Source organism: Apostichopus japonicus, chromosome 13, assembly GCF_037975245.1.
Source record: "Apostichopus japonicus isolate 1M-3 chromosome 13, ASM3797524v1, whole genome shotgun sequence".
NCBI classification, from domain to species: domain Eukaryota; kingdom Metazoa; phylum Echinodermata; class Holothuroidea; order Aspidochirotida; family Stichopodidae; genus Apostichopus; species Apostichopus japonicus.
The window spans coordinates 4,619,472-4,882,557 of NC_092573.1; the positions used below are offsets into that span (position 1 = coordinate 4,619,472).

Here is a 263,086-nt window from a genome sequence, read left to right on the forward strand (position 1 = left end):
CGATCTGAACAACTCGAACAGGAGTGTCTCCCAAGTTAACTGTTTTCTTCGCTTAAAGTAATTGATTTGGGTAAATTACCATATAATAATCGTAATAATGATAATATAAATATAAAATAATAACGGACAACTTGGATAATTTCTGTATGAGTTTTATTAGTGTACATTTAATTCAAACTAAAAGCGAAAACTGTCTGGATTGCCGAGAATTTTTAAGATTTTAAGATTTTTAAGATCTTTTTCCTATAGTTTCAGTTATTTAATAAAATAATAACGGAAAACTTGGATATTTTCTGTATGAGTTTTATTAGTGTACATTTAATTCAAACTAAAAGCGAAAACTGTCTGGATTGCCGAGAATTTTTAAGGGCCAATGAATTTCTTAATAACCAGGTAATTAGTCGTGAGTTCACAAAAGATGGGAATTTATTTGCATTAATTGCAAACATATTTTGAATAATACTCAGTGGGTTTGGTAAAACTTTTGGAAACTTACCGTCAAATGAATTTTTAGCAACGCGAGCCAAACTTTTCATAACTCGCAAACAAGCATTACGAATTTTCTACGATGCTTTCAAGGCATAGAGGGGTGTAGTCATATCTCAGTTTCTCCAATGTTCACACTAAATACATTTCATTTACTTCAAAAAGCTTCATGCATTTCACCGTAACCGTAACATTTCGCAATTAAAACAAACAAACAAAGAAACACGCAAGTAAACAACAAATCCTGTTCGGTAACATTTGGAAGAAAGAAAGAAAGAAGATTCAGGTTTGGCCCTGTGAGATCGGAGATGGATACCATGCACTCGAGAGGATGATATCTTCTTTTTATATGCTGAACAAGGTGTACCAAGTGAGCCCGATGAATGGATTATAATATCCATCTATGCCGTCATGAGAGAATGTTATGGAACAAAGATGAGGGGAGGCTATAACTAGACCATAAATAGCAATCTTCAATATATATACCTCTATACGCGGTCAAATACATATAAAGATGTATGTATAGTACTGATGTCAGTACAAGACGAGCGCCACTGATGAACATTACAAACGAAAGTGAACCTTAAGGCAACAACTTCGCCATGTCGGAAGCCCTCAATACAAACAAATAGCGACTTAGAGGCACATATTTATTGCGTTCATTGGTATAGTATATGAAAGCATCAATATAAGCGTGTTATTATTTAAGGAGCATTCGAGTCGTTGTTGTAGGGGGTGCCATTGGGAAGGGGGAGGGGGGGGGGGTGGGTGGTGTCCAGGATGAGAGCAGTTGACCTTACTGTGAGTTCTGAACCTACGACGTCTACATCTATATACAACGAAAAGTCGAGACCATATGAAATTACTAGTTTCATATTCATATTATCTTCTTTTACTGTATAGGATATATGTCTAAATTGGTTACTAACTGCAATTGCATGAGAAAACGACAGGTATACTAACAAGGGCAGTAACAGATTTCCATAATTGCATATGCATGTATTCTGGTAGTCTAGTGTACTTCTTGTTACCAAATATTAACCCTTTATGCATATCAGTTGACCGTCCACCGAAGTCAACCAAAACGACAATTTGAAAAGCCAATTTAATTGGCGTGGCGTTACGGTTCCAATCAAACGCCGGTAATATCAAAGGGAAGTTATTTACTGTTTAGCTATATCGTTACTGACATGGCTAACAGGGTAATGAGAACCCCATATGTTCAAACCTTTACCCCCTCCATTTCTGTCATCTTGTCAGAGGATCGCATCCTGATAGTGAACTGTTTTTGTCTAATTTTGGTCCTCTCATCAGTGCTTGGGAATAGTTGAAGGTTAGCACCTGCAAGCATGGTGTAAAATTTTAAATTGTGCCCGTGAGTAATTAGCTAGACTCAGGAATAATATCGAGATTACTTCTACGACAGCACACGACTTTGATTTCTCATCGGTGCGACAAAAAAGCTGTGTTGTGTTTATTTTACCTTTGTTTTTTTTTGGGGGGGGGAGGGGGTTGGGGCGGGGGAGGGAGGCATTACTCATAGCTGAGATAAAATTGTTGGTAACTCATATCCCGAGCCGTTGTAACATTCTACCTAAGAATTAATTACACTTTAATTTAATACAATTAAGCATAAGTGGAATCAATTCTACTAAAACTAACTGTTTTTTACTTAAGTTGAATAACTAGTTCCTTCTAATTGTAAGTAGAAATCAATTTAACTGAAATAAAATTCAATTCTCTTAAGTTTCATTTAAAATTAGAATGTCACTTAAGTAGAATGAATAAAAGAATGAATAAAAAACCCTTCTTAAGCTGAATGCAACTGTGTTCTACTTAATTGGAATGCTTATTGCAATAAAATGATAAGCATTGTATGCCGTTTTCTCGGAAAACAGCTAGAGCAGAAATATTTTAGAGTGAGAGAAGCCTGCAGTAGAACCGTGAGAAACCGCAAGCATGCAAGGAAACCAACAAGCAAGTATACACACACGCGCATCAGCAAGGGCGGCGGAACCGGGGGGGGGGGCACAGAGGGCACGTGCCCCCCACTTTTCCTCAGGTTAAAAATGTGCCCTTTTTCTACATAAAAATTTCTAAATAAAAAAAGAGTTTACACAGCGAAACCCACGTCGAATGAAATATTACGGGAAGTTTTAAATGTTTACTACCATAGGCGTAGGAGCCCAATTTGATTTGGGGGGCTGTAACGACTTGCCCGAAAAATATTACCAAAATTTTTCGCGCGATCCGCGCGCTTTCTACATGTTAAGGTGCATATCATATGGGCATGCGTCGGTTATTACATCGCATGCCAATAACATACAATCATTTGCCGTGTTATTACCCTTCCATATTGGTTAGAATTATTGGGAAAGTCGTTACAATAATAATGATCATAATAATATCAGTTTAACCATTGAAAAACACACAGCAAATTATTTTTTCTTTCAGTAGGTGCCCGAATGCATTGCTTTATTACATTGTGACTTTGTAATAAGCAGAAGCCATTTATAGCCTACTATGAATAATGAGTATAGTTTTAATATCCCATAACCTACCCCATCCTTTCGTATTTTGACATATTTCATTTGCTTTCATGCATGTATCGATCGCGTACGTGTGCAGAGGCTTGGACTTTATAATGATTTCACCTCATTTTGTTTCGAAAGAAAACTTGTTCCTTGTTTCCCAATTTGCACATTGGATATTGCATTGCTACTATGCATTGTTTCCTTGAAGGGGGGGGGGGGGGGCGTTGATGGAGTGATGTGTATACGCAAATAAGATAATACAATAAGAGTTATAAAGGGTACTAAATATCAGGCTGCATGTGTTCAATCGAATTTCTGCAAAGTGCCCTTCGCCGTTGGTGCCCCACCAGAATGAAAGTGCTTCCGCCGCCCTTGCGCATCAGACAAACCAGAAAACGATGCTGATTGGTCAAACTATATATAGAAGTCGAAGAGCACGAAATTAACAGCGTTAAGTCGTTGTTTAAAGGGATATTCCGGTGTCTGAAGTTAATTGGCCTAATACGAAAGAAAATTTTCTGCCTATTTACGTAACAATGACATCCCTATAGCATTTGTATAGCGACCATAGGAACTTTTTTTGTCACATTTGGTGGTATTTTTGTGAATGTATCTGGCAACAGCAAAGGGAATGACGTCATCACGGCAATTCAGCTGGAAATGTTTTCGTTTTTGGTTTCGATGATAATCGTAACCTATGTAGTCATGCAGGCGGATGAATGTGTATGTGTGTGTGTGTGTGTGCGTGTGTATCTTCCACCGACCAGCCTATTAGATAATATGTGCGTTACGCTTCATAAGAATAGGAGAGGCTGATGGCAATTGGAAATTATCTTATGGGAACAAGTGGAACAAACTGCCATTGGCTTCAGTGTGTCGCTAACAGAAAACGTCGCTGTATACATGCCCTGTGCATTTTCCGTCGTATTTCGCAATTGTTGAGATTCAGTGCCAAATGACAACTTCAGGTTTGGATGTAGTTACGTTGGGGAAATGACCAGGCGCCGTTTACGAAAATTTACTGTCGCCTAGTTAGATTTTTATCAATGACCAATCTCAATGCGAATTTACTGTGTAAACTTGTTCGTTATCTGTACGTGCATTATGAACGGGAAGTTTTCATGTGCGGAGATTGTTCACAAACTTCTCGGAACATTTATAAACATACAGTCAAAACATCATTTAAAATCTAAAATAACAATAAATTACAAGGAACGGTTTGAGCTTACAAATACGTAATGTGTTTAAAAAGAATTCATAAATATGTTGCTTTCATATATTAATTTCTAAACCAATTAGAAAAGTTTATTAAACATCGATATATATTTACTATATTAAATTACTATTGCCTAATAAACAAACTTTAACAAGTTTTAACCTCTTTATTCCGAGTTTCGCTATATTAAAATTCATAAGTTAATGATACAAGACCCCTGTCGTGTTGATCTGCAGAAAAAAAAGCACAATACAACGATTAACTGTCATTTTGGTAAAACATTTTCGACGACAAAGCATGGAACTGCCGAGTTGGTTATGCTACAATGTGCCACACACTAACAAAGGTGGGATAATATTAGGTTCATTAAAACAAAAACGTGAAGGAATTTTTTTCGTGTCAGTATACCAATACACTTAAGGAGGCAAAACATCTCCTCAATTATTTCTGAAGACATTTCCTACATGCCATCAGTCATAATTCGGAAAATATACAACAATTTAAGGTGTTTTGAGACAAGTTTGCTGTTATTGTTGCTAGGATTGTTTGAAAAGGTTTTCACACAACACCAGTTGCGAGTGGAAGAGATGCTTTTTCAACCTTAGATTTTGATTGCGTAAAAGATCGCTTTGATTTAGGCAGTGTAATGGAGTTATATCGACATTTTTCGCACACCAATCTGCAGCTAAAAGACTAGATAAATAATTGGGCAAATGTACGAAGTCACGCTAATCGAGTACAGCAGTTCAAAGTAGCACTGAGGTACTGTCAGGGTTAGGACTCGCGCACACCTAGCTACTGTGTAGTGTATGCCTAGTACTAGAAGAGCCCTAATGTAACATCAGCCAAGCTCTCTTCGTATGTATTTTTGCAGATGTTTTATTTTTAATTGTTTAAGACATTACAGTAGGCCTAGCTGCTTCTTTTAATGATTTTGCGACATTTTTGACTTTGTTCGTCAGTTAATTTTGGTAGAAAGTTTAAATTTCATACTGCACAGTAACAACATTTTTCAATGTGCAATTACTTAGCACCATGTATCTGCCTAGGTGCCTAGCCTTTGTTCACAGAAAGTATTGATGTTGTAGATCTGCACTATGGAGACTTGAACAGCAATCATAGTGGCGAGTGAATTTGGCATTTAGGCGAGTAGATTTTTAGTGACGGTCGCCAAATGGCGAATACTTTAAAAATATTTGTCGAGGCCTGAGAAGAAGCCTGTTGTCTTTGGTAGAGATTAATCTGTATGCTGAATACATCAAAAGTTTCCATCTCGGTCATCAGCTGCCAATGTGAATATTGTTTGTCATATCTCAATGCCTTTTGCTGTACTACTTAGGTTGAAGTATGTTGTTCATCCTGGTTATACCCTACATCCTAGTGTGCCACATTCATATAAGAATATTCATGTAGCAGCATCGAAACCGCACTGAAGTTTTGCTGCCTGGTTCTTTATAATATTTAAGTCACTTTTGCACAGAGGAAACTTTTAATTCGACAGAAGAAAAAAAAAATAGCAAGGTAGAATGGAGGGTTTAGCCAGTCAAAATAGGTCACATTCAATCAACATCTGAACTTAGGAATAAGATATTAAGATTGGATTTGCAATTAACAGTGTGAAATAGTTTTTTGCCCAATTTCCTGTTCCAGGAATATCCCTTCAATCTACTCATGCGATATAAAGTATAATAACACAGCGACCAGTGAAAAACAAACATGTTTTTCTTCCTTTTGAAATTTTATAACATTTTCCATTTCTTTAGATATGAGGCGTAAAATCTAAGAAATTACAGCTAAATTTTTGACAAGTTGATAAATAAATGGCTCTTATTTCAACCGCAACATATATTATTTTGATCAAATACAAAGAAACACAGAATGAGGACCAAAAAAAGGAAGAGAAGGAAGAAAAAGAGAAATCATGAAAATGTTCAACCATGATGCCGGAAATGATTGATGCAGGGATCAACAGTTGTTGAATGATTAACTGTTTTGCTGTTTACTAAACATAATTCACTCGCATGTTTTCTCTAGTGAATACAAATTGTTAAAAAATTGTGTATGACTCATAACATTTTCCAACTATGGTTAGATAAGCAGGAAACCGCTATTCGTATTTCCAATTATGTGTTTTCCTAACTGTGTGGTTTACCAAAGCGTCCGCACATGAACTATTCATAATATTTCTCTAATCAAATCTTCGAATATTTCAAAATGAAAAGTCTGAAAAAGGGATATCCCGCTGGTAAGCTATCTACCACTAATTTTAAAGGGAACAATATTGCATCACTTCAACATGCAATATGCAACTCAATATCTTGTCCCTAACTTTGAGATATGGTTAATTGAATGCAACCTATTTTGACTGGCTAAACACTATCAGGAAATGCCTTGTCACATTATGTTATCTTCTTATTGCTTCGTCCTTCATATACATGTTTGCCTGTAAGCTGTCAATATTCTCATGCTTTAGAACTTCACTGATCGAAAGGCAACTTTGTTTTGGCAGAAATACTATTTCTCTTCTATTGATAAATGATTTTCATATTATACAGGAATAACCCGCAAGCAAACGACTCAAATACATTTACAATGAAGACATTATACAGATATGCTCTTGCCAGATGCATTCACCAAATATCATCAAATTTAGAAAATTCATATAGTCAGGATAACGAGATGATATGAGGATGTAGCTTTGACCTAAGGATAAAGATTGTTTCCAGCAATTTTGTGAAGCATATCGAATTCAGCCACCGGATTATCCATTTAATTGGGTCCGGAAATAAGTTTTTTTCCATCATTAAATCCAAGAACTAATCCAGCCGTTAAAATCGCACTGACTTAGCTACGCCCAACAAGAAAGCTAATAATACACGTTGATTATTCATGACACCTTCAATGTTTCGTGCGTAACATGTATGTTTTGGTGAGGAGAGCGTCTGGCCTAAGGCATAAAGTGGCCTAAATTGCGTCAATTTATATCAACTGTTTGTCTCATGACAAATATACAAATTTTACTTGGTTAGCATCTGGTAAAATATCTGAAAAGATGTCCCCGTGAGAATTTTTCTTGGGAAAGAAACCACACTCCGACAGATTGACAGACGGAATTTATAACTATGAAGCTATTAGTGAAATAAGTTATAACCGATACGAGTGTTTCATGTCCCCGTCAAAGTATATTTCTTGCAGGTCAATGTTATAAATATATATATTTATATAATATAAATGAAAAGGAGACAAGTTGTGTGAAGTAAAATACAGAGAATTAAAGGTTATTTAAGTTACTTTGGACATTTGTTGGTAAGCTTTTGAGATTAGTCGGCTCCACCAGGCGAAGACATCGAGACTGTCATCTTGTTATTAATGATGATATAAGATTCACGAGAAGGGCTAATATACGGTACTCTTCGAACTAGTGATCACGTTAGAACAAAATTGATATGGTACAGATCATTGACAACACATTTGTTTATTATTTCAGGCTACACTTAATCCGCTTTGAAGATATGATCATTTAAATATCCAAAAGCACAATTATCTTGATATAGGATGCCTTTCATTCTAGACCATGAATTTATGTATATATACCAATATGCTACTCATATTACCCATATATATATATATACTATCACATACCAATACTTAATTACTGCCTAACATGTGTATAGCAACAAAATGTTACAGACAGAGCAAAGTTTCTTATGTTACTTTGGTTGAATCTGTTTATGTCATCCCCTCTTTTGGCCGATCTGCAGGAACTATTATACACAGCTGATCTGTTGAGGTGATCCCCATAGATAACACAGTACTGACTTGACGGCTGTATTTTGTTAATTAACTAAAAGAAAAATGTGTTTGTATTTCCAGAAAACTTTAGGTTCCTTCAAAATGCTATTTTAGCATTACCAGTCTCTCGGGCCAGGCTGTCACTGGTTACAATTAGGAATACATCTCTGCGAGAAATGGAAGCCTTTAATCTTTTTCTCTCTCAAAAAAAACACACCATCTAAATTGGAGGTTGCAGTTTTGACTATAGTAAAGTACATTACGTTGGGAGAAATTTTGATGTGACAAATCATAATTTAGCCTACGTCAATGATGTTCTTCAGCAGTTAATCTCGAGTGATGCGTTTATTATCTGTCTGACGTTTGCAGTTAAAGTAGTGTGATGTTTGAAAACAGTATAACTATAGCATAAAAGGTTGTATTGTAATTGATCTTTATCAAGCCATTGAACAATATTCGTAGAAGTTCCAGCTTTGCATTGTAAAATAATTGTTCTACTTTAATTTATATCTCTACACTCGTTGTTTTCTTTAAAGTTTTCTTTTTCTTTTTTCTGTCCCATAAAACTGCTTAAAGATGACCAGTAAAATGAGGTATTGAGATATTTTAAGGTAGGTCATATCTGGCTTACCATTTTTGTTTTGGATGAGGTGGGGGGGGGGAGGAGAGATGGGGGGGACATTACTTTCAAGTATCGTCAAAAGTTCGAACTTTTTAGTGAAGGAGGAGAAGACATTTATTAGAAACAAGTTTAACTGAGAGCATGTTTAATGAAAGTACTTTCCAAGATATAGACGTAGGCAAATATCCTGTAACCGTTTGCTAATAATAATAAACTTCAGTGAGATCTGATAAATGATTACTTCGGATCAATCTGGCACCTCTAATTTATTTGCGCCGTCGATTTTATCGCTTACATCGGGTAAATAGAATATTGGATATTGAAGAGTTGGGCCCGTTTCAGAAAATGGACCACATTGAACCAGCTATAGAACTACTGAACATTAGTTTTATTTAAACGCAAATAAAGTTTCTCCCTTCAATTATAGCGCATGGGAATTTCACACAAAATTTCAACAGCCAAAACCTATCATTTTAAAATTCGTCGATTGTGTTAACCAACATTGGGTTACACATACACACACACATATATATATATATGTATATATATATATATATATATATATATATATATATATATATATATATATATATATGTATGTATATATATATATATATATATATATATATATATATATATATATATATATATATATATATATATATACATACATATATATACCTAGAGTATACATATAGATATAAATGGTCTTTAGCTAGTAAATTGAAACCTTGCTTGAAAATTTTGATCACTCAAATGTGGTGGGGATTAAATTGGACGTATATATAAGGGGAATTGTAGAACAACATACAAATGCAGTCATATTTTACTGCCTAATAGCTTTCGTATACTATGATGCCTTACATCGCCTATGGGACGTTTATGGCTTAATGACGTCATCTTTTTACTGCCGTTTGTTCACCAGATTGCGCAACAGATGACGTCATCGAAATGGCTAGATAGTGAAGAACTATATACTAATAGAATTATACTACTCAAGTGTACATTGCAACGGATGAACTCCCGCTTTAACGACGCGACATCATTACATGTATGATGTATTTCGTCTCACCCAAGATGAAGCAGTTACCCCATCATCTCTAAATCTCTAGAACGGCCTTTAAAGGCTAAAAATGATGGTGACGTTGGCCCCTCAGTGCAGGCCGACATGATAAATGTTCTTTTATCTTCATATGGACAACTGAGCAACCCGAATGACAGCCAATAATATTTTAACTTTGAAAAGTCTTTAATGTTTTGTAAACAGGTTACTGGAGGCCATGAAAAGTCTTTTGTTTCCTCATGGAGGTTGACGTTGCATTTGGGGAAGGAATAACCTAATGGTCTGTGTGTTAGCTTTATTATTCCTGTCATTATCATTCATGAGCCTGAGATGCTTAAATGTTCATATCTTTAAAATAAATATAAAGAATTCAATCTGAATTCGTAGCAATCGATCTGCAACATATATCAAATTATTTGTTTGCATTCTAATTACCCTTTAACTATATACCCCCAAAATGACACGCTTTATGATTACACATACCAGTTAAGCTGTGAATACCCCCCTCCCCCACCCCCAGCACCTAATCATGGTTAATTTCAAATTGAAACTATCGTCCCCAGATGAATTACTTACTTTCACTTACTATCCATCCATGTGGGAAGACGTTGTACTCGTGTACCAATATATGGCATTTATCAGCATCCGTCCAAAGCTGCACGTACTCAAGGGCGTAATAATACATTGCGACATAATTGACGTGTTCGGAGAATTAAGTAAACTAATTAACCTTGAGGTGTCAAAAACTCAGTCATGATATGTTATAATGTCTTGTGTAGCCTTTCTTTGGTACACCTGCTGGAATATCTATACGAGTACATCTTTCAATACTCTGATTGAGGTTTTACTAATTAGCGGCTGACGTATTATTCCATGGTGTACGGTGTACGGATTGGAGCTAATTAAAATCTATTTTTAATGTCGGAGTGGCGAAATGATACTAGTAAATAGCTACATCTAACAGCATGAAGTTTTCGTCCAACTCCAGAGTTCAACCAGGAAGACCTATTTCGGGGTGCAAAGCTACAGAGTGGTAACTTTTTAATCTCAAGACAAGAATTAGAAATAAAGCAATAGATATTAGAGGGATAGAGAGAAAAGGAGAGAAAGAGGTGGAGAGAGAGACACTTGGTGTGGGGGGGGGGATTAAAAAAGTGAAAACATACCTGAAATAACATAGAAATGCTCAACAATAAAAATGACCATTTTTCCAGATGTGCGCTGATCACATATGTGGTACGATGGAAGATAGGAGTAAATTCAAGTTGGGTTTTCTAATTAAAAACTGATTTATTTGATCTATTGATCAGATATATTCAATTAAAGATATCCTTATGCATTATTATTGTCGTAATCTCATATAGCATGACAATGACACCATTTGCTTTGTAAAACAATTAATAGCAATGAATAATATGTTTAGATTAACAAGTAGAACCCCTGCCCTCCCCCCACCCCCCTCAAAGAAAGAAAGAAGAACAAAAGAAGCTTCCTGGCGAAATACTGAGTTTATTCATGATAAAGTTAGACTTTCAAGAAATCTTTACCTACCGTCTCTGTTACAGGTGAAAAACACACCTTATCGTGAAGTTATGAATTTGATCAATATGAAAGTTGTTTGTAAGACTATAACTGTCTTCCTCGGTGTATAAGTAATCTGTACATTTTCAAGATAAAGCTCCACTGCCATCTATAACTTTGTTGATGCAAGAAGCATTAATGAAATTACATTACGTTTTCTAAATTTGCAAACTTCACACACACACATAATGCTACTAGGTTGTGTTTTTGACACAAATTGGCAGCACTTTTTTTCAGCAATAAATTTCAATCAGCGGACAATACCTTTAAGAGGAAAACATGAGATAACAAAGTCGTTACTGACGGAAGTGAACTTTTGCTTGTGAAATTGTGAAAAAGAAAGAAAAAGAAACACAAAACAAAACAAAAGATGGATAACACGCAGGATACGAAAATATATTATTTATCAAAAAAGAAAAAAAAATCAATATCTATCAGGCCTCATAGTTTGCTAAGGCACTGGAAAGCAGACCAGTTCAAGACAAATTAAACAAACGTCCTAGGGTGTTTACTGTCTAGACTCAATGCATCCGAATTACCATGCACTGACAGGAAAACAAACTCTACCTCCTAAGGCAGTGTCGATGATCTCTGGGTTTGAAAATAGGACGGTGAATACCAATGGTATATCATGTGAAGAATGGCCAAAGAATTGATACCTGTGATGGTTGAATACTTCTCATTGCATGTTAACCTTTTATCTGTTTAAATATAAATGAGCTTCAATCGACATTAGCCATTAGGATCCATTAAGATCCATACTTAGACGGATTTCTTTAATCTATAAAACATAAGCCATCGAAAAAATAACATGTTGAACGTAAATATTTAAATAGAAAAAGAAATGATCCGTTAACTTTAGTGGTTGTAAATAGGTTCATGTATTGACTTTCTCATAAACTTCTCAAAGAAAAAGTAGGTAGTGTATACGAAAAAGCCATTTAACCATGACTGTATGCATTGTCAAGAAATCTTTGACGCATCAATTTATCTGTCATCAATCTTGTAAAATTTTACCGAATATCCACGCTTCTTATTTAATGATGTATATACAAACCGTAGCCTCTTCTTAAAGTGCGTCTTTTGAACATTTGACAGTAATTCTTAAACTTAGTCAATAAGTTACTCGAAGTAAATCAAACTCTATGTGCGAATCAGCGTTCGGGTAATTTGAGCCTTATAACTGCAGAAGGTATCTGTCTCAAGCAATTTGCCACAGACAAAAAGATTACCGTAATCTTTTATATTATTTCTTCTGTAAACAAAGGACTCGAAAAGTTAGTCAGCCGAAAACCGGAGACCACAGACACGACGAAAGCATGTAACTCGTTTGGTAAAAAAATCAAGAGAGGCTAAGAGAGAGGTGGGTGGAGGTGGGTGGAGGTGGGTGGAGGTAGGTGGAGAGAGAGATAAGGGGTGGGGAAGGTGGGACGGCGGCGGAAAGGGGTTTTGTCAGGAGTACTCTCTTCAACAGCACCACACATAGTGTCAGTGCAACTATATCTTTGCTAAAGTTGACTGTTGGTCATAAACCTGCTAGTATCCAAATAGACGAACACATGAAGTCATTTCACTTTCTTCTTATGACGAGAGTAAGGAACCAATTGGATCGATAATACTCTCTCAGCCTGACTGACTCAGATGAAGATACCCCGAGTTCTTCGACCCAAAGATATATATTGATATCTCTAGTACACTATTTCTACCTCTTGTACTTTTTCCTTACGGAGTTGCTATAGTCTTCTAGAAAATAGTTTCATTCCTTCAGGAAATCCCTGCAGAATTACCTTATATCGTGCGTTCACATAACATGGCACAATTTATCTTTTCAGTAAGCTTGTTGTGTTCATTATGGCGGCGAAGTGTAGCTTTTTTAGTTTTAAAGTCCAATGTACGTAAGCAAGTCTATATATTACAATGCAGTAATTATAAGTGCTACAATATGTAGTCTAGAATACAGATGCTACTCAAAGTACTTCTTATCCACATGGCTATTGGTTCCCTGCCCCAACCTCCACCCCTCCCCGTCAATTCCCCTTCTTTTTATTGCTCTATGTGTAGATAACGTGTGATTAGCATAACGATTGTATTCATGACGATAAAATCGCCACAAATAATATACATATATACAAACATAGGGTACCTCTGTGCGCTGACTTTCAGACGAAGGAACTAAATTTCGTAAAGCACTATCATATTATAATGGATATTACTGCAATGGCTTATACAAAATGGTTCGTTTCCAAGAAGGAAAGAAAGGTTATACTATAAATAAATGTTAAAAACAACTTCCTTCAAGTCTCGGGCAGCTCAGTTCAAAACTGTTAAACACCTACAAGTTACTGATAGCCAAACGACACCAATCATACACGCCATTATTTCTCATGATTCCTATTACAAACCTCACGGTTTTAGAGATCGCGCAGCAGAAATTGGAGTCATAAAAATATCTGTTATGATAATCCATATATATCGCCACCGCTAAGATGGTTTCTCGGCGGGATAATCCGTGACGTAAGTAAACACGTGTTTCAGATCGACTATAGGAAAGTAAACTACGACCAGCCACATATATGCGCCCCTTTCCTCCTCAATCAATAGTTCAATGAGCGAACAACTTCATAGACAAGCGGCGTCTGTTTGCTTGATCGAGTTAGAATATTCTATACTGATTATATAAAGTAAGTCACCAAGTCTCGTCCGTTGCACAGCAAGGTGAGTCTAAAAATAAACCGGGCTCCATCTCTCTCTCTCACTCGTCTGTGTGATGGAATCGGACATTGCGCTTTTTTTTCAAATTCTGCTTTGGGTGAAGTCATTTCGTTTAATTGGTATTCCGTCCACACGATGTTTTTTGTTATCCTTATAAATATGTGGTCATCGTTGGTACGGGGATACTTGACTCCATATGTTGTAATTAATTGAGGCATAGAATGGCTGATGGTATCTGTTTAAACTTCTCTGACCTCTCCGTCGACTTATACCCAGTTATTCATATTAGATCTGACTGTCATTATAAAAGGCGTTTGTACTTCTCATCTGTTGTCGGAATGAGTCTAAATGTAGATTATAGGGCGACACTGACTCGTGAAAATTTATGACGTCGCTGGAAACGTCACGACCAAAACAAGCGAAGTAGGAAAAACAGTCGATATATTAGGACGAAGTGAGAGATATATTGGTGTTATTGTCGGCACTTACAACAATATCTTGATTACGAATGCACTTTCTAAAGAAAGTTGTCTGAACCAGTTTCTTTCCTAAAACATTGTGATTTTTTATTATCTTCAAATCCCGACTTAGATAAATGAAAAAAAAAGTCAAAATGAGGAAAAACAAAGTACCAAACAAGAAACTAAACAGGAAAAAAAGTAAAGAACACAAAACAGAACTTCTTCACTTTATCGACATTGATGAAAACAGTACTAAAGAGATAACCAGGTTCAGTATTTTAATGAACATATGACGTCATATACTTTCGACAGCCTTATCAACAACATCCATTGCACTTTATATAGGCCAGTTGATATATTTTACTTCATTTTCTCTCTTTACCAGTACCAGTCTTTATACAACAGCATGTCAACATGTTTGATGCAAATATTTGTTATATTATTTTTTAGGCTATATAAAGTTTTTGTCTCATTGACTTTGAAGCAATAAAATTGTTTTTCATAACCTTATATACTCATCACTTTATATTGCAAGTATTAATGAAAAACCCACACATTTCAAAATCCATTTGATTTTTGATTTGGTCCATTATACCATCCAAGGAACATCCTATGCAAAAGTCCATGGAGCCATACTTTGATCCTTAGATTTACATGCAGTTGTTAACCAGGATATTATCATACCTCTTGATATAGGCTGTTCTAGCAACTATAGATGGAGAGAATCATGTTATATAAACAACTAGGCGGAGAGGATGATATGGGCTATATAAACAACTATTAGGAGAGGATCATATGGGTTATAAGCAACTGGGTGGAGAGGATCATATAGACTTTTGTAGAGACCAGATTGAGGTAATCATATATGCTGTCCTAGCAGATGGCGGTGGGGTGGGGGGGGGGGTGGCGGTGGGGGTTGAATCATATAGACTATTACAGTATTAGAATTACAGTATTACAATTAGAGGTGGTTATAGAAATGATTACCGACATCTTCGTCTACTGTAACCTTATCCTCTCGGTTTTCGCTTTACTCGAGTCGATTCAAATTACCTCGATCGACTCTTCGTCGTCCAAACGGCAAATCGTAGGCTTCTACAGTATGACTTTAACAACTGCAGTCGACGTTTTCGTAATTTCCAACCTACGCACAAGTTACCGTGGAGGTCGATTCTTTCTTCGTTCTTCTCTTAATAATAAACGCTTGTAATTCGTGTATATATAAATATAAATATATAAATATAAATATATATATATATATATATATATATATATATATATATATATATATATATATATATATATATATATATATATATATATATATATATATATATATATATATATATATATATATATATATATATATATATATATATATATATATATATATGCAGTGGCTGTGACGACTAAACCTACTTATCAACTTACAATCTAAATTGTTGTGACCTAGTTTTGTATAAATCTGCGACATGTCGATCCTGTAAAAGAATTGCACATAGACATAGATGGCTTTGTTACACCAGAACTAGGACATTAATGTCAGTACAAGACCTAAAACTAGGGCATGAAGAGTCGAAGAAAAGAAAAGGTGAAGTTTGATCGAAGTGGACGGAGGGGTGGGCTTGTAGGTGAAGCCTTTAGTTGTTTCTTACTACTCACAATGTATGACAAGACTGGCAGAAACTGGGGTACACAAAAGTCATGACAAGCGAAAGAGAGAGGGAGGGGGAGGGGGGAGGGGTGGGGATGCTATCACAACAATTTAAGAATATTCTTTTAAAGACAAAAGATAAAATCAGCCGTTGGTATCTGTTATGTAACGTCTGCCATTAAGAAAAATGAGAAAAAAAGTACCAAAATATATTTGTCCCTCTTTCGTGAAAGGTATAAGTTTAAGAATTCTTGCAATAGCTTTAAAATAAATCTTTTTAAAAACTCATTTAGATAAAGAACTCATCATTTTACCCAATTTGGGGTCATAACAACGTTCTGTCTACTCCTTGAATTATACTCCTTGATGCCATATTTTACACATGTTTTGTATCATTGTTTAATATCTATATTTACGGCATTTTAAGTTCTCAAGACTTGATTCTTTTTTCAATAGTTATTAACCAAAACCAAAATCAAACCAAAACGAAAAACCCAAAACAAATAACATTCTGGTCGGATTAGTATCAAGTTGAAAGTTACTAATAATTGATGATAACCAATGTAACTGATTCAGAAAGTTGCCCGAACAACTCGCTGTCAGGCTAGTTGGAGAAGAGACGAGTTACCTTTAGACGTTGTAACACGAGTATAGCAGCATGAGTATGTGTATACCATGGAGGTCTGTTTTTACCTCCACGGTATACCAACAGAATTCACCTGAGTACTATTGTGATTATGAGTACAGCAGTCTCAGTACGAATACGAGTACTCAATTTTGTGCTGGTTCCTATACAACTCTTTAAAAATGTCCTCTACCCACGAGGGCGTATTCTAAAATAGGAGTACACGTACGGACTCTTGGTCCTGTCCTAGAGTTCTTGCAAAACAATGTCAAAAGCCTTACACAAACCATCAGATGCGGACACATATATTTATAAAGGTAAGGGCCTGGCCCTGGGGTCGTAGAGACTTAGGGGTCAGGGGTACCCTCCCCAGAAAATATAATACTTTAGACTTCAAATGATGCATACTGAAGCATATTTGTACCCTCGACTAATTTTTAGCTTTTAGTGTTTATTTAAATTCACTCAACAAATAAGAAATGTGCGAAGGCTTTCTACATTGTATACATGAAAGTTGATTAGACCATCTTATGGAATTGAATTGTTTATATTCCATTTTTGTTGTATCGGAAAGTTAAATAATATATCCTATCAGAATGAATCAACCAAGAAAGCTCCTTTAATTCGACCAATCGTCCTCAGTACCTCGAAACTTTCTTTTCCATTAAGAGGTCGAACAGATATATTTCAAGATAGCCTAGAAATGTAAACGACTAAATTACTCAGATTACTACTCAGAGAAGAAAAATTGAGTTCTTACTGATTTAGAAATCGTCATTAGAATTCTCGGTGGACCATTTCTCTAAGAATCGCGAATTTCTTCAAAGCACGAATTGCACGTAAGCACTCCGCCGCCACTTCTAGAGGTTAATGTACTTCTAAACCGATACATAGGCAAACCATTTCATATGCATGTCTGCAAGCTTCTTGAATCAAGAGAGGATTCTGGGTCGTTCTGTGAAATTTCAGGTTCTCGTGTACGTTGTAAGTTACTATGTTACTATAGAAAAGCTAACGTTTTTCATCTGAATGATGTTCGAGATCCTTGTAAGGAGAATAAAAAACAAAATATGTCTGCCAAGAATTTAAACTTCATATGCGATACAACGTGCAAACTATATAAACTTGCACTTTGTACGAACAATCACATCACTGCAGTCCTGGTATATAGGATGTACTTTATACCTTTGAGAGACCCCCAAGACAAGAGTAGCGCAGCATTATTTTCCCAGGGTCCATGGTCATTATTGAGGTTGTTTACAGTATAAGATGCTCCGAATATAGAAATCTAACTAACAGCAAATCTCATCATTTTAACATAATGTCAGCTGCTGTGCACAAAGCGCTATGCTCGAAGACAAAAACCTGGACCAGGTATTTACCGGAACTGGGAGTCACGATATATGAACTCGGTTGCTCCGTATAACACCGGCCCACCAAGTTGGACCGAGAGACCACACAGGTTTTTTACCTCAAGAAATTTAAGGGGGGGGGGGGGGGTTGTATCTAGTGTAAAGGAGGTATGTTTGAATAACTTGTTGTAGAATCTACGGTATATTATTTACTTCATTGATGTCAGTGCAACTAAAGAAGTGACAAAAAGTGCAGATATGGAGGATAAAGTAAGTCAAGCCTTGCTAATTATGTTTCTCTGTTTTAGGGAAACGAAGCAGACATTTAAATAATTTCAAGAAGTGCTTGAAGTGTAAAACGGCATTGCCATCCGATCCTAAAAGCAACGGCACATGTTCCTTTACCGTGTGACGAATATTATTCCCCGGGGCTATTGAAAACTACTCGCATGTTTCATTAAGCAATGGGAATTCTTAATAAGTTTTTTTGCAGTAATGAAAAGAACAATGCCGTTATTTGTAGGGTGATAAAAATCTTGTTATCTCTAGGGCAAATAAGCGGAGTATGAATTGGCCTTCACAATTTGTTTTTTGTGCGGGTTCTGTTACCTATTTCGGGATGTTAACTGAAGTCCTCTAGCGACATACTTTTCGAAATGTTTAGTCGTGTAATCAATTTGTTAAAAACTACAACACAAGTTAAACAAACTTGACGTCATGGAGGGGTGTCGCTAAAACAGCGAATAATCCCAGCAGACGAATTCGTCCTTGTTTTGTTTCACTTTTTCTTTCTTTTGTTAGTATTTTGCGTATACACACATAAAGAAAACTTAAAACTTGTAAATATCCGACAGTTGCTAGCTTTACAAATATAACTTTCATATGAACACAGCAATGACATTTACAACATGCTGCATTTATACAGCAATACTTTTCATTACAACAAGTAAGAAAAACGAAAAATACGATAACGATAATGTGACGATGACTATGACCATAAGCTTAACAGCCATAATCACGGTGACTATGACGACGCAAGAAAATGCGATGATGATGATGATGATGATGATGATGATGATGATGATGATGATGATGATGATGATGATGATGATGATGATGATGATGATGATGATGATGATGATGATGATGATGATGATGATGATGATGATGATGATGATGATGTTGATGATGATGATGATGATGATGATGATGATGATGTTGATGATGATGATGATGATGATGATGATGATGATGATGATGATGGTGGTGGTGATGATGATGATGATATGTCTTTTTATGGAATAAGCATTAAACATCAGCAGTCTTAAGACAAATTAATGATAACATCCCTTATTGTATGAATTTGGAGCTACTCTACATTATTTAGTCTTTTTCTGCAAATGAAGTTAGTTGGAATTATTGAGAAAAAAAATTGGCAATATTATTTTCAGATGTCCGATAAATTATTGATAAGAAAATGCTTATTTCTATTGGAAACATCTCATCGCTGTTGCGATATGTTGCACTAAGTGCTTTCACTACATGACCTAGTTGCCGTTTGTGTGTGATACGAAAGACTCTGACATCGTACCACTTGCTTCACACAAGGGAGCATTTAAACTGACGCTCAACTTCAAGAGTGTGATGGGAAGTATATAAAATTGGGCATTCACGATCTTTTAGAAGCAACGCCCAGGCCTCTGCAACGTTGAATTCATAAACGTCCCAGGTGACGATGCAAAGTTAGAAAACTATATTCGTAATGTAATCATATTGATAACAATTGAAATATGTTTATGTTGAATATCTAGACAGAAATCAAAGTGAGTTGAAGGGATAACATTTGTGACACTTGAATTGAAAGTCACAGATTCATTCAAAACAGTGAATTGAATAGTTCCTTCCTTGCAGAGCAGCTACATGCAACAAGGGTGATTTGGGTTACCAGAATTCGTAGAATGTGAACATTTCTACGTACGTTGCTTTCCAGTGTCTATACCGCTTCCAATTGGCCAATTTCTTCATTCTAATGAGGTTCTCGTGTTGGTAGTTGGATAAACAGAGGTACGTGTAACAATATACTTTTCAATCATTTGCTAACATCACCGTTGTAGCTATTACATAACCGTGATTACTAACATCGCCGTGGTAGCTATAACTCCAACGACCGTGATTGCTGACATCACAGCGGTAGCTATAACCCTAACCGTGATTGCTGACATCACCGTTGTAGATATAACATAACCGTGATTACTCACATCACCGTGGTAGCTATAACATAACTGTGATTGCTAACATCACCGAAGTAGCTATAACTTTAATAACTGTGATTGCTAACATCACCGTGGTAGCTATAACATATCTGTGATTGCTGACATCACCGTGGTAGCTATAACATAACTGTGATTACTAACATCACCGAAGTAGCTATAACTTTAATAACTGTGATTGCTGACATCACCGTGGTAGCTATAACATAACTGTGATTGCTAACATTACCGAAGTAGCTATAACTTTAATAATTGTGATTGCTAACATCACCGTGGTAGCTATAACATAACTGTGATTGCTAACATCACCGTGGTAGCTATAACTTTAATATTCGTGATTGCTGACATCACCGTGGTAGGTATAACTCCAATAACCATGATTGCTGACATTAACGTGGTAGCAACTACCCTAACCGTGATTGTTAACAACACCGTGGTATAACATAACCGTGATTGCTAACATCACCGAGGTTGCTATAACTTTAATAACCGTGATTGCTGACATCACCGTGGTAGCAATAACATAACTGTGATTGCTAACATCACCGAGGTTGCTATAACTTTAATAACCGTGATTGCTGACATCACCGTGGTAGCTATAACATAACTGTGATTGCTAACATCACCGTGGTAGCTATAACTTTAATAACCGTGATTGCTGACATCACCGTGGTAGCTATAACCCTAACAGTGATTGCTGACATCACTTGGTAGCTTTAACCTAACCGTGATTGCTAACATCACCCTGGCTACTAACTTCCCAAGGTTGGCCAATACATACCGACTAGATATGGACAACTGGTGAACGTTGGGTAGGTAACCAATGGTAACTGGTACATTTAGATGGTAAAATACGAGACCCATCCGCTATTTAGGCCCTTCAGCAAACACATTCTGAAGTGTTACAACATGATATAAACAAACCTAAGAGGGAAATATCCCGTTGACTTTGACAAAGACATGTCGATACAAGGAACTACATCATACATACCAAGAGCTCAGATCTTAAATTTCATGTGAATAACGACAAGTTTGACAGCAGTCGAACAGCAAATTAACTTGTCTCTTTCTGAATTGTTTTACAGACATATTTTCTTTCTTTTCCTCAATGTCTTTACGTAACAAGAAGAGGTGTTTCACCTCACTAGGCTTAGACTAGGGAACACTTGTCTTTCCTTAAGCCCCTTGAATATTCTACAAGCCGTGGCTTAAATTTCACTCAATTGGGGGCGTGCAGACTGATGAGGTATTAAGTGGGAAAACAGACTCTTTTCTTGAGTTACACTCGCTCAACTAACGTTTGCTTTTGTCAGCAAATCGTCCGATAACACATTCTGTTATCATAATGACCTAAATTTATCATTAATAATGTCAGTATTTTAATGACGGTTCATCGAAATGTAATTATGAACGATGGAAGAACACAACAAAAACATGTTTGGATGTATTCGAAGCTTTATATACCTTACGTAACATTTTTTTTGGCAAGACAGTCAGCATAAAGACACGCCATGTTGAAAGGGAACTGTAAACACAAGGCTTAGATATTACAGAAGCTAAGTACGACGTATTATAAGTAATCTTACATGTTTTTTTAACTGGGACGAAGAATTTTCTTCGCAATTCACATTTGTTGTCAATTAATGATGCATGGGATAACCTTCATCGTGGATTGGATTATTCCACCGGTGAATGGGGGGGGGGGGAGGGGCAGTTTGATAATTGTTACAGGTACGATGGAATTTTTTCAAAAGTTGTACAAATTCTGTGTGTCTATGTATAATTGAACAGTTAGTTATACAGCAACCATACCGCACACTACTACAGTATATGCAGACGGTTCACTACGACAGTACACTACAGCGATACAGTACGACAGTACACTATAACCGCAGTATACACTGCAACAACACTATATAACACTACAATACGATAAGGGGCGAGTTTTTAAAGAACACAAAAAGGAGAGATGAATTCCATTTCTATGGAATGTATTTCAATGCCCTAGTGGGGTGCAGGGGGCATTTACAGGTATATCTTGTTCTCTAGTGACTTCAAAGAACAAACATACATTCAGTTCAGAAATTCGGTCTCTCTTGAACTACTTGAAAACCCTATACAGTGACATCACAACAAGAGAATACAATGAGTACCATACGACATTACACTATGACTGACAACACAACTATACCAAAAGAATGCTGATACACCACGACAGTCTACCACGGCAGTACATTATGCTGGTACACTACGACAACGGCAGTGTTTAGTACACTAACCCACAAAACACTACGACAGTACACCAAGAGATGGGGTACTATCCGGAAATATACTACCACAATACAAACAACGAGAGGCCACTACGGCAGTACATTATTATGGTACACAACGACAACGGTAGTGTTTAGTACATTACCACATTACACTACGACATTACACTAAGAGAGGGGGTACAATCCGGAAATATACTATCACAATACAAACAACGAGAGTCCACTACGGCAGTACATTATTATGGTACACAACGACAACGGTAGTGTTTAGTACATTACCACATTACACTACGACATTACACTAAGAGAGGGGGTACTATCCGGAAATATACTATCACAATACAAACAACGAGAGTCCACTACGGCAGTACATTATTATGGTACACAACGACAACGGTAGTGTTTAGTACATTACCACATTACACTACGACATTACACTAAGAGAGGGGGTACTATCCGGAAATATACTACCACAATACAAACAACGACAGTACGCTACGACAGTAGACTACGACAGCACCCTGCCCCAGTAGTGTATGCCAGTGCATACCATTCTTTTTCATATCGGCTAATTTCATCCATTGTGGCTTCTAAATATTTACGTTATATGTAGCTGCGAATGTACCAAACCATGTGATATGGGGCTTCAATGTCATGTAGGCAATGTAGACCTAAGGAGAAACGAAAGAGGCCGTCAAAGTCGGATTGACAAAGTCTTTATAACTTATCCTTTTTTAGTTCACTCTCTTTGGCAACTAATCTGATGTATTAATTTAAAATGTCTTCAATGAGAACAGGGAAAATGGAAAGGGTATACTAAATAAAAAAGGTACTGGAGTTCGGCATCTTGTGAATTGTGCTCACCTATCCTGTGTTTAGAAAACATCAGCAAAATGCGATATAAAGATCTAACGGTACATTGATTTTGATTTATTTCATCTTTGGAAGTAATTGAACCAAATGACAATGTCTTCAACGTTAAACAAAGTGTGTTTGTATACAGTGCATGTGCAGTTCATGTGTTGGTATACACTGCATGGGCAGTTCATGTGTTGGTATACAGTGCATGGGCAGTTAATGTGTTTGTATACAGTGCATGCGCAGTTAATGTGTTTGTATACAGTGCATGCGCAGTGGATATTGTCCAAAATCTCTCTTTTCCCATGTTTAGGCTTGCTAAATTTGAAAGCTCTCTACATCAAGGGCACTGTCTCCGGTCCCATCTTGTCCAATTGTTGATTCTTCTCTGTATCTATAAGGCTACTTGAGACGCCACGAGATACTCTCAAGAAGATACTCTTCCGGTTTGTAAATCAGTTGATTGTCCTTTCAGAATTATAGAACGAAACTTGAATTTCTTTGACATTTATTTTTCTATCTAGATTCCAGTAAAACATGATCATGCTTATTATTGTAGAAACATAACGGGAACACGTTAAGCGTTGCTGTAGTAATTCGCTTCGGTGTCACTGGGCGACTCATTCGAATAAAGTGCCCAATAAATTTGATCATTAGTATCAGGTAAATATTTGATATCAGAAATGTACTGTCCAGTATTCAAAATGCAAAATGTAGTGAAATTTTGCATAGCTTTCTTCTTTATAGTTTACACGACAGTTCATATAATAAAATGTAAACTATATATTTATACATACAGAGTAACCTTTATAAAGCATAATAAACTTTCTGAAGGATTATCATACCTAAATAGAACCCCTGTCACGATTAAACCTTGGATAAATGAATTACCCGCCTGAAGAAGAAAACTGTTTCCCGTAGAAAGTGTAGATAAAAATATATAACCAAATATCCTGATCCAAACCGAGAGGGACAGACTCCTGTTTGCTTCTCAAGGAAACACATAGCCCTATATACATTACTATACACTATAGAAGGCGTGACAAGACATACCAAGAAGCTAGTCTATTCATTTGATAAAAATATCTGCTTACGGTAATAGCTTGGAATTTGATGAACGGATTTTAATCATCGCCAAAGCTGTAGTTGGACTTGATCATTTCAAACTAAATTGATTCTAACATGCTTATGCAAGGCCTGATATGAAGGCTTAAATCCAATTATACATATATGCGGGTAAAGGAATTCTCTACATGAGCTCAAGACCTTTGAAAAACGTTTGCAAATTCAAATTTTATACTTGACATTCACCCGAAGGTCAAACTTCGATTTGTATTTAAATACAACCCGCAGTCATATATATATATATATATATATATATATATATGTATGTATATATATATATATATGTATGTATATATATATATATATATATATATATATATATATATATATATATATATATATATATATATATATATATATATTTTACATCGTAATGAGCTTGGCGTTTTATGTTTGGTGTTTATCTTGGCGCAGAGTGCTCTGTGTCCGGTGGACAGAGCGAAGTATATGTGAGAATTAGTTGAGACGATAGCAGATATTGTGAATATTAAATGTGGAAGAAAACTATTCCACGTTATCAATGGAAACCTCATCTCATTATCTTGTCCCTAACTCATATAGATATGATGGATTGAATGTACTCTAACTCGGCGACTGGCTCTGTAGAGTGAATTACAGTATAAGGGGGTCTGATGTGATGTTATAACGGTAAATGGTATTCTAAAGATTTTGATTTCTCCATTATAATCTTCTTGTTGATTTATTCTTGAAAACTCATACATTTTGTATGTTTCCTCAGAGTTTAATCAAAATACAACGTTTTAAAAATATTATATATTTCTCTTTGTGACTAAGTGTGTTTAATCAAAATAAAAGCTCGTTAAACTTCGTTTGTCAAAAAACAAAGAATGTCTTAGTTTGATCGATTCCAATCATAATTATATAGTTGTAGATTTGGTTACAATGTCGACAATCCGCAACGACACTGATTCCAAATAATGTCACATTAACAAACTTCAATGGAAACATATATTGTTTCTAAAAAAAAACCCTTTATAAAACAATTTATCGTTCATGACAAGGTTACTTGTATTTTTATATTCTCTAGATAAACCTCTCTACGATTGGGCTTAATTATAAAGTCATTTGGGGCACTTGCAGAGAAGATGAGGAAAATATGAGAAAATGAGGGGCGAATATAAGTACCTGCTGATTAGATCTAGGTGCTGGATTTGTCAAGAAATGATCAGTTTGCCATCCTAATTGATCTATATTAAAACGATTGTTTTTAAAATAATCTTGGCTTTGTATTCTGACATGGATAACTATAAATATACCACTACTGTATATAAACAACGGTTCTAGATCACATATAAAGCAAAACAATTTACATGAATAAAGATAACACTAATTATTCAAATTTAAAGGAAGGTATACCTTCACCTTCAGCCGGTAAAGGTGGACAGTTAATCACTTCCTGTCAAGGTTCAAGGTTGAGGAATTTCGTTCAACCCGTTGATTCCTTAAACTCCCATATAATGTATATTTTCCCGTAGTCGTCTATGCCTGTACAACAGAATATAACTCTCTGGTTGTACGTAGTATGGGACGCCAAAAGGCTCCCCCGAGGTGAAGGTTTTCTGAAAGATATATACGTGTCTTGAAGGATATGTCCATGTCTTGAAGGATATTTCCACAATGTTAAATGATATGTGGCTGATTGAAATATTCATGTTGCTCCTGTATAGAGTGTGTCGTACTCGATCATAAAAAGCACATTTACATACGGGTATCAGGTAATGCATATTCACATCTAACAGAATATCGTCACATATGGCGAGTATTTTAACGTCCTATATGGCTGACTGAACATTACTAACTGTTGTGAAGTTTATCAATTTAAAAATATGCAATTCTATGTATTCACATTAACTACACACTTCAGGTTATATCGCTCACATGAATGGACATAATAGTTTAAAGTAAGGACACCTATATATTTCAGAGCATTATTTACATCTTTTGATCATTTTCGTGTTCCATAATTCTTCCATGCATGCAGAGAGATTATAAGAAAGATGAGGCATTTGGGAAAGTACTTTGATATTTCACTATATGCAGGAAGTATAGCTATGTAAGTATTTGTCAAAACTCCAGACGTTTACCTATGAAAAATACAGCGTTAACGTAATTTTTGGTACGAATTTTTGTTTCTGATTAAACAATTTATCATTTACTAATTAAGAATAATTATAGGGCTGAAACCATTAAAAAAATCCTTTAGTAACATATATTGGGGGGGGGGGTATCCAATAAAGCGTGCATATCAAATGCATGCATGGCTTGGGCCAATTTTATAAGACAAACACAAATTACAGCTTTAAATTCCGGAAACGATGTTCCCCCTTACTTCGTAAATTTCAACCTTTTATAGGTGTTCGTCATCGCTACATGATAACCTAAACATACTAATCTTTTACGAGATAAGTACCTTTTTATAGTGATAATAAGAAGCTAAATGTGACACATGAGTACTGACATAGAGGAAGGTCCTTAAAATATATAAACTTCTTCCAATAAATTTCAATGTTTTAATTAGTTCGATAATTTGATATTATTTGTTGAACGGATTTATACTAGACATTATCAAATAACAAGACATTAAGCAAGTTGTCGCTATTCTGCTCTTTACGACTCAATCTGAAAGAAAGCACGTTTCTCTCATAAAAATAGGAACTGTCTTAAAATTAGACTTATATATTATCTACATTTAAAAGTTTAAAGGTCCTCCAATGCTTTTTCTTATATTCGAACGATTTTTTTTTGTCACTGCTAGAACCATAACCGATTCACACAAATACTCGATTTTTTTTTGTCCCATGTTGTTTTGATTTGTCAATCCAGGCTTCAATATGTCAAGTTTGCACTGCAAAAATGATGTGTCTGAGAATTAACAATTCTGCATAACAACCAGAATCTTCGGGAAATTTGAGAATGCTTTCAGTTACGTAAACCCTGCTCTAAGACAGATGTGACGAGGAGGATTGCTCTGAAAATATGAAATGAATCGTCTTTGCTAAGCAGAAAATAGAGCACCAAATGTTTAATTGTTCAGATTTTGTTGCTCAATTTTCACTCCCCTGTGTTTTTAGTTTGTTAATGATGATTCTCAATTCAATCTGGTCGGTTGTTTGTGTGCTGACACTTATTCAAATATTTATATGCTGTTAACTGTCACGTCACAATAGATAAATGTCACCCAATATCAGATATCTACTCATACGTTTTAGCTCGATATTAATCAATTGTCTTATAAATGATGATTACCTTATTTGTGCCTTCATCTTTAGCTTAACTTAAATTGACCCTATAATAATTATATACTGTAATAATTGGGATATATATATATATATATATATAGATATATATATATATATACCGTTAAAGTGATACTTAAACTATATATGTAATAAATATTATATATATATATATATATATATATATATATATATATATATATATATAAATAAATATATATATATATATATCTATATAAATATATATATATATATATATATATATATATATATATATATATATATATATATATATATATATATATATATATATATATATATATATATATATACCGTTAAAGTGATACTTAAATTGAGTTTTTTCATTTCTGAAATTCCTCCTTTGACTGGCACTATTGAGAAAACGTTCGGGTTATTCTAACAAGGGCTTGACATTACTCAGCGATTTATATTATTAAAATCTGATAGGTTCAATCAAAGTGCGAAAGTTAATGTCTTTCGGTTTAATTCCAAAATAACGAATCGATCATATACTCAATTACAATGAATTTCAGATTATTTTTTATTAAACCTTACAGACTGAGAAGCTTCGAAACATTCATGATGGTGCTTCTAAGGAAGACGGCAAAAAAAAATTGTCATGGCCGTGATGCTCCTTGAATGACTGAACTTGTCGGAAAATTAACATTTCCTTCTATCAGATTCGCCTGTTTCATGTTTCACTTGCGAGAATTTCTAAGAAACAACAGAATAAGTAGAGCTGGTTTTACCATCTCCTCCGTCACCGCAAGATTTACGTTATATTCTGGTGTACTGTACTGTACTTACACACTACCAAATAATCTGCTGGATTGTTAAGTCTATCACGTATCACACAACATAAAAAAAACGAAAGGGTGTAAAGTAATTCTTGTAAGAGATCATTCGTTCATTAACTGGTCTTCTTTTAATTAAGCGTGCAGAGCGTACTTCGGATTATATATGGCGGGTCACACGTTTAAATTCCAGCACCAAAGAAGAAAAAAGAAAGAAAGCTTTCATATTTTCTTGACTCTGATTAACTATTTTCCTCTTTAAATTTTCATTGTAACCCGAGAGTTTCCACGAAATGCAGCTTCATTCCTAAATTATATGTGTTGATTTGAGCGTGTTTGGATGAATAATAAATGATCCAATTTCCTTGCACCATATTTGGCGAAACTGATTTGTTTTCTCATGAACAATATCCTTAAATTAACTTCCTTTTGGTGCACGGATAATAACATCACCTATACCATGCAGTAGACTGTAAATCAATTTTGGCATTATTAGTTAAATATTGACCAAACTCACAGACCATTTTCTGTAAATTACCTTAAAATCAACATTGACTTCGCTGCACTTTCCAAATGAGAAAAAAATCTCATTTGGAGCACCAAATTGCATCTAAGGCCAGGTGAAAATGCAAAATTATTTACAAAATGGAGTGGGTGTTGAAGTGTGCTATATTGCACCAAATTGCATCTGAGGCCACCTGGAAATGCAAAAAAAAAAATCCAAAGGGGAGGGGGACACCCCCTCCCCTTAGACTTCTCCCCCAGGCCGGCCATCAGTCTTCAGCCCCCCACTCAAAAGTACCTTCCTACGCCATCCTGCATCCGTGTGATAGGTATTTATTTACACAACTCGGAGGCCACCTATGGAAAGACCAATATAGAAGTGGTTTTCAAATATCTTCTATAGCGGAGGTGAAAAGCGAAATAATAACATTTATTAGCCTAACGTAATTATAATACAGCCTTGAAGAGAAATTATTTTCTGACTGGCACTGTCCCGGATACGACTTATCTTTTTGGGTAATAAATCGTAACTGATGATGATGATTATGATTATGATTATTATTGTATTTATAAAATGGCAATAAAATATACGGATTAAATATGAAAATTCGCTAGCTTTATAGAAAAAGAAACTCCTATTAGATATCTCCGATCCCATCGTCAACTCAAATTTGAACTTTCACCACTTTTGCTCAACTTTGCTCAATCTGTGCTTGATTTCGAACGTTTTGCACATAGTTCTACTTCCTGCAACTTGCCTTTCTTACGACGACATCAGTTCTGCTTTTGTTCAATATATATATTTTTACGGATTGTGTTGACAAGATTTGCTTAAATTGTTATTATTTTGAGTGGTTTGCCAGAGGTCCTTAATGGATGGAAAACCCAGAAGAATATCAATAAGAACTTTACTTCTGCAAATAATGACAGGCGATGAAATCTATCCCTCCAAACTTTTTGTTTTTTTTATTAAAATAATGTTGATGAAAACCTAGGAAATGTTCATAATTGCTTCTCTAGTGATGTGAGAAGAGAAACAGCAAAATCATACTCTTGTTAATAAATTTGTATTTTATTTTTGGTTTCATGAAGGTATTAAAAGAAGTCTTTGACGTCAGTATCTGAATAATACATACGGTACCCAACGTCGAATGTTTATATTTTGTGAGTCTGTATATCATCATAATGTTGATTAACAAGGCTGTATCCGCGCTGGAATTTGTTTCGTCAAAAATAATACCTTCTTGACTTCGTGACGTGTTAAGAGCTCGGTTATAGCTGGTCCTATATATATATATATATATATATATATATATATATATATATATATATATATATATATATATATATATATATATATATATATATGTGTATATATATATATATATATATATATATATATGTGTGTGTATATATATATATATATGTGTGTGTATATATATATATATATATATATATATATATATATATGTATATATATATATATATATATATATATATATATATATTTATATACTGTTTTGGTTTAAAACAAGTCGAATGATGTGTTTAATCAGCTAATTGTGGGAGTCTTGATTTTTAGCGGTTGAACTGTACAGCTAAAATCTCAGAGCTTCTCGTCGCTGTCAACATTAAAAGTGAGGCCATCGCAGCATTAACCGACAACTCGATCTGGTATTCCAACATTGACTTTTTTCGAAGTATAGTCAATAAGATCAAAGGGCAGAGACGGCGAAAGAGAGCTCAATCTAGGGGAGGGGGCAAACATTTCAAAGGGCTGCATTGAGACATAGGCCATTCATGGCTTTGATTTGAAGAACGAGCCATAAAATCAAAACCAAACCGTCCGAGAAAGTAGACTCTCTGTGCATTCTGCATCACAAATTTCAGGATTTGCTTTTTCAACAAAACGGCACTATTTGATTTATTATTTATTTAAGTTTCCAACAGAAGAACACATTTTAAACTACGGTTTTTGTTAAATTCTCAACAAAGCTGTCTTTACCAAATAAAACAGCGCATAATGACAACTATCGCTTCTAATTACTGTTCGGGAGTTAGGAAAGGACCCAAGAACTACTTAGGCATTACCTCACCGGTTCCAAATATGTCTTACACATTTTTATTTTTATTTAGAAGCGTTCGTGATAAATTGAAGCAAGAACAATTCCCCATTAAAAGTGGGATATCAACCTACAAAGTAATTTGTCAGGGTTTGTATTTAGTGAACGATTGTAATTATCATTGCTGTTTCTTAACTCTTCACAGTTAAGCTGCCTATACTATACATATTTGACGTTATATTATGTAACTTGGACGACATTTATTCTCGTTCTCTTGATCTCTGCCAATGGGACAAAGTTTCATCATGATCGTGTTACTGTTCATTTAGTACATGTACTTGTACCAAACCTGTATGTTTAGACCATCGTGTAATGCAATGCACGAAGAGACGTTATTATAAACCTGTAATTCCTTCCCGACAAGGTTAATGCAATCTTAAGTCAACTCACCTGATCACGTGTACTTTTATACTGTTCAACCATCGTTCAAAGAAATTCTGCGAACAAGTAAAAAAAAATGAACATTCGGTTACGCAAGGATGAACCCGAACATCAGTTCTCCTTGACAAATATTGAAATTCATTGCAAACGCGTTAGATTAGATCACAAATGTATAAGGTTTTTTTTCTTCTTCATTTATTTGCATATAGGATGTTGACGTAACGTTTATTAAATATGGTTGGTCCAACTCCTTTGCATGTTGGAATCTTTGAATGTTCAAGGTGGTTTCAAAATTCAGCCTGTACTAAGAAGTATTTTTCTAAATAATTATTTATGACATACTACTTAAATATCTTGCATTAAGTAACTGTATATACGTCAATAATAATAATAATACAAAAAATCGTAAACAAAATCTGGCTGTCGCGAAAAGAGCAATGAACCTAACTCTATATTTTGTAAATCAATTTAGTATATATTTTTTATTTACGTTTACTAAAAAGGAACCACAGTACAGTATACAAATTACAGCTACACAAGTAGCCACCTAACGACTCGACACTACACGTCGTATACGAGGAAAGGAAATGCTAAAAATGGTAGCCTCCCTAGTCAGTTGTAAACAACTATAAATAGTGCCGAAGTTAAACTGAATACTATTGTCACGAGGGAAAGTCTATGTATGCACCAGAAGTGCCGGGTCAGGATAACGTCCTGCATATCGCGGTGTAACGGTGGAGACATGTATAGTGATTAAAGTGAACACCGTTCCCTAACTAGGTAGTAACGATGAGCGGTGACCTACATTACCTTACCTAACGATCGACGGCGGAAAACATCTCACAACACGATAAATAGTGTAAGTCCGAACTTGAAATATAACTAGCGCGTCAATATACTTTTACGAACTAATAAGATACAGGAAAAATGGGCTATTTCCTTAACACCTGTTCAACTTACAATTGCCCCCCAGATGATAACTACATTCTGACTACAAGACAACATACATTCTTTAAAATGCTGCCAACTGTATACCAAGCGACAATATATTGTCAGCTTAAGAATGGAACAAAGAAACGCATTAGTATAGTGATGCCAGTAAATTCCTAAGATGGTAATGACGGTTGTCTCGTTACTAGAAGTAGTAATGCAAAACCTGGTCACTAAAGACCTATGGTGGATCAAATTCAAAATTCACCGCTACAACACCACAGGGGAGGGTGGGTGACCTACATAGGGCGAGATACTACAGATGGTGAGCCCCATCCAACAAATATTGTTGAAAGCGACCTTAACGAGAGTCTCCCAATTCCCCCCCCCCCGCCCGAGTGTCTGTGAACCCCCCCCCCGCTTTATATATTGTAAGACAAAATTAGGGTGTTTTAAAGTATGCGGGAATGGGGAAAGTATAAAAAATTATAGGTCATGTCGCTTATATCTTTAAATTTTTTTACCCAGGTTTATGAAAAAAGGAGCACATTTTTAAAAAACTTAGCAGTTGGACCTTACAAGACTATTTTGAGTTTTCAAAGATTTTCTAGGTTGCAGAGTCATAGAGGTGCTTTAAATAGTGCTCCTACAACGATGTAATTGTATCCAAACGTAATTCAATACATCCTAGATCCGAATAGAGAGGACCTCAAATTTACCTCATGAGTCACGACAATGTGTCTCCACTACTAATTCCTTGAAGTGCTCACAAACAAGTCACAAAATCCGAAAATACCAAAGGGTAAAAGAAATTTTGTATTACATACATTCAACTGATATCTATAATTCTCAAGATATTGATAGTTTGATTTATCCCATTTGTATCAGTAGCAAACAGGAGTGACGTCATAGATACACAATAAGAAGAAGCAATTGTTGCTATTAAATTTCACTTACTTATTTTGCTTCCAAATGATCTAAGTATTTTCCATTTTTGTTTTAGTCTTACAAAATACAATTTAAAAAAAAAAGTGTTCATTCAAAGATACATTCACATTTTGGAAAGAACAAGAAACGTTTCCTTTACAAATGTGTGTGGTATGACGTCACAGTTTTTTGCTTCAAATCCACACTTTCGATACAAAATGTAGCAACTTTAAGCTTTGATCATTATGTGGACCATGTCATGTAAGAATTCAATGCAAATGCCTTCTCTACGCTTTCCTGTTGAACAATTCAAATATTATATTACATCTAGACGATTGTTTTAAATAAATATGACCATTTCTAACACTACGTGAGTTTATTATTTGAGCTATACATTCTCTCCAAAAAGCTTCAATGTACGAATATGAGATGACACCGCTTCATCTGTTCGGCCCGGATTTAGATTTTCTTGTCTCTGTACTATCTAATTGTTATTCATTTAGTCCTGCCTCTCATCTATAAGGAATTATATGGTTCTGTAACTTGAGAGAAAAATCGTCGCTTGTTTTGAAACGCTTGAACTTTAGTGCGAGTTAAAATCGATAAAGTTCAACGTCAGCAAGGTTGTTAAAATGTGTAGAGTATAAGTAGTCAGGAATTGCTTGGCAGTGAAAATGTTAACTTGTTGTAAAAGGGACTTACGCCATTTTTTCCCTTTGGCTTGATAACCGAGAATGCATCAGATGGGTGTAATAACAATTACTGGATTTCACGTCTGAGATTCTTATTTTCGGTGCCTGTTTTAAGTTTTATTCAGTGTTTTCGTATAATAATCACCATTGTCTCTGAAAAGCTACAATCTTTGCATATATTAACTGATAATTCAAAGGATTTGATGGAAACGAAGCGAAACCTTTACCAATCAAGTTCTGTAACATGAAAGGAATAATAATGGACATGAAATACTTCATGCAATATGTAAATGCAAACTAGACATGCATATGTTTATGCATGCAACATATACACGCAATTTTTTTTTGTTTTTTTTTGTTATTATATGCGTGAGACATATACACACAATATACACACACATTATAAGCATGCCCTATATACACGCGATAAACACACACATTATATGCATGCAACATATACACGCAATATAAACACACATGTCAAATATACACGCAATATATGCACAAATTATGTGCATGCCACATATACACACAATATGTACACACATTATATGCATGCACATATACACGCAATATATGCATGTCACATATGCACGCAACATATACACATATTACATGCAACATATATACACACATTATATGCAACACATATACACACATTATATGCATGCCCAATACATACGTTTCTCTTACCTTTATTATCCAATCTCAGTCTGCCTTTGTTGAACACATTCTACAGTTGTCATGTCTATGATGTATAAAACAGCTTAAAATGTTAACATTCCCTAGGGAATGTCACCAAATTTCCGTTTTGGTGAAATCAAATCGTGACTAAAATGAGAATGCATAATTTTATGTTTTAAAGCTTTCTAGCAGTCCTCATTTGTTTAGTAATTGTGATAGGATGACCTTGGCGCCGTCCCTTAGGTTTCGCTTTCTTCAGTTGTTATTTTCAATGTAAATCGTATTTGTGATGTTTTCCGTATTTCTTCGCTTTTCCTTTCTTTAACTTGTTGTGATGTGTTGTGTAAACTAACGACAACGTCATTGAATGGATGTACGTGTCTGGTTCACAATTACTATCGGATGATAAGTTTGTTTTGAAAACCTTAACATTTTGTCTGTGTTTATCAATTCGTCCTTGTCGGACTTTAACGTTCGTTTACTCTTATGTTAAGTATAAGGAAAGTAATGGATGTTTAAGTCACGTGGTAAACGCGACGTAACCAATGAGATACTTAAAAGAAAGAAAATCATTTCCAAGTTATACAGAACATTTCTATCAGTAATTTCTAATGCGATATGTTATTAACGTCATGAATACTTGAAGCGATGGAAAGCATTGCGCAATATATCATGTTCCAATAGACAATAACGGGCTTGATCCAACGTTATACGTTAAATCTTCCCCTACCCCATCCCAACCTCACCCCTCAAATGGAAAGAAATTCTACGCACGATGAAAACATATGTTTAGTTCATGTTTGTTATCAGTATTATTTACATTGCACTAACAAAGGGAGAGGCATGTTGTTTGTTGCACAAGCGGTTTAACGGTGGTATTCATTTTTTCAATATCTTTTTACAATAATAATTCTAGCATATTCCACTTTGGTAATTTGGTAACCTCAACGGCATATATACAGTAACTAAGGTGTCAGTGGGATTATGTGTGATAAGACTTGAAAACAAACAAACAAGACAATAAAGGCGATGAGACAAGAAGATTAGACAAAAGGCGTGTTGTATTATTATACTTCAATATCACGAAATTCCATTTCTTGGCCTAGGATATGTTTTGATGGATCGTTGACTGGTTTGTTGTAATCTATATTACTAACTTTAACATAACATTCAATGACACATTATATGATCCGTTCTTTTGGAGGCATGACGTACGCAGAGTGTTTAAGTTTTCTGTTAATGTGTGTACAGGTAAAGAATGATATATAGTTATATTATGTATTACGGGTTGATTGTTAAACACAGTGGTACAAGATTCTAGGACGGGTGACTCCCTGATTATACGAATGTAGTCATGTTGGCTGTATAGAATTAGCAGGTGTGGTCATATAGTTACGAAGGATGGCTTGTCATGATTCATGAATTTAATCGAATGTGTCATATTTCCATATTCTTTACCAAGCGAGAGGGAGAGAGAGAGAAGTAGAAGTGCCTGTATTACAATCACATCGCAATTGCTGTCAAAGCCAGAATATTATTGATGTTGAATTTATTCGCCTCATGGCACTGCAGCTGTAGCTCACCAATACACGTCATCACACGGACCGACGTCACATCATAAAGACGCCTTGTTGAACCTTAGTCGTGGATTATGGTTAGGCCTACATCTATAGTATGACTTTATAAGTTACTGTTAGTGCGACCTGACTTAGAATGAAACACAGCGACTTGTGACTTTACTTAACTTGTGATTTATTCAAGTGACTTTTGGCTTGTGACTTTACTTGAGATAAAATCAGACGACTTGTGACTTTACTTGAGAAAAAGTGAATTGTGAATTGACTTGAACTGATATGAACAGAGAGTGGCGGGGGGGGGGGGGGGGAGCTTGATCGAAACAAAACAGAATACTAAATATTAATACATTGGTCAGGTAAGGAGACAAGCAATATACACAGAATGGAAGCTTTAAAAACTAAGTATAGTACTATATATATATATATATATATATATATATATATATATAAATCTATATATATATATCTATCTATCTATCTATCTATATATATATATATATATATATATCTATATATGTATCTTTATATATATATAAATTTATAAATATATAAATATATATATATATATATATATATATTTAAATTAAAAATTTATAAATATATAAATTTATAAATATATAAATATATATATATAAAATTATAAATATATAAATTTATTAAAAAAATTAAAAATTAAAATATTTGAAAAAGAAAATTGAAACATGAAAACGGGAAAACGAAAAAAAAAACACAAAATAAAATCACAGGAAAACCCCTTCCCAGTGGCTGGGCTGTTCCCCTAATAGAACTGTTCTTCCGATGTTCGACTCACAATCCCTCTAGCCACCGGGTTCCTAAACCAGGGGCCCCCTCTGCCAGAGCCGAAGCCTCCTTCCAGTTCAAAAAATCTACTTTATCTAAGGAGGATTTTAAATTATTTTCTGCGAAGAGATTCAATGGACAAAGGTTAACATGAAACGGGCATCTTTATCGTTTATATTTTACCATTAGGCCTCACACATAGTTCTCATCATATTATCAAGTGGATATGGTAAAATGAAACCAGAAACGTGAAGTCAATTTCAGAAAAAATGTAGAATGAATGACGTCAAAGATCAGGAGGTTACAATGTTCTTTGATCTATTTTATACCTACATTCACACTAGCAAACAAAATCTACCGTATATTTTGAGCAAACCTTCTTTAGCCATATCATGTAAATTAGCGACAGTTTATGTGTTATTTTTTAAAACATAGGGCACCGATGTTATGTTTATGCAAACATAAATTAAAAATCCGTTATATGCAGTTCATTGAAAAGCATATTTTACTTCAAAGAATACTGACATATGAAATATTTTAGATGACATTGCGATTTCCTGTTTGCATCACTTGAGTTGAAGTAACCACCTTTTGTACCAAAAGTGAACTTTGAGCAAACAGGTGTGACGTCATTGTTGCACACTGATAAATGATGTTTTGTTTTCCTTTAAAATTTACGTCTTATTTTTATACTCCACAATTGGATGCATCCATTATATGAATGAACCATAGCTATTCGTACTTTATATACTTCACATCCCCTTTAGACAAACTAGTAATCCTTTCCAATCCAACGTCAAATCAATAGACTGAAAAATAAAGAAAAAATAAAACATTATTTGTCAGTCTGCAACTATGACATCACACCTGTTTGCTTCAAGTTCACTTTTGGTGGAATAATTTCAATATCTCAAAAAAGAATTGAAGGAAAATTTTACTAGAATGCTTAGATTGTGTTCCTCTTTAACATACCAAAACGATATTTTGACCTGGACTATTCTTTAAGTGCATGTGTTTTTAGTTTAACCCCATTTTCTTGTTGAGTACACTTTGGTTGTTCGTTTTTATCAAGTGCTTCAATTGTTTAACAGAAACAGTTTTTTAATTGCTCATTTTTTAGCACCTTTGCATACCATATGTCTGTTCGTAACGTTACTCATGATGGATTAGTCATTTGAAATCTTGTTTTTTTTTAAAATTTGTATTTGGTACGTCCATGGGCCTGGGAAGTCCATGTTGTTTCTTAATCCACCTATTTCTACTGTAGACTTACGTACTAGTATGGTCTGGACACATTAGTATAATCCGTGAGTTATACGTCATCTCATTTAGACATAACAAATGTAGACATTCAGACACACATGAACACACAGACACATACACGCATATTTATGATGACTAATACTATTGTCACACCGATGTTTCCTGGATTTTTTGAAAACGACAGAGGCAAATGGGAGGTTTTCACACAAAGGAACTTTCCACGAAATAATATCTCCCCCTTAATTCGCTCATTTGATGCACGCAGTCGAAACGCCTCTAGGGTATAACCCAACCAAACTGTAATATAACTGAATGTTTAAATCTCCAACAAATAGTGAAGGTAACAGTTTATCCACATTATTTTCAATGTTATAAAATTTGGAAAATAAAGAATAAATCTTTAAAATAAATCTCTTTGGGCATTTAAAATGGTCATAATGAACTTGCTTTATACTTTATGACGAAGTAAGTACCCCCCAAACGAGTGAGCGGCAAAGTATTCTAAGAAGTAATGTTTCCCTGAAGGGCGCAAATACCTAGTTATATGAAAAAAGGGGTTTCATGAGAGAGATTTTCCTGTTAAATAAGTTATTGTTGATTGAAGTTTTCCCAAAGGATAGTCTATGTTATACAGAATGGATAACAGCACAATGCAGTAGCGCAATGGATCTCAATTCATGCGTCTATATGTAGTATTAAAACTAATTGACGCAACGTTTGAGAATGCTGATAGACAAATGAAGAAAACGAAGAAGAAAACGGAGGAGGCTCAGCATTCCATCCAAGCCTTAGAAGATTACAAATAACCGGTCATTGAAAAAGAAGAATTCATTTGGGACCTTGAGCAGATAATATACTTCCAAGAATGAAAGGTTTACTATAAGGTAAAAATCCATCTTAATTTCAGTCAGACTAATTAAATGAAGCTGCTTTTTGCATTTGATCGATACGTTTTCTAAACGTTTCCTGTGTTATGTAATGTGTTTGCAAATGCAATCTGTCAAAAAGATTTGTATTTCACAAAACTATTCCAATTCATGAAAAGGAAGGTAATATATATTGCTCAGTAATTTGCAATTTTCACGCGGACTATACCACATACAGCAGTAAATGAATGAATGAATGAATGAATGGATGAATGAATGAATGGATGAATGAATGGATGGATGGATGGATGAATGAATGAATAAATGAATAAATAAATAATATAAAGGGATAATATTTCTTAAAATAGAGAAGAAAGCCAGACACATTTAATAACATTCTAACGTCACAATTGAACTTCTTTTTCTTCACGTATGTTGCAAACTTTGTGTACTTGGAATATAGAGTATTAGATCTATTAAAATATAAGAACTTTTTTAATGCAATATTTTTAGCTTTGATTAATTTCGTATTTCAATTACTTAATAAATGGTTAAAGTGAATTATTTAGCTCAACGAGCAGATAAGATTAATACGTGAACACGCAAGCCGAACAATATTTCATAGAAATTAATCGTTCTTTGAGGCACATGCTGAACATAAATGTGGGTGTAATGCATTAATATATTAACAACTGACAAGTCCTTTTATTCAGACCACCGGCGCCCGCCTCCTTCTCTACCCATAACGCTTCTAACATGTTCTGTTTTTCAGACCACCGGCGACCCTCCCCAACCTCTACCCATAACCTTTCTGACACGCCCTTTTATTCAGACCACTGGCATCTCGCCCCCTCCTATACCCATAATATTTCTAACATGCCCTTTAATTCAGATTACCGGCACCTCGCCCTCTCCTCTTCCCATAGCGTTTCCAACATGCCCTTTTATTCAGACCACCGGCACCCCGCCCCCTCCTCTACCCATAACATTTCTGACATGCCCTTTTATTCAGACCACCGGTACCCCGCCCCTCCTCTACCCATAACGTTTCTAACATGCCATTTTATTCAGACCATCCGCTCTCTTCATTTACCCACAGTAGAAACAATTTCAAAAGAATCAAATTTTACTGATCTACTACTCACAGGTTGCTACGTCATTTAGAGATGAAACTTCATATTCTGAATTTGGTGTCATTACGTAACATTGAGTTACATCTGATTTGACCCTTTCCATAGAGAAGAAATCACTTATGGAGGTAAAAGAGTATATAGATGATACGCAGACACAGTGACAGCATACATGGAAGACGAAACCTTTCCACACTTATATCGGTTAAAACCCCTGCTCAATATCTTACTTCCAACTATATAGTCGGTTTTAAAATGACTTAATTTATAATATATAAACTCTGCTTTTCTTAACTAATTTATGGTCAGAGCCATTTCGACGTTTTTACTATGACGATGAATGTCCCTATATATGTTCTGGCCAGAAACGTTCATATAATCTCACCAAACCTATAACATAAATCATATCTTCGCGATTGTTTCTGCTATCTGGATGTACATATGACAGATGATGCAGTCAATTTTGTCACCGGAATGTTTCTTAAATCCCCGGCGTCACATAAATTTCCTGATTGTACTCACTATTAAAATGATCATAAAATGTATTTTACTGAACTTATAATCGTTTAATAATCACAAGTTATTAAATTAAAATTTGCAACAATTTTCATAATTTTATGTAATAATTCTTGGGATCGTTTGTTGAATTTTCAATCATAGAGAGGATATTCGTCGTCTTTATGAATATATAATTACAGAACAGATTGGTGTTGGTGATCCTAACTATTCTGTCGATCCAAAAAGAACAAAAATGAAAAGATGAAGAAGAAGAAGACTTACTAAGAAGTTCCTCACACAAATATTGAATGAATTGAATCGTTGGCCGTCATGCATTGGATATTGTATCACACTTTTCTTGTCGTCGTTATTCATTCAACATTACAAATATCTTGATATTTATCACGGGAAACTATCTCCCTGAAAATACCGAGTCATAATATATCATTTGCTCCAAATCCTCGTAACAGAAAACAATTTCTTTTATGATTATATGGATATGCGGAGATTTCATTTCACATCCGTCTGTAGTTCTTCTGTTTCGTCATCATTGAAATTCTTTCCGGGTTATATATCTCTGTATATATTTATCTGTATTGACATTATACTCATATGATGAATATGCTATAAATAGTCGCTTTAGTTTAAACCCTTCAGGGAGCTCTCGTTGCGATATCGAAAAAGAAGAAGAAAAAAACTACAAACTAAATTGATATTTTAATGGTTGGATGTTAACCTAACCCCCGTGACGTTTCACGTCTATTCGTCTTAGGTTGCTTAACGTTTAAAGGCGCCGTAAGGAATTCTTATCCTGTTTGTTACTCTTGCTTAGTGAAATTACAGTTGATTGTCGCCGGAGGACGTTGCGGTCGCTGAGGTGACTAACGCTGATTAGAAAACTTGATAAAGTGATTCCCCCCAAATAGTGGTGAAAAACTGATAAAATTCACGAGTGAGTTCATGATGAACTTTTATGAAGCGTTTTTTTTTCTTTTCTTGGACGGATGCAAGTCTTGTTCTTGAAGTCAACGTCGTGTCTTACAAACAAATTGTTATTCCTAAGAGTTAATCGATTAATTTGTTTAGAGTTAAAACTAATCTGATAGACTTTTAATTCTAAGTTGCCAAAAGGTAAGTTTGAATTGACGAATAATCTTCAGAGATTATATACCTTTTTTGCTTATTTTTTGGACAGCATCCACATTTGGGAATATGTGAGGAAGAAATTAGAAGAAATATTGATAAGACAGAATAGGTGAGAGAGAGAGAGAGAGCCGGAGGAAACGAAACATTAACGATGTATACGTCACGTATCACGTGATGCTACCAGCTGAGAACTCGTGTGAACTTTGAATGTAACGTTTGAACGTGATTGGATCAGCGGAAAAATGAAAAATGTGTCAAAAACACGACATTGCTATATTTGTGATTCAATATTTCCGATAAAGAATATATCGCCTTCACTGCTTTCAGCATATCGCACTCGTATATCGCGGGATAGGTAAAAGGGAGTTATGATAGTTTTCCTTGGGTAGAAGTGAGGGAGGGGTGGAGGAGGTTGATGGTTATTAATTATACGCGGCATCTTTAAAAAAAAATAATAATAATAATACAATATAGAAATGTTGTGGACCACAACAAGCTTAATATAATATTTTATTGTTTCCTTTGTCCCCCAAAAGAGATTAATAAATCGCTTGTAGACTTCAGTCGCAAGATATGATCCATCTTTCCGTCAGAGTGGATTTTGCACCGATGTAATGTTTGGTCTCAAATAGTTTACTTCATATGCCAGTATTAAACAGCGATCTCATGGCAAATTCAACCAAATTTCAATTCTAACATCGGAATTGTGCACACATAACCATGGCTATGTTAAACTAGTGCATGTTCATTATTCTATCAGAAATTATCTTTAAAAATACCATAGCTTTTAACCTATTAAATATGGCCTGAGACAGAAGACAATAATCGTTAGGTCCACAACCCATGAGCTCCTTTAAGTAATTCGCATATAATATCATATACAGAAATATGAAATCAAACGTCAGCTGTTGCAACAACGATCGGAATAGTTTTCAATGACCTCACAACCAGTGAACTGGTTCGAAATTTGTTAATGAGACAAGACTTCAAAAACAAACGTCACGTCACGGCTGGACGAATGATTAATTCCCGTCACAAGTGAAAGTATTACAAAGTCTGTTAAGTCCACGCAAGTTATGAAGTTTTTTTTTTGGCGCTAAAGAATTTTGGCGGGGTGAGATAACAGCTTTTGGAATGTGAATGAATGCAAAGGTGGAGGGACCTTCAGGGTAAGTTCAAGGATCAGGTAAACTGAGTGGAGACAGTTCACAACAGGAATGATAAACATATCTAGTCGGTGTTTAACCGAAGAAATACCAGAACTTTGATGTATATAATATGATAGATGACCTTAGCCAAAGAATCATAAAGAGTCACAATGACAAGGTTTGAAAAAAAAAAATTCTAGCGACCTCTTGTTTAATTATTCAAGTAACTAAATAACTGGGAATTGTATGCATCTTTAGGTCAAAATTGCTTCCTATAAGTGCATTTTGTATTGGTATTGAATCGGTGTGATTGGTGAAACGGAAACAACGGAAGAGATAGTGATGTCATTATAACAATTGAGTTGTAAAAAGTATCTATGTTTCTTTATAATATACAAATGAAGATTCCATGCACTGAGGCAAATAATGTTCTTATATGCAACCAGGAGAATAACGATGAAGTTTTAATAGAAGAGAACATTGTCAGCTATAAGGAAAAAATGGAAATGGAATTAAATTAATAACATCAACATTTAAACTATAAGAAAGCCATCTTTTTGAAGAACCACGATGACACTGCATGACTTGCTCCACTTCTGGAGTAAGACAACTTTTATCAGGGTAAAAAAAAAATCATCTTACATTCAAACAGCCACATAGGGAGGTTGGAAGAAAATATCTGAGATGTGGTTTTCAACTAATTGTGTAGAATAGTAAGTTGGTCTGACGTTTTGATCCTGGCAGGATCTTCTTCAGAGGCTAAATGACAAGTCACTTCTCATTTAGGATCGAAACGTCTGGTCAACTTACTTTTACACATTCTCTTACACAGGCTCTCTAGTGGATCAGCAGTTTGCTAACAGTTTTATTTTATTTTGTGTAGAATATTATCAGTCTTCTCTTATATAAGTGTCACATCTGACAAAGAAATATCCATTTAATTCTGGTTTTGCTCTTATTTCCACATTTATATACAGATATACAGTGTAAAAACACTTACCGATAACTAAGCTCTTTCTCCTTCAGAGGGTAAATTTATTTCAAAATTCAGGCTAGTTAGACTGGTCCCTAAATGCGATACGAATTCATATTGCCCAATAGGTCCAACTAAACTTGTTTTTCTATCTATATCAAAATTCAAGTTGCATCTTTACTACATCATTTAGTGTATAGCGGACTCGGCCATTAACATATCTCACTTACACTTATAAGGGTTATATGAGTTTAATTAAATGAGTTAAATTAAATTAAATGAGTTTGCCATAAACCTCAGTTAATATGACCTAATAGATATATAATTTTGTTGAACAAATACATATATTGGAATTGTATTTGGAAAGAGTTTAGATATAGCTGTGTAGCCTGTGTGTGTTATATTAAAAACATATTAAATCCCCCAAAGCTCTTGAGAATGTGTCATGGAATTTCACGCGAAATATTATAGGGAATCATTGGCCTCTTTAAATGTGGAAAGTTTATCCTACAGCAGAGGATGACATCGCGAGCACATCCCAAGAGATAAAGGCATTGCAGTCGTCTATATTGTAAGGTCGAAACATATACGCAAGACTTAACAATAAAGTATAGTAGACAAGAATGATTAACCAAGCACGTTTGAAATGTATCTGGATTTCCCCCCATAAAAGCAATCAGCTTCATAAAATATTTCTCTCCACATAACTAATGTTAAATGTTATTTGTCAGATTTTGGATGGCAGTCTCTAGATAATTATACCGAAAGTTATGCATGTTATCATGTTAGTCTATGGAGACCAGGGGTGGCGAATCTGTGAAGGGGGAGGGAGGCGGTCTGGGTGTGGTGTAAAAACTCTTCCCCGCATTCGTCCCCGGCACCTGCCCCCAACTAATAATAGCATTGGCTCAAAAAAAAAACGCGTTACATATAATTTACAGTCATCCGACGTGTTTTCAATTGCCACGTGACAACTGTTTGATTGGTCCACATGCATATTTCAAATGATGCTTGGATACGTAGATGGATGACAGATGAAGAGATAAATCTGGTTCGCATGGAGCATTATAAGGAACGCCATGCTTGTATATTATGCTAATGGTGATGGATAGATAAATTTGATTGGGAGAATGTAAGGAGCATGTCAAAGCCTGGACGTATGTGACTGCATACGTCACTCAACAGATCTAATAGTTTCTGTTGTTAACTCTTCACACCATTTTCGTCGTACGTTCTGGTTGTGTCCTTTGGATATATTTATAGGGTTAAAGCTGTCTATTCCTCTCTCCGTCGATAAAAACATTTTGGATTATATTGTTGTTATTTAGTTTTAGTTCTATCCTTGTTGTTAGTTTTCTCTTTACTTAATGTTTATATTATACTTAAACTAATCAATCACATATATCACCTACATGTCGTTTGATAGGATGAAATTGAAGATATCTTTCTCAGTATACTGAACAAGGCAAGAGATAGGCCCAGCTAGATGTCAATTTTGCATACTTATCTTCCTCCAAGATTGGTCTTCCTGTTCTAACACAGTGTTCTAACAGTTACTTGGTGTCAATAAATACACCAATTAAAGATGGCTGATTTTGCTCATGGAACTAATTCTCACTGCAACTTAATTAGCCAAATTTTGACCTTTCAATGTATATATGTAGGCTATATATACAATGTATCGATAAGTGATCGTGCTGGTTCACACAGTAGCGTACTCTATGAATCGATCACTGGTCAATGGTTAATTCAATAACAAAGTGACCCGTATTTTAGCCAGTCAATGGTACGCCTAATTTGACCAGAAATTGAAGGAATTGTTTACAGTTTCTTAATTGATCAAGAAATCAAGGCGTAATAGGTCAAGCTGAAAAGGTGAAAGGTTCACACATCCTAATAGTTATGAAAAGGGAGAAACGGAGAAATGCATAGGGAGAAGTTTACCTTTGTTCCTGTAAGTCACACACAATCAGTCAAATCAAACCGGTTTAAAAATATTGGTGTAGCGTACCGTAGATGAGTGTAACGTACAATACATGGATATCCACCATTATTGAACCATGCAGTGCCTGAGTGTATACCATGCAGTACATCGATGTACCATACAGCACACGGGTGTGTTTAACAGAACATTGGGTGTACCATATATCGCATTGGTGTAGCGTACCGTAGATGAGTGTAACGTACAATACATGGATATCCACCATTATTGAACCATGCAGTGCCTGAGTGTATCATGCACATGGGTATAACATGCAGTACACGAGTGTAGCGTATAGTACATGAATGTTGTACCATGTATGGAATGAGTGTTAAGCACGTAGTACGTGAGCACATGAATGTACCATATGCGGATACACAGTACATGAATCTACCATACAGTATGTTCATTACAATATACATGAGTGTAGCCTACCATTACATACAATATAGGTCAGTTAATCTTCAGCACATGGATGTACCATGAATAGACGAATGCACTATATATGTACATGGTTATACTCTACAGTACTAAGAAAGCTGTGTTAAAGCCTCCCACGGACCCACGAAGATCAATGACGTCATCAAGTTAAGACAACCAATTTTTATGCAAATCGTAAAAGCGTGGCATAACTCCTTTATTATTATACCCGTTTGTTCGCAAGTCTGACGTCACATGCTTTTAGTGAAAATTATATTCTAATATGTATTCTGCGTTACTTTTTGCATTGTTAACCCACGTTCATATAGTTTGGTTGATCTACACATTAGCGATGTAAAATCGATAGAAAAATATCCATTCTAATTTCGAATGCAATATAAAGATATTCAAAAGGTTTTGAAATTTTCACCGAAGGGAAGTATAAACACAATAGCAATCTAGAAATTCGATATTTAATGTTAGTTATACTTCTAAGACATTAGACGATAAATTGTTACTTCGCAATTTTTTAAATTTCAAGTCTAGTAAATTAGGAAACTAGGTCTATTGATGAGTAATCAAAATATACAAAGATGGAACGTGTCGATAAGATAAAAAAAAAAACCCATCAGGTTCATTGGGATATCACCGTTGAAATAGATTTTAGACGTTCTTAAGCTATTCCCATGTCCATTATAAACTTATTTTAGTTTAGCTTCAGAGCCAGTACGATATCTGTAACTGAGTTATTGTGATGATAATAAATTTAAATGAAAATAAAATAAAACTGTTAGCAAACTGCTTATCCACTAGAGAGCCTGTGTAATAAAATGTGTAAAAGTAAGTTGGCCTGACGTTTCGATCCTAGCAGGATCTTCTTCAGAGGCTAAATGACAAGTTACAGTAACAGATGCCGCAAACTCTACAAGAGATCAGATAGATGACATTGGTGGTAGTGCAAGTGATGCGCAACCTACGAGACCTTCTTGTACGTGCTGCTGTTCCACCTCTAACTTCTAACCCCACACCCATTCAGCATGGTACCTTCAAATGTGATCGTACTTCGAGATGCATCGTCTGCAGCCACCACATTGTTGAATCCAATTCCATCACCAGCCACAGCATGCAACTCACACACAAGACTAAGGGTCACATCACTTGCACTACCACCAATGTCATCTATCTGATCTCTTGTAGAGTTTGCGGCATCCAGTATGTTGGCGAAACCAAAACCACCCTCAGGAAGCGATTCTATGGTCACAGATCCACAGTCAACACCATGAAGACTGAGACCCCGGTTGGAGAACATTTTAACCTTCCCAACCATACCATTAACGACATGTCCCTACAGGGGATTGAATCCTTAGGTAGCCGTCCTGACCTAGTACGTATCAGCAGAGAGAGGCTCTGGATGCAACGCCTTCGTACCATTCAACCTCATGGGCTGAACATTCAGGAAGGACATGACTAACTTTCGTCTGTTCCCTACTCCTTCTCCCATTTCTCCCTCCCCCCCCCCTTTCGCTCTTCCTCTCACAGCTCTCTTCCCCTCCATTCTTCTTCACACCTTTCTGTCTTTGTCCCTCTCCAGTTTATTCCTTACCCTGTGCCTTTAATCCTCTCTTTGTCCCTCCACAGTTTATCTCCTTCCTCTCCTCTTCTCCTGTTGCGTTCTACTTATAATCCCCTTTCATCCATCTCATTGTGTTCACCGTGCTCTTTAACCTGTCTGTATTCTGTGCGTGTTTTTGTCCCCTCTGTTACTGTAACTTGTCATTTAGCCTCTGAGAAGATCCTGCTAGGATCGAAACGTCAGGCCAACTTACTTTTACACACACGATAATAAATTTACACAACGTTTTATGAGCAAAGTTGAGATACACAGAGAGATAAATATAATGATGAACAACGAATATAAAGCCCCCCACATAAGAAAACAGAAAGTAACCTTAACCTATATGGGAGTAATATAAAGAACACTTTTTCTATTTTGTAAAGAAAACTAACCCCTTTTCAGGAAAGTATTAAATACTGAAATTTGTGGATGTCCTATTCGGCGGAACTCTTTGAGGTGATTTTGCAATCTCCTTCCTCAAATCAAATCAAAGTCACATGTCCCAAGTGTTTGTGTCCCTCTCCTCAAGATTAAATAATCTCCGCCGCCTCTGACTAAAATGAATTGACTTCGTGACCCAAATGTACATGGTGTGATCAGTTTATACTGTAAATAAAAAACAACCTTTCGCCTGTAACAACTGAAACGTGTTAATAACATACAATTGTGTTAAAAGGGTATATAGTTACAACTAGTGATATTTACGCATGTAACATGTCATTAGTTTCAGATACGGATGGGCGACTGGAAGGTAACGTCTGTAGCAATGCGAGTACGTATGGCTAAGCCTCTAACTCAATCGTAGACTGAAGACAAGCTAGAAATTTACAGCTAACTTCAGGAGCACGTATTTTCTCCGCTATATTTTCCCTGCCATGACTACCGTAGCCTAACTATAAATAATGACTGTCAACGCGGAATAGTTTTGGGATCTTAAGCAAGATTTTAATGATTCGCAATGCGAAGACGCAAGAAAGGTCTTATATTAAATGGTAACTGGCGCAAACTGTTATTCTAGTTCTCTGATAGTTAGCCAAGTCTTTGCGCCCATAGAGTAATGAATTCGTCTATTAGATATTTTTCTACAGTAGCAACTGCTGACAGGTCTAACATGTGTTACGGTGTTATAAAACACTTCAATTTATACTGATTAACGGTTGTTTCTTATTCACCGTACAAACTGACCAAACTATAAACACTGGGTGCACAGTAGCATCTGCTGACAGGTCTAACATGTGTTACGGTGTTATATCACACTTCAGTTATACTGATTAACGGTTGTCTCTTATTCACAGTATACAATCTGATCTAGCCATGTACATTGGGTGCTTCATGTTTGTAAGCGTTAATGTTTCCCAATGTTTCCCAGATGTATTACCCTTGCCGTGATTTATAAAAAAGTACGAAACTCTACGAACTAAATCGTGTTCTGATGAAAGTAGGACGAAAGATCTACCCTTTTTGTCAAAAATTAAATACAAAGAAACAGGAATGAAACAATACCCAGGACTCCCAGTATTATATGACCTCTCAGATCAAATAAAGAGTCGTTGACTCAAGTCGATATCAGCATATTATGTGCGTTTTGAGTGACTGTTTCCAGTATGTATAAATATTACATGACATCCACATACAAACTATATATAGAGAGAAATATTTTAATATAACACCTTGTAAATTGAGAAATTGTTCAAATTATAGAAGGAAAATAATGCTTCATGTTGAGTCCTAAATGAAATGATATTTTACCCGCATGGAGTAATGGGCAGACTTAATTTAGTCATAATAAGGTTGGTTAAAGTTTGATTAAGTGTAAATTAAGAGTGGCATTTTAACGTATTTTAATTCATTTGGTTCATTGAATGTATGTATAACAAAACAATCGGAGCATATCGTGCAGGTTTGAAAATGCCTCTTAAGGCAAACTATAATTTAATTCACAATTGGGTTTAATACTAATCTTAATACTGTCTAAGTTATAATACATAGATTGTGGGTATAGAGAAGTAGTAAGATATTTTTAATGCAACAAAATTTACATTTCGCTTTCATTTAATATTAAAGATTTTGATTCCAAATGGTAACTACTTTCCGAGCTGTATAATAATAAGATGAGGTTGACGACGTCGACGAAGGCATTAGCCTTATACCTTTGACCTAACCTAGATACTTCATAACGATAGGCAGTTGGGAACAAACGCTCTTATTGTTGGAGTTATAAATAAAAATGGGTCTGGGGGTAGTTGCTTTAACTTTTCAAAAAGGTTATCAAAGAAACACAAGCATGGAGATTAATTAAAGGGATATACTGATAACAGAAAATGTGACACTTTTTAATATTTTTTTCACTATTAAATGAAACACCATCCGAATATCTTGTCCCTTACTCAAGATATGATCGATTGAATGAAACCGATTTTGGCTGGATGAGCCCTCGATTCTTCCCTGTAGTGATCCACAGTGTGTGGACTATGACGGCAATTTTTTCAGCAACCTTTACTTTCTTATTATAGTCATCTTGTTTGATTTATCCTTGCACACTTACATATTTTGAACATTCGCTTAGCTGAAAGCTTCTCAGTATTTAAAATTTGATCAAAATTCACCGATTTGTTAAGTAATACCATTGTTCTTTTCAAATAAATAAAAATAAATTAACATATGGATTTTCGTGATGACATGCCATTCATACTGTTGTTGCCAGATGCAAAATACCACCAACTTAAGAAAAGTTTATCTTCACCATACAAAATGCTACGAGGACGTGGTGTTTGAACTATACTAACACAGAGTGATTGTAGCGTTTTCATTAAACAATCAACTTTAACCACTAAAATATCCCTTTCACGAGTAAATATGTCGACAACATATATTTATATCAGGGATTTGATTGATTTTTTACTTCGACGCCCTCAACCAGTTTTCAACTGACGTATATAGTTAAAATGATTACGTCTATATAACGCACACAAAAGCCAGATTTTGACTTTCCAAGCTTCATTTTGAGTTATAACATCGAATTTTACGACAATTCGTGTGATCTATTTAATATCTGATATCGTAACCTCAAATCAGCCTATATTTGCACTGTATAATTTATTTATAAAAGAAAACAACTCGTAACCGTCATTTAATGTCCATGGTGTTCGTGTAATGAAGTTAATAAATTTAAAAATTCTTGTTCTAACCTTTTTTAGATCGACAGACACACGCAACAGTCGATTCATGTCAGAAGTGTTGTGTAACTACAAGATTGACGTCATAAAACCTCTAAAATAGACTTTGGATAATTAGAATTGGCAGGTATTAGATTATGTATCATTATGGTGATTCCCCTTGGTAAATCTTAGCTAGCATTTCCTATATTTATTTTCGTTTTTTTAGGTCAATTCAGTCGTTGATACATTGAAATGAAATAAAACTTTCACACAATTAACGTTGGTTCAAGTATTGGTAACTTCACTCGTATAGTTGGTTTCATAACGAGATCAATTTGTTACATATGGAATAAAAAAAATCTGCAGTGTTGTGTAATTTTCAAAAACCTCGAGAGTACGAACTCTACATAGTTTTAAAAAGGGTTTGACTCTCTGTTGAAATGTGCATACAATTTCTACACAGTGGTTCGTGATAATGATATTTGAAATTGTCAGGTTTCACCTCTAGCGAACTTGAAGCAAACATTGTTTCAGGTCCTAGTGGAACTATTATTTAATGACAGCCGCCGTAGACACATCTTTCAAACAAGGATACCTCCCAAACGGTACATGGTTTGTCTTAAGCTGTTTGAGAGTATTGTTCACAAAAAAGACCTCTATCATATTATCTTAAAATGATAATTTAGGTTTCATATCTGATTGAAATCTTGCATTTGCATGGCATACCGACAACACGTATAATGTTGACACATAATTGGATAAACCCCTCAGTTTGTTTCAGTTTTTCGACTACAGATTATTCATTCATCAATCAGTTTCAGCGATCTCTTGTGCGATATCGTGCATTGAAGTACTTACGTATCATATACTACATTGGGGAGATGAATCAATACACCCAAACAATTCCATATCGATTTCGATGCAGTTGAACTTATCATGTTGTGAAAAGATGAAAAAATCATTTTTAATTACCGTCGGGACAGCAATTCTACGATCTTTGTAAGTTAAGAAAAGTTTTACTTCAAAACCCCTCCAAGGCTAGGTGTGGATGACAATAAACAGATATTAGCACATTAAATTCCTAATACTATAAAAATTGTTTCCATGTACGTCATTATATTATATTTAAATCTTTGTTATACATCTACTGCAAAATGAGAGCCTATTGCGGGTAATTCTGTTTTGAGTTACCGCAATTGCTTGATAGCTATTAATATAATATACTCATAAATACCGAAATGATTTAACCTTTGTTAAATTTAAAAATGGTAATATTTACGTCATAGTTTGGTGTATACATGGTGTTAGACTGCTATTAAAGTCGATTGCTTAAGAAAGTATCTTCCAACATGTGTTGTGTAATGATTTTGATTAGTACTGCTGTCGGTGACTGGGGCATAAACCAAATAAGAAGTACAACTTGCAAACTTAGGCTTATCTTGATATAATAATAATCAGCGTGGGATAGAGCGCGCTGATCTGATCCTAAAAAAAATGAATTTCATGAATGGATGCTTGAATGAATGAATGAAGGAATGAAAATACATTAAGAAGTCTGACTTTTTGAATATATATGTGTATCTTTTTTCTGGATAAACAAGAGTTGCAATACATTGCATAGAATAAAATAACTAACGTAGCTCCTACTAACTAACTGGCGATTTAAATATTTAAGATCCGTAGGGGACATGCACTTACTGAAATATTCAATTTGAGTAGACCTAAGCTCATATTATTTGCGGTCAGTAGATTTGATCTTCAGAGCAATATGGATTCTTATTAAAGCTGTAAACTCATACAGCTCCGTCATTCAGGATAATAGGTGGATATGTTGAAAGAAATTGATAAATTGTATATCGGCACCGGAGATGACAGCTGGGTAAAATAATATGTGACTTAAGCGGTTGTCGTTGTTTACCATCAATCAATTTAAAACTTCGGATTTGATTTCACATCTGTCATTGAGACAAGTTGAAATAAATCAATACAATTAAAATATGTTCTATATATGTTTAATGAACTAAAACACATTAATAATTAAAATAGCTGAACCATGCTAATATTCTATGTCTAAAAAATTATTTTATATTTTTAGAGAGATATTGTCATTATCAAACTTACATATGATTGTTTGGTGTATCACATACTTTTATGAAATTAAATTTCGTCTTTAAAAAGTTAAATAGATAGCCAGCAACACTAATGAAAGGGAATGAAGTACAGAAATTTAGATACAGACACCGGGGCCTTAATCGAGTCTACCTTTCCCGAGTCCGAGCCGAGCCCAAATCCCGAGAACCCGAGTCCGGCAAATGTTCAAAGTAGTACTATCAAAGTAATAATATTTGGTGAACATCAATGAGAGTGATTCATAGGGAGATGAGGGAATGTCAGCAGGTTAACAAGTTTAGTAATAATAACCTACATTGGGCTAACGGCCGACCATCTTACTCTGTGCTGAGAAATAGTTTTATGTAACACCCCAATTTGGTACAATGGTCGGTACCTTTTGAAAATCCCGGACCCTGTTTGTTTCAGTAAATGCTGTAGGGACAAAATGTAGGCTGCTCCTACTTTAATTCACGATGAAATAATTTCCAACATAAGGAATAAAGAGGATAGCTCTCCATAAAATGTTAACAGTACCATCACAAAGAAGAAAGTTCTAGGCTATGCTTGGATATCTATTCCTGTCAATGAAAGTTGTGCTAAACTGCCTACACATATAAATTGATCCTATGTCCATTTGCTGCGGGTATGCGGGGGTGGGGGTGGATGGGGGGGGGGGTTGTGGTAATTCAATACAGTCATGCCCAATGGACTTAAATCAGGATATGTCGATGTGTTACAGATATATAATCCTTAGTACGGCACAAAAAAAAAAGTTGTTATGCCCTAAGGTAAGTTTACTTTGGAACAGATTGAAAGTTTGGCACACCGTGGGGCATCTGCTGTGCTGGTAATTAAATGCTAAGTATCAAATTTATGCAAAAATATTTTAACCATGTCAACAACTGGCGGACTCTTTTGAACTCGGCTTTGAATCTGAACCCATCTACAGAGTCCGTGTCCGAGCTAAATCCATGTCCAGCTTAAAGTGGACACGAGTACTCCATGACTGACAGACACATACACAGTTAAAGAAACACGTAAACAGTTTATTTTCATTGATTCATATCAATAAGGGAGCAGTAATTTCTTTTCCAATGTAGTTATGAGAAAACGTTTCTTTAGAACATCAATGTTTTGTGTAGTTTTAGGTAGTAACGAAGATAACTGTGGATAATTACTACTTTGACAAAAGCCTCTGTAAAATCACAGATAATCTATATAAAAGAAATTGTAAAAATTACTGTAGGCGGGATTACGAGGTATAGTTTTAATTATAAATACTAACCATTGTCTTGCCAAATATGTTTAATGAATTCATTAACATTTAAAAATCTTTAAATTGCTTTCTGAACATGCATGTTTAATTTTCATGTTGATGAGCTGATTGTTCAGGTTGTGTGTTAAAATAGGTAATACATCGAGTGTGATTAATGAGCTATAGTTGTTTCAAGGATAATTATTATACATATCAAGGATAATTATGTATATTTAAGCTGCTCCAGTATAATAACGTGTGTTAATAAATGTCAATTATGTTATACCTTATGCCTAAATACATACTTTAACCTTCAAAATAATCCTCATATTGTCAGAAATACAACCCTCGTAAAATTATACACAATATTACAGATAATAATGTACTACACTTAATTGGATTACAAATAAAAAGGAATATACATTACGTCTGCAGCAACAGTGTAAATACGGAAGGCAAGTTGCATGATACATGTAATGTAATGAAATGTAAAAAAAAAGAAGAAAAGAGAGGATTTTCTGTGAGTCTGTGAAATTCATTACTTGAGACATGATATGAGAAAATTGTTGGAATGATTAGTTTTGGTGTTCAATTCATAATGAGTGATATGTATATTAATACTTGCATCATATATCTTTATAAGATTAAGATAGTATGAAGATCTAGAAGTAATATATATATATATATATATATATATATATATATATATTACAACTTACAATCTTGCGTAATTATGATAAGGGTCTCGAAGGTCAGGTCGGGTCCCGAAAATATAATTATGTCACTGGGCCCTTAAAATGGAATCACAGTGATTAGCTAACAAAATGCGCTACATTGATAGAGTGACTGGCAATATCTAACAGTAACGGGAAGGTATTAATGTTAACAAAATAAACTGGTAACTGCACGTTCAAAGGTTCTATAAGGTTTTCAATAGTAGTTCCCAAGTGCCTAAGATTCTCCAAAGTATTCCTAACCATTGACGATTATTAAAATTGTCAGTCTCAGTGTGGACTATAAGAGAGTGTCAGTATTGAAAAATGCACGTTGAAATTCTATGGTGACCTTTATCTGACTTTCCAGCATATTGAGGGGGGGGGGCGAGGGGGGAAGGGGGGACCGATGACCTTTTACAATTACATCTAGTTACAGTCCCCATCTCCATATTCTGTCTATTGAACTTAATAGTATTTGCAAACACGCAGAGATGATACTGAAATTGTAAACAAAATAAACATCTGCAAGAAATCACATTGAACTATACGACCGATAATTTCTCGGTACTATCATATTTATTTTGAAATGCTGAATACATATACAATAAAAAACCTCACTGTGTTAATACGTACCGGCAACTTCACGTTTATATTTGCACATTAAATATCATTATTCTTTTATGGATATGTTGATGATGACGAAAGTTACTCAGTCTAGGCCAGGCTGACTGTTAATGCTAATTGATTGTTGTACCTTTTTCTAATAATTTTTCCAAATGATTCTTCATGTATTTTCATTTTCACTTGACACAGATAACTCAACATCAACTAGTGATATACAATACAATTTGTCCTTAGGATATGATATGCCATCCAGTCATGTCACTTGTTTGCATAGACTGTTTGTAATGCCTCTGAATATATGACTTAAGTGTTTGTATGCTGGACTAAGCAATCCAGTCGCTTCCAATAACGTGAGGAGAAATTTGTTTCTCCAATGTATTTTTGTGCTGCACAGAACGTTAAGAATCTGATGCATGTTTCAGTCACGCATGGCTTGAACTTATCGTAATATGCGAAACTCGCATACAGAGTTGTAATCGTAAAAGTCTGATAGAAACCAATGTATGTGGATTAACAGCATTACAGAGCATAAGAATATCAGTGCTCAAGGGTTGAATTATGTATATTATGCCTATACACAACATACGATTTGCATCAGAGTCGCCAAGGCGATATTGAATAAAAACATTGCATGAAAGAGAAATAACTTTCATCGTGGCATGTGACATATGATATCCTTTATAGCGGATGGCATGATATTCTTAACTAAGATTATATAGTTCAAGGTTGGCATTTTGTTTCCCGGTTATCGTTGCTGTATTATGTGAAAGGGAATATTTAACTTTTAGGAATATTTAAGCGAGGTACTATCCCTCAGCTGCGCGGTATAATAGTAAATAATGTACATTGAAATTGTTTGAAGGAATAGTAATAGTGTTACCGCAAGGCCCGTTGTTAAAGAGTTCTTTGAATCCCAGTTGTTACTGTACTAGCTATGAGTATTGGATGTTGAATCAAATAATAATGGATTGCGTAGAAACCAATCTGTCAGCCTCGATTTATGTTTTCCGGATTGCTAGATACGTTACCTTGTAGATATTGTTAGTCTCACAATTTGTTTTCGGGTTTTTCTTTTGCTAGATCTAGAGCAAACGACAAGCCGCATGATCAGTTTCTGGCGGATGGTGCACATGCATGTGACATTGATTCATGTTACCAAGTGTATGTATGGTAATATACTGTCTTGCTTCAAGGAGTCCTGCAATATTTGCACTGTATACATCTATCAGTCATATACAGCTGTATAGCATTATGCTGCATTTTTACAATTAAACAAAAGGTACAATTATACCCAAAAATTCATAGATTTAAAAGGCAATATTGCTTTTATCTGCAATTTTTATCATTTATTGTCACTTACATATATATGTCTATATAACTTGCGATAAGTGAAAATATAGAGCGCTGTGATAGCATTTTTACTCGGCGAACCCTAATTAACAAGTAATTAAAATGCCCATACACCTGCCTGTATAGAGTATATGTTCGCATACTGGTACTGTATATGGGGCGGTGATTTATCCAGGAATTTGCTGAGGCGACCTGATTTGACCTTTCTGCATGGAATGCATATGTAATAGTAAGAACGTTAATAGACTCGGCTTATCGTTGGATAATTAGCCATATTGTTCATCCTTTTTGTTAAATTTGTGCTAATAGACTCGGCTTATCGTTGGATAATTAGCCATATTGTTCATCCTTTTTGTTAAATTTGTGTAAGATTCGAGACATTTATCGATAAACTATATGTTGGTACATGTCTTGGAGTAGCGTATAAGGACCACAATTAATGGCGATACTTTGGGATGAGATTTAAACGCAATCTTGCCCTTTAAAGTAGAACCATACATAACAATAATTTGTGGGACACTCAAAGTGCTGTTTTGCATGACACGTTTATGACAGTCTCTTGCTAGATTGCAGTATTGAAATGCCTAAAGACAGGGAATCTTAGTTCGATAGTGGGGTCTTAATTATAGTTAGTTGTTGTAAGTTAAAGCAAAACCTTAAACGCAACTTTAAAGGCACCCGATACACACAGAGAACACAGTAACTTAATATTGTTAATCTTCAAGTTCATACCACAGTAAAAACTGGATCGTGATAATAAATCTGATAAATCTTTACTGATAACAATTATTTTGCATTATTGAAAACAAACCCGTGTGGAATTTAATCAGCTAAACTTGATAGAATCAACGGTACAATAACAAGGGAAGCATAGTTCCCATTTGTTTCAGTTGTCATTGCACCTACATGCCAATATTGTGTGTAAAACGTATTCGTTCATGTTGTATTAGTCAAAGTAATCTTTGGTAAAAATGTTCGTCTTAATTTGGACAAAATCTGTTGAAAGAAATTCCATTTCAATTAATAAAAGAGCCAATGAAGATAAAATAAATATGATAGATGAAAAAGAGATATGATGCTGCTTACACATGAACAGCTCATTAATAGCTGGCGTTCTTTATACACTGAAGTAATACTTCTTCAGCTTGATGATCAGTTTACGTTATGTCCTTCTACATGATATTTCATATCTCAACAACTACCACATGACTAATCGATTAATCTGATTTACTGGTGGTATCAATTTTTAATGTTGCAGTACGGTGGAATGTCCTATTATATACTTCCTTTAAAAATGCAGAGCTTAACTGCTCTTATTGCAGTATATTTTGTACTTTCCCCATACTTTTCTTTTTAAATAATCTTTATTGTGACCTAGCCAATCAGGAAGATAAGTCCAATCACGTATTTTTGAGTTCTTCTCGAGTAGCTCCTCTTTCATCTTTTATATATATTATATCTGATATTGCTTTCACTGTAAGGATGAGAAAAGGGATAGATGATACCAGGTAAGAGCTCCCTGTGATACCAATTTCTCAGGGCTGATGATGGTGACATTTATGATTCCAGTGGTTTTTATCAAATCTAGAGTACATGCAAGGTATCTTTGATTCTTGTTCAATGTACTTATAGCTTCTCGGGTTTCGTTTGTACCACATAGGACTAGTCTATGACTAAATACAGAAACATGGTTGTTGTATATGTTACTTAATTGCATGAATATTGGCATACGATGCATCATGCTTATCATATATAACTTCTAGTAGATAAGTTGTTCCTATCAAGAGATTTTGAGGCACATCACTGTCAGATCGTTGCATATATATATACAGTGCGTATTGTACAATACATTAGTATATTGAGTGGATATTGAACGAATTTCGATTTTGGTTATGAAACCTAACCAAATACTTTAAGATTTTATCTAAATCGTTCTTGACCCTTTAAGCGTCCTTGATAGTTATCGAAACATCGTTAAAGCTAGTAGATCAAGAAGAAGAAGAATGTTTCCATTGTTGTTACCAGTGTTGGGTTATTAGTGTTTTTGCTAAAGAGAACTTTTGAAGAAACCGTCTCTCAGAGATATTCATAAGATATACGGTTATCGACAGCACTGTCGGTGTCTTATAAGATCGTCTCCCATCGTATTCAGCAAAATAAGGGTCTGCGTGTAAAATTAACCCTGTGGTTGTTTTACATTAAACCAGCGTTTCCGTAATATTGATGGTTTAATTCATAAAACGTAGATATCCAAAGGTATGACAACATACAAAAGAATCCATGAAGGCGATCGCAACAATAGTTACACATAAAACACAGATGTACACGACAGTGATTGTGACAAGATTAGCTTGTACGGAAATTGAGGTGAAGGACCAGCCGATTCTCGGATTTGGGTTTGATGTTTTTTATTATTATTATGCTTCAGTTCCTGTTAATTTATTTACTCTATATGCAATCCATCAGCATTCAATGTTACTCCAACGACTATTCGCATCCATCCGGATATATAATTGCATAGTCAAGCAAAACAGCCTTTCACGTCTTCTTATGGTTAACTAGACGTCTATATTACAGACTGCATTTATACGTAAACATTCGTCAGAGGATATAGCGCAGATTACATTTTATCAACTGTCTCTCGCAATCTATATTTATATCCATCAGCTTTACCATGCATGATGTTGTCAACAACTATGAGCGACGCTGGCTAAGCTGTGTGTGTGTTGGGAGGATAATATATTGTTCAATAAAGGAATATAATCGCAAGCATTGCAGTAGTTAAATGGATGTAAATTTACATAGGACTTCAAATCATACTTTAGTCTATTACTTTGCTTTAATGTGAAACTGAAGAACAATAACACGGGTATATATACACCGTTTCATTACTATTTTACGTTCATCTGTTTGCCCACGAATTATCTCGTACAGTGACAATTAATCTTCTCGCCGAGTAAGATCTACATATTGGTTAAGAATGATGGAGTTGGCTGAATAGGAGTGGGCATTTATTCACACCTTCATTTTCAATATATCTACAGCATAGCGAAAACAATCGTTACCAGACAGGAGTTTAAACGGTTAAAAAAAGTCTGCCCTTCGGAAACCATGGCAGATGAGGACGCACAGCAGGGTTACCCATTATATCGGGTCAGAATGAAGTCTCGAAATAAAAATTATTATGACTTTGATGAAATTAATTAAATGAGCACCCTTGCAGTGAAACCTAATGAAAAATTGATTATGAGGCCAAGAATATGCATTGCAGACCACAATTAACGAGACCTGCATGATTACTTATTTTCAAAAGTTGTATATAGGACGTAACAAAATAAAACCTCACCCGTATTTGTCTGTGCGTAAAGTACGATACGAAATATTCAAGAAGCTAATTAGCTGGAGCTTGTATAGTGTCTAATTACATGCTGGTGAAACAAACAGGACCTGATAATGCGCAAAATTCAAACATAATAACTTTAAAAGGTCAGGTAAATATATTTGAAACTAAAAAATAAAGCACAGTTAGAACATAGCAGTGTGAAAGTTGTAAGACTTTGGATATTCTAAGCAACACAGTAACTATAGTGTGGTATATAAGTATACACAGTAACTATATAGTGTGGTATATAACTATACATAGTAACTATAGTGTGGTATATAACTATACATAGTAACTATAGTGTGGTTTATAACTATACATAGTAACTATAGTGTGGTATATAACTACACACATTAACTATAGTGTGGTATATAACTACACACATTAACTATAGTGTAGTATATAACTACACACAGTAACTATAGTGTGGTATATAACTATACACAGTAACTATAGTGTGGTATATAACTATACACATTAACTATAGTGTAGTATATAACTACACTCAGTAACTATAGTGTGGTATATAACTATACATAGTAACTATAGTGTGGTTTATAACTACACACATTAACTATAGTGTAGTATATAACTACACACAGTAACTATAGTGTGGTATATAACTATACACAGTAACTATAGTGTGGTATATAACTATACACAGTAACTATAGTGTGGTATATAACTACACTCAGTAACTATAGTGTGGTATATAACTATACTCAGTAACTAAAGTGTGGTATATAACTACACTCAGTAACTATAGTGTGGTATATAACTATACTCAGTAACTAAAGTGTGGTATATAACTACACACATTAACTATAGTGTGGTATATAACTACACACAGTAACTAAAGTGTGGTATATAACTATACACAGTAACTATATTGTGGTATATAACTATACTCAGTAACTATAGTGTGGTATATAACTACACACAGTAACTATAGTGTGGTATATAACTATACTCAGTAACTATATTGTGGTATATAACTATACTCAGTAACTATAGTGTGGTATATAAGTATATACAGTAACTATATAGTGTGGTATAAACTATACGCAGTAACTATAGTGTTGTATATAACTTTGCTCAGTAACTATAGTGTGGTATATAACTACACTCAGTAACTATAGTGTGGTATATAACTACACTCAGTAACTATAGTGTGGTATATAACTATACACAGTAACTATAGTGTGGTATATAACTACACAATTATAAAGAAAGATCACAAACACATTCAGTTAGTAGTAGAACAATGTAGCAATTCGATGTCAGCATGAGTTCAACTCTATTAACAGTTCCTATCTCCAACTCTCTTTTTTATTTCTTGGAAATGTTCCGGTCAACAAGATTACTGTAATCAGTAGATGGTTAAGCAGAAGCTACGGCTACCTAAAGCATCTCATTTTACGCTAAATCTCGAATAAGGTAACCTTAACGTCGTTCTGTAGAGGTGTCCTGGATATGATTTACATCTTCGAAGAAAAGGGGGATGCTGGAAGAAAATAGTGGATGAAGATGTTTAAAGATGCATATTGATGACTTTTTTTTGTAATTGCAAATCGGAAAACTAACTGGGAAATTATTAAAATATTGAATTGAGCAACAGCATTTGCCATATATATATATATATATATATATATATATATATATATATATATATATATATATATATATATATATATATATATATATATATATATTATATATATATATATATATATATATATATAAATGAAAATCGTAATGAGTTGGATATATATATATATATATATATAAATATGCGGATACGTTCAGGACTACAGGAAATCCTTAAAAAATCCTCGTGGAGATAAGGCAGATAATGGAAGTTAGTAGTTTGAAGAAGTTGCCCCAGATATGCATATTGATGGATTCAACGAAGAATGAATGTTTGAGGCGCACATGTGTGATAAAAGCAATTCCCTTGAACGTGAATTTGCACACTATATGATATTAGCCAATAGGCCATTTCACAACTCCTTAACAGATCTGATTTCTTATCACAAGATTAACTTAACATTTTCCTTTGTATTCTAGTCTGCTCTAAAGGTGAAACGGCATTCCATATACTGATCACAGTTTGGTGTACTAATGAGTTGCGGTAGTATAGTCGCATCAAAGCTTTAAAAACATGAAGGAAGTTCGTTTAAAAGTCTTGCATCACTAAGTTTTCATTTCAAATTTATAACTGTAGGCGCATCCAAACTAATACTTTGCAAGACCGTTATTTTATGGTTCTTAAGTGATTACGCTACATAGAGATGATCATACCATAGTGACATGAGAAAGTATCCTGATGAATATGAGAAAGTAAAGTTAACATTGGTATTTTCGAAGCTCTACTTCTACGAAACCAATTTAGGTCATTCTTAGTATCTAGGTTGGCCTAGCTAAATTATTTGTCATATGACCACTATTTACGAGTGATGTTTTGCTTTGATAAGATCCAATGAAAGAGAAGCGGAGCGCGAGTGGGGAAAATAGACTGTTTAAATCGATGAAGAAGTCGCAATGTTGGCCTACATTAAGAGTGGAAATACAATACCTCATCATTTATTTTAACTTGCTTTTAGTCGTTTTTCGACCCAGCCAGTTAACTTCACATTTCGTTGAAAAGTATCAAGTAAACGTTTGACCTCAGTAGAGCTTTAGTCTCAATTACAGAGTAAATGGGTTATATGTAGGTCACATTACTGGAACGTTTAATGTACGAAACAGGTCAAGTATATAATACCTCATCCAGTCCGATATAGAGTTATACATGCAAGACATGTGCGATGGGGTCACGTGTTGAACACTGGGTGTTACGTATCACAGTGTTAGATAAGGGTTTTGCCTTGGCATATTTTTATAACCAAAACATCTTAAGATCACCTAACAAAGTATTCCCCTATGTTGAGAACGAGAGACAAACCCAACCATCATCGTTGAACTATTTTCTGATAGGACACTTGTAACCACTTTCCTACCACCTTACCTATCTAATTTATTTAGTTTTATTTGAAAGATATCACAATATTCAAGTTCCTGTACAATGAAATTGAACATTTGATCAAGCATATACCGTAAGTAATATGCTTATGAATGCCTGAGTATAGACTGGTTTTCTTAATAAAATAATTGAATACTCCATGTTTATTTTCTGCTACAAGGCTACAGGTACTTGCAAATTTCGAACCCAGAAAGACTCTCTTTACACAAAATTATACTGACATTCACTTTAGTGTTCAAACTGTTTAAATTCACAATAAAAATATAAAAAGAAATCACAAACGGCCCAAGAAATATCGTTAGATATTTAGAAAAAGTCGTGCCCGATTTCGTCATTCATGACATCGGTGTCCAAATTGTTACGAAGTCAGATACAGGTTGTAGTATTTCTAAAAGTTCAGGTTAGCAGGTTATTAATTCTGATTGATTACGATAAAGACGTCGGTGCTGGGCAGAGTTAAAGCAATCGGAAAAGGGTTGTTATAAGATAAAAATCCAGGCAGGTTCACATGTTATGGCAAGAATGAATAATTAAAACAGCAGCAGCCGAGGATCTCAGAGGCTGCGTCACGCGAAAGAGCACTCGAGCCACGTAGAACTGTTCGTTATATAGGGAGTTCAGCCGACCGTAACCGCACCTTGGTATTCAGCATGGCGTGGCTTGACAATAAAGTAATCCGGCCACATACTTAGAATGGTAAACACGGTGTACAGACAAAAACAAATTGACTTTGCATAACAATATCTAATACATTGGCTTGCGATAAACTATCGCCATATGCGTATAGTCTCGGTATTTTGCCTATAAATGTAATACAAAATCATATCACAATAGTTACCTCGTTAATGTTAATCGTCCTCCACCGCCATTCAATATTTCCACTTATATATTTATACTTGCTCAATATATTGTTATATATAAGAAGCCAAAGGAAGTGCAAAATTCAAATTTGATATATTTGTGATTATTATTTTACTGGATACACCAAAACATTACACATTGTTGCTTTTCACAGCGACAGACCGAGTCTAGCTTCCTCTACAATCTTAAACATGTCGCTTGAAGCAGTTGAAGGAGAATCTCAAGGCAATCTCTTGCAAGAGTTAATATACAATACTTAATGCACTAGAGACAACTTTAAAGACCCAGTGAATAGGGTGTATAAGGGGCCAGGGTTACATTAACTACTAAACGTCGCACTTGAGCTTCTTGAAAACCACTCCAAACCATCGGGCTCACGCATCTTGTGCCACTTACAAATTTTCTTGTACCGGAAGATCTTTTTGTCTCCTAAATGACACAAATATACTTGTGAGATGATCAGCTGATCTCTAATGCCAGTTCGACATGATTAAAAGTAGCTTTCAATATTTATTAATTGGAGGGGGGGGGGAGGGGGATTCGATACGTCACAATACTATAGTAACAATCTTACACATTTGCTGTAATTGACCTGCATTAGATGGACACTATCTGATTATACTTTAACGTTGTCACAACACTTAATGGCCTGACTGTACTACCATATGCGATAATCCTAGTCCTCCTTATGCTGAAGTAACTGACGAATTACGTCGTTAACATTTAATTCGTTTTAGAATTTTGTCTGTAATGATTAATTATTCAATATTAATATATTTGAGATTTTTTTGTTTAAATGTTGCCACAGTAACAGGACGAGGAATGAATTTCACAGTATAATAAAATCTTTTTGTACCATCACGCAATAATTCGATTTGCTAACTTTATCGCCCCTTTAATTTCTCAGACATGTTCTTACTGCAACTGTGATCTAAAACACGACCTAAATGACTTAATCACGGTTTGCACCATCGATATTTTGATAAGGGCGACACAAGTCTCATTACAGTATTTCTTGTGTGGTTGCTTCTTTTTACCTTTTACATCTGTTTCCAATAAGACACATGTACGAAAATGTCGTAACTACACGTAGTTTATATATTTGAAAAAAAAAGTCTATAACCGCGACACAAATGTCTCATTGGAGTTATATCTTGTGTTTGACCTTCCGGTCTTAAATAATATCGTCTTAATTCATTTTGAATAATTTTTTTGCATTTTTGTTACTTGGTATTTCAAACAAAGATCTGTTAAAAGTAATTATAATTCTATAAAGTAACTCACATCTTTCGGCGAATTTATGTTGTGATACTTGGATGTTTGTAACAGCAAAAAAATACAAACACCTGTGCACACACACATATATATATATATATATATATATATATATATATATATATATATATATATATATATAAATATATATATATAAATATATATATATATATATATATATATATATAAATATATATATATATAAATATATATATATATATATATATATATATATATATATATATATATATATATATATATATATATATATATATACATTGTCAGCGCTTATACCCTTGATACTACTAATGACACAAAACACTCGACCTAACAGATTTCTTATAACAAAAGGAAGTAGCTAACTTGTTCCTAATAAAATTGCTAACAATTATGAAATTGCATTGCCGATTTTATTACCCCAGGTTATTGTAATTGTGACAACAAATTCAAATTCAAACCTTATTTGCAGAAACTTCCTCATCAAAATCTACCAATATGTTACTGTCATCGCAAACAAAACATTTGCAATTACGAGACAGAATCATTTTTGAAGAAAAAAAATCATTATCGATTCCAAGATTCCAAGATGTTATTATCAACATAATATTTTGAAAAATTGAATATACAACGAAAATATGTAATTTTGGTCAAAGTACAATGATAGCATTACACACCAGTTCATCCTTTTCTTTATATTTATGTTGTCATACATTGCAATGAAATAAATGAGTCTTCATTTTGCATGTTAAGTTGCTACCATTGTTTAATCTACTAAACCAGACGCAGTATTTTTATAACGTGTTTCAGTGACAGAGTATGTCTACGTGCTTTTGTATCTGTTTTTATCGTTCAGGTTTCAGTGCAGCTATACTTTAATATTGGGAGTACACATATTATGTGAGAACCGATAATTGATTTACATAAAAAGGCTTGCAGTTTCATTGAATCTGCATATAACATGAACAAGATTAGACATTTATTGTAGCAGTTTTGAAAGTTGCCATTGCAACAAGTGGCTTTACAGTTTGCAGCTGTTCCCATGTGAATAGTTGTTCCGTTTTTACGAGGCCTATAGGTGGTTATCGAGTTTCGACAAGCCTTGGTATGCATATAGAAACGAATTTAATTGATGAGGGACAAAAAAGATGCTGTAACTGTACAAATATTGTTTACTATCTATGTAAAATCCTTCTGATAGGATACATAAATTCATCATTCGCGGCTTGCGCCATTAGCTGACATCTGTTTCTTTATCGCCGTCTTTCCTGATATTCAGTGAAAATATACATCTCGCTAAGGTATAGACAGCTCTTTGCTTATAAAGCGTATGTATTTGATGATGATAAATTTGGTAATACTATAAAATAATAATATAACAATGTGTTTCACTAACGTCACCAGTCGAAATTTATTTGAAATAATTATTATTCATGGGTTGAAAGTTTTTGTTCCATTACCCGTGTACATATTGAAAAGTGTATGGGCTGCAAAAAGTTAAAAATCGTTTCAAATACAAATGTGTCCTACTGATAACATTCATGTGTGGAAAAACTGTGAAAAAAAGGTGCCCTAGTTTCATCCTGTGACCTAATTTTCAATAGTTCCTAGTGTGTTTGGTAAAGGCGTCAACCAACACCAACCACCTTACAGCAGCTTTAAGCTACAGACCGCCATATTTGTCAGATTATTATTATTATAAACTAAGATAATGACCTGTAACAAACCAGTTATGATTTTTCATATATAAGAAGCCGAAATATTCTGTTATCGAAATAAATGAGAAATGAATATATGAACGCAGTATTCTTTTGTGCGGATGGTAACCTTGTTATGTCAGAAAACAATGTGACAAAAGTCAACTTGAGGATTACTAATTCAGATATAGTACTTCCTCATTATCTTATTCAAGAACACTGCATATTTGTCTTCTATGTTAACTTAACCAGGACTAATTCTATGAGAAGAGAGAATTGTACCACACCCTTTTCCAGTCCATTTCCTCGTCTCATATTTCACTAATTTACTCTTGGCTTACTTGAAAAACCACTTACTAAGCATTTACTGCTTAATGCTTTGACAGTATTATATGTATTAACCAAATCGGAGCACAAAAAAAAAAAAAAAACGGGGAGAATTTCCATTATTTCCAAAGCAATGAAGTGTTGTTGGAGTTGTTTAAAGCAAAGAAGACAACTGAGTATAAAATAGACGGAAAAATCAACGCTAAGAAGAATGTAAGACGATAATACGTAGCTCGTATAAAGTTACATGAATAATTAAATTCAGTCGAGACTAATAATTTCGTTGGGACAATTAAAATACAAAAAGTGGGTTAATTCCCTTTTTCTTCGCACGAGAGGTGTAGAGACAGAGAGCTCTGAAGTACAATCTAAGCATTTAAGCTCAGATAATAATATGATGTTAGGAATGGAATCCACACTCTGTTTTAAATTTGTCTAGCAAATATATTATTCATTTTCTTTAGTATATTATTAGAGCAGGGAACGTTCACCTTTTGAAAGCTATGCAGCTGAAAAGATTTGTTTAAAAATAGATTAAAACCATTTTGCAAAGTTAGACGTAGACCAATGAGTAGTAGTTATAAGAACAAATCAGTGTTACGAATATAAGAATGAGATATTTAGTAAAACAACAAAGATTTTATTTCGATAATCTCATTTTTCATTAAAAAAATGGATAAATACATGTGGCACATATATGCCTTTGCAAAAAATTATATTTCGGCATTCCTCCAATGCAAACAATTGTAATAGTGTTATCAATTTTGTCTCTGTCAAAACTTCATTTTGTCATGGAGCTGGAATTTTATGAAAACATTGGATCAGAATTGTATGACCAATGTCACGTAGTCTTAACAGAATATATAGGTCTTAAAATCATGCGCAAACGGCAGGACGTTAAAAGGGGTGTCGATACCTGAATGAACTACAGAGAGTGTGTTGCTTTGCATAAGAAGAGAGTGACAAATAAAAGTAGAATTGTAGCCTGTCTTAGTTATTCTTTGTAATTATTATACCAGCTCAAACTCATAGTTTAGTTTATAAGTAAAACAAGTTATGACAGAATAGTCATCGTATTCCATCGTAGAAGTGTTTCCGATGTCCGATTTGATATGATAGACAGATGTACTCTTGGGATATAACAAAGATAATGACAAGAATAAATGATATTATGTGAGACATTTATTGCGATGTACAGGTCTATTGGGAAATCGATTGAAGATGCATTATCTCGTTAGATCAATACGAAGGTATTTTGAAATACCGAGGCGGTGTTTTTTATGTTAACTTAAGCTCTAATTTGGATTATGTTTCTGTTTTATTTGCAATCTTTCACGCTGTATTGTACTATTTCTGTGATAAATTGCTTCACGTGTTGTGATAATTATGTTAAATACATCCCTATGAGAATAAACAAGACACAGTGATTATGATAGATGTAACCAATTCATTTACCTTCAGGCCATTCCAAGGAGCTATACGTACACCTTGTTGAATGTACTTTACTTAACCTATTTGGCGCTTAACGTCTCGCACTCCAAAATACTAGCTAATTAAGACATTGTAAAAGCAATTTTCTTTTCAAGTGCGTCAAAGATGACGTTACTATGGCATTAAGTCAATTACCGGAATCGTTCAAGTAAGGAGTATTACTGTAAGGCCTTTTCTTATACATCATTGAACATGTATATTGAGGAAATTCAAACTAAGAACAAATGAAGGAAAGTTTTCATGTGAATTATTATTCAATAATATAATTCAATGTTTACTTAGAATGTGTGAAGAATGATGTGATTTAAGTATAAAAATCCATGTTGTTATCTGTTATCAAAAATATTGGTTCAGTTATTATGAGTTAAAATTACTAGGTGTCGTCCACGCCCTACAATCGTCATTTTCCAAGACAGCTAGAGCATATAACATAGAAGTTTCCAAATTACATGTCCTACCCACCTTAGGATAGCTATAGGTATGGACTATCTTGGCACAAACAAGATAATCTTAGCCAGGATGGATTTGGATTACATATCTATATCTATCTACATCTATATCTATCTATATATCTATATATATCTATATATATATCTATCTATCTATATATATATATATATATCTATCTATCTATCTATCTATATATATATATATATATATATATATATATATATATATATATATATATATATATATATATATATACATAAAAGTTTCCAAATTACATGTCCTACCCACCTTAGGATAGCTGCAGACTTAGACTATCTTGGCACAAACAAGAGGTTCCCAACAAGAGCGATAAAAAGTTGAGATAGAAGGGTTGGAAGTTTAGCATAGTGTTATCAAACCCATATTCTGACCCTCGTCGACGAATATTCCTGGTTCTCCAACAAACTCCTTAAACGCCCGAGATTACCTTCAAATCATTATATGTTTACATCGTCAGTAGTGTATTACATCTTTTCATTATTCGAGAAGAAAAAAATATGATAATAGCTGAAAATAAGCCAAACAGTTATCTTGAACAGGTCCATTCGGGGACTTTTCGGGCACTATACACAAGGTGTAAGAAGTTATGTGATACCACCATTGGTACAAAAATGGCGCTATAGCAGAGTAATTTATCCTATACCGTTGCCTTTAAACTGATGTTGTGCTATAAATGACGTGCTCTTTCGTACTCTAACAACCGATAATCTTAGCCAAGGTGGATGTTGGATTATATATCAGTATATTGAAGTATACACCGTATACGTAGACAATATAATATCATATCTTAATACTATTAAAGATGCAAATTGAGACTTGAGAGAAACCTTGAACTAGCCTATATTGAATGTATATATAAGAAAAGCGATATAATGCACTTGCCATGACGCATTGGTGCACTTCACTCATTAAAAAGAAGGATAATTAAGAACGGTATCTACATATCAAATATTATAACTATGCTATCATTTGTACGAAATAGTCAAGTTAGAGGACTGACATTGACAGAACCTTCGGTTTCGAATCATTTAACGTGGTTACATTTTAAAGTATTCAGAACAGTAAAAAATAGACTTTTTAGTTAATAGGTCCAACGATGAAAAATTTAGTATTCCTCCATTAAAACAAACCCCATTATTACAATGATTGGTCGACGTTTAATCCATACCAGATGGATACATTCTAAATAAAGTATAAGTAATTTCTTAGTTAACCCTCTCCGCATAACTGTATAATGCATTTGAATGTATTTCATGAGTGATTCGTGTTGGAAATTGAAACAGCAAATAGCTCGGTTTAATAACCACTCTGTCCACTTTACGATGAAATTTCTCATTTTGATTGAGAAAGAATCCTTTGCTTAATGAACAGACCACTTTCCCGAAAATAAAGAGGAAAAACTGAAATAAAACTATTCATCTGTTTGAAACATTAATATGCTACACAGAAGAAGATGTAGTATATTCGCGAGTCTCTGCTTTTAATTGCTTTAATAATAAAGCATTTAGACCTAATTAAGCTTTTAGGTAGGAAATGAGATTGATTCGTCAATATCTGTGCAACATCCTTAAGGTACTTCGTGACCGGGTTGTAAATAGAAACTATAACGAATGACCATGAAATTTCTTTAGGATTAAATGATTTATTTCACCCGCGATTTTCGAGAAAATCAGCTGGTAGAATTTTTCAATTGTGAAACACATTCCTTTATAACAAGGCTGTATCAGTTGACATTCATTAGCACTAAACGTGTTTTTGCTTGGCCGTCTGTCTGTTTGTCGGTCATCGTCTGAATCAAATCTAATGTGTCCTGTATCACTGTTAAAAATGTTGAGCAAAATCTTGTGATATATATTATTTAATCAAGTTGCTATATGCAACAACCTCAAAAGTTCAGCACAACTTCCTTTCCTATCGTAATACTTGACCAACAGGTGGGAACAAACCTGCCCAAAATTTGTAATCAACAGTGAAATATTTCTGGAAATATGCTCAAAATAATTTTACATATTCTCATTCAGTTATCGGTTTCATTAAAGAGGATCTTATCCAAACGAAGTATTTACCAGAAAATGGATTTTTCAACTGGGAGAGATATAATAAAAGTTCAGAGGCAGCATCACCTCTCATTGTTGTATCATTATCTTAAAAGGAAACCTTAACTTAAGACTTGTAGATAGTCTGCACTCGGACTCTTGTTCTAGCATAGTTAACTCTTGTAGATAGTCTGCACTCGGACTCTTGTTCTAGCATAGTTAACTCTTGTAGATAGTCTGCACTCGGACTCTTGTTCTAACATAGTTAACTCTTGCAGATAGTCTGCGCTCGGACTCTTGTTCTAGCACAGTTAACTCTTGCAGATAGTCTGCACTCGGACTCTTGTTCTAGCATAGTTAACTCTTGTAGATAGTCTGCACTGGTACTCGTGTTCTAACAGGGGCGTATCCAGGGGGCGCAACAGGCGCGCGCCCCCCCTATTGGCCGTCACCAAAAAAAAAAAAAGTTTAGCAAAAAAAAAAAAAAAAAAAAAAAAATTGATGACGACCTTTATGTGAGATGTCGGTGATCGCTCAACCCCCCCCCCCCTCCCGTATGCTTTATTTTTTGTTTGCCAAAAAAAGGTTCTGGCGAAGTTCGGCGGCATAATAGTTTTAGAAACATAGATGGTAATTGTGTTTGTATTATCACTATAAACACTAAATGACATGCCAGCCATACTAAATTGTGCATTTTGTGTCCATATTTACTGGAAATGTTGCTTATTATTAAGGTCGAAAAATGGATCACATATGGCCATGGGCGGCGATCCTGGGTGGAGGGGGGATATATCCCCCCATGAAAATGGGTGGAGGGGATGTAATGCACCATACCCCCCCCCACCAAATGCCAGGGATAAGAATATTTTCATGCCTACATTTATGCATCTTCGTTAATGTACGGCTCTTTCTTAGCTTCATTTCTCGCCTACCATAAACGCAGTGCGATCTTTTCAAATAAAGCGTCTTTATAAAGCAAAAATAGTTGACTGTAGGCTTCATTGGCCATATAACAACAAAATGTATTATTGCGCCCACGGTATTGATATAGTACATATATGCACCCTCATAGTATTCATATAGGCCCTATAGTAGGCCTACACACGTACATGTTCCCTCGAACAGCTGAGAATCTCATGTAACCAGGGTAATGCTTAATACACGTTTCACCTGGATGCCCTAGCAATCGGTACCTAGGAATGTAACTATGTGTAATTGTGTATTGCATGTGTATAGGCCTATAATAGCCTGCATGAGGCCATTTTCTTCATCGAATAATATAACAGAGCTCTCGAACATTCTAACGTTGCGCCTGAAACAAGATTGACAGGGGCAATTTTCCCAAAATAACACCCGAAATTAAAAAAAAAGTATTTTGGATCCTGATTATGAGATATTTCGGACATGACATCCCTATTTTAAAGTTGGGTATATGCCGCTTGGAAACCTCGGGAAGTGCCGTTTCCGGCCATCTAGAGGGTTTGTTAATCCCAAAATTTTCTTGTACGCTTCGCGCCAACTCATGTGGCGCTACGCTTAGATAGTCAACAAGGTCATATCCCCCCCCCCCCACTCGGAAGTACGGATCGCCGCCCATGCATATGACACCATTTTGCATTTCAGCCCTTCTTTGAAAGCAAAAATTGTACACCCCCTCCCCTTAGACCCATCCCCCAGGCGATCATTCATGCCTGGCGCCCCCCCCCCTATTGGAAAATCCTGGATACGCCCCTGTTCTAACATAGTAAACTCTTGGTCTGCACTCGGACTCTAGTTCTAGCATAGTTAACTATTGTAGATAGTCTGCACTCGGACTCGTGTTCTAGCATAGTTAACTCTTGTAGATAGTCTGCACTGGTACTCGTGTTCTAGCATAGTAAACTCTTTGGTCTTCACTCGGACTCTTGTTCTAACATAGTTAACTATTGTAGATAGTCTGCACTCGTACTCTTGTTCTAGCATAGTTAATTCTCGTTAATTTGTTCTCGTACTCGGACATTTTGGAAATAATGTTTATGGATCATTGCAAATTAGCACACGCACTGGTAGGCAACTCATATACCGAGGCAATGGCGTGACAAATATTTCAAGGCTGGTTCATGAGTTCACTTTAACTTGATACAAACTGCAATCGACACAAATCAACAAATCAAACAACATTAAAGGTGTGTTCAATTGGCTAAAAAAGAGTCAAATCCAACCCTCTTAGCGCCCTCGGATATTGGGAGCCCTGGTTCAATGAAGCGCATGGACCACCGATTGCTACTCTTCTGTACCAAAGTCCATTCTTGTCCATTCTTGGACACGTGCTCATGATACTATGCTCGGACCACAAATCTTTCAACAAGTTATCCTACTACGTACAGCAAAAAGAACCCATATGCTATATTATTTGCAATGTTTCCAGTTTCTATCCCTATATCTGCTGATATCCCGTTCTGTCTCTGTGCGGTATAGGCCTGTATATTTCTACCCCACATGCCTTTGGCTTTTCATATTTTATTTGTTTGTTCTTTATTGACTAACATGACAACCATAGAACAATTTATTTGCGTTCGTTACTTGATAATTGAGCCGGTCTACAGCATCTTTACACGTATTGTTTATTCAGCATAGCCATTTTAATCACCAACTTGTCCCACAGTCAAATTAAATTAAAGATGCATGACATAATTTATGATAAGCGAAGACCGGTGACTGGTAGTATTAGTTTTAATTTCCCCAAAACGTGTAATGTAGATAACACAAGAACGGTAACACATGCATTTATTAAATTGTTTCATTGTTTGGTAACTTTATTGGCTGTATGGTAGCCTGACTATTTTGATTTTTCTCTCTCTGTTTATTTGGTTATTTAGCTGTTTGAGTTTTGGGCTGCTGTTTTGTTATCTGTTGGCTGTTTGACAGATCGTCTATTCGGCTGGTTTATAGGTGTGCTGTTTCGCTCTGTTGCCGTCCCGATGGTTGTTTGTTTGTTTATCTGATTGATTATATTTGTTTGTTTTCAGTTGCTTGTTTGTCGTTTATTGGTAACGAACCAACTTGACGCATGTAAAACTAAACGTACCGAAGGGGCCATACGTAGTAGGCCACAAGTATTTGCTTTTCCCAGCCGTACGATAGTTTACAATCAGTAATTGCCATCTCTTACTGTATTAAAGTTACATTTTAGAACATATTTCTCTCGAAGGAAGACAATTCCTTCTGAGTTTTCCGCTCTCATCCGTCCCATTATGTCAAGTGTTTCAACATTGATGTCAACACTGCTTTTTTCATGTAATTGTATCCCGCGAATCTTACGTCTTTCCAGCGGGAGTGGTCTTCGAAGATTCAGTGAAAAGAGCAAAGCCGGCGTTATAAAGGAGAACTTGGATGGCTCAAAGGAAACAGAAATCCAAGTATTTGAAATCCCCTGAGTTTCTCGCTCATGGAGACATTAGGAGGATTGCTATGTGCAAAGTGGCGTGTCAAAAGAAATATTTTAAGAGATTGCTGAATGCCGTTGAAAGGTGGTCTACTAATGCCGCAAACTGGGCAAGGAAGAGGGAAAATAAAACGGTGCTTTTCAAACCTTTGAAACGTCTATTATTTTCATATCGTGTTTCCCGTGGAAGTTCAACTCAATAAAGACTACTTTATACTTTAGGGCAATTACGTGATAATTTCTTGCAGGTGTTAAAATTGACCAAACAATTTGTAAAATAAAAATAAAAATAATATTATACCTCAAGGGTAGTTCTTAAGGTTAGCTTCTAGACGGTGGTGTGATTCTGTAGTTAAACAAATGAAATGTCCTAGATTCATTGAAAGACATGGACCAAATATTTAAATACTTCAAGTTGGTACATAAGTCTCTTTTAAATTTGTTACTAGGTCCAATAAAGGATAGGTTAGCGATTCCAGCGGATGTACACTATGCTAATTGTGGTAGGTTACCAGACGCAATTGTATACGAAAATACTATACATCACACATACATACATGCACACAAATATATATATATATATATATATATATATATATATATAAAGATAGATAGATATACATATATATATTTATTTATATATATAGATACATAGATGTATATAATAGGTTACTGTCATCATACCATGCACCGACCACTTATATACCAGCTTGATGACGTCACCATACATATACTTACCATGTCAATTATGGAAGTAAGTCAAATAATCTTGAGTATTCTCAATCCTCTTAAATTTCCAACCAACCTAAACAGTTCAATTAGAAATAACACAAGAAATTGGTGTGTTAATTGTGTGTGATTAGGCGATGTTACATTACAGTGAATACTAATTGAGTATAAAACGAAACTACCTGACAATAAATCCACCTCATTTGCGTTGCGCAACCAATACCGACATTGTATAAGGACTTTAAAAGCTTACAGAAATGACAGATAAATTGTTTCAATGAAGAAATTATTTCTTTTTCAATATTATCAGCCAGTGGGAGAGAATGGTTCAGTTAGTAGCGGCAAGCCGTAACTTACGTCACTAGCGTCGGAAGGTTAACTCATCCGGTCCGAAACAGTCTGTTAATGTTAACATTCCCATAAGTATACCCCAAAAAGACCTAGAACGTAAGGGCACATTAGTCAACCGTCAAATCACGAGAGATTGTCTGAGAACATGATCGGATTGGCATCCCATTTGTGAATTAAATATAATTGAATGCAACAATCGTTGGTTTGCAGGCAACTTTTAAAGTCAGAGAGGTAATAAATTAAAAGAAAAACTGCGGGATATTTCTTTCAAACCGATGTTTGCTTAAAATACTATAAGGCGAGAAAGGGGGAAATGAAATAATACTTACGTACCAGCATATTTTTTAAAACTGAGTTTGACAAGCTGGTTCACATAAAAAGAAGAAGAAAAACCGAATTAGCCAGACGATATCTTAATGCTGACATCAAACTTGCCTCTCTGAAATATAGTCGTTTTTATTGTAAGTGTTAAATGCCACTTTCATAGTTTCACAAGAAAAGTATACGGTCAATTTATGACATGTTAGTCCACAAGGAGAAAGAGAGAGACGGAGAGAGGGAGAGGTGGAGAGAGGGAAGGAGGGAGAGGGGGAGGGGAGGTGGAGGGGGGGGAAGGAGGGAGAGAAAAATCTCAAAAGTGACTACAATGTTATGTATATGAAGACATTTTTACCGGAGTGAAAATCCAGGCTATGGAGACCCTTGATCGAACAAGCGTTTACCTTTGTAAAATACACTGTCTTGTTATTAGACTGTACAGAACTATATGTTTGTGTTTTTAGAGGTTAAACACATTCGAATGTTTTGTACAAAGGATGTAGATATACAGGCAAACATCTGTAGGCACATAAATAGTTAGACTGTAATCTCATATAATGAACGAACACATTTCAGCGGGAATATTATTAATGTTTAGGCTGCCTATATACTATAAAGGTTGTTGACATTAGTGGTATCCAAAGAGCTTTTTTAATGACAAATATACGTGTACAATGCAATTAAATGGTATGTCACCGTGCCATATGTCACACATGTCACGCATGTCACTTATTTTACAAAGTAACTTTTATGCCGAAGGAAAGTTTGTTTTAGTTTTTTAAATAAAACTTTTATACTTGAGAGACTCTGTGTGATCGTAGCAATTTAGGAAACAAAACTAAATATACATTTGGCAAAATTAATTCATCTTGCCCTTGAAACTAGCTATGGGAAGGTGACAAAATCGGTCTTTGTTGTTCCTCATATATTTCCACCATACCATCTATGTGCTTTATATGATAGCCGTGTTACATCTTAGAATAGTAACTCATGATTAACCGATGTGAGAAGCTCCATAAAAAAAGGGGGTAAAGAATAAGCAAAAATGCAAAGAGAAAAACAAAATTAAAAAGGAGAAGCACTCGGCAGTTAAGTAAAACCAAGTTTCAAGCTGCATCAGATACAACAGGTAAAGCCAAAATGAACAGCAACGAAAAAAATGACTAAAAACTTTAAGAAAACAACAAATTTGTTTGGGTTTCCCAAAAGCCTGGCAGGCACATATGTAGGGATAGGAAGTGACCCGTTAAGCGTGTTAAGTGGTTGTTTACTGTTAATCGTGATGTCGCATAAAGCACAGACATATAACACTTCAAGGAATGACTCAGTAAACTGGCCTAGGAGACTGATGTATCTTGGTTCAATCAGTCTGCTCATTTATTGATTGATTTAATAAATTGAAAAATAATGAAGAATAAGTCTGCTCGAAAATAAATCAAAGAAAATGACTAACATAATTTTGGCTCTAATGAAGTTACGATCATACCTCTTTTGGGTTGCAGCTATATTGACTGATAAACGTAGTGAGATTAATTCGATAAACTCATTATCGCATATCGCTTATCATTTTGTGCCAATCTTTTTCGACATGCTGTGTTTTTATTACTATGCAAAAAGCAGACAATCGTGATTTATTTTTCTCATACAATTAATTTATACGTAGGTCAGCTGTTCAGATTGTAATGAAACAGTAATTTTAGTGATATACCCAACTCTATAATATATAACAAGGCCTAATTTCTTTTGTTGAATTCCATCTTAAGTTATACTCAAACTTTTATAAGGTTAAATTGCCGATACTTGTTTGAGAAAACTGAATGAACGGATTTTCGTAAGGTTTCACACGTTGGTTCCAGAAAGACAATTAACAATTTAACTGCACATTATTTACTTAGCATATACTTCAATTTCTTAAGTATTGCTGCCTATATTAGACAATGATCCTTTGACTTACCGAAACAAGAATATGACCCATACTTTAAGACGTGATTTATACAGTAACCATTATTTCATATACTCTTGACAAGCAGCTGTGTGTTAAGACATGTATCGTATAGATAACGTATAACTAAAGCAAATATACACGACCGATTGCCATTTTGTTTTAGGTTTTAGTGAATAAATTTGATGTTGTTTACGTTATTCACTTCAAAGGTAGACTTTACCTAAACAACTGTTTTTCACCTACTGAACAATATTTTTTTATACTATAAGATTTTTAATTGACACTTATTTCTTTAAAGTTAAATCGGGCAGTTTTGAACCAAAAAGGAGACAAAGAAGAAGTAAAATAAATAAAAACCAACAACAACAACTCAACAACAATCTAATCGAAGTTTACAAGGGAACACCGGTTTCTATTTCACCCCTGTTACTTAGTTTGAAAGTTTTAATAAGCTTCATTCTCTTATAAATGTATATATTTGAAGGTATAAGTCATAGCAACATATATATGTCTTTGCAAATTAACATTAATGTAGTTTATATTTGATTAAAACAAGAACTGATCGCCCTGGGGCTTGTGCGTAATTTATTTATAGAAAGGTATATACCTTCTAAAAATTATGATGTATTTTTTTCCTTTTAAAAAAAAAAATCAGTTATTTTTTAAATTAACTTAAAAAAGAAGAAGTTTACCATAAGAATAACATACAGTAACTTTATGTTTCTCCTCAGTGATAATATTCGAGCTTCTTTCCCTGGAAGGTTAATAACTTCTGTCATATGAGCCAACACTTAAAACGATGAAAGAGACTGGGAAAATGGGATAGAATTACCAATTAACTGATTGGAGAAATTGGCGAACGCGGTACAGATTTCAATGTGTGTCTAAGTAAATGAACTGATGTAGCGATAGAACACAGGCATATTCAGTAGAATATATGAAGCGCCATATGTATATAGTTTTCTTTTCATTATTCAGACAAGTTTACTGCAGCACCTACTCAAATATTTTTACCAAACTGTAACAGCAGTAAAAGCTACATAATACTTGTAGTAACGCGTTTATCTTGGCAGCAGTAGCTTCAATATAAGTTGATGAATTAAATCAAATTATTACTCATATCATTTGAAGGGACCGAATACATATATATATATATATTTTTCAATTAAGATTAGTCTTTACACGATAACCGAATATCTATCTAGGTAAATATTTTCGTATATATCGTTTACAGGTTGCACTAACAATGGATGAAATGATTTTTAAAATGACGGCGAGAATAAAATAAAATGAAGAAAAGAAGTGAAAGGCAGTGACTATGACATGTTTTAATAAAAATAAATACCATTTTCGAGTGTTGCCATTTATCATTTAGCGTCATGGATAGAGATAGGCAACTATTATAAATACTGGCAGACATCTTGTCGAATTACGTAGATGGATTTTGAACGCTTTGTTTGTGTCTATGTAAACCAAGTGGATCATACACATTTCTGTTTATCATTTAAATTTTTAGCTAAGTCCATTAAATGATCATAAATAAATAAATTTCACAACATTCTTTTCAGGCTGAAACACGTACCACTCTCTGTTTTATCCAGATTTTATTATCATGTTGAAATATATAACAGGGAGCATATTTTTTATTACACTATATTCAAGAAATGCTTGATCCAGTGAGGAATACCTGCCTCTTAAAGCTTCGCATTGCTCTGACACGAATAATCTTTATAAGTAAGTTTCTTGATTCATCCAATACTGTTGTTATCTTTTAAGATGCATATTATGCCCTGATATGACTCATAAAAGTGCTTTCATTACCCACAGAGATCACGTAAAACCATTTTATTATACATTGGATATGTTGCTTCCATAAATTATGTCATTATTTATTAACAAGTATATATTCTTGACCATATATGGCGCCAACACCCATTGTAACAACAGAATATCACCAATTGACAAAGTATACCCAGTTTTTTTTTGTATATTTACAATAATAGCCTTTTACCAATTATAACAAAAAGGCGCAATATATTTTTCCATAAACAATTACCAAATAGGTACAATGTGCAATGAATGCTGACATTTGTTTATATTACATATCAAATTTTTGTGAGAACTCTGCTTCGGGGATAAATTAGGATGTATTGATTCTGAAGTTTTCAAAGAAAATAATCCTGAAGACTTCTTGGGATGACTATAAATAGCTTCCTGTCATGTTTATTACCTTGTTTTTGAACAGGTCATGATTTTGACGTTTGGTGTTTCCATAATTTACACCATTGTCACCATCACATCGACGGCACCACGTGTATCATAATATTCTTGATAGGTTGGCCATTAATCTATTGACGAACATGTCCTAAGAAATCATGTGTACAAGATAGTAAATTTCAACCATGTATTTGACGGCTTTGCTAATAGAAAAATATACTATTTATTTGTACCTAAAGTTTAGAAATTGCTTTGTTTTCTATCAATTTTATGCTTCCCACTTTTTCTGCATTATACTCGTAAAATATCGCGAGGCATTAAGCACACCAATCACATCCGCTGATATCTGTGGTCGTACTTCAAATATGAACATATAGATATAATTCACTGTGATTTACGATCGTTTCATCAACATCGAATGAAAGACACAAAACATGACCCGACTTTGACTTTTATCATTTGGCAGATATAATCATTACTCCATCATTAGCATTTTTTAGCTTAGAACTCAAGTTTTTACAAGTAGGACTTTCTAAGAACAAAGTATGCCGGAATCATTAAACATGTTAGTTTCTCAAAATATCACCAAAGACCATGCATTAACGAATAGCACGATATCTCTAAACAATCAGTGCTGCAATAATAACAAGAATATGCGTTATCTTTCACTTTACGTTTATATATATGATGTAATAAACCAGGAACAAAACGAATGCTTCTTTTATCCTGGTCGGATGAAATTGTATAGACTTTGTAAAGCTTAGTATTACAACAAGAAATATAGAATATGCAACACTTTTCAGTCTTCTATATTTCATGTTACATGTCAACTGATTCCTAAAAGGCTAAGGAAAATCAGATAATTGTACGCAGTAGAGTGTGTGTAGCCTATTTTAAACTTATTTATGTTATGCATGACACGTTCTTTAAAGCCTCACAATATCTTGTGTGACAATGTCCCACGCCGTGATTGCTAAATACGAGTAAATTCACGGCTGGTATCGCAGAAATACAGAATATTTAGCCGTTTTAATCATGTATCATTTGTATGACATGTCTCACAACATCGCAAAATGAAATAAGGAATATATATACAGCGTGGTTAACTCCATCTATACTTGTTATAATAAGTGCCATAAATTGTTCTTAAAGCTTTACTAAACTTGAAGGAAGAATCACAGCATGGGAAACGTAATATGATAGGTTTACTGCCACAACAACTGTTGATATAAAATATAGTTTTAAAGGAACTTGAAATAATCAAGTATACCGAATATTAAGCCTGTGGTATGATTCTCCAGGCCTTAAGTTAAATCCTCAATATTTCAATTTCAGAAAACAATTCATCACCTCACCTCACATTACGTCACACGATTTGGTCAGAACTTTGCAAAGGTAAGAAAAACTGCGCTAATCTTGGAGAGCTTTGACTCAAATATCTGACGAAGAGGCTGCATTTCGTCAGTGTTTGATGTCACGGTGCCCCTATAGGAGAGGAACCTTCTCACTTTCTCTTTGAAGTTCGTTACTTATTTCCATAGGGACCACGAGTAGCAAGTAAACTAATAAATATAACAGTTATGGCCGGTTCATTATTTCATAATCATATCCGAACTGTATCAAACAAAACTCCTGTTGATACTACTACTACTACTACTACTACTACTACTACTACTACTACTACTACTACTACTACTACTACTACTACTACTACTACTACTACTACTACTACTACTACTACTACTACTACTACTACTACTACTACTACCACTACTACCACCACCACCACCACCACCACCACCACCACCACCACCACCACCACCACCACCACCACCACCACTACTACCACTACTACCACTACTACCACTACTACTTCTACTACTACTACTACTACTACTACTACTACTACTACTGCTACTACTACTGCCACTACCACTACTACTACTACTACTACTACTACTACTACTACTACTACTACTACTACTACTACTACTACCACTACTACCACCACCACCACCACCACCACCACCACCACCACCACCACCACCACCACCACCACCACCACCACCACCACCACCACCACCACTACCACCACTACTACTACTACTACTTCTACTACTACTACTACTACTACTACTACTACCACTACCACCACCACCACCACCACCACCACCACCACCACCACCACTACTACCACTACTACCACTACTACTACTACTACTTCTACTACTACTACTACTACTACTACTACTACTACTGCTACTACTACTACCACTACCACTACTACTACTACTACTACTATTACTACTACTACAGTGTCTGGTGAATAATAGTCAATCATATTTGGTAATAAAACGCAAGGATTTGTTTATAGAGGCATGCAAAGATAATACCCGTCGCATATTTTCATAAAATGATTTCAAGACTAACCATTTACATACCTTGGTGGGACAAAATTAATTTTCACGCGAAAATTTTCATTTCCTTATCGGTTTATCAGTGTGCAAGCATATTACGTCTGTCTCCGGCAATATCTCAAGTGAACCGGATAATGATATATATATATATATATATATATATATATATATATATATATATATATATATATATATATATATATATATATATGTATATATATGTATATATATATATATATATATATATATATATATTTGAAATTGTTACATTTCTTGAAAATGTAAGAAAAAATGACCCTTTATGTCTGGTGGTTAACATCTCTAACCAAGGAAATCAATCTAATGTCTCCATCTAAATGGTCATAATTGTGTAAAGTCCAACTGGCTTCAGAACATTTCTTTCATATAGTAGTATAATTGTAAAAACATACACACGTGTTAGGGCATGCCTTTAGGTGAGGCATATTGCAATCTGACGAGATGATTGTTTTGAAATTACCTCGTTTGTATATATTAAGTCGATCACAATCCACACTCGAGGGAAATCAAGCAGATATAAATGTAAACCAAACTTCATCTTCTCCCACATATCAACTTTGATTTTACGTCAATCCTGTCTTGGGCATGTGTGCAGGCGTGATGGAAAATTAAAGGTGTTCCATTTGTACTTAAAGGCGTTACAAGGATATTAACCATGTTTTTCCCTCCTGGATGAAGCAACATAGCGTCATAGCTGAACATGTTTTGTAACATGAGAAAAAGAATGCGTTATAACCAAGGGGACAGGACCGCACCCAACCAAGAATTATTATCCTGTGCCCGAGTAGCAGAACGGAATTAAAACATCCATTTTCAATTTTTGTTGAATGGCAAACTTTGAATAGCAGTGAGACACATGACATTCATTTAAGGGGGTCTTATAAATATGACACCTCTAAACGTCCCGAAAACTGGATCCCCTGTGTATTGTACTAGAACGTTCAATATTTGGAATTTATTTGTCCAAATACCTGTTTTATACACACTCTGCAACGGGGAAAACATTTTCTTATTTTATCAAAATTAAAACATTTATATAAACGCATTGTATCTATGAAAAGCGATACTTTGAAGAATTCTCATAAAACTAGGGTGGGGGAAGGGGTGGGGTACCCTCGACTCCGCTGCGGCTCCTGATATATTTTTCTGTATCGGTCGGATAGGATGCTACAAGACTGTGGCAAATCAAACACAGTATGAAAAACCATTGAAGTAACCTAATTGCTGAGATGTTATCGACTGATGTAATACAACAACAACAACTTCAAATTTGGCCATTCTTCTTTCTCGAATGGCGGGCGAAGAAAGTAGAGCTCTTGGTATGTTAACCTTTCTTTCTTGTTATCCATTGCACGTTTGAAGAGTAAGAAAAAAAATCGCCTTCCTGTCACTATTTTCGTTTCTGACGTCAGAGTCACCATAAACGGTTGCATGACACGTAATGTCATGATAACAATCTTTACACAACTGTTGCTAATTACAGCTTGATCTGTTCTATCTAATTACATATCGAATGGGCAAACACAACAACTTCTGTTTCTGCTCATAGAACATCACACATCGTATAGGCCATCTTCTTGTTACATATATTCGTGTATGGAAAACACATGCTTGGAAGCAAATATCCCCACAAACGACCGACATTCCTTTTATTGTAGCCGTATTTGCCAGGGCAGTAAGTTTTATTGGGGGGGGGGGGGGGGTTTGTAGGAAAGGATTGATAAAACCAATCAGGGTGAACACTTCATGCACCCATAGAGACCTTCTGCTAACCCACGTTTCGCAATGTTTGAGAAGTTTCTTACAATATAATGTTGAGCCTTAAATCATAGAATTAGTTTTCCTAGGTAGTCTCTAAGTGTTATACCCGTATTAATTCATGGATTTTAAGAACGCCTTTTCTAGCATTATATACTCAAATCCTATTATGACGCTATTTACCGTCAAAGGTGTCTGCCCCATGGAATGTTACTTGTTTATTAACTTTTATTTGGTGATAAAAAAAGATGTCATATGGTGCTTAAATTAATTTGATCAATTTACTCTTCAGTTTGTTGTAAGCTTTTTCTCGAACTCAAAAGCTGCTACAGTTCTTTAGAATGATTTGGCTCTATAGGCAACCACATGATGCACCTCGATCAAACTTAAATCCAGCGCAAGCAATATTTTTTACTCTCGTATTTCCATCGGTGAGAATAAAATTCATTGTATCGTACTAAGATTAAGAAACAACTTTCAAAATAGAAGCTCGGTAAAAAGGAAAATCAAACGTTGTTATCAGTACTGATAGTCACTTACGCACTATTAAACAGACAGTCAGTTCATACTTGTTGTTAGACTGTTCAACATATATAACAAACTTGCATCTTTCATTCCTTTTTGGTTTGTCAGTCAACTGACTCATCTAAGTCAAATGCATCGCAACAAACCATTTCCCACTGTGTAGCACATTAATCTATTTCCGAGAACCCGTTGGTCATCATAAGCGCGGTTAACGAAAAGCAAACAGAGAAAAAACTAAACCAAACAACAGCATCAATCCCTAAACATCCTCTCCGAATGCTCCGCCTGCGTCGAAGGTGAAACTTCAGTTTTACATAAAGAAAAGAAATACGTCGTCGATAGGAGATGTCGCGTTGACGTTAGGACAGTTAACAATGAAACACTGCGTCTTGTTATTGATCAATCCTTTCACTACGTCACGAATAAGCTTGGCGCGGTATACTAGCTCTCCAAATCATAGTGTGGACGATACTTATAGGTCACGTGATAGTCTGTTCGCCTCGTAAATATCCCCCAACAGCTGGTATGATATATTCATTTCTCTACTTGACAGTCGTGCTGTGAAGCCGCAATTTTTTATAGGTAAGAGGGTAACGAACAAACGGTAGTTGTTTTGATTAGTTCCTCTCGCGCAGACAAACTGTTTAAAAGTCAGCCTCAGTCAACTTGTTCTCAAAACAGGACAGGAACGTTGCTTTCGAGGACAACGGAGATTCTGCATGTGGGAAGTTTGGACATTTTCAACAATTCGTCTTCTATTTCGTTCTATCTGAACATTTCACACTGTGGAAATTTACTTTGAGGAAAGATGAAAGGTGCGTGCATTCAATTAAATTATTCTTTTGAGAATGTTATTTGATGGATCATAATTGGTTTATCTAAATGCATATCTTAATCTGTCTTGCTTAAAGTTGATATTGAGTTATTCATCGTATATACATCGATTTTAATCATTAACATAGGTCTAGGTTGGTTAAATGAACACAAATTGCTAAACGTGTGATTGAGCCAAGCTTCAGCTACAATAAACGAGACGTACACCAACAGTAAACAGCCAATGATTCACGTAATATAAAACACATATTGTCTAAGTGAGCAAATGTAGGCAAATTTCATATTTTTTGTGCAAATTTCAACTCGTACAGCTTAAACATATCAAAACATCAGTCAAACTCTTACTTTTAGCTGCCATATTTTGTTTTAACAAATCCATAGATGGTTGCGTGCTTTAGGGACGGCTTTGGATGATATGCATGTTGTTAACACTCAAAAGTAGTTATTGAATTTTGCAAGTTGCTTCTAATCAATATCTTACATATTATCTTACATGACTGAAGGACAATACTCCAATTGTGTTATCTGAAAATTAACAAAATAACGTAGCGATTCTCCAACTTCATCAAGATTTTTTATTTAATCTTGAACAAGGTTTGGTTACTGCTCGTTCAACTACTAGTAAGAATCCCTCCATATTCTTAAGAAGTGTTTGACAAGGTTTCCTTAAGGATGTGCCTACATAATCCCGATATAGTGATTACGGTCTAGTTATAATAAGACTTTGAATTGATCTGATTACAAGTACGAGAACTCGTAGACTTTGTAGGCAACCGATTTTACATAGTTGATACCGAGACAACTAAATTTATTTAAAATGTAAGCATGTACCTTGATCGCATTTCGAATTATAAATCAGTTTAATGTATTAAAAACTTCATATCTGATGTCATTAGTGAAGCAACATGTATTATTTTGTTACGCCTGCCATTAATAATGAAAAAGAAACACGCCCCTCAAGTTAATGAGGACAAAAGAAACCAAAACAAAGAAGAAGATAAAAACGTTAAGAAAACCAAAACAAGACGAAGTTCTAAGGTATGCAAACATGAAAACATAGTCTGTAGTCGTGGCATAAAATAATAAACAACTATAGGCATAACATTGACAGTCTTCCGAAACACTTCATTAAACTAAGACGAACATAGCTTCCAATATTCAAGTAACCTCTGAATACCGCATCTAACTTTGGACAGCAAGATGGTTGTAACCACGTACATTCCTTACATAGACTGAGATTCATCTAATTATGTGAAATTATACATGGACTCGTCACACAGATGCCAAGTAACAACCCAAGGCATAATGCAGCTTTAAGTAGCCGTATATGACTTAATGTATATGAATGGAATAGTATTAATACTGAAGCCATGGAAGGTTCGTTAAGAGACCCACTAATGCACGAGTTTGTCGAAGGAGGGGGTAATTTGATCTTTAAGGAGGGGGTAATTTGATCTTAAAAGAAGAGAAAACAATCACAACAAGGAGACATATGTGGCCATTGGTAAATGATTACTATGAAATATTTGAAATTCATCACCATAGTTTGAAATATCGATTGGGTGTGTCATTGACAAGTATGGGAGCCAATTGCTCCTTGTTACACGAAATCACAAAGGGAGGATAAGGACGAAAGCGAGGGCGGAGGAGCTATGAGGGAGGGGGTGGGGGGAAGTCAAATGGGAGTGGGGGAATACTTTGTCAAAGTCCAAAGTTTGAAAGTTTAAAAAATCGAATGTGAAAGGTGCAGAAAGTGTTCGTAAGTGGACCCACGCTTATCCCTTTCAGCCACGTAGTGGTAACATATTCTTGTGACATTTGACGTGTTTCTATATGAAAGAGTTAACAGTGTTTAGGCCATAATGTGCCTCATGTATGCAATCGATCGATTGGTATGAAAGTTATCAGCGAAATGTAAACTGAGTCCCTCGTAATGCAGCTGCCTGTGTTTCCTGGTTAAAATTACTATTGAACTTATTTTGAATACCGTTAAATTTACTCGTGTACGACTGTTGCAATTTTCCTCTGTGAATGCTGCATCAAGGACTAATTTTTATCATCTGATATATTTGTTGACATTTTGAACATCTATCGCAACAACCTAACGATATGTATATTAATATTGCGTGTTTATCTAAGATGTGTCGTGTGCTGTAAGAAGCATAAGCAAAACACTGCATACAATTTGTTGAAGCTCTGATATTAATAAAATGAACCTGTAACACCAAAGTACCGTTGTCATAACAGTTAAGCTGATATGTTTCTGTTTCTCTTTATGCACATTTTATTCAACGAGGTGGATAATACGTTATTCATAATATTAATAATAATAATATCATTTTAATATTATATTTACATGAAAGCCTTTAGAATTTGAAAGGTATAGTACCCTCAACTAATCATGCATCTTTGCAAGTCTAGACAAAGCACAATGTAACATTTTCTTCTGTATACGTAACACACCAGAGTGTATACAGCCGGATTAATTGAGGTAGCTTGATACTAAACCTATCGGGTAGAATATATCTTTTGAGATGGTCTAGCTATATATAACCGTAAACTTGGTATGTTATGGCTGTTATCTCCTATAACGGATCTTATCGTCAGTATATGGTCGTTTTCAAGAAGCAAATTGTTAATGGAATTGAAGGAAAATTTACATTTCTTGTAATAGGTCATGTGCAGCAGCTTAACAGCGTTAACAGTCTAAGCTGTAACTAACTGAGACATAATGAAAACTATAGCTACGGCTTGAAAGACCACGACTGAGGCTTGAAAGACTATAACTAAGGCTTGGGAGACTATAAATAAGGCTTGAAAGACTATAACAAAAGCTTGAACGACGATAACGAACGCTTGACAGACTGGAACAAAGGCTTGAAAGACTTTAAATGAGGCTTGGAAGACTATAACTAAGGCTTGAAAGACTATAACGAAGGCTTGAAAGACTATAACTAAGGCTTGGAAGACTTTAATTAGGGCTTCAAAGACTATAAATATAACTAAGGCTTGAAAGAATATAGCTGAGGCTTGAAAGACTACAACCGAGGCTTGAAAGACTATAACTAAGGCTTGAAAGAATATAAATAAGGCTTGTTATTGGTCTTATTGCGACTCTAACAATGAGACTGCCATACGAAAGTACGTGTTTGAAAGCAATACACTTTAAGCAAATTCCGCATTCATATGGATATACCATTACCAGAAAAGACCTTCACTTAATTCTTCATATGAAATGTATCATGACAGCATCTGCTCAGTCGTTTTCTAAATTACGGTTAATGTGCCTAACATGAACTCTAACTGCCAATATCGAACACTGAGTTCAGTACGGTAGAAGTGCCAAGACTTATGAAGATAGTGAATAACGAAGTCCAAATTACGTCTTAGGGAGACGAACGTCTAGCAGGGTCAGCTAATCATTTCTGGCATGGTAAGGATAATTTGCAACGTCCAACCTGATATGTATAGTTGATATGGGTACCAAAGAGAGGGACAGTGAAATTCTTCATAACAATACACGGATGATCATTCGATCTCTTCAAAGGTTCATAGGCTATGAAAACGACAAGCGTTTGCAAAAGATTTCATCTGTTTAGTTTTGCATATGAAGAAGCAAATAACTCAATATGTGAGTTGTTTTATATTTGGTTTTCTCCTTCCAATACAATAAAGATTAGTTTTCCTACACGTACATCCATCCAGTATCAATCAATCTTGTGTAATGCGTACTATAATTTAATGCTACCCCTTGCCGGGTACTCTTGCACACAGTAGTGTGACATATCAAATGAGACCCTGCTAGCGATAGACCAAAAAAGTCACAAAAAAACGAAGAAAAAAAAAGATGGGTTTCAAAATATTTTGATTGATTACGAACGAAAAGTTATTCGAGAGTTAAAATTTGTACTTGCAGGTTAGATGAAGCTTTGCTTGATGACAGTGTTGGTATTTAAATCCGAGATGGGCCCGGGGAAGGGGACTGTTTATATCCACCGGAGACGTGTGAACAGTTCGGCATTTTGTAGTCGGACAACAGGAAGCGTAAAATATTGATAACAAATTACACTAGTTAAGAATATTACTGGCACAATGTTGATTAGACTTCTAGGCGGCGAGTGACAAATGTAGGGATTAAAATAACAGAGATAGGTTTATGAAATTAAACTTTTTTACAAAGCCTTTAAGATTCTCTTTCCGCATTAGTAGATCATAAGAAAATCTAATATTACGTATGGTGTAATGTGATAAATCGCGTGCTACGTGGAATGCAATAAAATATAATTCTTAAGTTTATAACTCTGTCATACCTAGTCGTATGGGGGAAGGAAATTAAATTTAAAAAAATGGCAATGCTTATTTGACACGCGTTTGTTTCTAATACAGTTCATTAATAAAAAGATCTATTTTCAAGATTTGAAAATATTTCAAAAAACATATTACATAGTAGCTTTGAATAATCCTGGGCGGGCTCGAATTTCAAAGAAAACATATTTTGTTACATCATTTTACCAAACAGCAACTGTAACTAACGCATTAATTTCAAGTAAGTTTCACTTAGCTTTTAAAATGAAAATATCAATTATTCAAACCTAAAGTATCCACATATAAACTGTTACAAAGCTACGCTTGAATGCAGTATCCAATTCTCATATGTTGTTTGTGGTTTATTTATCTTGCATAGATGATACAAGTTGAGCCCTGCATGTCAGGATATTGTACTTATTGGATAATCTGTGATGACGTGTCACCAGTGATAATAGGTCAACATATCCTACATGAATATTTGACATTGAAACGTGACATAATTGGGCTAATGCTTACTGTTTATTGATCTCAAATCTTCGTTTAGAAAGCTATTACTTCACTTGCTTGGATATCAATCGCTCACTCTGATGTTGTGAGATATTTGTGGTACGTTACACTTGTAAAGCTTGTGTACCCTTATTAGCAAACACACCAAACCAAACTTACTCAAATCATCTTTTTGCCATTAAATATTGAAGATGCGAAAATATTTAACATTAATCGTCTGCTATATATATATATGCATGGACATTTCTGTATGTATAAACGTTTCTATGTTTTGCTGTTGTACGAATCACGCCTTTCAAATCAGAAATATATTTACATATAATTCATCCAGAAGAAAAAAGAGCACATGATGCGAAACCTTTCAAAGTATTTACATAATATTATATGACATGTTTCTGTATTGCTAGTTCACGTATTCACACAGGTAACATTTCACCAGTGTCTTGAGTCTTTCTCAGTACAACTATTAGGTGAAGTTGTGAATAGATTGAAAGTTTGTCTGTATATGGAGGGACAAAGGCTGAAAAATACGTTGCTGCATGAGAATCACCGCAGGATATGAAAATCACATGAATACAAAGACTTTAGGAAATACAATCGCTGCATCACAATAATAGTAGTATTAGAAACACTAACATATCAGACAGTAAGTGTAATATTATGTGCAAGTGATACAACTACATCAAGGAAAATGGCACTGGAGTTTGAGGAACTGTTCCCATAACTACTTATGTAACAAGTTTGACAATGTATGTCATGGCAATGTTTCTATACTGAAGAGAAACCACTTGTTTTATTTCAACGCAAAATAGCCCTTCATCATTGTACTTTATGAACAGTTCAGTATTATGTTAATTAACTAGCGATAACGACGGAAAAGTCAAAGACTTATTTCAATAAGTAGCAAGCAATAGTATTCATTTGATGACGTTTTTAGAAGGAACTACGGCTATTGGGTCATCCTCAGACCTCAATTTCAGGCAAGACATTACTGTGCGTAAAACTGTTGTTAAATTATGTCAACTATTGTGTAATCTATTGAAGAAGACAATATCTTCCTAATGTTCTCCCCGCAAGGATAAGTGCCGCAAAGTCTTAACGTTATTTGTTTCATTATAAATTAATGGTTCGCGGAAACAGTGCAGTAATGCCTTGTGGTTAGAAATTTGGCGAAGTGAAACTAATTTGATTAAATGAAAAAGAAATGATATAATTTAACGAAGTGATTTCAAGTAATATATACCGCGGCAATATGATTGGAAGTGGCTGTCATACTCTGATATTGCTCACCTGTCTTCAGGTCACTCTGCTGAATGATGAGTATTATTTTAAAAACTTGAGTATAACAATAATAATAATCAGACACGATGGTTTATCATAAGACAGGTCAAATAAGCTCATTTACAGTGGCATTAAACATTTATCAATTATACTGTAATCATTATGTTTTGTTAGTAAGACTGGTGGTTCTACGCAGCTTTAGAAGTCATCCTAGAAGGGATAAAAACCCGCAGGCAACATCAAAGAAGAACAAATCGTCTAACGTATTGAATTTTACAGATTTATCGAAAGCTGTAAAAGCAACTAAGGATTAAAACCTTCACATCTACTGACATTTGTTGAGGTTATAAATATATTGTCTACCGTGGAAGGGTCTTACAAATGTGAAGAACGCTTCCAGTTACTGAAATTGCATGGGGACTGAATCTTGCATCGTATACTGGTACCTTAGCTGACAATCCATTGTGGATTATGGAGGGCCTTCCTCCTGTTAGAATAATAGTACAATCCCAAATCATTTCATAACATATAAACGGCAATAATACCTATTTCTTCATTAACTGCAACAATTCTACATCGCTCGAATGTGCTGTACTTAACAGTGCTTCTTGAAGCCAGTAAATTATTTTCTAGTTTTTGAATGTAAACGCGACTTGCGTTTAAAGGAACACAAAATTAAAGAATTGTAAAATTAATGAAGAAAAAAAAAACAGTTATACTAAAATTAGTCATAATGGTAGCAACTATTACAATAAAAGCCTGATATATTTAACATTTGTCACATATCATTATTATTCACACTTAAACACTCGACGTTATATAAACTTGTTCAAATATTCTGTTGTGTTTGCATAGCGTACGATAGAACAAAGGAACAAAATATGGCTTTTCAATTGTTAGTCATTATCTATAACACTCAACTACAGTATTTACAGTGGTGAATTTTGTAAGGAAACCATCAAGTTTGACTGGTTTGTGGAAAGTCGGTCGATTTTGAAACACCTGCTTGAAGTTTCTCAGCCACGGGGCATAATATGTCCAGATATACTGCAAAGTTATTCCGAGGAATAGCAAATGAAATACTTAGTGACCAATAGCGACACTAATCAAATTTTTGCTTGGTATCATGATCAAGATTTTATTTTGCCTTTTTCATTCATGACTTGACGGTTTTCATGACAGTTGGTATTTGATTGGCGGCTAAAATCGATGTTGACTACGTCTATATATATAGTAATGTGATCCTATGTAGACGTAGGCTACGTATGCAAGTGTGATATGTGTGGTGGATTTAACGATGCAATGAAGAAACCCGTCGGAGGAGGAAAGAATGAAAGAAAGAAAAACGACAGATTAGAAGTGCTACTTTAAAGAGATATATGTTTATGTCAAGACGCTACCTAGCTTCAAACCAATTACTCAAAACCGATCACAAATAAACCAATGGTTGAAAATAATCATAAAAGGTAAGAAATTGCCTTTAAGTGAACGTCTATTTGTTTTTTCTTAAGTAACGGCCACTGTATACTAGCTCATTAAAATATACAAGTTTATATATGTATGACGTCTTGAGAGTATTTAACGGTTCTATCAAACACTCAATCATCCATATCTTTGCTTTCAAATATCAACAGGAAATGTTCGGTCCATCTAGAATATGCGGAGGAATTGCATTCTTTTGCTTCTAAAAATGCATTTTGCTTTAGCAGCTTAAGTTAACTTAATATTTTGTCTGCCTGTGATAATAAGGGTACATGATGAAGAAAACGTATGATTGGAACAAAGTGTATTACAATTGTTTTAACTCCTCTTTGTACTTCTGTTGTTTCATACAATCCGGTTCTTGTAATGTGAGTGCCATGTCATGAGTTCGAAGACTTAAATTGTTCCTCTCACGTTACACATTTCACACAAATTTTTAGCTCAGGAAACGACATCACAGACCTCTTTATTAAACCAAGTTATTGCAGAATTACACTGTAAAATTATCTGTTCATTTACGTAGAGTAAAATGTTTTATTCTAACATAGTTAGAACTGTATTCAGTAATTTCCATGTTTGCTCATTGAAAATCTCAGTTTACCATTTGATCTAAAATGGAAATCATAGTATTTTGTAAATGTGACGAACTTTTCTGTACTTATAATGCACGTAATTATTGGTAGTAACATCCCATACTGTGTAAACCACAAAGTCTCATGCCTACTTACAGTAGTTAATCAGATTTATCAACATCTGGTATGTGTGGAACTGAATTTGCAGTTCGCTCAACGAAGACGCCGCGCTTCGTCAATTTTAGCGGTAGGTATGATGTGTATTCCCCCCCCCCCCCCCATCGGCTTAAACTTGAAATATTACCATTTTGGATAAAGAGCCATTGTAATGGATTTCAAGTGCAAACTATGGCGCTTTTTGCATTGTTTAAACAGAGCAGAGTACATTTTCAGCACGTTAGTATTTCGCGCACGGTTAAATGACAGAACATTTCATTCTTAGTAAAGATTCTGTAATTTTACAGTAAAAGGTACAGGCAACAAGTTTCACATATATTTCATATACATTTTTTTTATAAGTCTTTAAAATTACATTTAAAACGTAATTTTACAGACTGACCAAAATTTACATAAAATATAGTGTAAAACTTGTTGCCAGTACTTTTCCTTGAGAATTTTAGCGATTTTTTTTTAAATGTAGAAAGGTTTTCTATATATGCGTTCCGTGTGCATTGACCAACGCAATGGAATGAGAACACCCGGTTAACTTATGTAAATTTGGCTACTTGTTCTAGTTTGGTACTAGAACACCGTGACGATGCTGCTGGTTTCGTACATACCCTGCCCATGAGTCTTGTCGGCCTAGTTCCGTTATCGCGGTGACCTGAAAGGGTGAAGTGTAGTATAGGATGACCGATGTAGACTTTCGATATCGCCGTGCTTTAACAAAAACAAAATCAAAATGGAATGATAGTGACGTGGACATTGTAAAGCGAATAAGGTCTAAATGCTGTTTCAATATCAGTTTCAAAGGAAACTCATTCCATCCTTTCATTTCATTGAAAGGGTATGTAATGTTATTACTCATGAAATTAACTGTAAGAACTATACATTTGCCACCTGCAGTTTATCCGTAAAACGACACAAGAGTCAACGGGAAAGAGAAGGACTTTGTGGTTTCTAAAGTATTCAAGTGAACAAATCTACATATATCCTAACTGCAATTCTGTCGTTTACATGTAGCGGGAACATTTGTGATTGCTTTTAAAGTATAGGGTCCTTTTCTTAAAAGTCGGACTGCATTGCTCAGAAATATATTGGAAAGTCAATTACTGGTTGAAATTCGAATAGTACTTTACTCGCACCCCACATCAATGTATTTCCTCTGATACTGATTCAATTGCCTTCGTAAGCATACCAACATGTACATAGGGTTAACTAGTATACTCAGAACGCACACGAAAGCACTTTTAAAAGCCCTTTTGCAATGCTAACGCGTTAAAATTAGGGTCCAATTCTGATATTCTCTTAATTAAGGATCAGTTTACATTGTTTTAACACATTTTAAACATGCAAACCATAGATATATGAAAGCTAATCTCTACTGCAAATGCTTAAATATTCCCAAACCATCTTCTTGTTACTGAATGTTTGCTGTACCAAGAGCGAAAAAGGTAAGCGTTCACTGTACGGGGTATCTGCTAGCATCCTTGGAAGTATTGTGTATAATAATGTAGTAATTACACAAACCTGCATTGACCACTAATGTATTACGCTATAAACACCAATTGGACGATATTAGTCTCACAACACTCAAAGTATTGACAAACAATTGTCTTTCTTGATTATACTTATTCTGGTGCAATTAAAGTGATCCTTATTGTTTACTTGTAGTTTGTTGGCAAATAAGCCGCAGTATACTAATGCTCAAATAATTATAAATATACAAATAAAGAGTACACACTTATTGAAAATAAATATGTGCTTTCGGACAAACCAAAAAGGGTTACTATAGAAATGCTAAAAGTCAAAAACTTTCATTGCTCACAGTACAAATAGAATCAGCGGCACTACTAAAATTCCAAGAAATAGTCGGCTCTTGTATCGGATAAATATACTGAAGTAAATTAAGCAACTAAGGAAATATTTTCCCCAAACAAATTCTGGTAAATTTAATATTTAAATACACTAGCTAGATATTTTGCCACATACGTGTAATAAATATTAATGCGCATAGTTGTTAAGCATATTAAAATATTTCATACATTGCTAATGTGTAAGCAAATATCCTGTTTCTACTGATTGCACGATGGAAGTATTCACGACAAACAAACTGCAGGAAAAATGATTTTGGTAAAGAAATATCACTATATCTTAAAATCAAGGCTTTTTCTTCCTTGTACATATTACTTGCAGAATACAGTTACAGATGATACTAAATAAAGTTGTCTCTTCAGTATAAAGTATTCTAGCAAGTTCCATTTTATCCGAATATGTAAGAAGCTGTGACCACTGCAGCAAAGAAAGTATTATAGCCAAGCACTTTTTGGTGGAGGTAAGGGGCGAGTTGGGGGGGGGGTGGGAGGGTAATAATGGTCCAGATTTAAGAGATTAACATATCATGTCGATTCGTTTTCCTCCAAGCCCCTGCATGCAGGTAATATATACTTACTTTACATTCGCGTTTCTTGATTAGTACTGCTTAGAACTAGAAGTATAGACGTATCAATATAGCATTCCATAAACGTTTATTATGTGTATAAAGCAACTTTCGTGAACATCACATTAAAGCGCTTAACATTATAATTATTTACCTAACTTAAAGATTGATATTTACACGAACTTCTATAAATACGACCATTTTTTAAAACTTATAATAATAATTACAGTATTAGTGTACAAATAATCTCTTCAGTTACATATTGAAGAATAACATATTATTTGGAGGAATACATGTTACGTTGTAGTTTGGATAAAGGTCAGACGGAGTAATCATTTATATTTTATAACTAGCATCAATAGGCATACAATATTAGCCTAGAGCACTTTATAGCTAGATCGTTACTGTAGAGGGAAATGAAATTACCTACAATATATATTTTCCTATTGGTTTTATACTGCTTATGAAATATAATACAGTGCCTAGTAAATCATTTTGATAAGAAACCCTTTCAAGACCTTGCGTTGTAAGCAAGGGAACCACTTCATAGCTTGAATCGATTCTATGGAAGACGTTGATGAAAAATCACAAGAGAATGAAAGAGACGTCAGCTGTATCTAATTCATTGCCAGTTTACTTTCGTGGTGTGAACAACATGTTCTTGATTGACTAGAGAAATATGAGCAGAGTAGATGAAAAGAAAGAGAGAGATACACAGTAAGACAGAGGGAGAGAGAGAGAGGTGGGGAGAGATGAAGAGAGAGAGAAAAAGGGGGGGGGGGTGCCTAGGGGGAGCGAGAAGTAGAGAGAGAGAGACTATAGCACTCACATTCATCGTTTGAACAAACAAAACACCTAATACAGACATTAAAATTAATCTTCCTATCTCATTAAGTTTTTTCTATCAAGGTTTTTTATTATTACCTTGTCACATCGAATCTTTTCAAACATCTGTTTTCATCCTCTTTTGATTATCTCATATTTTGGATCAAATGTAAAACCACATGTTTAATTTGACGAACTTACAACTTCAACGTGTTTTAACAGACCTGTCCTCCAGAGTTCGTGGAACACGTACAGCTTTTTTGCTATACTTCCGGGGTTATTAAATATCGAACCACCACTGGCAATAACTGTTCTGATTGTAATTACAAAGATGCATGGACTATCTGAAGGTCATGCAGATTGTGTTCATTTAATTGAAGAACGATAACTGTTGTGTCGAAGGCAACGTATACTTCTTTTTAGTGATTTGATTTTGACATGTTTGACAAAGGCGACTGGGTAAGAATTGAGAGTAAAAGGGAAAGAAAACTAACTAGAGAGCTAAGTGACTTTTATAATTAGGCATTTCGAATAGTTGATGCATTTTATTCAAGGTGCTACTTTAACTTCTGCTTAACTGAACGGTTATAAGACGTTCATTGCAAGTCTAGACTCGAGTAAAATTGCTTAAACATAGGTCAACCAAAAACATCCTTAACTCTTGTATAAGACTATGATTGTTTCATCACACGTTAGGCAGCAGTCTGAGAACCTCCGAAAAGTTGTATTAACTGTTGCAGTAATTAATGTCTAATGCTAATTTTTTGTTAACAAACATAAGTTTTTGAATGTAGACTTGAACAGTCTTGTTGAATGTCAAATAGTATTCACTATAAGTACTAACACGAACCATCATCATCGCTTTGAAAACCGCTCCACTTTTTTCCGAGTTCTATTTTAAATGGATTTGTATCTGTTTAGACTTAAGAAATGCGTTTGGAACAGCACGAATGGATTTATTTTAAAACCCACGGGCAGTCGCAGAAGTCTTCAATATTCTGTATTGCTTTAATATTATGTTACTGTAGCGTGAAAATGTATCTCAAGTAGCTCAGGGTGGATGACACAGCCATATCAGATTACTTCAGTCCATGTTCTCCCACTTGTCATCGAAATTTTGCTCATCGATATAGTAGAAAGCAAAATAAAACCATAAGTGTGCATAACAGTAAGATGAAAACAACAGCGAAATCAAAGCTACGCTGATCATTGCCGCAAGATCTACAATTACTACTAAAAAAGATCCACATTATAAAAAAAAAAAAAACGAAATATGAGTTTGATCATGAAAAACACAAATTAAACTATAGGAGTAAATCAAATGATTGAGCTGGCAACTGATTTATCATCCATTATTTGGTGTAGTTCCTACGACCAGTGGAAAATCGTCATTCCATTTACAAAGCCGATAGAAATTGACTGGGGAAATAACTGTCCCAGACTGCTTTCCATTTTTCATATGCTATTAAGCCTTATTTGGCGCATTAATCAGTTCTGGTAGTACGGAATGTTTAAGTACGTGTACAACTCTCCTATCATAAACACAACAGCAAAGAAATTTCAACGTCGAGAAAGATAATCCACATTGTTGATACCATATAGTATAGAACGAAATGTAATTCACACGATATGTAATATAGACTTCAGTTGTTTATAGAGTAACATACTTACCTTAAATTCACTAACCCTTATGATATTGAATAGTGGAGTTAGTGTAAAGTGGATAAAACATTGAACAATGAAATGATAAAGATAACATTATCATACATCTATTGATTCATCCAACCTTTCTATCTGTTTGTCATTATCGATGCTTCTAATCTTTTTGTCGTTTAATGACCTGCATGTTAATTAAAGCCGGATGATAACCGTCTTTTAAAAGATCGAATTTGTCATGTGAGGCTTCGTAGCCTAACATTCAGTCAAGAAACGTAGCCTAGCTAGGCACAAGGGGCTGAGTCCTCTGCATACACAGGGGCTGATTCCCTGCATACAGCTGGTAAGTATACACTTTTATATCATTTGCATATTACGCTAGTGTTGAATTTTCTGATTTTCCTATCTACGATTTCTTATAAAGTATGCCAATCAAAGTTACATGGAAATAAATCGGAGGAACATCATACATACATTTTTAACATCATGTTTACAATGGTAGGTAGGCAGCAAGTAGCAAACTGCATGTAACACAACTAAGCATCAGTCAATGAAACATAAATATTGTCGATAAAACATCAGTCTGCAATTTTGGAGTAAGAATTGATCCTGTACTCAATATGGATGAACACATAAAACACATCTATTTTCATTTGCGCAACATCAGCAAGATTAGAAGATATCTGACTAGACAAGCCACTGAACAGTTGGTGCACTCCCTGATAACATCTCGACTTGAATACGGTAATTCTTTGATCTATGGAATTACAAATGCACAAATGAATAGACTGCAACGGATTCATAACACCGCCGCACGAATAGTGACAAAAACTCCTAAGCTAAGTCATATATCACCAGTGCTTGGATACTTACATTGGCTGCCAGTATCTACCCGCATTGAATTTAAGCTGCTGCTCCTCACCTACAAGGGTTTGAATGGAATGGCCCGGATTACCTGAAGAACTTACTGAGCCCATATCAACCATCCTGCGACTTGAGGTCCTCTAATCAGAAACTTCTGAAAGTTCCAAAGGGCAGGCTTTCTTCATGTGGTTCCAAGGCTTTCGTTATCGCTGCCCTTACATTGTGGAACAACATCCCATTTAACATCAGGACAGCCACCTCATTTAAATGTTTCAAATCCAAGCTGAAGAAATTTCTGTTTATAGATATTTTCATCTTTAAGCTCTCGACTGCGCCTTTGAACAAGCCTTGGCACTGAATTTAAGGCGCATTATTGAGTGATTTATTTACATTATTTATTTACATTATATAATGATGTCTTTGGGCTTCGTAAATCTGATGTTTACATAGAATGTGGCAGTCATCTTGTAAATTATAATCAGAAATCTGTCATTTATAGGTGTAAACTGTGTTAACGTTTGTTATGAAATAACGTTTGACATCTTACTAGTATTTTCGGCGTGTAATATCTGGATTCAAGGCCTCATGACGTCAATCTATAAGATTGAATGAACCGCGTCGTTCGTACTTCCTATAAGGTTTGGCTTATGTATCCCTATGATCGTACCTAGGCATTTTAAGCAATAAGTGTGACACATTGTCACGGAGGTTAAATTACAAACTTGATGCAGTGAAGCGTAATGGTCTGTATTGTATTCAATGTAGCAAGCACTATTAATGATGTATGAACACACAATTAGCTTTTACAGTGCATTAAGTTGGGCTTGTTGAACTTAAAGAAACATTTCGGGTTAGCTGTGAGGACATACACTTTGTTGTAAAACTACAGGAACTTTGGTACAGTATTGGAGTTTGTCGTGTGGACATGTACTGTTAAATTTAGTACCGGGCTACATATCTTTCGATTGTTTCTTCTTGATATGTCCATACATTTTCTTCCGTAGAGTGTTTTAATTTAGTTGGGGAGGGGGAGGGATGGGCGAGGAGAAGGGAATATCTCCCCTAAATCGAACATTTGTGTGAAATCGTTCAAAGAAGTATAACCATTTCGTGTGTTATTTTTTACAATGGTGCTCAAGGGACAATGGTTACTGGCAAGAGACTTTCCATTTGCCATCCTTCGTCTCTCCCTCCCTTCAATCCCTCCCTCCACTCCCTCCCCTCCTGTCTCACTCCCTACAATATCATCTACATAGCTTAATAACATTTATCAATGCCTGAATGCACCTTTAAGGCTAGCTGTTTACCATGAAAAACATATTGCTAAAATTTAAACAAGTTAGCGATAACTGATCGATCTGACAGAACTTTAAAAAATGCCAGTGAGGGAATGTTTTTTATTGCCTTAGATGATAACAAAAATATAAGTACTTTTACTTATGGTAGCTTCTTTCATTTGTGTTTTTACTTTAAGACGCCAAACATAAGAAAGAACAGAAGTGTAATTAGCATTTTAAAACATCTGAGTATGTAGCACGCTTCAGTAAACATATTTCAAACTTTTCTTTTATAAGAATAACAACTTACTTTTATTAAGTCATAACGTATTTATTAAAGATAAAAAACTAGCACTCATTTATATTGAGGTGTAATACTTTATGCATTTCTTCATTTACCACTCGTGAATGATATTTTACTTAAGTAAGTGTAAGTAAAGTAAGTGCCAACATTTATGTATAAGATTAACTTGCGTTACTGTACTTTACTGTATTATTAGTAGTTTACATCAGTATACTTGAAAGTATTATGAAACTATAATTGATATCGTAATGAGTTGTAAAATCAAGAACAATAAAAAACTTTCAGCCTCCATCGGGATTCGAACCCGGGCCTCTCGCTTTATAGGGGGACACCCTAACCACTACGCTATGGACGCTGATTGTATGTCCAGAGGTTCGAAACCGGCAAGGAAGGTCGTAATTCCACTGTAGGCGTTTGTCACATGTATCGAGCAATACTAGTTCTATTTTGTTGACATATTTTGCCTTACTCTAGAGATTAAACATAACCAACTAGAAATTATTTGTGGTTCCTAAAGACGGATCTCGAAAGAGATGCTTTGAACAGACTTTGTTAATGAAATGGAGGTAAACGACAAAGGCAAATGAATATATATAATTGAATTCGTATAGTGAGTTGGAAAATCCAGAACAGTGAAGAAACTTCCAGCCTCGTCCGGGATTCGAACCCGGGCCTCCCGCTTTATATGCAGACAGATATATATATATATATAAATATATTAATATACATATGTATATATATATATATATATATATATATATATATATATATATATATAAATATATTAATATACATATGTATATATATATATATACATATATATATACATATATATATATATATACAATATACAATTTACATACTTTTGGGAATTCGATTTTGATTAATCAAACTAGTGCACATAATATGCTGTCATCTACAAACTAATACAAATTGCACTCAAATTCGATTCTAAGTTTTCCAACATGAAAACTTAACGCGCTTTAGACTCTCCAAATATTTGATTGCTGTCACCAACTGCGGTAAACTGCGTTTCGTTATAATTTAATAGTAGCCGTTATGCGTTTTCAGGTTTTTGCCGTCCAGAAAAAGAAAAAAAAACATCACCTAAACCATTTACATAAATTATATGTACGTGACCAGAAGTAGTTTTAAATTGGCAAAATAATCCTTTCGTTTAAGAGATCATTACAACCATGTGACGTGTTCTCAACTGAGAGGATAAATTTCATTCCGTTTTAAATGGAGTAAGTTTTTGCTGGATACGGTTCTTTTATCTTTCTAGGTCAATTTGCGCTTAGCACCCCGCGGTCCGACGCGAACGTATGATTGAGTTTCGTTTTTAACCCATAAACGGTCGAGAAATTAAATGATAGGAAAGGTACCAGTGGCGTAAATCTCTGGTTTAAACTATTTATCCATCTCTTATCAAGAAAGTACAATCAACGTGTCTTCCTTGACATGTTTAGTCTGTGGAGAGTTTGTTGAGATATTAGCCGCTCCTTGGTTGCGGCACATACCTTTAAAGGGATATTCCTGTGGCTAAAAGCTGATTGTTAGCAATTTCACTGGAAACGTTGTTACATACTTAGATCAAGGCCACGGTATTATAGCAATTGAGCGTAGGAAAGTTGTTTTCGTTTTTCATTATGTTATTGAAAGCATTCTTCAACAAAGGTTAATGATATTTTTGCAATTTGGTTTTTGATGATTTTCTAAGTATAGAGACCATTGGTAGCTAACATTCCAAGTCTTGAAAAAGATATCAACAATAAAATTAGAACAGGAAAGTTAAACTTTTGAAGAACATTCTGAAGTATGGGTGGGTTTATTGTAGTCAAAATGTGTTACACAATCTGAAACATGAATATCCCTCTAAATATAATTTAAAGAGCATCTGTTCCACTGAAACCTCTTAATTGTGGTAAATATAAACTTAACAGTGACGATTTTGACTATTCTATATTGATTTATTATAGTCGCACATAAACAAATTAAACCAACCATAAGAACGACGAGTATTCGCCTTTCGAATGCCGAACTGGCAAAAAACAAAACAATTATCTGTTCTTTCAGAAGACTAGAATAATGTTAAGAAAAAACAAATTAACTATCCATTCACCTAACGATTTAAGTAACATTACCGAGCAAGTTTAACTTTTCACTCACAATTCAACAGAATCGTTTCTGGTTCATATGACACTTACCAAACTTTTTTGACTATGGATTAGTTTTGTGTATAGTTTCTTGTTAGAGCTATTGAGTTCCAAAACCCTTATACTTTGGAATAACTGAACACTTGTGGTACCATAAAACGTTGCAACCACATTGTCTTTATTATATTCGTTTACCTGTACAACTGTTTTGTGTAAAATGCTGAATGTAAAAGTTGTGCAACAAACTCTTCTGACATTTTAAAGGAAGAATGTCATAGTTGTATTTGTTCCTTCATATCTTCGATGATACTTACAGGTACTATATATAATGAAACTTGCTTTTTAAGTTATAGGAGAACAGATGTGTTCGTGTTTCAAACATTACTCTTAGTTCAGCTTTCAAATTACAATTTATTTTAAACATTAGTTGTAGTAGTTGTTCAACAATTTCATTTAGTCTAATATTGTGGAATTATTATGAAAATGTAACTTGATCATTGGAGTATAACAAATTGTTCTACTCTGCAGTATAGATAGTGGATATGAATGGTATTAAATGTTATCACTTAAGTCACTTGATTTTGCACTCATATTAAATTCCTTCATCCTTGGTGGTGTCTGTGTCAGTGAGATTAGGAAAAGAACTTTGATCGAACTCCTATGCTGAGGGGTACTGAACCTCTGAAGTTCAATGTGTGGAGAAACTGTTATGTCGTAAGGTTCATCGTTGAAATGATCATTATAACAATGCTGTAATTTCTGTTCGTGTTTGCGACAACAGTCAATATTAAATTGCGTTGCTATAAAGTTTCAAACAACAGACTAAATGAATACGAATAATTCAATACATCCTTTCAAGTACGAGTCGGTGAATTCATTTTGAATTTTTTTGTTGTTTGCATTCAGCTGGATTTCCCTCGCTTCCGGTACGTACATGCTTTCAATAACACAGTCATTTCTTTAATTAACTTAATTGACCTTTGACACGTTAAGGATGCTACTTTTATCCAATATTTCAAGTGATAATTAATCAAAAGTCTTTCATCAAGTTAAAAAAACTTTAGAATTCTATGCCGTATTATGTCAATGCAAACAATGTAGAATACAATTCTTTCACTGCCAAGTATCATACTTGGGAAAATTCAAGACAGGTCAAATCGCTTAAAGTCCAGCAAACATTTAAATTGCAAGATTGTACTTTAATATATATGCACAAAAAAAGAAAGACAGATAGAAAACGAAAAATTGAGACGGAACTTTCCTATTATATAACAAACCCTTCCAGAATAGTTTTCCCTCTCTGAAATCTAAATCCCAGCTATAAATTATGGTATTAAAATTTTCACTTTACAATGCCAAAGCTTTTGGCAGTGATAATACGAAAGCTGTAAAAACATATGTTTTGAGAGTCGACATATGGAAAGCTTGAAGTACTTCATTCTTCTAAAATTAATCAAAGACGAGGAGGGAAATTTAGTGACAATACAAAACGTAGATTGTTTGTTGCAAAACTGCAGCCTTGAGGTGGCATTTCCATAGGACACAAAAACACCGCATGGTATATGTATAAATAAGGAATTTGTATCTTTTACTGGTACTATAACTTGTCAAATATAGTTCGGTTTTGAGAAGAAGATGATAATGATGGTTTAAAATTACCATCTGTGTGTTTCAAGAAAGGCTAATTAATATTTAATGTTATATATATATATATATATATATATATATATATATGTATATATATATATATATATATATATATATATATATATATATATATATATATAGTATTGACAATTTTAATTTGTATTAGTATAGGCATTGAGTCCTGTACTGTCAGAATGTTGACAGTAAATTTTCAAATAACCTGCATCCGTATGACAGCAATCAAGCTGAGCCGGCTCAGACAGCCTGATGCAGCTTCCTGATTGGTTCGATAGCATCATGTGTTTAAGGTTGGCAATTGGTTCGCTGCATTCGCAAGTTGATATCCTTCGCAATGAATCGACGGAAGAGCGTATATACTGTGCATACCTATTGGAAACATTCATCTAGTGGTGATACAAGTACATTCAGTCGTATTTGTAGTTTACAGTTGACGAGCACTGTGTTATAATAGAACTATCCGTAGTACCAAATTCGCAGCAATCATGTAAGATGAAATGTTGTATTCAACGAATATACATTGCGGGGGTTATTTGGGGCACTCACTATAAAGATCACCTTGCAGATGTGTTGGTGGTCTTCTTTAATGCCGCGAAAGTCAAGCCGTGTATTTGTTTCAGCAAATGTGTTGTGTACAGATTTAATTATCGAAAAACATCAATGTCCACAGAGGGACAGCTTTAGCCCTAGGTTATAGGTATATCTGAAAAAGTTTATCTCGCCTTTCATATCGTTACACGTAGGTCACTGTGTGGCTGTAATATTTTCTTTGAAAGCAACCCCTTGGTGGGTTTGACCTTAATAAAGAAGACGGCGTTATGATATATAGGTCAAACACGAGCCACAGCGCCTCATCTGACGCATTTACAATACAATTTCACTACTCCTAAAGGCCAAGTTGAAGCTCCGTTCTCTCTCAGGATGTCTTTCAATTGATGTACGCTTCGAAAGAAACACGAAGATAGTATTGATTGGTAAGATACTCTTCTATGTAAAAGACGGGATTAAACTGGTTTCCTGTTCCTCCTCCGCCCTGTGTACGAAGTCTAAGGTTCGCTGTTTTTCCTTGTATAACTTAAACTGGTTTGACGACTATCTTAATGTCAGAGATAAAGCTTGGTTATGCATTCAGACTTGACGGTCGACATAATGTCTCTTGTTTTGGTACTATTTGTATTGTAGATAATCTCACCCTCATTTTAGCTCAAATGTGGACTCATGCGCACAGATCGACCGTATGAAAAATTCAAACAAAGATATCACGTGATTTGCGCAAAGAAAACAAAGAAGTGAAACCAAAACATCAATCGGATGCATGCGTGAGCATATTGATATTGACCTTTATGTTCCTAAATGTACATCATTAATGTTATACGTTAGGGTATATATATATCCTACACTGTCGATACGCCTATAACTATTACGTCATATCTGTCTGAGAGCCTCAGACGTTCAAAGAGACAATTCCGAAAATTAAAAATGGTATAGGAGTTCAAAGTGAACTAATAGCAGTGGTTTTAACGGTCTATAACTTAACACAATTAAATGTTGTGTTGAGCAGTGGTTTTAACGGTCTACAACTTAACACAATTAAATGTTGTGTTGATAGCAGTGGTTTTAACGGTCTAAAACTTAACACATTTCAATGTTGTGCTGATAGCAGTGGTTTTAACGGTCTACAACTTAACACAATTAAATGTTGTGCTGAGCAGTGGTTTGAACGGTCTACAACTTAACACAATTAAATGCTGTGTTGATAGCAGTGGTTTTTACGGTCTACAACTTAACACATTTCAATGTTGTGCGATAGCAGTGGTTTTAACGGTCTACAACTTAACACATTTCAATGTTGAGCTGATAGCAGTGGTTTTAACGGTCTACAACTTAACACAATTCAATGTTGTGCTGATAGCAGTGGTTTTAACGGTCTACAACTTAACACAATTCAATGTTGTGTTGATAGCAGTGGTTTTAACGGTCTACAACTTAACACAATTAAATGTTGTGCTGATAGCAGTGGTTTTAACGGTCTACAACTTAACACAATTCAATGTTGTGCTGATGGCAGTGGTTTTAACGGTCTACAACTTAACACAAGTCAATGTTGTGCTTACCCATTTAGAGTCTTCCAAAGTACTCTCCTGAAGATTCATAACTAGACATTGCGACCGGCTAAAATTAAATTTAAATGTATTAGTTAGAGGAAAGGCATGATGTGTGGCATTAAATCCTTGACTGACTAATTTTCAGTATGGATAACCAGCATTCCGCTTTCTGGTATAGTTGAGTCAATATTAAGGCCCTTGAGAGTATAAGTAAACTAAGTTGTTTAGGTTCAGACGAATACTTTTATATCAAGTGTTCATTGCGATTGCAAATAAATAGCTTTCATTTAACAATTAAAATAAAAGTGACATAACAGTCATATCGCTGCATATTTCGCTTAAAAAGTAGATGCAAACGGAGCTCACTCAGACATCTAAACCATTGTTTTCCATGTGCAGGATGACATTATAATGGATCATATATTACGGCAGCACTGGATACATGAGCAAGTCTAAATATGACATCACCAAGTTAAATGTGTTTGAATTGTCAATGTTTTTGTTTAACTATTACACTGTTTATTTCCCATCATAGATATCGGTTTGCCAAAACTGAGATTGTGAAACGATAAGTTTTTTAATATGATCTCGTAGTCACATTATCGTTAATAATTAATAATCCTATAATAAGAGGGAGCTAAATTTACCCCAATCAGTACTGCGTATATATTTGTACTAACATATGTAATAATTCTAACAGCCATTAAAACTGAAACAAAACAATTTCATAACTTAAGCCTACTTAATTAAAGTTGGTTTCATTCCACCGAGCAATTTAACTATACGGAAATTATGACACAATTTGTCTGTCAGATTTAATTGTTTCGTCTGTAATAATGAAAATAGAAAATCATAAATATGAACGTAATCCGAAGGCCTCAGTAGATATTAAGCGTTGTATGTAAGTTCATGTGTTGATCTGTTCGAGTTTGTAGTACCGTTTTGGATATTACGTGTTTGTTCCGCTGGCCGCGCACTTAAAAACACACCTCATATTCAAGTCTAACGCCATCGTTCCCTGGTGAAATTTAAGGTCTAAGTCAGCCGTCTGCAAAACTTGTAGGACTAAGTCAAACCAACCAGACTCCCTCCCGTCAGAATCTATGCTCATGCAGAATATATGAAAGTTAGTTTGCACTATGAACTTCGTCAAGCTCCGAAACCGGTAGATGATATCCCGACATCAGGAACACCAGCAAGTTTTTCCCCCGCTACCCCACGTTTGTTTCGCATCCCATAGTCTGCGGACTGCCGGTCTGTAGTAACATACGATGCCGTGTTGAAGCATCTTGTTGCGGTACCTTTGGTAAATTTCCAATGCTACAGAATACCGAAAACCCAAAACAATACATTTGATTTTAGCAAGCATACTTTCGAAAGTTAACATATAAGAAGAAAAAAGGTTGATGTGTGATCACTTAAGTATCATTCATTTACCGGTTAATTATGGTAACACATAGTTATGGCCAATTTAACGACAAAACGAGACTTTTTGTCATGTCATGAAACTTTCAAAACGCATAAATCCAACTTCAACATTTTGAAATGAGTAATTAATCAATTAAACAAGACAAATTCACTCGCTATAGCAAAAGAAAACCTTATATATATATATATATTTTAAACTAGATTTTGCATATCTTGCATTGAGAGACAAATGCCCACTATGACGTCACAGACACTTGAAGATTTCAAGTATTTTCGTATTGATTTGATTACCGTTCACCAAGACGCCTGTATTCCCTGCAAACGCGAATGCTTACTTTATTTGACGGAAGATTTACACAAGGAATAAATATTATGTTCCGTTGTTTTTTTTTTATTTTACTGATCTGAATGACTTCTTCACACATGTCCCTATCTGAGAGTTCACCCGTGAGTACTCATAAAGCAATCAGTATAGTTATGACTCAGTCTACTGCAAGTCAATATATGATGACCAACGACATTTGCCTGCATGATTCGCTGTTTGTATAGCTAAGAGGCTCAACATAACCTCTCCAAGTTTTTTCTTTCTTTCATTGACGTCATTACTTCATGAATGCTTTGCAAGGCTGGTGTGTATATAAATATATATAACGAACATTGTAGAAGGAATCAATACCTTTAGTCGTTACTAATTGCTTCATAAGTAGCAACTATAAGTTTCATTCACTTTTTAATGATTCTCCTGAAGAATGATCAATAATGTTTTATTAAATATCGCGACCTCATACGATGTCGTCTATATATCATGTCCATGTGAGATATCATTATGATAAAATATGCTACAGAGATCATAGGATATGAAGTTGATGAAGGCGTTATCAATGATGCAGTTTGCCCAAAATATCTATCTGCATGCTTTAATTAAGCTCGAGTGCAACAATGTGCAAATTTTCTACACATTTAATTTTTAAGAGCGATGATAATTAATTCTTTCAGAGTGTCCATGACGACCGCTCATCTCACGAGAGTAAATTCTGCTGATTACTAAGAGATATTCCTCCTACAAATTAGATTTAGCGGTGATATCCTCTACTTTAGAGCTAAGTATGTTTGAAGCCACTTCTAAGTAAGCGTATAATTCAGTCCAAGAAGGGATAATCATCATGTACTCCTTCAAACTTGGATTCCCACTGTTTGGAATCAAGAGTGTCCACAACAACACAAAATCAATGAAATAGGAAGGCTGCTATTTGCTCTAAGTGATAATAGATATTATGATTACATGTACGTAAAGGTTGTTATAATAAACATATCATAAATGAATATTAAACTATTGTCGTCAATATAATTATCGATTGTCTGATCATATTTTTTTCTGTACTTGCAAACAGTCCTCTTTGCACCTCTATACTCCAACCCTAAACTGTGTAACTAGAGATGTACTGCAGGGCAGTGGATTATGCAGCTGGATCATTTGCATTAACAAAATGTGTGCCAGGGCATCAAAGCGAAATGTTGAGATAAACAGTGTCGGAATATTGACATTTTGAATGAAAACATTTCAAGAAGTAGTCGATCATGAGAAATACAGCGATTACGGGTTCAAATATAAGTAATAAAAGGTACAAACTACGAGATAAAAACAAATCGTATATGGGATGACACAGTTGAGATTTTGATGTAAAACGTAAAAACTTTCCTATATCACAATTGGTCCACCGTGGCATCTACAAGATTATCAATCGCCTTGAAAAGATTCCCAAACTGCCTACTGAATTTTAGCCTCCCCGACCCCTCCCCTCCCCTCCCCCGCCACTTCTTCATTGCTTCTAACACCATTGCTAGGTAGCGATTAAAGTTTATCTACAATTGATCAGTAGCAACCATGTAATGCCAGTAACTGTGAAAGAAAGTTAAAGGAAAAAGAAACTGTAAGCTCAACCAGCTATATCGAACGCCATTGTAGCAATATTTGTACCATATAGTAGGTATACGTACTGATTCGATTTAAATATCGATAGTTAGGAGGATGGTGAGTTATAGGTTGCACTCAGGGTAGTTAATACGATCCACTAGAACGTTTCCTACCTAACCAATGTCGACAGAGTTCAAAACCACAAGAAAACGATAAAACACAAACAAAGCCAACAAGATTGCCAATGATATCAATTGTAAGTCTGGTTTAATGATTTAAGGAGTTTCTGTCTTGTTTGATCATTCATCATTAATCACCACAAAGATTTTGCGACAAACAATTAAGACTGTTCATCGTTATATAACAACGCATTTATCTGTCGATAATACTTAAATGACTGCTACTGTCCTTATTCTTCATTTGATTGCTAATCAGCCGCACTTTCACGAATAAGTGGCTAGCTTTGTTGAGGTTAATCACACCATTTGGGATTAACTTACTTACTATCCCGTACATTTGTTTTCGGTTAAACTTAACGAGTAGATGTTTGTTATCTGTCACTGTTTTTGCAGGTTGCCTTAATAACTCCAACAGATGGACTTTAATCGTATAATCACTGTAAGAATAAAACTGTTTTTTGGGTATAAAGTAACCCATAAGGGCAGGTGTACGAGGTAAATCGTACTAGCAAGGGTCTCAAATGACTAGCAAAGGAGGATAATGTTTCCTCTTTAAGAGGTGACTTTGAAGGGAAAACAATCATTTAAACTCAAAGACCGGGTTAATTTGGCGTCAAATTACTTATTCAGAAAAATTAGGAATTTAACTTCAATTTTATTGTGTTTTTTTGGTTTCAACACTTGTTGATGTTTCACAATTTTGTTGCTGATCAATTCTTGTAATTTCGCATACGTAAACGCAGGTGCAGAGTGAACACCGTAGCTGTGGCAATTGAAGTCAACTTCAGGAAATGACCTGCTTCAAATTTGTAAATAGAGGGAGTTCGATTTGTTTCAACGAATGTGTTATCCCAATGAAATGTGTTGCTCCTTTTTTATCAACATAACGTTGAATAATCTACAACTGAACTGTGTAATATAACTGGAAGTGTGATTTAAAAACAATGTTAAAACAATCTTACGTTGGACCTTGTCGTATTCACATACGCGAAACTCATAAAAGAAAGTATTATGAAAAAATCCAAGGTGTAATAGTGTCATGAAAAGCTGCTACGATATATGTGTAATAAGAGGTGTATTAATTCTATGAAAGGTTACTGTCATGGCTTCATCCATTATAATTCACCACATGTAATAGGGGATCGATGTATTATGTTAATTAAAGAGTGGTCTACCAATGACTACGGTGTTATTCATCCATGGAAGGCCATTGTAGCAATGGAATCCATGCTGAAACTCTTCCACGGAAGGGTGTTCTGAAATTGACATCCATGCATGATGAGGCTATTCCATAGACAGGTTTATAACATAGTGTTATCCATGGTATAATATTTCAGTTGAAAGGTGTTCTGATAATGATATCCATTCTGAGACTATTCCAATGGCAGGTATTCTAACATAGTGTTATCCATGGTATAATATTTCAGTTGAAGGGTGTTCTGATAATGGCATCCATGCTGAGGTTATTCCATTGACAGGTATTCTAACATAGTGTTATCCATGGTTTTATACTTCAGTTGAAGGGTGTTCTGATAATGGCATCCATGCTGAGGTTATTCCATTGACAGGTATTCTAACATAGTGTTATCCATGGTTTAATACTTCAGTTGAAGGGTGTTCTGATAATGACATCCATGCTGAGGTTATTCCATAGACAGGTATTCTAACATAGTGTTATCCATAGTTTAATACTTCAGTTGAAGGGTGTTCTGATAATGGTATCTGTAATAGATGAACTAAACGACTGGCATATATTCTTTACTCTATAAGGTCACTGGTATATATATTCCACAAGATATATCTACCCCGAGGTCACCTATGTCATATCAGTTATACACGAACCACCGAATAGAAGAGAAGTATAATCTCACTCACGCGTATTGAATGTGTTTTATTATTTTGTCTAACCCTGTACGGAAGCGGGATCACGACAAAAAGTGGCGAAGAGGATTAATTTTCTACAGGAAATATTTTTCTTCAACTTCTACATCTTTCATTATTACTTATGGCTTTATTTGGAAGCTAGAGGAGTTTCGCGAAGGAAGGGAAGAATGGATCCAGTATGTTGAGCGCCTTGAACATTTCTTCGCAGCTAACAGTATTGCGGATGAAGCAAAGAAACGTTCCATCTTTCTCAGTATTGTGGGACCCGATTCCTATAAATTGTTAAGGAATTTAGTTTCCCCGGAAAAACCAGGTGAAAAAACATTCACAGAGTTGGTTGAAATTATGACCAAACACCAAAGCCCCGCCCCATCGGAGACAGTTCAACAGCCGATTTCGAAAATCCGGTGAGTCAATCGCTACCTTCGTTTCTGAACTGAAGTCGTTATCAGAATTCTGTAATTATGGTAACACTCTTAATGATATGCTAAGAGACCGATTGGTTTGTGGGATTAACGATGATAGAATCCAACGTAATTTGTTGGCTCAACCTAAACTCACATTTGCTAAAGCATTAGAAATAGCCACTAGCCAAGAAACGGCAGCCCGGAACGCGCAACACCTGAAAGAGGCCTTTCAACAGCCCCTGGCGACACCTCTTACCCAAGAGTCGGTCATGCACATCCCTAAAGGTCACAAAGGTCAGAAAGTTACCTCGCAGTCCGAGAAATATCGCAATCGAAAGGAGTGGTCGTGAAAACAAAAGTGTTATCGCTGTGGAAACAATTATCACGAGCAGAAGGATTGCTGGTTCAAAGATAAGGACTGTCATAATTGTGGAAAGAGAGGACATATTGCCAAAGTTTGTAGGAGTAAGATATCTAAAGTGAAGCAGGTCAATGTAGACACTGGACAAGCTAACGATAAATTATTTGATCTGTTCAACGTAAATGACGGTAGGGCACCATTAGCGGTGGACATAAAGATTGATGGACAGAGTGTAAAGATGGAAGTGGATACAGGAGCTTCTATGTCGATTGTTTCAGAGGAAACTTTCAAGGCTAATTGGCCAAACAAAAAGTGGCACAAAACAGATATTGTTCTTCGTACGTATACCGGTGCCACGGTAGAATTTTTAGGTGAAACTGAAGTGACCGTCGAATATCAGCGACCAAAATGCAAGTTGCGGTTAATCGTTATTCGTGGTGAGGGAGCAAGTCTTCTTGGTCGCGACTGGCTTCAGAAAATTCGGCTGGACTGGAACAGTTTCTACGTCAATAGCGTGACCAGGAAACGACTGTCAGATTTGCTGAACGCCCATAGTGAATTATTTAAAGAGGGACTAGGTTTGTTAAAGGGAACCACAGCCAAAATCTATGTTGACTCACAGGTCAATCCAAAGTTTCACAAACCGAGATCAGTTCCATACGCAATGAGAAACAAAGTGGAAGCTGAACTGGACAGGTTGCAAAGTGAGGGCATAATAACGCCAATTCAGTTCACAGATTGGGCCGCGCCAATAGTACCCATCCTTAAAGCGGATAAGCCATCTATTCGGATTTGTGGTGACTATAAGGTTACTGTTAACAAAACGTCTAAATTGGATCAATATCCAATTCCCAAGATCGAAGATGTTTTCGCGACATTGGCTGGCGGAAAGACTTTTTCGAAACTGGACATGAGCCAGGCCTACCAGCAGTTGAAACTGGATGAAGATTCCAAACAATATGTGGTCATCAACACCCACAAGGGACTCTTCCAGTATAATCGCCTTCCATTTGGCATATCATCGGCCCCGGGATATTCCAACGCGCCATCGAAGGTATCTTACAGGGAATACCCAATGTAGTGGTATACCTGGATGACATCCTCATAACGGGTGCAACCTAGGAGGAACACTTGATGATCCTTGACGAAGTCCTCAGTAAGCTAGAAAATGCTGGTCTTCGGCTCAGAAAAGAGAAATGTTCATTCATGACGCCATCTGTACAATACCTAGGTCACGTGATTGACGAGAAAGGTCTTCACCCCATGCCAGAAAAGGTAAAAGCAATCAAGGAAGCACCGGCACCACGTAACGTGACGGAGCTAAAGTCGTATTTGGGTCTTCTTACTTACTACGGGAAGTTCCTACCGGCACTGTCGACAACTTTGGCTCCACTATACGATTTGTTGAGGAAGGACACTCAATGGAGATGGACTCAAACGGAAAAGTCTGCCTTTGAGAACTCTAAAGACTTACCCATGTCTTCACAAGTATTGTGTCATTATGATCCTACAAAAGAATTAATATTGTCATGTGATGCATCCCCCTATGGAATTGGCGCTGTGTTAGCACACAAAATGGAAGACGGCTCAGAGCAACCGATTGGGTTTGCTTCGCGCACATTGTCAAGCGCAGAAAAGAATTATGCGCAAATTGAAAAAGAGGGTTTAGCATGTGTGTTTGGCGTAAAGAAATTTCATTCGTATCTTTATGGGCGACATTTTACGCTGTTCATAGATCACAAGCCGCTGCTTGGTTTGTTCAAACAGGGCCGCACAATACCGCCGCAGGCATCCGCGTGCATTCAGCGTTGGGCTCTCACTCTTGCTATGTATGAATACAATCTCAAATTCAAACCAACAGATGCACATGCTAATGCCGACGCAATGAGTCGACTTCCATTGCCAGAAACGATTAAGAGTAATCCAGTACCCCCAGAGATAGTACTTGCACTGAATATTCTTGATCAATGCCCAGTAACATCAGGTCAAGTACGCAAAAGTACTAGACGTGATCCAACATTATCTAAAATATTGGGTTATGTAAAATGTGTTTGGCCAGAGCAACGTAATGAGGCCTTGAAACCGTATTACCAAAGACGTAATGAATTGTCCGTAGAGGATGGATGCTTACTCTGGGGCAACAGAGTGATAATCCCTCCTCTGCTCCGTAAACCAATATTGGAAGAACTACATGATTGTCATGTGGGAGGGTCACGCATGAAAAGTTTTGCCCGTGGATTTGTTTGGTGGCCTAGCTTGGATAGTGAAATTGAAAAGTTAGTGAAAGAATGCCGGTCTGTCAAGAAAGCAGACCTAATCCCCCTAAAGCACCATTACATTCATGGCCACAACCCAATCGACCATGGTCCCGAATTCATATAGATTTTGCTGGACCGTTCATGGGACACATGTTGTTGGTTATAGTTGATGCTTACTCAAAATGGATCGAAGTTCATGTAATGAATAACTCAACTACTAAATCCACCATACACAATTTGCGTAAAACTTTTTCACAATTGGGAGTACCTGAAATGATAGTTAGTGATAATGGATCATGTTTCACAAGCTCAGAGTTTAAAACGTTTTGTGAAATGAATGGCATTCGACATGTAACTACTGCCACATATCACCCGGCATCAAATGGACTGGCTGAACGAGCAGTCCAAACTGTCAAACAAGGGGTAAAGAGAATGAGAGATGGAAACTTACAGGACAAAGTCTCACGATTTCTCTTCAAATACAGAATAACCCCTCAAACCACGACAGGAGACTCTCCGTCACAATTGTTTATGGGTCGCTCCTTACGTTCTCGTATGGACCTGACAGGGGCGTAGCGAAGGGGTTTTTGTTGGGGGGGTGTGGAGAATTTGATTTGCCGACGGATCTGGAAGTGGTGACTGAAATGGGGGAGGGGTCTAAGGGGAGGTGGTGTCCCCCTCCCCTTTGGAAAATTTTTAGTTTTGAAACGTCCTTAGATGCAATCTGGTGCATATTTTAAGTCAAATTTGATTTGCCGACGGATCTGGAAGTGGTGACTGAAATGGGGGAGGGGTCTAAGGGGAGGGGGTGTCCCCCTCCCCTTTGGAAAATTTTTAGTTTTGAAACGTCCTTAGATGCAATCTGGTGTATATTTTAAGTCAAATTTGATTTGCCGACGGATCTGGAAGTGGTGACTGAAATGGGGGAGGGGTCTAAGGGGAGGTGGTGTCCCCCTCCCCTTTGGAAAATTTTTAGTTTTGAAACGTCCTTAGATGCAATCTGGTGCATATTTTAAGTCAAATTTGATTTGCCGACGGATCTGGAAGTGGTGACTGAAATGGGGGAGGGGTCTAAGGGGAGGGGTGTCCCCCTCCCCTTTGGAAATTTTTTAGTTTGAAACGTCCTTAGATGCAATCTGGTGCATATTTTAAGTCAAATTTGATTTGCCGACGGATCTGGAAGTGGTGACTGAAATGGGGGAGGGGTCTAAGGGGAGGGGTGTCCCCCTCCCCTTTGGAAATTTTTTAGTTTGAAACGTCCTTAGATGCAATCTGGTGCATATTTTAAGTCAAATTTGGCACGGAAGAAGCTCCCGTTCTCCTTTTTCTATTCAGCTTTCCTTCTTTCTTCCACTTCCGCTCTCTTCACCTTTTCTCCTTTTGCCGACAGACCCAAAATTTGCCGACAGCGACCAAATTATTGGGGGGTGTGACACCCCCCCACACCCCCCCCCCCCCCCGCTCGCTACGCCCCTGGGACCTGATCCACCCAAACTTACATCAGAGAGTTCAAGCAAAACAGGAACAGCAAAAGAGGCAACATGACAAGTCGAGTGTCAATCGATCATTTGAGTTAGGTGACAAAGTTTTTGCTAAGAACTTTGCGATCAGAGGTCAAAAGTGGCTTATTGGTCACATCGTTGAAAAGACTGGACCGATTTCATTTAAGGTTAAGTTAGAAAATGGTAACGTGTTAAGACGACATCAGGATCAGATTAGGAAATGCCATTTGAGTAACTCAGTTAATCCATTACCACCATTACCACCTAAGGACGTTGAGGCACATGCTTCAGACGTACCTGATTTAGTTAATACACCTAAGTCATACCCAAAGCGTAATCGCAAAAGGCCTGATTATTACCGGCCTTAATTATTGTAAATGAAATGTATATACTCATCTATAACCTTGCCACAGATAATTTCAAAACGAGAAACTTAATGTTCTAATTAAGAGGGGAGGAGTGTAATAGATTAACTAAACGACTGGCATATATTCTATACTCTATAAGGTCACTTGTATATATATTCCATAAGATATATCTACCCCGAGGTCACCTATGTCATATCAGTTATACACGAACCACCGAATAGAAGAGAAGTATAATCTCACTCACGCGTATTGAATGTGTTTTATTATTTTGTCTAACCCTGAACGGAAGCGGGATCACGACAGTATCCATGCGAGGCTATTCCATAGACAGGTATTCTAACATAGTGTTATCCATGGTTTAATACTTCAGTTGAAGTGTGTTCTGATAATGGCATCCATGGTGAGGTTAATCCATAGACAGGTATTCTAACATAGTGTTATCCAATGGATGGTTTAATACTTTAGTTGGAGTGTGTTCTAATAACGGCATCCATGCTGAGGCTATTCCATAGACAGGTATTCTAACATAGTGCTTTCCATGGTTTAATACTTCAGTTGAAGGGTATCCTGATAATGGCACCCATGCTGAGGTTATTCCATAGACAGGTATTCTAATATAGTGTTATCCATTGTTTAAAACTTCAGTTGATGGGTGTTCTGATAATGGCATCCATGCTGAGGTTATTCCATAGACAGGTATTCCAACATAGTGTTATCCATGGTTTAATACTTCAGTTGAAGGGTGTTCTGATAATGACATCCATGCTGAGGTTATTCCATAGACAGGTATTCTAACATAGTGTTATCCATAGTTTAATACTTCAGTTGAAGGGTGTCCTGATAATGGTATCCATGCGAGGCTATTCCATAGACAGGTATTCTAACATAGTGTTATCCATGGTTTAATACTTCAGTTGAAGTGTGTTCTAATAACGGCATCCATGCTGAGGCTATTCCATAGACAGGTATTCTAATATAGTGTTATCCATGGTTTAAAACTTCAGTTGATGGGTGTTCTGATAATGGCATCCATGCTGAGGTTATTCCATAGATAGGTATTCTAACATAGTGTTATCCATGGTTTAAAACTTCAGTTGAAGGGTGCTCTGATAATGGCATCCATGCTGAGGCTATTCCATAGACAGGTATTCTAACATAGTGTTATCCAGTGGATGGTTTAATACTTTAGTTGGAGGGTGTTCTAATAACGGCATCCATGCTGAGGCTATTCCATAGACAGGTATTCTAACATAGTGCTATCCATGGTTTAATACTTCAGTTGAAGGGTATCCTGATAATGGCACCCATGCTGAGGTTATTCCATAGACAGGTATTCTAACATAGTGCTATCCATGGTTTAATACTTCAGTTGAAGTGTGTTCTGATAATAGCATCCACGATGAGGCTATTCCATTGACAGGTATTCTAACATAGTGTTATACATAGTTTAATACTTCAGTTGAAGGGTGTTCTGATAACGGCATCCATGCTGAGGCTATTCCATAGATAGGTGTTCTGACAAAGTGTTAATAATGCTCTGATGGTGATTTTCCACTGCTTGCCAATATGATAAATCTCTTAAAATAAATGAACAAGAAGTTAAAACTTCTGTAAAGTTAACTGTAATGTGGTATAATTGTTAAACAACGCAATCTTGGTTTCGTGAAGGTTAAAGCGCAAAATTAATGAATTCGTTTTGTTTTAGGGGACGGATCATATTGCAGAGTGGTGGTGATTTTATTAACCTTGGTGTTCCGCCTTTTTAGTTTCAAGAAGAAGTGGCAGATCTGTGAAGTTTATTTTCATTGCATATACATTCGAAGAGTTTAACGGTACTTGTATTTCTGAAGACTACACATTCAGTCTTAATTTAAATTGAAACTATTGTCTGTCGAGTTTTATAAAGCCACAGCTGATTTTGGTGTCCGAGATAATCCATGGAACAGAAGTCTTGAAATTACCTTTATTATCACTAGCGTTACATGTTTCGTTCAACTGGTTATACATTGCAAATTCTAACCGGTTCCATTGATTAAGTTACATTTATAACTTAGTCTCCAATAACATTAATTTTATATAAATGTGTTAACATAAACGTGGAAACATTGCAGCATATGCAGTATATCCGGCCGAAAAGTTCATCAACTCTTCTTCATTAGTATCAACTATCCTTTTAGTTCGACGTGCAGTTAACTGACAAATACTTGTCGAAAACTTGTGACACGCATGGAATACTTAGTAGGATATAAATACTGCATGCCGATAACATAAATGAATGGTAAAATTGCTGGACTCGAACTGAATAAGTAAATGTCAAGTAAGACACGTGTACTGACAAGGAGACAACTTAATACAATAAACCATAACATTTTTTGTCGCACGTGTGGGTTATAAATGTTAGGATCACGTCAAACAATCAGACATGAAGGGACAGAAATATCTACAAAACCTCATCAGTCTTTTTAACAATTAATATTTCAGGCTTGCAGTTTCAAGAGGCTAACTTAAAGAGAACGCCACAAAATCTTTTTAAACTATTTGAATCTTAAGTAAAATAAAACTGTTAGCAAACTGCTTATCCACTAGAGAGCCTGTGTAAGAGAATGTGTAAAAGTAAGTTGGCCTGACGTTTCGATCCTAGCAGGATCATCTTCAGAGGCTAAATGACAAGTAACAGTAACAGAGGGGACAAAACACGCACAGAATACAGACAGGTTAATGAGCATGGTGAACACAAAGAGATAGATGTAAGGAGATTGGTAGACAAGGGATGGAGAGAAGAAAGCAACAGGGGAAGAGGAGAGGTAGGAGATAAACAGTGGAGGGACAAATAGAGGATTAAGGGAAAGGGTTAGGGAATAAACTGGAGAAGGACAAAGATGTGGAGAAAAAAGGGTGGAAGAGAGCTATGAGAAGAGGAGTGATTGGGGGGGGGGGGACATTTGAATCCTAATAGATTTGTCAGTCAACAACATGCAAAGATGGTAAAATGCTCAACTTGTAATGTTAGGGTTTCACGTTATCATATGCAAATCATTTGAAAGACTTCCAAAAAGGAAATTAGTTTATACAAAACATATTGCAATGAAGCCTGGCTGCTTAAATTAGCGAAGATTCCAAAGATTTCAAATGCCAATAGAGATATCACATCATGTGCCATAGGCGAATTCAGTTGGCAGAAGCAATATGACAATCACCAATTGGATCATGTGACAGCGTTTACTTGATTCATATGGCTGCTCTATGGGCATTTCATTTTCACAAAAATGCTCTTCATAATGTCATCACAGACTCTTAGAATACATCACAAAACAAATCATCTATGTACAACGTCATCATGCATGTCACCTAATAGTATTATAGTATATAGTTGTATAGTATATACGTTTGAAGCTGGTAATTTGTAAATGTACAGTAAGTGAAGGATATATCCGGACAAACGTAACAATACTAATTTATTTACTTAAAGTGCATTATCAACATAAACGTTATCACAGGCACTATAATACAAATAATATGAAACAGAAGAGCAAATATAATATGAAATCAGCCTAGAATGAATGCAGACATGCAAAATCTAGTTTAAAAAATACCTATTTATAAGCTTCTCCGTCTGCTATAGCGGAATAATTTGTCTTGCTTGATTAGTGACTCACTTCAAACAGTGTAGATTTATCCGTTTCAGAAGCTTCGTGATATTACAAAATACTCTCGTTTAGTGGTTAAATCGACCATAATGTTACCATAAACAACCGGTAAATGTAATCACTTGATATACCAGCCTTGGTGTTCGAAAGTCATTGAACTCTGATGCTTTGCATAATCAGTCAACAGAAACGGTTTATACTACTATTTCTACTTTCCTTTTTTTCTGCTTGAGCTAACATAATTAATGTGCTCATGTAAAACGTGTTCTACTCTCCGATTTACTCCTCATGGCAATTTTAATTAACAAAATACAATAATCATATTAAATTTCTTAATCAAATAAATGTAGCTGTATTTCTTTATATCTCCAACGGTTTTCGAAAAGTAGTTGAGTGCAATCCTAAAGGGTTATTCTCAAACCGAACAAAATTTGATCTTTGATTTTGTCGTTTCTAGATCATTTTAGGAAACATTTTGCACTAATTTGGCAGTAAAGCTGTCTACACTATTTACTTGTAACAAAAATACGAAATTTGAATATGAAATTCTAGGCACCGTCACCGTCGCAAGCTCTGCCTAGGGAGCAAATATCGACCTTTAAGAGTTGACAATCCTGTATTGCCATCACTCTAGTATGTCAGACGGTTCAGAAGTGTCTAACAGAATCCGTTTCTTCTTCAAGTAAGCATGTTTTCAATTTGTCTCTTCAGTCAGTAATTTGTACACATCAACTTCTATACAGTTGGACATTTACCAACACGATTTTTGACGCTCACACTTCTTGTAATGTGTGATTCTGGTTATGAAAGAGTTAATACATCTGTACCTTTAATTATTATTTTTTTTCATTTCAGATTGAAGTCTTATGATACTGTCGACTCCAAGACTCTTTATCCTCTTCACAATCATTCGATAGTTTGTCATCAACAGCAGAGTTCTTAAAATCCGCTACGCACAAAGGATGTCAGCCAACTATGAGTAGTGTATCCCGTGTTAAAAGGAAAAACAACGGTACCAAACTCAACACGATAATAACTATTGAAGGAAAATAACGTTTTCTATTTCTATTAACATTGTGGAATATTTTCAAGATGACCGAATACCCGTCCAATTTTGCAGATAGCAGTGACAGCGAATATTCGTGGAATGTAAGCTATTGCAAAAGTGACGTCGAAGATTTGTCATCATTCGCACCTATCTTTATCCTTGGTGTCTTCGTCGTCGGAGTACTGGGGAATGGCAGTTTAATCGTCATCTCGATTATGCATAAAGATATGAGGACACCTCCAAACTTACTGATTATCAACATGTCGCTAGGTGATCTACTGCTCTTCATCTTTGTCGTGCCAGATCTGGTATTCTTTTATCTGAAAGGTGGATGGACATCACCACTTTACTTGTGTAAGATAATCAAATTATCACAGCACATTACCCAAGGAGTGTCGGTTTTAACTTTCGCTGCACTAAGTTACGACAGATATGAAGCGATTGCTCGACCATTCAGCCGAAGACACGCCGGATGGCGACATGCAGGTATACGAACTCTCGCTATCGCTACTACCATTTGGTTCATATCTTTCCTCTTCTCCCTTCCAGCAATGTTGTGGGCTCATATTGGAGAGTGCGGGGATTGTCGTCTGCCATTTCACGAAACTCACTGGAAGTATTACATCCTTGTATTGTTCTTCGCGATTTATTTGTTACCTTTCGTTGCTGTTTTCGTGTTCTATACTCTCACTGCCTTAGTGTTGGTGCGAGATACTGGGGAGATTAGGGGCAGTGTGCGAGGTGCTGCCGATAGAAGACAAAGCTCTCGAAATCGCTTGGCGTTCGTCATCCTTCTTGCGGCCATACTCTTTGCCATCCTCTGGTTGCCATACTACGTACACTCTTTGGTCTTTGAGTTCATTCCTGAAGAACACATGAATTCATTTTTCGAAAGGTTTCCATTTATGTTCTTCCTCTTAGATATCTCGTATTTCTGTGGTCTGCTATCGTCTTGCACAAATCCCATCTTACTTTACGCTGTCAGTTCAAATTATAGGCGGAAGTTAGGCTTTCTTTTTTCCGGCTGTCCTTTTTTACCCAAACATCAGTGGACCAGTGCTAAATCGTTTACGATGATGACCATTCGAACAAATTCAGGTACATCTAACCACAACCACAGAGATTCTCCACAGCGGAACGGTGAAAAGACTTACTACATCCAATCTGGTTAATTCGCTACCAAAATGATGGAGTTGTGAACCGCCAAGTGTGGTTCCAATACAACAGAGGCAAGTGTCGGTGGTAATGCAGTTGACTGAATTAAGAAAAAGGGCTCTACCAGACAGGATGAATTGTGTTCATCCTCGGAAGGAAAGAAACCTAATATTTGATTGCATGTGAGACAAAGATACATTGTTCGTAACCATTATTTCTGGTGGGTGCTGATGAATAAATTTTGTCATATTTTTCTAAGATTGATTTACATATTTAAAATAATATCAGTCAAACATTGAAAGGGGCAGTAACCTATTCTTCGTCTCTGGCATATACGATAAAGATCCTTCTTGAAAAATAATTCCTCCAAACAGCTAAGACAATTCTTGTTCCGTCTGGGATCTGTCAGTTTGTACATCTGTGATGTCATAGTTCCACTCGGATCTAAAACCTTATACTTATCTTTGGTTTTCCTTGTCATGGTTTCAAAGTAGAATGTTAACAGTATCTAAAATCAATTTAGATTCAGAATTTGCAGAACCTATCTGCATTACATAAAATAAACATTCCAATAAGTAAAATAAGAACATATTATTTTGAAACAATATGTGACTTGATGATGTCATAGTATACTGGATCAAGTCTTCAGCCTTATGTGTCAAGAGACATTAAATTTGTGATATCTCGCAAATGAAATAAGGTTTTTCCCCCACCTGCGTGGGAAGCTGTTTATAGCAGTTGTCTCTATCACATACACCAATAGTGATAATTGGTATTTGTGTCTTCGTAATACCATCTCTGCCATTTCTACATATCACTAAATAATGTGGTTTAGCCTTTGGGTATACGATACCAACTTTAACTAAATACAAATTTAACCATATGAGATTGTTAGATGAAACGGTTGACATGATGCCTCTATTGGAAACGCCCATCTACCCGATGCAGCTCATTGTTAGTTTGCTATATTATATGTTAATCATACGGCTTTCCTAAATTTATATATAAATTTCAACACTGACTCAGCTAGTGTCTTTAAACAATTCAAAATAACTAATCACTCCAGTAACAAACACTAATGGCAAACGTCAATGAAAGTTGCCATAAAACAAACAAACACAAATAAGGAAAATCAATGCGTTTTGAACAATGCATACTTAAGAGGGCAGAGTTTCAAACGAGAGAAATAATAGTATCCCCGGCTTTTGCATGCTGTTCAGTTTTTCGTTAAGTGTTTTGATTTCGAAGATGTGTAAATCATCATATAACGTGTAAAGTCTGTAATGCTCAGTTATATTTTTGGGGCAAAGATTGACGTTTAAGTAGACGTATTGTAATGTAATTTATGAAACCATTCTAAACATTTAATCTCTACTGCATATTGGTCAACTTGTATTACTGTTCTTAATTATGTATCATGTTTTGAAACTTTTCACTGGATTACGAAGAAAGGAAAGTATAAACATGAGAACGTTAACACAATATGAGGATAGAAATATCACAATAATTATATTATCAGTCAAATACCTTCCCTTTCCTCCAACATTCGTAAATTGCAGAATAAGACCATGACTTGTTCATGATTGATGTTTTTATCAAGCGCTTCAGTTTAAAAAGTGTCCAAGATATCGTAATGGCATATTTGTCGCATGTCCGATAACTCTTGAAATAATTACAAAGAATCAAATATTCCTTTCGTATGAGCAAAAATGGTAATCATTTTGCAAACTCATGTTATTGGTCGAATGTTCTATACTTTAAGTAGTTTAAGAACCAATTCTAAGTGAACATTTGTAAGCATGTAATAAGGAGATCATCGGTTACAAGGCACACATGCTCCCCAACAACAAAGTTAAACGTTATCAAGCAACGATGAGTGCCTTAATTATTATGTCCATCATGCTTAAACTGTAGATTTTACCAAATTAATCTAGAAGCTTTCTAATATTTAATGTACGTCTAGACAGCAAGATAGGTATTAAATCTACGTAGATGACTTTATATAACTTAAACTACCTAAAATAGTAGACATGTATCAATTCGGTCTTTTTATATCATAGAAATAACTCATGAATATGCTTAAACCTCTTTAGATAATTTATTTATATTTTAACTTGAGGTTAAGTTCGTAAGCCCTAGGCTTTTTACTAACGCATACATATAACAAATTAACATGATATCTGTACAGCCCTAAACAATCTAAGACTTATCGATTACATTGCATAAAATTGTTTGAAAGAAATGACTAGTCTAGATCGAGATGTAATATTATAATAAGTGGTCTTAATTTATTTATTTATATTTTCACTAGAATTCAGTGATAATCGAGTTACAACCCTTTGAGAGACTGTAATGTACTCATCTGAAAGCAAAATGTGTTGAGAGGGTTACGTATGTTTATTGTGCTTAAATTTTATAACGCGCATAGAGAAAGATTCATTGCATTTTATTAATTCTTTGTTTTCCTTTTCATATGAAACTTGTTTCTCTCCATTTGCATTACTTTGTTGTTATTTGTACACAAACCTTTCATTACAATCGACTCATCATCGTCAACAAATTCACAGTCAAGATCTGTAATATATTTATTTTATCAAAAGATGGAAGATAAGATACAAGTAAGATATCGTGCCTATCATGTCATTAAATTATATTCATTTGGTTCTACGGGAGAATAGATTAAAACACTGTACATCCCAAAACAAAATGCCTTTTTCTCTGATTTTTGTTGTGGATGTTTTCTCCCTTTCTTTAACATATATTTAAATCTTAATGAAGGTAGGGCCCTCTTTATTCACATCCTTTGCACCTTCTTTAACAACCTCTCTTTTATCAAGAGTATCATCCTGCATAATGGTCACGCAATGTTTGTAAAATAAAATTACAAACAATTATATATGCAAAAACAATAAAAATTGTAATTTTTTTTTAGCCTCTGAAGAAGATCCTGCTAGGATCGAAACGTCAGGCCAACTTACTTTTACACAATTATATATGCATATAAACAGAATGACTGGCCAGAGCTTCCGGTCATATAACAATATCAATATATTAATATGCATGGGTTTATCATTTGAGAATTAAGTCCAAAATTGAACTCCTGTCTAAAGACTTCAAAGACTACAATCATTGTAGTTCGTTTAAGTCTTTAAATCATACTTGCAAAGAAACCAACACAGTTCGTATTTGGTTAGCTCATAGTATGAACGATTGAAAGCGATCGATAAACACAAATAAACATATCATTGCGACTGGAGATATACACATTAGATATATCGGCTTGAAAAAACAAAAATCAAATTTATAAGTACTCAAAGAACACTATATGGTCCTTTTTATATATATTACATATTTATGCCAATGAGAAGTATGTCTTTTTCAAATTGAGCTGAGAAGTATCATGACTCACTTGAACACTCAACTTGGTTTTCATGTTCTTCATACAATGGAAAACCAGTGTAACTAAGAGTAAATACAAAGATTACACAGACTTAAAATGATCTTTGGTATTTTGCTTTACGTCACCAATATGCAGCTTCTTTTAAAAAGACCAGATTAGAAAAGAAATCAGATTTGAACGAATCCCAAGCGACCAAAATGTTGAACTCTGACGACGGAGAGTTTAAAACGCTCCGTTTCAACTCATAGCTAACCTCATGAAGGCAATACTGTGTTTTACTTTCTACATTGGATATTTCATGTTTGTAATAAAAACACACACACCTGGAAATTGTTTTCTTTTCCATGCTTGTACTTTACTCTTGGTTGTGACACAAACGTATTGATTAAAGGTCAAGGTTATGTAGCGATTTTAATCACAAAGCCCCAGGTGTAAGCGTAATACATCAGTTTTGTAGCCATTCAACAGTTCATTAAGTAACGGAATATCGTATGATACAAGGAAAACTCATTAAACTACGGAAGCGTAGAAGTGACATGTAAAGTGACGTTTTATCGAGATGCACCAACTCGTCATGATGACAAACAAGTCAAAATTGACGTTTTGACGACATCATACCAAAATTACAACAAATCTAAAACATGGTGTTTCGTTGAGATGTATCAACTCGTCAAATTGCCATAAAACCTGAAACTTACCGAGTCCCACTCTTCCAAATCTGGAAAATAACAAAAACCTGGTATAATGTCGTCAAAACGACAATCCTTAGACATTCTCCATTTTGACGAGTTAATACATCTCGACAAATCGCCAATCTTCAAATTATTGGCATTTGACGAGTTTCAGATTCTTGACATTTTGACGAATTGTTGCATCTCATCAGTCAAATCGTCAATTGACATGTCCCTTCTACGCTTCCGTAAGAAACTGCGCGTAAGAATACAATACAATAAGTACTACAGGGAACAGTTTTTACATTTCGAAGATGTCAAAGATCAAATATAACCAGGAAATAACCAATGGAGGTGAGAATCGGCTTTTCTTTCCAGGGAAATGCAATGTTGACATTCTTTCAAGCAATTCTTTATTGTCTCTGAATATGTTGGAAAATTAGCTAAGGGTAACCCTAGGCTTGTTATGACTCCAACAATCCTGTAGAACCAACCCAGGTCTCCCCCACACACCACCCATTCATTGGAGATATCCCTACATAGGCAATGATTGACCAATATGACTATACGTTTTTATTTGTCCTGTAGGTTCAGCTCCTCAAAGGGTTTTCATAAACAAATTGGGGACATTACTGATCGCGGTCATCTGATGAGTCAGAATTTGTATTTGGGGAATATTAAGCAACACTTGTGTGTGAAGAGCATTTCCTATCTTCCTGTTCTTACTTTCTAAAAGCAGCTTCCAAGAGTTTGGTAAACAGTTTATACCACACATATTCCGAGTATTACTCAAAAGAAAAATTACAGCTGTTCAATCTTTAGAATACGTTAAATTCTTCCACCACCTGAAAGGAATGTTAACGATTTAGTGATTTATAAAACTGGATCCGATTGCCAACGTTCCTTTTCCAAGACATATGGAATATAAATATCACTCAAATGCGAAAGCGGAAGTCGGAAAACGCTCCAGACATGTTTAGTAAAAGCCTATGTAGTCAAAGTAACGATCTGTGAATTTGTGCGGTATCGGACTTTAGCATCGACCAGGATTACGAAATTTATAGAGAAAGCATTTATTACTAAAAAACATGAGAAAATTAACCCACCGAAAGTGCGCGTTGCACAATGACATTGCACTATGTATGGAGTGCTATTGCACTATGTATGGAGTGTTATTGCACTATGTATGGAGTGCAAAGTGGACGTCAGAAGAGTTGTTCATCAGTATTCTGCAGGTCACCTCAACAAGTGCAGACGAGCGACGATACTTTCGGGATGGTTAGAATTCAATCTCGCTCTCAAAGTTTTCCGATGAGGATTCGTAGAATAGTAGTTTGTATTCTGTTAGAGCCCAATGGTCAACTTTTCACTTTTAGAATGGAAATTAAACTCCTGCAAGAGTCCTCATTATGAACACTCTCTGAATGTCAATTTCTCACCCCTTCGAATTAAAGGGAGACCACGTTTACAATTCATACAATATTGTACATTATATGTTCCTGTCATGGTTTAAAAAAAGTGAGGTGAAGTATATACATGCCACGACTGCAGTTAGACTTTGAAATTTGATATGGATATTTCTCTATTATACACATAAACCTGGGCCACATGAACCATAGAGTATTTAGCACATAGAGGTATACTTTATGCCACAGAGTGTCATGAGAAGCTACTCTTGCCAGTCAATCACATCCACTTAGATATCAGTCACGGACAGAAGCATTACATTGAAGAAAATGTACCCTTACCAACCGCAGGTGTCAACTTAGCAAAGGCAATTTGAAGTTAATGATAGTAATTATAACAATAACACAGACAGAAAAAGAGGTAAAGGAAAAAGCTCGAGGAACACACATCCTGTTTGTATATTTTATAAACACTATTACCTATGATTACAACCAAACTGAGATATGCTTTGAATGTTGTTGAAGTTGCTGTTTCGCACCAAGATAACAAAAATCTAATAAGTACTGTACATGAATCTCATATGCACGGGATCAGAGAGATTGTTTTGTCAAACACTCACACTAGTTGTAGGATGAAAACGCGATTATTAATTTCACTTTGTTCAATAAAACTTTTATCACAATATCGCATTCCTTCCTTAATATGTATGCGACGTTGTCCAAAACTAAATAAATTTGGTTATTGGGTACTGAATAAAACACTATACGGTCGATTACCTCAAATACATAATACCCACACTATCGAGGTCACTGTTGTTTCGGTGATATGTAAATAAATAACTTTTCTTCTAAAGAAGAACGGCTTGATCCTAACTATAGATGGATCGAGATCTCACCCATTAAGTTTTCGTTAAAGTCTTAGCGCTGAAGAAACGATTGATGTTTTCACTTTCCACGTCCCTACAAAACCACAGATTTAGACATAAATATTAGCAAAGAACTATGAATACGCATAAACAATTGTTCTATGTTTGCAGGAACCTTTCATATACGTTTAAAACTAAAATATGATATATATAAGATAAAACTCTACACGGCTCGTTTCCTAGATTATATGCCTGCCCATGACTCTGCTGTTATAGATATTTCTCACAACATTAACCCAGACTTGTTCTGTGGCAGTTTTTAAACCTAATTTACCTAATTAGTTGCTCGATAAGTAACTAAAGCATGTTGAAAATGATATGGGTTTCCTATATTTTATCGACAAGAAATATTTTGAACAAAGAAGTAATTTAAATGTTTCGTAAAATTGGTAAATAAACTAACACACAGCTGTTATGAAAACTATAATATCCTGGAAATTCACTTAGGAAACTTTAAACCATCTGGAATAAAAGCTTTTAGCATTCACGCCATTATGTGTCTCCTCTCTACACTGACATTCAATTAGGAGAATGCACCAATTTGTTTGTTAAGCACTGCTGAAAGTAATTATTTCTGTTCACCCATTCACAGGCTAGACGCTTTCTTTAACAACATGTTTATCAGAGGGACTCAACGTTCGTGCGTCGACATTTCCTTTCATTGTAACATAATACCATGGTTTCTTCTACTTGTACAAACTGTAAAGGAAACTTTAAATTCTATGTTATATACTTTATATAGAATCAGGATCGAGAGATTACAAAATCGATGTGACGAGACAATGGTCCTCAAAACAGACAAAACAACAGTTCGGGAATTACTTTCAATATATTAATCTCATCGTCCCATTTTCCCATATAACAACAACAATCACATCTTTCCCATCTTATTATCAACTAACTTCAAAGAGCCGTCATTAACCCCCCCCCCACCCCTCTCCCAACCTTTGAAATCCTATGCTTGTCATTGGTTAATAATCAGTACATGTTACATCATATTGGCAATACATACTTGCGTCAGTTATCATAACATCCAGTATGACCTCAAGATTACAGTCTTTCTGTAGTACGATCGAGACTATAAGGATTCAGGGCAGTATGGAAATGCAAGATCGCGTCTTGGTTCACTATTATACAGCATATGACGAAATGAAACAGATAATCATTTTAAAACGAAATGAAACTTATGACACAAATAGCATCAATCTTAGCCGTTTCATCCAACATAGCTAAAAATGGAATTGATCCGCTATGATATGAAGAGAAGAAGAAGATAAAGAAAAGGATGATAAATAAGAGCAACGAATCCATTTTGCACTATTGATTGCCGTCTACATTCTACATCTGGTTGCATACATTCAATCGAGACACGGATTTACAAATCAAGTAAACATAAAGGATGAGTGACATTGGTGGGGCAAAGAAATATCAGTTTTCAGATTATATTAAACAAGAATCTAAAAGGCAACTCCGGCTTAGGAATGTAAACATATGACAGTATAGATTACACATGACGGCGTACACAGTGTAGAATGACTAAATCTGACACTGCTAACCTATTAGCAAACCTAATTGCAAACAGAATTTGAAAAATTACTAACGTTGGTAATGCACGCTAAAGTACCAGCAGAAACTTCAGTGTAAAAAAATAATTTACCACGAATTTTATCCCGCACTGTTAAATGGGATTTTCGTGTTTTATGTGTGTCGTGCTACATGATTTATATTGTACAATGGAGACATTATGTTATCTATTTTTTTAAGTTATCTATTTTTTAAAGTTGTATCCTTCAGGTATACAGAATATAGTTTTAGATGTACTGATAACTTAATAAACGGAATGTAAGTCACATGGCTTACGAAACTCCACCAAAGCCTTCTATCACTCGCTCTTTGTTTTTGTGACAGTATAGTGATGAGCAAAACACTAGGATACGCGCAGAACAGACCTTCGGCTTTGATAACACGGCTCTCTGTATATACATTACTCATTATACAGTAGAGATATGTAAATTTCGTCACGTCAGTTGGCAAATCGTCAGTTATTTTAGTCTTATTTCCATTTATCACTCGTACGTGCTCACTCTTCATCAAAAAGTTTTAGCTGTAGACAAGTGTGGAAAGAGCGTAAATTGGTATCCGTAATCGGGAAAACTAGCCATAAGCGAATGTAAACTGTCGAAAAACGAGAAGTTGTATACTACCGTTTATAATTATGCCCTAGGATGTATGTCCGGAATAGAAGAATAGTGTCTGCAATATCATGTTGAAACAAAACGCCTAAATGAAGGTTGTACTGATTTTCTTTTCAACATTGAATTTAACGTTGGTATTTTTTATTCTATTCCAAATTCAGAGGAAATGTTGCATACCATTACAATTCGTACAAGTGTGAAACTGCTGAACTCAGAGCGTGTAAGTTTCATGGCGATCCAACCACCCTTTGGCGTGTTGAAGTATTCAATAGCAACCATTTTCACAAAGAAAATATAATGTGTGGCACTTTTACCTCAAAAAGAAGAAAAAACAATGCAATAAATAAAGTTCAACATAATTATCGCAGCTTTCTAAAGTATGTATACCGAGTTTTCTTTCAATGGTGCTTTATGTTTCATTACAAACAAGGAAGACAAAGGAAGACAAGGAAGACAAAAATACGGCGGCATTTTACTACTTGCAACTACTGCAAACAATTTCTATATAAATAGAGGGCGATCTTATTAGTATATCGAAGCCATATTATAAAGACGCACGAAGCGATGTCAATCATGACCGCCTTAATAATCTTTTTTCAGGTTTGACTGGTTCCTTAAAATCACCAATATTCTGTTGAAGTACTTCATTTCCACAGAAGATTTTTTTTTACTAGTCACACATTGAATGACCAACGTTTAAGCTATCCAGCGACGGGTACAGTTTAGGTAGTTTGGATGCCGTACAGGGACTAACAGACCACATTACTTTGAGGATTTAGTGTCCAGATCAACGGGGAAATCATATGTAGTATGTTACTGTAACGAACAAATCCACGGCATTCAGACATATTCTCTGGTCGAGCGCCCTCTACTTATATGCAATAAAAACTTACAAAAAGAGATATACTCAGTTCATAGTTACGTAAAAGAACACACTACATGGATTAGAAAAACCTCCAAAGCGATGTGAAGTTTACAAACGTCTTGAACAGGATCACATAATGGACGATGATTTGAACTTCTTGATGTTACGTAACACAATTCATTAATGAAGGTTGAAACTGAGAAAATAAGGAGAATCTAAATTATAACGGAACCATCCTCCAAGCTATCTCAAAATATTAAATTCCTGTAGTAACTAACTGATTATTGGTGGTGAACCTTATCGACTTTAAAGCCGTAAACTAAAGTATGTGTTTGAGCTACCAACTCCCGTCTAACTTCCTTTTTACGTTTAAGATGATAAACGCCACCGAAATCTACTTAAGACTGTAACAAGTGTTAATAGTTTAAGGTTATGTTGACCAGAGAGGAATTCTTGTACCCAGTTTTGTAAGCAAGATACGTTCTAATTTTGAAACTCAACGATATCATTATGACACATGAAATACTCGCCTGAGATGTGGCATGGTAGCTATCTCAGTCTGACACATGAAGTACTCGCCTAAATTGTGACATGGTAGCTATCTCAGTCTGACACATGAAGTACTCGCCTGAGATGTGACATGGTAGCTATCTCAATCTGACACACGAAGGACTCGCCTAAATTGTGACATGGTAGCTATCTCGGTCTGACACATGAAGTACTCGCCTGAATTGTGACATGGTAGCTATCTCAGTCTGACACATGAATACTCGCCTGAGATGTGACATGGCAGCTATCTCATTCTGACACACGAAGGACTGGCCTGAGATGTGACATGGTAGCTATCTCAGTCTGACACATGAAGTACTCGCCTAAATTGTGACATGGTAGCTATCTCATTCTGACACACTAAGGACTCCCCTGAGATGTGACATGGTAGCTATCTCAGTCTGACACATGAAGTACTCGCCTAAATTGTGACATGGTAGCTATCTCAGTCTGACACATGAAGTACTCGCCTGAGATGTGACATGGTAGACATGGTAGCTACCCATCCTGACACACGAAGGACTCTCCTGAGATGTGACATGGTAGCTATTTTAGGCTGAAACACGAAGTACTCGCCTGAGATGTGACATGGTAGCTATCTCATTCTGACACACGAAGGACTCGCCTGAGATGTGACATGGTAGCTATCTCAGTCTGACATATGAAGTACTCGTATAAGATATGACATGGTAGCTATCTCAGTCTGACACATGAAGTACTCGCCTAATTTGTGACAAGGTAGCTATCTCAGTCTGACACATGAAGTACTCGCCTAAATTGTGACATGGTAGCTATCTAAGTCTGACACATGAAGTACTCGCCTGAATTGTGACATGGTAGCTATCTCAGTCTGACACATGAAGTACTCGCCTGAGATGTGACATGGTAGCTATCTCAGTCTGACACATGAAGTACTCGCCTGAGATGTGACATGGTAGCTATCTCAGGCTGAAACACGAAGTATCGCCTGAGATGTGACATGGTAGCTATTTTAGGCTGAAACACACGAAGTACTCGCCTGAGATGTGACATGGTAGCTATCTCAGTCTGACACATGAAGTACTCTTATAAGATGTGACATGGTAGCTATCTCAGTCTGACACATGAAGTACTCGTATAAGATGTGACATGGTAGCTATCTCAGTCTGACACATGAAGTACTCGCCTGAGATGTGACATGGTAGACATGGTAGCTACCCATCCAGACACACGAAGGACTCGCCTGAGATGTGACATGGTAGCTATTTTAGGCTGAAACACGAAGTACTCGCCTGAGATGTGACATGGTAGCTATCTCATTCTGACACACGAAGGACTGGCCTGAGATGTGACATTGTAGCTATCTCAGTCTGACATATGAAGTACTCGTATAAGATATGACATGGTAGCTATCTCAAAAGCAAAAGCAACTACCGAACAAAGTAAAGAATATGAAAAGAGACATGTCACAATGACTTAAATTGGGAATTAAACAAGACGATTGATTTTATGAGCCAGAATAAATTAAATGTTATCTGTTCTGTTAACAGTACAATTAGCGGTAAGTGAATGTGTTTCCATTACCACGTACACCAAAACAGTATTGCCAATATGAATAGCTTTTAACTACAAGTAATTACTTTGCACAGGAAGACTAAAACCAGTCCAAGCGAGTTTGGTTTGCATTGGATAAACTAAAAAAATATATAATACATTTTTATGCGGGTGACGTAAATCGTACGTTTATCAAAATGGAATTGAAACCTTCAATATTATGATTATATTACCAATATCAGCCTGAGACAGGCTAGCGATATATCTAATATGCTTTACATTAAATATATAAAGATATCTGTAATTGAGAAAAAATAAGATACAAAACAAGCTAGCCTTATAAACGTTTGGTTTTTAAATGTGCATGCATTGCAATAGGGGATCTATATTTATATTTATGAATATATGCATTGTTTAATCCAATCGATTCAAGTTTTAAGAACTTGTTTACCTTTATTCAAATTCAGACTTAATAAACCATGTTTTCCTGTCTCTTTTTGCAAAATAACCCGAGAGGATGAGAAGATTGTCGGTCAAATCGACCAGAAGAGTTACAAGTGGCATCGTGAAGGTTTGCCTACGGCCAGAGGGTCTAACCACTCAGTTTGCTACCGGTATATGTACGCAGCCACCGCCCCCTGAATACGGGTACTAATGTGGCGCTATTCAGCTAATATTGAATAAACGATGCATTTAAGAGATAAAACAGCATTGTCTATATAAAAAATAGCGTTGAGTTTTAAAAGAGCGCCATTATTTGTCATGAAGCGTTAACTTTTTCTTCTTTGTTCGTGTGATGCACAGGGGTCTCCAGGGCTCGTCTAAAATAATTTATTCGACAAAAATACGCTAATGAAATTAAATAACATATAACAGGATACAACTCCGTCCCCACTCCACTTCACCTATCCCTTAAAGTATAAGATGGAGTAAACGTTCATGGAGATTGCTTAATTTATATCTTTTTTTTTAAATCGTTTATTTGAACAGCAAACGTCTTTGTCGATCATTTCAATTATTGTGTGTTTTCATATTTCTAAGTGCAGTCGACAGGCTGTTGTGCATCACCAGAACTATCTGAAAGAGTGCTACTGAGTTCTGGTAGTAGCCGTTGTATTACTTCTGCAAATCAATGGGCTTACATTCTGATGAACAATGAAACGCTATCGTTATTTTCTGGAAATGTCAAATGCCACAGGTGATTGTTCGCACGTAATGGACTTTAACAACTCTTTGTCTAGTCGGAACACGTCTGATATTTTGACTGATATTTTGTTCAGTGCCACTTTTACTTCAAACTGAAGAATTCACAACAATACACTAAAGTGGTTGATGTTTAAGGACAAGGTTCATTTACTGTTATATTATGTTATATTCATCAGACGTGTACGACAGCATACTTTCCCTACTAGTACTTTATAACACACTTACATGTTTACATTAAAATGGCTTTAAGTTAACACTATTCATGCTAAGTAAGATAAATAGCAACTAGGGAAGGTTATTAAACTTACGCATATTTATTTCTGCTTTCTATAATGTATGTGTGCGATTCCATTCATGTTTCATCTGCTTAAAACTACCACTTTCCCGTTTGGTCGGAATAGGATATAGCTGTCCAGTGATACACACCGTTAAAATACTCGCGAGAATGTTATGGGTTGTTAGGATGTGTAACCGAATGGATCTTAAATGTTTAAAGTCATGTGCCTGCATTTCATTTGCTTCGTAAAAGTGATGCATAATAACAAAGCAACGAAAAAGTGCAGATTTAAATTAGTCATTATTATAAACTTTGATAAACGTTTCAACCGTAAGTGATAATTCATTGCTTATACTGTATATTGGACACGATGGAATGATATGACCTATATAGAAAAGCTAATGAAAATAAATTCCCATCAAGTTATTCATTTTGGGAAATATATTTCTGAGTTTGTTATTTCAAGCAACTGTTAACTGTTAAAACGATGGCAAGTCAACATGGACATGGGTGGGTGCAATTGTGATCTTGTACCTGTGACGAATGTCAATAACAGAACACAATCACCGCGCTTTATAAATCACCATCGTATAACGCCCACACAAATACATACCTTCTGCTGCCCCCGACACACTTCCCCTATTTACAATATGATATATATATATATATATATATATATCTGTCTCTTATAATACCGTTATACAACAATATATTTATAACATTAATGCGTCATTCGCCAAAACCGTTCAAGGAGGTTATGTGTTGGTAGTTTAAATAATCTTTAGTGGATTTTATGATTAAATGAGTGAGATTAATGAGTAATTACTGTATACTTTCATTCGTTTTAGTCAACATTTCCTGGCCCGGACATCTTTTCGTAATACCATAAGTGATATGCATCACACAAAGTGGCAGCTTATACAACATTTCCTCTGATGTGTCATTGTGTTACTTGAACCCTGCATAGTCAAAGTAAAGTATATTTTTTATGGGATTGTAGAATAGTTTTGAAACGTGACGTAGAAAAACCAATTCAAAGGGTTGCTTCTTAGTCAGTTTACGTTTATCATATCTGTAACGTAATCATAGTATAAATGAAAATCTGTTGTTTAGACATTTAGTCACCTGACCGTTGTCGTTATGTTGTCGTTTTAATCGCTTTACACTAATATACCATAACATGATAATGAATATACAATACAAGGTGCTATGATCCTACAGCTAATTAAATCGAAGGTGCACGCAATAAAGAGAAAAATATGTGAAAATCTTTTACCCTCCTGGCCCCTTACACTATTTGAGAGGAAGGTCAAAATAACCTCTTTCTAAGACCACACACCGTAACCTAGAGGCTGCAACACCGCACCTGCCGTTTCCGATCTATTAAGACTTTGTCAGAATAAGCTCCAAAATAAAATATTTATATACATATAGATGATGTGATTGGTAAGGATCAGTTGACCTTTTCATCGTTTTGAAGTTTCCTTAATGAAGAATATAAAACAAAAATGCTATGGGAATGAAGAAAACACTCTTGACAGAGTGACAACTTCAGCCTTTATGAGATGGGCGCCAGAAAGAAAAGAGAGGTAAAAACGAAAGAAAGAGATAACACGGAAATGCAATCAAGAAATAACAAAACTATCAGCAAAAGACAGATTTACACAAGACAGAGGTCACATTTATAACGTCATACGTTATTAACACTATACCCTAGGGCAATTTGCTGTTTTTTATTTTATAGAGTGAAGTTTCCATCTAAGCTTTTTATATGCCGAATACAAATCGATATATCTTTAATACCAATTGCCCGGTAGCCTAGGATTTATAAAATAAGATCGGCAATTATGACGTCCGGTCCAGGCCAAATTTCAAGAACTAAAAATAAACGATAAAGAGAAATTCTTGTGAAATTCTAATAGAAATAAAACAAATAAAGAAACGAAAGGAAAATATCAAGATATATATGCTATATAGAACCATTGGATTACAGCCCACAGATTAACATACATGGTTTTCAATGAACTGGAAAAAAATTAAACCTGGACGATTTTGTAATTGAAACAATAGTAACTGGAAAAAGAACTTTGTAGGAGAGTGGGTAAGCTGAAAGCAAATATACATATCAATGATGACAATACCTACAGTAGAATCTTTATAGAAAAGTGATACAGTTGTCTCATTCTACTGTCTTGTTACTAAGATTCCTCCTCTTGTCACTTAAAGTTCTCTTTTAAAGTTCGACCACCGTAGACAAACGAGTACATTGTAAGGTAAGCATCATATTACTGAAAACAAAGGATCAATTCTGTTTATGAAACTAACTTGTTGTTTTCTTTTATCTAGAGTATTTCAAAGGAGATTCGAAGGAAATAATCATCAAATAAAAAAATAAACAAAATTACATAAATTACATAAATGTACCGCAAGCTTCAAGTCAATCACAGACGTTTGTTTGACTTGAACCAAAAGTTTTTATTTCTAGAGATGATGATGCCAATAAAATATGAAACTGCCAATTGCAATCAACAACAATCTGACAGTTCCTTCTGAAATTGTAACAAAATTGTCTGATTCCTCATGGGAGAAAATCGCGACTTGAAATTGTTGCGGTCGTCGACGAGAACAAACTTAAACCTTGCAGTATCTGAAAGATTGAATGAGGAATATTCATAATGATTTATACTATATATAATCTCACTGGCAGGGGAATTATATGAAGGCAGCCATTCACCAAGAAAGGGATTATGAAGATACCTATTAATCATGTTTATCTAAAACTTAGGTGATGTAATGAAAAATACCAGAGACGAATCTCACAAAATAAAATAATAAAAATAGAGACTTTAAAAGGATAGTCCAGAGGTAAATTTATTTTGATTAGTAGATGAAGAACTTATACTAAGCTTCCAGGTGAAATTTGCATGCAAGTTTTACATTGCGTTTTCCAAGTATTGATAAAATAAATTGTCACATTTTTTACCAGAAGCAAAATATTTTGCATTTTTCCTTATTTTTCTTCACTTTATTGTTTGTTTTACCTTAAATTGAATAGCATCCAATTCTATATAATCATACCCAAAGAGCCTTTTTTCATTCATATGTTGATATAACCTAATTGTGAAGAAGGTTGTACATTTTTTACAGAAAAAACAAACAAATAAAACAAATTTTGTCACTGTGCATCTATGACTTAACACCTGTTTGATTGAAGTTCACTTTTAGTACCGTATGTTCAGATTTCATCAGCCTAAAATTAAGTTTACTTGGACTGTCCATTTAAAGAAGTTTATTTTGGACGCGAATTTCCAAACGTTCCAAGTATTATGCAAAGTAAGAATGTAATTGATCAAACTGAGACATCCTTTCGTTTTATGATGCCAAATAAGTAATTAATGTATTTTACGAGATCATTAACAACATTTATCCAGACAATATTCAGAACATTATGACGTGAAGGTGGAAATTTTAAGTTTTTAACAGAATTGTAATCATTTTTAATTACACCAATACCTTTTCTTTGCGAAGATTACAAATCACTTTTAGACTATAAGCCCTAACTTGAAATGAAAAACAACAACTAAGCAACAACAAAACACAATGTTTTGATGAATTCTTTATTGCAATAATGACTCTGGTAACCTAGACAATACTCATCAAGGGATTTGATTACGTCAAAACAACAAGACAGTAGACTTTAATTAACAATCAGCGCTACAATCCGTAAGATATGAGCGTCAACTATTTCATTTATCTTCTTAAGTTTCTTTATTCTTTCCATACTTAAAGGTAGACTCTTTTTTTAATCAAGGAAGCCTAATTGCAGCTGCTTACAAAATGAGGTATGTTTTGACATTGTGTGCGGTTCATCATTTAATAGATCATACTGACATGGTAAACAAACTGATGGGACACGATCTGTTGTTTCCTTGTGGGAATTTATTGGCAAGTCTATCGCAAACAGCCTCGAGGTTCACTCTTTTAATCTAACAAATACTATTTAATGTATATATCAATAGTAACCAATTCACATGATAAAAAAGTTCACTTGAACCCTTATCGATGTTCAAAATATTTGAATGTCTTTAAGTTTACATATTAAAATGTACTTGCTGGAAAACTGCCGCTGAGATAACTAGCGTGCTACTGGAATTTCCGATAACAAGGCTTTCTTGGGTGGGAATATCAAAGCCAATATCATTTAGCCTCTACCATTTCTCTCTCCATTTTGCGACATAGCATTATGATTATAATTATTATTATTATTATTTGCCGAGTTTCAATACTACACTCAATTTCTGGTTTTCGTGCACTCATTAAATAAAGTTATAAGGAGAACCATCAAATACTAAATTCGATCTTATTACTCTTAAATGTGTAACATTTTTAAAGGACAACTTTATGCAGAATTGTAGCACTGAATATAACATATAAGTCAAAGGAAAACAACAATTTTAGTTTATTAATGTTTCTACTGTTATTCTGGTTTTAAGATATATACCTTTCAAAGCTGCAAACTCTATGGAACGCCCCTTGACTTCGGTTGCTCGGTGCAGGTCTCAACTCAGCCGAAGCAAATTCGTTTAGCTTCATATAAACAACAGTTGACATCTGAATGACATTCACCTAAACCTAAACTGTGTAAAATGTAATTTTAGAAAGCTGTTGAGTTTGTTACCAGGCACGATGTTGCTATCAATAATTATAGCCAGATCGTTCTTCAGTAATAATTTTTAGGAGAATGCTTAATCTTCTTATACAGTTTCAGTTTGTCTGTACTTATGCAGTGTAGTGCTGTAGTACTCGTATGACGTATCACTAATACATGTGTATATACAGTTGCAGTTTTCATGCAATCGTCAGCGGGAGAACATAGAACCTGAAAGTCAATTTCTTAATTTCGACGTTTGATTTCATGTTTCTCTTCGATCCTCAATCATTTTAAACCATTTACAAACCTGTTAGAAAACATGTTAGTTTAATTTTAAGTAACAATGTAAAAATTGAACCTTTCAAGCGTTAAAGAATGGACCGTGAGTTCAAGCCCCATCAGGGTTTTGTAAAAGTATAAAGATCGTCAAAAAAAAAAACCCCTTTAAGACAGAATAAATTAAAAATATATCTGGCTGATTAAATGTGCGAAGTGATTTCCTTCGATTGTCTAAACTTCTTGTATTCCCATACATCTACTAAAAGCGCCTGCTGATAGACAAGTGATACTAAAAATAGACACTGTCAAATTCTTAAAAATTAAAGGAAACAATCTACACTGCCCAGTTGCGTCAAAAAAACGTATTTGAATGATATTTTAGGTAAAATATCGTTGTGCACACCGTTGATGTAAACATGCATGCTTAATAGAATTATATGTTCATAAATTCCCTATTTTTAGATTACAAAGTTAGAATTCTCTTTATTATTAATTGGTTAGTGAAAAAAATAGCCTTGACTGTAATATTCTTGTTTCAAATCACTGACGAATGTAACTATTCCGCTATAATCTATAGGCTTCTCATCACTGTATTTAATATACCGCTTACACAATAATGTCGAACTACCTTGAGTGTGCTCTATTCAGTTGTGACAAGCGCAAATCGCTTCCCTTCCAGCTGAAAAATCGTACGTAAATAAATTCAGTGAACAATGTGTGAAGCCGACTGCATCAACTCTATGGATAACATTCTACAACCGACGTGACTATGTCTATTCTATTCTAACTATTGCAGATCCAGTCTGAACACGCTGCCTTTAGATACCACTGTACAACCTTTTTATTTCCAGCAAACGTGACGAACGCAGACGGAACAACCACTGAAGAAGAATGTAAACAACGTTTGAGTATATACACCTTTCGCTTACATTTATGCCTATGTATAGGGTGTCACAAAGTGAACATTATAAAGAATAATTTGACTAGGTATCTCGAAAATTTGAGTTTTATGTAAAAAAGTCGTAAGGTTTGACCTAACATTACAGAGAAAAGACGAAATTTATTTTTGAAGTGGAATGAGAAGGAAAGAAAAGTACCAGCAATCTGTTCAATTTCATTTCTCTTTCCCTTCTGCACGACCGAAATATAACTATGGGAATAATCAATTCCTTAAGAGGGGCTTTTCAAATACTATGCTACTCGATGCATACGCCTTTTGATTTTGTTTTTGTTTTTATGATCCTGAAAGCATTAATATTATATTTGTATATGATAACCCATGCATGAGAGGTCGTGTTCTGGAGTAAAGAATTTCCTATGTTCTCTTATTTATTAATCTCCATTCCGTGAAACAAAAAACATCTTCTTTCTTAGTTTCCACTGTTTGCAGTAAACTTCTAAAGTGGTCTATTTTGATCAGAACATTCCATTTAGTTGTTTAATTACTTCATTTAAAAAAGGTGAACAAATTTTCACGAATCGAAAGTCGCTTTTGAGTCTTTTGAGACTGCACTTGAGATTTGAGACTGCACTTGGGATTTTTTGAGATATGCCTATGTGCAATGCTTGACTAAGACAATGTGACCAAAACAAAAAAAGTGATATAGAATCTGAATCCCATCTGACTTGTCTTGATATGTTGCAAGAATAGCTGGCCCCGCACATTATTAGTTAATAGGTCTATTCATTGCAAAATCAATTAATTTATATTAAAGCCTGTATTATTTTATTTATTTTGTCAACACCGTCGTATTCATAATTGTCCATGGCTTCTGATGTGAACTTCCTTCATACGTCACTACCCTGGAGATTGTGCTCAACTAACTTATGGTTTTGATTTATATATCTACTGCATCTATATATATACATCTATATCTATTCTACATCTACATGTATATCTATACATATATATATTTATATATATATATATATATATATATTTTACGGCATCCTTGACAAATATCTATGGGATATGTTTGTGATGAGGCGGTAAAAATTATAGTAATGAATTTGTTAATTCATTAGTTACTTTCATTGAGATTCGTCTCGTACATCAAAACAAAGACATATTTATTGGCCACTTTCATACCGAAATAATTGAACAACTGAGACTTTCAACCGAAGAGCTTTCTATCACTAATTATGCCTATAGCTACGGACGAATAAACAAAACTCACTAGCAGGCATTTAAATTATGACAAGAATGACGCTTCTAGCCTCTGTTGCAATATTTTAATTTGCGCTGTACCCGAAAGAATTTCACTTTAGAGCAAGTCTGACGCAAAGCGTGTGTATGTCTTTTAAAGGTACTTTTTCTTTTTCTTTTTACATCTATTTCATGTATACTCGAATATTTGATACGGATCCATGCTAGCTTGTGAGATGCTTATGAGGTTCATGTATGGTATAGCTAGTGACACGCTTACGAGGTTCATACATGGTAGATACCTTCATGTCAATTTCAGTTCTGCAGAAAAGAAAATTAGATCCTGAAGTAAGATACCTAAAGCAATGTGATTTTATTGGTTTCGCGTGAAGGACAAACTTTAATTTCACATTTGATTCTTGAGAACAAATAAAATACATACAAAATGGCCTTTGAGATACTATTAACTCAGTCGTAAAAATGCGTTGCATTGGTAAAAACTTTGATTGAATATAAAGCGGTCTGTACATACTAGTACCTGTCGCCATTTATCGTTAGATAAATTAAGTAGTACAAACTTAGCACGCGAACATCAATCTCCGTGCCAACAAATTTTGGACGGTCAGATAAGGGTAAAGTTTTATTTAAAATATAATTTAAAATAATACTTCATCGCTATAATCGCGTAAATTCCATTTTTATGTGTCAACAAAGATCTGAATTTTTAAATTGTAAGATTTCTATTCATCATAATCTGAAAACAGCATTTCAAAAAAAAAAGGTCACGACTTTCGGTTGGTTCTTTTGATGGCCTAGCAAAGGAACGAACCAAAATCGCCACCCTTAAAAAAACATATTAATACTAAACCATGGAACAAAACGTAAAGGTTTGCAGATTCCTTTATATACAAATATACTATTTTATATTGATTTTGTATTTTTTCCCCCGACCGGACCCACTGTAAATTATAATAAAACTATGCATTGAGCAGTGGTTGGTGCGAAATTGAAAGTGAAGTCGCCAAACACTCAAAGACATACCTGCTCCCATAACAAAACTGTACAGTATTATTGTAGTTTATGAGGAATGAACGATTAGAGAGAGTTACGTGGCTTTCATCTATTACGTTGAAATATCCAATCTCCAGGTAGAACCATATGCAAGCTACTCAAACTATTTATATGTTTATGTCTTCCCTGCTTGATTTAGGCCATATTAGTAGGGTTTAAGAGACCATCCTGTGGTCAGAAGAAAATTTGTTGGAGGGCTGCATGTTGCCCGCTGACTAGAATGTGCCCACCTGTGTCATAGATTATATTCACAACACAGTGTCACAACGTAAACAGAGGGCATTCAATTTTTTGCGGGTTTCTGATGAGCAATTCTCCCGGAGTCTGTTGGCTAAGAATAGGTATACTGTCTCCGTTAATTTCAATAGAATCGTATCTACACTAGACATTCCACTGAAAAAGAGGTACATGCAATGGGCTGATCCAGAAAGGAGGCTCAGTAAGCCCAGTCCCACTTGGGGGGAGGAGGGGGGAGGAGGGAATTAAAAGTAGAGTAAATTCTACTAAAAAAAAAGTGGCAAAATTGAGCGAGCTTTGGGCGTAGATATATTCCTTACACTGTTTCTCACCAAGGTTTTCTGATATGCATCGCTATTTCGGTATTCATTTCACAGCCACTTATTATATGTCACTACTGAGATAACATTGTATCGATGACATTTGAATTGTGTTTAGATGTTCGTGATTACACTCAATCCCGATTGACACTCTAAACATTTTATTTTTGCTGTTTCGTTCTTCTTGGTAATATATATTATGCACCATTTATTCAATATAGTCATTATATTTCTCTAAAATTAATATTGTGAAGATCACATGTTCAGAGTTTCCAATGTGATAAGGCCGTGCAGGTATGGGTGAATGACGTGTCTATATCGTTATCTATCTTTGACTAACTTTCCTGAAAAATGTTGTCGATGTAACGCAGAGATCCTTTTTTAAAGGTTCTTTGTATTCAATAAATGACACTAGACAATGTATTCACACAAGCAGACAATAGATCATCGCTGAACGTAATTCGACAAAAGACGTCAAATTATTTAAAATGACCTTTATTAGTCTCTACTCTATACGATTAACCAGGTTATTTTGTCTTTTCAGTTTCACTTCAGACGCCTTTCAATCTGGGGCCACATTTTTTAATGACTTTCCTACCCAAAGCATGAAGCTGTAGGCTAAGAAATGATGTCAATTTAAGCTAATAATTTGAGTCTTTAAATTGATAATCATTTATTCTATTAATAGTTGATTTCCTGACTCGCCCCTGGAAAGGGTTTAAATTACCAAATCTCTTTAGACGTAAGTACGTTAATTATCCCGTTCCACTTTAAGCCGGAAAAAACTTTTCCGTCAACAAGGAAAAACAAAACCATTGCTTACAGCAAAACGAACTGTAATGTAAATTAAGCAGTTAACTGAAGGGTCCAGAGCTTAACATTTCTTTATTACTGAGATATAAAGTACTGATTTGACCGACAGAATGAGCATAGCTGGAGTTCTATGTGTATGTAAAAATTTCAGCTATTCGTAGTGTAACATTGTAGAACGATTAAAGACACTGCAATGAGTTTTAGAGTATGTTTTCTTTAGCCCCTTTTACCACTTCTAATATTTGAGAATGAACCTACATCAGATATTTATCAACAGTGGCTGCACTACTTTGTCTAACACAAACCATTTGGTCAGTTAGGCGGAACAAAGAAGAAAGAAATGAAAAGGAAAACGTAATACTATGATGGCCTCAAATATGATTTACAATGCATTACAATATTGTCACAAGACGAATGGTGGTGGAAGGTTGCTCCTTAAAGTTACATGAATTGAGGAGCTGACGTCATCATCAAGCTAGCCTTGAAAGATTTGATGATTTATCACGTATTGGCAAACTGAGTTGGTGAGATTAACACTTATCAGATGACGTTCACGGATACATCCGTCGGCTACTGAAGGTAAATATGCACAAATTTTACAATTCAATTCAATGATATTATTTTGTCCCTTTCTGTTATTTCTTGCTCTGATTTCACAGGGATCATGTCCCTTGTCAGTACCTTACCATCACCGGCGTCGAAGTTATTATTAGAATTTTAAGTAATGCTCCGGGACGAAGAGTGTGATTTTTTTTTTAAATGATTGAAACCAAACATTTTTCGACACGTCTTATTTGTAATGCACATCAGATCTCAACATCTAACATCTCAACATCTCAATATCTCAATATCTCAACTTTTTATCTCTAACTCTATAAAATTCGAAATATTTGAGAGTAAAACTGACCTAATTTTAATTATTCATTATGCCATCATTACATCATGCTTCTTTACATACTAAATAAGTAAATGAATCGCAGGGAATGTTCTCTGACGTCATCGTCACACTTACTTTCCTTAACGCCCCCACCCCTCTCTGCTTTAAATTAATATTCTTAAATATTCATGTTGATGTCCTGCTCCAATAACTATGGTACATCGGCATCTCTCCTTGTATATATCTTTGTGTGCACTCACGACAAGATTTCCTAAAGAAAATATAGACGTTTTTTTGTTTAAGAACATTATATTCCTCTGTGAATTAATTATGTCTCTCTATATACAAATGTATTTACTGTTTACTATACGTTGCTACACACTTTGCTGTTGCCAGATAGACCATTTGCCTTATTATTTCACATTTTCGTGATAAAGTAGGTGGCATCAATGATGCTGCTGTCAGTTACGTGATGCAACAAAGTTGCGGCGACTTTTAAGACAATGAACTCCTGGTACCGGAATTAATCCTCTTATTATCTGCTCGGAAGTGATAACCTTGAAATCCAAGGATCGGAGAGTAATTTTTACAGTCTGGACATTCACCAGCACACGAATATCACAATATATATATATGCTATTTGTATATCTACTAACAGAAGGAAAATTGAGAAGGTGTTGTGTTTTTTTAAATTAAATACATGAATTGTGCACTCAAGCAATCACGGTACAATTACACTTTGCTGAATATCCCCATATCCAGGGAATTATGTGTTTACTTTTGCCAGAAGAGTAGTAAACTGAAAAGTAATGCTGATATATAACTTAGTAAGAAATATATTTTGAACGGAAAGTAATTTCTGTGACTTTATGGTAGCTAAATACAGCAAGAAAACGATTTCTGTTGTAACAATCCATTTACAATGAAAGTGTATCACCGCCATTAAAAAATAGTAGAATCTATTAGTCATGGGTTGGTGGGATGGTTATGGGTTGGTGGGGTGATTATGGGGTGGTGGATCGGTGTAAAGTAGAATGGAAACATTTATGGCACACTTTAAGTCTTAATTATAATGTTATCGTCCCAGAAGAAATAATAAAAAAAAATCATTGTTTGTAATCTTTCTGCAGCAGCTTTGGTTTTCAAGATATGCAACTTAAAAGTAGGCTAAATGTCAGCAAAGCTACGTTAAGGTTAAATTGACGAAGACATCGGCTCCTATGAATGCAAGCTTATGTGTTAAAAGATAACTTTAGGCAGAATTTAGCCTTCTTATGTTATAGTCCGAGAAATAGAAAATAAAATGAATGGTAGTCATTTTTAAACCTTTTATTTTCATTTTCAAGATATTGTTGTTGTTGGTTTCGTTCATTCACCATTAAAATTTGTTAAATCTCTGAAATGCTCCTTTAAGGCTAATTCGATTAAAACATCGGCTCCTCATGACAGGCCTTAATGTTACTGTTAGTCAATTGTTTATTTTATAAATCCAAATACTTAATCAAAAGCATGTTCTTTTCTTTTCATATAAACACATAGCACCCTTGGATGGCATTCAACACTAATTATCCTTGACAACTTTGTAATACATTTTAAACATGTCATTCGAGACCATGGAAGTATTTATGTTTTTCTATTGAAGTTTTCGTTATCTATTTAGAAACAAAAATGCTTAAAAGTATATAAGTATATATATATATAATATATATATATATATATATATATATATATATATATATATATATATATATATATATATATATATATATATATATATATATATATATATATATATATATATATATATATATATATATATATAAACTATTCACTTTCTGCGTACCTGATTAATATTTAATGTGGTGTTTATCTATGTACCAAAAGTAAGCAATAAACAATATAAAAATCGATTGAGGTTTTCTGTTATTATTTGTCGGGTTCTCTAACTTCCATGTATCAGTAATTATCAAACGTCATGGCGACTTGTACGTATATCTTCACGTAGTGTAAGGCCATGTGTATTATACAATCTATGTCTGTTACAAATTAGATATATCAACGTAACATACAAATCATATACTTCAAAGTGATACACCACACTAAATATTAAGCACAGCGTATGCAATCCCTCAGCGTGAACAATGCATGCATGAAGCTCAACGTATCAAATTTACGATAGTAATTAATTAAAGGACAGTGAGTAACATTAATACCATAACCAAGGTACGTCGCTCACTTTTGTATTAATTACATTGTCAATATGCATACAAACAAGAAAAACAATATGAGAAAAATATGAGTTTAATTTCCTCAAAAGTCATTCCTCAAAGAGTATTGATAAGAAAATGATCGGTTTTTATCTTGTTTCTCACGTAAGGAGCCAATACTGGACTAAACAGAATAACTGAAATATAATCACCGTTTTGTATTGGTTTGGTTTTCGTTGCCATTATAAATCTTGCATTTATCTGGATGTGACCGTTAATGGTGTTTCCTACATTTTTCTTGGAACCCCCCCCCAAAAAAAAAAAAAAAAATACATCACAGCTTTGTTTAGTCTACATTTGAAATTCAAAGAAGAGAAAAGTAGCATTTACGTCACATGTTTAGATTTCAACTCGTAGATTTAAATTGCTAATCATTAGTTGCAAGAAATGAAACCCGAAGCTTACGACAGTTTAGGTCAAAATGTGCATAATAAAAGCTTGATTTCTTTCGAACTGACAATATTTTTCCTTTTTTGTTTGACGAGATTAGTGAGTAGAATGTAAAGTTAGTTTTCCTCTGACATTTTCTAGAGAGAGAGGGAGAAGAAATTCAGGGGCATTTAGGAGAATAACATTTGTGAATTTTGAGAAACTAGCATACGAGATTCCTAGCCACTTTAAATCAATCCTTGTAACGCCTTCATGATGATATGATACCAACTTTACAAGACAAACTCGTTATATTACAACTACAACAACAACAACATAAACAACAGCAAATGAAGAGGTTTGAAGGAAGAGGTTTGAAGGAAGACGTAAATGACAGCTTTTCTCAAAATTGTCCCATGAAAATACTTGCTTATTTCACAAAGGGGTACGAAAGATACTTTTGAAGATTAAATTTCGGTCTCGTAATTAGAGACGGAGCAATTTAACAAGCTTGGGAAATATATTTTCCAAAGGTAGAAGTATAGTTGGCGCAGAAAGTGGCAAGCATTATTAGGCACTTACTGACAATAATTTATATCTTGTACATCTTAAAATAAAACTGCATTATATTAGCATATATAATAGTAGTTTTTTTGTCACTTTTCTCATTATCAGTTTTGTTCAACCTAAGGAAGCAAGTAGAATCTTCTGAATTGAACCACATTTTCGCTAGTAGGCTATATAGCAATCATATTTTTAAAGGTACCATATCAAAATCAGAGTAGTGTACGTTCGCCTGCAGAAGTGAGTCATCGTCGGGAAAAAGTCCTCTAAATGGACCTACTGAATTGACTAATTTGGCGTGTTTGATGCTTGGATGTGGGAGAGGACGGAAGATGGGTCTAAATATGGGAGATTTGAAGGTGAATTGAGGCGTTTTAGAAATTACTGTTTGATATAGGAAGATTACGCAGCGAGAGCTGGGGAGAGGTAATGAGTACTACGCTAAAAATCAACCTATTATAGCCTTATAATTACCCAGTGCATTAGCTATATACCATGAGGTGGGTAGGACACGCCTATTGAAAAATGCTATCTGTGCTTTATCAGCTTTGGAATGTGACGAATTCAGTGTGCAACTCAATACAACAGTTAAATTAAAGAAGCTATTTCCCATCCAGAACAGCAGTAAACTTCATTTACCAAATGCTTCATATGAATTTCATCATTTTTCGCTTTGTACGAAGAGGTTACATTCTGCCTATGTTGTCAACTCTAATAATAACGTATTATATATAACCGATCATTGTATAGTAAGAAAGAGAAGACTATCTATATTTATGTAACGAATGTGTGTGAAGTATTCCGATGCCAAACATTTTAACACTTACCTTGAAGTAAAAAGGACCCCACACTGCTAATTGAGAACCCCAGCTCTAAATGATTGAAGGTAACCTTTTTTGACTGCCGTAACTCTATATTGCTCCATTTAGTGAAACACAGTAAGTGGACTGCGACTTTAGTATGATTATATATATTCTTCAAAAGCTTTTCTTTTCTATTATAATCTTCTTTTTGATTTATAGGCCTACTTAAAATGTGATACATTTAGAATATTCGCTTATTTGTTAATCTTCCTTTTTTTCCCTAAAATTTCATCAAAAGCAACTTTTTTATGTTGAAATATTATTTTTTGTATGTACTGGATAAATTAACGAAACAACAATATATATTTATAGCTCAATTGCCACGATGCCCTCAATCACTTGCTGTTGCCAGATACAGCCACGAAATGTCACCATATCTTAATATCTATATCCTCACCGAACGTCGTGCTATGCGGGAACACGGTTTTAAGCTTAAGAAACAGAATATTAACAGAAAGTTTATTAAGCCATCCTTTAGTGACGGCATTTTTTATCAAAACTTGAATCCTTGTGTCAGGTACTTACAACTCCCGTAACCGATAATTAAAGTTCACTGGGCGTATCCGATGCATTGAGAAATGATTTTGATAGCATTATCTATATACACTCGCTCATGAAGTGTTCTACTGAGGCTGGCTGGCATCACTCTTTTGTTAGTTCTTCGAATGGAGTGAACGATTAAAGGGGTCAAATAAACAGCCAACCCATTCCCAGCCTCTGTACAGAGCCGAGATATGCTGCCACAAAATATCTGCTTTTGCTTGACGTTTCTGCCATGTCAATAACCTCTGTTTAATGACAGTTACAACGACAGAGTGACATGCAATTAGGCCAACAACGAGTGTAACATGTAAAAGTTATATCAAACGATTGTATTAAGAAACAAATTTAACATCGATGGGTAGCTTCTTTGATTTAGTGTACCTTTATTGAAATATTACAATTTGCATATTTGATTTACCGCACCTCTTACGGTATAGTTCAATAACATTTTATACCAAGACAGAAAAGAATAAATCCCGAAGAACAATTAGAAATTATATATGATACAACGAGCGATTATGATACTTAACATTGTTGCCAGAGAATTTTCAGTACGCCTTTTTTTTTTCATTAAAGTTTTTGTCAGGTTATAGATTTTCCCAACTGATTGTATACCAGTCTAGTTAGGAGCAGGTGGGGGAGGGGGTCAGGTATGTGGGGATCGATTCAACCCCAAAAAGTATTTATCAGAAGAAAACTTTTGCTTAGACCTGATTTTTGACCTAATTTTATACCTAATTTATAATAGTGCCTCAGCATGCACAGTTTAACGTCTCCACACCACCCCTGGGCCACACCCACCCATATATAAACTCCTGGATCCACCTATGGCCCTTCCATAAGGTTCATTCCCCCAACCTAACAGAGTGAGGTAAAAATTAAAAAATTCCACCCCACCCCCACACTTGAATTCATTTATATACGCTATACCAGTAAACAGAAATTCCGAAATCGAGTTCAACATGTCTGTGTATACGCAGTTTACCTTACGCACCTATTAAAAAAAAATTTAAAATAAGATTTTATAATCTGGATTTTTCAAATCATAGATAGACAAACCTCCAACTCTCCAACCTGTCTGGATATTCCAACTGTTTCCTGTATATTGTCTCAGAACCGTCCAAAAAGCAAGATAAAACACAACACGGGACAATTCTCATTCGCCACAGTAGAGAGATAACCCCTGTGAATAAACCACATGGATATGTTTATGAAGAACATTGATAGGTTGTTTTCAGCAAACACCCAGTACATTATTAGCCTTATATAGAGCATAACAAAATGTCGAAACGCGCTGGATTGAGAGACAAAACGGATATTATTCAAAACGGTAAACCCAGTCAGACGTGTCTTTCAGCGTGTCAGAATCACCGTCACAGAGCTTTTGTTACATACGAAATATTTATTCACAGTACAAACGAGCAGTACTTTAATGTGGTGGGGTGAGAGTAAGGGTGGGGGGGGGGGTTATGGCAAAGTTTGCTGCTTATTCTTGTCAGCGAATTAAGTGTTAAATGCCATAGCTAGTTCTGATGAATAATATTACTAGGGTTGTAACATATGTGTATAACTTACAGCCTATTTACATCTGAAATCTTGTTCTGTGTCCTCCAGTTGTGGAGGCCCAACTTAATTACCGTACACTGTCAAGGATTTGTCAGCCATGATGTAGTTTCGTATCGCTGATGTTAATAGATTTTCTGACCTTACTAAGAAAAACACCAATGAGGCTAGGGCAGGGGTATTCGTTCAGAAATATCGGAAGTAATAAGAAACAGCCATGTCACTGCTAAAATGTGAAGGTTGGTTGATTAATACATGACCAGGCAAATGCTTGATTATCGACATTGAGTATTATTTATATAATAATTGCCTTATGTTGAAGAAATATGATAACAGTGATTCGTTACTTCACAAAATATAGAAAATGTACATGACTATGGTGACATATTTTACCCTTTAATAATATATTGTCATCCATCTTTGACAGTGGAAGCTATAGTATATGTACATAGCATGCAATAAAACGTCAAAGTTAAAATGTGTAACAATGAAGCATGGCTCTATATACTTAAAACATTTGATTTGGGCGAAACCATTGAAGTGAAAATTAGTTTAAGTGTAAGTAGATTGATGACTTGAGCATAATTAAATTTCATTTTCAATATGTAAAAATAGACGAACTCTTTCTTGTATAGAGAATATTCACGTGGGTGGCAATGTATTGTCTCAATGTCAATAATTGGAATTTACCCATGCATGACAACAATTTCTCTCTAGGATGGAATGCAAACAGACCTACGATCAATGAAGTCATGCATAAGACACCGCAACTAACTAACTACGACGGCAAATATTACTTCTTGCATGGAACGAAAATAAATGATATCAGCCATATAGAGCAGCATGTGTGCATATATAGTATAACATATAACAGGAATGTCTTAGTAAGACACATCTCTGCACATAATTAACCAAGTACATCACGCGTTTCTCCCGAGTACACATATAGACAAGATCTAAAATGATTAATCTACACACATGGTACGAACGGTGACAGGGCACAAGTTCAAGCGCTCTACCAAAATAAACTACCGTCGTAAACTAGAAACTCGTTCGTAATGAAAATGACGAAGGTAATTATTGGAATTGGGTCAGTTTCTTTCAAGTCAATTATAAGGAGGAAATGAGCTGTATAGTGCCCTTCATCATGTATGACTGTGTACGTCCTAAAGAGAAGTAAGTAGTTTAGTGTATTGCATCATGTTATGCTAAAATAACATGTCTTTGAGACAATTTTACTCACGTTTACAGATTTAATGACAGTTTTTCGTTCATTTAATCTTTAATGATATGACATATTAATAAGAGATAACATTTTCAAGATAGTTTCAAAATAGACTAGGACTAACGACTACTTCAGCTTTAATTGTGATATTTCAATTCAGAAAAGTTGTTAATAACCAAAGCATATATTCTATTGGATGGTTCATAGCTACTGCTTGATCATCACATGTTTTCATACACTTCTTAATTGTTTTTTAGTGTACACTTCTGTTGAGGATGGATCAAGATAGTTTACCAACTTAACGCAACTTCGCTCTTTATTGCATTACACAAGATAATGAGATGAAGAGATTAATACAGAGAGACTTGAGACAGAACTAATATATATGGACCATTCAGCTCATGAGAAAAAAAAAAACTACCTGAATAATTTTACGGATGCTTTGCTTTCTCATTAAACCATATTGAGGTCATTCCGTTTTCCGTTTTCTTTGGCAAAGCTTTGAACTGATTATATGTTTAGGTATTCTCTTTCCCTTTCTTTTATTTACTTCTCTCTTTTTGTGTCTTATTTTTTGGGGCTGTGGCATGGCGCCCCTTACTGCTACAAGTGGCGGACCGGCGCCTGCCCCGATTAGTACGCCACTGTTTGTAAGGGTGTTCCACTTTCGTGTAATTCTGTGTGGCTGCAGTCTAAAACTGTTAATGAAGATTTTTGTCCCTAGGAAGGAGCTAAGTACATTTTAACTTGGGCAGTCCGGAGGACCTTTAAACAATGCTGTTTGAAGAACAGATTACCGTGTCGACATATAAGGTAAGTGTCCCCAGGCTGCCCGAATTTTTCAACACTATTGCCGAATTTCGAGTCCTGTGACATTTTGGAATATAAAAAAGGCTGGCAATATTTTGTTTTGATCTCGCTACGTTTTCATTCTGTGTCGAAATATTCATGCAAATGTCGTAGGCAAGAATCGGGAAAGACTTTGGTAAGAATCGGGAACGAATTGGGCAAGAATTGGGAACGGTCTGAAGAGGTTACTTTTGAGGGCAATTGAAAGTCTATGGCACTAAGTGCGGCGTGTCATCTCGTGGACTGACGGCATACTTTCCAATGATTATGGAGTGCCTTCGCTCATTTGTTCTATGAATTTAAACTAAAGTTATTCACTCCAAAGTTGTTGCTGTCTGTTAACACATTGTTTGAAAGACGTACACTGGTATTGAATAATATTGAACCAGCTGACTTAGTAATCGGTATGGCGAACTTATGTTACCCCTGGTAGACTTTTCATAGGAATGATAAAACATTTTCTCTTATTGTTTATTTATACTTTATATATATATTTTTGTGTGTGTTTTTTTTTTATTTTATGTTTTGTTAGTATAAAATGCCACTTGTTCGCAATTTTCATTTATAAAATATATTATTATAATATATTATAACTGACTGGAAGTTTTAATGTAATTTTTATCCTATTCCAAATTCGTGTGTAACTTCATTTTTAGTTTCTTTTTAAATATAATTTCTGTGACGTTCGTCATTAGCGAGTTATGATGACCGTGTAATTTATGGCGATAGTATACATGTATATCAAGTTCAACCGTTTGTCTTTTATAGTTCTGTTCCGGTATAACCAGATAATTGTCTTTCTCGCAATGACAAGAGTGTATTAGTGACGACTATTTTATGTAGGTTTGAATCACTCGCCATCGCGTAATTCGGAGTATTCGATTTCAGCACGGAACTCTCAGAAACGTCTAGCAAAGGCTCTGTCGACTTTCAAATAAAAAAATTATTCGCGCATGTCAAATATTAACTGTTGTGCTAATTCTGCTCAGAAAAATTCGATATTAACTTATGTAACTAAGTCAACTCATGCATGAGCTGCTCTTAGTTATATATCCGTGGATTTGGTTTATAATTTATTGAGCTCAACGTTTACATAAACAGTTTTTTTTTCCTGCTAAGCCTCCCGAGTTAATTCATTGCGGAAAAATGGGTAGTTGAAATTGTAGGCCAATTTTCATTGTGTAAAAAGCCCGTGCAGCAATTATCATTACAGCATGGAACCCCTCTGATTAACTGGAGACTGGTTACTAACGTATATGTATATATTTGGTCGCTAATCTGCGAAATATGCTTAAAACTTTGTTTTGCCAACCATGTGATGTTAAATGTAGCACCAATAACATTCACTGATATCAGTACGTACAAAGGCAGCATACTGCTAGGGTTGTTATATGGTAATATTTCCTTCTGCGAAAAGACTCATGATACTCATATATATCCTCATTATCACACGGTTATAGTCTCGGTGTGAGGAGACTCGGCTTGAGAGCAAATAGACTTGTTTGGCGCTCCACTTGGATGATCATTATTGTAGTGCACGTGCGCGCAACAATATTGACATTACTGGCCAAGGTAACATACGCCCATTAAAAGCCCCATAGACTTACACACTAAATCACAAAAGTAATGTAGTCTCTAAGTCTAGATAGAAGTTCTCACTAGCTAAACGCTACACATCACTGGATAGCTGACAAGTTGGCCTTTCATGGCATTATCAATTTTTTGTCTTAGACCATGAAGATTTTTTGCTATCCGAGCCTGAAGTTTTCGTCACCTGTAAACAAACCTTTTCACTCAGTAGTAAAAAAAAATCGTCCGCTACTCCTGGGAGGCCTAAAAGGTTCTAAAATTGTCTCAAATGACCCAATTTTGCACCACATGTACTTCCTTCCATGCCCTTTAACATGCAAGCCAAAATAAACCAGATTGAAAACGTATAAAAAAAAAGAAGATGTTTTCCTACTGCCTTTTGGCACTTTTCCTGAAGGAGACCATCCGGGCGGCTTGACATAGACTTTAATAGTCACCCCAAGTTCATAACTGGACGTTGAAGGTTAAAGTTTCATATAGTCTCTGTACATTTGCAGTTTTAAAAGCTATGTAGACCACTTATGCTGAGCATGTCACATCGCTCACAAGCGCCCTCACTTTGAAGGTACCTACAATATGACTATAATTCGATCCCTGGTGTGTCCGCCCAAAATATAACATCATAGCAACCGAAAGTTCTTCATAATACTGCGAGCACTCCACGCGCACTAAAGTACTGCGTATTAGCAGGCAAATGCAGTTCTAGTTCTTGAAGGGTATTTTCAAACGTTGGCTTTGGAAGGAATGGGGATCTTCAGTCACAACATAAAATAACAGAGGGCGCTGTCATGTCGGTCTTTTCTAGTTCTGAAACTTAAAAAGTTGCAATCTCAGAAATCACTGAGAATTCTAGTAAGTAATTAGTGACGGATACTTCTTGATAAAGTACCTGCACATTCCCTAATTCACACATAGTGTATTATGATATGGTATTATGATGGTATCATTAACGGGATATTGTTATGGTATTATTATATGGTATCATTATAGTGTGACATAGTCGAATTAACATACGGTTTTTACATTCATAACTGGAACATTTTAGCAACGAAATGTTGTCCACCCTAGAATACAGTGGCTGCTGTAAATCTTAAAAGTTTTGTACCGCAGTAAAAACTGGATAGCGCTATAAATCGGTAGCATGCATGCTCTTAGTATTACATTAAGAACTCAGGAGATGTATATACCAAACAAATCCAATTTGATGCATTTGATGCAAATCTCCTTAAAAGGGAATGTACTGGAATTGATAGTTGTTATGATTGGATTGTTTCAGTAAGATTTGATTTCACGAAGATCTATTGGTCAATCAGTGACTGGTTGTGGATATGTCTTGTGTAATTACGAGTTGCTATAATAACATTTGAAAGCATGCATGCATCTGTGAAGGTTTAACGTCTATCACTATATGACCTACACACGTCCGGGATCTTTTGAAAACTATTGAGGGTATTATAGCTAACATGAAGGATAAAAAACTATAAGGGATATTACGTCAATATTCCTTGTCACTTTTTACAACTTTCCTATGATAATTTAGTGGATTGATCAACACAATAAAAGGAACTTGGATGAGAGCAGATTATTGATAACTGAACACTATACGACCAAAGAAGTATCTGTGAATAATGAAATCAAGGTATGGCTTTTCTGTTGAAAACTTCCCAGAACTGCTGGTAGGAATTCCCAGCAGTCGCTTTTTAGAGAATTGGAATTACGCTGCCAACTTCTTTGTTAACCCTTATAGATTTACATATTTACTGATCACGAATCTTTTCTTGATGTGAAAATACGATTAGCGTCTCCTGCAAAGGGAAGAACAGAAACATTTCAAACTGCTCAACTCAGTATGACGTCATTTTCAAAATATATATATATCAATCAAAAGAAGAATACATTAGACTGTGCGAAACACGTTCTTGAGATCTAAGGTTATAGGGCCTATAGTGCATTGGCTGCCATTGGTTTGCTATAAAGTGCCAAGCCCGACATAACTTACAACGTTTACATTCTTTTGGAAAATATCCCTTGTAACCCTGCACTTAATATGTTAATAAAACTGCATAAAACTACCAACACTGTGAGTAGATTTAGGCCTCTGTTTTCTGGTTATTAAGAACAATTAATATCACAACAGGGATCTGTTCTATATCCACCAACTAACTTCCTTACGATATCAATCAAAAGAAGAATACAATAGACTGTGCGAAACACGTTCTTGAGATCTAAGGTTATAGGGCCTATAGTGCATTAGCTGCCATTGGTGTGCTATAAAGTGCCAAGCCCGACATAACTTACAACGTTTACATTCTTTTGGAAAATATCCCTTGTAACCCTGCACTTAATATGTTAATAAAACTGCATAAAACTACCAACACTGTGAGTAGATTTAGGCCTCTGCTTTCTGGTTATTAAGAACAATTAATATCACAACAGGGATCTGTTCTATATCCACCAACTAACTTCCTTACGATAGTGCTTTATCGCTTTCGAAAGCAATTAATTTCAGAACAAGAACGATAGTGCGTATAATTACATGTGATTGGTATCATCCCTTGATAGCAATAACAATTTCTGTCAAGTGTTTCATATACCAATTATATAGAGCTTGTACATATACATCTGATATGGAAAGTGTCATATGCAGGCTAACCATGGTGATATTTCAATGAAGTAGTCATATATGTGATAATATATATGTGAGCGTTGACATTGAGTAACAACAATTGCTTTTAAAACAAAGATGAAAAGAACGATCATGGTAACAATACCGACAGCAAGAAGACAGTTTACAGTTATTTGACCTAATTACGGAATTGCACGAAGACTTGAAGCAAACCGAATATAAATAGAAATCGCTGAAATCCTTCAAGAATATTACCATTTCTTGTCACTGGTTCTGTCCTCACTAAACCCCTCAGTATTGAGGCCTCTCTACACAGTGAACCACCGGTATTTACTATTCAGGACAAACTATTAAAAAAGTCTAGCTCATTACCCACCTTATAATGTTATGCAAAGTTTGTTCCCTTCCTTTCAGTTGATCGGCTGTTCGCAGTTTGGGAAGCCAAGTGCTTTTGCTGTATTGAAAATGTCACTTTCCTTCCTTTTTTTATTCCAAAAGAGAGTGGCAGGTTTGGGGGTGGGGTGTGGTCGGGTGAGACGGAGGGGATCATATATATAGCCTTTCTATCGTATATCAAAGGGTTCTTAATACATTGTCAGTATCCTTGTGGGCATAAATTGTTTGTGACATTTGGTCTTGTTGGACACTTTCTAAAGGGGTCAAAATACACTATTGCACTAACATACAACGTGTCAAAATATACGATGATATTGAAACCGTGACTGTGTGCAGGCATTTGTTGAACAATTACCAACAAATTCAGTCAGGTAGTGTCGATTGCCAGATACCTAATAAAGGTGCTATAATTTCTCATCATCAGGAATAACGTCGATCAAGGATGGAAGTAGTGTGCATCTTGAGATGAGCTGAGCCAACAAAGCCTTGATGACGTCAATGTGAAATGATAAATGTAACGCTACCCTATAGTATATTGAATGGTGTATACCTTAACGCAAGGATTTGCAGTGGGTAGAATGCAAGAAATCTGCATCATTTATTGATGAGACGCAACCAATTATTATATACTAGCTTTAGCTGCATGTTGCTTAATGTTTTACAAAATGTACTGAGTATTGAAAAAATCTACCGAGGTTGATGGAATGTATACTGTCTCGTAACCTGCAACAAAGACACCATTCTTACAACACGTGAACTTTAATAAGCGATCGAATATTAACGAATACTCTCAGTGCTAAATATTTCGTCGGCAGCACGCATTTCCACATAGCACGAATTACGGACATGTTACATTCATATGCTTGTTTAATAGCCTACCCTATTTATGTCTCTGTTGCTTAAAACCCTCTAATATATGTAATAAGTTTAATTAATTTTAGATGGAAGTTGATGATACTACAACAAACTCTAGCCTATATACTGAAGTTTTATAATCTATTAAATCTATGGTATTTCAATTATGTCTACAAAAAAGAAAACAACTTCCATTGTTTGGCCCATTTGTCATCCGGCAATATTCTAAGAAATACAGAAAACTATTAAGTGTTTGTTTGCTATCAGTTCTGTTTTTAGGTATATGCTCTTCATCGTCTATTACAGAGAACAGTTTCATTATTCAAGCACTCAGGGAGGAGATATAGACTATTTCATAGCATTTGCCACGTGGTAAAAATGAAACCTTGCGTGATATAAGGACCAATTTGTAATTAGTTTTCATCGAGACCTGGAACCCGAAGGATGTTATCAGTGCAGTTCGCATCATGGTTCGGTAGAAACAAGAGAGTGCTTGTAAAAATTGAGAGTGAGAATGGAATAAACTTGATTAAAGCTGCATTCTGTGTTCGGTTTCTAACTTTATGTCACATTGAACAGGGAAGTCTGTGCAGCTCCCTTCTATAATACAAGCTATATCGTAGTAGTGGCACATCTAGTTGGATCCCATGCAGTCATTCTAACTGATCAGCATGACTACAATCATATGCATGCACCTTCTTAGTTATTTACCGTTTATTTCATCGTATATTGACAGTTGAGTTTAAGTACTCAATCAGACTGAAATCTCGGTGTAGTTGGAACACATTGGATACAACCCAATGGAACGTATAACACAAGTCTACCAGTAACAGGTTAAGATAAGTGCGAAAGATATTGCCAGGGCCGGATTTAGACATGTGGAGGCCCGTGGGCAACCTTCAGTGGTGGAGGCCCCCCCTCCAGTGATCGCCGTCCTGGGGGAGGTGTGTAAGGGGAGGGGTATTGGATTTTTTCCAATAATTAAGGGTTCTTGGATGCGAAATGGTGCAGTATTTTGTGATTTCTGAAGTAAATTTTGTGATTTCTGAAGAATTTTCATTAAGGTATGTAAGCCTGTTTGCCTGCAAAATTTTCAGTACAAGTAAAAAGGTTGCTACAACCTCTCTCACTCTCTGGAAACTGCAAAATGTTTTAAAAATCAAGGTTAGGGTTAGAATATCAGGTCAGGGTCCATTAAAAGGGGATGTGGAGCATTTTCTTTCATAATCCGACGTCAAAAATGACTAAAGTTATCTAGAAATTGGGTTCTGGAGAAAGGGGGTGTTGTCCCATTTCCAAGAATTTGATGTATCGGCCTGCATATGCTAATTATCCCGGAAAACCGGAAAAACTCACACCCCGGGCCTAAACTTGCTTTTAGCTGGACTGGACTAACATGATTCATGACGAACATGTTAATGCCAATTGCCAACTGCCCAGACGCGCACGGGCCTGCAGTGTATGTGTGTGTAGAGGGGGTGAGAAGACAGTTGTTTCATCATTGCACATGAAAAGAATCAATTAGCAATACCTGTCTGAAACCTAGCGGGAGGTGATGACAGGCGCACTGTCAAGGTGTACTGAAATGTTTCAGCCAAAACCATTAACCTAGTTCTAAAGAACATAGACGTTGAGATTGATGACTTTGGATATTAGGCCAATCATGTTTGTCTGCCGACGTGTGATTTGCAATAACGGGAAAACAACCACTTAGCTGTTTCTACCATTCACAAAGAGATACAATTAAAATTGAATATGACTTCAAGCGTATGCATGGCGTAAGCCGCGCGCAATATGATTTTGATTGATGATATTTGTCAGCCTACATTTAATTTTTTTTCTTCAAATTTCCCCTTATATATATTTTTTTTCATGAAGTATGTGGAGGCCCCTTGTTGTGGAGTCCCGTGGGCAGCTGCCCACGTTGCCCATTGGTAAATCCGGCCCTGGATATTGCTACACTTTGGAGTCCAAGCATCCCGCATTGTGTCATGTAATGTCAAGCCGTTGGTTTAGACTTCACAATACCGTTAATATGTAACTAAAAATATTTTAAAAAGACATTCAATTTATAAAAAAAAGACGTTAAACTGAAACCATAGAAACCAGTGTACCCTTGAGGTGGATTATTTTAAATATTTTTCATTAAACTTTCTGAAGACTCCCATGATCGTATCTTCAGATTATTCGATTGATATATCAGTGATTGGACGGTCGTATGCCCTCTGAATGTCTACATCATGCACTGCCTTAAATTAAATCTCTAACTTTTTGTTGGCTCGGTGTCCCAGATGTAACACCGACAAATAATGCCTTTGGTCAATATAAAGATATAGATCTTAGGTGAATAAACCTCCGGTATCAATGCGCGGTCATCTCAATAATGTGAAAACTGGGTCGAAAAAAACACTCGTATTAAAAAATCTAGATTCAACTAGACTGTGTACTTCACTTACAACTTAACGGTAGGAACTGATATGGTGCCCATGTCTATCGGATATTAACTCGTATCGCAACAAGTTCAAGATCCCAAGTCTCATTTTCGTAGAACTGAAAACTCTGTGCTACAGGCATGTCTTGAATCTATAACGTGTCCTCCAAATATTCCAAGACTCACAAACTTAACTTACAGTGTCTCGCAATCAACCCTGCGAGTTATCTAGGAGGTGAACGACTGTGACCGTTTTCATGTTGAATCAGAAATGAAAGAAAGGGGGGGGGGTTAGAGGTCTTCTTAATTTGAGACCTTCATGATGTTTTCACCCCTTTTAGCTTTCGAACGATAAAATGATAGTTAATTACAAATTATATGATGGGTGGGGTAAGAAAACCTGTCAAATGCTTTGTCCGCTCTGGTATATATTAAATATATAATTGTTTAGTTGATAATCGTTTAAAGTCCAAATGAATCGCAAATACCCCAAGTAGAAGTCATAATACCCCCACCCCCCCTACCCACGTCCTCCCACACCTTCATGTTAACATGATAAATTGCCAAAAAGTTGGATCCTCCAAATTAATAACGGGCATCGAGGAGATTTCAAGCATACTGGATAGACAATTATTCTTGAGTGAGCTTAAGGGAAGCACATCTCGAGGGTGAGAAACAAATGCATGTTTGAGAAGTAGAGTTGTTAGCTGTATTATTGAACTCTGTGGTATTTGTAGTTGGTATTGATCGATTACGTTATCATCGAGTGTGTTAAATAATAATTGTCAAAACATAACTTTGAACTTGAAACATAACAATAAAGACAATACATGTAAAAGGTTATAACTGTTTGCAATTCAACTTCAGGAGCATACAGGTTCAATGGAATGTAAACTTTTCATTCATCAATATTACGTCCATCTGAATTTTTATTTAAATTTGTAACCAAAAGGACTGGTGATGAAGGAATTGATCACTCAGTAAATAACTGTCACAATTCTAGTGACCTTTCAAAGTGTTAGCGCCATCTCTTTTGACAAAGTCGTTCAAACGGTGACTGACGAGGAGCGATCAAGTTGGAGACACTGTCTATTTGATCTACTAACAGTAACAAATAAAAGTATTTTGATGGTCCTACAAAACTTGTAAATATAGTAACATCTTGCAATGTCTGTCTGGTAAGTTCTATTTATGTTTTATATCTTTCCCATCTGTAAAACGTTTGTAGTATTGGAATATAGAATATGTTGTGTTTACTACTGTCATGGTTATTAAAGCTCCTCAATGGTTTCTTAAGTATATTTCGTAAGTTTGTTAAGTACTTCATATGATAACTCATGAAGTTAAATCAGACCCTAATATTTCTGTTTTGAAATTAACCTATATACGAGCCCCCTTTATGTCATTAAACTCAGAACTGGGATAATTTGTATTTTTAATCTTGAACTTAGTTGACTCTTTGAAGATTCCATATCATATGCTGATTTTATATCTGAGGAAGGAATTTAGACGTTAGTAGGGGAAACAGGTTAATTAAGTATTCATAATTACCATGGTAAATGAACTCATTTGTAATTGCTTTTGTAATAGAAATGGAGACTTCAACAACTGAACGTGAAAACTAAGTTCACGGATCCAAACTGGATATAACTATTTCACTTTCTTGCAAATATTGTCAATGACTCTTGACTGAATAGCTGGAGTTTGCGTGATTTACAAGTTTTTTTTTAAAATTCTGATCAAACCATGTAACGCACACAAAACTGAACGATACCCCCCCCCCCCCCAATGACTGCACTTGGCAATATAACATTGCGCCAAGTTCAAAGCATAAAATATTGCTTGATGTCAAGAAAGGTTTTATAAGCTTGCTGGTCGACTTCTATACTGTGACAGGCTCGCATTAGTAACTATCTACAGCACTCTTTCTCCGGGAAACAAAAGACACGAGTCAGCCTTATAGAGTTAGCATTACAACGAGCACCTCTCCACTCGACAATAGAAATAGCTGGTTCATTTTGACAAGTGAACATTTGGAGTCTACTCTTGTAGAGGTATGAGTGCAACAACACTTGATTTCCCGAGTGCTTTGTTTATAAACGATTAAAGGGGTGTTTTTCTCGTCAGTTTCACAGCAACTAACTTAGGCTATATGTATACACTTAACATTACGGCATGACAGGTGTTATAATGTTAATCTACAGTCATATGTTTAGAGTTATTATATCGTCAAGTGTACAGGTTTACGGAAGTGTTCTTTAAGAGGCACTCTGGGGTAGATGTATTTAGTAATCCCCAAACCTCCAATTGCTGCTGTTCAGAGCTATTAATGCGGTGGCTTATTGAGCCTTTAATGGGCGTGAATATTAGATCACGATGGCCATGGACACATAAATTTTAAGACCAATTAATGTGTATTTCCTGTATAAAGCTTTCGTTTCCATTGTTATGATAACATTTAGAGATGTTTATTTGACATTTCCCGAATAAAGAAGGGAAAGTAATTTTGGAACCTATAAACATCATTTTCAATTAGTAAAGTTTCATAATTTAGTAAACAGAATTGCCTAAATAACGACCATCATTGACAGGTCACGATGGAGAGTCGCTTAAAGTTATGTAATTTCAGCCCAAGGTGTCTATGTATCCTACATTGTTGCTGGTGCCTGGGATTCCTGCTACAATTACAGCTCAGCTTTCAAGTTCCAGTGAAACACTACACCAGAAAGTGTAATATCTTCAATACCAGCAAAGGGATCAAGTTCACTTCTTCAACCAATTTGGCGACAACTGCTCTTTACTGGTGTTATGGGAATATTGGATTCTATAACTTTGTGAGAAACGTATACCTTACCTCTTGAAGTTAACTAACATTGTGAACCATTACAAAAATTGGCACAGTTTAACACACATACATATAACTCTAATCATTAGCATTAAGCACTGGATCCAGCAAATTGTTCACGTTTACTTCAAATTAAGAACCGTTCACATTAATGAGAGAAAACAATCATTCGTGATTTTGTGGGTAAAGGTGGAATTACGTTATGAACATTTACAATGTCAAACAGTTGACGGGAAGCTGAAAGTTTGGGAAACTTTCGGTTTGTTATTCAACTTTCCCCAGCCGCATCAGTTTCAAACAAGCGAGTACTGTATATATAGTTACAAAGAGAATACTGGTATATAATTAGAAACACGCATATATATATAATAAAAAAAAACAGATCTTAAACTAATATACATGGAGGATTAGAACCAGCAAAAATTTAAAACTTACCAAAGCAAGAGGGTAAAATCTGCATTACCACCACAGGATAAAACACAAAGTTAGTAGTACAACAATAAATCAAAAAGTAAAAAGTAAATAACAGGGCTGAACGGAGACAATTTTCCCAATTATAAGTAAATTTAACAATATATTAATCATGTTTTCGTGAATTAATATGTAATGCTAGCTCACATCTTTCAATCTGCCATGTATTATATCAAATTCATGGTTTCCCAGACGAACTCTGAAAGGTGAAGATGCAATTCTATGACATTAAGAACCAGTAGCAAGCTAGTTTATATTAACGTCATGTGTGTATGCTTGTGTGTGCGTATACATTGTCAGTGTAAACATCTACGTTAAGCTACATAAGTGGAATATGTCAGTCAAAGTATAAAGGTCAAATTTCAATGTACGTCTCAATGATTTATATCAGCAACTTGTTCTTCTCCGTTATCGTAGCCTGATGATACTGGCCTACCATAGTTTCAATAATTTCAAAAACAAGTAACTGTCTCTTTGGACATCGCCGAAACTAAATTTATCTTACCGTGTCAATGGTCCAAAATCATATTTAATTGCCTTTTGTTGCGTATCAATATCGGACCCCCAGGGCGAGTTATGTGGACCTAAATATTTAGAAACTATCGATGTAGGTGTTCTCTTTCCCTGAGAAGAGATCTCGTCTCACGTTCTATTCATTTGATGAGTCGCTGATGAGTCGATGAGTCGTACGTTGCGACGAAATGAATAAACTGTACGATCTATACTATTCGCTGCGAGTTCTAAAACGATTTTGACATTTCCTCTCGCGATTTTATGAAGTTACCCCGAGGTCTAGGCTACATTTACCATAATGGTGTCACACTGACAACAAAAAAACCGATCTAAATTCCTCAAGCATATACAATTTAATTTGTAAGCGAATTGGTAAAATAGCAATGACGAGAATGACCTATTAAAAAGAAACGCATTATATCATTGACGGTGTACACATAGCTGTACACATATCTATACTTCCGAAATTGCATGTACAAACGCGTTTAGACGATGGAAAGTTCATTTGCTGTCAATAGCCGACAAATAGTTAAACATTAATTCACATTAGTTGGTGCTCATGAATATTTCGCAAACTGATACAGACGAGTGGGCAGGTTTTACCCTCTGCTTGGCCACAGTAATTTCATGCACAAAGCATTTTAGTAACGACGTTTTGATATGAAATATAACGCTAAAGGTGGGATCTTGATTCATACCAAAGGAATATTGCAAAATCATATAGTACTTAAAAATTATAAAGCGAAGATACCATTACTAAGACGAATGCCAAAGTTGACCAGACATTGTTTACAAAGTACTCGTGTGAATATGCCGTTTTATTTCAATAATGCAGGTTTTGCAGCTCATAATTGATCAAGCTGCCACTGGGAGCCTAACTGCGGGGCCACACAGTTTAGAGTACACTTCATGTTGCCTTTACATTATGATTCATTGTCAAAGAGAAGATTAATGTTTTCATGAATTATGAAAATATGTATAACAAAGGCGGTTGTGAAGTTTGGAAGACATATGCATGGTCACATCATTTAATGAACCCTAGGATTTACACTATAGCAATTGCTCCAATTATTTATGGTTGTCATCATAGAGCTAGCTACACACTGTCATTGTTGTTAATTGCTCTTGGTCTGTTAAAGTTATATTAATATTTTTTTAGTGGCTTCCACCTTCTACTGACTGACACTTGAATACTACCATTAAGCGCGTGAGAATTGATGCACCCTTGCATGTAACCTGGAAGCGTTTGGTTGGGTAAAATTAGAAAATGATGTAGCCGCAATAACATGCATACATTCATCACTCAAGTGACAGGATGTTTGCATTTTATGTTTGCATTTTAACCCGACTCGCACAGAAATGTTTCGTCAAACAGTGAATAGAGCATTTCCAGACCATGTTACCTAAATATTGTATGTTATATAGGTATTAGAAAAGCCGAATTGGCAACATTCATGTAAGCTGATCTATAATGATTAAAAGTACATTGAATACTTCCTCCAATCATAAACAAAGTTCACAAAAGTACTTGGTTTGGGTATAACGGTGGCTGAACTCAAAGCTGCCGTTAGTTTCAAATAAAACACAATAATGACTTTTCTTTCCTTTGCTAATGGTTGCTCTCTCAGCATAACGTCACATTTAAATGTAGATGATTCTAAGCCATGGCGATTCAGGTTTCGTTAAATTTATAGCAGACGTTCTTAATCTTTACTTTATATCTATCAGCCTGTAGAGGCTTGCTGAAGGTTCTGTAACTTTATCGATGTATCAATTTGCACAAATGTTTTGAAAGTAAAATGTGCACTGCGAACCTGTCTAATATCTAAAATCCCGATTAATGAACTTCCTCGACGTCTACGACTTTTCTGAGTAAGCTAATACATCCCAAGCCACGGCAATCACTGTATACAGACTACAAATTGCGATTTTAAGACGCCTGTTTTAATGTAACTGCTTCAGAAGGTTTCAAAGGTCAAAGAAGCTTCAAGACATCTACCAATATTTTTAACACGGGGACAGTAATGTTAGGCTTACTAGCATACAATATATATATATATATATATATATATATATATATATATATATATATATATATATATATATATAAATATATATATATATATATATATATATATATATATATATATATATATATATATATATATATATATATATATATATATATATATATATATATATATATATATATATATATATATATATATATATATATATATATATATATATATATATATATATATTTGTAATATTTTGCCAAAGGATCGTAAAATAGTCCGCTACAGATTTATAGCCTAATTACGTCCTCAATTATGACCTTCAATTTATTACATTCTGAATCAAATTGGATTTGCCATAATTTTATACCCTCAGTTCACTCTATATATACATAATGCCAAGTAGCCTAAGTTAACATTGTGAGACTGATATGAGATGCATAGACGTATGGACGTATTGTTGGCTGATATGTATTCACAGTTTATTCACATGAGTGTATTATTGTATAATATAATATAATATAATATAATATAGTATACTGATAATATGTACATTCGCCAGCTGTACATAATTTTGTCATTGCCTGAAGGTTGCAGGGCGTAATACATTGATGAACTGCCATACATTACCATTCACGGGATACAATATAACGGTTAGATGGTAGTATTTGTTGATGTCTTGGTCACGGTCATAAATAGCTATATAACGTGATAGACTTATGTACTAATTTCATGTATTTCCGGTAGTTGGCAGAAGAATCGTAAAGTACCGTAGTCTTCTAAGTAATGGTTATTTACGGCCTAATTATGCTCTAAAAAGTATCATCGCATAATGACTCAGTTCAAAGTTTACAATGTTTGGTGTCTTTTACGCTACAAAAAGCTACAAATTCTTCTAGGCACCGTGAATGGCGTATGGACGTAATGTTGACTGCATGATAAGGTATATGAATTGAAAAATGGCCAATCACCATAAGGTGGATTAAATATACATAGAAGAGGAATTTTATTTGGTGTGTTGATCATTATTAATATATTATATATCTGAGTCATACCACTTGCTTCACATTCATTTCTTAATTTATTTGAATATTATTTGAAAAGAAATGAACAAAATGTGTCAGAACCACATGTGTTGTTCGATATAACGGGAAACTACCATAAAATAAGTTATTTAAAGAATAATTCCGAATAATTTGGTGGAAGAAAACTCAACATTGCTGCCTTTTGTTTTAAGGTTGATGACCACAAAGCCATACATTGGTCAACAAATTGGTCCAGTTTAGCCATTTTCCTTTTCTTAGTGTTGCATTCGGTATCATGTGGAGAAGTTTTGTTGTTATTACAATACTTTACAAACTGTCACTGAAGTGAAAACATTGTCCATTCTTCAAATTGTCTATCCACATAATTGTTTTACGATAACGAAATCAATATAGAAAAAAAAGAAGAGCTTGCAGTACAGCAATCGATTTGTTCACATTTTGCTTACAACAGCCGCAACTTTAATAAAGTAAACCAACTTTCTGACTCACAAAATTAAGTTACAGACTAAAACGAGAAAGAACATGATTCGTGTTTTTGATACAACAATTGTAACACCCCTAAAGCCAACTTTGAAAGCGTGTTATATTGATATATAACTCCTTGAGTATTTCAGAGATACAATATCAACGTCTCGGCGTCAGTTATCTTGTTTGACCTGTAATGAAATGACCTTAATTCGACTGTTACATCGAATATCTCGTGCGAAATGGGTATAGAGTTAACCTTGAAAACTATACATTACTATGAAAAAGTCAAACACATGTTGCTCTCTTTGTTGCTTTGGACTTTTGTATTTTCTTATTTTCTATGTTGTTGAACTCTCTGTTTTTATTCCGTTATTATATCAATGCAACTGCGCTACTGACGGCGGGTAAAGGTTGAGTAATGGTTTGCTTTTGTATATCAGACAAAATAAAAGAAAGTTCTACATATATATAATATTAGCATGGAAATATACATTATGAAAACAATGTCATCATATCAGAGACTTAAAGTTAAATCTGACCATTCTGGAGAATTATCCTACAATTTGAAATGAAGTGAAGGATATTTCAGTGAATCGTTAATTCTTAAGTACCCACCGGCACGAAAACTTTTATATGTAGCTAAATTTCAACCGTCATTAGTCGCTCCCCCCCCCCCCACTCGCCCCATTTCTGCCCATCGTTTTCTTTTAGGAATAGATGTGGGTTAGTTTTAATCATTTGCTACTATATAAAATCTTAATGGGCTAATCAAGAAGCACCACAAGACCAGCTGTGTGTCAATAAGCCTTTAGAGAATTTTGATAACATCGGGAAAGAAATATTCATTAAGTATAAATACCTTACGTATTACCCTGAATTTCCAAATGAGTGTTTTAATTTTAAACTATTTTATTTCCATCTAGTTTGACTATAATAACTTTAGTTAATTCTTCAATGACAGGTGATATAATGGCCCCAAGGACGAATATTTTTGGATGGCCCAATTTTTCTCTTTTCTGATAATGTATATTGTGTCGTTAATAAAATACGTACACCGTTATGAAAATAGTGATAAGATAGAGAAAGAAAAAGTTTCTTAATATGTAAAGTGGCAAGTGTGAACCCATATGTGACAAGCCTACAGTGGATGACGAACTTCTCTACTGGTTTCGAACCTCCGGACAGACAATCAGTGTCCATAGCATTGTACGTGTCCGCATATTAGAGGGAGGATGTAACTTTTTAACTTTTTGTAACTTGAATTTTCCAATTCATTACAATTTCAATATATGTATATATATATATATATATATATATATATATATATATATATATATATATACATATATATATATATATACATATATATATAAATATATATATATATATATATATACATACATATATATATATATATATATATATATATATATATATATATATATATATATATATATATATAATTAAATTGTAATAAGTTGGAAAATCCGGAACTTGCAGGAAAAAATTTCCAGCCTCCACTGGGATTCGAACCCGGGCCTCCCGCTTTATATGCGGACACCCTAACCACTAGGCTATGGACGCTGATTGTATGTCCAGAGGTTCGAAACCGGTAAGGAAGGCCGTAATTCCACTGTAGGCGTTTGTCACCTGTATCGAACAATACTAATTCTGTTTTGGTGACATATTTGCCTTATAATTGCCTTATAATTGGCTTATAATCTATAATACACACACACACAAACACGCACTATATATATATATATATATATAACTTTAATCAAAGTGTGTGTATTACACATTATAATTTCAATCATCAATACAGATAACTTGGATATAGCGTTCATTTAAGAAGAACAAAATAAACAAAGTGCCCGAAATATTTTGAAATTTGAGATGACAAGAATTGTGAAACTGATTAGACACGAGGGTTGGTTATGCTTCATTTCGTTTCTTGATAACGTGGGCAGGTGAATTTTTGACATTGCTGAGATTGATTTTCCCCTTTGGACAACCAGTGCTGAAGTGAGCACCTTGCTTGACAGTTCACGGACAGAAAACCTTGAACAAGTGTTGGACGTTACAGATGCCTCGATATACAATATCGTGATCGTGTTTCATCAACAAAGTAGGCCTACATCAAAACTTGGCTGAGATTAGCAAACCAGGGTGTAACAAATTAGCTTAACCACAAATATGGATTACAGTTGCTGTATTTGCCGTTGTCCTAAGAAATATGTTTACTTATTAGGTAACCAACGAATAATATTACTACAGATATTAATGAAATGCAGCACTACCACTGTATTGTATGCGTTTCGGTTCAGTAATATATGTTTTTTGCAATATTCACCACGTTGACTTATTGCTAGAATTCGAGAGACAACTGGTATATGACTAACTAACTGGTCAGAGCATCTATCTACCACGTAACGTTGTCGAAACGAACAGCTCTTGAAGCTATTCAATATACACGATAACGCGTCGTGGTTAGCAGCCTCAGAACAAGTCGTGGACATTCTTCTCGTGGCAACAATCTTAATGGTCTCACTTCAAAGTGGTACCAGTAACTTAAGCGTTGTCAAATTTCGGATATTTCTGTTTCAATCGTGTCTGTTACAGAGTGTCGCAATTCACGATCGTGTTTTCCTAAATGATTCAGTACCGCTTTGTATAACAACCACGATTTGTCGACAAATGTTATTACAACTGAGGTGAAAAAAGAGTTCACCGAGTTTTGTTCCGTAGTAGACAGACGTTCTAGTCTTGGCAGTTTGTCATAAACACAACTGCTATGAATTCCTAGATATCTTAAGCGACAGAGAACATTCGGCTTTCTTATTTCAATAACATATAGACAAATAGAACAATTTTGTGAGAGGTACAGGGTGTTGATTCTGTGTTATGCAAGAGTTGGTTTATAACAGCTGAACATAAAAGGAAGAATATTAATAACGTTTATTCATAGATTTTTTTTTACTAAACTTTACATAAACTTGTACATCAAAGCTACTTCGGAGAGATTAAAAAACCACCAGGAGCAACATCATGTTCTCCCTTTGACTTTTTGTTCACTAGATTGGACTAAGCTTCCTTAGTATGTTATTATCCCGGAGTCGAACTGGGGAAATTCATTTATCATATATGACGTTGACACTTTTACAACTGAGGAAATTGCTTATGTCACCATACGTAACTTCAGGTTGAGCGGTTCCTCCGACGAGCAGTTTTAAAAGAAATGCTTTATATGGCCACATGTAAAAGGTTATATATATATATATATATATATATATATATATATATATATATATATATATATATATATATATATATACATATATATATATATATATATATATATATAGATAGATAATATGCATAGAGTTTAGTGTAGTATAATAGCAGCTTCGTTTTCGAATGACAATCCTCCCTGCTAAAGACACTAATTTTAAACACGCCTCTTGAATACGTCACTCAACCCCATATTACTGCAGTAATCGTATTGATCTATTGATTTGTCAATTTAAGATACAGCTGCTTTGCCCCTTTAAGTGTGTAGTGTCTTGCTTCATATTAAGCTTATTGAATTCAACCTACTAACCTACTTGGTCTTATTTCATTAACGTGGTAAGCAAAGCTGTCAAGTAGATCAACAGAGAAGTGTCTGTGTAAACGTTTGTCAAGGACTATGGCAATACAATAAAGGATATGGATTCTAGTGAGCAAAGCCTTTTTTACGTATTTCTTTTTAGAGCCCAAACAATGCTGCTAATGAAGTGCTGGTAAATTCTTGTTGGCTTACTGAACTTATGACACTTCAAGTGTGTGAAAAACAATGTCTCTCATGTCCCATCATTTGTTTTATCTGAACCATCAGTTTGACAGGATTTACCTGAAAACTGATCCTATTTTCAAACACGAGAGAATGTTAATACATGGACTCATGTCACGAGACTGGCCAAATTCACACCATCCATGGTTAAACATATCTTTGTGGAGGAACATATAATATAAATACATACTCATTTGCATGTAGGCACATACTAAATTCATTAATTCAAGGTATTATGTGTAGGCTATATGTCGTTGTTTTCGTTTTAATATTGTGTAGTTATATTACATATTATAACTAATATTCCTCCATACGTATAACAAGGGGTAATGAAGAATATATCCATGTCATGCTTCAAAGAAGACTACTTCGTGAAGATATGATATATCCTGCTCTGTGAAACGTTTAGGAGAACTAACTTTGCACAATTCAGTTGACACCTGCAACTTGATTTTATGTATTTCCATTTTCATCAGTGTCTTATCGAATGACTAATCAAAAGTTAAGGACGCTCTATCTCACAACTCTTCGAAAAATTTCTCTAAAACCAGAGGAAACATCTCAGAAGCCACAATAAGGTTGGCAATACGATTTTTTGTATACTTTTCAGGTCTCTATAAACATCAATAACTCGGCTGGTTTATATATTCTGATTTTTCCGGAATCATATCACCAAAGTTTCGTTGTTCACATAATTCATTACTGTTTCGAAAAGAAAAAGATAAATCATAAAGAAAAATTCTTATCAATTACATCCGATATGTCACTGACTTTATAATCATTTTTTTAAAACATTTCTAACCCTCAGGGCTCGATCTCTATACCGCTATGCAGCAGAAAGATTCCAATCGTTTTGCTTTACTATGATTTTATGAATGTTTTCATGTGATTAAACATGAATAATGAATGTTATTTCTAGATCTGCGCCTTGGCAACATAAGTGATAAGTATCACAATTGTTCGAAAACGACAACGTTTTTCTTGTTGCTTCTTTGTAGTATTTGCATATGGTTATACAACTTGTTAACAAAATTATCGCCTTAAAGCATTATTCTCGCATGGAAGTCATATATTTTCTAGGATCATATATTGCAATGACGGGTTTTGCAACAAAAATACCTTCAACTATATATACTTGTGGAGGGTACTGACGTTTATTTCATCAACAGATAGTCACATAAATTACATCCTTTGAATTAAAAGAAATGGCCTAATAATTTTCCGTGCATGTTTCTTCATATCTTTCTCTTCTCATGTTCAGTGCAACGGTTTGTTTATTTATACTTTTTCTAATAGGAATGTATTGTCAAAGAGAAAATGAAATGAAATTTTTATGCTGCTTTAAAAATGTACATGACTAAGAGCTAAAGAGAGCTAAAATAAGAATCTTTTAACCTTGCACCATATGCTTGTCACAATGTATCAGATAGTCTGTAGAACAAACTGTTGAGGATTTTGTAACAGTTTTAGAATGTCTTTTTAAATTAGCACTTTATACTATTTTGTTAAAAGACGAATTTTGTTACCATCATGCTCATATTTGAATTTACCTTAAAAGTATAAGCACTATCCCTACTCTGTAACATAAACGTATAACGGGCACTCAAAACATCATATGATTATAGTATTGTTCATGACATCAAACAAGTTCATGACCATGAACTTGCCTCTTTTCTCTCTGGTAGAACTTGATGAAAGGATAACGAAAATCTCTAAGATGTCTTCAGTTTACATTCTGTGTTATAAAGATGTTTACCTCTTTTAGAATATTCATATGGTACACTATGTGAAAAGTTCTTTAAGCCATGTTCCCTTTCCCCCTTACATGCTTCATTTACCTCAATCCTTTGTGTAGTTTGCAAATCTCTTCATCTACAAGCATGACTTGTATATGTTTGTCTAGTAAGTTACGTAATACTTGTGTAAAGTAGGATATTCAAAGCAAGCATCTTTTGCATTCTTACTTCACTGCATGTCTTACGTACCAACCAATTTTTCTACCATGGAATATGTCATCCTGTTCACATTTCTTCACTTTTTGCTTTTATCTTGTACATTATTTTATTTTGTTTCTGTATCATAGGGGTTTTTACATCTACTCATGCGATAGCGCAACTTGTCAATTCGTTATAATTGTTACCTCTTGTACTATAGAATTTCATGTTCGATCATAGGACTCCCGGAACACATGATGAGATTTATCCAGGTTTGCTCTTACTATACCAGTTGACGATTTAAACCTACGTTGTACTGATTCTGCGACAAAATCGCATTCAGTATTACATGTCAACGCAAGAAGCCTTACTAAAAATTACGATGCTTTAATTAATCTTTTAATAACCCTTGTAAATCATGAGTTTAATTTCATACCAGTAACTGAGACCTCGCTAAGTTGTAATGCGACTATAGACCTCCTTGACATTGATGGGTATAGATTCATACATTATGATAGAAATTCAAAGCGAGGTGGTAGTGTAGCCATATATGTTAAACGAGACCTGAGAGTTCTTTGAAGACCTGAATTAAGTAACTATCTGTTTTGCAATTAGTGCTGAAAGTTAATTATTGAAGTTATAAATGACAATTGCAAAAATGTTAAAGTCGGGGTTATCTACAGACCACCAGAAATTTCTATTTGTCGTTTCAATGATGAGCTTGATCAGTGCTTGAGTATCATTGATACTGAATTAAAAAGCTGCTTTTTAGCAGGGGATTATAATATTGATATCTGTCAAAATCATATAAACAACGACGTGGAACAATTTATAAACACCATGACAATGCATTCCTTAGTATATACCATTGACGGGCCTTACGAGAGTTACAAGGGAAACTTCTACTCTGATTGACAACATTAAAACAAACATTCCTCTGTCTAAATTTAACTCCGGTGTTATATAATAAGTGATATATCTGATCATTATCTGACTTTTCTTGTTACAAGTTTAAATTGTTCACTAAGAAGTAAAAATAAACCCCAACCCTTTAGGCAAAATACCTGTGATCAAACATTGCTATGCTTATTACAGAGCTTGTAGCTGTTAACTGGTCTGTAGTCCTGTTAAATAATGATGTAGATATTACTTACTCCCATTTTATTCCAAGTTTCCGTCAAAGCTTCAACAGTTGCTGTCCGATCACCAAAGTTAACCAAATAGAAACTATCAAAAAACAAACATGGATTACACCTGCAATCATTGCTTCCATTAAATATAAAACAGAAAATATAGAAAATAAATTCATGTGATCGCCAAGCTCATTATTCCAATTATAAGAGCTTACAAATGTTATTAGACAGGCCAAGAAAATGTGTGGAAAGTAATCAACATGTATTCTAAAAAAAAATGAGCAAACTAATTGTAGTAAATCCTTTGTTTGTACTGATGTTCTCACAGAGGATCCGCATATACAATTGCTAATAATTTTGTATGTATTTATCTACAGTTCCAAAGTCTTTGGCAGCCAGGCTACCGATGGGAACAAAGTATGCTTTAACAACATCGATGCAAATGTACAAAACTCTTTTGTTATGTTTCCTACTACTCATTATGAAGTCCTTCATGTTAATTCTTAGCTAAAAACATGGTAAAAGTCCTGGTTTTGATCAAATTCCGAATGCCATTTTAAAGAAATTTGGGCATACTATCAAAGTTCCGATAACACACATTAATAATTTTTTAATTAACTTAAGATCGCAAAATTACTACTATTTTTAAATGTGGCAATGAGCAACTTATGTGTAGACCAATGTCTGTTTTGCCTTAAATATTCCAAAACTTACTGGTTTGGATATTTACGAGTGACGAGCTTACCTGTCTCCTCACAACCTTAGCACCTCATTCTACCGTGCCTATAAAGTCCTGGTAAAATAATAACACTGTGCGCCCTCTATGACCGAACCCCCCCCCTCGGTCACTCCTCACTACTCATGAGACCACTCCTTAAAAGTGGCCTCACGGTCACCGAAATAGGGGTGGCCAGAATCCTCTGGCCACCCCAAGGACTCCCGTCGACTAAACTTCTCAAAGGTGAGCCCTTAACAAAAGGCACTGATGCCTTCCTAGCAGGGAGAGTGTAATCCTCCCCGCCGCAGCGGGTAAGGGGGGGGGGACACTCTCCTGAGCCCTGCAGGCGAAACTACCCCTTTTTCCTAACAAGGAGCCTCATCCTGTAAAGGCCCAACACTTGCTAACCCTAAGACAACTTAGGTGAGTACGCATATGAAAAACACAGGGTGCAAAGTTACCCTCACCGATAGACCTGGCCGGTGACTCTTAGTAGTTGTTGGCTCTGTCTATCTGGTGTTGTGCTTGGAGTCGTGAGCCTAGTCGAACGACTGCTCCCCCGTCCGGCTGTGTCCCACCCCCTCGGGGGAGGGAGGCGGGAATGGAGACAGGTAAGCTCGTCACTCGTAAATATCCAAACCAGTAAGTTTTGGAATATTTACTTCGCTCCTCGCTTACCTGTCTCCTCACAACCTTAGCACCGAGTGGCACTGCCCGATGGTGGGAGGCCCGAGGGGTGGGACCAAGTACCAACCGGACCTCGCATCGCCGAGCTACCAAAAGCTGCCTCGGCGTGTAGAGTGTCAGGTAAGTAACAGGCGACGAACGTAGTTGGTGTTTTCCACGCTGCCACCTTGAGGATGTCCTGTATCGGGATACCGGCAGAGAGAGCTGTGGAAGCCGAGGCCCCACTGATGTTGTGATCTCTTGGCCGGGTATCCCCCCATCGTGAACGGGCGGATCATCTCTACTAGCCATCGGGATAGGGTATCCTTGGCGGCTGCTGTTTAAGGTGGTCGTGGCAGGATGAAAAGGGAGGTTGTTTGTCTCAACTTCTCTGTCCTGTTTAAGTACCACTTCAGTGCCCTGACTGGGCACCATCGCTTGTCCTCAGCCACTGATGAAAGGGTTTTGATTTCCGGAAAGAAAATGTCCCCGGGCAAGAAAGTCAAGGCCCGGTTCTTGGCAATAAGGGACGGGTCTGGAACCGTCCTCGCCCCATGGCCCTCGAATCTGATGTGGTTCTGTTTGGTTGTTAGGGCTTGGAGGTAACTCCTTCACGCTGACGCTACCGCAATGACGAAGAGTGTTTTCTTTGTAAGAGCAGCCAGGGAAGCGTTCCCCGTTGATTCGTACAGCGGCCCTGCCAGGGCATGCAGCACTGCTGAGAGCCCCGCAGAGGGGGCTAACTGTCTGACCCGTGGACGGCGATTAGCCATGCCTTTGGTGAGCTGGTCAATGTCTGGGCTAATGCCCAGCGTGGAGCCGTCTGGAAAACCAGACGTCCCCGCCTGGGGCCTGCGTGTGGGACCTGCGGCCTGGGACCCTGGGTCCGGAGGGAGCCACTAGGATGAATTTACCCTTGGAGCTGCGAATCTTCCTCAATATCTGGCTGATCATGCCAAAGGGGGGGGGGGGAAGAATTTAAACCTCTGGTCCGTCTCAAGGCAGGGACCTGGCGCTATGTGGAAGGCTGCAGGTGGGACCGCCTGTTACAAAAGATGGGCAGCCCATTGTTGCCCTTTGTCGTAAGCAGGTCTATCAGAGGTATGCCGAACATGTGGAAAAACCTACCGCATATTCCTTGCGAAGGGTTCACTCGTCGGGGTCGAGTTGTCCCCTGGGCAGAGCATCGGCCCTCACACTCTCCTTTCTGGCTATATGGGAGACCCATAGGGCCGTGCCAGATTCTGCAGCTGTGGTGAGGGTCTCCCATGCCAGACGGCACAGTCTCTCTGCCCTGGTGCCACCCTGTCTATTGATGTAGCTACTGTACAGTATGCCACCACCATCGTGTTGTCTGAGCGGATGGTGATCAAAGTGCCCTGTACTTGGGCTTGGGAGGGCTCCAGAGAGCCCCAACCCCACAGTCCTGAGAGCGAGGCGGAAGTACATGAAACCTGGTTATCTTTGCAAATAGGGTGTTGGGGCCGATCCTTTGCCCTGTTGACGCCACTGTGGTGCAGGAAAGTGGTTTCTCTGTATATGCTGCTAAAGAAGTCAAGGACAGTGGCCTGTATGATGACCTTGTTAGCGCCTGCAATACAGCAGCACTCGCAGTACTGCTTGCAGTACCACAGTACCGCTGATGACCCCTTTAGTTATCAACCAGTTGCAATCAGAAAACCTCTGAAGAAAAGTACTGCCTTGATGATGTAGACCTAAGCTGTACCCTGTAGGGAGGTTTCATGGAGGTTCTTTCCATGAAAAATAATATTAATAATAATATTGAGGGTTGAACTGCGCCGGCCTATCTATCGATAACGAAGCCAGAGGCGCTAGCAATATTACCCTTCTCAAAAATAACCTGTTAAACAGAGAGAAATCCCTCCTGGATGGAAAGACGCAATGGAGATAAAGTGCCTTGCCCAAGGAAACAACAGAATGATCTGGCCAGGACTAAAACCTGCAAGCCTTAGATCACCAGTACACTGCCTACACCGCTTGACCACAGTGCTCTCCAAAAATTGAGTACTGAATGGATAGTTTGCTTCATCAGAGTCTTAATCAATGCTACAGCTGCTATGTGGCTTTTACAACTACAGTATATGTATGTATTTGTGTATGTAATTTAGATCATCCTGCAAGTAGGAACTTGTGAAGAAGCCTCATTGGCTTATCAAAGCCGCAAGCAGACCAAAGTCAGTCTCGTACATTCATATTTAATGTCCATGACTATGAATTGTCAACAGCTCTGTAACTGGACAACATACATTAATCTTGGGGTGACTTGAACCGGGGACCTTTTGATTGGAAGGCACCGGGTTTAACCACTGAGCTAACTAAGCTACAGCCCTACTCACCAGGAACAAACTCCCAACAGGGGATGTGTAGGGTGGGTTTGTAGAAATTCCACCTCATAAATCCTGGCTGTTTAACGGAGTCCCGGGAGTTACTCAGCAAACACAAAGGCGTTACTAAATGTTTAGTCTTTTGCTATGATAGCGTTATTAGAGGTGTAAGAAATATGTTACCGAAACCCTTTAGGGGCTATTATTTCAAAACAATTTCCGTTAAGACATTAATATAACATTAATATAACGTAATATCTCATAGACATCTTATGTCAACGTTTTATCAACACCACATTTAACGTAATAAACACGTATTGAATGTTATGATAACGTACCCGTTATTCTCAAATCTCTTCCTGTCGAGATGTGTCCATTTCGTAGTGCAGTAAAGGTTTCCAGCTTCCTATTGAAACCACCTAGCGCCTAGGCTAGTCAAGACTAGGCCATCAGGTGCTACGAAATGCAACTCTGCTTAAGATGTCGGAACATCGAACATTGCTCATGAAGCGCATGCTGTATGTTCGGAGCGTGTTAGCGCTTGTAACTTGCTGGGGTTGTATCCTACCCCTTTTTCACCTTACTAACGCGTTTGTCTTGGTAATTCACCAAAGAAATAGGAAGAAAGGCTTATTCCATAGGATCGCTCACGTAGTCGATAGCTCGTTGCGGTAAAAGTTGAGCTTACACGTGTCAAGCCAGGTGGCTGCTTGGCCCCCCTCCTCTCTTAACAAATGTGCCACGTTGTACCTTTTTTTTTCTGGCAGTTTGCCAAGGATCTATGAGCGTTATGTTTCCTGGCACTTTGCCAAGTCTCGAGAAAGTTCTCTTCCTAGCAGTTTGCCAAGGTTTTAAAGTAAACGGAATATTGTACGTCATGAGAACCGATTTGAAACCCCTCAGTCTTACGCATTTTAACATGTTCTGGAAGTGGGTTCACCAGTGTTTTAAACGACAGTGTTTTTAAACACAAGTAAGATTTTAACCTAGGCAAATGGCGATGAATTATGATTAGAGAGGAGTATAATTAGCGAGGAGAATATCACCCCTGAGTGTCTGCAGGTACTCGGTAAATAAACACACATTTGGGATGTGTAGTGGTAGCGGTGTTTTCCCGCAAATGATTCGAACCTGTCGTCGCCGCTCAAGCTGCTAGTTCCGGGGGGGGGGGGGGACACTCCCCCTATTCTGGGAAGCGGGAGTAACCGTCCTCTGTAACCCCGAAATCTAGGGGTCGACCTCGTCGTCTAGGCCGGACAGGTTGCCCGACGCTCTGCAAACCAGGTCGTCCTTGCCGGGGAACAAATCAGGTTCCATTCTTTGGTCTGGGATTGATCGTGGTGTCGCGGCCGGGCTGGCCGTGGGTTGCGATCGCTCCTCGGCACCGATGTCTGTGTTCGGTGTCTGGGGATAGGTATTTCTCCCTTTGCCGTGGGAACCTGGCTCGGGGCTGGTTCTCTTTTCGGATTGGGCGCTTGCCCCTGCTACCCCGTTCTGGGGGCCCGGCATTGGTAATCTCATCGGTTCCCGGCCTCAGGACCGGCCGCGGCTCCGGTTAGGGGGTCTGCGGGCCGGGCTTCTGCACCTGCTACCCCGTTCTGGGGGCCTAGCAGTTGTTAATCTCGTTGTAAATGTTGTTGTAGTTGTAAATGTTATTGTAAATGTCGCAGTTGTAAATGTTGTTACTCTCGTAGGCTCCCGACTTCGGGACCAGTTTTGGATCCCGTTTGGAGATCTGCGGACCGGGCTTCTGCCCCTGCGCCCCCGTTCTCGTCGGGCCCGGGCCCTCCGGAGCCAATCTCTGAGGACCCAGCAGTCGATTGTATAGCTCTGGTTCCCGGCTCCGGGGGCGGTCTCGGATCTGGAGTGAAACCTCGGTTCTGCCTTCCCTTCGAGTCTCGCCGGACCCGGGGTCTCGCCGGACCCGGGGCCTCGCCGGACCCAGGCTCCCGGAGCCCGTCTCTGTGTGCGTACCACGCCGGGTACCACCACGCCGGTACACCTCGACCCGGACATTCTGTCCTTTCCGGTGGGATTTTTTTTTTTTTTTTTTTTTAAATATATATATTTTTTTCTCGCCGGACCCGGGCTCCCGGAGCCTGCTATGGGACCGGCTCCGTTTCAGCGACCCCTCGGTCGTACTCTCTCTCTCGGACCCGAGCTCTCCGTGGCCTGTAGCCCGCGCTCCATGGGTCTCTCTTGCTGCGACCCGGACTGAGACGTTGCCTCTAGCCCGGCCGAGCCGTGCCTCTTCTCAAGAGGTCTTTTCTTGGCGGGAGCCTTGCTCCTGCCCTTCCCTCTGGCCGTAATCAACCGGACGTCGCCGGGACCGTTAGGGGTACTCTTTGCTGCGACCCGGACTGAGACGTTGCCTCTAGCCCGGCCGAGCCGTGCCTCTTCTCAAGAGGTCTTTTCTTGGCAGGAGCCTTGCTCCTGCCCTTCCCTCTGGCCGTAATCAACCGGACGTCGCCGGGACCGTTAGGGGTACTCTTTCTTTCTCTCTCCACCTCTCCTTCGGCCCTCTCCTGGCCACTTTCCTCCACCTCTCTCACCACTTCTCCCTCCTCCTCTCTCTCTCTCTCTTGTCTCTCCTATATCTTTTTCTGGGGCACCGATGGCCTAAGGAATCAAGTCCAGCCTGCCCTAAAGCTTGCTTCTTAGACTCGTAAGCCACTGGTCTATCTAGTGCCACTGAGCTGGCGAAAAATTTATGCAGACCAGTGTAGGTTCTACACTTAGGACACAAATCGTGTTCGACCCAGGTTCTGCCTGGCCGAAACATCGAGTAGTTAAAAAACTTTAGCTGGTTACGAGACAAACTAAAACGCTCGAATTAAGGAAAGACTAACTCTTAAGCTTACGGAAAAATGCAAACTAACAAGAGAACGGGAGATAACGGGAGGTACATAACGGTGAGTAGAGGTACGTAGCGTAACCTAGCAACGGCAAAATACGAAAAACGCTACGAAGTGGCCTAACAAAATCAACACAAGCTGAAAAAGAATATGAGAGAGCGAAATATAGAAGAAGAAATCGTGAATAGAAATACAATGTAGACATGCTATGAACATGAAAATACAACGACACGCCTATAGCGTGGGGAAGGGAAAATGGCGGGAAACCTAGGCAGTTCGCGGAACTGCTACCCCCGCAAAAAACCTAAGGGCGGAAACGCACTAGGAATAAAAACAGTCCCCAAAACCCTCCCTTTCAACAAAAAAGGATACTTATCGGGCTGGAAAGGACTGCAATACTCCTAAGAATCCGAGGAAAGAAACTTCCAAAGATCGCTAAAGAAAACCAAGACGAAATCCAAGGGAAATATATCCACAAGAAATTCACGTGAAGACACTTTTAATGGTAGAATGAGTAGTGAGGAGTGACCGAGGGGGGGGGGGGGTTCGGTCATAGAGGGCGCACAGTGTTATTATTTTACCAGGACTTTATAGGCACGGTAGAATGAGGTGCTAAGGTTGTGAGGAGACAGGTAAGCGAGGAGCGAAGTAAATATCTAAAATTATTGAACAGACGTGTTCACAACCGTTTTTACAACTTTATACTTAAACACGACTTATTGTATTCAAATCAATATGGTTTCAATAAGAAGCACTTAACATTTATGGCGGCACTGACGACAAAATCTCGAAAGGATTGGATATTAAGATATGCACGGCTGCACTCTTCCTTGATCTAATTCTAAAAGCTTTGATACCAATCACCACCGCATTCTTCTACAAATACTTATTGTTATTGGGTATGTTGAGCATCTTTAAATTGTTTCCAGAGTTACGTAAGTGATCGTTATCACTTTGTGTCGTATAATGGTGTAAGCTCCTCACGTATTTTTGGCAATATTGGCGTTCCACAAGGTTCCATTTTAGGACCACTACTTTTTATTATGTATATAAATGATATCTACATGTCTTCTCATAAGGTTTCCTTTATTATGTTTGCTGATGACACTACTGTTTTTATCCAACACAAACATTCAGAGAATGCTGTTCAAAATATCAGTAACGAATGCCTCAAAATTTCTAACTGGCTAAAATCGAAGAGATTGTCGCTTAATATAGGTAAAACAACATTAATGGTGGTTGTCAACAGATTTTGTGATCATACAAAACTCAGTCAAACTTGATGGAGTGTGTATTAACGCATCTGATTATGCTAATTTTTTAGGATTGAATATTGATTCAAAACTTAACTGGTGAAAAAAACATATTTCTATCATCAGCAAAAAGGTTCCGCCTGATTATGTTCTGTTTTCCTACCCAGTTCTGTTAAACCCCAATGTGTGTGTTTTCTATTGTTCTATTGTTATCTCTTTTTTCTATATAAAGTAAAATTTTCCCTTTTTACTTTGTAAGAGACCAGACCAGAATAGTTATCTTTCTTATGGTCCCTCTGCCTCACTGTTATAACTATGAATTAAGAAATGTACTTCATTGTGATTTAATGGCAGAAATAAACGAAAGAAACCAACAAACTTGATATTCATGTGAAAACACAGAAGTGTCCTTAATATGAAAGCTTCCGCATACTTTAAGTCTCATTATGCCTTCCATTATAAACACAAGAATGGGTTGAAATTTTGACCCAAAAAAAGTAGATCGTCATGATTTTAATTATTATCTACACAATAGTATACAAAAGGATTGTTAGACCGACTTGACTGAATCATAAGGGCGCATTTAATGTTGGGTTGTAATTATAAGTATGTGGTGACCGCTTCAAAATTCGACAAGAAGAAAACACATATGAAAAAAATGTAAATTCCAAAGAAATTCCAGAATCATCCCTCATTCTGACATGCATCTGTGTTTTTATATGAGAGAACAGGAAATATCTGAAAACATTGCAGTTTCCGGGTGTTTCGCACTTAAACCTACTCAGGCAAACCCTGCACCCTAAGCCCATTGACAGTTTATCCGAAATTCCTTCCTACGATTCTAGCAAGTTATTAACATTTGAATACAACACAGAAATAATTATCGTCGTGTTTTAAAGTAAACTCTTGATTTGTTTAGACCTTCTTTTATCGTTAACCGTAGCTAAAGTTACGGATTGATGTTTCCTATCATCCCAAAACACCAACTAAGTCAACTTAGAAAGATGCAGCTTCAACTGAAGAAAAACAAAACTTGAACAGAAAGTTGGAAAACAGCGAGAGCAAGTAAAATTCTGTTTATTACTTGCAATGATGACACTGGCGATTAATAAGATACATCGATCTTAGAGTTCAAATGAAATCAACTATAAATGTCTTCAAATATGCAAAGTATACGTGAGCAATAATAACACTATACCGTGTGTATGTGTTGTAGATCAACCTATGAATATTAAACACAATTACATTTGTGTTTTAATAATCTTCTTTTCCTATACAAGCTTGCTTTCATAGTATACACCTACGAAAACAACCTTTAGGGCCTCCCTTAAATATTCATTTACACCGACATTTTCCAAAATAGTATATGGCGGATAAGGAAAGCTCTGAAACCATATGATCACGGCCTGTTACTGTGCGAACGTAGTGCTGTATATATCAGGGAGTTGTTATGGAACTTCCTGGTGCTATAAATGTTTGAAATACTGAGTGATTGCAACACAGACAATCGTAGTGTGACAAAGAATCTTAATAACCAACACTTTCAAGTTAAAGGTCTCAAACAAGACTTTGTGCGACAAAAGGGTTTATTAGTTTCAGTAAGTAATTTACTATAAAGAGGTAACATCCCGCAATATCAGTAGATAAAGGTTGAACAATGTTGGCCGTTGTTATACTGATAGTTACACTACGCCGGATATATCTCAGATAAATATTATAATTTAACTCTGATATTCCCTTCGCAACTGACAAAAATATTGAAAAGGGTGACAATTTTATAACTCATTCAGATTTCTTTGTGCAAGCGCCCGATTGTGTGAATTGTTATACTGCCTTGGAATTACTTTGTTGTGTTTTTGATCGATAAATCTGTATAACTGTTCAAACGTCAAAAGAGTATCATGGATAGTTCTCCCACAGTAACTGACAAAAGTTTCTTTTTTTTACACTGCGTTGAGATTAGCTAAATATAGTTCTGTCTATTTGGAAGTTGGGAAATTATTCTGATAACTTTCTGCAACTGGCAAGTATTTCAAAGTTTGAAAACTGTCACAGTTTTACAAATTCCTAGTCAGTTTTCCGTGGGCATGTGACCAATTTTGTACATTCAAGTTGTATATTCCATTTGGAATTATCTCAGGTGACGTTTTGGGACTTATGCTTTAGCCTTCATGCATTTTTTTGTCAACCGTTGCAACTGTCAAGTTAATGTTATTTAAGTTTGAAAATATGGATGGTTTGCAGTCTGTTTTCCGAAGGCTAGTGACTGCATTGGAAAGATTCAAGTAGATGTATAATACAATGATCATGCCATTGAATTTAAACTCATCATGAAATCAATACTCTGCAGGCACACTAGGTTGGTGTGCTCGCATTCACTGCATGAATATAAACAATCTTTTTAAAACCATTACTGACAGTCTTCAAGTGCCATTATTCGAGGTCTTAAATTGCTGAAAGGAAGTTCAAAAAATTTAATTAACATCTTGGCACAACAGAAATTGCCACGCAATTCGCAACGCAAGTCTTCTTAACAGCAGAGGCGTATCCGAGTAGGGGGGGGGGGGGGGACCTATGTTTCCCCTATTTTTTGGAAACCTTACAAGTGTTCTCATATTTTTGTAAGAAAGTGAGACTTTAAGTTATTCAAAACTGACAGTTTGTTTAAGTATAAAGTAAAATTAAGTAGAAAGTGCCCCTTTCTTTCAAATACAGGTATTGATGATACAGAATAATCAGAGGGCCCTTCGAAGTTTGTGCTTCGACTTTACCCATTAGCTTATAAGGTGTATCCCCACAATTGTTCAAATTCTGAAGTTGTTTATAGCATTAATTCAATTTAAAATGAAAGTGTATTACCGACAAAGGATACTAGATAAGATATTCTCTGAAATCTGCTCTTAAGTTAAAGTCGTCCACATTAAAAGAGGCCGCTCAGCGTTGGTTACTGTATGCATGTTTGTTGTTTTAGGTACTTTTGCGCGATATTGACTTCCTTTGATCAATATTTTGTTCCTAACACTTCTCATGATCGAAAATCACTTGATAAAGGGATGACAATTTCAAAACCCATAAAAAACATAACTTCTCTCATTTTGCCAGGAGAGACCTTTATACGGTTCCATGCTTGTAGTATACAGATATAATTATATCATAAGTATGAATTTAAGTACAATTCTATCTGGTATGAGTACGAGAACAAGCACATGGAATGAATATCCTATTATAGGGTAGTATGAGTACAGAATCACTGTAATTCTGGTATAAATGAGTATTAAAACAAGAATTAAAATTATCAATTGACCTGAAAATAAAATCTCATGTCAACAAATGTGCAATCCATTACCAGTGACTTTCCTAATGAAGTCACTAGACCTATTCGGTACCTGTTTGTTAGTCTCAATGATGATACACATATTTGACAGAGCATTTGCTCATAGGTATGTAAACGGGACCGGCAGTGTTGCCGCTATATCCCAGTTAAACGTTTAGCAATTTATGGATATTAATGACGATGAATGAGAACATTTTTCATCAAGACTTTCTCGGGAAAGTAAAATTTTAGAATATTATACCGAAGGTCATTTTACGAATAAACGTCCTTTTACTGAATATGGTAATACAATTGAAGGCCTTTTGATCCTAATGGCAATGACTTTAACAAGAAAGATTTCTGATAAAATATTCTGATAATCTTGCATTGATTAAATATTTAAGCGTATCACACAGTCAGCAAGGAAAAATTCTCTTCCTTTTCTTATATCATGTAGAATTAAGGCAACGTCGTGAAACGGGAGGCATAAGAAAGGAAACTTAATCTTGTATAACAAGGGCCCTTTTTCTTATCTACTTGCTTCGTTCGAATAAAACATATGCACAAAGTTTAAAAGGAGTATGTATGTTAGCTTAATATTTAGAGGCACTCTGCTATTAAGATGCTTGCATAGAGATCAAAATTAATGACAAGGTACGAAATGGGTCAAGCATTGACGTCAATTTAAATCAATGGCTATATATGGTAAAGGGAATCTTTGATACATCCAGACAGTCCGGAGGGTTAAATTCGAGGGGACAAATGTCAAAGGGACACTAGATCATGCCTTCGAGATTAGATGGGAGAGGGGGGTAATTTTAGCTATTAGTGAGTACTCGAAATCGGGAAGAAAAGATAAGATTACCTGTTTGAAATCCCACCGGCTGAATGTAAGAATTTGTAACTTAATATCAACCTCAACGTTGACATGACTGCATGCGTACATTAATGTTACTGTAAAGTGTGCCCAATATTCTATGATCAGTACGGTATCGGCTTAGAAAGTACTCCACAACAGTGATGTCTTCCACGTTGCTGTGCCAAGGGATGGGCAGTGGAGTGGAATTCAGTAGGGGTAATGGTGAGTGTGGGATGGGCAGTGGAGAGGAATTCAGTGGGGGTAATGGTGAGTGTGGGATGGCTAGGGGAGTAGAATTCAGTAGGGGTAATGGTGAGTGTGGGATGGGCAGTGGAGTGGAATTCAGTAGGGGTAATGGTGAGTGTGGGATGGCTAGGGGAGTGGAATTCAGTGGGGGTAATGGTGAGTGTGGGATGGGCAGTGGAGAGGAATTCAGTGGGGGTAATGGTGAGTGTGAGATGGCTAGGGGAGTAGAATTCGGTGGGGGTAATGGTGAGTGTGGGATGGGCAGTGGAGTGGAATGCATTAGGGGTAATGGTGACTGTGGGATGGCTAGGGGAGTGGAATTCAGTAGGGGCATTGGTCAGTGTGGTATGGCTAGGGGAATGGAATTCAGTAGGGGTAATGGTGAGTGGAGGATGGCTAGGGGTGTGGAATTCAGTGGGGATAATGGTGAGTGTGGGATGGGCAGGGGAGTGGAATTCAGTGGGGGTAACAGTGAGTGTGGGTTGGCTAGGGGAGAGGAATTCGGTGGGGGTAATGGTGAGTGTGGGATGGGCAGTTGAGTGGAATTCAGTGGGGGTAATGGTGAGTGTGGGATGGCTAAGGGAGTAGAATTCAGTAGGGGCAATGGTGAGTGTACACTGAAAACTTAAATTGGTTCACCGACTAACAAAACGTTAGTCCATCTGGTGCCTCTCCCGACTAACATAGCCTTAGTCAGTTGCTATACCAACTAATTTATTCCTTAGTCAGTTGGATTTCTTAGTCGGTCATCTTAGTCCGTCAGCTTAGTCGATCAACAATTTTTTAGTCGGTAAATGTTTATTAGTCAGTTACATTAGTTGGTGACATTAGTCGGTCTTTACCGACTAATTTATATGAGCCACCGACTAGTTTATAGCAGGTTTTACATTAGTCAGGATGGTGCCTCTCCCGACTAACCTTTCTTAGTCGGTATCGACTGACTAGATTCACTGAAAGAATTAAACCCGACTAGTTTCACTGACTAGTATCACTGAAAGAAAAGAGAGCAGAAGAAACACAAATAATGTGTACGTTGGCAGTATTTATTTCTGATAAAACTTCTGATGTCTACAAAAGGCTGACTTTCGACAGATAGAGAAGAAATCACTGTAAATAAAATCTGAAAATCTGATTTTTTTTCCAACAAAGTTAAGACAAGTTAATGGATCAAACATGAATCGCAAAAGTATAGCACTGCACAATAATGCAAAGTTGAGTCTTGGGCAAGGGTTCCTCATGACTTTCGTTTTAAAGTGGTACCCCAAATCGACACCAGTTAAGTCTTCACGAACAAAGAGTGTTTCTCTTAACTACAAATGGCCTCCCACTTGTCTTCAGGAAGCCAAAATCTGCACCATTATTGACCTGTGAACAGAAAATATGATATACGTGTAAGCACAGATACAGATATAGCACATGATAACTCACATTATCATAAACATACATTTACATTAAAATTTTATAACATATTGGGAGGTATACATTTAAATCTAGGTCCATCAAATTATAAGCCAGGAATAGCAGCTTTAACAAATTATTATTAGCTTTGCACAGCATAACACCAAGTTATTTCTCAAAGCTTAATAATTATGTTAATCATGTTAATAATGATCCCAATAGACCGGGATCCCAGAGGGTTTGGTTAGCTGGGAAGGTAACCAATTGCCTTGTACATCACAATGTTCACAGTGCATTCCTGTATATGAAACCAGACGACTGGCAAACCGACTGTGGTGGGTGTGGCTGGGAGAGCAATTTTAAAGTCACCTGATAGCTAACCTAGATCAGTTTTCATGGTAACACATCAAAGTAAGTACAATATGTCAGGTATGGCCCCAAGAGCAACAAATGGCCATTGCCAGTAATTATTGGTGGTGGGGTACCCCTGCCAGTGATCTATAATTGACCCCTCAAGGCTGACCTAGGTCAGCTCATGAGGTAACCACTTGAAACCTACTGGAAAATGTTGGTTAGGGCTTCAGATACAACTGATGGGCATTGCCAGTAATTTTTATTGGTGGGGTACCCCTGCCAGTAGACCCCCAAAATGCCCATCCCCCATTGACCTAGATGAGCTCATGATGTAACCAGTTGAAAACTACTGGAAAATGGTATCACTTCATATGTAAGGGATGGGAATTTCCAGTAATTTATATTGGGGGGGGGGGTACCCCTGCCAGTAGACCCCCAAAATGCCCATTCCCTCATTGACTTAGGTCAGCTCATGAGATAACCAGTTGAAAAATTACTGGAAAATGATAGGTATCACTTCATATGTAAGGGATGGGCATTTCCAGTCATTTACATTGGTGGGGTAACCCTGTCAGTAGACCCCCAAAATGCCCATCCCCCATTGACCTAGATTAGCTCATGAGGTAACCAGTTGAAAACTACTGTAAAATGATTGGCAGGACTCTATATATATGTAAGGGATGGGCATTTCCAGTAATTTATATTAGTGGGGTACCCCTGCCAGTAGACCCCCAAAAAGCCCCCCCCCCCTCACTCATTGATCTAGGTCAGCTCATGATTTAACCAGTTGAAAACTACTGGAAAATTATTGACAGGATTCTATATGTAAGGGATGGGCGGACTCTGGCAGTGGTGGCCCACCAATATAAAATACTGGAAATGCCCATCCTTACATATGAAGTGATACCTATCATTTTCCTGTAGGTTTCAACTGGTCAAATCATGAGCTCACCTAGGTCAATGAGGGGATGGGCATATTGGGGTCTACTGGCAGGGGTACCCCACCAATAAAAATTACTGGCAATGCCCATCCCTTGTATCTGAAGTCCTAACCAACATTTTCCAGTAGGTTTCAAGTGGTTACCTCATGAGCTGACCTAGGTCAGCCGTGAGGGGTCAATTATAGATCACTGGCAGGGGTACCCCACCACCAATAATTACTGGCAATGGCCATTTGTTGCTCTTGGGGCCATACCTGACACATTGTTCTTACTTTGATGTGGTTACCATGAAAGCTGCTCTAGGTTAGCTATTAGGTGACTTTAAAATTGCTCTCCCAGCCACATCCACCACAGTCGGTTTGCCAGTCGTCAGGTTTCATATACAGGAATGCATTGTGAACATTGTGATGTACCAGGCAATTGGTTACCTTCCCAGCTAACCAAACCCTCTGGACTCCCGCTCTACAGATCAGTGAAAATTTGACCAAACTTATGAAGCTTGCACGTAAATGATATACTAGACTGGTTTTTTTTTTAAAACAGGTTATGAAAAGTATCTTAAATATCATTAAACAGTTGGGTACAATAGTTAAACTCACTCTTCCATCTTTTTTCTCTATGGTACTTGTTCCTTTGCTTTTTGGACTCTTGGATAAACTCTTTTGTTCTGCGAAGGGTACCAATATATCATCTTAAAACATGTCTTTAAGCCATATATAACACAGTTCTCCTCTTCTGTTGTTGCCTCCACACTGGTGTCGTACATCACAGGAAAGCTCACCCTTGACTTAGATATTTGGCTTTTCAATTCCTGCTGGAAGAAAGAAACAGCAAAGTATTCATCATTTGAAAAAAAAATAAAATAAAGTTGTCACCACAAAGTTATGTGAGATTTGCTTCCACTATAGTCTCAAAAAACAATCCCAAAGTTTGAAGCAGACTGTATAAAGCTGAAAATTTGAACGAGAGTGTCATCACCATTGCAACCAGAATCAAATGCCCAGAATACAGAGATAATAAAACATGGGCTAAATCTTTGTTTGTTTTTATGATCTTTAAAAATATAAAATTTTAGAAACAGAAATGCACTGAGCCAACTTATTTATAGGCCTAATCGTTTTTAGTTGTTATTTTGCTTGCTCACATAACAAGCCTGTTTAGACCTAGGCTAGAGGAGAATCAGTACTTTGTTACACTAAGTTTGTCTTCGGTCGTTTTGATATAGTCTTACTAGTAGTACTAAAGTATATAATGGACCGGCGAAGACTAGAGAATACCCAGAGTTTTAGCAACTGCGTTAAACTGTATCATCTGATCTATTATTTACGCCAATGAGTTTCATTCAATCTAGGATCAAAAAGAGAAAACTAATTAATCTTAACCTTTAAACTTTGCTACTAAACAGATATGCTTGAATTACAAATAAATGTCAAAAAAACATCATAATCTAAGAATCGATGCATATACATATACATAAACAGAATAATTTGAATTCGCGCAAGTGAACCCTGCACTACATTGGACAGAAAAAAAAAACGTGCAATTAGACCAAACTAAACATACTCAATTTTCCGTTACTTCTACATAAAATATCAATGCAAATACAACAACTTACTCTTTTGGCAGTATACTAAAAGCACATGTTATAATAACTTCAGACTATCAAGCTTTCCTGAGAAAAAACGGTTAATACTTCTTACAGTAAGCAAGTCGACCTTGAAGGAATGTCGCAATTGTTTCCTGGGCGTGACCGGAAATTAAATACTAAAAAATGATAAATGAAAAGGTTAAATAGAACTGAAGCGTGCATCCTGACTGCTCGCAACATATAATACCGTTGACTAGCCAACATAATTTGTTCAGCCTACTGTGACTGTACGTTTGAAGGTCTAGCCTTGCTTATTCAATATCACAAAGCCTACCCATTTAGATTCACATGGGAAATTACAGGAAATCTTTACCAAATGAGTGTAGACTTCAAATAAACTATTGAGCCTTATAGTTCCAGCATTTGTTTGGGAATAAATAAGAAGATTATGTGCCACTGTTCAATCTAGCCCAATACACACATAACACATTGTTAATTGGTGTTTAGGATGCACACTTTAGTGTTGAGAATGCACTGCAGTACCCAGTAGAAGCCTATAGGCTACTCACTGTCATTGCACTTGTGTATTGCGAAACGCCAACGTGACAACGGTAGCGTTACACTAACCATAATACAGTACTAGTGCCAGTGGCCTAACAATTAACTTTAATTTTACCTTCAAATTAAATGAATAACAGGTAGGCCGATGATGCAGTTAATACCTCCATTCTTCTAAAGACCTTCTTGGGTGATTTACGGTTGAAAGTTGCTTAGAGTGATCGTATGAAACTATGCCAAGCCCAGCAAGCTGCCGTTGCCTCTCGGTTTCCAAATTGAAGTGAATCGAATTGGGTTAAAATACATTAGTCTGTCGACACCGACTAAGCTACGATTATGGCGTAAATCGGGTGTCCGTATCGTTCTTAGTCCATGGGTTAAAATACCTTAGTCCGTCGCCACCGACTAAGCTGCGATTATATTTTCCTTAGTCAGTGTAAACTAACTAAGAAGCAGCGATGAAACGAAGATTTTTGCTAGTCCGTGTGCATTGACTAACGTTACAGACTAATTTAACGTTAGTCCGTGGCAATATTGACTAGTTTATTTTTTCAGTGTGGAATGGCTAGGGGAGTGAAATTCAGTGGGGGTAATGGTGAGTGTAGGATGGCTATAGGGGTGTGGAATTCAGTGGGGGTATTGGTGAGTGTGGGGTGGGCAGGGGCGTAGAATCCAGTATGGGTAATGGTGAGTGTGGGACGGCTAGGGAAGTGGAATTCAGTGGGGGTAATGGTGAGTGTAGGAATGGCTAAGGGAGTAGAATTCAGTAGGGGAAATGCTGAGTGTGGGATGGCTAGGGGAGTGGAATTCAGTAGGGGTAATGGTGAGTGGAGGATGGCTAGGGGTGTGGAATTCAGTGGGGATAATGGTGAGTGTGGGATGGGCAGGGGAGTGGAATTCAGTGGGGGTAACAGTGAGTGTGGGTTGGCTAGGGGAGAGGAATTCGGTGGGGGTAATGGTGAGTGTGGAATGGGCAGTTGAGTGGAATTCAGTAGGGGTAATGGTGAGTGTGGGATGGCTAAGGGAGTAGAATTCAGTAGGGGAAATGCTGAGTGTGGGATGGCTAGGGGAGTGGAATTCAGTGGGGGTAATGGTGAGTGTAGGATGGCTATAGGGGTGTGGAATTCAGTGGGGGTATTGGTGAGTGTGGGGTGGGCAGGGGCGTAGAATCCAGTATGGGTAATGGTGAGTGTGGGACGGCTAGGGAAGTGGAATTCAGTGGGGGTAATGGTGAGTGTGGAATGGCTAGGGGAGTGAAATTCAGTAGGGGCAATGCTGAGTGTGGGATGGCTAGGGAAGTGGAATTCAGTGGGGGTATCGGTGAGTGTAGGATGGCTATAGGGGTGTGGAATTCAGTGGGGGTAATGGTGAGTGTGGGGTGGGCAGGGGCGTAGAATTCAGTATGGGTAATGGTGAGTGTGGGATGGCTAGGGCAGTAGAATTCAGCATTTTAACAATTTAACAAATTAATAATCAGAAATTTAGCGAGGGAGGGTTGGGGGTGTTTGCGAGGTATTTTCGTAGACTACTTTATCCCCTTTAAAATTATGAAACAAATCAAATAAATGAAGCATTTGTTCTGATCTGATAACGTAACAGACGGATGTATGAATTTAATTACATCGACGCTTGAAACAGACGCCATCTCAGACGGGGGAAATATTTTATTAATTGCAAAATATTCAGATATTGGCATCAAATCCCGTACCGATTTAGCGCAGGCTACTCTCTTAAACCGAAGCAATTGTTTACGCTGACGCTTAATTGTTGAATCTTAAGTGATATTCTTAGCTTAGTACGCAATTAAATTTCCAATCTCGATAATTCGTTCCTTAATTTACTTCAGCGGTTGCCTCTTTTGAGCTTAATCTCGACTTGTTTACAAGAGGAGCGTGCATGTTCTCAAAGATTAGTTGTTCAACTTTAGTAGTTGGGGGAGTTCATTTCGAAGTATTTTCAAAGAGAGTAATCAGAATAATTAAAACAGGTATTTTAGTGAGCAAAAATTTCGTACTTTAGTCTATTACGTGAATTTTCGTTACATATTTCCTATAACTGGGAGCGAATATAATGAATCTGAGAAAATGTTTGTCTACAGCAAACTAAGCACTAATCAAGGTCTGTAAAATGTATGCTAAAAGGACTGGAACTTGAAAAACATCCGGTAGGTTGATTAACCTAAAGAACGAAGTTAATAAACGCTTACCAAGCGACCAAGCAAACACTCGTCCGACAAATGAAACGCCGACACTTTTGTCAAGATCATTATTGTTGGGATGGAAACGTAGAGACAGAGATACAACATGATGGGGCCCAAGGGCCAACATATAGTTTCGAATTTCTAGTGTTTTCATCAAAAGTTTAAATTTGGCGGAAAACACAGAACCCAATTAAAGGATGTAGTTTACTGAAGCGATTTTAAATGAAGGAACAGATCACATTCAGAGGTTTCCAAAAGCAATCAACTCTCGTCAGATGTGATCTTCGAAGGTTTTTGGTAGACTCAACCAAAACTTAACGTATACTAACAAACACAAGGACGGTGAACAGTAGTTATATTCAAGTTAAATATATAAGTTCCCATGAAGAAAAACTGTAGGTGAAATAGCTTTTCTCTCATATGAACGGTATCACTTTGAGTCTTGGTCCTAAAGCAAACCACATGGTAAAGACGTGGGTATTCGGGAACTTCGAAAAAGTGTTATCGTTTTTGTAAGCTGTCGATGTATACTTTCAGAATTGTATACTCATGGTAAATTATTTCTGTTATTAAAGTCGAACACTGTAATTCATGATGCAACACTGAAAATAAAGAAGGTATACTATAATAAGTGTTCCAAAGCTGCTTCTAATCATAATGAGTTTTTGATCTTTATTCTTCTTGATTCACAATTGACTAGCCAATGTCAGAACCGTACTGTCGATATTAACACTTACATAATGTCTAACTGATACGTGTAGGCCTACCGTTACTGATCGGAATACAGCATCAATGTATTCAAGAAATGCACCTTTCAAGGAACAGTTAACGTCATTCTCCAAAAGAAGTAGTGTTTCATGTCCTGGTTTCCATCTATTTCCGTCTGAGTTAATGTTAAAGCCATTGTACTTCAAAAGTTAACTGTTTGTTTGAGACCTTTCTTGACGGAATTGCTGACATGTGTTTAGGACTCAACGGTAGCTATATAGCTTATCACAGTATAAAGTGTACTGTACTAAATACGTAACCTGCAATGACCGTATGCCCCTTTCGTGCATTATCCTGCGATAAACGCGCTGTAGACCGTTGATTAATCCCTGATTAACTCCAGATTGCTGCAAATTCAACACAAAAGGGAAGCGTTTGGCAATGAAATCCGCATTATTCGAAAAAGCTTAAATGCCAGCAGCACTGGCCTCCAATTTCAGATTGTTGAAAATTGGTAAATCCTTTCTCAAACAGTTTTTAAACTACTTTTTGGGGTTCAGACTCTCCATATAATTCTGAGTCATTGCTCAAATAGACAAGTAAATGTTAAGTGAGGAAAACTATTTTGATGTTGGTTTGTACACACACACACATTTTCCAACTCATTACGTTTCAATTATATATATATATATATATATATATATATATATATATATAATTGAAAACGTAATGAGTTGGAAAATTTAGAACAGTGAAAAAAACTCCCAGCCTCCACCGGGATTCGAACCCGGGCCTCCCGCTTTATATGCGGACACCCTAACCACTAGGCTATGGACGCTGATTGTATGTGCAGAGGTTCGAAACCGGTAAGGAAGGTCGTAATTCCACTGTAGGCGTTTGTCACCTGTATCGAACAATTCAATGACACCCATGTCGTCTAAGCCTATATATATATATATATATATATATATATATATATATGTATATATATATATATATGTATATATATATATATATATATATGTGTTATTATTATTTTTTTTTTGTATTATTATTATTAGAGACTGAGAGAGAGTTGGTATTGTCAAAGTACAAAGTTCAATTAAAAATAAAAACGTTTTTGTGCTCCATTTCAATATATTGCTCATTCCATGCCATGAAATAAATTAATCTGTAGCTTACATCATGATTCCCTTTTTGTTCCTTCGATGATCAAGAAAATTAAGTACAGAAATGACACCCATGTCTTCAAAGAGGAAATGAGCTGGTTAGAGGATTGCGCATGAATAACTTTCCTCGAGAGGTATTGCTGCAAGTTCTCTTAAGGTTAAAAAATCCTTTTACGTATTTTCTTGTAATAAGAACGCCTTCACCCTTTTACTCCTCTCTGACAACGCTTGATTCGATCCATCCCATTTTCTAAACAAGAAAGGACAATTTCTGGCAAAAATATCTCCGGGGCTCCGTAGCTATAAGGGCTTGGGTAAATTTCCTGAAGAGGATGGTTATAAGAGAGAAATCAAGCTTCATCACTTCATTAAAGATCAAATGTGTTTGTTCTCTTCGTATCCGTTAGCAGAGAACACCAAAACCATCAATCAGAAACATCCTGAGAGAAACCGAGAAGAAACTGCTGCAAGTAAACCCTCACTGACTATATACGAAAGTTCTCGGTACCATAGGCGTTGTTCATATATGAGGACGCAAGGGGATCAGGCTATTGTATTTGCCTCGCGTCCACATATGAGAACGAACACGTCATCATGATTCTGAACAAATCGATCAGCTAGTAATATCACTACAGTACGTACGACAACAGTACGTCACAGCGGGAAGTGTTAATGCGGGAATGGCAAGGGTATGTAACGGGAAATATGCATTGGTCAGGAGATAACAATTGCGGGGTGGGGGTAAGATTCTGAATATGCGAGCATTCAAAATTCGACGTTGATCACCCGTTTGCGGTATCAGATCCACCTTGCGATCTCTGATGTGTACAAGGCTAGTAGGCGAAACGACTAAAATAAAGCTCACTAAGCGGTCATGACTTGGTCAACAATTTGTCGCATTCATTGCTAATCGTTTCATACCAATACCAGAAATTTGCGGTAGGATCCGGTGAGGATGGTTTAAGAGGTATTTGCACTGTTAGTTATTTGATACAAACACAATGAAGGTAAAAGTGATACACGCCGAAGAAATTTATAGTGTCATATTTCTTCTGACATGAGTCTTTGTGCTTCAAAAAATGGCTATGAGAAATATCTGCTAATGCTGCAAGGACTGTTATATTGTTGTAAGAGTCTGCAATAGAAGTTACACTTATTCATTGAAGACCTGTTTACGTCTACAGAATTATATCAGTCGTTTAGTCATTTCCAGTTATGTCAGGAGAACTTGTCCTCCCCTTACTCTAAATCAAGGAAAGATTTTACAACAGTTTCGTTAGCCTCTTGCAACAACAACTCAATATTCATATCCGTAGTAGAACGAATTTGTCATAACTTACGGCACATTTTCATATCTCTGAGGCCTTTTGTGTTTTTGGAGAAAACACAATGTTGCTTAATGATCATGAATTCAGATCGAATACTTAAAGTATCCTTGGCCAAAGTGTAATTTAACAGTTTTTGCTCAAACTCAGTCCCTCTGATGGACAACAGAACAAGGTAATGTAATATCAACGATGCTCAGTTTTGTGGCTTGTATAACCATCTCGCTCTATTTTCGTTTTGTTCTGTAAGACTATTTTCCAAGCATTTTGTTTCTTCTTTCCTGCAGCTGATTATTTAGACTTCTTTTTCTTAAATCTAAGTAGACAAACGTTCTTTACACAATCGATGCATTAGGTATACCAGCAGTTCACATCAGTAAGGTTTAAACAAATGAGCTTTCCACATTTCACTGCAGTTCCAGGAATACAACTGTTCAAAAGACTAAAGAAGTTGTCATGCATATTCGATGTTCAAATTCTGCCAATGTAAATTACCTCTGTTTTTCCTCCAACGCTTTCCATTTACTTTAGTTTCTCTATTTCCACTTCGATTGACTCTCCTCCACTTGTTCAAAAGTCAAATGTATCAAAACTTTGTTATAAACGTATCATGTCTCCCTTGGGATTGTTGAAGTAAGCCGTTCCTGAGAGGGTATATTTGACAGCAATGAATGGACTCTCATATTAGTCTTCGCTGTCATTGTCAGAGTCCCCGGATGTGCTATCAAAGCCTAAACACCTCAGGTACAGTTACAGGTGCAGTGGACACTTCATAATGTTAATGACAATGTCATCATTTCTACCTTTGCCTGATGAGTTCCCTTAAAGGACGAAACCGGTCGTGAAGGGGGATTTTTCTGGTGTGTTGATGTTTATCAATTTAATATATATATCTGTCATACCACTTGCTACACATTTATTTCTTATTTACGGCTTGGCTTGCATATAAAAGTGGTAATTCTGTGTAAAATTGTCAGATTCAAAAGCACCAGGGGTGTACTCTGTACAATTACAATACTTTGGTAATACTAAGTTATACTACGCCAGTTTATACGCTTTCACACACCAGTAGAATCACTGTGGTCGAGTGGTATGGACTTCGGTCTGTGACACAAGGTCACAGGTTCGATGTTTTGTTCAATGTTCTTAACTCCGAGGTTAACTGAATTGCACCACTGTTACAAAGAATATTAATTAATTGTTTGTGGAAATATGGCTTTGGTAGTTAAGTTAAGTTAAGTTTTGGTCAAAAGGGGAAAGTAGACCAACATAATCAGCAGGCGGGGTGGGGTTGATGGGGGGGGGGCGGAACAGGGGCTGATGGGACGGAAAAGATACAGGCGTCGATGAGAAACCGTCATTGTATTGTATTTATTTATCATCGTTAAAACGTAAAAACGTTAAGGATGCATTCGATCTATGCAGGAACCAGGATATGATTCATAATTCTCAAGTACCATAAGACAACATATATAGTATATCATTAAGAAAATTACATTATGCTTACTATACTGTTAATATTTTTTGGGAGATTAGAAATTAAAACTATCACAGGCTGTAGTTTATTGTAATACCCTACGTACTCTCGTACAACTTGAATAACATTTTAGTTAAATTTATTTAATTTAAAAATGTAAACCATTATAATGCGCTTTATATAAACACCAAACTAAACTTCAATTTCAAATTATCAAGACATTTTCCGTCGGTATACACTTGATTAAATGTAATGTTAAAAATAACAATAAATGGTAACAATACCACTCAGTGTTCGTTTATGTTTGTGCGTGAAGTAAATACTTACAATAACAACACTGAGACTAAACAGTTCTATGTCGGGCTACGACGTGATACATAATAACCGATATCAATAATAATTATTATTTAACATTCAGTATTTGTGAGGGCTGGAGTAATAGTATTTTTCCAAAAGTTAGATGAGAGATACGTAGAAGCGTCGACAATTTCCAGTTATTTCATAAAGAAGTTATAACGTGGTTTTGTATATGGTGCCATAAGTACTTCAGAGTTCCTCTTTGACTAATCAACAAGCGTTGAAATGTAATAACTTTAAAAAGCTTAACATTCGAATCGACATAACCTACACAAAATCTCTTCAGTGTGAACTCTCTTTTAACTTTAGATGAATTTAATCATTTTCAGAGTAAATGCCTTGTATATCTAACTTTTTCATCTGTTTTGAAGTAATTTGGCGTTTGTGGTACCGATGCTCTAATTAAGAGATTGCAAGTGACGTAGTACGTGAAGGACAACATTAGAGAATGTATATATTTTACCCAGTTACAGAATTAGAGTTACAATTAGTCAAAACGAAGTAGATTACGTTGTACTAAGTCTGTTGAAAGATTCATATTTTCATATCTCCTCTCCTCTCTAATCGAGTTTATGTCACGTAATCATGTTTGGTCGTATGTATGCGTGTATGTATGTATGTTTTCTTTCGGCTCACCTCCATAAATTGATTTATGTTTCAATATATGAATAAGAACAGTAAGATTGTCGGCCTTGTTGTAAATGAAGTTCTTAGCCTCATTTTGCTGAAGGATGGAGACAAGATGATATAAACTATAGGATATATGGTTTGAACAACATGAAATCAGTTAAGTTGTGTACTCCCACATGTGAATTTATAAGCCGAGTATTGAGTGATACATCACTCAATCAGCATAAAGTAAGTGATTCATACTAGCTTTACAATTGAATTTTTTACACGTACCAGGTCTACGTAAAAGCGAAGCTTGATATGAAAAAGGATCATGATTTGGACGTCGCTGTGTAACACACCACCGGGAAATTGCCGTAAACTATTTGAAAAGCAAGAAAGTTTGCTAAGAATGTTTTGCATAAATATTATTTAGTACTATTAATTAAAGGTAGATTAAATTATTTGAATAACCTAGAAATGTAAACGAGAGACAAATAATATCATTAAAAGAGTCTAGTCTAATATATACTGCTTAAAATGCAATGCAACCTTCATCCAAAGTGTTAAACAGCACTGCTATATTCAATGATTGGATCCTCAACCTCGTACAAAACATTCGAAGGTAACAAATCTACCGGCCTTTTGTCATACTATACAATCATCAGCAGATGTACTAAGGCCCGTTGTGTATCAGACTGCCGTGTATTATGTTCATATATATATATATATATATATATATATATATATATATATATATCAGTGATGTATCAGTCTGCCGTGTATTATGTTTATATAGGTGTTTCTGTGCTGTATCAGTCTATCGTGTACTATGTTCATATAGGTGTTTCTGTGCTGTATCAGTCTATCGTGTACTATGTTTATATAGGTGTTTCTGTGTTGTATCAGTCTATCGTGTACTATGTTTATATAGGTGTTTCAGTGCTGTATCCGTCTGCCGTGTACTATGTTTATATAGAAGTTTCTGTGCTGTATCAGTCTACCGTGTACTATGTTCATATAGGTGTTTCAGTGCAGTATCAGTTTGCCGTGTACTATGTCGATATAGGTGCTTCTGTGCTGTATCAGTCTATCGTGTACTATGTTTATATAGGTGTTTCAGTGCTGTATCAGTCTACCGTGTACTATGTCTATATAGGTGTTTCTGTGCTGTATCTGTCTACCGTGTACTATGTTTATAAAGGTGTTTCAGTGCTGTATCCGTCTGCCGTGTACTATGTCCATACGGGTGTTTCTGTGCTGTATCAGACTGCCGTGTATTATGGTCACATAGGTGCTTCTGTGCTGTATCTGTCTATCGTGTACTATGTTTATATAGGTGCTTCTGTGCTGTATCTGTCTGCCGTGTACTATGTCCATACGGGTGTTTCAGTGCAGTATCAGTTTGCCGTGTACTATGTCGATATAGGTGTTTCTGTGCTGTATCAGTTTGCCGTGTACTATGTTCACATAGGTGTTTCAGTGCTGTATCATTCTGCGTGTATATGTTCATATGGGTGTGTTAGTGTTGACCAAGATATGCTTCTTGGTTTGATCGATTATTTATTTTCTACTCTGGCTTTGTTTTAGCAGATGGCTCCTGCTATTGGTCCCATTGTTTCTATAAAGACAGCTATAATGTAAAGCTGTAAACATTTCCGTCATGTAAAGTTATGCAGGAAGTTAGTTATCCTCTAAATGGTTAGTGCAAGATACTAAGGTCATCAACTTGACATGTGATTGACTTCCGGTAAAGCTATACATTACGTCAGACGTTCACTTGATGCCGGTTCAAAACGACTGATATCATACGGCAAGAAGACTACCACCTTCTGTATTCGGTGAAAAACCTTGCAGTCATAATAATTCATTTGCACTTTACGTCGATAAAATTGTTGATTGTCTCCCATTGCGTATAATATTTCAGACAGACTACCATCGTTAATTTATTAACAATTTCCGCTCCTGAAATAAAGTTTTACATAAGAAAGATAAAAACAACGGTAAAACTGATATTCAACTGACTCGATACATGCCCAGGTCTTCATGTATAGTACATGTTCAATATAACATTGTCTCCTCTCTTTCTGTTAATTGTATTGCATATTTTTATGTGACATCGTATATTATGTAATGTGTACAACAGGGTAAAGACAACCCTAGAAAACATGTACTTACCCTTCATGCAAGGCCTATATTTGTTATAGAGGAGAGCGACTTACGAAGTAAAGAACGAATAACCTTTTCATTCGATCTGTTTAACCTCTCCGATAGCAGACTGGGAAGTAAATCGAATGCGACTCATGGGTAATAAAATCTTAAGTAACATTGTTTATTACCCGCCAAAGAAGGCATTATTGTAATAAATTGACGCTGGCCCAAATGTCTCTCATAACTAATTCAGATAATTACTTTGCCGATGTAAGTAACTTGTGTAATATTACGGTTACTGTATCCCTTAATATATACGTGTCTATGATTCTTCCGGGTTATGCTTTTTTGATGAAGATACTACATCCTTTATGGCAAATTCCCGCAATGAAATTCAACGTGCTTGTAAGTTCCCACGTATGTGCCCCTTTTCTCCCTTTTCCCTTCAGATTTACAATTGTCACGTATATAGGACGGTACAATATATATTAAGTTTCTAAATTGTCGATAAATGCCAATTTAAATGTTATTTCCCTGTGAAAATGTTGATAATTCTGAAGCATATCAAAGTGTTTCGGATTACGAATGGTCTCGGTCGGTGACACATCCAATGAAGAAATATATCAATAACCTTTTGACAATTCGAACTGCTGCACCCAACCTTCTTATTCAATATATTTGTCTACATTGTAATCAATAAAACTATAGTCCCTCAGGTTTAATCTTATTTTATCCAACGAGTATGCATACACCGTACAACGTCCGTTATTACCGACGACATTATCTACATAAATAACAGACCGACCGACTCTTATGGAGATGAATCAACCATGAATCCACTATTTGGAAAGCAATGGAGGCATCTTCATGCTTCAAAATTTAGCAAGGCTGTTAGTCAGCATATTCGACAGGGGTGATGAAACGAGGCCGGGCACAAGCATGTGGGGGGGGGAAGGGTGGGGGGGCCATGAGAATCCCTCTCTTTTGTGAAAAAAAGAAAATTGCTCCCTTTCATAAATTTATGTGTTCTTCTTCTATTTGTGAAAAGTACTCTTTACCCTTTTAATGATAAAAAAGTGTACTTGATATTCAATTATTCAAAAAGTACACTTTTACTTTTCTATTTCAACTTTTCCCCAATTATGTCAATGAACGATTTTGTTGGAAAATTAAAAACCAGTTGGCATTTATAGTGCCTTTTTCTCGAAAAAAATCCAAATACTGTAATTTGTAGCAAGGACTGGAGCGGGTTTGACATAACTTTTTGATTTGCCTCTCAGCTCGAATTATATTCACAGTTACATATCTCACGTACTGTCCCTGGAAGTTTGTACAGCCTCAACGTATATGCCATAAAAGGGCGTCAATCAGGTTGGGTGGGGTGGGGGGGGACACGCACGTTCCCCACTTTCTGAAGGTTGGGGGACACAAAATCAAATGTCCCCTCAGATTTAGTGACTGACTCGTGTAGGCACAAGGCCTATCAGGTTCATAATGACTCGTGTATTTCATATAAGGATCTCAACCTTGTTCTCTCATTGACAGAATTATATTTAATCAGACCTTAAGCCAAATCCTGAAACTTGCCTTGTATGGGGAAGATATTCATCATTTACTACCGTCCTTATAAAAGTTACAAGTTGTTTTGATCGTGAAATGATAACCCTGGCATCACGTGTCCATGTAGTCATGGGGATCATTTTTAACAGTTTTAATTTTCATTTCTTCCAGTTTATATATAACTTTGAAGAAAATAATCGTCGTGCTAGTGAAAACTATGAATCGGTACTAATTGATCATAAAAACAAACTTAATATGAATAAACGTACATAAGAAACCTTACTAAGATAAAAACTTACTACGAAAATCTCAGCAAACTTTAAAGCATATGTTTAACATCAAAAAATATAAATGAGCTAATAACAAAGAACGAAAATTCAACAAATCCCCGAGAATTAAGCCTATGTTTGTACTAACAAATTATTCGATTTTTACCTAAAGTAATCTCAACGATCACGTTAAATTATTCTTTGCTGTATTTTTCGGTTTGGGAGAGGGAGGGGGAGGAGGAGGGGGTGGGCGTCATTTTAATCGTCTCTAAATGCACAGCACATCGTGGTATTGAAAATGTTTTCGTTGTGTTTCCCGTAAAGTACAAACTTGAGTATCTTTACATCCAGAATTGATATGGTGAATGGACTAGATGATACTTGATGTGCGTAACACTTTATACCAATTCTACCATGGCAACCTCTTAGAGCTTTTGTCCAATTGACAGCTTCAATTGTCGAAATCAACAGTAAGTTCGCTCCACAGCCAGTTCAATTTGAAAGTTCAATTTTGACATTTTGAAATGTCAAGTCCTGATGTACAGAAGATTTGAATCAGGAGCAAAGGTTGGCTTGGAAACGATATCGTCCAGTTTCTTATTACTGCTTTCCTACGTGGAAAGTTCTGTTCTATTTTTAAGGTATCTATGTTCTAAGGGGACGCTAACTCAGCCATTATTTGTGGATAATATGACGGAGAACAACTTTCTCAAACAGCTAAGAAAAAATCTTGCTCCGTTTGGAACATATCTAGTTTGAAAGGTGGAATGTTGCTAACATTCCACATTCAAAAAGTATTGAAACTGAGACCAACGCCCTCATAAAATCGTGCTGAAGGGTTTAATATGTTAAATTCAGCAGTTGCAATATATTATAATAAATCAAGACACAAAAACTTAAGAATAAGTGAAACACTTGTGGCTCGACGATGTTATATTAAAACTATATCTTCATTCGTGTGTTTCAAGAAACATTAAATCTGTGATATTTCCCAAATTGAATAAGACTTTTCATATACCTGGTTTAGGGAAGTTGTTAATTACAGTTATACATCTATCATATAGACCAATAATGAGGGGGTGTCTTGGCTCAATATTACATCACTGCGCTGAATATTTCAGTGGAGGTAACTAAAACACTATATCATCGATCATTGTGTCCATGTCTGAGGTCACAATGTTGTCCTTTCACTAATTGAGGTACTAAATTTAGCTACTTTTCCTTCTATCCTGAGTGTGACGTCGTTTGTAATGGACAGTTTGGGCAAATTAAAACAGATACTTTCAAAATGATGTACGGAAGCGAGTTTGCTTATCTTTCAGCACAAACACAAGGGGGAGGGGGGGGGGGTAGAAGATCGGAAACAGTAAACAAAGTAGAAGAGAAAACTAATCTTCATCGATCACAATACAATATGCCAGCATTCATTTCTAAATTATGGCTAGACTGGATCTCCAGTGACGTAGAAACCATGTACATCTTAAAGACGTTAAATGTAATTTTGGCGGCTGCAGAACGTGTACAGTCTCTTTTAAATTCTTTTAAGAACGACTTTGATATATACAAGTGAATATAACGTAAACATGCCCTTAGTGATTACCTCCTACTCAATACGTAACCTATGTAATTTGAAACATGTCTTCTTCTGCAAAATTACTCTTCACCCTAATCTGCCATCATTAATTATTCTAGTCGTCTTTACTATTATTTCAATTACTCTTCAGGGATTTCTTCCAAACACAAAAAAAGGGGAAAAAGAAAGAAAATGAGAACGACTAGTTTGCACAGCATGGGGAGAGATAATTGAATGTTTTGTTAGTTTTAGTCCAAAAATCCGTCATGTAATTTCGATGTGCTTAAGCTATACTTCTAGACCATAAATAATTAATAAGAGAATAAAATCACGTTCACGCCACACAAGTTCGATTCATTTTGCGAGTAAATTCTCATTTGTCCTTTCATCAATTTAACAATTTAATAGATGCAATTTACTAATCACTGCCTGTTGAAACGTGACAATATTTTGTTTGGCGCAAGTTAATATATTTCGAAATCATAAAACACGTCCGTTATGCTATATTTATTTGTTTAATGTTTCACAAATGGTTTGTATGTGTCAATGTTACTGTGCTTTCTAGATTTACTGTTTTTTGGATCAATTTTGCTGTTATATTTGCAGTTGTTTACCAAAAAGAACAGAGGGGGGGGGGGGGATTAAACATGGTGGTCTATCTGCTGACATAGAGCATATGTATATATATATATATATGTATTATATATGTATTATATATGTATTATATATATATATATTGTATATGTATTTATATATATGTATGTGTATGTGTGTATGTTTATATGCTAATAACTGTTTTATATTCGGATCTAAATTAGACAAGACGATGATGTCTCACGTATACATTTTTATGTGCCATTACATGCACACACGTTGTGTTGACACTGATAATGAAGAACTGATAGTGCTTTATAGTATGTCAATCTAATAGGTCTATATATATGACTTATCTATGACTTTATTTTCTTCTAAATTAGCTTATGTGGTTTAACAGATGTTATCTTGATCAAACAGTATAGTGAAAAAGTCAGTAATGAAGGTTCCTACAAATGCTAACTTCTAATTCGTGTGATAATTTGAATATCCATCGATACATAAGCGCGAAGCAAGGAACAACGTAAAGTCAACTGATAGAGGTATTCTGTTTTCAATTAGCCGCCCCTCCCTTCCCCTCCCTTCCCCTCCCTTCCCCTCCCTTCTCCTCCCTTCTCCTCCCTTCTCCTCTCACCCCTTTATTTTGTTTCAGTTGTCTCTACCGTTCGATATTTCCGTTAGTCACACTTCTATGTTCATATGTCATTGCAAAGGTAGTATGATGATTTACACAGGTAGTACGGAGTAATTTACATTTAAAAAGATTCGCTCGTCAGGGACTACTTTCAAAATGTATAAACCGAAGCGCTGTCTAGTGACGTCAGTAAGAGCCGTCTATTGAGAAAGTTGAGACAGTCGATCAAGAGGAGTACTAAAACCGATACGCGTTATGCATGGGAACCACTTTGGACCCAAGACATAAAACAGTTGTAACTACGCACATTTCACTCATGTGGAATACGGAGAGCCAAACGTTCCAAAAATGTCGAAAATGAAAGCAAAGTGTAAAATTTAGTATATATATATCCAATTTTATATCAACATGTTACAATTCCCTATGAAAATGTCGAAAGAAAATAGATTATGTCATTACGTCCAGCAATATGTCAAATTTAACATAAGCATGTCGAAACCTTGTAACAGCATGACGCTCCATTATTGATCATGTCAACATTGCTTGTTAGATACAACATTGAAATCATGCTATAACTTTTGGCACATTTTTGTGTGTTTTGTAGCATGTTGATATCAAATTGGATATATATATATATATATATATATATATATATATATATATATATATATATATATATATATATATAGATATATAAACTTTGACACTTAACTTTCTTTTTCGACATTTATGGAGCGTTTGACTCTCCGCAGATATGGCAGTTACATTTTATCAGTTGAGTGAAATGCTGCACTCAGTCAGAATATCATTTCCCAGATATTAATGTAGCATATGGAATATAAATTCCCTTCTAAAAATTGGAACTGAATTTCTCAACTTTCGCATCACATGGTTGTTACTTCCATTCATGCGGTTCAACAGTCAAACCTGGACAAAAATCCTCTTTTATAAGTAACATATTGAAAGCAATGTGGCAGTGTTGCATTTTGGCACTCATTCGGAGCCTCACAGAAAACAAAAGAGTGGATTGATATCAAATCATTGTGATATCCTCCTTTTTATCATATTTCTTGAGAGGGAGGGGGGATGAGGGGGTGGGAGTGTATGCAAATTCATTGACGCACACGCTTTTCACCTTCCTGGATCCCTGTATTGCTAGCATTCAGTGATACTAAATAATGATGTTTTAAATTACTTGCACATTTCTTTGGAGAAGTAGCCTACAAATGTAAATTATGGAGATAAGTTACAGTTTGAAAGTTCTTTTTTTCCTTTCGTTTTTATAATAGCGGTTTCTTCGTTACCATGGGTATTCTCTGATTGAGCGATACTTGGGAATTAAAAAGTACAGAATTCTCCCCCCCCCCCTTCTTCAATAGCGGGTTCTTATTTTTTTTAACGGAAAGACTGCAACTTGGGTATAACTTTCACACTCTGTCAGTAATGTCCCTGTAAAGAATCCCGAGGAATGTTAAACGCATGTCACTTCGGAAAACACCCAACGATACATAAGAGAGTCTTTTTTAATTCATCGAGACAACGACTGTTTGCTCTTTCGTAGTCTATGTTATGGTTATGTGACAGATAATGTGACACTTATATTGAACAGACAGACATGCTACATTGTGAGTTGAAAATTCCATCTGAACATCTGTTTACTAGCTTGAGATTTGGTTGTTTGAAAGTGAAGATTTTTTACCAGATAAATCCTTCCTTACTCCTAAAATATCATAGTAGGTAGTATGTGATGGCATCATTGTAGAACTTCTTCAAAAGATTTTCTTACCTGTTATATAATTGTTTTATTGTTTTGTTTCCTGAGATGTACGGTGATACCTTTAGAATGTTCAATGCTCTCTGCAGTTAGATTTTCATCAATTTGCCTCTGTTTCGTAAGAATATTATTTTCCTCAGTGGTTAAATCAGGGTTGTCCAACCTACGGCCCGCGGGCCACAGTCCGGCCCGCCGCAGGGTTGCGTCCGGCCCGCCAAAGATGCTTGTACGGTGCGAAATTTTAGTGAGCAGATTTATTGATAACAATTTGAAGCTATATAATCAATCATTCGAACCTTCTGGGTCCAAAAAACTGCATACAGGTCAGTTTTGTGTGACACTCTCAGCGGAGGGTGGCGGTGGCGGGGGCGGCTGGACTTTATTCATCTGTTTTATCAGGAAGGAAAATACATCAGTGCGCTCCGCGCGCAGTGCTCACATTTTGTTGCCTTGGGCTTCGGGCAAAAAATCGAAAAATCGAGCGTAGGGTTCATGCGGCCCCTCCTTCATCATAATCATTCCATGTGGCCCTCCTCTGCAAAAGGTTGGACAACCCTGGGTTAAATCATGTATTCATTATGAAGAAAACCAAGGACATTTCAGCACTGACATGACTAAATCGGTATTTGCCAGATGCATTCATAACCAAAAATCATCAAAGTTAAAAAAGAAAATGTGTCTTTACGATTTGACATGCTATAAGAATGTAGCTCTGCCTTAAACCATACATGTAGAGAGTTATCAGACATGTTATTAACAAGAGAAATTCAGCCAACAGATTATCACTTTCATATTTAGACCAAGTGAAATCCTTAGATGGATTTTATGTACAAGGTTTCAATCATGTAAGCATTGCGTTGGGGTAAAAGTAACTGCTTCGTTGGCAGGATATCAATGTTTGCTTTCTCCAGCAATTCGTTGAAGAAAATTATAAGGACATTCCATGACAAATATTGACACTTACAGAGAGGTGCATCTGACAATAGCAGTGGTTAATAAGTCAATTATTAGTTATGGATATATTACAATGTATCCACTTACATGCTTGCATGCAGTTTTTCGTTCGTCGTGCTACAAATTCAACATTCTTACAACATTCAAACATAACTGAGATGATTTCGTTTCACGTAATCTGTGCTTACGATTTTCTCATTTGAGTCTATGGGAACCACATCCACATGACCATCGGCATTGGTACATGCACCTCGTTAATATATTATGATATATGCGCTGTTATGCTTCGCAGTTGCAAACGGTACCTAAGTATACATTTGGGGGGGGGGGGGGTTATTACCGTACGAGGGCATAAAGAATTTCTTTTCTGGCACTGTAGATCTCTTCTTAAGTAAGCAGTCACGATAAGTTTGCTATTTTCTTCACCTCGTGCTAGGAGTGGAGGGGTTGGAGTACAGAATGATTTCGAATAAATGTAAACATATAAGCATTGAAACATGCTGGTAGCCTTCCTCTCCTCCGCCACGCCTCTTTGAAGGCTGATGTGTTTTATAATTAGATAAGACAAAATACATAATAATCAGAAAGCTTTGGGTTTCTGTAATTTCAATTATTGCAATAGTAGGCTACCATAACGAGATTGTTAGTGCCGTCGAGACTGCCTGTAAAATGGCGCTTTAAACATGAAAGTCGTAACAATCAGAATAGCTAAATATATATGAACATAACTATTATACTATACGTGAACTGTGTGACACAGCAGAACACATATACATCAGATGTTGTCTTACGACGCAGACTGAGAGACTAACGCAACGTTGCCGTATATTGGATATCACATTACTATGTCGTGTTCTACATAACTTTTATAAAGCTTTGCGGTTGATTACCGATGGCGATTCTGAGGTATTGATGGCTCAGTAACGTACACAGAGAGATGGCTGGTTATAGTAAACATCTTTCCTAACTCTACGATTTTCTAGATATTTGGTTAAGCTAATGGAAACGATCGATGATGTAGCTGAGAATAGAATGTTACTAAAATAAGCATTCCGTATGTGAAGTGATAGGGTTGGATATTGAAAGCCGAAACTGCCTCTGTTATAGTAAAAAGAGAAAAAACAGAAGAATGTGCAGAGCTTAAAGTATGTAAACATGTGCGACGAATGTTCTCAGTTTGAATTACTTTCTTGGAAGAGTAGTGGAACGTCCAATGCAGGAATGCTGAATTGCAAATTCCGCGATCTTCTGATAATCATAGTAAAAGGGTTTAAACTATATTGAACACAAAAAACTGTATCATTGTGTTCCATATTAGTTGTGATAAGAAGATATAGAACGCGCAATGTGAAAATTAAATGGACAAAAAAGGTTACAAATGGATAATGGGGGGAGGGGGTGGGGGACGGTGTGAGGGTGAGTGGGAGGGGTTGAAGGACATAATAGACAAGTATGATTTGAATTTTATTTTGCTAAAAGTATATCTCAGATTTACAATTGTAATATCTAATTGATATGTGAATAAATATATGAGAATGTCTTTAGTGTTACCATAAGGCAAGTTAATTGTTTCTCCGAGAAAGAAGAAAATCCACGGTTTAAGTATATAATGTAATATATGTATATATACACCGGAGCCTAAAAAACTTTTCTCTGTTCGTATTATTTATGCTTCACCCATAACTCTGTATGATTCATAAAATTAGTATTAAATGTTAATCTTAAGGAAAGTAAACAAAAGAAGAAATTCTAACAGAGAGTTAATATCATTGATGACAAGTCTTCTGATTACGTTTCAATAATGCATCACTTTTGTTACACTACCACATACATACAAATGTATATATATATATATATATATATATATATATATATATATATATATATATATATATATATATGTATATATATATGTATATATATATATATATATATATATATATATATATATATATATATATATATATATATATATATATATATATATATATATATATATATACTCACCTCTAATCACAATCAGTACTGTCCTATGTCGAACTCCATACATTTGTATGTTATGTGGTAGTGTAACTAAAGTGATGCATTATTGAAACCTAATCCAAAGACTTGTCATCAATGACATTAACTCTCTGTCAGAATTTCTTCTTTTGTATACTTTCCTTAAGATTAACAGTAAATACTAATTTTATGAATCATGCAGAGTTATATGTTTATCATAAATAATACAAACAGATCAAACTTTATTCAGGCTTCGGTATGAATTAATCAACACTGCAATAATAAATCTTCACAATATGGGTGATATAAATCAACTCAATTCTCATATACCTCCGGGGTAATGTCATATCAAATTCTCGATTTGTTATTTTTCTCTATTGGAGGTTTATGACAGAGATATTTTTACTTGCAGGATGGCTTTTGGCATAAACGTTTAGTCTTTGAAATGTCATAATCCAAGAAAAAAGAACAGTTTATTGAGGGCGTTTAATATTTTATTGCAATTCTGGGTTTTTTCCCCTTTTTCTCAGACATTCACCTATGTAGTATCTAAATCTCTAAAATACTCTTTCAATACTTACTCGATAATGAAGTCGACCCGCTCCTCGGCGATGCATGTTAATGTTTATACATTGTTATACATGATCTTTCATCCCCAAAATGTACCCTACTTTCAACTTCGTATGAAGAGCGCATTTGTGCTGAACCGACCCAGATGGGAATTTGATGTCGTAATATGTTTTTCTATTGCGTCTTCTTGTGCTTTTGATCTCTTGTGTAATAATAACTATAGTCCATGTCACTTTAACGGACTTTTGACTTTTATAAATACAGGCTCCGCTGATTATATATTTGTCTTGAAATATTTAGCTAACTTCTTTTTTCTTTGTACCACGAAAGAATATTGTGCTTATTGTGCTTTGATGGAAATATTTACAGCACAGATTGAATAATATGTGTTAATGTAAAACAATACACAGTCGTTCCTTATCATTGTGACAAGGTGCAAGAAGCAATTATCTAGCAACGTTCATCAAAAAATGACAGAATGTAAAAGATAATTGCAATAAAGAACGGCGAATGAAAAAGAAATATTGCCAACATGGTTACATGAAACAACACTACTCGGCGGGGAAATAAACGGGAGGATTGAAGGGTAAAGGATGTAAAAATGTACTCCTCCACTTAGTAACAGTTAATCAAGAACAGTATAGAGAGAATGAAAAAGTGTACAGTTGCTAAAACAAGAAAACTACCAAGCAACATTATCTTGTCACCCAGAGGGAATCTAGCACACGTCCATACAGTAGAATGGTTGTAAATATTAATTTATAACAAGGAAACTACCAAGCAACATTATCTTGTCACCCAGAGGAAATCTAGCACACGTCCATACAGTAGAATGGTTGTAAATATTAATTTATGACGGTCGTTTCCTTCAATTGACTGTTGATGAATAATGTTGCTATCAAAAGAAGATGGATGTGTATTGGGTGCATGCCTCCTTTTGTACGTGTCTGTGACATGCTTATACTTACATTGTACATTCCTTGGTGTGAGAATTCACTCGTACTTAATGTAAACAGAGACCGGCTCTTCCGAAAGGTCGCCTAGTAGGTTTATCTCTTTTACTATGACAATAGAAGAAATATAATAATTTTCATTCGTTTAGAAGTTAACATGAACTCATCACTTATACTCACGAATACAGATGAAATGTAAGTGTTGGAAGATTGAAACTTGTCGATACTTTGAAAAGACGCACAATTTTTAACTAGAATTCTACTTATTTATGGCATGAGAGAGGAAGATCACTTTAGAATGGCAATCGCTGATATAGTTTAATAAAGCTGGTATTGCTGCAAATAGGACATATTGGCATTTGGAAGACATGCTGTAATTGCTCCTGACAATGCCGCCTATGTGTTTGATTGTTCAGCAGTTGCCATGGAAAAATTAGCGGGTCGGATGCTTCCGAGACGTATTCCGAGAAGTATGTTAATTGATATCAATCATTCATTTTTTTTCTAAAATATATATCTTTAGACTATAATTAATAAAATAAACCCACAATACTGGTTGCCGCTCTACACGTTTAGATCTTTAGCCTCCCCCCCACCCCGCCAACCCTCCCCACCCCAGAGTAAAAAGAACGGTACACATTTTCATGGGAAGAGCAAACGTCGCATGGTATAGTAGACTATAACATTCGCTGACTGGCTGCTATAGCATTCCTCTAAGTCTGTTATACAGTAGACATAACAGAGGATGCCACGGTGTGCTTACTTTAAATCAAACTTCAGTATTGCAGCATTCTAACGGTAGGCATGGCCTTAAACAAAATGATGTTAAGACAGAGGATGCGACGGTGCTCTTACTTTAAATCGAACTTCAGTATTGCAGCCTGCTTACGGTAGGCATGGCCTTAAACAAAATGATGTTAAGACAGAGGATGCGACGGTGCTCTTACTTTAAATCAAACTTCAGTATTGCAGCCTGCTTACGGTAGGCTGGCCTTGAACGATACGATATTAAAACTAGAGAAAAGAAGAAGAAAAGTGGTCAGTTTATTTCACACGACTGATGCTGAATAGCTAAAGAGATTAGTACATTTAAGCCAATTTAATATGAAGAAACACTTTAAGGTATTGTGCAGTTTGCGAATTTGATCAAAGAGGTCAGACCCAAAATACCAAAAACACCTTCACGATGGTTGTCAAACATTCTTCGTGACCTTCACAACCCAAAAGGCTCTAATCCTCCCGTCATTATTTGCGACGTATCTATAATGCGCTCTCACCAAATTTTTTTTTAAATGTTTCCTGTGTTCTACACAATATGCAATTTATCACTTTTTGAACAGAAATACCTTCTCACACAGTACATTGGTCCCTTATACTGGGCATAGGCCAGATAAATTATATAATGACGTATACCACTTAAATCTCGTAAAATTCTCAAAATGCGCGGAAATGACGTCATTCTTCACCTTCCTGTATTCTCCCTGTCTCTCACACCAGGCTGCCAGATGTCTGTTAACGATTTATTTAATATACTACACAATTTATACAAGTACTTTGATAATCGTAAAAATTGCGGATGGATTAATTTTCATCTTTGACATTGATACGAGCAAGATCAATGGCTTGCCCTTTGGCAATATCTAACAGTATCCTTTTCATCAAACGAAAAGGGGATAAATATAGGCCAATTTGATTGCTTCTCAACACATGACACCTTGCTTACCGGCCGAGCAGAATTAGTTCTCTATATATATACCTATCTGACGAGGCAAAAAGTGTGTTCAGAAATGAAAAAAACATTCATCAGAGGACAGAGTATAGAAGCCTGATAGAAAATTTCCAATTTCATAAACGTATTTTCTCATGCCCGCAAGGGGACGTATATATTTCTCAACTTGAGACAGTATCATATTGAATATGATACTGTCACCCGCTGTCCCAAGTTAAGATACACCCTACAAACTTAATATTTTGTAATACGCCAATTCCTTACAGGTCAACACCACTAGATATCACAAGGAAACTGTGCCGTTTGCTTCTCATAATTGCTTGCTGTATGGGTAATATTATTTAAGCGCTGTAAGGCGACACCTTAAACGCCACAATCGTACCATCGCATGGTCACACTATGAGTAATATATTAAATTAAATCAAAACCTTACTAATTGTTATTACTGTAGTACGAATAGGAAAGTAAAGATTGTAATCTATCTATCCTTGTCTGCTTGAATTATGAGTACAAGTGCAACATAGTACCCTTTGGTATGTGTACAAGGACAAGACTCCGGCTGCGACTTGGAGTATGTAATCTTGTACTGGTATCTATACTATACACAGGGACGAATTCGTGATTTTATGTAGGAGAGGTATATGACCTCAGAAGTTCATTTTAGTCCACAAATTGTGCACTCTGAGGCAAATGTAAACTTAATATTAAAAAAAAGTTATAAAATTAGATTTAAAAGCAAGGTACTGTTCATACTAATAGCTACCTTTGAATGTTTGTGTTCGGTTGAAAAAGGGAGGGTGGAATGGGGTAAGGGGGGGGGGGCTGGAAGTGAGATTGTGAACCTACATCCCCACTTCCGGTTACACCCTGTTTTAATGGTAAAATGACCAAGTATAGAAGTGCGACTACAAATCCTGCTCAATTTCATTGACAGGATATTAATATGTAAATTGCATGAAATAAAAGTAACAAAAAGAGGCATTGCCCAAAATTGGAAAAAAAATGGAAATATATATACATTTCAGGGTTCTGCCCAGGGTGGATTGAGTGCCGGCAAGACTATCTCAGCGGAGCGCCACCATCGGTTGGCGCGGAGCGTACAAGAAAATTTTGGGTTTTGGAAACCCCCCAGATGGCCGGAAACGGCCCTTCCCGAGTATTCTGAGCCACATGTAGACAGCTTTGGAATGAGATCTCATGTCTGGAATTTTTCATAATTAATATAAAAAGTTAGGACTAATATCTGGAGCAGCAGAGTACAGACCAGCCGGTGGTGCCTATTAAATAAATCATTCAGGCTGAGATGATAATTTTAGATGGACAGTGAGTGAGAGTCCACTCCCAAATAAAGACGAATCATAATGAATTATGTATTCTCTCTCATTTATTCAACATCGGGCCTATAAAATCGGTCCATTGAAAGGATATCACATAATTACAGCAGTGACTGCCGACTCTGACCACTCAGCAGACGCAGTGTGTGAGTCTTCGATTCTTCTTCCTAGACCAGAGTTGCAGTGCCCTTCTGACAGGGAATTTATCCAGGGGAGGACCTTCTATCACAACCCTAAGAATAGCATCAAGTGTTTATTACTGCAGTGTTTAACCCTACCCAACTACCACGGTACATGTGCTGCAAATTTTCCCAGGTACCTTGCCAAACAACTGTGAGCTCATCCCCTGTCTAACACCTGTTTGTTAACATTTTTTGGCACGTTGCCAGGGAACTTTTCATGGAGTAAACTTTTTTCGTTCCACTCTAGAATTAATAAGGTCAGTCAGTAAAGGATCGGTAAAGTTATGCGAAATGATATCTTAGACGTTCAAGAAAATTAGGTAAAATATCCCCGTTACATTTAGGTAAGTAAAACACACCTCAAGCCAACTGACTCCTCCGCATGCACACCCCATGAAACACGAGGCACAGTCCATACCATACACGCATAGCACGATATCAAGGCCCCTTGTTATGGCCATCTTTATGAAAGTTACCCTTGTAATCACATGTTTTAGGCCACGTGGCATGATTAACTCAATGCTAAATATTGTTTCCATGTTCTTGTAGAAAACGTAAACTCCGCAAAATACAATTAGTTGTGATTTTGTAGTTACGTGAGATCCGTTATAACCGCCGAGGTGGTTAGGCTATTTGCTATACACTTAACTATGGTAGGATATTATTTTTTCGGTATTTTTGGAAATGCTAGAAAATACTTTCTTTTCCCCCCGCTTAACACCAGATGTGGTCTTACGGTATATTCATAAATGGATGCACTAGAGCCTTGTTTACATGATTAGTTGCATTTAGTACGATATGCAAGTTTGGCGTGAATTTTTCGAAAGTGCTTTGCTCGATCTTTCGTAAAATTTGAAAGGTGTAGCCTACCACCTTTCCGTACACAATTGGTACACAATTGATTTTCAGTTTTTTTTTCTCTATACGGTCAAGTGAATAAGTTGTACATTGAGTATAAACTCATCGCGAATGCAAAAAACGATGCGGGCATTTCCAGCAGACAAATGTTTTCTTTGCGGGATTACTGAGTCAGTTGAAGGGAATCCCGCACCTTAGTGGGAACACTGAACTGAAGTCAAATTCATACGGAATTCATCGAACTCTGCATGGTAATTTTTAGTAAGTATGACACTGTGATGTGTTGGATATTTTGAACAGTTATGAACTGGATTTCCCCTATAGTCTCAAACAGATTGTTTCTGTACGTTCGACCCTCCGGCTATGGAGCTGTTTTTTGGAGTTCCTATCGAAAATAAGTGCCGGTCGGAAAAGTCACTCAGGCAGATTGTGGCGGTCGGTAATTCAGCGTGCTGGTCGGGCCCGACCGGCGCCGACCGGCAGCGGCAGAACCCTGAAATATATATATATATATATAAAGATAGATATAAATACATATACTTATGGCTATTTATTTTCTTATCAATGCCTTATATCAATATGTGATATGATTGAGCTTTTGACGTCAGTTTTCGTTGTACCTTAATTACCTCCGAGCTTGTTTTCGTGCAGCCACAAAAAGAAAAGGTAAATTGAGATATTTACAAAATTCGTTCTTCAAGTATAGTTTTAATCACAAATACAAACGTTTATGAAACTCAGGAAACTAACAGTTTATTAAGTTAAGATGGTGTGACTAGCTAATCATTAATGGTAAACATCATTTACGTAACGTCAAGAACGATGCTTTTGGAATTTCTTACCGACGCAACAAGTCATTTATCAAGCACATGCAGTCAACCAGTTCGCCTGACAGTTTTTCACTCAGTGAAGACAATCAATTAACATCCAAAGGCCTACAAAGTTGACAACTTTAAAGTAACTGCAGAGCGGAGGTCTCTATATTTTAAATATTAATGGGAGGTTGTGGTAAAGCTATATACAGTAACTGAACTTCGCGACATCCAGACATTGTAACTATTAGAACGCTGAGTCCAGATTGCCATGATAGCAATGTCATACATAAAATCACATATGAGATTTGAAAACGTTGATAATTTCAACTTGCTTTCTTTCTTATACTGTTTGTTTTCTTTTCTCAAACGTCAAGAAATGCCTTGACGATGGCTTATGTAAGATTAATAAGTTAATAGCAAACGTTAATTAGTACAGCTAGAATGTTAATTAAACGTGTAAAGACTGCAAATGCAGTGATTGGAAGTTCACTTTCGTTTAATGGTATTTAAATTTATGCTACGATTTGTTTTATTTTTGTTGTTGTGGTTTTTGCACTTTTACCTCAATTTTTCCCTATGTTTTAAGCAGAAATGTTGGTTATATTGCATTATTCTTTTCACTCAACGCACCGAAATATTATGCAAAATCGGGTACGGAAGTAGTCGTACTCACCAAACACTTTAGAATGTTAAGCAGTTAAAGCGAAGATGTACAAAACGCTTCTGCAGAGTTGCGATCATATCTGAAGTACTTTTCGTCTTTGTAAACCCTGGGGTAATGTTTGCTCTTTGCATTATTTTCTTTCTTTCTCTCTTTTTTTTTTGTTAAAGTGATTACCTTTGCCAGCTATAATGCATTATTTTATCTATGAACGGGTTTAGGAAATACTTAAAGTGCAGGATTATTCATGTGGAATAATGCTTATGGTAGTGAAACCGTAGAAAATACATGTTATTAAAAAGACAACACCTGTAAAGGGTTGTACATTTATTTAGATGTAATAGTTGGTTTCTTGCCCTGAGGAGACAGACCGCTTGAATAACTAGTTTAAATGGTATATTGACACAACGACTTACCAGTATAAAGAACTCTCATCAGTGATTTTGATGATTGATAGTCTGAAATCTGCTACATTGCAGACAAACGAAAATGGGAAGAAATGGCGAGAATTGACACAAAAAAATCTATGTAAAAGCTTTGCCCTATTGTAACAGTAATTAAAATATCTATGAATGGACACGATGGCTCTCTAAATGGCGCGGTATAGATATAAAAAAGTTTAAACAGTTTATTGACACAATGCAGTCATTATGCTGGATTTTATCAGGAAAAGCTTCCAAGGCTGGTCTGTGGCACTTTATAAGCTGCATACTATTATTCCATGTAATCATCACTTTGTCACTGTACAGCAAGCTGGTCTCCAAATATGTCCCTTATTACAGTAGTTACAGCATTGTTCAACATTTGCGGGTGTATCTTCTAATTGGTAAAGGTGTTGGTTGCGTTTGGTGACAATTTTCATTTTACAATGTTACGATTAGTCATAACTATATATTAAGCATTTTATTACATAAGAAAAGCGTGTAATTGTCCAAATTGAGAAATATTAAGATTATGAAAATTATTACTACCGTTCGTTTTACGGAATATCTTTTCTTGTTGTTCCTGTTAGTATAAATCATACCCTCCCCCCCCCCCTAAAAAAAAATCTGAAACATTCGACTCATTCTTTACCATTAAGAATAAAGCCAATGATCGGTATTATTGTAAAATTGAAGTTAACAAAAATAAACATATGGCGTACAATTCGAAAGACGATGTATCATTTGTTGCGCAAAAGATCATTCCAGTGATGACATCACTTATGTTGAAGGATTAGGGGTAAGGATTGTTCAAATACCTTTTGTCAAGAGCCTATAAAGATTCCATTGTGCACCTGAAATCCGTACAGACTACGCCGAATTTCGTCTGACACTTACAACGTTACTCCTGAGATTGTCAAGGAACAACATTGATTTCGGTATGGTTAAGACATGTAATAATCAATGATATCAGTCCAGTTTGTAACAGTTTGTAAGAAATTAAATTTTGACGAATTTCACTTTAAAATATGAAATTTCATCAATTCAGTTGAGGTGGTGTGTTATGGTGCATTTTGAGGTATATTTAGAAATTAGATCTATTGTGAGTTCTAAAAGCAAGGTTGTGCTAATAAATACTTTTGAAGTTTGTGTCATATTGAAAAAGGGGTTGCGGTGTATCGCCCCACCCCACCCCTCCTGGATCGATCCGAGATTGCCCGATTTGCGCACGACATTGATCTAATTAAACAACGAAGTTAGAGTCACCCAGTTGGGGAACTTTTTATTTCTATAAGGTACTCACATGTCATGTTTGAGTAGTATAAAAATCTTGTTTCTATCAGATAAAGGTTAGAAACTGTTCATACTCTCAACATACGAGTGCTCAAGTTGATGTTAAGTTTAATACAAACTACGGATGATATGTGAGGGCGTTTGAAGGATTGGCTTTGTCGTCAAATGGTCTTACCGGTATCTATGGTAAAAAAAAATATAACATTAACTTCGTCAAACCGGCCAAAAACAAACAATGAAAATTAAAGTAGGCGTAGAATGTTTATATAATTTTGCTCGTTTCAAGAACGCCTTTGAACCGTTTCAAAATGTAAATAATTTTTCTTCGGGGAGGGGAACGGAAGGGTTGGGGTACGGAGAGGTTGGGGAACGGAGGGGTTGGGGTACGGAAGGCTTGGGGTATGGAGGGGATGGGGTAGCAAAGCGGATCGATATTCTGTCGGACACGGTTTCCTTTATGTGTTTTGAATTCCTCGTTTGTTTGTATTATTATGTAATGTAATATACGTTATGGAATCAAGTAAACATAAATGTTGTTCCTTTGTTATGAAGACCTATTTAGTCTAGTGATTTTTCGTTTGTCTCATAGAGAATATCATCTAATGTCTCAACATCATCTCGATCACACGAAAGTAAAAGGTAAATCCGTAATGTAACAAGAGCAGCAACGCTGCATAATCTCAGCTACTGAGCTTCTATTTGAGACATTTATTTTGATTGGCAATATTTCTGAGCAGTTTATCAATTGTTTATGTGAAAAATAACAGACATTGGCGAGATAATGGTGTCATTGCCTTTCCTCGCATCTCCTTTTAATCTTACGTTATGCTCCTTCTTAGCAGACATAGTTTGTTATAATTTTAAGAAGTTGTAAACAATTGTTTTGAAAAGTAAAGTCATAAAGATAGCTTTTTGTTTATTGAAATGACCAATGATAAAAGTTTGAAATAATTTGAAAAGTCAAAGGCTGTAATTATCGCTTAGTTGTGTTCTTGAATACTTAAAATGCAGAACTGCCATTGTAATATATTTAAAGGAGCATATTGTGTTTAAATATCACCCCAAAGTGACTGCTGCATTCCATGAATTGTGATCCTTAACGCTAATCCACGTTTAAAATGAGCAAACCAGGCGTTTGGTTATTATCTGACAGATATGATAGAGATGATTTGATTGGTTATTTTAAATTATGAATAACAAAGGTGTGGTGGGCATTATATAATTGTTTGAGCCCACAAAATTGGATTTTTTTTACGAAACGGTTCAGTACTCGATAATAAGGGTTCGCCGAATAAAATTTCTACTATCACAGCAATCTCTCTTTCATCAATCGCAAGTTGCTGATATGCAGGGGCGGATCCAGGGGGGGGGCCCGGGGGGCCCGGGCCCCCCCTTTTTGAAAATCCTGATTTTTTTTTTTTTTTTTTACCGCGTTCGAGGGAAAGTGCCCCATGCGTGATCAGTGGCGTAGCTACGGGGGGCCTGAAATTGCAGACATGAGATCCATATTTTCAGGTTAGGTACATGCTGCTTAGAATACTCGGGAAGTGCCGTTTCCGGCCATCTGGGGGGTTTGTAAAGCCAAAAATTTTCTTGTACGCTCCGCGCCAACCGATGATGGCGCTCCGCTTAGATAGTCTTGCGTTCAGGCGCGGCTGGACCAGTCAGACCCCCCCCCCCGTCACAAATCCTGCATCCGCCCCTGATATGTCATTGAATATTCCACAAAACAACTTTATATGTCCACGAAACTGATTTTCACTACTGGTAGAGATATAAAATATTAGGGAATTCTGAATTTCCTGCAAACATGTGGCTGTGGCTGTGCCTGTTCAATACTCACTACTGTATCGCCTTAAAAAATGATGAGTGGAAATAGTTTCTCCAGGACCGTATCGTATCGTGGGTATCGAGTGCGTCTGATATACGAACGTACGTAGTACGTACGTACGTACGTCTATGATGATATGCACTGTACTGTACTGATAAAAACATAGGTGAATTTCACTCCATGGGAGTGATCACTGAGCACATTCCGGTATAAGAGTGAATTTCCACTCCATTGGAGTAAATCTTAACTCCTAATAGAGTTATATTCACTCATATTAGGAGTGAGGGTTAACTCCAATAGAGTTAAATTTTACTCTTAATTTGAAGTGCGCCGAATGATCACTCCAATGGAATGAAATCCACTCATTTGTTTTTAGAGTGTTGCTAGATATATGAAGAAGAAATTTACATACCAATACATGTTATCGGTCATCGATTGGCACAAAAAGCCAGATTCTGATGACAGCTGCCTCAAGAAACCCAATAAATGGCCTAATAAGCACCGAGCCATCAATGTGGACCATTACCGAAACATCGATGCGTGTTAGTCTTCCACCCCCTTCCTCTAATGCTATTTAAGTCCACATGTGGGCATATCCTGCAAATCTACCGGTAGCCCACAGGGGTTTGAGTTGGGAGAAAGGCCTTGACAGCTTGAAACGACAAAAGATGCCAACTTCCCTCAAGTTAAAAGTCTGGCTGAGTTGGCAAGGCCAGTCAGCATGAAAGAGAAAAAACTTTTTTTGCATTTCTGTCACCAAAGTTGCACATCTTTTTGGTTGCTATTTTGCCTCACAGGTGACATCTCCTGCGATCTGGGGGGTGCTGAAATCTCAAATTTTCTTTGTACGCTCCGCGCCAACCAAGGTGGCGCTCCGCTTAGATAGTAAACTCCGCCCCCCACAAGAAAGAACAGCGCCCATGGCCCCCCCACTCAAAAAATCCTAGCTACGCCACTGTGCGTGTAATTTTTTGTAAAATAAATTTGCAAAAAGAGTACACCATCATTCTGATAAAGTGAAGGTGAGAGGGGCACTCTGACTGCATCAATAGTCTCCATCTGGAGGGGGCATCCAAGATGAAATGGCCTGGAGTAGCCTGGTAAAAAGTAGTTTGCATCACCACCTACTCCCCAAAGACGTAAGTCCCAGCTCATTGCTCGAAATTGCAAATATATGCCCGGCAAACCATGAATACATGATTTATTGGAAATAAATTTTAGTCCAAACTTTCACGAAAAGTAGCACCAGATTGCACCGAGGACCTCCATATTTTGTGAAATTTTCCCAAAGGGGGAGGGGGGCACCCACTCCCCTTAGACCCCTCCCCCAGGACGACGATTAGACATTTCCCATCTGGGCCCCCCCTTCGGCGAAATCCTGGATCCGCCACTGATATGTATATGAATGTAAGTGGCAATGGAATGCTAAATATTACAGATAAACATAATATGGACTTTTAAACCAGAATGCAAAACTGTATTGAGGTTTGATGGATCACTTCATCGTAACATGATATGAGCCAATGGTATCCTTGAAAGATATCATGAAAAAGTTTAATTTATATGAGTTTATGTTCATACTGTTGTCCCTGTTGTCCCTGTGATGCACTTTGTAGTATTCATTCATACAATAGTAGATTGCAAACGTAAAACAAATGTAGTGTTAGTGTAATAATAGACAAATCAGATCATGTTTGATACTTTCAAGTATGGGACAGTTCTGTTCAACTTCTGTTGGACCGTTCCATTAAATATGACACAGGTGGTGGTCGACTTAGCAGCTGTCCAAGAGTACATCATAACTGGAATCGTTACACAGAAGGTCCGGTTTGGGCCCTCGCATGACGACAATTTCTTTCCCTAGACAACTTTGGTTCACCACCATTGAAAAGTTATATCCACAACATTTCAGCAAATTTTGACAAAAGCTCAGTCTAGGAGTAGCAACGTTATCAGAAATGATTTCTCGGGACTTCAAATGACCTTCAACTTGATAATGTGTCTTGAAAATGGTCGCAGAACTTAACTCACAAAAACCTCTCACGAAACTTCAGCTAAATCGACGGAAACATGACGAAATGGCAGTCACTCAAACACGGTGGCAAAAAGTGTCAGAATTTCGGCAGAATCGAACGATAGCTGTACCTCAGCTAAAAGCTTCCGGCTGAGGTGAAAATGAGTACAGTAAATACACCCTTATCACTGCAGCGAAACATTAAGCGTCATTTCCGACTCATGACAAAAGGGTAAAATTCCCGGTACTTGTCCCATAGAGATTATGCGATGACGTTGAGTTCTCAACTCCATATCTTGAAAAGTCTCCTCGTGGGAAGTTATTTTATCCGCACAGAAATAAAATGCAAAAAGTTACACAATAATATAAATTTATTGTATATACATTATTCTTCCCAGAGCCTTATATAGAGAGAGTTGCGACAACTCGGGTCCCGGAATTTTCGATCACGTGACCTCATGGCACCATTTTGGGGCCAACTAATTCTGGCGGTATGATCGACAACAACGTACGTTCGAGCAGTCAACATCTGCGCTGCCATCACAAAATGCCTGGCTGTTCAGCGTGGGGCTGTTCAAATCGTCCCGAAAACGGTTCAAAACTTTTCAGATTCCCAACAAACCTACATAGGAGGAAAACATGGGAGGCAAAAGTAAACAGGCTTCACTGGAAGGCGAACTCCAATCACAAACTTTGTGATGTGAGTACTTCACCTAGGCCTAGTACAATGAACTAAGATTCGTAACACAAGGCCTAGCCTAGTCCATAACCTGGTTATGGACTAGGCTAGGCCTTGTGTTATTAACCAGGACTGTGGGTTACACCACACAGTCCTTACAGCTATGTATGGTGCACTCTGCAGTGTACATACACGCATAGTTAACATCACAGAAAGCAGAGCATAAATTTCAGGCATGAATATGGTCTATTTTTAACAAGTTCTGATCAAGAAAGTTGCGATGTTGGGATGAGATCTGTTATAAGGTGCATAAAAATATCTCTGCAAAGTTTAGTGGGTATATTCCTTAAATTGAAGGCTCCAGCGTGGCAAGACAAATCGGGGATCTACGAAGCACAGTGTGCAATACAAATCACCAAGGGCTAGCCTAGCCCCCTAATGAAATCAGCTTGGCTCCATTGAGTCATGAGCTTTTTCGGATTATTATTTATGAAAATTTGGGTGGCGATCTGGCAGACCATTGAAATGATTAATCATTCTGCTTTGCACTTGATGATTTGAATTGAACTGGTCCAGAACTCCACTATTTTTATGAAATAATATTGAAAAATTAGGTTACTAAAATATCACTGTAGGCTAGGTAAAAATATTTCCTAGAACATTGTGTCCTGTTAGAGGATAGCAGGTAAAACTAACAGAGTCAACTGAAAACCATAGGCCAAATTAGGCTCAGGAATCATGTTTGTCCATGTCATACAATCACATTTATGATTACAGTGAACTTGAATGAGAAGGGCAAAATTAGTAGAAATGATTAAACTAATTCTTACTATTGGCTTTTAATGTGACCAAAGAAGTGTTCCTGCTTCTAGAATTCTCTAGCACAATAAACATAAATTTTATACTGGGGAATTGATCGCCATATTCAATTTACTTTTATTTTGGCCTTCCATGTCCCATGTACTGTGGAATGCCCCATTTCAAAGCTGTTTAGTTTTATTTTGGTGTTATAATGTAAAACAGTTTTTAGTTTTGCTGCTATGCAGAAATTATTAGTTTACAAAATATAGTGTTGCATGAAAATCTTCATTTAGTTTTACTTTAGTATTTGTCTGTTTACTCTTTGTCTGTTTAAATTGTATTTTTGACTGGACTTATGGGTTACACATCTTAAACGTGTTAAGGCATAAATGTGTAATGCCTGGTAGGAATTGTAGATATACTTCCACAATTTTGTCCGTATATACTGTAAATGCCCTTCCCTTGCCCTATTTCATTGCCCTATTTCCCGGCAGAGAGTTATATTAAACAGATATGCAGAGGATTGTGCAAGTAACCACAATGTAATCATGATTGTAATCACGATTACATTACAATGTAATCGTAATCGATTACTTCAACTTTAGGCTGTAATCGTAATCGTAATCATACATTCTCAAGTAATCGTAATCGATTACATTCAGATGTAATCGCCCCAAGCCTGATGTGATTGGTCCATTTAGTTACCATAGCAACCAATTTTCAAAGACCTAGCTTCATAATTCTGTGCACCATGTCAGTACCAGTCACATGTCCAAATATCAACTTCATCAGCCATTGCTAGCTCAAGTTACAGTTAATCCCAATTTTGACCAATCACAGGCTTTGTTTGGTTACCATGGCAACAATGGAAGAATGTACATTATTCCGCAACTGTGCAATATGTGTTACAATATGATATATAACCAGTCATAATACAATTTTACCGTACCAGAATATCAACTGTTGAATTTTGACTTCCAAATGTGCCAACCTCATCCCCTTGAACTTGAGCGCAGCCAATCCCTCCCCCCCCCTCCCGTTCGACACTCGACGCCCTACTTACACAGCCCCGGCGCCCAAAAGCACCACAACATTATCAGGCCAAAAATAAAACCCAGAATCCCGCTCACACTTCTACAATGCCATCGAAAAATTCCCCTATCCACCTGAACGCCCATTCCCACACATACTGTATGTTGCCCATTTGGCCCCAAAATGGCGCCCAAATTTCAGTTGTCGCAACTCTCTCTATATAAGGCTCTGATTCTTCCTCTCTGAGAGCTCCCTCTTCTGTGTTATCGTCTGCAGAGGGAGGATGCGATACCATAGTGAACAGTGGGAAAATTTCAACGTCGAAAGGTCGTAAAAGGGAATATAGATTCTAGAATTCGTTTAAAGTGTATATAGATTATAGAATTCACATTACAGACTCGGTTTAGTCTAGTTCATCTCATTCTTGGTTCCAGTGCACTCAAAGCGATCATTGAACTGCGACGTCATATTGAAATCTTGATTCATATGAGTTGCTTGTAGACCAGACGAAGAGTCGGCAATACTGTGTTTAATAAACCCAATGGAATACCCAGTACTTCATTGTAGACTACTTAAACATTATAATAAAATCAGTTGGCTCTTTAGTGAAATGAAAAGCCCAAAAGGCCGAATGTGGAAGGGACAAAAAAATACGTAAAACTAGTTCACAAGTTCTGTAAGATGAAATTAATTTATTTCCTCATTTGCCTGGTACATCAGCAAGCATGCTTCATGTTCGCCACAGTAAGATAACATAGATCAATATTTAAGGAAAAGGCCAAAAATAAAATAAAACCAATGAAACAAACGTGTGAGAGAACATTGTCCAATCAGTACACTCCAAATGTTTTAAATTCATTATTCCAAATAGTGAGTCTCAGAGTTTACTCTTTGAAATAATCCATTTAGTGTTGACCCTTTCCACTCAAAGAGTTCCACTGCTAGCAACAAAAGGAGTCACTTTATGTAATTTTAACACTACAAATATACTGAAACATTTTGTTACTGTTTTGAAACTAAACTTGCAAGATACACTCTCGGAAAACAGTCGAATAAATTGTTTTAAATGGGCAACCGATGTCAATATTTAGAGCCTGTTTGAGACTTCGTAGCTGCTCTGATTAAATTGAACAGGAATCAGAAGGATGTATCTCCCTGCTATCATATCATAAACGAAACGGTGAATTTAGAACCATAAGGTGTCTTTTCTCTCAAAGACATCTGAAATAATTTTAATTTTAGTTATATTTTGAAATATAAACAATTACTGTTTTAGTGTTTTCGATAACTTAACAAAGAAGTTCCGTTTGATAAATTATACAAGCAACACTTATTTAAAATATATTCAAATATATGCATAATTCCCTAATATCTCCTAACATTTGATAAACCTTTGATTGTGAAATGCTTAAATAATTATGTTAATAGTGACGTTTTCAAGGAACACTTTACTTTTAAAAAAGAAAGACCTGATATAGTATAATAATGTATCTCTATGAAATGAAATAATATGTTTTAAATCGGATGTGACTATACAAACTACCAAAAGTGACTCGCCAAGTGGCTATACGATTCTCTGTAAGAATGTCCAGATTAAAGGTCAACGTTGTGCCTTTTTCCAGTACATAATTATACGACCTATAAATATCTTGAGTAGAATTAGCATTCGCCTACTACGTGTCACCTTCTCGAACCTCATTGATCTAATTTCCAAGGAAGTAATTTAATCACACATTTAGGAAGCTTGAGAAGAACTAATAAGCAAGTCTAGTTAAGTAGTATATAGCTTTATATAAAATATACACGAGAGAAAGAACGCTGTAAAACCTTTAAGCAATATATGTATATACAGATTTAAATCAAGAATGATTTCTATATATATATATATATATATATATGTGTGTGTGTGTATATATATATAGATATAGATATATATATATATAAACATATATATATATACATATATAAACATACATATATATATATATATGTGTGTGTGTATATATATATAGATATAGGTATATATATAAACATATATATATATACATATATAAACATACATATATATATATATATAATTTTTATTTATGTTTTTATCGCATTTCTTTGAGAGTATGTACAGCAAACTCCAATAGTACCATAAAGCATACATCTAAAATCCATCTCTAGATAACAAATCAATAAAACGGACACAAAGGATATTAGTTTACGGATATAAATTAACTCCGTAATTACCCAGTTAATTTAATACATATATTACTTTTCTGCAATAAACCTCTCGTATTTTTTTTTTATTATAGATATTATGTAACCCAGATAGACGATCTAAAAACGTCATCACTTCTCTTCAAAGTACTTTGTTTACAATGACACCACGCTACGGGCCTAATTGCTTAAAAGGAAAATTTGCTTCAATGTGCTCTTAATAACCGTCATTATCAGGCGATTTTATAGATTAAATCCCGCAGAGAGCGATGCGAGTTTCCATACAGCATAAAGATAAACAATTTATAGTTAAGATGGTGCTCTCTCGTTCAGCAAGTTTTGTTTCCTATTTCCATTCTTTCTTGTCATTTCTCATATGGTTTCCGTCATGTTGTTATTGTACCTGTCATTGTCTTCATAAATCGAACCTACATGGAAGACACGCCAATGTATCTTACGATATGTTTTATGTTTTGCTTCAACAGCTGATAATGATACTAAGAGTTACATAAATATTCAAAAGATCGCATCTGTGATTTTCACACATTAGAAAAATATCTCCGGTCTACTTTGGACATTAATTTCAAACATTTGAGATATAATAACCAACTATCCGTTGGGAAATTACGCCCATCGGTATTATTGAGATGTTATAAAATAAGAAGGAGACATTCTTACTAGCTAAGACGACATATGTTCAGTGAGGCGACAAGCTGACCAACACAGTCTTGAAAGCAAAACGTCGAAAAGGAAAATTTTGAAACGTTTTATTTAATTTAAATTGAATAATCCACAGTAAACTGTTAGATTACAAACATGCTTTATTATTGACATAGTGAAGTATTTTGGTGTAAATTGAGCATACCCAAATATAATTATATATAGATATCACTATTTCTGAACTTCGTTTACTGAGCTGACAAACCGGAGTTTGTTTCCCCAGTCACCAGATTATGCCTTGATCGATTCCTGTAGTAACACGAATATTCACTTGTGTGTTCTTAAAAGTGATGTTATTTGGATGTAACACATCGTTTTCTCGTGATTTTTAGTCAACAATAGTCACATGTTAAAGCTGTTATTACCACGTGGTGCTTCTCTGTTTTGCTTTATAATTACCACGAGATGATATTTCATTATGACCGAATGATCCTATTTGTATTTACAATGTGATCCATATCGATTAATCGTATGTTGCTACTTATATGATCCCAGTATCATTCGTATGTGATTCTCGCGTGATTAACATGTGATTCTATTTATGATTACCATCTGACATACATTATTACTGCAATTTTAATCATGAAATTGTCATTTATTGTAAACTAGTACATGTTATGACTTTACATATGATATCATGTCATTTATTATTCCACATGAAGCCATCGATCATTACCTTATGAATGATTTTACACAATGTAATGTTACTATCCATTACAGTGTGATACGTTGTTGGTAACCATATGGTGACATTTAGTGCACCATGTGATGAAATCGATCATTGTGATTGTTTGATGTTATTTGTTATAAAAAGTAATAATCTATTGTAATGACAACCACGTGATAGTATTCACCATATCATATCATATTGTTGTATATACCTTGTAATACCGCCTGATATTATTAATATGACATCAATGTGATGCTGATCATCATAAAATGTCATGCTTTTTAAGCAACCATATAATGCCGTCTGATGATGGTAATGATCATTATGTGATACTATTTATGATTCCATGTAATGTTTTTCTTTGCTCTGTAATACCGTCTAATGCCATTAACGATCACATTGTGATGCTATTTATGATACCATGACATGTTTATTTACCATGAAATACCGTCTGATGCTATTCATGATTACTATGTGATGCTATTTCCCATACCGTGTCATGTTGTTGTAGTTACCATGTTATATCGTCTGATGCCATTAACGATCACTATGTGATATTGTTTATCATACCGTGTCATGTTTTTTGTATAAGTCATGTAATACCGTCTGATACTGAAAATGATTGCCATGTTATGCTATTTATCATACATCTCGTATCATGTGACATAACTTATCTTATCATTTGTTGACCTAAAAAGATCTGATGAATATCATTTTTCATCATTTCATTATTTTTACCCTACTGCAAATGAAATCAGAGATTGTACTCTCTCTTTTTATTGGGGGGGGGGGGTAGTGTTGGGGGCATGGTCACGCAAAACCTCATAACCTAATTCCTACACTAATGTGGAAACTGCAAAGGTGATGGATTTAATCTAAGACCGGTTGATTTAAGGCTGAAGTGTGGAACAACTGGATATTTCCTAAAGCTACTCGTGATATTGCCTGTTGTTCAACCTTTCGATGAAGTAAATCACTCGTCATTCGCCTGAAATTCAAGACACCGATGAAACGGGATATTCGGCAACATTGACGTCGAATTTGCTAAAGGCTGTTTCATATCTACAAATCAACATAGCCTCCTCGCATGATCAGACACTGAAGATTACAAACCAAATGTGGCGTATTTATGATTCGGTGTAATGTAGTTTCAATATATCATACCTATATACTTCAGACTATATGGCGTGACTACGGAAATAAATCATAGTTCTTTAGCTACTGTAATCCTGACTGGCAACAGTAACATCAAAGAACTGCAGCAGTTTTTGTTTCTCTTGTCTTTGTAATGCAGCGTGTTGGGTATACCTTTGCGATATACGAAACAAGCCATGTAATGTCCATATGCTGGATGCACATAACATAACTAAGCTATGTAACTAGTCACAGTCATTTTTCTCCTACTAATTAAAGAGTTTGGGCTAACTAATTAACTAACCCAATACTGTTAAATATTGTGACCTTAAAATTTCAAGAAAAGTTGTGTATTTGTTGCAAGTCTTTGACATTTTCTTGTTTCTTTATTCTTGATACTAATTTGTTACGCAGAGTCGATAGTATAATATGATATTTCTCCTTAAGCTGCTGATTTTTGACAGGAACTTGTGGCACCAAACAATGTTGTTAAAGGGAGATAATATACATGAAAAACACAATTTTAAGTTAGTTTAGTAAATTGATCGTACCTTATAAGTAAAATGCAATTAATTGCTAACTTTGGAGAAACCATATCATGATTAAAGATTCGAAAATTGACTTGACCAAATCGTGACGTTCGGAAGAAATTTGTATGTCCCTAACAAATTCTTTAAGGTTACAGTATACTCTTTCCTATAGTTACGTCGAAACTAAGCAAACATGTTATAATGTTATTGTACACTGGCAACAATTAAAACGCCATGAAGTTTCTCCATAACGTTCAGGAAGCAATTCAAGCTGTCATTCTTCAAAATATTTAAATATAAAAGGAAAAAAGGCAGTTCACTCAAACTTACTACAATATCCAACTTCTTTACGCTAATCTAACAGCATCCTCGCCATATTGTTCTGTCGGTGTCTTTCGGATGGTCTTGTGTATCTGTATTCATTGTTTGGTTTCGTTACTGTTTAAACTGCCTTGTTGATTCCCCGCACGTTTTTGTAGTGTGGGGCTTCCTCGGGTTAAGGAGGTCGTTCTTAAAGATACTAAAGTCCAGTTACGAGCCCTAAAAAGTGGCTCTTTAGCATTCAACAATCCCGAATTACACCCACAAAGATGTCGAAGGATAATGCGAATCTTTCGACGATAATTCGAACTCATAGCGTAAAGAAGAAGTGGATTCAGACAGCACGAAAATAGCGGTAAAAGTTGCTGCATTGCAAAGAGAATTTCGATTCCAGAACGTTCAAAGATTCTGTGAGGATCCTCACAAAACTCGAACCACAAGGTAAAGACGTGATGCGGCAGCCAACAGACGGCAAAGCTAAGGGCGGCGATTAGTATGATAATAGCCAATCGAACACGTGATTTGTGACGTCTGTCGGGAGCGGTCTGGTGGTTCTGGTTAAAATATCTCAGACCATGAAGGAGCGTACCAGCAGTCATGGAGTAAAAGACAAATACGGCTATCAATGGAACACAGTATGACCCCACGAAGAATATCGGAAAATATATCCTCGTTGCAAAAGATGTGTACGGCAAATGACAAACGCTGTCATATGGGTATATATCGGCCATTTTAATGGAAGGTGCAGCAAACGAAAATGAAATAGCCCATATCAGAATAACCGTCAAGAAAGCTCTTAACTTGGGATGATTGTTACTAGTGCCACCTCGTCTCCATCGCAAGGGTCTCGCAATGGCCTGGTATCTGTCCAAGCTTAATGCGGTAAAAGTGTACACCGAGACACCTTGAACGAGGAAAGTGATTCCGATGTACAGTTTACACATGTGTGTGGACATGATGAGACTACATTCATGATTATAAGCTAAGTTGACTGGTACAATGACAATCAAAAACATTAAGTCACCTAACGCAAGGTTGACAATCATCAGATTCGGCGGAGTTCTCATGTCCCTATTAGCAAGCGAGATTATAACTAGGCTGGTATTCCCCAGAATTCCAATGATTAAAGCAGAAATCATGAAAACCATCGAGGCACGACTATTCTCAAAAGCGCAAGGTTGAGTCTCGTTAAACATTTCGGGAAAATAGTGAGGAAATGATACCTCTTCCATTTTAATATTCTAATTATTGTAGAATAAAAATAAGGTGAAAATATGCATCAAAGTAACCTATTCGTTGATAATCATCTAGGTATGTTCAGAAGCATAAATTCCTGGTGACCTTATCTTATGACTTTAGACTGAGAGTGTCCTTCCCGATAAAGTACCAAAGCTAAATCAACAGCGAGTGCGAACAGCAGACGAATGAAAATAAATGTTCTGGATATCAAGACATTCGTTGATTACCGTATATCACAGATCGTAGAGGTATAGTCAAAACGTTAAACCAAATATGAATTTTGTGTTTTCAATTGCTCCGTAAAATTAAATTAAAATTTAAATCGGCCCTATAAACATAGTTAGGAACATCGTTATCGTCGCTTTATCAACAAATATATATAAAATTATAAACATATTGTTCATAGCCTTTATATTTTCCTTTATCATTTCCCCGAAATTTCCAAGTTGTCGGAAAATACTTCATATGACTAATACACCTTATAGTACGTGAGTATGTTAACGATGTCGTTTTAGCTTAAACTGTGATAAATTTGAGTCAAAACTTTCCAATAGCAATGACAAATGCAAACAGAAATATCACCAACCATTTGCGGCCTGCTCCGACAAAAGCACATCCACACGTTCCAAAGACTTCCATTTCATACACAAAGAATCGGACAACATAAAGTTTTCGGTACACCCCTATGAGAAGAATTATTCACAGACTAATCGTAAATCTCGAGATACTCCACGATATTGACATCAGCTGATGAGCGTTCTCACAAAAAATATTACTTTTCAATCTGTTTTTTTTCTGTTCCATGCATCATCGTTCAATGTACCTGGATAAGATTAGTGAAATTCACGAGTCCAGAGTGAAAGTTTCACTACAGTCAACCAACCTGCCAATGAAGAGCTGGCCAATGTCGTCGTGTTACGTAGCTGGCTTTAATTTAGTTCTGACACAAAGATGACAAACACTCGGTTGCAGTTCCTCGATTTGTTGTACAATTTGCAGCCACCAGCAAAAGATGGCTTATCGATCCGGTTGCATGTGTATGCATCACTCCTATTGGTTGATTGTAAAGGCAGATAACCAATCACAAAGGGGGAGAGATTCATTTCAACGGTACGGCTACAAAGGAAGTAATAAACTCCTAAAGGGTATATGCTAAGGTAGTAGTGATGGTGGCTTTACCGCTCTTCAACATTTAGAAATAAACTACGCAATCGAGTTCGAAGGGTAAGAGAAAGATTAACACAAAGACAGACCAGCATGTAAGAAAACACTGCGTCCAGTATTTTGTGGACATTATATTAATAATTTATTCTTATTGTAGGCAGATTTATTGAGACGTAGACAAGACAAAAAATCGATAAACGTAATCTTTTCCAAAGTTGCGTTGATTTCACCTCCGGTCTCAACAATTGCTGACGTTTTAGGTCCTTCTTATCCTTTTCATTTTGACAGGGAACAGAATTAAACAAAATGACCTTGTCTTGTCTGTTTTGGGAGGAAAAATAAATCAAAATGAATTGTTTAAGGATATGATTGGAGGTACACTGAGGTTAAAAAAAATTCACTTTTTTATTTTCATCAATTAATTTCTTGCCTTCTGGTATAAGATAATTACTTGAACTTCATGAGGTCACTTTACTGGAGGGCGTGGAACAACAACGTCAAACTACGTGTTTTGATTTATTGATTTGATTTTATCGCTCAATCCATTGATTGTTGTAAGATTGATTTACAATGCACCGCATAAAAACGTTAACACAAACAAAATAAAACTGACCCTTCACAAAAGACAACAAAAAGGATTTATGAGAAGCAACGCAATATTGCTCACAAAGTTTAAAATTGGAAAACGGCGTTACAATTAACCGACAGCCAAACGTTTTACATTAAGAATGTCGACAACGGAGCGAGGTTTTATTTTTTCAACAAAAGTTACGAAATCAACCGACAACTGGAATTTAGACAAAACGATTATATCTATTGGAAAGGGGGTGGGGACGGGGCCAAGTTTTGTAAGGCTCACATGTTACCTCAAATAGCCGTATTTATTAATTAATTAATTATTGTTTAATTATTTTTAATTATTTTTTTATATTTGACAAAGGTGCCAGGAAAGACAAAGAATGGTCGTCTTGGGCGCTACATTACCATTTAAGTAGCACACCGGCTCAGGAATCATATCAGTAAAAGAATATGAGTTTGATACTTTGGCAGTAATAAATGATATTCAGAATATAAATATATTACGGACAAAACTATACGTCGAATCACTCGACTTTTTTGGAGGGGTGGGGGGGGGGGGCTTTCTGTCGTCAGTCCTCCAGCACAATCCTGAAGGACCTGTGCCTTGCGCAATACGTCTAATTCAGTCTATTGTGTGTGAGCTATAGGTATCACCAATATAAATTAAACTATTAACACAGTATAGATGCAAATGAATATTAGTGTCATGGTCAAACACGTAGCAGCTCAGTAATGTTTACCCTGCAGATGGTGGCCTTGATATGGCAACATGTTGCCTCTCTTTATCTTTGAGATTAATCCTGCTCTTGCAATGTTTTATACCGAAAGCATATATATCTGTTACCTCGACGTATGAGAGATTGTAGTAACTAGAACATTACAACTCTGTATAAGTACTCTTGTTATCCATATCTGATTACTCCCTAGATTTATTTACGCTAATACCTATTTTTGGGAGTTCCAAATTGGTTCCGGGAAATGAAAACCGGGGAACTGAAGACATATAGGCTAGTACGGTAAAACATTTAGGTTTGAATACTTAATACAGTCTAAGAATAATTTAGAATATCGTAAATAGGTAGCATGTCAGGGTCCCATTGCATGTTGTGTAAGCTCTCGAAAAAGATAAAAATAAATTATAATTATAAAACATACAACATACGATTTTGATTATAAATGAACTACTTTTAATTACCTAAAGTTGAAGAGCCTACTTTTTAGTTGCGGATATTACTGTTGACAGCTGCTTCTCATTTAACAGTTAGAAGTATGAGACAATAAAATATTTTACTATTTTGGGCTTTTCTTAAGTGTTTCCGTACTTGAATGACGTCAGATAAAACCTTCAAAATGTCTGTATAAACACGTTTGCAGTTCGTTATGTGCAAATGCAGGACACAAGCAACATAATTGTAAACAACAGAATTATCATAAAACATACATTAAGACACTAACGTAGATCACAAAATCATGGTGACACTATTCAGTGAGATAATTAGAACAGCTTGAGCTTTCATATTACCGTTTCAGAAGAGGATATTTTGCGACCAGTTGTTAAGAGTACCAGCACTATTACTGTCATTGCGTAATTCTAATTACCAAGAGTGTAATAAAAACGAAATAAGGTAGATGTAACCAGCAGAACGTGTCATAACATTATGTAAATACTTGTGTAAACGGATGCCGTATTAATGTTAAAAGCACATCACGGCTGCATAAACTTACCATATCTTTGTTTGAATCTAAACTGAAAATTAATCTAATTAATGTGTTTTATATATATTAGAGAATTAGAAAAATTGTCTTGGGAGCTAAGGAAAGAATGAAGAAATGTCTGTCTAATTTTCAAACTGGAAGCGTAAACAAGTAAAAAAGAGAGTAACACTAGAGCCAGCCACAGGAGGTGTGGGGTAGGGGGTGGGAGGTTGCCACAGCCCTGGCAAGCCACCCTCCCAGGAGTACGCACCCATAATAATAATTGTACTTACTGCTGTTTTCTTTCTTTGCCAAATGAAATTGATCATACAACTTTTCTTTTGATTTTCTTATTTATTACTCATCTTCTTTCAATTTACTCGTTATTTTCAAACACTCTAATGACACGATTTTTCACTTTCACTTTTCCGTTTCAACTTCTTTTAAATTTATGTAGGTCCTTAAGCTATAGTAGAAGGTAACTTAGGTAACTGACATAAACAGAATAACAAAAAAATTATAAACTCACAAATATTAGCGAAAAAAGAACGTTTTCAGCTGAATTGCCCTCATGACGTACCACCCACTTTACTGTTGCCAGATGCATTAAACAAATGATACTAAAAATATATATTTGTATTTAGAATTTAATGGAGTTTACCAAAATGCACTGCTATGGGATTTTATTATCGGATAGAATCGAATATTTTACCAAAATTCATAACAAGATCTGCTTTGGTTGTCAACTTTAGTAACTTTACAACATAATTTGTTGTTCTTTTTACGGAACGGTATGCTCTGGAGTAATATGCGGAGGGGAATTTTCCAGCTAATTTCCACGACAGCCGTGCGAGTTTTTTAATGTATAAACTCAGCCCCTTGTTCAGCTTTCAATTATATCCTATAGCATCTTGGGACATGATGTTTAACCAGCCAGTATTACGGACCGGTATGTTGGCATCTTCAGAGTAAATCAATATTGGATGTCTTTCCAGAGATGCCTCCGCTTCAGGCATTTGAGTTCTTTCAATTAATTTTAAGCCTTTTAACTTCTTCATCTACGTCAATTTTATGAGCTAAGGCTCCCGTGAATTCCGCAGAACTTGCGAACCCTTGCAGATGGCGATATCAAGTAAAATGTGAAATTTATAGCTCCAGGGAAACGCACATCTTTTCAATTTTATTATTATTATTATTATTTTCTGCTCTCGGTGATAGACCAACTGTGTAGTAATGCTGTGATCATGCCTTAACCTTCTTTTAACTCTTAATGACGTAATACATCTATCTGATTCTTTGAAAAGTACAACACATGCATAGTACGTCAACCCAATAAGATAGGGCCAAGTTTAAGTATAGTTCTACTTCAGCTTCTCTCAAGGTTCTTCAACAATGTTCTATGTACATTAAAGGTGTATCATGAAGTTTCTTCTTCCGTCTCCACCCCCCCCCCCCACGAAAAGTAGCCAGATCTAATGCAAATAACCGCTTCAGCCCCACATCTTATGTGCAAAACAGAGTAGGTTTGGTGAGCTTGCTCTCTACTTGTGGTAGGATTAGGATAGATGTTGATACCCGCCTGCATGATGAGCAACAAATATTACGAGCAAATAGCAAATAAATAGATTTCGATCAGTTTGTCGGTTTGGGAGTGGGGGGGGGGGGGGTGTTAGAGATATCTATAGGCACAGATGCTATTTCGCCGACAATGTTGACAATGTCATACATACTAATATTGGGTATAGATCTGGGTCCTGACAGCAATAGCAATGAAATCGGGTTGGTGGGGGAGTGAGGGGGGGGGGGGATGTAAGGGATATACAGAGCAATGTCTACATCCTGGTGATTGGGTATATTATTTATTAATATACAAAATTTCTATAGCGCCTTATCCAATCAGAAATTGCTCTAAAGCGCTTTACAGTAAAATACATACAAACATGATATACAAATATATAAATCGATGATGTAAGGTATAAAAAGGGTAGAAAATTTGTTACATACAATCTGACAATAAATTGTACAAAAAAAAACTGCAAATTTGAAATCGAAAATTATACAAACAAATTCTTAAAATTTAAAATATATATATATGTGTAGATCTGGGTCCTGTCAGCAAAAGAACTGAAATTAAAGAAGCGAAGAAACAGAAATATATTTAAAATAAATCGATGTTGCAATGTATTGAAGTACCCTTATTTCCTCGATATTCTGCAATTTATTCCAACAGAAAGACCCTTAATACACTCACTGTAAACTAGTTTAAACCGATGCCTATCCTAGCCGTTGGCCTAAATCGCGCATGTAGTATCGCTAGTTAGATCGCAGTTACAACATTATTAAGATAAAGTAACTATTCCTTTCATATTTCATCTGTATTCAATTGATACCAAATATGCCAGGAATTCCATAATTGTCACTCCTGCTCAAACCTCATTTACTGCAATCCTCAAAAGGTTTTTGCCTCACTGAGATATCTTATAAAGCGGTTCTACAAGGTATGTTTGACAACTGTTAGCAATTTGTAGCACGCCAAAGCTTTGGGCCAATACTGACGGCCTTTAAGAATGGAAAGATCAAACATTCTCCACAGCGCATGCGTTCAAGTATCTGTTCAGCAAGACGAGGCGACATCTGTTTTGGCATTGATATCTTCTTTTACCCATTTAGGAGATAATTACCTAATCTACGACACTAACGAGATTGTATAGACCATTCGTGTGATTTGTATACATGTGTATTATAACGGGATGCTGGAGTGATTGTTTTGGTACTATTTTTTGAACAGAATGTATGATATCATTATTAACTAAACCCATTATCAGAACATCTACTTGCAGGACCAGTCGTTTCATCATTCAGCTAAAACATTGTGGAATGATTTACAGGATAAATCATGAAAAATAATTCATAAGAGCATTAAATGTTGGTTAAACAGACATTTTTGAAATGCATCGGAGTTGCAAATTATAAAACAAGTACCGTAAGAGTCAATTAAAGCTTTCGATGAACAACTGCTGCCCAGAAAACATCGCAGAGTACCAAATACCAATAGTGTGATGCAATTACTGGAGTAAGGGAAGTTATAGTCAGTCAAAACTGGTTACATTCAATGGAACATATATCGCGATAGTTACCGTACAAGATGTTAAAAATGGAATTTAAGAAAAACAACGTAATCTTCAATATAACTTTAAAATTGCCTGCCACCGGAATATTAAATTAAAAATTAAATGAAAACAGTCACTTGGTCAGGAAGTTTTATCCTCTTTCTCTGCTGCATGCATCTTTACTACATCACGTAAGCAAAGTGACATTTGTGGAAGTAGCTCACAAGGGCATTTGAGATTTTGTAGAACCGATGATCATAATTACCATTGTCATATAGAGGGAGCTCATGATGCTAGTGTCTTCTAAACTTGACATTCAACTTCAATGATATAATAACAGTATCATGACAGTATGATAATACCTGATCGTTTATAAATACTAACAACTTATCGGTGGTGGTGTTACTGTCATTTAATTACACAAATATCGATAAACATCAGATCACCTCATGCACCATTAATTCTAACAACAGACGATGACATGTATTGAGATACCTGATGTTACTTATCAATAAATATAAATTAACTCCGGCACGCTGTTTTCATTTTAAGCTGCGTATTAATCAAGCTGAAACAGTATTAAAGTTAAACGAAGTTTTATCTGTCGTTTTCTATTAGACATTAATGTGTCTTGCCACATTTAGGGATGTATTGAAATAGATGTGGCTCTACAAGCTTTAGACGGGACATAGTTAAAAAAAATTACGTACGTACGTAATAAAATAATTTGTTACCATGTCCCCCTCTAGAGCTTCGTACTAATCTGATTAGATATTAAATAAAACAAAAGAGAGAATAGTTAAAGTAGAGGTATATACATTTGCCGATTGCTAAGTATCACAGATACATATACATCAAATGTATTTCAGATACGACTGAATTTAATACAGTTGTGTTTATATTACCGATTACAGCATGGTTAGATGACAAGCGAACACTTCACCCTGACCAAACCATAATATAATTACACATAATATATGAGTATCTCTGAATATGACGAAGAGATCTGTGGTTTCAAGTTATTGCCGGCTCCGATATAGTCAAACAGAACATTGTCAGTCCCAAATGTGCAATTATTATGTTGGATTTCTTTCTTTGCTTTTTGCAAACGATCGAACTCATTAAGTCATTATATATATATTTGTATATAGCTTCACATACTGCAATTTAAGGATTTATCACCAAAGAAATCACTGCTTAATGTTAAGTACTAAATAAACATTAAAGCAGCTGTTTTGCCTGCAGTCCTTTATGTGTTCATAATTTATCTATACTGTATACATAATGATAGTCATATATGCAGTGAACGTCATAGTAACACGTCACATTATTATGTACTCATTCTCCTCGGAGAAACATGTAACGTATTTCAGGGATTATCTTACAAATTTCCATCGACAAGTAAAACAAAGCAAAGAAAAGCAAAACAAAACAAAACAAAACAACAACGAAAAACAAAACATTAACGACAGCATCCGTCATGTTATAAACGACAGCATCCGTCATGTTATAAACGATCGAGACATACGTCAGGGAACATGAATTGAAACCAAAGACAACAAGTAATGTATTATTAAAGTGAGAGGTGAAGTCAAAATGTTTAGCTATCCTGTAGACCAGTTCGTGCATCTAATAAGGCATTCCTCCATCATTACTAAGAATTTGTTACGGTATAGCTTACTTTTCGGCTGAAGTAACATCTGAGGTTACAATATTTAACGATTCTGAGAAATAAGGTCATATGTTTCAGTTGTCACACGTCTTGTAATTAATTAATTATTTAAGGCATCTGATGATGTAAGGTTAACTCGGGTTCATGCGTACAATATTACACAGATGCCGATATACTGATTGTGCTCGGAGATGATGAGATGATATCTCTAACAGCGTCAAGTTGAAGCAATGGTAGATAAATATTGACCCTGATGGTTGACGAAACCGTAGGTTACAAAGCTTGTAAAATTTCAAATTAAAGCGATTAAAAAGTTATTGTTAATTGATTTCATCATTTGTTTTGTTTTTAATTCTCTCTAATTGCTTCTCAAACTTTATCGTTATTAATTAGTAAAGAATAGAAAAGTCCAGTTACACGGAAAATTAAACAATTACTACTTGAAACAAACAATGGTTGTGAGACCTTCAGAGTTGATTACCAAGCCAAACATGAGTGTTCTGTATCATATCAGGGACGACTTCTATTACGGTATGTCATTTAATTGGTTATTATTGGTAGAATTAAACTACGCCCCTACAATAATATTATTAGAGAGCAAATTCTTTCAAGATTTTACAGTCACAAAGTGAAATAGAAACATTTCTAAGCAAGCTTTCGGATGCGAGGCAGTCATAAGAAAAATATCACAGTGTATTTCGAATCTCATTTTCTTGTAATTTTTAATTGTAGAATATATTAATTTAAAGAATTTACTTAACTTGTTTTCATATCCATATGTGGGAATATTGGTAGCAAAAGACCATATGTGCATGAGTTCCTTTGAAATTGGGGGAAATTGGGGGAATGTTGTCCTAGCAGTCTAGGGGGGGGGGGTTAAAAAAAAGGGATTACTCGAGACTAAATTAATAAATTCCATAGCATTATACATTCTGCGATCGTTTTTGCCTAAATCTTATATGTCAGTGCAAACGGTTATATAGTATAATAATTTAACTGTAGTTTGCTACTTCTTTCCAGTTTCACAGAAGGAATTGAACAAATTATGATCGTCCATTTTGACTCTTTTTTTGTTTATAGAACGTTCAGACAATTGAGTCTTGGTTCAAATCTATAATTCACAGCGCAACAGTTCGCGTTCTATACATTCTGCAAATAAGTAATTGAAACTATGAGTCTAATAAAGCTGGATACATCATCTTAGTTAATTTTAACTGGGTTTATAGTTTTCATTGATATTTTATTCTTCGTATTATTTTACATTTTAATACACAGTAGACAACAACGGGCTAGAAAGACAACTAATAAGACAAAGTACACAGATATCAACGACTGAGTTGATATATATCTTGGCTTATTATAACAGTCACATCAACGAACATTAGTCAAGGTATGTATTGCTTATAGAGATTATATGTCAGCAATTCTATAGCAGAAGCACTTAACCCGTCTGACAGCTGATACGACAAAAACATCTGATTCATATAACTTAGGTCTATAGGTAGCAAAAACCTTAAAGGATGAAAATTATAATCCGATAGCGCACAGTCTATTCCTAATCACTTTCTCTCATTTTCTCTCATGTTTTTGCTTGCGGAAGATTTTGTTGATAAAGACGATTAACGCTGAAACATTTCCTAAGACACGTAGAATACCCTTTTGAAGGTAAGGATGTTTGATGCTATACTGTTTGCGTATAATCGATGTATGGGCAATGTTGATGACGTGGAAATAGTTTACAAAACATTGCATCATTGCATAGCCTGTAAAGGACATTCAACATACAATGATAGTCAGTTTAGAACGTTTTAATTAAGAGAAAATCATGAATGATGAATAATCGTTAGTCAGTGTGGATCATTCTTCTATAGCAATCAACTCGCGTGCGTAGGACTTGAGAGGTGGGAGAGAAGGGGGAAGTGGTAGGGGTACACATTAGGTAGGAGAATATATTGTGATGGAAGGACCAGAGGCGAATTTTAGAAAGGAGGACTGGTCCTGAGTGGATAAAGAGGATACCACTAAATCGGGTCCTACCCCAGAAAAAAATGGTGCATTCTGGGGTAAGACCGTACATGAGGTCTATAATTAGCTCTAAAAGAAAGGCTATGCTAATAAATACGCTTGATGTTTGTTGTGAGGATTAAATGTGGTTGTACATTCATAGCAGTTGTCTCATACAAGTTTCTCCAGCTGAAATTAAAATATGCCATTTATCCACGAACATCAATCAAGGAATTGTAAACTTTAGGACCGTATACGTAACCCATGATCTTGTACAGAGCTGTTTTTGAACAGCAAACACCACGCAATGTCTTTATAGTTAAATAACGAATAGGACTTAAAGTAAGGTAACATTACAGATACAGTATGTAAGGTGACAGCGTAAAAGCACACGTTTTATTGTTTCTCATAACATTTGAGTTTCTACATTCACTTACCGGATGACAACAAAGGGATCAAAATGGTGTTCAGTTACTCCGACTATGACTAGTTTGCGATGAAATCCTGAAAAGGTGATTTAAAACAGGCCCCAATATTATTTCAACACCATCGACTATGCGCACTTGCAGGAAACGTGTCAATCGGTCAAGTCTCTCAACAGATTCAGCCAAAGTAAGTTCATTTTCTTTATGTTGTCTACAAGTTGGGATTTTGTCTTCCCTAAAACAGAAATTAAAGTTTCAATCGCAGTCACGTGACTGATAATTCAGCTTGCAATCAGACTGTAACTTGAGAAAAGTATTATTTGTCCCATTTTTCCCTTCAAGTCTGATTGGCAGTGGGAACGATATTTCATATATAGTGAATGGCATGTAAAGGTAGGCTATATGACTTGTTGTTTTAAATATCTATACGCAACTTGTGTCATCCTTGACTCGACAAACTAACGAGTACCGTATTAATTCGCGTTCCATGAGTTCTTACATCAGAATATGATATGAAATTGAGTGAAAACAAATGTGCTCGGTACCGTTACGTCGCGTCTTTGAATGATATAAGAATAGTCTTACAATATATTGTGTGTTGTGTGGATTATTTGGCTCTCACAACGTCAATATATTACGATTGCTGAATTTCGATTCCATTTAAAACAATTTGAGCTATCAATGTTAGCTTTTTATTGACAATCAAATAGGACATTGTATACATCATTAACAGCTCATAAACCAGACTTGAATACTTACGAGATGACTGTATTTTTAAGAGCAAGTTGCCTCATGTTACTTGTTTTGGTAAAATGTTAGTGATCAATATTCATCAATGACAGAGAAAGAGTAAGTGAGAGCTGAAGGGAAATAGATGATGTTAGAGGCACGTACGCTATTTCCGAATCGTATATTATGTACCACTCGTATGCTAGTGTCACAATATAAATGATAGCAGATAAGGGAAAATTGCTCGCGAAAATCAGACAATATACACCCAAGTATAGAATTGTCGAAATTAATTAGTACCGAAATTAATTAAAGCATGAATTACTAACGGTTGTGCAATACACGGAGGCAATTTTCTTTTTCATGTACCCCATAATACGTTAATTTTCGATTTTGTCTCGAAATTGTGACGTGCGATAGTTAAAATTCAAAGGAATATTGAAATTCGTACATTTTAGAGACAAATATAAATTTACACATAAAATAGTATTAGTAGGTCCGTGTGTACAAAACTATGATGAAGACGCCACCGTTTTCCCGCCACCTATATGTTCTAGTTAAAGATTCATACGCCACTATACAGTTATTCCATAATTCATTTTCTTTATGCTAACTTTTGCAGTTGTTGTAATCATTATACAACATTCTGTTTTTCTTTATATATAATAAAATAATTTACGAAAAGGTTCTCTTTCCATACATGTAAACACAATACAAGTAAAATCCATCTGTTAAAATGTTTACCTAAATATGTCATCTACGCATTCTCGTTATTTGCACATTCGGGGAAGATACATCTCTTCGTAAAGTTGGAAGTAATATTTCACCAGCATTTGATTTATTTATATATTTATGTATACAGGGTAACATATAGCTGTTATAAACAGTGGCCATTTGAAACAATAAAACACATAACAAAGGAGCAACAGATATAAAAGAGAAACAGGAATAACAATAAAGATTAAAATTAAAAACAAAGAACGATAAAAAAGAAAAATATAAACAATCAGATCACAGTTAAACTTTAAGATGACATTTGAAAGTATCAAGACTATTACATTCCTTAATATTATCAGGTCGGACTGTTTCAAACGTTTGGGCCCATAAATGCGAAGGCGTTTCTAAACATTCTAACCTAGCATCAGGCTCGTGAACATCATTTACATTAAAACAACGTGTGAGTCTATCCTGAACATCAACCTGCATAGTAACATCATTAGAAATATAATCTGGCGCCACACCATGAATGGCTTTAAACATTTAAATAGACATAAAGTAATCCCTTCTTTGTTTCACATTCATCCATTGAAGGTTCCTTACTAGACCAATGCCTCTAACATTAGTACAATAATTATTTCCAGTAACAATCCTTGGAGCCCTATTCTGAAGCCTTTGTATTTTGTCTATATTCATTTGAATAGTATAGCACCACACAGAGTATAGTCAATGTTAGGTTGAAGTTCTCTGAAATATTGTATTAGTTCATGTTAAAAGATATGCTTCCGTCTTTCCTCATATTAAGGAAGGATATTACTTGTGACGTAAGGCATATTAAGGTTGAAGAAATGATCCCAGCCGCAGACTCTAGGCTGAGATTATTAGCTTTCTGGAGAAAGTGAATAATCAATCATTTTTGTAGAATCTCTCAACAAATTTGATATTAAACATTCATATTATGTATGGCACACGTGTCCTACTACATTATACGGTATTACTTGTTATAACCTTTGACAGTATAGAGAGATCTATGGTACTCAACTGCGATCACAAAATTAAACTTTTTAAGTGTTTAAATCTAGTTCATGGGAATTTTCAATGTCGTGAAATTGTATTTTTATTGCCTGTCTTACTAAGTACATATATTTGGTGTTTTGTCAGTTTTAAGACAATGCCAAGAACATGAATGCAACATATAACAGATAGATAAGTCGACAAGATGGGCCAGTCTGTTAAATATTTGAAAAAAAATCAGGTTAATTTTGGTAATTAGAAAAATCGAAAGATCACATCTTTTGTCTTCCGGGTTATGCATGGCTTTTCTGTTGCCGATTTTTAGATGATACAGTATAATTTGACAGTTATTTCAAAAAAAATATTAGATAAATCAGACGTGAAGAGAAAATCGATGTTTGCATGAGCAGATGCATTGATATTGATAAACTGACTTGTAAAATCTCTAAATGGATGGTTCTTAACTTCACCGATAAACTTGATTAACAGAGAGTCTTGCTTAAATCGTGAAAACTTCCTGTTAAGAGGTTAAAATGCGACAGTAAAATGCGAAAATATATATATATATATATATATATATATATATATATATATATATATATATATATATATATAAAAGAAAAAGAATGGAAGACCAATATAAGATTGCTTAAGGAACAAAAAACTGTAGAAAATGGATCCAAAATGCTTTCTCGTTATTTTTAATAGCTAGCTATATGAACATAATATAAACGGAAGAAACCCAATCACATTTTTGGATATTTGTGGAAAGAAGTACCATTTTAGCTGATAGGAAAGGTTTTTCATTGACCTCATTTGACATTCAGTAAACCAATATATTTATTCCAAAATCAAGCCAAACTGGGAGAAGATGGGCAATATTTACAGAATTTGCACGAGGGAAGTATAAACAGTAATTTGAACAGCCTGCAGCAGAGTCCGAAAAAAAGGATTGGCATCCACTTCGCTGAGGAAAACCATAATGTTTACATTTTACTTCTTTTGGGACAAAACTTTATATGAAAATTTGGTTGGATACATGTACCCAGTATGTTGGATAAAAAATTTGCCCAACGATTGTTCAGAGTGTCTTGAACGTTCTTTCTTTAAAGGTTATTTAGACATGCAACTGCAAACTTGATGCAAAGTGGAATGCGACGACATAATGGATGGATTATACCAGCGGAATTGGAAGGAAACTAAGCCTTTATCTTAAAACTGCACTTAGCGTTGAATTTGTGACTATTATACATCAACGAGAAATAGTCATCCGAAATGGAGAAATGTTAATATCAATTGCCGAAAATTGCATAACGAAAAAGTTATATACTTCAGAGGTTTAACAAAGTTATTTTCGTGAAATGTTATGGATAGTCCAGGATTGTATTAAACCATTAACCTACACTATCAAGGAATACTTATAGGTCTTAATGACACAATACAGGTTAACATAATAACAGTGGCTAATTCAATTGTACCAGAGATTATTTATGCCTATAATCTAAACTAAAATAAACTTAATTCATTTTTGTAAGATCCAACAAAGATATCAATACGTTTTGGACACTTCGAATTGTAGATAACTTTTCAGATTTTAAAACTTTCATTACGATTACACTGAACGTATCACACACGTATGTGTTTTTGAGCAGTGTCCACAATGACCTGTTTTCGAAGGAGGAATTAAAGCCTTAAGTTAAATATGTAAACTTTAGCTATATATTTTCAAAAGTGAAATTACGAACACCCTTTAAAGCTAAATTATTGAGATGAAGCCACTCATTAATAAGAGTCGTCAACCAGTAAAAATTAAAAAATTGAAGTCATATATTATTTGGAATTAAGAATTTTCGTTTTTTCTAAGCTGATTTTAATACGCAACTTGAGGGTTATCTTGAACAATTTGACAAAGGACGACAGACTCCAAAATCAGATTACCGCCCTCGGGTTTTCCGTTACGTCAATCAAACTCAAGTTCAAATACGTTCACATTTTAAGTTACTAAAATATTAAAGGATGACTGTCAACAAAGACTTTGTAAGTTGACAGTTGTGAGTAACTAATACTGTTATTGATGAGTATTAACTAATAAGAGTGATCATAAATAATGAGAGTCTGAATCTATGTCGGTATAGCAGGATAATGACCTAAAAGGCTTGGCTGTTTCTAATCTACACACAGTATCTCATCGATGCGCATACAACAGTCAATGGACCGAGATATGAAGGGCAAATTTCAACGGCAGTGGAATGTATTGCAGCGTACCCAGGAACATTTCATGAGGCCTGGAAAGGAAATGTTTGCTACCCGACGTCATGGAACTGTTAAAAAAATACATCAAAAGTAATAAGAAACCTTTAAGTAGATCTGGGTGGGCAATTTCTTTTTTTAAATTTATTTCTTAATTTAATACATTGATATATTTATGTACTTTCTCCCATTTGTAAATCTTGACGTATTTCGATGTAATTGATGACAACGAAAAGTCATTGAAATGATAAGTGAAGCTCATACAAACCCGGAAGAAACTCACGAACCTGTTTACATTCATTCCACTGAAAAGAATTGATAAGCAAAGGAATGAAAATGAGGTACCACGGATGCCGAATTCCGTTCCACGGCAATTAGAAGTCCTTGGTAGATTGATACGGGTCAATGATATATGTATGCGGCTGAAACGAGGTCAGAAAACGCAAGTTCACCAAATTAAATGAGAAGTTTTACTTGGCAAAGCTGTGGTTTTAAGGTAGCTAAGTTAACATATTAATTGCAAAAGATGAAGGCATTCCAGGCAAAAACCCTGTCATTGTGTTTGTTTGGTGTGGGTGTTGTCCACTCATGTGATCTCATATCAATTTATGGACTCGTTGCTGTTAATATAATCTGAAATGTTACTATTAACTCAACACAATGAGCAATGCTTGCTCTAGGCAGAATATCCTATGATGAGTATCATTCTAATATGAGATATCATGAAATAAGCTATAATGGTGAGCATGACTTTCTGAGGATAAATATGGTATAAATATGGCATAAATTGGCGTTTATAGGTTGACACGAAAATGATGCATAACATACATGTAAAAAGCATTGAAATGTTTCAATACATAATTAAAACAATTTTACATGAAGGCTAATGTACATAGCCTACTAGTGAAATAAACATAAGGCAAACATGTGCAATGTATCCAAGTGTACAAAGTTCTCAAACCTATTGTGCAAAGACTCCAAATATTGAAATACTCAATTAAAAATATTTTTTATATAGCCCTACACATAATAGTGAATATAACGGTACAATTTTTCCACAATCGGTGGGATTTTTTTCCCTCGTAATAGAGCATCTGCGTGGTTATACATTATTGGCAAACAATTTTTGACTATTACCTATTTGGCAAAAGAAGGTGAACGAACATCCCAAAACCTTCTAAACTATTTGTCAGTGAAATGTGCGGTCGTATTAATGCTAAGACAAATTTTGCCCGATAATTACTTCAGTCCCCTTGAGAAAACACTTTATTCCTTTGTCCCTTACAGCTATGTAACACTAGAACCTTAACGCCTGATCGTATACGACTACACACAGAAAGGTGCAAAGGACGTTTGATCTTGGCATGCATAATCAATATGACTGACGTTTTTGAACTTGTCCAGCAATATCTGGAAAGGATACAAGTAGGGCTAGTTCATTTGAAAGAACACCATTTTATGGCTTCTTCTTCGATTTGGTTTTAGTATATACACCAGCCTGTAAAATTTACTAGGCTCGCAGGAGAAGTATGAAGTTATACTGTTGCATGTTTCAAAAAGTTCAAAAATGTGTTTAAGATCAGCATGGTTGTCGAAATATCTTGTTAAGTGCTTTTATCCTAGTTTTATGTATTTTTTTTTCAATCAGTTAAGCCTATTGGAGTGTCCCTTTAGCAATCATTTCAACATCATAATCCGGAGTCACTTCCTAATCCCTTGGCCAAAATGAACATTAAGAAGAAATTCCATGTACAAAAAAAAGAGACATAATTTATTTAATTAAGGAAAATTAACATCTATTTCAAGTTCCTACCCGATCACAGGATAATAAATGCAAACCAACGTTAACGAACTAATGTTATTAAAAATTCTCAAATCACTTACTAAGTCGATTTTAAACGGAGTTTGGTATCACCGTAAAGTGTCAATTTACATACATCCCTCAACTTTTCACTAAGCAAAGTAAGACTTGTCAGAAAATGAGCATACACATTCTATCACTTAAATCAATTCTAGAATAACCAAGCGACTACATTACATGTAAATTTGATCCAACAGAAATTTTCTTATCATCTAGGTAAAGAACAGGACTCGTTTTTTCGAGGTCACAGGTTTGAATCCCGTTCCGTCCAAAGTTTATCCTCTCCCCTAAAACAATTTACTAGTGAAAAAAGGTGAGTTTCCAGTTCATGAGTTACTTATACATTCTGTGTATAAAGATAAAATTCTTTTGATATGAAATCGGTCTGGTTACGCTGTAAACAAATACACTGTGGCATTTTACTTACACCATGCAAAGCGCAGTTTCATATAAATCGCTGCCATCAGAGCTAGGTCGCCCAGTTGGTATAATAAGTTACCTGGTTCTTATACCATTTAAACCAATAATTCATATACCATTCTTTCAAAATATCGCTCTTATCCACATATGCCCATCTCGTGTGGAGAATAAGTTTTATTTTGTTGTTTACCTTACTTACTAGGGGTTGCGGGAGACGTTAATGGTTGATTAGTTTTCTACCTTGCACAGTCTCTTGTGGCAATTATTGTTCACACTATACATCACCTACATCACCCACTTTTGCACGTTTTGAATATGAATGAGTTATTGAGTTATGCACAATGTTTTCAGTATGTTTCTATCACATTTATTCCATTCTTATTTCATCACTTGTCGTGCAGCTAAAGGTTCAGTCTGGCGTTGTCGCTACCCAGTTACTGTTCGACTCGCACACATCTAATGTTCAGGTAGAAGATTAAATTGTAATTAACTTCTCGAAATACGAACCTCGTACTTTGCTTGTGTCTTTTTCCTATTTTGTTGTTGTTATTGTTGTTGTTGTAGTTGTAGTTGCTATTTTAATTACATTGTCACATGTTTGTTACATAAAGAGTTAGGCTTGTGGCTATCCTTTGTTTCTCATTTGTTTTGTTTTTAAAGTCTGGCAGGATTTGATCGAAACGTCATACTCTCTAAGCTTTGATAATTTACTAACATAGACTGTGTTGGTACATATAGATAAGAAGTTTGCTTACAGCGTTTTGGTCTTCTTTAACATGCAGATAAACATTTAATCAGAAAGGAAACATTTCTAATGGGTTTCTTATTTGAATAATGTATTGAAATGGTCGATTCTTATTACACTTTATTTTTCCCAAAGGAAATTATTTGCTAAGTGAGGACATATTCAAGTTTCCTTTTTTCAAATTCAAAATGTAGATCTCCTATATTTCAAGTGCAAAGAAGGGCACACTATAATAAGCATATGTAATAGTCTGTATGCCTTTAAGATAAAACATTATCCGTGATTGCTCGCACGTATCTCATCTTTCCCATCCCATCTACATCAATGAAGATCTGAGTATTAAGTTGATTTCCTTCATTGAAGTGATCATATAGAAGTTTCTTTTACTAAAAGCAAAACAGCCAAACTAACTCTTACTTGTAAACCTATAACTTTAAAATTAATTGCTTAATCGTTAGTTTTGCCTGTTATCTTTTGCATTGATTTCAGTTTCATTATGGATAAATAATATGGAGATCCTTTTTAAAACGTTAAGGAACATGTGCCTATAGTCACGTGCGTGTCGGTGATATCAACCAATTAATTTCAGCAAGACAACAATATTTGAATCGGACTTCAACTTATCCAGGTGTTTACTATATTTGAAAAGAAATCGTTGGTGAAACCAACAATTATGACATTGAGGATTTGTGTGTGCGTGTTTGTGTTTTTGTTTACCATGAAATCAAAACAAAAATATTTTCTAAATGGATTTTAGAACGTCTTTTTGCGTAAAAGATATTGACGAATATGACTATAGCATTAAAACTAAACAAGCGACGTGTCAAAATATAACGTTTATAATAAAGATGCATATGGTTAACTTCACAAAATATACCTACTATTTGAGGGTTCTTTTTTTTTCTCGCGTGACTGGATAAGGCAAAAATGGAATGATGTACGGAGAAAATACATTGGTAAACATTTATTAGTGCAAAGGCTTAGTTACGGTGGACGTGGCAATCCACATTTACGGTATGTGAAAGATTGGTCTTTAGAAAGTTGGTTTACCTGACAAAAATGTATTTGGCGTTAAAGTAATATCTCTAATCCTCTGCAACACATATTAATATGTCTTACACAAACTGGTATTGTATTATGAAGTTACCATTTTGAATTAAAACGTCAAATTATGTTTAAGCCTAGCTGTGTAACCAAAAAACAATAGCGTATTGACCACTTCAATTAATATGTAATAAAGGAAGACAAGAATCGATTAGAATATTGATTTTAAAAGATACTCCAAGAAGATATTAATTGACATGGCCTTGCTGCTGTGTTAAGAGCAATTTCCCGAATGATTTACATTTACATGCTGACGGTAAAAAATACATTATACTGATGACATGGGATGAAAAGGTAAGATTGATTTTACATCATCCCGGTGATTCCATCTAAACAAGACACTCATAATCTCTGAGAATTTATTATTGTTAGCTCATTACCTGGAAATTGATGAACGTCCGAAGAATATAAACAACATTCGACAGTCATTAGAGTTCTTAAGCACAAGTTATTAATACAACCCACAGATGTAAACAACGGTATGAAGGATTTGATCTATAATGAATTAAACACAGGGTCTTTTTGCATTTTGCATATGGTGAAAATGAACATACAAAGGGTAAAAGAAAGTTACCGTTAGGTCCCTGAATTAATATTCTTTTCTGTTTTCCAAAGAGGTAACATTTTCCATTTACTACAGTCAACTGAAAAAGGGGAATATACAGCAAAATTGCCCTCCGCTGTTCCATTAAAGGTCTACGGACACATAGGAACATCATTGTCCTAATGAGTCTAATAGGCATTAGAACTCATGAAAATAGTTTGCAACTCCATCAAAATCCAAACGCGATCGACCATTTTACAAGCATTTTCTTAATTCGTTTCATTTATGAATAAACATGAGCTAATTATGCACATTGATGATGTGAAGGGAGTGACTTCCTAATTTATGTTATGCTTTTCCTGTTTTTTTTTTTTTTTTTTTTAATCTTCGTTTCAAGGACTTTGAACACAGGTTTATGGCCTAAAGCGATCTTTAAAAACTTTTTCATTGTCTTCTTTGAAAAGATGAATATCACATTATTCAAATGATCTATGTGGTCTTGTAATTAGGGGTTAACTTATTCAGGGCTAAAATAAGAAACTGTGATGAACACACCACTCTATGTCATAGTTTGCACGTATTTAATGAGTTTCTCCAGATTTTTCAAGCCTTCACATGTGTAAATATTTCAACAGATTTGGAATAAGATAATCACACACAACAAATGTACTGAATATGGGGCACATTTGCTGGCTGTCCGTAGACCTTTAAGTACATTCTTAAGTCGTAGAGTGTATAAACTTCCAAGAAAAAATGCGTTCGAAGCACGGACATGTAAAATGAAGCCGACTAAATCATTTGCTGAGTGGTTTCTTGTCATCTAAATGTTTCATTTGATGGTACCCTGCAAGGTTGCATGTTTATCGAGTTGCTACTCTCATTCCCAGTTGGTTACAATAACAGCAAAATCATTTATAATCTGAGTGTTTTTCCAAGACATTATCTCCCTCTTGAAATTTTCTTTGGGTCAAATATGTGATCGGCTCCCATGGTTGTGCAAATAATTAAGAGAAGTAATAAGCGTATAGAAACAAATGTCTTAGGAGGTCATTTGAAGTACTGTATAGACATTGCATGTGCATTATGTTCTCCTTACACGTGACTTTATCTTCACGGTGACAGAGAGGCCTATTTCGTATGACTATTTCTTGTCTACAACTTCCTTTTTTATTTCACTGGTTTGGATTCAAGGTAAAAAAAGAATTGAGGCTCCAAAAGCCACTTTACATACACGATTAGACTCAAAACTACAGATTAGTGAGAACTGATGACATTTCGATAATGTTTCGTTTCTATAGAATAAACCAAAATGTTAAATGTGTGCAATCAGTTCAATGCAAGTCGTATGAAAAACCTAAATAAATTTACTAAAAGCATCCGCGAGATCGTAGGTTTGATACTGGGCTGACCAGATTAATGCCTCATGCAGGGGGTATACATGTGGCTGCAGTTAATAGTCTTAAAGTAATGTATTCCATATCGATTATTAAAACTCTAATATGCAGCCAATGATAACAATCGAATTTAGAAAATGTCACTGAAATACGGAACCTCAAATGACGGGAAACAAGTTAAGAAACCCGCGCTGTTCGTCAAGTACTTGAAAACTTCACACTAATTAATTGGAAACTCATTAATATTCTATTCGAGATACAGGTACGTTGTGCTGTGGCATCAAATATTTTGGTACGTAAATTCCAATTATTAATGAATCGAATGAAAAACAAATCCGATAAACTAAATAGTAAAGGTAAAATTAGAACAAGTATTGATCGTAGAAAGAACGTTTGATGCAATTCGTAGGAGTGTTTGTAACGAACCCATACGGTAAAATACTATATGAAACCAAAGTATGCCCAATATGAAGAAGTTCGGACAGGATCTATAGATGGGACATAAAGGTCCGTTCGATGACCAAATGTAAACCGCGGACATTTGGTTTTAACAGTATGACATAGTGTTAGTAGGAATTGAGAGTGTTCGGTAACATATCAAATGTCTAATGTGATGCATGAATGACGTGTCTATATGTGCCATCCAGAGAGATATTTCTGTCATAGTTGAGAGGAAAATGCACCAATAGAATATTCATTTCAATATGTATTTTAGATCCTCCTGCAAGCAGGAACTCGCGAAGAAGCCTCATTGGCTTATCAAAGCCGCAGGCTGACCGAAGTGAATCTCTTACATTCATATTATAACGTCCATGAACTCTGTAACTGGACGACATACATTAATCTTGGAGTGACTCGAACCGGGGACCTTATTATTGGAAGGCACCGGCGTTAACAACAAGCTAACACTCCCTATAGTACTAAATAATTTTTATGCCAAACATTCTTAGCAAACGTTCTTGCTTTTCAAATAGTTTACAGCACTTTCCCGGTATAAACTGTGCGTCAGTACTCCAGAAGATTCGTGGCACGTGTATGCCTTCGTATGTCCATCTTTTAACAAGCACATTTTTTTAAAGATGTAAAGATATGCCGACTTAGGTTTAACTGAACCCAAGCGGTTCCATTTTCTCTTCACATCAGCTACCCGAAGCTTGAATTTCGGCTTTAACAAAACCCTGACAGAGATGTAAGACAAACTTGTCACATGACTGGACAATAGAAACCATCACTTTATTTTTAACATCTATGAGAATAGTAAGCTCTGCAATTAAATATTAAACATTAGTTTTATATAGCTAAATTTATCTTGAGAGAAACCTTCTTTATTATTTAACATATCTGCGTGCAAAGATTAGAAACGATAACGCATTTGAATGTTTACGTGTCGTGTTTTCCCTTCCCTTTCCCCTCATTTCCAACTATAGTTATATGCAGACACATTTTTCATTTCTGACCAAATCATATTTCCTTTAATGTGTTTTTCAGTTTTTCAAGCAATCACCTCATCTTCAAGCCACTACTTTATCGCTTGAAGTTCACGACCATACCAGACAGAATTTGGGGCAACATCACTAAACAGATACATTGTGGGATCATCATTACACAGGCCCTAAGAACTGAGAGCAAAAGAAAGCAACCAACATGACGCATGCGCATTCTTAATGTACTTACAATACCACAATCCTTTATAGTCATCAGATTTAAAACAAATCCATTCGACGTTCCTCTAAGGGATCTTTTCCATCTTCCCCTTCCTCAAGTCATCCATCTACCCCAAACCTCATCCATCTACTGGATGACAGTTTATTAGCTTCCATTGAAACTCAAATAACTTTGGTATTAATTATAATGTTTCAGTCAATATTTACGGGACCTTCAACATCAAAAAAAAAAAAACGTTTTCTTCACTTGTGAAATTTAATCTGGTTGCGGTCTCATCAAAGTAAACTCAAGAAGATTTGAAGTTTCATAAAAGTCAATCGACGAATCTTTTAATAATCTAACGTGGGCTTGTCAGTTTCATTACTGGAAAGTCGTAGTAACCTGTCCTTGCTGATGACAAGATTGATCAAAGCTTAATTAATTGTAATCTGAAGTATGGAGATCATTGATTAATGCTTGACGATAGATACATGTCTGCGATGCAAACATTAAAACATGCATGGCAACAGTTGACTTAAAATATATATCATGTTTGACTGTTATGATGTTCAACAATTAAGTTACGAATAGATTTTCTTCGAAGATATTTCGGAGCAAATCTTTCCATTAACTTGATAGGTCAAAATATACCCGAGAGTTTATCTAGCTGAACAAAGACTCACTGTATTACCAAGTCTCACTGCACATATTGCTGCATTAGGTAGAAGTTAGATTATCACGGTAATGGACTAGTCTGAATCATCGAGAGCACACACATAAGAGTCATGCATATTTTAACCTAACTTTTGTGTTCTAGTATGTAATGACGAAACGGTTGATAATGTAAAGAGGCTAATATGCTCTGGAGCAAGACTGATAAAAAGAAATTAACTCATCGTTCCTCGCATGGGAACTGATTCTATTTTTATCTCTTCCTCCTGTTCATCTTTGTCTTTAATACATTATATAAAACAAGTTGTGTAATGCAAGTGGCTAATCGATGAGCTTGTAAGTTGTTCGTCGTTATTCTTTTAAACGATTTTTGTATTTCTTTCAAAAGGCTTACGGTTTCTGTTTGTTGACAGTATATGTCCAGAGCGTTTAAGGTTTCTGAGTATGCGATACGAGACTGCTGGTTACCTGTTCATATTTCACAATTTGACGTCACATCGCAATTCTTCTTGTTCTTATCTTCATTCATTTATTAAACTTTAACAGACTACACGATCGTCAGTATAGACCATTAATTTCTATAAGTCTCTAAATCTCTGCTGATTGTTTGCCCGCTGGCGAATTATTCAGAGAGATTGAAGAAGTGTAACAGGGGTATGACTTAAAGTCTTCCTAAGTATTTACCTATTTAAAACTGATGTCTTGTGTGGACTTGTTATTCCTGGTCATAAGCGATTTGGGATATGGCTTGGTTTCGAAGCAACTTCACCATTATAATACGTCGGATGAGGGTGTTATGTGGCATTCTGGGAACAGAAATGGGTGCGATAACTACAAGTATTGTGATTCACTAAACTGAACCTTTTTTTTCACCTTTTTTTCTTTTGCTCCAGCCTGAGTGTTCTAAAGATAAAATGCACTGAACACATCTTCCAATCCAATTAAATGTTACGCCTCATGCGCGTAAACTTATACCCAAAGCAGTCTTATTGTGGTAGACTAAAGAACAGCTGTATTTAAGTCACAATGCTGCATTTCTCTTACAATTAAACAGTTTACCTAGGTCTCAATATCAACACCGGCCTGATAACGATTATGGTGTTTCGGTGAGGGATCATAAACCCATGGAGAAACCATATAAATAAATATAAATGTCCAATCATGCAGGGATACCCTATTGGGTTAGTTGTATTTATTTGGCATCGATAAGACCGAGTTTGTCTTTGTGAGTAGACTTTGAAGCTATCGTTTTTCTCAAAGTATCAATAGACTCTCAGCAGAGGTTTTATAGCTTATTTGGTTGATAAATGCAGGACTTGTCGGTTTTCTAAGCTATTTATGGTATTATAACATTACCAAGAGAGCAATGGGGAGCTTTTATTACCTTAATCCCGCAGACTGGTATAAGGACTTCGATCTAGTCAGGCATTGCCGTATCTAACTAAAACAGTCTACAGGATTCATCTGAGCGTTTATTGTAAACTGTCGGATCAAAAGCTAAACTCACCAATGATGTGAAACACGACACAATTGCAAATAAGAAACCAAGGATTATGATATGTCAATTTTCTTTATTGCAGTATATCTGATGTGGCACTGTATTTGACCTAACCCGTTCCACCGTTTGCTTTGAGTAAAATGATAACATCAAACTTTTTGGCGTATACCTTTCCTTTAAGTCCATGCGATCAACACACCAAACTAATTCTACCATTACGTTATATGCTACACATTCCACACTTTAAATATATGTAAAGGCATTACTGAAAATGTAAAGAACGAAAACTGTATTGGTTTCTCTAGATATGTAAAACGTCACCCTGCAGTTTTATTTCTTCTTACTTTTACGGTTCAATAATGGGGTAAAAACATGAATTAATCAGTAATACCCTGTATGATAGGGTATATTCATTACTCTGTTGCGTAGAATTGAGAAAATATGTTTAAAATGATATGAAAATGACTTGCCACATTTCAAATGGTATCACAAAATAAGAAAAATAATCTGCGTTTTTCCAAAGCATATAGTTGTTTGATTTCATTAAGTTGTATTCCAGCTTGTAATATATTTTGGTTTGTATAATTTAACAAATCCTTGAAACAAATTATTGCATTTATCTTTGAAATAAATAATTTTACTTTACATTAATTTATATCATAGCACACTTTAATATATGTAAAGTCATTACTGTAACTATAACTTCAGAGAAATAAACCCGAAATTGGTTATATATAAAAATTTCACGACAGGCACTGAGTTTCTAACTTGAATAAGTGTTTCAATATTTTTGAATAATGCAATTCAATGCAGTGTACTTTTAGATTTAGAAAGTCATGCACTACAAGAAGAGAGTAATTGTTCGTTTTGAGGAATATTGGGTTTGTCTCTTGTGCTTTTTAACTTTCGCGCGTTTCTTATTGCTGTCATAGTATCAAACTTGTAGAGAACTCAGTGGGATATCTCTTACTACTAACCGTTAGCAAACATATTAACTTTATATTCATTATATTATTATCATTTGAAGGAATAAAACACACCTCGAAATAAAAATATATATGCATGTGATTGTAAAGAAAAGCTAAAAATTATTATTATGCATCACTCAAAACTTAGATAATTC

The 263,086-nt window shown here is 35.8% G+C and overlaps 3 protein-coding genes and 1 non-coding gene across 7 annotated transcripts; 1 reads left to right on the top strand and 3 right to left on the bottom strand.

Moving 5' to 3' along the window:
- Positions 1 to 14,291: 14,291 nt before the first annotated feature.
- On the bottom strand, positions 14,292 to 198,599 carry LOC139979016 (uncharacterized). The gene is made up of 6 exons (XM_071989653.1): positions 198,312 to 198,599; positions 190,296 to 190,314; positions 153,545 to 153,668; positions 95,634 to 95,733; positions 31,714 to 31,760; positions 14,292 to 14,400 (listed from the first exon to the last, which is right to left on the bottom strand). Exons 3-6 carry the CDS (start codon positions 153,643 to 153,645, stop codon positions 14,292 to 14,294), a joined length of 357 nt encoding a protein of 118 aa, XP_071845754.1. The 5' UTR covers positions 153,646 to 153,668; positions 190,296 to 190,314; positions 198,312 to 198,599.
- LOC139978703 (neuropeptide CCHamide-1 receptor-like) lies at positions 86,233 to 128,858 on the top strand. Of its 4 annotated transcripts, none has more exons than XM_071989129.1 (2): positions 86,233 to 86,685; positions 123,110 to 128,858. In XM_071989129.1, exon 2 carries the CDS (start codon positions 123,347 to 123,349, stop codon positions 124,472 to 124,474), a length of 1,128 nt encoding a protein of 375 aa, XP_071845230.1. In that variant the 5' UTR covers positions 86,233 to 86,685; positions 123,110 to 123,346; the 3' UTR covers positions 124,475 to 128,858. The 4 variants fall into 4 exon arrangements, with proteins under 4 accessions (XP_071845230.1, XP_071845231.1, XP_071845233.1 ...); XM_071989130.1 differs by lacking the exon at positions 86,233 to 86,685 and adding an exon at positions 118,527 to 118,938; XM_071989132.1 differs by lacking the exon at positions 86,233 to 86,685 and adding an exon at positions 118,966 to 119,123.
- Positions 198,600 to 199,048: 449 nt separating the features above from the next.
- Trnay-aua (transfer RNA tyrosine (anticodon AUA)) lies at positions 199,049 to 199,120 on the bottom strand. Its single transcript has one exon. It is a non-coding gene; the product is annotated as a tRNA-Tyr (tRNA).
- A 33,030-nt stretch (positions 199,121 to 232,150) lies between these two features.
- Positions 232,151 to 237,688, bottom strand: LOC139978769 (gastrin-releasing peptide receptor-like). The gene has a single exon (XM_071989255.1). It carries the CDS (start codon positions 236,713 to 236,715, stop codon positions 235,582 to 235,584), a length of 1,134 nt encoding a protein of 377 aa, XP_071845356.1. The 5' UTR covers positions 236,716 to 237,688; the 3' UTR covers positions 232,151 to 235,581.
- Positions 237,689 to 263,086: the final 25,398 nt, after the last annotated feature.

Bases quoted from the DNA above. Each gene is read 5' to 3' on its own strand.
- LOC139979016 (XM_071989653.1), bottom strand. From the start codon at position 153,645: ATGAGAATTGTCCCGTGTTGTGTTTTATCTTGCTTTTTGGACGGTTCT. The intron at 95,734-153,544 runs GTTTGTCTATCT...TTTTTGTTAAAG, and splicing joins GACAGGTTGGAGAGTTGGAG to CACGGCGATATCGAAAGTCT. The intron at 31,761-95,633 runs GTATGTACGAAA...ACTTGTTCGCAG, and splicing joins CGACAAGACTCATGGGCAGG to AATTTCTTTGAACGATGGTT.
- LOC139978703 (XM_071989129.1), top strand. From the start codon at position 123,347: ATGACCGAATACCCGTCCAATTTTGCAGATAGCAGTGACAGCGAATAT.
- LOC139978769 (XM_071989255.1), bottom strand. From the start codon at position 236,715: ATGGAAGAGGTATCATTTCCTCACTATTTTCCCGAAATGTTTAACGAG.